Source organism: Dama dama, chromosome 21, assembly GCF_033118175.1.
Source record: "Dama dama isolate Ldn47 chromosome 21, ASM3311817v1, whole genome shotgun sequence".
NCBI classification, from domain to species: domain Eukaryota; kingdom Metazoa; phylum Chordata; class Mammalia; order Artiodactyla; family Cervidae; genus Dama; species Dama dama.
In genome coordinates, this window is record NC_083701.1 from 1614369 (window position 1) to 1831773 (window position 217405).

Sequence of the window (217405 nt, forward strand, 5' to 3'; positions counted from 1 at the left end):
GGTTCAAAGGCCGGAGTGGGAGCCCGCAGGGAGGGGCAGGGCTGGGAGCCACACTTCTCCCTACCCCGGAGCCCCTTCTGGGGTGGAGTGCCCAGTGCCTGGGGCAGAGGCCTGGCTCCTGTTCCTGTCTGTTTATGTGGGGCTTTGGCCATTTCCTGGGGATTTTCCCTGGAGGCCACAGAGGCAGAGTGACTCAGTACCTTATCTCAGTTCCCTCTGATTCTGTTGTGGAATCTGGAGTCAAAAACACACCTCAGGGGTCACTCAAGAGAGTGGAATACAGTTTATTACACTAGCGGGTCCAAGAGGAATCAGTTCCTAACAAGGAGCTCTCCAGTGGGGTGGGGGACAGGCCCAGTGGTCTCCTGGAACCTCTGGCCCAGATGCCTTTGGCCTGGGGACAGCCCCTAGCAAGAGGGCCACCGGAAGCAACCCCGGACAGAAACCGAGTCCCCGTAAAACCAAGTTCCTCTGTCAAGTCTATGCTTAAGCTCTCTACCCAAAAATGTTATTCCCTTTTTTGTCCAACACCTGTTCTCAAGATTGAGAAGTTAAAAAAGGGTGGGCGGGGATGGAAACTGAACTCCACCCTGTAGGGCCCTTCCCAGTAAAATCCTTTCCAGGTCCTCCATTTCTCCTTGCAGAAAACAGGCTTCCTTCAGTCCCCTAAGACCTCTCCTGAATTCCAAAGGTCAGGTTCAAATAGCTGCTAATCTGGGAAGGGCGGGACACAGAAACCAAGGAGGGTGGTTGAGAAACTACAGCCTTGGGGCAGGGTCTCAGGAGCTTTTCTGCCAGGACTAAGGTCCCAGCCTAACAAGGGAGCCCAGGGCAATACCGCTACCTCTCCACCAACCAATTATGAGAAAGCCCTCTCCCCAAATTCTGCCTATTGCAGACCCCCCCCAAAGCCATCCAGAGATTTAAGGGATTTTGAACAGGAGTCACCTGTTCTTGCTCGGCACCACAATAAACCTTCCTCTGCTGCAAGCTTCAACCTCACCATGTGTCATGCACACAGACTTGCATTCAGTAACAAGACCCTTGAAGGAGCTGAGGGGTGAGCCAGGCCCGTCCACCCAGGGACCCCACCTCACCCCCCTGGGCAATAGCCCTGGGCTCAGAGAGGACCTGCCACTGGAATGGTTAACCCGCAGCAACACCTCTGCCAGCCAATCACAGGGCCCCACAGGAAATGCCTGGAGAGCCTCGCCAGGCGGGCCGTCCCGGCCCAGCCCCAGTCCCACATCAGGCAGCTCCTGCGGCCCGCAGCCACCCAGGCGAGCACGGCCTACCCTGAGCTCAGGGCAGCGGGCAGCTGCAGCATGGCACTCCTGGGCCGGCCTGAGCTGGGTCCTCTGCTGGCTGTGCTGGCCGCGCTGGTGGCGTCGGGGACAGCGACCCCCCCTGCTCATCTGCTGACCCTGCTGTCCTCGGGCCAGGGCGCTCTGGACCGCGTGGCGCTGGGCGGCCTGTTAAATACACTGGCGGACCGTGTGCACTGTGCCGACGGGCCGTGTGGAAAGGTAACACCCCCAACCGACGGGTCCTCCGGTCCGGCCCCAGCCCAAGCCCGCCGCTCCACCCCGAGGCCGAGGCTGGCTGCAAAGGGCCCGGGCAAACTCCAGGAGGCGGGCCGCACAGTGGCCTGACGCCGGGCCCTGCCCGCAGGCCCAAGCCCACCTTCCTCTTCTCCCTTTCAGAGCCCCCTGCCCTCCCTGGGGAGGGGTGGTACAGCTCTGGGATCCCACGGCTGCCCCCACCCTGTCAGAGCCCCCTTCTCCCCAGCCCAAAACTGGCAATGGCTCCAGGCAGAAACCTCCCTGGGATGGGGGGACCCCCTGTGGGTATGCCTGCCTGTCATGGGGGAGGGTGGGGGTCTGTGAGCGAGCAGACGGTGGACAGGAGGGTGGCAGCCCTCGTGTGTGGCCCCCGCCCGCTCGCCTGTGCCAACAGTGCCTGTCTGTGGACGACGCCCTGGCTCTGGGCAGGCCTGAGCAGCCCGGGGCCCCCTCGGGCCCAGCCCTGGAGCCCAGGCACATCGCCCGCCTCAGTGCCGCCGCTACCCTCTACCTCAGCGACCCGGCAGGCACCTGCACCGAGGTCCAGGCTGGCCGCTGGGCTGCCCGTGCCGATCAGCTCCTGGTGCTGCTCGAGAGCCCTCAAGCCCTGAGCCCGGCCCTGACCAGGCTGCTGCAGCAGATCCAGGCCCACGCTGCTGGCCGGCCCGCTCCTCAGCAGGTGGGTGCCTGGGCCAGCTGCCCAGAGGCACTGGGGGAAGAGGGTCCCCGAGAGGGCCTGAGAGAAGGGGGACCGCTCGGGTGGCGCTGGGTCTCAGCACCTTTCTGGGTGCTCGGGGGACCCTGGGCTGGGGGGTCACAAGTGGAAGCTCACCACTGAGCCAGGCAGGGCTGCGGGCACCCCGAGAGGGCCCTGATCCTCGACGGGGCTGAGAAAGCTCCCGGGGCTCCAAGGAAGAGCCCAGACGAGGCGGGGCCGGGAAGGGGATGGCTGTGGTGCCCGGGGTTCAGCAGAGTCCGGGGGCACCAGAGGCACAGCGGAGCGAGAGGCCAGTGTGGCTGCGCTGCTCGAGACACTGAGGCCGGCTCCTCCTCAGGCCTGTGTGGACCTGCCTCAGCTGCTGGCGGAGGCGGCAGGGGTGGGGGCTCCCGGCAGCCCCGGTCCGGTGCTGGCTGCCCTGCTGGACCACGTCAGGAGCGGCGCCTGCTTCCATGCCCTGCCAACTCCCCAGTACTTCGTGGACTTCGTGTTCCGGCAGCACAGCAGCGAGAACCCCAACATCACCCTGGACGGTGAGGCCTGAGCTGGGCTACAGGCCAGGGAGCACCCTGAACCCCAGCATGCGCGCCCCTGGGGAGTGCAAGGCTGGAGCCCACAAACTCGGATTTTCACCTCCTACCAGAGCTGGCGGCCTTGATGGAGCGCCTGGGGCTGGGCGGAGCGACGGATACCCACGACAGCCACAGCGACTACAGTCCTCTGGGAAAGGGCCAGGGCCCTGTGCTCCTTGCCGCCCCCAACAGCAGTGCCAGCGCATGGGACACGGTGAGCCATCCATGTGCCCGAATCCTGGAGAGAGGTGGGGGCCCATGGACCACTCAGGGCCCTGAACACCAGCTCTGTCACCCCCACCCTAGCTGTGCCTGAGTGCTCGAGACGTCATGGCTGTGTACGGAATGTCTGAGCAGGCCGGGGTGACGCCGGACGACTGGGCCCGACTGAGCCCGGCTCTGCTCCAGCAGCAACTCAGCGGGGCCTGCACCCCCCAGCCCACGCTCCCCACCCAGGACCGGCTCAACCAGGCCGAGAGTGAGTGTTCACCCTACTCCCTAGCTGCGCCTGTGCAGCAGTGCACAAGGGGCTGGCAGCATGGAGATGGAACCAAAAAGGGAGGAGAAAGTAGCCGCTGGGCTGCAGCGAGCCGGGGCCAGGGCTGGCAGACCAGGCAGGGGGATGGAGGGGCAACAGAGAAGGGGGTACTGCAAGGGAAGAGGATGGGGGCTTGAGGCCAGGGGCCAGTAGGAAGCCGAGGCCAGGACTGCACCCAACCGCCTGCAACCTTGGGGGGCTCCTGCTCCTCCCAGACTCGTTCTGGACTCCCCTCCCAGGAAAGCAAGGGGCCACGGTTGGGAGGGAGGCGCTTACTGTCCTCCCTGTCCAGGGTACCTGTACGGCTCCCTGGCCACGCTGCTGACCTGCCTGTGCTCCCTCTTCGGGCTCGTGCTCCTCAGCTGTGCCAGATGTAGCACCACGTCCCACTACGTCATCCAGGTCTTCCTGAGTATGGCTGTGGGCGCACTCACCGGTGACGCCCTCCTGCACTTGATGCCTAAGGTTGCCCCAGCCCGCCAGGGCCCTCCCTGACCCCTCTACCCGCCTCTCTGGGAGGAGGAGGTCCCAAGGCACCGGGTCCAGTGTCCTCTGCCCACCCCCCACCAGGTGCTGGGGCTGCATGCCCATGACGGGGAGGACCCTGGTTTCCAGCCCACCTGGCACCTCCTAGCTGTGCTGGGTGGGCTCTATGCCTTCTTCCTGTTCGAGAGCCTCTTCAACCTCTTGCTGCCCCTGGACCCTGAGGTCAGGTGCTTGGGGGTTGGACGTGGTGCGGGGAGGGGTGGGGGAGGCTCGGTGGATCCTGAGCCGCTGTCCCCGCAGGACCCAAAGGATGGGGCCTGCAGTCATGGCCACAGTCACGGCGGCCACAGCCATGGCATGTCCCTGCAGCTGGCGCCCAGCAACCTCCGGCAGCCGAAGCAGCTCCACGAGGGCTCTCGCGCAGACCTGGTGAGTCCGCCCTGCCCTGCGTCTCCCCCCGCGGCGGAGCCCTGTCTGTGCTTCCAGTCACCCCTCCAGGGCTTCCGTCCCTGGCCTGATCTGGGGACTTGGCTCCGCGCGTGCCTCCTCCACCTTCCCGCCCTGAGCCTAATCTACACGGCCCGCCCCCCGACCCGGTCTCCCCTCCAGGTGGCGGAGGAGAGCCCCGAGCTGCTGAGCCCGGAGCCCCGGAGACTGAGCCCAGGTGAGCCCTGAGGGAGGCCCCGGACCGTTGTGGGTCAGAGTCTCGGTGCGGGGCGCAGGCACGGGGGCGGAGGAGCGGACGAGGGCAGACGCTCACCCACGCCCGCCGCGCCCGCAGAGCTGAGACTGCTGCCCTACGTGATCACGCTGGGCGACGCCGTGCACAACTTCGCCGACGGGCTGGCAGTGGGAGCCGCCTTTCTGTCCTCCTGGAAGACGGGGCTGGCCACCTCGCTGGCCGTGTTCTGCCACGAGGTGCCCCACGAGTTGGGTGAGCCTTGCGGAGTTCCCTCCGGCCGGGGGCGGCGCCTGCCCGCAGCGGGGGTCTGGGTGTAGCTGGTCGGCCGCGCAGTTGGGCGGGACTGTCGGGGAGTGGGCACGGCCCTCGACCTGACCCCAGCCCCGCCCGCGCCTTTTGGCTCAGACAGTAAAGAATCCGCCTGCCGTGCAGGATAACCGGGTTCTATCCCTGGGTCGGGAAGATCCCCTGGAGAAGGGAATGGCAATCCACTCCAGTACTCTTGCCTGGAGAATCCCATGGACAGAGGGGCCTGGGGGGCTACGGTCCGTGGGGTCTCAAGAATCGGACACGACGGAGCGACTAAACCACCCCCACCGCCCGCCCCAGGGGACTTCGCAGCCCTGCTGCACGCGGGGCTGTCGGTGCGCCGCGCGCTGCTCCTGAACTTGGCCTCGGCGCTCACGGCCTTCATCGGACTCTACGTTGCGCTCGCGGCCGGCGTAGGCGAAGACGGCGAGACCTGGATCCTGGCGGTGGCCGCCGGCCTCTTCCTCTACGTGGCGCTCTGCGACATGGTCAGAGCCGGGCGGTCTGGGGCTCCCCGGGCGGGCGCTAGGCGGGCGCTCTGAGCCGGCCCTGACCCAGGCCCCGTCCTTAGCTCCCGGCCATGCTGAACGTGCGCGACCAGCGGCCCTGGCTCCTCTTCTTGCTCCACAACGTTGGCCTGCTGGGCGGCTGGACCGTCCTGCTGCTGCTGTCGCTGTATGAGGATAACATCGCCTTCTGAGAGCTTCTGCCCCCTCGGCCCTTGGCTCTGCCTCCTGACCCTGGGCTCTAGCAGCCCTTCAGATGGGATATCTTCCGGATCGCCCCAGACCCTCCCCTGCGCCCCAGTTCACAGCTTCAATAAATGCTCTTGTCCTTGGAGCCCAGTGTGCTCACCTCATCTCGCCTCCCCAGGAGAGGAGGATTTCCCACCAAGAAAGGTCGACAGAGGGGGCGGCCTCTCCCCACAGCAGTGCCTGGTGCCTGAGGGGGAGTCAGGACAGTTGAGCTCAGGGCCCTCCAAGAAACCAGCCTCAGACCCACGTCTGTGATGTATGTGAAGTGAAGCCCAGAGAAGTGGGTCCAGGGCTCGGGCAGCAGGTAGGACCTGGTGTCCACTCAGGACTGCAACCTCCCGCCCCTGACCCTCCTCCTCGCTTCCTGCCCGCCTGCTGCAGCTCTTCCCAAGATGGAGCTGCTTCAGTGCCTCTGGCTGTCTCCACCCTGGGCCCCGTTCTCCCACAGACACATCGCACATTGTGAGGGCGTGTACCATGTGCCAGGCTGAGTCTGAGGGTTCTGTGGTCGCTGAGCTGTTTAGCTGTCACAGTTGCCCTGTGACATGAGTGCCATGACTGCCCGTCTGACTCGGACGAGGAGGGCTAGTGTCCTGGCCACGGCCCCAGCTTTGCCCACTCCCTCCTCTAGCACATCCTCGGGGTGGCTATGGCTAGTTGATTTTTTTTGGTTTGTTTAGTTTTGGCTGTACTGGGTCTTTGTCACAGCGAAGCTCCATCCTTCGTGGCTGCTCAGGCTTTTCTCCAGTTGTGGGGATCATGGGCCGCTCTCCAGTTGCGGTGTGTGTGCTTCTCATTGTGGTGGATTCTCTTGTTGAGAAGTATGGACTCTAGGACACTTGGGCTTCAGTATTTGCAGCACGTGGGCTCAGACTTTGTGGCTCCCAGGCTAAATAGTTGTGGCGCACAGGCTTAGTAGCTCTGCAGCATGTAGGATCTTCCTGGATCTGGGATCCAACCCATGTCTCCTGCATTGGCAGGCAGATTCTTTGCCACTGAGCCACCAGGGAAGCCCTGGCTCCAGTTTTGTTTGTTTGTTTTTAATGCCTTTTTTTCAAGCTCTCAGAACTTTGTTAGGTGGAGTTTGGGCAAAAGCGAGAGAAAAACCTCTGAGACAGTCGCCCACCTGGTTCAGCACAAGCAAGACAGAGAAGCCTTGGGTTGGAGATGTGCTCTCACTGGGATGAAAATACCTCTGAGTTTTAAATGGGGAGATGACTGGCTGAGTATCTCTGGACACAAATTCAGATTATTTTAAATATTTAACAAATATTTTTAAAAATACTTAAAAACTTTTCCACCAGAAAAAGGCAAGTCTCTGAGGACAAGACCGGACTAGAAGCAGGAGCCCCAGATCCATATGGAGACAAACCAGCGCCGCTTTTATGTTGGGTGAGGGGCAGGGGATATACCTCTGCTACTCCCAGATCAAGATTTGGAGGGAGGAGAACATGACAGATGACAAAAAGGACCAGTTTCTCAAAAAGTGAGGGATAATGACACAGGGATGAAACTCAGATGCTGTTTTACAAGGAAGCAAGATAAGTCGTGACTCTTCATTGCTGTCTGACCCCAATACCCAAACTACTTTAAAGCAGCCCCTTCAGACACAGCCCTCCAGGGGGCCATGTAGGGCTGAGGGGGAGGGGGGCTTATTTTCCTACAAGAGAAGGGGCTTGAGTGGGGAGAGTAGCAGCTACTCCCCACTCCCCCACGACTTCTGTCACAAAAAAATACCTGTAAATGCATGACATACAATAGTGAATCTGGGAGGCAGGCTCCCCACGGAGGGCCTGCTGACATGTGGACACAATTAAAGGCCTCAGTAATTCTAGGAAGGGCTGCTTGTGTTCTCCCAGGCCCATGATAAGCCCTGCCCCTGTCCACACCTCTCTTCAGGGTTCAATTTTGTTATGACTTTTAAAGGCACTGGTGTGGTCCCAGGCACCCAAGTGACCTCTTGGTCCACAGCTCAAGTCTTGTCGCTGACATGACTAAGTGGGCAGGTCTGGATGCAACAAACACATACTTTGCTATTTTCTTGGCTTTGCCTATATTTTCTTACTTGTTTTATTTCTTAAGATTCCATTTCTTGGAAATTCCCTGACAGTCCAGTGGTTAGGGCTCCGAGCTTCCCCTCTTCACTGCAGAGGGCACAGATTCCATCCCTTCATTCAGTTCAGTCAGTCAGTCGTGTCCCACTCTTTGCATCCCAGTGGACTGCAGCACACCTGGCTTCCCTGTCCGTCACTAACTCCCAGAGCTTGCTCGAACTCATGTTCCTCAAGTCGGTGATGCCATCCAACCATCTCATCCTCTGTCGTTCCCTTCTCCTCCTGCCTTCAATCTTTCCCAGCATCAGGATCTTTTCAAATGAGTCAGTTCTTCGCATCAGGTGGCCAAAGTATCGGAGTTTTGGCTTCAGAGTCAGTCCTTCCGATGAATATTTAAGACTGATTTCCTTTAGGATAGACTGGCTTGATCTTGCAGTCCAAGAGACTCTCAAGAGTCTTCTCCAATACAGTTCAGAAGCACCAATTCTTCCACGCTCAGCTTTCTCTATTCCATCCCTAGGCAGGGAAATAAGATCCTGCAAGTCACGGGGCAGCCAAAAAGGAGGGGGGGGGGGGAGTTGTTCTTTTTTCCCTTTCTAAATCCCATACCAAAAATAAATAAATAAATAAGTAAATCCCATACCTGTTGGAGGGTACCTGGGGCACGCCCCTGCCGAGCCAAGTGAAGAGAGGTCTGCCTAGCTGCCCGTAGTGGTCCTGGCTCCAGGGCCCTTGAAGCGGGCAACTACCAAGCCTGGGGAGGGAGCAGTGGGCAAGACGGGTGAAAAGGTGTCCTCAGGGGAGGGGCTCGTAGAGGGGCACGCCAGGGCCCCGCGTCGTGGGCTCGCCTTCTGGTGCTGGTGTCGGGGCGGGGCGGGGGGGGGGGGGGCGGTCGTCCTGCGGGGGCATTGCTGAGCAGGGACAGGACAAGACGCCTCCAGGAAGCTCTCCTGACTCCTGTGCTAGTCGGGCTCCGCCACGCTTGCGGCAGCCGCCAGGGCCTAATTCGGGGCGTGTTTGCGCCCGGGGGGGTCTCTGCTCTCCCGGCCTCCACACTGCTGCCAGAATCTGGCAGGGCGCCTGAGACCTCGCCTCTTCTTGCGGGAGAGACCCTCGGCAGTGACCCCATTCTGGGATCCGGGGGACGGGCAGGTCCTGACCAGCCAGCCCTGAGCCGTCCAGCCACTGTCCGGGTTCCAGCTGGCTCTGCGTCCTCCGCAGTGAGACCCTGGATCTCCCACGAGGGGGTTTTCGCGGCGCTGTATGCGGAGCCCAGGAGCGGAGCCGCGAGGCTGCCCCCGGCCGCCAGGGGCCGCTGAGTTCCCCGCCGCCGCCGCCGCGCTTCGGTGGAACTGCGCAGGCGCAGGACCCGGAACCTCGGCGCGCGGCTTCCGCGTCTGGGCGGACCGTGTTCGGCGCCGTACAGGTCCCCCGTCAGCCGGCTCCAACTGCCAGGTGGGTGCGGGCGGGCCGGGGGTTGCGCGCGGGAGTTCTACTCACCCTGTCCCCTTCCTGTGCAGCCCGAGCGCGGCGCCATGTACGCCGTGTACAAGCAGGCGCATCCGCCCACCGGCCTCGAGTTCTCCATGTACTGCAACTTCTTTAACAACAGCGAGCGCAACCTCGTGGTGGCCGGGACCTCGCAGCTCTACGTGTACCGCCTCAACCGGGACTCCGAGGTAGGCAGGCCCGCTGGGGCCGCCGCGCCCCGCGGCGAAGGGTGCCCGGGACCGAGGAGGAGCGGGCCGACGGCGCCGCGCTTGGTGGTGTCTAGGAACCAGGTTCTTCAACCTCCTCACTCTCTGTTGGGCTCGGCGGCCTACCCTGGGCATCTCATTTGCTCTTTCGTTTTTTCAACAAATCACGTGAACATGTACTGTGTGCTCGGTTTTAGCGATACGGTAGAGAACAAAACCTGCACAAACTCGGAGCAGGAGGACACCTACTGACTAAATACACGCGTGAGAACACACACACCTGTGGACACCCTGCAGGGACAGCGAAGGAAATAGATGAGGGCTGAGGGATCAGAGGAGCCTCCTTTAGGCAGAGTAGGAATTCGTTGGGGGAAGAACATTCTTGGCAAAGGGAACAAGGCTGGGTGTAGGGTGGGGGCAGGTTGTGGTTTGGAGGTCAGTAAAGTGTGATGAATCCCTCGGTGGGGAAAACACCAGGGGTGCTCTGATTGCCCGAGGTGTGAGGGTTTTGGTGGGGGGTGGCTTCTTGCAAGAGACATCTTCGCATCTGTTCTTGAAAGGGGAGTAAGAGCCAGATTCAAGGATGGCGAGGGGTGGGTTCCAGGCAGATGCAAGGCCAGTGTGCTGGCCAGAAGCATCTGAGGGCAGGCAGGGTTGGACTGGGGTGCAGAGTGGAAGTGGGGCAGGAAGGGTTGTCCTCCGCAGGGCAGGGTTCTGAGTAAGGGCTGGGGCAGCAGGGAGGAGGCCGCCTTCCCGGGCACTTTCTTCAGGACACTAGTGTTTGTTTTGTGTTAAATGTGTGTACTGCTGTACTAATCCACACATGACGAAGCAAGCAAAATACAGAAGAATGTATAAGAGGTTAGTGACTGTTTGTGTCAGTAAATAATCTTAGTTTAAGCTTTTGTGCTACAGCAGTTTTGAGATCAGTATTTGGCTTTTGTCAACATTTCAGTCAAAACTGAAAATGGATTTTTGCAAATAAATACATATGGCTCTACATTGAATGAGAGCATCTTTGCTGTATATACTATATCTGACACTGGTTTTCAGTCAACTTTCAGGGACAAATTGAATGTTTTTACATCTGTATATGTTTTACACATGGGTTCACAGCCCCTTAGCAGTCACTCACTTGTCTTTCTAGGAGTCATCTGTTAAGAGCCTGTTTTGTGTGGGCATCTTGGGAGGGGTTGGTGAGCTGCCTTCATGGCTGTGGTTCTGGGTGTGGGGGGCCACACGCTGCAAGTGCAGCACACACTGGAGGCCAGAGTGCCGGTGCACACCACCAGGACAGGATGGGGAGTGGGGAGCCAGGCAAGGTCTAAAGCTCACCTCCTTGGAAATGTGAGATTTGAGTGGGTGAGGAGGAGCTGATGGGGAGAGCCTTGTAGGTGTGGGGAGAAGAGCTTTGAGGCGGAGCAAAGGTGCCAGGGCAGTAGGGAGGGAAGAGTGGCTGGTCAGGGGGCTCGTGAGGTTGGGTTGGGGCATCAGCAGGGCAGCCTTGAGGGCAGTCTTGGGAGCTGAGTGTTGACCCAAGGCCGATGGTGAGTTAAGGTTTGGGCAGAGGAGTGAGCTGATCTGACCCTGACCCTTGTCTCCTGGGGTCGCTGTGGTTGCGACAGTAGAAGGCGACTGGGCTGGGTGGTTGTTGGTGGGGCAAGCAGGCAGGATAGATGGGATGTGGGGCGGGCAAGGGAGCGGAGCCATGGGCCGTGCAGAGGCTTTGCCAGGATTGGGTTTCAGGCCAGACTAACCCTGCAGGTGAAGTTGCTGGCACCTGTGGAGGAGATGGTTGCGGGACGGGGGGCGTGGGGGCAGGAGTGCACCTTGGACGTTGTTGGAGTATGTGTTGCTGTTAGCAGCTCGAAGCAGCTGCCTGTGCCTCGTTGTCTGTGGTCAGGAAGCCGGGAGCTCCACCGTCTGCAGGCCCCACTGGGGTATGGTTTCTGCCATCTCTGGATGCGTGCATGCAGCTACTGCAGAAAATATCTGTCCTTGCGTTGTGGCCTCCCCCAGGGCAAGGGCTGAGAGACCCATCAGACTGGAAGCCGTGGAGTCTTTCATGACCTAATCTGGATGCTGGGCCCTATGTTTCTGAGCCTCAGATGGGTCCTGAGACCTGGACGGACTTGGCGACCCTGATGAGGAAGCCTGGCATCAGGTGGGATGTGGCCTGGTGAGGCCAGGAACCCAGAGCAGGAGAGTTAGCACCAGTGGACAGAGACAACTCTGTGGGGGAGATCTACGCGAAGGGAAGGGAAGGGATGGAGCAGGAACTGGTAGGAAAAGCAGGGTTTTGTGAGGTGAGTGAGGGCGCATTGATGCTCTGAAAGGAAGGAGCACTGGGCCCCCCTGCGTGCCCACCGAGACCCTCAGAGGCTTTGCACGCCTTTCAAGAGCTGTGGAGAACCCCACAGAAGACCCTCAGCAGACCGGACGCACTGCTGGGCCTGAGCAGGTGTCGCTCCGCAGCCTATCAGTGCAGGGCGGCTTCCAGCTCCTGGCGGAGCGCAGAGTGTAGTGGCAGGAGGTGGCGTGGCGCCTGGGTGGAGCCCTCAGTGGCTGAGCCTGTTGGGGACCAGCCTAGTCCCTGCTGCAGGACAGCCTGCCTGGAGCCCCGGACACGCGGTCACCAGGGTGGCACAGCCCTGAGGGCAGCCAGGAGCCAGGATGGCACCACAGGGACCATGTGGACGCACGCCCAGCCTCTGCCTGGTGAGGCCTGGGCCCGGTCTGGGTGATGGGAAGGGCCTGTCTCCTTCTCTCTCCACGGGGCTAGCCCGGTGTCTGACCAGTGGCCTCGCGGTGGCTGAGCCTCCTGGGCGCTGAGACCAGTCTGGGGCCAGACCACCCACAGGGCATGGCCTCCCTTTTGAGGCTCCTGTCCTTCAGAGCAGCCCCCAGCTGGGATGAAGACAGGATGGTGAGCCCTGCGGGGCCGTGTTCAGTCTCCGCCAGGGCGCCAGGTGCACGGGCAGGGCCTGCAGAGTGGCAGCAAGGAGGGGAGAGGGTCCCGAGCAGGTGGTGGGCCTGGCACTGGGCGTGCGCCTGGCTCAGGTCCTGGGCCGGCAGACACCGGACAGCAGCTGGAGCATGTAAGCTGTGTGTTGGAGGCGGGTGAGTGCTGGCCTGGGGCAGCTGTGACCTTGGAGAGGAAAAGAAATGTAGGAAATGTAGGTCAGTTCCCTAAAATTAATGACAGTCCCAAGTAAATAGAAAAGGTGTCATGGACGGGAAGTCTCAATATTGTAGAGATGTCACCCCCCCAAATTAATCCAAAATTGTGTCCTTTTTCTCAAAGTTGCAATAAAGTTTCTCAATAGGTTTATTCATCTTCATTCTCAGATTTACATGGAGGAGCCAAAAATCAGTAATGTATAATTTTAAAGATGAACAAGATGGAGCACTTGCCCTATAGGATTGTCAGGAATCATGTGTGTGTGTGTGTGTGTGTGTAACTGTGTAAGCTGAATGATTAGGTACAGAAAGACAAATTTAAAAGTCACTTTTGGGGACTTCCATGCAGAGAGTGCAGGTTCCACCCCTAGTTGGGGAACGATCTCCACATGCTATGTGGCCAAAAAAGTTACTTATGAATTGACCATTTTGTCGTGAAATGTCACTCTTTAATACTCTTTGCCTTAAGATCTACTTTGTCTAGTAGTAGGCGACCGCAGTTTTTTTTGTTTGTTTAAGTCCTTGCATAGAATATCTTTTAAAAATCTGTGAATCAATAGCAAATAGTTTGATGTTGTTTATTATTCTGACGGTTTTTGTTGTCTTCTGGCCTGAGTGTTTGGTTTATTTATTTATTCTGTCATGAATGGGTCTGGTTTGGTCTGTTATTTGAGGTGATTTCTTGTGTAGTTGGGTTTGAATCAGCGTCTGGCATCTTGCTATTCTTTTATTTGTTGTTTTGGATTGATCAGCTATTTTATTTCATTTTATCTCTTTAAGAAATATTTTATTTGTTCACTTATTTTTATTTTATTTGGCTATGCTGGGTCTTAGTTGTGACATGTGGGACCAGGATCAAATCTGGCTCTCTGGCATTGGGAGCATGGGGTCTTAGCTACTTACTGGGCCACCAGGGGAGTCCCTCATTTCATCTTTTCTGTTGACTTCTGGTTGTGCATTTTGTCTTACTCTCTAATGAGTCACATTCGAGGTCACAGCAGTCTCTGGCTCGAGGGAACCTCCCCAGACAGCCTAGAATCCTTGTAACTCTTCACCCTCTTTCCCCGCTCACTGCGTCCTGTTGTCACAGGCTTGCTCCTGCAGAACATTACACTGTTGTTAGCATTTTGGTTTTACATAAATTCAGACTCTCAGAAAAGCTGATAAGCACCAGAATTTCCTGCATACCCTCATCTACAGTCCTGAATGTGTTGGCGTATCTCTGTCTTTTTCCCTGGACCTGGAGGATCCCCTTGGCTTTTCCCAGAGGTCAGCACATCTGTGCATCCAGGCAACACTACAGTCCCTGCTGGGACCACAGGCCCATGCGAGTCCAAGCCTGGTCAGATCCTTGGTGTGGTCCTGGGTGCCGGTGTCGGTGGCTTGGAGAGGTGGGTGGCCAGCCAGCCTCCCCACTGTGACGCGGACTGAGGTGGAAGGTGCCGTCTCACGCTCAGACCTTCCTCTGCGCTCGGCGTCTGTGGGACGGCGGCGGGGTGGCTGGGGCACACCTCGCTCCCTCCTCCTAGTCCTTCCTTCATTTATTATCACACATTCAGCAGTTCACACTCTGCGCAGGAGGCTGTAGTCTTTTTTTGTCATCTGCGGTCTTCAGCCTGAAGACCTTCCTTTGGTAATTGTTGAAGAGTGTTTCTGATGTTGATGATCTTGGTCAACTTTTGTCTGTCTGAAAACGTTTTTTATTTCAAATTCCTTTTTGAAGGATATTTTCATTGGGTTTACAATTCTAAGTTGACTGTTTTCTTCTTTCATCACTTTAAAGACCGTCTCTGAAAAAAATAAAGACTGTCTCTGGCTCCTATAGTCAGTTTTAATGAAGGTGGCATCTCTGTTCTCCTCTGACTGCTTTTATGATACTTGTCTTTGTCTTTGATTTTCTTTCAACTGCGATGTGCTTGGCTGTAGTTTTGTTTTTTTGTCCTGTTTTGGGACTTGCTGACCTTGAATCTGTAGGCCGATGCTTCTCATCAGGATGTTTTGGTTGTGTCTTCAGTTAGAGGTTCTGTCCTTTTCCTACCTCTGCCTTCTAAATTGCTAGTGGTGTGTTAGACTAATTACGTCCACGTGTGTCTTAAAATATGTTCTGTTTTCCCTCTGTGTCTTGTTACTGCACAGAGTGGCAGGTGGTCTGCATCTGGACCTTGTGTCTGGCCAAGGGAGACGGTGTCCTGGGCTGGACCCACCGCCGAGGGTGACTTTCATGCTTAGTCCGATTGCGTCCCTGCTAGAGACCTGCTGGGGATGACTTTGACTGGATTAAGGAAGTTGTGTTCTGGGGTTAGCAAGGATTTCTGTCATGAATGGGTCTCGTCTAACTGTTACAAGTGCTTGACATAGTGAAAACAATAGATGGTTTTTCTCCTTGCTTGAGAGTGGTGGGTTGTACTGGGGGGCGTTCCCGGGATGCAGCTCAGTGGTGGTGTGGCCGCCTCCCCTCACCAGGGTCCTGGGCCCCAGGCCCACCTGGACGACGCAGATGGGGTGAGGCCTGGCCCCTGTAGGGCCACCGTCACACCCAGTTAGGCTCAGCAGAGCTGGGGTTCCTTCTTCCCAGCAAGCACGCGTCATCACTGGCTGGCCCAGGGTGAGTCTGAGTGGTTTGGAGGGGCACATACAGTGCTGTCCAGCCTTTGACCCTGAGAGCGTCAGGAGAGCTGGGAGCGCTTCCTGCAGTCTGGGGGCCCGGCCATCTCCAGGAGGGCCTGGTCACCTGCTCCCCATTGAGGGCTCGTGGCCACAGGGCAGGTCGTGGGTAAGGTGGGCCCTTCACAGTTTTTTCCTTCTTCCTCCCTCCTCCAGGCGCCAACCAAAAATGACAGGAGCACAGGTGAGTGAGCACAGGGTGGCTGCCCAGCGTGAACCTGGGGGGTGGGGACTGGGCGTGGGCCCCAGACCCCTGTCCACTTTCTCGCTGCAGAGGGCAAGGCCCACCGGGAGCACCGGGAAAAGCTGGAGCTGGTGGCTTCCTTCTCCTTCTTTGGCAACGTCATGTCCATGGCCAGCGTGCAGCTGGCGGGCGCCAAGAGGGATGCCCTCCTCCTGAGCTTCAAGGATGCCAAGGTGGGGTGGGCAGGGGTGGGCAGGGGTCGGGTCTGGGGAGTGTGAGGGGAGGGCCGCGTTCTGACCTGCCGCCCCCAGCTCTCGGTGGTGGAGTACGACCCGGGCACCCACGACCTCAAGACCCTGTCTCTGCACTACTTCGAGGAGCCTGAGCTGCGGGTAGGGCTCGCCTCCCCACCCCCAACCCAGCCCCATGCCTCTGGGGGGGGCTCCTGCCTGACGCCCCTCTCCCGCAGGACGGCTTCGTGCAGAACGTGCACACGCCGCGGGTGCGTGTGGACCCCGACGGGCGCTGTGCGGCCATGCTCATCTACGGCACGCGGCTGGTGGTCCTGCCCTTCCGCAGGGAGAGCCTGGCCGAGGAGCACGAGGGGCTTGTGGGGGAGGGGTGAGTGTGGGGGCAGGGCAGGGGGCCCTGCGGAGCCCAGGTCTGCCCTACGCTGCCCCCGCTGACACCTGCTGCCCCCGCTGACACCTGCTGCCCCCAGGCAGAGGTCCAGCTTCCTGCCCAGCTACATCATCGATGTGCGGGCCCTGGACGAGAAGCTTCTCAACATCGTCGACCTGCAGTTCTTGCATGGCTACTACGAGCCCACCCTGCTCATCCTGTTTGAGCCCAACCAGACGTGGCCTGGGTGAGGGCCCGCCGCGGGGGAGGAGCCCGGCTGGTCTCCAGGGGGTGGGCCCGCTGTGCTGGCCCCACACTGACCCCTGTTGGCCCCCAGGCGGGTGGCCGTGCGGCAGGACACGTGCTCCATTGTGGCCATCTCCCTGAACATCACGCAGAAGGTGCACCCCGTCATCTGGTCCCTCACCAGCCTGCCCTTCGACTGCACCCAGGCCCTGGCGGTGCCCAAGCCCATAGGTGAGAGGGGCCTGGGCCGGGGGTGGGGTGTGGAGTGTGCTGGGCCCTGCCACCAGCATGTCTGTTCCAGGCGGGGTGGTGGTCTTCGCGGTCAACTCGCTGCTGTACCTGAACCAGAGCGTCCCTCCCTACGGCGTGGCTCTCAACAGCCTCACCACCGGCACCACTGCCTTCCCCCTGCGTGAGTGCTGGGGAGGGGGGGAGGGGGCCCGGGGTGGCAGGGGCTGCTGCTGGGCCTGGCTGACCACCCCTGCCCACAGGCACCCAGGAAGGTGTGCGGATCACCCTGGACTGTGCTCAGGCGGCCTTCATCTCCTATGACAAGATGGTCATCTCCCTCAAGGGCGGTGAGATGTGAGTCCCCGCTCTGGGCCCCATCCTCCCGGGCGGGGGTGGGGGGTGGTCCCCGCGCCCCAGCTGAGTGTCCCCCCCGCAGCTACGTGCTGACGCTCATCACGGACGGCATGCGCAGCGTCCGGGCCTTCCACTTCGACAAGGCTGCCGCCAGCGTCCTCACCAGCAGCGTGAGTGGGGTGTCAGGGGGGTGGCCCCGGGCCCCGGCCGGGCTGGGCCGGGCCGGCCTCACCCTTACCTGTCCCGCCCCCAGATGGTCACCATGGAGCCTGGGTACCTGTTCCTCGGCTCTCGTCTTGGCAACTCGCTGCTCCTCAAGTACACAGAGAAGCTGCAGGAGCCCCCGGCTGGCACCGCCCGCGAGGCTGCCGACAAGGTGGGCGTGGGCCTGTGGGCACATGGCCCCTGCAGGCAGCCTCTGGGGTACTCACCCCCTGCCCCTCCTACCTCACAGGAAGAGCCTCCCTCCAAGAAGAAGCGTGTGGACGCCGCTGTGGGCTGGTCAGGTGCGGGCTGGTCAGGTGCAGGCTGGTCGGGTGAGGGCTGAACATCAGGTGCAGGCCAGCAGGTGGGCTCAGGTGGGCTCTCGTCATGCTCCAGGGGGCAAGTCAGTGCCACAGGATGAGGTGGACGAGATTGAAGTGTATGGCAGCGAGGCGCAGTCAGGCACACAGCTGGCCACGTACTCCTTCGAGGTGAGGTGGGGCTTAGAGTGGTCGCCCGGTCCTGGCCAGCCTGCCACCTGACCGCTGCCGTGCCCACAGGTGTGCGACAGCATCCTGAACATTGGACCCTGTGCCAACGCTGCCATGGGCGAGCCCGCCTTCCTCTCTGAAGAGGTGCCCACGGGGCGGGGGAGGGGGGCGGGCGGGGTGGGCCGCACGGCAGAGGTCCGGCCCTCACCCCTGCCCCCGCCCCGCGCAGTTTCAAAACAGTCCGGAGCCAGACCTGGAGATCGTGGTGTGCTCCGGCTACGGCAAGAACGGGGCCCTGTCGGTGCTGCAGGTGAGGGGCGGTCAGGGGCTGCCTCCTGGCGGGGCCTGGGCGGGCTGCTGACCCCTGCCTGTCCTTCCAGAAGAGCATCCGGCCCCAGGTGGTGACGACCTTTGAGCTCCCTGGCTGCTATGACATGTGGACCGTCATCGCCCCCGTACGTAAAGAGCAGGTGAGTGCGCCCAGGTTGGCGACTTCCAGCCAGCGGTGCTGGCCTGCACCTGGCCTATGGCAGGCGCCCACAGCTGCAGGGCCTGGGACCCGGCTCTGAGCTGCTCAGCCTTGATGCTCAGGTGGCGTGGGCTGGGCTGGGAATCCCTGCCCTCTTCTGCCCTCACAGGAGGAGACCCTCAAGGGGGAGGGCACGGAGCCAGAGTCTGGTGCCCCCGAAGCCGAGGATGACGGGCGGAGACACGGGTTCCTCATTCTCAGCCGGGAAGACTCTACCATGGTGAGGCTCCCAGAGCCTGGGCTGGGGCCCTGCTTGTGAGCAGTGCCCCTCACCCACTGCTGCCCACAGATCCTCCAGACGGGGCAGGAGATCATGGAGCTGGACACCAGTGGCTTCGCCACGCAGGGCCCCACAGTCTTTGCTGGCAACATTGGGGACAATCGCTACATCGTGCAGGTGTCGCCACTCGGCATCCGCCTGTTGGAAGGAGGTGGGCCAGGGCTCGGGCAGGTGGGCCCAGGCCCGGGGCTGACGCGTGCTCCCTGCCCTGTGCTGACTGGCCTGTGTCTGCAGTGAACCAGCTGCACTTCATCCCGGTGGACCTGGGCTCCCCCATCGTGCAGTGTGCTGTGGCCGACCCCTATGTGGTCATCATGAGCGCCGAGGGCCACGTCACCATGTTCCTGCTCAAGAGTGACTCGTACGGGGGCCGCCATCACCGCCTGGCGCTGCACAAGCCATCCCTGCACCATGTAGGCGCCCTGCTCTGTCCCGGGGCCTGCTGACCCCTGCCCACGCGCCCCCTCCCCGGCTGAGCGCCCTCCCTCCCCACAGCAGTCCAAGGTGATCACACTGTGCCTGTACCGGGATGTCAGTGGCATGTTCACCACCGAGAGCCGCCTGGGCGGAGTCCGCGACGAGCTGGGAGGCCGCGGTGGCCCTGAGGCTGAGGGCCAGGGTGCGGAGACCAGGTGTGTGAGGGCGGCGGGGCGGGGGTGGGGCGGGTGGGCCACGCGCCTGTGAGCTGTGACCTGTGATGCCCACCACCACAGCCCCACAGTGGACGATGAGGAGGAGATGCTCTACGGGGACTCGGGCTCCCTCTTCAGCCCCAGCAAGGAAGAGGCGCGCAGGAGCAGCCAGCCGCCTGCTGACCGCGACCCTGCGCCCTTCCGGGCTGAGCCCACGCACTGGTGCCTGCTGGTGCGGGAGAACGGTGCCATGGAGGTGGGTGGTGCCCCGCACCCATGCCCCCCAGGCCTGCCCGGCGCCCGCCCCCAACTGACTGCGCCGCCCCACAGATCTACCAGCTCCCCGACTGGCGGCTCGTGTTCCTGGTGAAGAACTTCCCTGTGGGCCAGCGCGTCCTGGTGGACAGCTCCTTTGGCCAGCCCACCACCCAGGGTGAAGCCCGGAAGGAGGAGGCCACGCGCCAGGGCGAGCTGCCCCTGGTCAAGGAGGTGCTGCTGGTGGCGCTGGGGAGTCGCCAGCGCCGGCCCTACTTGCTGGTGAGTAACCCGCCCACCCCCCCGCCCTGGCCTGCCCACGGGCCCTGCTGCCTGACATCCCCTGTCCCCAGGTGCATGTGGACCAGGAGCTCCTCATTTACGAGGCCTTCCCCCACGACTCACAGCTCGGCCAGGGAAACCTCAAAGTTCGCTTCAAGAAGGTGCAGTGACTGGCAGGGCTGGGTGTGGGGGTGGTGAGGCAAGGCTGGGGGCCCCGGCCCTTACTGCAGCACCCCCCAGGTCCCCCACAACATCAACTTCCGGGAGAAGAAGCCAAAGCCGTCCAAGAAGAAGGTGGAAGGGGGTAGCATGGAGGAGGGGACAGGGCCCCGCGGCCGCGTGGCGCGATTCCGCTACTTTGAGGACATTTACGGCTACTCTGGGGTAGGCTGGCTGCTCTGCGGGGCAGGGTTGGCGAGCATGGCGCCTCCCCCCACAGCGTGAGGGGCTTCCTCACGCTGTCCGCCCCCAGGTGTTCATCTGCGGTCCCTCGCCCCACTGGCTGCTGGTGACTGGCCGGGGGGCCCTGCGGCTGCACCCCATGGGCATCGATGGCCCCATCGACTCCTTTGCCCCGTTCCACAACGTCAACTGCCCCCGAGGGTTCCTGTACTTCAACAGACAGGTAGGGAGGCCCCAAGAGGCCCGGCCAGGCATGCCAACCCCCGCTGAGGACAACTGGGCAGGACCAGGTGCTGGGGCCCAAGAAAGAGGCCCTCAACCCATGGCTGGGAATGGGGACGCCCTGGCATGGAGAGTCGGGGTGTCCGGTGGGTGGTGGGAGCCAAGATCAAGGAGGTGACATGGGGCTGAACACTGGAGAAGCTTGGAGGACAGGGAGGTCGGCAGTGCAGGGTGTGGCCCATGAGGGCTGCAGCCGGGTTCAGTCACTGGTCTGCCCACTGGGCACCCAGCTCTGCCCGAGGCGGCGGGTGACCGTCCAGGGTGCTCACGTACCCTGAGCCTCCTCATGTCACAAAGATGACAGCCGTGGCCCTTGTGGACCGCCGAGGACTTGGCAGGCGCTGGTGCACTTAGGAGCGGGCTGGAGGGGAGCCGCTGGGCGGGCCCTGTGTGCAGACGCTGGCGTGGCGTGCGCATGTCCCACCCTGTGCCTGCAGCCTCCAGCGCCCCCTGAGCCCAGCCTCGGCCACACCCGTGGCCAGCCCTGGGCAAACCTGGGTGAACGCACAGGAAGCCCATGAAGCACAGGACAGCAGGCCGTAGCCTCTGTCGCCGCCCCTGTGCTAGCGGAGCTGCGGGCTGAGCTGGGAGCCCTCGGAGGCCTGGGTTCACCGGCTCGGCCTTCAGTGGGTGCCAGGCCTCCCTCACCCGTGTGCCCACCCAGGGCGAGCTGAGGATCAGCGTTCTGCCTGCCTACTTGTCCTACGACGCCCCGTGGCCTGTTCGGAAGATCCCGCTGCGCTGCACTGCCCACTACGTGGCTTACCACGTGGAGTCCAAGGTCTGCCTCCACTCGGCCAGGGACCCTTGGGGCTGGGGTGGGCCCTGGCTCCTGACGCCCTGCTCTCCCCAAGGTGTACGCCGTCGCCACCAGCACCAGCACACCCTGCACGCGTGTTCCACGCATGACAGGCGAGGAGAAGGAGTTTGAGACCATCGAGAGAGGTGCGTGGGGCTCCAGGCTGGGCCTGTCCTGGGGGCCGCTCCTCCCTGATGGTCCCCCTCTGTCCTCACAGATGAGCGGTACGTCCACCCTCAGCAGGAGGCCTTCTGCATCCAGCTCATCTCCCCGGTCAGCTGGGAGGCCATCCCCAACGCCAGGTGAGGCTGTGCCCGCGAGGGGTGGGGTAGGGCGGGCCGGGGCTGGCCCTGACCGGGGCTCTGCCCGCAGGATCGAGCTGGAGGAGTGGGAGCACGTGACCTGCATGAAGACCGTGTCTTTGCGCAGCGAGGAGACTGTGTCGGGTCTCAAGGGCTACGTGGCCGCAGGGACCTGCCTCATGCAAGGGGAGGAGGTCACGTGCCGAGGGCGGGTAAGTGGCCAGCGGGGCTTTTGAGGCGGGCAGTGCCTGGCACCCTGACTCAGCCACTCACCTCCCCGGCAGATCCTGATCATGGATGTGATCGAGGTGGTGCCTGAGCCTGGCCAGCCCCTGACCAAGAACAAGTTTAAGGTCCTGTACGAGAAGGAGCAGAAGGGCCCCGTGACCGCCCTGTGCCACTGCAACGGCCATCTGGTGTCAGCCATTGGCCAGAAGGTGTGCGCCCCCCAGCAGCCCCCTCACTGCCGCCTCCCCAGGCACCCCCCAGCTACTCACTCCCCCCCCACCCCCACCCCCAGATCTTCCTATGGAGCCTGCGGGCCAGCGAGCTGACGGGCATGGCCTTCATCGACACGCAGCTCTACATCCACCAGATGATCAGCGTCAAGAACTTCATCCTGGCTGCGGATGTCATGAAGAGCATCTCGCTGCTGCGCTACCAGGAGGAGAGCAAGACGCTGAGCCTCGTTTCCCGGGTGCGGAGGGGTCCGTGGTGCGCCCTAGGGGCTGGGGGCTGGCCCAGGCCCAGGCCGTCCTGATGGCCGCCTTCCCCGGCCCTCCTGTCCTCAGGATGCCAAGCCCCTGGAAGTGTACAGTGTGGACTTCATGGTGGACAACGCGCAGCTGGGCTTCCTGGGTGAGTTTGGGAGCTGGGGTGCCTGAGACCCCTGGGTGTGCGCAGGGGCTGACTTGGCTCTGATTCCCCAGTGTCTGACCGTGACCGCAACCTCATGGTCTACATGTACCTGCCGGAAGGTGAGTGCTCCCTCCCTCCTCTGCTGGGCGGGGTCAGGCGGGGGCCAGGCAGGCAGTGAGTGACCTGAGGTCCCCTGTGGCCCAGCCAAGGAGAGCTTTGGGGGTATGCGACTGCTGCGCCGGGCGGACTTCCACGTGGGTGCCCACGTGAACACGTTCTGGAGGACCCCGTGCCGGGGGGCCGCTGAGGGGCCCAGCAAAAAGTCTGTCGTGTGGGAGAACAAGCACATCACGTGGTTCGGTGAGCGTGGGGCCGGGGTGGGGGCAGCGGGCCGTGGCGGGGGCACTGGGCTCATTCCCTATCTCCTCAGCCACACTGGACGGTGGCATTGGGCTGCTGCTGCCCATGCAGGAGAAGACCTACCGGCGGCTGCTGATGCTGCAGAATGCCCTGACCACCATGCTGCCCCACCATGCTGGCCTCAACCCCCGCGCCTTCCGGTGAGCACACCCCCAACCTGACCAGACCGCCCGGGTCAGCCCAGACCCCTCATGGCCTATGCCGTCCGCACCCCCCAGGATGCTGCACGTGGACAGGCGTGTCCTACAGAACGCCGTGCGCAACGTGCTGGATGGGGAGCTGCTCAACCGCTACCTGTACCTGAGCACCATGGAGCGCGGGGAGCTGGCCAAGAAGATCGGCACCACGCCCGACATTGTGAGCCACCCCCACCGCCTGCCCCCGCCTGCCCCCAGCCGGCCTCCCGCCCTCACCCAGTTCTCTCTGCAGATCCTGGACGACCTGTTGGAGACGGACCGAGTCACTGCCCATTTCTAGACCCCTGGATACCGCCACTCCTCCCCACCCCCTTTTTGTACAAAATAAAAACACTTGTTTTCAGAAGAGCGTTGTGATTATTTCGGGGCCCCAGGGCATCCCGTACTCCAACAAATCAGTCACTTGGCCCTGGCCGGGTGCGTGGTAGGACGAGCTCTGTGGTCCTGCCCGGGATGCCCTAGGTCTCCAGGTACTTTGACAGCCCCTCGGTGTCAGGCATGATGCCCAGGTAGACCAGAACTCGAACCAGGAGAGCAGTGAGCCGCATCGACAGGGTCTCCAGCCTGTGCGGGGGTCAATGGGGGCAGGTAGGTGGGGAGTGGGCCCTGGCCTTCCGTCCTCCGGCCCCCACATGCCAGCTCACCTCAGGGCCACTTCAAACTTGAACGTCTCCCAGACGACCCTGACATGGCGCAGGATGCTGGCGCCGTAGACGCTCTGATACATGGCACCCGCCAGGCGGCTCCAGCCCCGGACTGCACTGCATGGAGACCACGTGTGAGGTCAGCACAGCCACCCGCCCCCTACCCCGGGCTGCGCGGCCCTACCTCTTGGCCATGAGGAAGTAGCGGTCCACCGGGGCACCCAGGGCGTTGTTGATGGCACGCACGGTGTTGACGTTGCGCAGCACAAGCAGCATGGAGCGCGGCAGGGCCTTGAGCACGGCCATGACCTCCTCGAAGTGCTCACGGGCCATGTCCTGCATGTAGGCCGCCTCCTCACGGCTCAGCAGGCGCGAGCGCCACAGCTGCCCCAGGCGCACGGGCCGCTGCATGAGCACCTCGGAGAACAGGAGGTAGTCTGGGGGGGCCTGAGCCAGGCTGTGCCCCCTCCGGGCCACACACCCACCCCCCGGCCTCACCTTGCACTCCCAGCTTGGCTGCGTGCACCTTCATGGCCGCCTCGTCCCTCAGGATGATGGCCCGCCACAGCTGGCACAGGGCGAGCCGGTCCCTGCGGGCCCAGCAGTGAGCGGGGTGGGGGTGGGGGGCAGTCGGGGGGGTGTGTCCACCCAGCCCACAGACCCAGCTTACTTCTCGTCCAGGAACTGGTAGAGCCCATGGTCCAGCAGCACCAGCTGAGCCTTCCCGTCTGGGCCTTTCCGCACTAGAACTGGGGACGGGTGGGCTCTAGTTCCCTGTTTCTGGGGTGCAGCCCCCAGCGCCCCCCCCCCAGCCCTGGGGCTCTCCTTACCATTGCCAGGGTGGGGGTCAGAGTGGATGAAACCCGTGTAAAAGATCTGTTCGGCAAAAGCCTTGATCAGCTTCTCTGCAATCTGGGCCGAGGACAGGCCGGGGTGGGGATGGGGTCAGACCACACGCCATCACCCCAGACTCGGGCCACACGCTCCAGTCCAGCCCCACAGCCCGGGACACACAGCACTCACGTCCTGCACCGCCAGCCCCATGCTCTTGATGGCCTCCACGTCATTGACCTTGCAGCCCTCATAGAACTCTGCCGTCAGCACGCGCTGGGAGAGATCAGCTGTCAGCTCCGTGGGCCTCCACACCCCTACCCAGGGGGGCCCAGCCCACCTTACTAGACGTGCCCCAGGGCAGGCGGGGCCCAGCCCACCTTACTGGACGTGCCCCAGGGCAGGCGGGGCCCAGCCCACCTTCCTGGACGTGCCCCAGGGCAGGCGGGGCCCAGCCCACCTTACTGGACGTGCCCCAGGGCAGGTGGGGCCCAGCCCACCTTACTGGACGTGCCCCAGGGCACGCGGGGGCCCAGCCCACCTTACTGGACGTGCTCCAGGGCAGGCAGGGCCCAGCCCACCTTACTGGACGTGCCCCAGGGCACGCGGGGGCCAGCCCACCTTACTGGACGTGCCCCAGTGCACGCGGGGCACCACCACATGGCGAAAGTGTTGCAGCTCCCGTGCACAGCGCTCAGCGTTACGGCCCTCGTTCTCAAAGTCCAGCTCCTGGGCCAGGGTCCCCTTGAGGTCCTGGGGACCATATGGGCAGTTGGGGTTCCAGCCTGGGAGCCAGCCCATCCCAGCCCCCTGCCCCGCAGTACCTGGAGGACCCAGCTGAAGCCGAAGCTGGGGTGCATGAGCTCCACGAGGTGCAGCAGGAGCTCCAGGGTGTGGATGTCGCCGTCAAAGCGGTCCCGCAGATCGATGTACTGCACCTGCACGGGAGGCTTCAGGGAGGACCGGCCGCCAGCACCCCACGCCCCCCACACGCCCCAGGGACCCCTCGTACCTTCACGGCCACCGCAGTACCATCGTGCAGCCTGGCACGGTGCACCTGGGCCAGGCTCGCTGCGGCAATGGGCTGGTAGTCAAACTCCTGGAAAAGCTCATGGGGCGGGGCCTGGAAGTCTTCGAGGAACAGCTGGTCCACCTGGAGGCACGGGCCTTGAGCAGCATGTGGGACGCCATGGGGCCACACTGCCCGCCTCGCGCCCTGGGGGGTGGGCTCACCTCCCGGAAGCCCCGCGTGAGGGCCCTGTCCTCCAGCACCCGCAGCGTCCTGATGTACTCGGGGGGCAGCAGGTGGTTGAAGGAGCAGAGCCCCTGGCCCAGCTTCACGTACAGGCCCCCGTTGCTGATGGCCCCCGCCACCAGGGCGTCAGCTGCCCGCTGATGACACGCAGACATCACTTCCAAGTACCTCGGGCTGTTCTGACCACAGGTAGAGAGGGCAGGGATGGGGGCAGGCAGGCCCCTGCTGCCCCCAGGCATGCCCACCCCGCAGGCACAGGATGGGCTGGCCAGGACGCAGGCACAAACCTCCTCCACCCCATGCAGGATGACGTTCGTGCACCACCAGTAGTCCAGCGAGATCTGCAGGCCGACCCGCAGAGACCTGTGGGCAGAGGATGCCCTCAGCCCCAGCTGGCCCACGTAGCAGGCACCCCACCAGCACCTCGGACGGCTGTGAGCACCTGGGGGGTGCCATGGGGTTCTCGGGACTGTGTAGCCAGCAGGTCTGTCTCAGCTCCTGGGCTGGACACTGGGCAGCCTGCACGCACGCCACCCCCCGGTTCCTGCACACAGATGTGGAGGGCCCAGGACAGCAGGGGGGTGTGGACCCTAATGAGCAGGCGTGTTCCTTCATTCTTTGATAGCACTTGTTACACTGGAAAGCCCACTGCCGAGCAAAGCCACTCCATCTGTGAACACGCTGACTCAGCCCTTGCACAGCAGCCCAGCCTCCTCGGCACTTAGCTGCGCTCTGTGGACTGGAGCCCTGGGTCAAGCCCCGGAGCCGCGGGCGCACCCCAAGCAGTCCCACAGGCCCTGGCCTTCTGGTGCAGGCTGGGGTCATCGCTCCCTTCTGCAACCCAGGCTGTGGACATGGAAGCCCCGGATCTGGAGAGGGGAGGATCCAAAACCAGGCTCCAGACCCTCACTGAGCACCACAAACCAGGTCCACCCAGCCACTCCAGCAAAAAGGACTGTCTGAACATGGCAGGGTGAGCAAGGACACAGGTTTCTCTGAGCTCCCGGGACCTGAGGGAGCTGCCCTCCTTCCTAAGTACTCTGTCCAAAAGCTAACGCAAGGTCTGCACAGGGGCTGACAGTGTGGTGCGGGCAGTGGGGTGAGGTCTACACTCAGGGAGGTGACCTAATAAGTCACTACTTTAGGGACAAGGGCAGCCGGGTGTCTCCCAGGTAGAGAAGAGGTTACAGACAAGAAAGAGCAGAAACCCGGAGGACTTGTGTTGAAAATGGAACAGCACGTTGACCACTGACAACGGGCTACAGAAGCAAACAGCTGGAGTGCACACGCAGCCCAGAGCAGCAAACACACTGGCGCCATGCCAGGGTCCCTGCCCGTCCTGAGGATGGATGGTTGCAAGGCTGAGCCTGGAGTGACTGTGGCACCAGCGGGAGTAAAATGCTCGAAGGATGGATCACGTCGGAAGGATTCAGAAATGTCAGAGATAAAATGCTGTACATTTGAATTATTTACAATAAAATTGTAGAGATTAAAATAGAGGGTCACAAGCCAGGTGCAGGGGCTCCTAGGAACCAAGCCTGAAGAGTCACAGCAACGAGCCGGCAGTGACACCATGCGTCCAGTCCAGGCTGATGTGACCAGGGTTGGGGGGACACACGGGAGGACAGAGCTCCCTGATGGCAGAACAGCCCCTGGGGGTGGATGGGACGGCTGAATGGGGAGGACGAGCTCACTGGAGAAGCACCAGAAGGGAAGGCCCTAAACCAGCAGCCACAGGAGGGGGCAGGGCACCCGCGTCAAAGCACGAGGGAAGCCAAAGGCCAAATGTGAGACAAACCACGAGCACACATCAGACACACGCACGTCAGGGCTCAGCAAAGCTTTTCTTGGAAAGGTCAGACAGCAAACACTGGGCCTCGGAGGGCAGCCTCAGCAGGGGAGGGGGCGGGGCTGTCCTCCAAGGAGCTCTCTACAGAGCAGGCAGCACCTCGGACCGTGTATATGGCACAGGGCCAGGGTGTCGTAGGCCTAATGGCCCGTAGACAGGTCAAGGTCATCATACGATGCAGAATTAACGTGACCCTGTTCCTATAAACCCAGAGGTTTCCTGAGTGAGGCAGTTGATGCTGGCCAGAAAGGACAACCGCGGCATAGAACTCGGGGTCTTCGCTCAGTCAGGCCTATGGAACGCAGCCCCGGCAGAGACTCTGGACACCACAGTCGGGGGCCAGAGGCAAGAGTGCGGAAGCTCTGAGGCGGGGCCGCCCAGACCCCTTCAGGGCACCTCGTTCTTGTGGAGTCTAACTTCACCTTTTTGCAGTAAAAACACTAAAATCAATATGGCATTTTCTGAGCCATCCTACGAAAACTATCAAAACTGAGCGAGGGTGGGGACCGCTCCATGTGTAGCCTGTGGTTTGAGGGGAGGGAACCCATGGGGACGCTGGGACTCAGCTGCCGTCAGATGCCCTGGGCAAGGCGGGGTCTGGGGACCGTGCCCTGAGCCTGAGTTTAGGCACGAGAGCCGTGGAGACTCAGGGCTGTTCCAGGCTGGAGGAGGCTAGACATGGGTCCAGACAGATTCTCATGTGGAAAAGGCTGTTACTGGAAGGCCTGATGACACAGGACAGGGTCTGAGGGCTAGAGGGTCACAATGTGTCTGTCAGCTCCCTGACTGTGGCTGTGGAGGAGAACGTCCTTGTTTAGGAAATACTCAAGGTTTCAGGAATAATGGAGCATGCTGACAACATACTTGTCCATGTTTCAAAAAGAAAAAAGTTGTATTATTAGTCTAACTTCTTTGGATTTTTAAAACTGTGTCCAAAAAAACCAAAACCAAAACCCCATAGGATTTGTAAAGTTAAAATTAAGGAAGAGGTGGGGTCAGAAACCACCCTCAAGCATCCCGGCCCCGTGAGCAGGCCTGGTGTGTGCGCTGCATCCCAGTCTCCCTGCCACAGCAGGACAAGCCCGCCGCCCTTGGGCGAGCTGGGCCCGACATCCTGGGCTCCTGCCAGCACACTGCAGGCTCCCAGCTCTCCAGGGGCCCCGTGGTTGCCCTGCACCCACCAGGGCTCGGCCAGGCCCACCCGTTCTGGCAACTGTCAGGGCTGAGGGCTGAGGAGGCCGCGCAGCTGGTCGGGAAGGTAACTGCTCTAGCACCCTGCCACTCAGTCCCAGCTCGGCTTCTGAAAACTGGCTGTGAAAACCCCCTGAAGGAGGGAGGAGGAGTGGGTGAGTGCGCCAAGCCTACAGCTAACGCGGGGGACAGCAGCACAGGAATTGGAAGGGGAAACGGCCTGGACCCACTGAGGCTGCGGGGACGGTCCCCGCCATCCTGTGGGCCACTCAGGGGAGAGCTGGCCCCACCCACCTCTGGGCTGTGGAGACTGGGAAACATGGGAAGACACAGAGGCCGCTGCCTGGAACCTGCCCAGAAGGGCGACCAGGAGCTCCAGGCAAACCCACAGGTGGAAGAAGGTGAGGTGCTTGTCTGTTCGCCCACCTGTAGCTGCCGCTGGGGTAAATCTCAACGAAGCGGCAACCAAACGCCCCACTTCCTAGGCATCCTAATCCTCCACTGGGCACCAACCTAGGCCGCCCAAGAGCCGCCTTGGGCCATCGCCTCCCAGCCCCAGGGCAGGGATGGGTGGGCTGAGGTCTCCCACTACGGGAGCTGGCTCTTAGGCCTCTGTGGGCAGGAGTCTTGGACCTGACAGGAGCAGGACGCCTGCCCAGGCTTCTCAGAAGGAAGACCGCCCGCGCCGCCCCCAGAATCCTGCCTGGGAGATGCAGAAGCGTGAGGCAGCCTTCAGTTTAAGGAGCCCGGGCTCCAGTGACCAGCAGGGCGTGGTGCTGGTCCAGGCCACTGCTAGTGGAGGCGAGGAGGAAGCCCCCCGCACCCCGAGCTCTCCGCAGGGGCGGTCAGAAGGGAGACAAGGCAGTGGCCAGAGGTGGGTCTGTGGGGGCCACACCCCGTGCAGCGTCAGAGCTCGCAGCAGAACCCTGCAGCCCCAGCCCCCGACGCAGCCGCACCCGCCCTACCTGCTGAAGCGCCCGACGCCGTCCACCACCAGCCGCATCCGCCTCCTCTCCTGGGCTCCCGCTGTCAGGTACCGCGCCCCGAGCAGCAGGGGCGCCCCCAGGGCCGCGGCTGACAGCACCTTCCTCCACAGCGGCTGGGGCCTCAGGGGCCTGCAGGGACACGGGTGCGGTCCAGTCACGGGGTGGCCCCGTCCCCAGCACCACGGCTGCACTAGGACCTCGGCAGGCGGCACCGACTTCAGGTCCAGGTCACCCCACTGAGCCCCACAGACGCCTGGACCCCACGTGGGCTCCATCCTGCCACTGTCCACCCGGTCTTGGACCCTCCTGCCTGCACCCTCGCTGCCCCCAGGTCTCCAACAGGCACGCCCCCCACCACTCTCAGCCCACAGCCCCCGTCAGGTCCCAGACCGGGGCCCTGGCGGTGGGGGGCCGGCACAGCCTGTCATGGGGAGACGCACAGAGAAGGTCCAGCCTCACGACCCCCAACGGAGGGCGCCCTGTATGGTGAGGGGCACGTGCCAGAGGGTGCCTGTGGCGAGCTCCCTACCTTGCTGGCAGGGCTGCAAGGTTCCTCCTGAAGAAGGTGGCAGGGGACGGCCAGGGCTTGGGCCTGCCCTGCAGCAGGGCCGAGTGGAAGTGGCAGAGCTGTGCCTGCAAAGAGCAGAGGGCACAGGGCTGGCAGCAGGAACCCGCCCTGCCCTCCGCGATCCATCCCTGCAGAGCATCAGCGCTTCTTGGGCCCGTGCGTCTGACTCAGGAGCAGCGATGGCTCCAGGTTCAGAGCGCGGGCGAGGGCCAGGCGTCGCACAAGGGAAGCAAGGCCGTGTCCGCACCAGGAGGCCGCCCCCCACAGGCCCTGCCCTCGGCTCCCTGCAGGGTCCTGGGCGCCCTCACTGCCTATTTCCCTTTCTGAGACCAGCAGCTTCCCAGGGAAGAGTCAGGATCAGAAAGGAAGCAGGGCCTCGGGGGCTGGCACTGGGCAAGTAAACAGACACAAGAACATGCGTCTCTGAGCCCCCATGGTGAGACCTGGGGTGGGGGGCTGGGGTGGGGCACAGCCAGGGGCAAGCAGAGAAGTCAAGGCCCCATGAGCTGCCCTGGCTGAGGGGCACAGAAGAAACCACGGCACTGCCAAGCCCACAGTCAGCCTCGGTCTCCCGATCTTACTGGAGTAAGACCTGAAGGGTTCTCAACCTCAGGTTCCCCAACTGTAGACAGTCTCAGTTTTGGGGACAAAAAAAGATTTCGCAAAAAAAAAAAAAGATTTCGCAAACTAAATCATAGCCCAGAGCACAGATGTTAATATTATTCTTACGAAATCTGAGCCAAACAAGGAACTGACTTTCCAATCACTTTCTGGCCAAAGCACACAGCCCTGGAGACAATTTCAAGGATACAAAACAACACCAAAGTCAAAGGAAAAGGTCCATGACCCACTGTCCTCAGAGGAGACCAGGGGTTGACAGAGAGCTCTGCTCCCCAAGGCCACCCGCAGTGAGTGTAGATCCTCAAGGAAAACCCCGCAGGGGCCACAGAGGCAGCCTCGGGCAGATGGGCAGTGAGGGCCAGCCGCCACAGACAGGGCCCACCCTTTCCTAGCCCTCGCCCCCAGCCGGCTGACAACATGAGCCCATGTCCTCCCCAGCAGTGCCCTCTGCGCCGGGTCCAGTGGAGACACACTGGCTGCAGGCTCCTCCAGGCCCTCTCACCGCCGTTGTCCTGCAGCAGGAGGCGCGTGCCCCACATGTGTTGCGCTGGCCCGGCCGTGAAGCCTAGTCCTGGGACACTGGAGCTGCAGCCAGGTGGGGTGTCCCAAGGGAACCCAGGGTTTCGTGCAGGGAGGGCGCAGGAGCAGGCAGGGCCAGATGCCCAGCAAGACCAGCTGCAGCCCAAGGCAGAGCTCAGGAGTGCTCAGGGGGGTGGCATGAGGAGCCGGCATGAGGAGCCAGCATGTGGGCCGAGGCCGGTGCCCAAGTTGAGAGGCCGCCACTCCCCTCCCACCAGCCAGCTGCGCCTCCAGCCAGGGAGCGGTCTGCTGCGGCTCGGTCTTCTCAAAGAGACTATAAACCCACAGAAAAAGAAATGACGACAGCCTGCAGCCCTGGGGCTTCTGTGACCCGGAGAATTCCTGAGCATGGGGCACTCTTCACATAGCACTCCGGCCTCTCCGCAAAGCTGCTCAGGTCCACGCGTTAAGAACTACGGGTACCCAGCACAGGCCCTTGTCAATTCTCTCTCCTTCCTGTAAATACTGCCTGTTTTTCATTAGAAGTTTAAAAAGAGTCGCAAGAAAAAACCTGGGTGGACTTGCACTGCATACAAAGCAAGAACCCTGACTGAACCTCAGTCTGAGAGAAAACGCCTATGAAACACCTGTGGGACCAGAGACAGCAGAGAGCCACAGTCAGGATTTTGAGGTGAGATGGCTTCTGTGGTTACGTCAGAGGATACCCTCCTCCTTTAGGGGTGCATGAAGTGTCGAGATTATGCGTCAAGGTCTGTGACTTACTTTCAAATGGTGCAACGACAACAAAATACGTATGGCTTCAAACAGATCCAGATCAGTTGGAACCAGATGCTAACACTGGTAGACCGAGGCAGTAGCACCTGGGTAAGTAACTCTGGGGGACCCTACGCTTGACCATTTTCGCAGTCGCAGGGATAGTGCATCTGCCGCACTCTCCAGCCCTACCGGGAAGGCGAGGCAGCTGGAGTGGGTCCAGGCAGACCTGGAAACACCCGGAGACGCTGAGTGGCCACAACCCGGGGCGGAGGCGCTCCCGGCATCGAGGGGACCGCTCGCCACCAGCCACCGCATGGGCTCCCCAGAGACTCAGGCTGAGCTGAGGCCGAGGCCGGGGGCAGAGCCAGCCGGCTGGGGCAGACTTTGAATCTGGGCTCCAGCACTTGCCAGCCATGCCGTGTGGGTAAGTTCCTTCCCTCTGTGTCTCAGTTTCCCTGTCTGCAGGGTTGGGACCACGGCACTGCTGCAGTGCGGGTGAATGAACTAACGTCTGGAAAGCCCTTGGGCAGTGCCCAGTGTGGGGGCAGGTGAAGCACCGCCAAGGCCAGCCTGTGGTCAAGGAGCAGGCAGGCCCTTCCAGGTGCTCCTCACTGCACCAAACTGCCCGCTGGTCCCCAGTGCCCTCCTGGGGACCCTCCTCCCAGCGACCCTGCCCTCCCAGCTCCGCAGGAGGACTTATTTGCTGGGTTGAACTAAACTGAGAAAACAGACTACACATCTTCTTTATTTATGATGGGGTTAGGGTGAAACCCATCGTAAGTTGAGAATGTCAGAAGTCGAAAATGCATTTAATACACTGAACCTACCGAAGTTTAGCCTGGTCTTTCTGAAACCTGCTCGGAACACTCACAAGTGGGCAAAACCATCTAGCACAAAGCCTGTTTACACTGAGGCGTGGACCATCTTCTGTAACTGACTGCACATGGCACTAACAGTGAATACAGGACACTGCCAGGGCACCCTGGCGACTGCAGGCTGACGGGGAGCTGCTGCAGCCACAGCCCAACATCAAAGAGAGCATCCACCTCCTGCCGCTGGTCCAGAAAAAGGTCAGACTCAAAGCTGGATGTAGACTTTCTACTGAACATGTATCACTTCCATACCATCATGAGTCAGGGATCAACATGTAGAAAGCATGGAGCAGATTACATACGCAGATAAAGAAACCCTCAGCTCTGGAGCGGATGGCCACTGCCAAGTCCCAGTGGGGACACACCCGAGACAGTGAAGGAAAACGGCCAAAGCTGACTGCTAACGATTACCCGGAGACGCTACCATTCAGAGAGAAGGAAAGGACAGATCCACAAGTTATTCTAGCCAGCATGCCAACGACCTGCAGGTCCAAGGCTGAGGTGAGGCCTGAAGGGGCTGCCACACCAGAGGGCAGGCACAGCGGCTCCAAGACCACAGCTGAGCCCAGCGTCACACCTCCTCCGCCAGGGACCCCACACATGGGTTCCAGGTGTGTTTCAGGGGCGGCAGGAGACTGCGGGCGAGGAGGGTGCCCCGAGAGGGCACTGCCATCAAGGCCTCCACCTGAGGAAGGCCCAGAGTCCATCAGGGAGACTCAGCGGGTCACACGGCGAGGACACTGCCAAAGGAGAAGCATGTGCAGCCCTAGTCGGATCTTCTCCAGGGGAACGGCACCCCTGGGCCGACAGGTGCTGCAGAGCGGGGCCGAGTCCCTGAGGGCTGAACCCTGCACCGCAACACGGGCCTGTCCACCCGCCTCACCGACCTCACTCGGTGCCTGGGGGGCGACTCCCTGCTGACCCCTGCCAAGCTGGAAAGGTGAAAGATGGCAGAAATAAAGTGCCTTGCTCAGGCCCTGGCACCTAACAGGTGCTCAACAAAAGACACTTCTGATGGCGGGGCTTGTTTCCTCACATGGCCCACAGCACAGCAGAGAAGCCAGAGGCTGGGAAACCGAACCGCTTCCCCAGCCCACACCCTTCCCATCCCCAAACCAGCCATCGGGCGGAGCACACTGTCCCTGGAGCCATTAGTAGGAGAGTCCAGTGAGAAAAAGGCAAGTCACCTAACAAGTAAGTTTACACATCATGTTCGTATTAAACACACAGTTCTCTTCACAGGAGAAGGCCGAACCTGAATCACTGACTCTAAAGCTCAGGGCCCTGGCTGCTCCCACAGCCTCCTGACCACTGTCCACCGGCTGGGGCTGGAAGGGAAGCTGAAGAGCAGTGTCCATAGCCTCCGGACACATGGCCGATGCCAAGGGGGCACGGCCAGAAAAGTAACGGCCCCTGACCACGGCCCCCAGAGCAGCTGTCGTTTTCTGAGGAGTCAGCACGGCAGCAGGTGCTCTGGCCGCACTGCCTCATTCCCAGCCCTGACCCCTCACTCAATCGCCTGGGACGAACATCCCTCTGGCAGACCCTGCACAGCCGCGAGGAGCCTGGCCCAGGCCTACTCTCCAGGCCGCTGTTCTGCCTGAACTGTTCCGCCCCCCCCATTCTCAGGGTTCCTTGCTCCCCCACCCCACCCTACCCCACTGTCCTTATCACAGGAGCCCGGGTTAGCCTGCAAGCTTTCTCTCCATCAGGCTGGGCAGGGCCATCTCTTAATCATCTCCGAGATACAGCAGAAATTCTTTATCACAAACACTTGTTGAACTGAGATAAACGGTGGCTAAGTGGAGAAAAAGCCAGAACCCCACATGGCCCAGGCCATCATGCTGCTGAGCAACAGGTGGAAGGCCACGGTCAGGAGAGAGAAGGAGGCCTCTGCTGACGACACCAAAGCCCTCACAGGGCCCAGCGTGCTGGCTCATGCCAGCAACTCCCCAAATATCCCCACCACCCAGGAGACACCCGTGGGTCACAGAGCTATAAATGCAGCAGAGCCAGCAGCCAGACCTTCCAGGACCCAGTCCAGGGCAATACCTACGCATCACACGTGACCCGCACCACACCCAGCAAACAGGTACAGAGAGGCTGCCTCCTCGGCAGCAGGAGCACACGCGTGGCCCTCCTGGGGTGGTCCTCTCACTCCTGAAGCCTCCCGCTTTGGGACAAGATGACGGGGGACTTTTCTCAGCCCGGGTGCACTGTGCTCATCTGGAACTCAGCTAACAATCTATCAAGCAGTGTCACTCAGACAGACACTACAGAGCTCACAAACTCTGTGTGCACATCAACACAGAACCACGAGCACCTGCATTCACGTTTTAGGCACAAGCTGAGCTGTTGGTTTTCCTAACACCCTGTAGATTAGACACAGCAGATTTGAAAAGTCACTGCAGATAAGCCAGGCCCCAGGAGAAAGAAGCAATTGCTGAATCTCATGAGACCTGAAACTACAAAGAGGTGACAAGAATCTGAGCGATGTAACGGCAGGCAGGTCAACAGCCCTGCGCACATAGCAGGAGAGTAAACCAAAGCACTGGGCCTGAATTGTTCTCAAGATTAGGAAGAGAGACTGGGCATCTGGGCCCAGGAAACGTAGTGGAGATGACCTTGAACACCCTGTCCTTTGCTTTTCTAGGGTCTCTGACCCTCTCAGCACCAGTCAGGACTCAGAAGTCTACTGGGCCTTGCTCTACTTACTGGTCATGAGCATCTCCTGCTCAACAGCCAAAGCCTGCCTGCCCACTCCCGAGGGCTGCCTAGAGGACTGAGTGACCTGAATGAGTGAAGCAGCTTTATAAACTATAAAAGACCAACTCACTGTCTCTGCCTGACTCTCAGACTAACACTGCTTCATCATCTCACCCACAAAACACCCCTGTGTAATGGAGCCGCTCTACAAGCCACAGAAGCTAATGGACATTCATTTGTACTAACACCTAAACCCACAAGGCTAGGCTTATTAGAAAACTACGAGGTCTACAGAATATTCCGTTGAAAATGGTGATGAGCCCCACTCAGTCTCCTCACCTCTAAACCAACCACACAAGAAAAGGGCTAGGTTTTTGGAGAGGGAGTGGCTAAGACCTGGGTCAACCACTATGACACCCAGTTTGAAAGGTACTAATTCAAACGGCGGAGAGGCAATAAAACGGGAGGTCGGGGGGGGGGGGGGGGCGGGGACTGGAAAGGCAGGTGCCATGTTCAGGATCAAAAGAAGCTGAGTTAGGAGGGCAGCCCACGGCCAAACAGAAACCTAGGAAGGCCTGAGAGGAGGGGCTTTCTGAGACAGGGCGGGAGGAGGGGTGACCCCGAGACAGAGCCGGGCCGCAGCAGCTGTCACCCCACCTGCCGCCCCCGCAAGTCCTGTCTCCCCAGAGGCGGGGGGCAGCGGTCAGTCCGGGATGACCCGGGCTGGGTTAGTGACACGGGAAAAACGGTGCCCAAGGGAGCAGGTGAAGAAAGGGCGGGGGATCCGCTCTGCGATTCGGGCAGAGCCTGCAGCGGCGAGGGGTCTGAGGCAGACACGGAGCAGGCGGAGGCGAAGGGCGCCAGGCAGCCGCCTCGGGAAAGGGCGTCTCCCTGGGGAGGGGCATCCGTAAGGGACGAGAGGGTCGTCCCTCGCGGGGAAGGAGGCTTTGGAGAGCCGCCTCTGAGACAAGACTCCCGCACCAAGAAGCAGCCTCTGAGAAGCGGAGCTGCGGCGTGCGGCGGGGAAGGCCCGACGTCCCCCCCACAGGGCCTGGGGGCTGAAGCGGGAACCCGAGGACAGGCTGCCTGAGGGCTGTGACGGGCTCCTCCTAGAGCCCTGTGGGTGCCGGCCAGGCGGGAGGATCCCGGGGGGGAGAGTCTCGGGCCCTGCGGGTCCCGGCCGGGCAACCCGAGCAGCGGCAGGGGCGCGAGCGCGCGGGGTCTCACAGGTCTCCACATTTTCTGTCCGCAGCTCGGCTCCCGCTCGACACACGCCGTACACCCGCCGCCAGCCCAGCAGGCCCTGCGGGAGGGGGTGCAGTGCGCACGCGCGCGCCGTCCCGACGGGCGGGCGGGGACTGGAGGCCACGCCCCTAGTAGTCCAGCTGCCGCAGTGGAGCGGCGCCCCCTGGCGGCTCCCGGCCCACTAGGTTTAGGGCCAGGACCGGCGCTCCGTCAAGGCACGCGGTCAGACACCGCTCGGTTCAGTTCCGTCGCTCAGTCGTGTCCGAGTCTTTACGACCGCATGGACTGCAGCACACCAGGCTTCCCTGTCCATCTCCAACTCCCGGAACTTGCTCAAATTCACGTCCATCGAGTTGGTGATGCCATCAACCATCTCCTCCTCTGTCGTCCCCAGACTCTGCTGCTGGGGTCTTTTCCCACCCCCAGTGGAAGCTGAGGCTTGGGGAGGTCAGCTCACCTGTTCCCCCAGGACTTCACAGCAAGGGCAGAAGCCGGGAGGGAGAAGAGACCCCACTAGGGGGTCAGCGCCGACAGCTGGAGCGGAACCCAGGGCGGGGAAGGGGCAGCCTTTCCAGCCCAGCATTTCCATGCGATGGATTAGGGTGACTGACTGCTCAAGTCTCGCTTTTCTTGCTGCAAAATGAGGTCCTGGCTCACAAGTTAAGGGTGCTAAGATACCACGCAGGCCACCTTAAGTTTGCTTTGCTAGAAGTTATTATAAAAACTCTCAGATTGGACTTTCAAAGGCCTCTGTTATTTGTTATCCCAGGTGAGAAACAATGTATATCATATGAGGGAATTTCTGTTTGTGAGCCTGCTAGGAAGAGGCATTCCTGACTGCCTGTAGGGCATGGAGTGTGAAACCCTGGGAGTGTTCTGTAGGCATTCACTCCAGGAGGTCGACCCACGTTCCCTAGAAGTGGTTCACACCTGTTAATGAGCCACCCTCTCGGTGTGGCCATTTACAAGGCTTCCAGCACACAGCAAATTTCTCCAATTCTGTCTTGGTAAAAAGGAAGATTGACTCTAACTGAAGTTGTGCAAATATCTATGCTGTTGCGAAGAATGAGACTCGGTAAAAGTCTCAGTATCAGAATCAGGGAGGTGAGTTGGTGAGAAGCAAGTGTTATTTATCGATTGATTCCATTTTTTTGGCTGAGTCGGGTCTTCATTGCAGCCGGAGTGTTTCCATTGCCCTGTGGCATGTGGGATCTTAGTTCCCCAGCCAGGGATGGAACCTGCCCCTTGCTTGGAAGTACAGTGTTAACCACTGGACCATCAAGGAAGGCTCTGCTAGTATAACTTTGTAGTAAGTTTTGTAATTGGGAAGTGTGAGAGATTCCTGCAACTTTATTCCTTTTTTTTTTTAGTGCTTTTAAAATTTTATTGCGTCTATATATATTTTATGTGAAATATATGACTACGTATTTTTACATTATCTTGTAAATCCCGACCAAGGGATCAAGCCCCAGTCTCCTGCATTGCAGGCATATTCTTTACTGTCTTAGCCACCAGGGAAGCCCATATGTATATACATACACACACACATACACACACACACACACACACACACACACATATATATATAAATGCTTTTTTTCCTTCCAATTTTATTGAGATGTAACTGATGCTGCACTGTGTAAGTTTAAGGTGTGCAGCATGATTAGACTCACATGCATCATGAAATGGTCACTACAATACATTTACTGAACATCCATCATCTTGTATAAACACAAAATAAAAGAAAAAAAATTTTTCCTTATGTTGAGATCTCTTAGGATTTACTCTGACAAACTTTCATATGTAACATTCAGCAGTTAATTAATCATGTTATACATTACATCCCTAGTATTAACACTTACCTTTTTTGGCTGTGCCACTCAGCATGTGTGCATGTTAAGTCACTTCACTCATGTCCAACTCTTTGCGACCCTATGGACTGTAGCCCACCAAGGTCCTCTGTTGATGGGATTCTCCAGGCAAGAATGCTGGAGTGGGTTGCCATGCCCTTCTCCAGGGGATCCTCCTGACCCAAGGATCAAACCCATGTCTCTTAGGTCTCCTGCATTGGCAGGAGGGTTCTTTACCAGTAGTGTCACCTGACAAGCCTGCCGCTTGGCATGCAAAATCTTAATTCAGGATCGAACCCATACCCCCTGCAGTCAAGCATGGTGCCCTAACCACTGGACTTCCAGGGAAGTCCCCCTAGTACTTGTCTTATAACTGGAAATTTGTACCTTTTACCCACCTTTATCCAATTCTGCCTCCCACCACCCCTTGCTTCTGGTAACCACAAATCAGATCTCCTTTTCTATGAGTTTATTCTCGATGTATAATTGACCTACAATACCAATAGTTCCAGGTGAACAATGTAGTGATTCAATATTTCTATACATTATAAAACGATCCCCAGGGTAAGTCTAGTTACCATCTGTCACTGTACAAAGTTACTACTATATTATTGATTATATTCCCCACTGTACATTTCATACCTGTTGACTCACTTATTTTGTAACTGGAAGCTTGTACCTCTTATTGATCTCCCTCACCTATCTCGCTCATCCCACATACCTCTCCCCTCTGGCAACTACCTGTTTGTTCTCTGCATCTATGAGTCTGTTTCTGTTTTCATATGTTTGTTCACTTGTTATGCTTTTTATCCCACTTATAAGTGAAATCATATGGTATGTCTTTCACTGTCTGACTCACTCTACTCGGCAAAATAACCTCTACGTCCATCTATGTTGTCAAAATGGCAAGATTCCATTCTGTTCTGTGGCTAATCGTGCTCAGTTGCTCAGCTGTGTCCAACTGCTTGTAACCTCATGGATTGTAGCCTGCCAAGCTCCTCTGTCCATGGGATTTTCCAGGCAAAAATCCTGGAGTGGAAAAAACAAAGAATACTAGAGTGGGTTGGCATTTCCTATTCCAGGGGATCCTCCCGACCCAGGGATCAAACCTGCGTCTCTTGTGTCTCCTCCATCAGAAGGCAGGTTCTTTACCACTCTGCTACCAGGGAAGCCCAAGGACAGTGTTCTGTGGCTGACACTCCATTTTGTGTGTGTAATGTATGTGGCACATCTTCTTTATCCATGTATCTGCCAGTGGGCAATTAGATTGTTTCTGTATCTCAGCTATTGTAAATAATGCTGCAATTAACATAGGGGCTCATGTATGTTTTCTAATGAGTGTTCTTGTTTTCTTCAGATAAATACTCAGAAGTGAAATTGCTAGATCATGTGGTAACTCTATTTTTAACTTTTTGAGGAAACTCCATACTATTGTCCACAGTGGCTGTACCAGTTTACATAACCGCCAACAGCACACAAGGGTTCATTTTTCTACACACCCTCTCCAACACTTATTTGTTTTCTTGTTGATGAGTGTGAGGTGAAATCTTATTGTGGCTTTGATTTTTCTCATGACTGATAATGTTGAGCATCTTTTCATGTGCCTGCTCTCCACATGTATGTCTTCTTTTGTCTGTTTTGGTCTTCTGCCCATTTTTTAACTGCGTTGTTTGTTTTACTGAGGTTGCATCATGTGAGTTCTTTGAATGTTTTGGATATTAATCTCTTGTTGGATATATCCATTGCAAATATCTTTGTCCATTCAGTAGGCTGGTTTTTAATTTTGTTGATAGTTTCCTTTACTGTACAAATGCTTTTTAGGTTGATGTAGTCCCATTTATTTATTTTTACTTTTGTTTCTCTTGCTTGAGGAGACATATTCAAAAAAATTGCCAAGGCTGATGACAATGTTTTCTTCTAAGAGATTAATGGTTTCAGGTCTTACATTAAGTCTTTAATCCATTTTTGGTTTATTTTGTATCTGGAGTGGTAAAGTACTCCAGTTTTGAGTCTTTGTATTTGTAGCGTCTAATTTTCCCAACAGCATGTATTGAAGAAGTTGTCTTTTCCCCTTTGTATATTCTCCTGCATTGGCTGGCAGATTCTTTACAGCTATTGCCACCTGGGAAGCCCCCCCTCTCCTTTGAATATTCTTGTCTCTTTTTCTTGTAGATTAATTGATCGTAAGTGTGTGGGTTTATTTCTGGGCTCTCTATTCTGTTTCATTGACCTATATGTCTGTCTTGATTACTGTAGTTTTGTAGCCAACTATATTCCTTTAAAGATTGTTTTGGGGAATTCCCTGGCGGTCCAGTGGTTAAAACTCAGCACTTTTACTGCCAAAGATCCAGGTTCAATCTCTGGACTAAGACCCTGCAAGCCCTGTGGCATGGCACACACACAAAAAGGATTGTTTTGGCTATTCTGTATCTCCTGAGTTTTGTTTTGTTATGAATATTAGGATTAGTTTTTTGTTTTTTTGTTGTTTTTTCAAAAAAAGCCGGATGGAATTTTGATAGGGATTACTTGAATCTGTAGATTAGTATTGCCAAGTTAACAACAGAAGTCTTCTGATCTAGGAATATTTACTCATGTCTTTCATTGTTGTCAACATTTTGTAGTTTTCCATGTACAAGTTTAGCATTTCATTTGTTAAATTCATTTTAAGGTATTTTATTTTTTTGATGCTACTGTAAAAAAATTTTTCCTTAATTTCACTTTCAGCTCATCGGCTGAACACATATAAAGATACAACTGATTTCTGTATATTGATGTTGTATTCTGCAAATTTTGGTTGCATTTGTTTTTGGTCCTAACAAGTTCTTTGTGGACTCCTTATGATTTTCTATACATAGAATCATGTCATCTGAGGATAGTTTTATTTCTTTTCCCATCTGGATGCCTTTTATTTCTTTTTCCTGTGTAACAACCCTTGCCAGGACCCGCAGTGCAATGTTGAATAGAAACAGAGAGCAGACACCTTCATCTGTGGATCTGCCTGCTTCTCCTCTGGATGCCTGAGTACCCTGGTGTATGCATCTCTTCACATCCCTCTGACCTAAGTCTGTGTGGGGTGGGGTGGGCGCCTGGGGGGGACATGGGTAGCAGGACACCTGTGAGGGGTCAGGTAGGGGCTCTTTTGCAATCTGCTTTCTAATGAGCTCAGTTCTCCTGCCACGCTTGCAAAAGGAGAGGAAATATGAAGACAGAAACCTCCTCCAGGGCTTTGTCTGGATAGTCCAGCTGAAGGTCCTGCCTCCTTCCCCACCTAGCCTGGCTCGAGGTGTTCTGAAAGGGTCTGACCTCCAGGAAACTCTCCTTTGCAGGGTGGAAGTGGTCAGCGAAGCATCCTGCTCAGGAGCTGGTGGGAGCACCTAGGAAAGCCTAGGGCTCTTGACATGGGGAGTAGGATGGGAGAATCTGCAGGACGGTGACTGATCCATCCCCAGGCATGGTAATGTCAGCCAGTGCTTGGCGTGCGAACTTCTGAATGGTCCAGATGCTCAGAGACGAAAGAGGACCTCACAACTCTTGCAACTGTGACAGATAGAAACCAACTCAATTTAAATAAGCACGAAATTGTGGGCTGACTAACTTGAAAGGCCAAGGGGTTTAGCTTCAGGTACAGCTGGATCCAGGCGACTGCAGGATGCTGTCAGGGTCTGGCTCTCTCCACCCCTTGCCCTGTTCCCTATGTGGTGTCTTCACCGTCTGGTGTGCACCAAGTAGTTTGGGTAGTTTTTACAACTCTTGGGACAACTGACACGCCCAGTGCCAATCTACTGGGTCCTCATTTGCTCCACAGGGCCACCTCTCCTCCCCCATTTCAATTGGTGTGGGCACCACAGCTGGATCAGCTGGGTCAAGCACCCAGCCACAGGGTGGGGGCCAGAGGGGTCTGTGATTAATAACCCACTAGAACGACAGTTGCTTCTGAGACCCCTGGAAAGTGCAGTGGACAGAATGTCTGGGGTCTCCTTCAAAGAGAGACCCTTTGGGCAGGGCTGGGAGGCCAAATGGCTGGCCACATGCCATCTAGCTGGAGGCATGGCGCCCGGGTGCAGTCCTGGGGGACACTGTGCTCTGAGGGGCTGGCATGGTGGGCTGCCCCGCTTCCCGGCCTCATAGCTGGGCGGCTGAGAGTGGGAAGGGCGTGCCAAGCGAGTGGCCCTCCAGGATTTGGCCCTGTGGCCTTTCCTCCCCTTGTCATCTGGGCCCCTGCTTGTTTCCTTCGGGGACGCTGACCGGAATGTCCTGGAGACTTCAAAGGGCGGCAGCTTCCTCAAACCCCCTCCAGTCCCCCTGCCCGCCCCCCCTTCAGGAGACCATGCACATTCCATGGAGCCTGGCACACCTGGCAGACACACAGGCAGGCAGAGCAGAGAGTCCCTGGACTCCCAACGCGAGGAGAAGGGGGCAGGAAGGAACAGGGAGCCGTCCCAGGGTGGGCAAGGGAGGGACGAGGGCAGTGTCAGGGAGTGCGGGGTGGGATACACCACCCATTTCATGCCCTCAGCCTCTGCTTGCTGCAACCAAAGGCAATGTTCCTAACTCTCAGCTGCCTGTCACCTTGCTTCCCAAATGCAAGAGACAAGTCAAGCTGCTGCTACCCTCTTCCCCAGTCCCGTCAGGTCAAGTGGCCCGGCAGTTAGCGCCACTGGGGCCTGTCTTCAGGGCTGGGCTGTCTGAGCCCTGTGGGAGCCTGGCCCAACTGAACGCTTGTTGGATGGTCAAAGCCTGGAAATCCTTCTCTCCCGCCAGGAAGTTCCTCCTGCTCAGCTGATCTGGCCAAGGCCAGGGCGGAAGGCCCTGAGAGGCCCACATGCTCCCTAAGCCAAGGACAGCCAGCCTCTGAAGTTAAGGGCAGGCATCCAGAGGGGGCTGGGTGGCAAGGCAGGCAGGCGCCACTGCCCCGAGTCCATACGATGGGCCTCAGGGACCCTGTGGAAGCAGATGCCTTGTCTGTGAGAACAGGGTCCCTGTACCAGGCTGGTCCCACTGGACCACAGCTCAGGGCCCTGCTGGGAGCCTGTCCTCAACAGGCCTCTCTCTGCTCCCCAACTGCCCAGGAGGCACAGAGGAGACAGCAGAAGCCCAGGCCCAGCCCCTCCCGGCTCGGGGCTCTCTGCAGGCTGTGCCAGCCCTCAGTAGGTGAGCCCGCCAGTCCGGGACAGCATGGCTCCCTACAGACGCCAACAAGCAGAGACCCGGACCGCCGTCCTGGAGCCTCGGGGGCAGTGTGGGTTGTGCAGAGCCAGGGCCATCTGCCGGCAGCCCAGAGAGAAGGCAGCCGCTGTCACGTCCACCTGAATAATGGCTTGGAGCTTGGCAGCTTTGATCACAGGAGCTAAAAACAGGACAGGTGGCTTGGGGGAGTGGGCGACATCCTTGGGCAGAAGGATCCTAAGACTGGCTGGACCCTCACACCCCAGTCTTCTGAGTCCCGCTCACAGAGCCCTTTCCACACAGGGACCTGGCAACAAGCCCCTGGTGTAAATCCGCCCCCCTACCCACCCCCTGCAGGATCCTCCATAAAGCAGCAGGGAAATGCTGCCACACCTGGGCCACAGACCCAGCAACCAGCAAGCAGCCCATGCAGTCGGGCCCTCATGTCTGGCTGCCCTGGCCCACCACACAGCCTCTGGCTGCTGTAACCTGTGTGGGTCCTTGGCCCGGACCCCAGGCCCTGGGAGCAGGTCTTCTCTGTCCCTCTGGGCACTTCTCTGTGTGCAGAGGACAGGGTTCCACAAACCTGGGATCTCCAGACACTGCCCCAGGGAGCGGCAGCCCCTCCTGAATAGGTCAGACTATGGCTCCAAATCAGAGGAGGTCTATTGGCACAGAAGAAGTTGTTCCTGGGATCGACTCCAACTCATGGAATAAAAATGCTTTATTATACAAATCCCACACAGGTCCTGGGCCAAGTCCACGTTCCCAGCTGGGCCCTGGCACTGAGCCTGCTGTGTGTCCCCCACCTGGCCTACAGTGCCAGGTTCGCCTGTGAAGTGTGCAACTGTCCGTAAGCAGGCCGCATGTGAGGCGGGCCTCCCCAGGCAGTGGACAAGCAGTCTCTGTGGCAGCTGCACCCTGAAAACAGGTGGGGGGAGCAAAGTGCATCCCCCACACTAGGCTTAGGGGCCACAGGGGTCCACGCAGTCCTTCCCGCTGCGGAACACTTGGTAGATGCTGGTGGGAGGAAACATGGCCACAGCGCCGAGCAGGGAGCCCACCTGGATGGCCACGCCAGCGGCCAGCAACGCTGGCTGGCCCCCACTATGCAGGAGCGAGCTGGCAGCCACCTTCACGTACGAGAACACGCCCAGACACAGAACCCACGACACCACCTGGGAGAGTGGACACAGCAGCAGGCTGAGCGGAGATGCCCCGCTCTGAGGCAAACCCCTCCCGACTGCCACCCTTTTTGTTGCCCTGTTCCCAGACTACTCACCACAAGGGCCACCCCTGCAGAGGTGCCCACCAGCGGCGGGCAGGGGCTCAGGACTGCCAGTATCATCAGGTAGGCCCCAAAGAACATGCCCAGCAGAGAAAGACCGCCCAGCCCTGCCAGGGACCTGACAAGGGTAAGTCAAAACTCAGAGCTGGCTGTGCCTGGCCCGGCCCTCACCCCTAAATCCCGTCCCAAGGGGCCTGGGCTCCCTGTGTACCTGCACAGAACACCCATGGCCAGAAAACAGGCGAGTGGATTGGCAGCACTGCCCAGCACCACAGCCAAGTGGTAGGCGAGGCGCCCGTAAGGCAAGCAGGAATAGCTCTGCACAGCGGGCAACACGCCGTTGGTCAGAGCGTTGGTGACGGCCAGCAGGCCCAGCAGGAAGGCAACGTGGGTGGAGAGCAGCCTGGGGGCCACAGGTTCTGGGCTGGGGGTGGCGTCTGCTGCCGGGCTGGGGGGTTCCTGCAGGGGTGAGGCTTCTTCTTCTTCCTCCTCCTCCACTCCTGGGGCTCCCACCTGTAGGCCAGGCCCTGGGCCACCCGTGGGTACAGATGATGGCGATGGCAACAGCAGCAGGAGACCCTGAAAGGCGGCAGCTGAAATGACCAATAAGGTGGACAAGATCCCAAAGAAGGTGCTGGCAGGAAAACGCTCTGGGAAGTCGAGGGGGGGCCCAGGGGTGCCGTTGGCGGGGGTTGGTGGGCACTCGAGGCGGCCTACACCCTGCACTAGAGCCAGGATACAGGGCAGCAAAGCGCTGAGGCCTTGGCCCAGAAAGAAGGACCGCAAGAAGGGAGGCGGCAGGTGGCTCAGGAAGGGCAGGAAAGTGACGTTAGAAGCACAGCAGGCCAGCGCCAGCACGAAGGCCAGAGCCAGGAAGGCCACAGAGTGCTCCTGCCCTGCCACTGTGGTCACCTGCAGCCACAGGGGGGCCAGCAGGGCCGTGCCCACCACGCTCATCGCCTGCACCACCTGGATGGGGACCCGCTCGCCCTTGCCCGGGGCCAGGCGCCGCCACAGGGTCACCATCAGGAGGCCCAGGTTCCCCAGAGCCACAAGCACAGAGAGGTAGGAGGGCAGACTCCAACCTGCAAGCAAAGAAAGAAGGCAGCCGTGTCAGGGGCAGGACGCCCAGGGAAGGAGAGCGGCTGCAGCCCTCGCCCCCGTCCCCTGGTCCCCCACCCCCCCGACTCACCCTCAGGTAGGTCTTTCACCACCACAGGCAGCTCCACCCAGATACCATTGACTGCAGCCCATGAGCCCATGCCAAAGAGGGCTACCAGCAGGTGGGTCAGCACCAGACGGCCCAGCGGGGGTGCTGCCATTCAGGCCAAGGCTGGAGCCTCCAGGACAGGGCAAAGGTCACAGCCAGCTCTTCTTTTCCCCACCTAGGTCCAAAGAAGATGCTTCGGCTCTGGGAACTGAAAACCTGGTCTGGCTTGAAGGGAACAGACTCGCATGCAGGATAACAACAGAAAAACACAAAACCGGAGTAAGGAGAGCACCAGGCGGCCAAGACCAGGGATACTGAGTGGGGTGCCAGGGGTGGGGTATGGGAGGTAGGAGGGGCCAGGCAAACCCGGGACACGACACCAGGATACACGTACCCCGCAGACAGGCAGGGTAGCGGGAAGCGTCGAAGCCCAGGGCAGAAGGAGTAAAGAGAGAGATGACCTTCGGGTCTGAGTGGCCGAGACCGCCGCCACCACACTCGCGCCTACGGACACGGAACAAGGACTCCGGGACAGGGCGCCGCACACCGCTGCGGCTTCTGCGAGCCGCGGGACAGTCGGAGCCGAGTCGGGGCTAGGGGTGTGACCGCGGCGGGCAGCGCCCTGCCCTACGTCGGGGAGCGGCGGAGTGCCGACCGGTGCGTCCAGGTCCCGCACCTCCCGGTCCTGATCCTGAGCGCTGCCAGGCCCGGCGGCCGTCCGTCCAGCCACACTCTGAGAGCGCCGCCTCCGCCCCGGGCCACGACAGTAGAGCTAAGACGCAGCTGAGCCGGAGCGAGAGCCGCAACTCAACCTCCTGGCCTTGGCGAACGCGCTCTCCCGACCCGGCCCAGCGCCGGAAGCCCTGCCCCGGAAGTCAGGTGCTAACAATAGCGAGGGGCCGACCCGAGGTCCAGGCCCCGCCCTGGTCCCGCCCTTCCGTCATGGGGCCCGCCCCTTCCGCCCCCCGGTGGAACCTGGATCCCGGCGGGCGGTTATGGCTTCAGGGGCTGCGGGGCTGGCCCACCCGGCCCGGCGCCGAGTCCGGGTCGTGCACCCGGCCGCGGCGCAGACCCGCTCGGCGGAAGACTGGTGGTGGGACCGACTTGCTCCGAGCGGCTCAGGGTACCACCTGCTGCAGTCGGACAGCATGCTGCTGGTGCTGCCAGGTCCGGGGCCCGCCCGCCTCCGCGCGCAGAGGCGCGCTGCCCGCCAAGCTCGGCGGCTGCGGTCCCCGGGGTCCCGCGCGGTCGAGGCCAAGCCCAGTTCCGCGCCCGCGCCCACGCCGCTGCAGGAGCCCGACCCGGGCTGGGGCGACCGCGTTCCCTTGGAAATCCTGCTTCAGATTTTCGGGTTGCTGGTGGCGGCGGATGGGCCTATACCCTTTCTCGGCAGGTACTCTAGGCCCTTTGCGCGCAGCGCCGTAGCTCAGGCACTCAGCGGGGGCCCTAGCGCCTACAAACGTGTCCACGGCAGCAGTCTCAGGGTCTAGTTCGAACCCCCGGGGCCACACTTTGAACTGACCGCGGCGCTGTGAGAGTTGCGGGGGGCAGTTCCCTCTTAGGAAACCCCATAGCGGCAGCCAATGAGGGCGAGCGTCGGCCACGGAAGGCCCGGCCCCTCAGCAGATCCTTTCTCCCAGGGCTGCCCGAGTGTGTCGCCGCTGGAACGAGGCTGCCTCCCAGCCTGCACTCTGGCACACCCTGACCCTGTCTCCCCCGCTGGCTGGCCGCCCCGCCAAGAGTGGGGCCAAGGCTGAGAAGAAGCTCCTTTCTTCCTTGGAGCGGCTTATGCCTAATCGGTGAGGAATTCCATGTTTTTCTTACTCCCTCACATCACTTTCGTGTTGTTTGAAAGCCCCAGGCCCCTTCCTGCATCCCTGCACCAAGGGGATGGGCCGGGAGAATGCTGGCAGAAGGGGAGCAAGGAAACAGCCTGCAGCTCTGCCTCTGCGGTCCCCCCAGGTTCTCACAGCTCCAGAGGCTGACTCTCATCCATTGGAAGTCCCAGGTACACCCTGTGTTGAAGGTGAGAGCGGGAGGCTGCCCTAAACATCAGCCATGACACTCTGGGTTGCCCAGTACTTCCAGGAAGTGAGTCCGGTACCGTGGGGGCCCAGTGATGCCCCATGAGGATGCCTGCTTGGTTTTCTGTTCCTGGCATCTCCTCCAGGAGGGAGGAGTGAAAAGTGGGAGCACCCAGGTAGGCCTGGTATGGCCAGAAAGGAGCTCATTGCTGAGACAGTGAAGTGGCGCTGGCACCAGCCATTGGTCTCTTTCCCTTGCCTTTCTCCAACCCCCAGCTGGCCCTCTGTCTTCCACAGCTGGTTAGTGAGTCCTGTCCTCGGCTCACTTTCCTCAAGCTTTCTGACTGTCATGGTGTGACCCCTGACGCTCTGATCATGATAGCCAAAGCCTGCCCTCAGCTCCACAGCCTGGACATACAGCACTCAATGGTGAGCCCTATGTCCCCAGGGGCCCCAAGGAAGCCTGGGCTGAGGTGGCAGGTACCCCTGTGCTGGGTCCCTAGGTGAAGTCCACGGCTGTGGTAAGCTTCTTGGAGGAAGCTGGACCCCGAATGCGGAAGCTGTGGCTGACCTACAACCCCCAGACAACAGCCATCTTGGGTGCACTGCTGGTAGGTTGGGGACAGTCAGGAGCAGAGCTGGATGCCAAGCCAGGGACTGCCAAACACCCGACCTCGTGTTTTCCCCACCTCTACAGGGCAGCTGCTGCCCACAGCTCCAGGTCCTGGAGGTGAGCACTGGCCTCAACCAGAACATCACTCCCTTCCAGCTGCCTATCGAGGCCCTGCAGAAAGGCTGCCCCCAGCTGCAGGTACCTGACGCCCCATCTCTTGCACCTGTCACCCCCCTCCCCATCTGCAGCCTGGGCCTTGCTCCCAGGTGCTGCGGCTGTTGAACCTGACATGGCTGCCCAAGCCTTCCGGGCGAGCGATGACTCCTGGCCCAGGTTTCCCCAGCCTTGAGGAGCTCTGCCTTGCTAGCTCCACCTGTAACTTTGTGAGCAACGAAGTCCTGGGCCGCCTGCTCCACGGCTCCCCTCACCTGCGCTTGCTGGATCTGCGCGGCTGTGCTCGGATCACGCCTGCTGGCCTACATGATCTGCCGTGTCAGGGTCAGTGCTTCCTGGGTGGCAGGTGGGCAGGCGGGATGCAGGGATCCTTGCCCACCCAAAGCTCATACCCGCTCCTCTCACCTCCAGAGCTGGAGCAGCTTTACCTGGGCCTGTACGGCATGTCAGACCGGCTGACTCTAGCCAAGGAAGGCAGCCCTCTGCTCACCCGGAAGTGGTGTCACAGTCTGCGGGAGCTGGACTTGAGTGGCCAGGGCTTCAGTGAGAAGGACCTGGAGCAGGCCTTAGCTGCCTTCTCAGGCACCCTTGGGTGCTCCCAGCTGGCCCTGTGCTCCCTCAACCTCAGGGGCACTCGGGTCACACCAAGCACAGTCAGGTTAGCAACCCCCTAGTTCCTTGGAGCCAGTATAGCTTAGCTCCTGTCCTGCGTGGCTTGCCAGCTCCAGGGGTCAGAAAAGGGAGCCCATACTGGCCAAGCCCCTGCTTGGGGTTGGCCTTAAGGACACCCAAGGGTACTCGGGGTGGGCCTCAATGGGTGTAGGGGGCGTAGCCAGCTTTGGTGCAAGGGTAGCAAGGGTTCCCTAGACTGGCTCAGCCCTGCCAGTGCTTAACCTGCCGTGGCCTGCCCTGCCTCCACAGCTCTGTGATAAGCAGCTGCCCAGGTCTGCTGTACCTCAACCTGGAGTCCTGCCGCTGCCTTCCCCGGGGCCTGAAGCAGGCCTACAGGTGCCCAGAGGAAGTCCAATGGTGCCTGGAGCAGCTGCTCACCAGCCTCCCCTCCCCCAGCTAGGCAGCTCCAGGCCCCTCTGCCAGCCAGCCCTGCCCTGCCTCTTTTCCCAGTTTTGGATATTTGAGTGTTTTGTTATAATAAAACCTTTTCTGGAACTCTTGTGTGGTCTTTGGGATCAGAGTGAGGGGACAGGGGTTGTCCCTGAGGGAACTACTTGGGGTTATCCCCCAGAGTTCCAGAGTTTGCCTGTGGCTGTGCCTTGCCAGTTCCCTCCTGGACTGACTGTGTGTGCATGTGTGACCCACCCTAGGGCACTAAGGTGAGCTGCCTCTGATAGTATGTGAGGCTGACTAGGACAGAGCTAGCAATGGAGAGAGGGTGATCACGCTCAGTCATGGGCTCCTTGTGGGCACTTGCCTGCTGATTTCTCTCCAACTTAGGCCTGGGGTGTCTCACTGTTAAGGCTGACTTGGACCCCAGTCAGGGACTAAAAGGCTGGGACGCAGGGCGGGGACTGGAATCCGACGGGGGCGGGGGCGGGGCCGAAGCGAGGGGCCCCTAGCCTGGGATTTGGCGCTGGAGTCCAGGCTGGCCGGCCAGAAGGCGGCCAGAGCCCTATGTGGGGCGGGCCTTTCTGGGCCCGAGCCCTGAGGGAGCACAGGCCAGGTGGGAGCACACAGGGATGCCTGAGAAGGCAGCTAAGGCCTGCTCCAGGTCCTTCTCACTGAAGCCCTGGCCACTCAAGTCCAGCTCCCACAGACTGATACCATTTCTGGGTGAGCAGAGGGCTGCCTTCCTTGGCTAGAGTCAGCCGGTCTGACATGCCGTACAGGCCCAGGTAAAGCCGCTCCAGCTCTGGAGGTGAGAGGAGTGAGCATGAGCTTTGGGTGGGCAAGGATCCCTGTATCCTGCCTGCCCACCTACCACCCGTAAATCACTGACCTTGACATGGCACATCGTGCAGGCCAGCAGGCGTGATCCGAGCAAGTAATGTGAGCCAGGCTGTACAGGGGGGCCTCCAGTGGGGCAGGGGCTAGCCGGGAAGTTCACGCCCACCACAACAGAATGGTCCCTTCTAGAACCAACTACCCAGAGCTTCTAGAACCCAGCGCTGCGCAGCCTAGACGGCCACCTGCTGTCGCTCCCGTCTTCTCCTCAGAGCTCCTGCTCCTTCCTGACCGCGGCCCTGGAGGCATTATTCTCCCAGGTATGAGCGTAGCTGTGGGCAGTGGGCAGTGGCAACAGACGAGCCGCCCATCTGACTATCCGTACCCGACCCAGGCCCCCAAGGGCCGGATCAGCGGCCTGCCTACGACCTCTAGCGGTAAGCCCTTCCAGCTCTGGGCCCAGGGACTCTTCTGCACCGAGCGCAGCCTCGCCAGGCGCCTCAAGAACAACAGTTTCTACCCGTTCACGCAGCAGCAGCCCAACGGTGCGCGCGGACCGAAGTCAGGGACCGGGACTCGAACGCTGAAATTGGGGCTGGGGCGGGGTGGGGGGGTGGGGGACACGGGGCGGGGACTGGAATCTGAATAGGGCGGGGCGGGGCGGGGCCAGAGCCCCGGGCCCGGCCTGCTGCGGCCGGATTAGGCGCTGGAACCGCAGGTTGGACCCTGACCGCGAGTCCCGGCCCTACGTGGGGCTGGCTGTTCCGGGCCCGAGCCCTGGCGCTGCCACCTCGGGCAGCGAGCAGGAGCCCGGTGTCCTCACGCGTCTTCGCCGCGCCGCCCCCAGTCTTCGTGCTCGAGTACTACCTGGACACGCTGTGGAAGGGGACGCTGCTCTTCATAGTCTGCATCTTGCTCATCAGCTTCGGCCTCGTGAGCGAGGTCTGAGCTCCCGGGCGCGCCCCCACGACCTTCCTACCCCGGGGGCCGGCCCCACCCCGCCCCCGGCCCGCGGCGGCTCAGGGAGTCCCTGCTGCGCCCGCAGGTGCAGAAGCAGGAGACCTGGGGCTTCCCTGCGTACGGCGTGGGCGTGGGCCTGTGGCTGATGATCTCGTCGCTGCCGCGGCGCCGCTTGGTGCTGAACCACGCGCGCGGCGTGTACCACTTCTCCATCCAGGGCCGCACCGTGTGTCAGGGCCCCATGCACCTGGTCTACGTGCGCCTGGCGCTCAACTCAGACGGTGATGCGAGGGAAGGGCCGCGGACTAAGGGAGGGCGCGCAAGGGACGGGTAGCCACGTGGAGTGGGGAGGGGCGGACACGCGGGCCCACGCCCCGCCCCCGGAGCCCCGCTCCCGCTCCCCCTCCCCAGAGTCCCGGGGCTGAGCAACTTGCCCCTTACTAGCCTACCGAAGGTGCTTCTTCCAGCTGGTTCTGTGCGGGCACAAGCTGGAGCCGCTAGTGCTGGTGCAGCTGTCGGAGCGCTACGAGGTACGTCCGACCCAACCCGCCGCGGGCGCAGACACGCTTCTCTCCCCGCTCGGTTCAACGGGACGCCGACCACTGTTTAGGCTGTTAAGATGGGGCCATTTCGCAGTTGGATGGTGCATACAATGGGCTCCTGGCCCGGGCCCTCAAGCTGGTAGCCGGCAGAGAGGGTGCCAGGGCTGACGGGCAGGGCTGGAGGTGCGGTTTGGCAAGGGGAGGGACGAGCAAGAGTTGACCTGACCTCCACTCGCCACCCGCTCACACAGCAAATGGAATACCTGGGCCGGTACATTGCCAGGAAGCTCAACATTAACTACTTTGACTGCCTGGCCATGTCGTACCGGCACGTGGTCCGCCACTGGCCGCTGGGGACCGCCTTCAGCCCGGGCATCGTGCTGCGAAAGACCGGTGCCTACGACGGGGGGAACCCTCAGTGGGACCCGGACGTTTGATGCTGCCAGCAGGCACCCACCCCTCTCCCACCCCAAGAGGCGTTCTGCCTTCCCCTCCAGTCCCCCGCCTCCACCCCACCACTGGCCTTCTCAATAAAGCAACCTCTTGCTTCGAGCCTGGTGGGTTTTTTTGTGTGAGTCGGAGCTGCCTCTCCAGGATCCTTCCCTCCTGCACAGCTCACAGGGCCTCAGGGAGGCTGCCAGGAAGCAACGGGGAGTTTGGGTTGGAAGATGGTAGCATAGTAGTGGGACTGAGCCTGACAAGCAGCCAGGCATCTAGGACACGTGTGGGACACACTGCCTTTCACGGTCAGTAGAAGTGCTGACCAATGAGTCAGAATCTGATTGGTTCAGTCTGGGCCAGATGCCTTTTCTAGTCCAATCAGAAATGAGACAAGAGCACAGCCAAAGGTCAAGCCCTGTGTCTTCTGGTGGACTCCACTCCCCAGAGTTGCTGCTGCTGCACCTGGGCCAGAGCTCAAGGCCTGCTGGGGACAGACCCACGGTGCCCCTGGAGCATGCTCCTGCCTGACTTGTGGGGCCCCAGTCCCATGTTCTCTGAGCAGTGGGTGTTTTTGCTTCCTGGGTGCTGGAGGCTGCTGTGGGAGCAGAGAAGTCACCTCGGTTTCCTGTCAGGGTTTTTCCTCAGGGCCATGCCCATGACCCCAGTCTGGTCTTTGTGCTTCATGCCAGCTTAGTGTCCCTGGAACCAGGACCACCTGCATAATTTACAGGGCCCCATGCAAAATGAAAATGCAGAGGTCCTTGTTAAAAAGTTATTAATTTCCAGATGGCAGCACTAGAGCATTAAACCAAGCACTGGCTCCCAGACCTCATGTCACATGCTTGTGACACTGGCCCTGCCTGGAACCCTGGCTCAGTGTTGCTCACTTTTTAGCTCCCAGCATCTCTGCCCATCTCTGGAGTGGAGTCTGGAGGCTAGGCGGATGGCTTTAGGCAATCCCAGGGAGCAACTGTTGTTCATGGCTCAAGGCTAGGAACCTCTACCTCTCAGGAGGGGTTCTACCAGGAGATGGGCTCAAGAGGTTGGGCAGAGCTCAGCTGTGGAGGTACTGGGATAGGTTGGGGGTCAGTGCAGCAGGGAGGTATGGAGTGTGGAATGTGAGCCAGGGGCTCGGCTGCCTGGGTGAGTGCCTGTGACCAGGCCAGGCCTGGGATGCCCAGGCTGTCTGTCAGATGTGGACAGGGGTTAGAAAGGCATGCCAGCTGCCTGGGCTCCAGAAGCTTGGGCTCCGCTCGGTCAGTCAGTGAGGCTTTAGGGTGGGCTTTGTTTCCACCCAGTGACCCAAAGCCTCTGCCCACTTGGAGCTGATGGCCTAAGGGTGACCCAGGTTGAAGCGCCTACTTCTTTGCTGTCAAAGTGGCTGGAGGAGGGTGGGGTTCCTTCAGCTAGGGGATTGGGGCTTTGCAAGGATTCAGCATTTGAGCTGATAGGAGAAGTTGCGATCGTGTGGAGCTCTGGGGGAGAGACTTCTGGGAAGAGGGAGTGTGAGGGTGTGATGCAGGGTGGAACTGGACGTGTAGGAGAAGCCATGAGAAGACAGGCTGGGCTGAGGAAGGGGACCGGGGCCTCGGGAAATCTCTGGGGAGTTGTAAGCACAGATGTACTGCCATCTGAGGAGGATGTGGGGAAGGACCGGAAGGCTGCATGAACTGTGCAGGGAGAGAAGGGCACAGGGGAACAGAGAGGATCGTGGGCAGGTCTGAGCCCCATTGAGGCCATAGCAGACAGGATTTGCGGGTGGGCTGGATGCAGGCTGGAAAGGAATCCAGGGTGGGACTTGAGCTGGGCAGGCAGAACAGTGAAGGAAGGACTCAAGGGTGGAAGACAAGTGGATACAAAGAAGCACCCTGATCTCAGGTGCTTCAAACAGCAATGATGTACTTGTTGTCATGGTTTTGTGGCCTGGCTGGGCTCAGCTGTGTGGTTCCACTCCATAAGTGTAGCTGGAATTGCTCATATGGCTGCATCAGCTGGGATCTCAGTTGGGGCCAGAATGTCCAAGATGACCCCCATCCTCCAGGGCCTCTTTTCAAGTGTCTCAATATTCAGTAGACTATCTTGCTGCTGGCTTGCAAGAGGGAGTGTTATAAGAGGACAAGACCCAGGGGCCACAGTGTGCACCATCTGCATGCATCATTCATACTATATCCCAATGGATAAGCAAGTCATGTGGCCAAACCCAGAGCCAGAATGGGAAGGATCTACCAAATGTGTGAATACCAGCAGGATCCTGGGAGCCACGAATGTAAGTAGCCCACCACAGTCCACCATCTGGCTCCTCCCAAGACCTCCAGCGTCTCTTCCCACCCCAGAACTCAGCTCAGACTGCAAGTCCAGGGTCTTGCATCTAAGTCAAGTCCACATACAAATGAGATTCCTCAGGTGTCCTTTATTGGGTATGGCCCTCTCAGGGGTCACTGTCCTTTGCTGCCCAGTACCAATGTCTTGAGGCCCATTGTTTCATCTATTTTGTCCAGTTTAAAAAGCTATTTATTTTTGGCTGCATTGGGTCTTTGTTGCTGTGTGCAGGCTTTCTTTAGTTGTGGAGAGCAGGGGCTACTCTCTAGTTGCGGTGCTCAGGCTTCTCCTTGCGGTGCCTTCTCTTGTTGCAGAGTATGGGCTCTAGGGTGCCAGACTCCAGTAGTTGTGGCTTGTGAGCTACAGAGCACAGGCTCAGTGGTTGTGTTGCATGGACTTAGTTGCTCTGTGGCGCATGGGATCCTTTTGGACCAGGGATCGAACCCGTGTCCCCTGCAAGGCAGATTCCTAACCACTGGACCACCAGGGAAGCCCTATTTTGTCCAGTTCTCTAGTTGTTCCAGGTAGGGTGGTAAATCTGGTTCCTGTAGCTGCACTCTGTGCTGGAAGTGACATCCACCTTAGTTTCTCTGGAGTTCAACTAGTTTGATGCTTAAGTCAAGGCCTGACCCTCACTACCCTCTGCACTTTGGCTGCAGAGTTCGGAGCCTACCTCAGTACATGTGACCAAGGGGCTGGGCCTTCAGCAGCTAGACAAAGTTCTCCGCCTCTTGCTGTCCTCCCTCTGGGGCATCAATAGAGCTGAACCACAGCCATCCCACCCCCAGTCCCTTCGGTGATTGCTGCTCCTGCCCTTCCCAAACACCAGGTCCTGGGCCTGCTGCCACGTTTCCTCCCTACTGTGTGATCCCTGCTCACCGCTGGCCAAAGGTCTAACCATCAGACCTCGGCCTTCTGCTTCGGCCTGAGTTCTGCCTGCCAGGGTCCTCGGGTCCTCGCTGCCAGCCAGGCAGTGGGTGAGTCTGCCCAAGTTCCTGCTGCCTGCCTTCTTGGACCGTTTGTTCCTGACACCTGTCTACGTTCTCCAAAAGGGAGCAACTGAGGCAGCAGTGTGAGGACATGCCCCTTGGTCAACCCCGAGGAGGAAAGAGAGAAAGCAGGAGGGCCGAGGCCAGCCCAGCACCTGCGAGGGCTCCAGCGTCAGGATGGCTCACCAGAGATGTCACGCATCAGGCTGAGACACCAGGTCTTTGCCTTCCGCATTGATCAGCCGCTGGGTGCTGGCCACCACTAGAAGGCTGGGATGTGGGGCCAGGGGCAACCCCTGGAGCCTCTGACAGCTGAAGGTGACCCCGTAGGCAATGGAACCAGAGTCCTTCCCAGGAGGACCATAGAGGCCATGTGTCATGTGTGCACCCCAGAGAAAAGTCCCAGGAGTGGCAATGGAGGGTGGGACATAGGCCAGCAAGTGTTTAGAAGACTGACCAGTGCCCTTGGTGAGGAAGTGTGGTCTCAGGTTCCTGTGAGAGTGAGAAGGTAAATGGGCAGCAGAGAGGAGGCCGCAAGCCTGTCCTCGGTCTGGGGAGAGCAGGGGAGGAGCCTGCTCCAGGCCATGGGCACCAAGTTCCAGAGCAGATGTTGAATGAAAGTGGCAACCCTGTGGCAAGGTCAGGGAAACAAGCATACGGGGCCCACACTATATCAGGAAGTACGGGCTGCCAGGCCACAGCCCATCAAGCCTCTCTGCAGCGCAGGCAGGATGGCAGCCGGCTGCCCGCTGCCAAAGCTGACCTTGGTGCTGGCCTTCCTCTGGTCACCTTCTCCCTCCTCCCCAGGGCTCACTCTGCCCCTGCTCTGGAGTCTCCTCTAAAACTCCCCAAAGAACACTCCTGGACTCAAGTGCCCAGTGACTTGATCAGGCAGACACCATGTTAACACATGGAACTCGGGCACAGAGGTGTTTCAATTCTCTGGGAGTTACAGCTTAGGCTGAGGATGAGAGATGGAGACTGTGAGTGGTTCTGGCAGGTGAATCCCTTGGACTGAGGAGGGACCTGGGCCACTTTGGGGAGGCTGGCCTCACCAATAGCCAGCTGGAGACACTGGACACAGCAGGCTACGGGGATGCTCCTCCCCAAAAAGGAAGCAGGCAGAGCCTAGTGGGACTTCCTGGTATCCCCAGGCAGGGCTAGATCAACTCAGAGCAGGAGGCTGGGGGTCTCTGATACAACAGCCAGGCCCACCTGCTCTTATGTCTTTATTTCCTAAGAGAAAAGTGGCAGTTTGTGATGGGGAGAGGGACAGAGATGAGCCCAGATTGGTTGTGAACTGGTCTTAGGTGATGGTGGTGACAGGCACACAGTCTGATGCTCTACACTTTTGTGCATATCTGATATTTTCTATAATGAAATGTAAAAAAAAAAAACAAAACAAACCCCAAAATCTGAATTTGCATATTTGTTGTTTAATGTCCTTTCTGGTGAAGCCTCATTTCTTGTGTAGTAAAATACCTGCGCGTCTCCCCCTAAAGTCTGACTTTTTGGTTACCTGGGACCTGCCAGGCCTCACACACCTAGAAGCAGAGGCAGGCAGAGAAACACAGAACCAACACCAAATCCTTCCCATCTGACATGGATGAGGAGCTGCTGCTGCACTGTGAAGCAGGATGGGGCAACTGAGACCTTCAGGCTGAGAGGCTCCTCGGGGTGCAGTGCGTGCACACACCTGGGGTGCTGGAGAGCACGGAACCACTGGGTCTGCCACAGAGACCCCGGTCTCCTCTTCCGCAGAAAGGCCCCAGTGGAAGACTCATGGTGGCCCGAGGGGAAGGGGCTGCAACTTTCCAAAAGCGTTAGTATCTCCAACTGTCCTTTCCCAGCCTCTCGCTGGTGGGCTGGACCCCATCGTGGGACACAGTGACCTCGACCTCAGGGTGCCTGAAAGGAGGCAGGCGAGGAGGACTGAGTAATTGCTCACGGGCCCCATGTGCACTCCACACTCCAACTGTTCTGGACTGATGGCCAGGGCCTAGGCCCAGCTGCCCCTCCCTGCTGAGCGCCCCAGGGGCTGCAGGCTCTAACCACGCGAGGGCAAGCAAGGGCGGCCCAGATGATCCCCTTGGGAGCGCCTGGCGGGGGGGGGCGGGGACGGGGACGGGACACATGTGTCAGTGCTCTGACACTGCCCTGTCATCAAGAACGTTGGGAGCCAAGGGATGGGAAATTGACAGAGAGGCAGGAACTGGCACCAGGAGCCGGGGAAGGAGAAACAGAGAAGTTGGCTGAGGGAAGCCTGAATGAAGACAGAGATGAGGGAAAAGTGGAGGGCGATGGAGGAATGTGACTGAGGAAAGAGGTGCGGAGTGGGGCCAAAGGACGGGCCAAGGGAGTGAAAGAGGACGAGGTGGAGGAACAAAAGCGCACGACAGACGACGGGGCGATGGGACCAACAGAGGTGGACAGGGACGCGGTCCGACCGCAGTGTTGGGGCGGACTTTGCGAGAGGTGGGGAGCTCCGGCTGAAGGGACTGCGCCTGGCACGTCCCGCTGGCGCCCCGAGGGTTCGCCCGGTAATTAGGCCTCGGTCCAGATGGGCCCCCAGTCCCGCAATCAAAATACTAATTGGCCCCGCGCCTCCGGCTGCGCCTCCGCCGGGCCCCCCGGGAAGGGGCAGGGATGAGCCGCTCGGCCGAGCGGGATCCCTGCCCCCGCCCCCACTGCGGGCCCCGCCGGCTGCGGCTCCGCGATAAGGGGGCTGCCGCGTCCCGTTCCCGCCCCTCGGGAGCACCAGCCACGCAAGATGAATATCCCACCGCCGCCACAAAGCGGGCCTGCGGTCCCTGCCGCGCCCCGCGCCGGGCCGGTTCGCTCACAGCCACGCTCGCTCGGCTCCTGTGTTGCGACGCTAGGTGAAGCCGAGAGATCGGCGGGCGGCGGCGCGCCGCCGAAAGCGCGCCCCCGGAGCGGCCCTCCAGCCGCGCGTCCGGCCGGGTCCACGGGCCCGCCGAGCAGCCCCGCACAAGGTCACCGCGCGCCGCGACAGGTGCGCGCGCCCCCGCCTCGCACGCGCTTCCGGACGGGGCGCGCTCGCACAGTCCCGAGGCCGCCCCTGCGACCTTGGTCCCCAGAGACAGCCGGCCGCTTGGGGGCGCGCTCGGAGCAGGGAGACCCGAGCCAAGGGCGGGGGCGCGTGAGGGGACAATGGCGGCGCCGGGCCCTAATTGGGGACATATGTCCCCGAGCGCGGCCATTGTGCCGCCCGGAACTCCCCGCACCCCCGCGCCAGCCATTGGTCGCTGGGCCAGACGTCATGCGGGCTGTAAACTCTGGGCGGGCGGCCGGGGGAAGGGTTATCTGCCTGGTTGCGGGGCCGCGTGGGGGAGCTGCAGGCGCGCGGGAGGGCGGAAAACCACCAGTGTAACCGAATTTCTGGAGCAAGGGCACAGCAGCCCCCCTCTCCGCCTTCACACTCCGCTCGCTGCATCGCCGCTGCGCTTGACCTCCGCCCCTTGGGGGAAGGGCGGGGGTGCAGAAGGCCTCTCCAGCGGGCACAGGGTCAGCCCGGGTGACCGAGCGGCAGGGACACACTGCGGCACAGCGTGCGCGCAGCACTTCCACACAGCGCTTTCGCTGCCTCAGCATTCGCTGCTTCTACGCTCGCCTCCCCCACCTGCCCCCGCAGATCCCTCGCCTCCACACCCGACAGCTGGGCTGGCCGGACCGACCATTCTGGGGTCCGTCCTGTGTTCTTCCCTCAAAGATCCCGAGTCCGGGTTCGTGGGCCCTAGGTCTGCTCCCACCTCTCCTCCCACGCCGCACAATGCTGCAGACGTCTGGGCCTCCGTTCCCGGAGCCTCTTGGGGGAACTCCACACGAGCTGGGGCCGCGGCATCCCCAAGACCCCTCCCAGGAGACCCTGGCGGGGGCCAGGCCCCGCGCAACCATTTCCGCCGTCCTCTCCCCCACCCCTCCCTCCCCCTACCGTCGCTCCTGGGCTTTAAAAGCCGGAGGCTGGGCCGGGCCGCAGGCAGAGGCGGCCGCGGGCGCAGGAGGCTGGGCCCGGGAGCTGTCCGAGCGCCGAGCCCCGCCCCCGGAGCCCCCATCCCTCCCTCCCACCTTCCCTCGTCCCGCCCTCCCCGAGCACCCCTCCCCCCCAGGACCCCCGCCCCCCGCCCGCCGCCGTCGCCGCCGCCGCTCGCTCCGGCTGCAGAACAATAAAGCAAGCCTCCCAGAGACCCCCGCCGAGGACCCCCGCCCGGTGGCCGAGCCCCCGCGGCCCGCCCCTCGCCGCTCGCTCGGGCTGTGCGCGCCCGGTCGCTGGCCGAGGTGCTGGCTGGGCCGGCGCTGGCCGCGGTGCTGAAGCTGCCGGCACTACCGCCGCCGCCGCCTTCTCCAGGCCCCGCGCCGCTACCTCCGGGGGCATGGGGGGTCGCTGACTGAGGCTCCGCCGCGGCGGCGGGGGGGAGGGGAAGGGGGCCGCGGAGCCGGGCCAGCCCTGCACCCACTCGCAGCCTCCGGGCCCGGGACGGAGCCGCTCCCCCCCTCCCCGCCCCCCCCCAGCCTCCTCCCCCGCCTGTCCAGGGGCGGCACTGCGGGCTGGGAAGCCGGGACCAGAGGAGGAAAGGAAGGAAGGAAGGAAGAGAAGAGAGAAGAGAAGAGCAGTGAAGAATAGAAGAAAAGGAAGGAAGGAGAAAAAGGGGTCCGGAGCAGCAGAGGAGGAAACGCAGGACGGGCAGGCAGGAGAGAGGACGGCACCGCGCGGCAGCATCCAGACGCCAGAGTGGGGACCCGCGCTGCCTCAGCCGCTCCTCGGATGGTGACGGGGCCCCGCCGCGGCCGCAGCCCCCCCGCGTCCCGGCTCCGCAGGCCCACAGCGCCGGAGCCCCGCAGGAATCATGCCCAGATCCTTCCTGGTCAAGAAGGTCAAACTTGACACATTCTCCTCAGCAGACCTCGAGAGCTCCTACGGGCGCGCCCGGAGCGACCTCGGCGTGCGACTGCAGGAGAAAGGTGCGAGTTGGGATGGGGCTGGGGGTGGCGGGCGAGGGGCTCAGTGCTGGAAGGGGTAGAGGGTCATAGAGTGGGGCTGGAGGGGCCAGGAACCCTAGGCAATAAGCTCGGGAGGAACCAGAACCAGCAGGAGGCAGTGGCTGAAGAGGACCTGGGAGGGGATGGGGGTAGGGAGAGGGGAACACATAGGTAGGCCAGAACGGAGCCAAGGCTGGGTAGGGAGAGCGTGGATGCAGGAGAGAACGAGGGGAACAGGGGTCAGGAACAGGAAGAACACACTGACCCACGCCCTGACCAACACAGAATGGACCCTGCTGACATGACAGGACCCAGCAATGTATGCAGACCGCACTCAGAAAACAGCCTGCCTCAGAACCCTCTTCTTTTCTTTGGCTGCACCTCTAGCCTCCCCTGCTAGGAAGTGCTAGGAGCTCTAGGGAGTAGCCATGTGGTCCAGTGGGGGCCGCCCACCTGTCGGGGCAGAGGCAGCAGCAGTGCCCCTGTCCCTGGAGCGGGGTCAGGGAGAAGGGTGTGGGCAGGTGGGCTGTGGGCAGGGAAGTCCAAGTGCTGGAGGCAAGGGGAGGCTCTTTGTGTCAGGGTGCCCAAATTCAAGGACAATTGCTAGCAAGTGGGCAAGGGGGCTGGGAGTGCCAGCAGCCTGGGGTGGTAAAACAAGTGTGACCTGCAGGAACATAAGCCTGTGTGCAAGCCTGTGTGCACCCATGTGACTGCGTGTGGCCATGTGACTATGTGCACTTGTGTGTGACCCTGTATGAGTGTGTGCCTGTCTTGTGTGCCACTACATGGGACCATGTGACTCTGAGGCCGCTATGTGCCCATGTGACTGGCAACCCCAGCTGAGAGTGTGTCTGGTTGGCTGCATGTCTGACCCTGCGTGAGTAGGTGGTGCAGGCCTGGCTCAGGGTGCGGCCCGCCCTGAGGGGACTCCAGAATTGACAGAGTCTGAGAGGCTGAGGGTAACTCTGAAGAAGCCAGACTCTTTCATCGTGTGGGGTGTGTATTTGAGACTTTGAGGTTGTGAGATCCATCTCATGCCTTGAGAACAACTGCAGTTGCAGGCATGAATAACGCTGCCTGCCTGCAGCTTGTCCCTGTGAAGGTGTCCACTGCTGCATGCCCTGGCACTGCCTCCAACACAGTGTCTCCCTGGTCACCTTTCCTGGGGTTCAGGAAGGCGCCACAAAGGATTAGGGCCTGGGGGGAGGGGGTAATGTGGAACAAGGTGGTACCCAACTGTGCAGGATGACAGAAAGGAGTGGAGTGGGGAGAAACAGAGTGGATGGAGGGAGACAGGGCTGGAATGGAAGGTGGTCAAATCTAGTGAGCAGTGGGAGACCTGGAAGATGAAAGGGAGGTAGAATTCTCCGAGGCTCGTTGGGAGACCCGGAGCACCAGAACAGGGCAGCATCGAGGCTGGACACAGGCTCTGGGAACGGTGGATGAGCCAGTGGGAACCGTGAGAGCAGGACCGACGAGGTCCCTGGACGGGCGGTCCTGGCTTTGTGCGCTGCGGTTCTGCAGTGTGTTGCATAATCAAGGAAAACTGCTGAAGTGGGGAGAACCCGAGGGGGAGGGAGAGGGGGAGGGGAGGAGGGGAAGGAGGGCGAGGGAAGTGCCGCCCCTCCCCCCTGACCTTGAAGCTCCGCGGAAGCGGGGGGGTGGGGGTGGGGGGGGGTGGGGAGGCAGCCGCGCCCGAAGATGCGAGTCTTTCCCTCCTCCAGCGAGGGCGGGGTGCAGCCCGGCCGGGCCCCGGCTCATCTTTCCTCTCTCTCCTCCCTTCCCTGCCGTCGCCATCCTCCCTGCCCCACTCTCCCTCGGCCCCTTATCCTTTGTCCTCCCCGTTCCCTTCTTGCCGGCCCCGGTGTCTCTCGCCACCCTCCTGTGTGTCTTGCCTGCTGCCCGGTTCCCCTCCCGCTGTCTGCCTGTCTGTCCGCCTCGGCCCTTAGGATACCTCAACGACTACGCGGGGCCCGCCTCCGTCTACGATGGCGATGCCGAGGCGGCCTTGCTCAAAGGGCCATCCCCGGAGCCCATGTACGCTGCGGCCGTGCGGGGAGAGCTGGGCCCGGCGGCCGCGGGCTCGGCGCCGCCTCCCACCCCGCGCCCGGAGCTGGCCACAGCCGCGGGTGGCTACATCAACGGCGACGCGGCGGTCAGCGAGGGCTACGCAGCTGACGCCTTCTTCATCACCGACGGGCGCTCCCGTCGTAAGGCAGCCAACGCCAGCGCCGCCGCCGCCCCCTCCTCAGCCTCGGCGGCTGCCCCCGACGGCGACGGCGGAGGCGGGGTCGGGGCGGGCACGCGCGGTGCGGGGTCGGGGGCTGGGGGTCGGGGCGGCCCGCGCGCGGGGGCGGGCACCGAGGCGCGCGCGGGGCCTGGGGCTGGCAGCTCTGGAGGCCGGCACGCGTGCGGCGAGTGCGGCAAAACGTACGCCACGTCGTCTAACCTGAGCCGCCACAAGCAGACGCACCGCAGCCTGGACAGCCAGCTGGCGCGGCGCTGCCCGACGTGCGGCAAGGTGTACGTGTCCATGCCGGCCATGGCCATGCACCTGCTCACGCACGACCTGCGCCACAAGTGCGGCGTGTGCGGCAAGGCCTTCTCGCGGCCCTGGCTGCTGCAGGGCCACATGCGTTCCCACACCGGCGAGAAGCCCTTCGGCTGCGCGCACTGCGGCAAGGCCTTCGCCGACCGCTCCAACCTGCGCGCGCACATGCAGACGCACTCCGCCTTCAAGCACTTCCAGTGCAAGCGCTGCAAGAAGAGCTTCGCGCTCAAGTCCTATCTCAACAAGCACTACGAGTCGGCCTGCTTCAAGGGCGCCGCCGTCGGCGGTCCCCCGGCCCCTGCGCCCACCGCGCCGCCGCAGCTCAGCCCTGTGCAGGCCTAGGGCGGCGGTACCTCCGCCAGACGGGTTGGCTCTCAGCAATACGGGCCCCCAGGGAGGTCTCCGCCGGCGACCAGGCGGAGGGGCCGGAGGGCGGGCCCCTCCTCACAGCAATAGGGGGAGGGGGCCCGGCCCCGCCCCGCCCGCCAGGGGCCTTCCCGGCCCCTTCAAGCAATAGGGTCCCGAGGGGAGACCCACCCCGAGCCCCCTCCCTTCCCCTCCAGGGTGCCCCAGGCTTTTTCCCAGCAATAGGGTCGAGGAGACCCAGAACCGAACCTCATCTCCCAGTTAGGTCTCTGAGACCGGGGTGGGGTGAGGTAGGGAGCGCCCCCTCCTCCCTCTTCTGCGCCCCTGGATCGCGTGGCAGAGACTCAGGTCTTCCCCACCCCTTCCCAAGCCTTCCAGAGCCCGGCCTGCGGCCTAGACGTTGGGGAGCAGCAGCGGGGGAGGAGCAGGGTGAGGGGCGCAGAGGCTACCTGCGCCTCCTCCTCGGTGTCCGCTGAGCCCCGGGAGTGTTAGACGCGTGCCGATCGGGGACTGGGGCGGACGGCGGCACCTCTCCCCCTTGGGTTCCTTCCGGGGCCTCAGTCCGAGCCGCTTTCCTACCCTCGCCTCTCATCCTCTGCCAAATCCGAATTCTTCCAGCCCGGCTTCCCAGGCTCTGTCCTCCATAACGAATAATAATGACGCATATCAAACCGCATGGATTTATCCGACCTCCTCAGACCCCGCTCCCGCCCTGCCCCGGGGCCCCCTCCCTCGTACCCGGGCATTCGGTGTTGGAGGACGGATTCCTGGGGCCCGGCAGGCAGGCCTGGGCACGGCCCTCTACACACCTCTCTGTATTCGCTTTGCGGGTAAAGCCCCCTAGGGGGGTTGCGGATGCGTCGGGTTTTCTTTCTGTATTTGTACGTTTTATTTATGAACGGATTGCACTCGGGTCCGGGAAGGGGCGCAGAGGCCCCTATCCTTCCCGCCGACGCAGGGGGCTTGGGATGTCCAGAATCATTTTCCCCGCCCCCGAACCCCGCCCACCTGGGCTCCGCCTCTCGGGAGCAGCAGGCCCCGCCTCTCAGAGGCGGCCCCCTCCCCGAGCCCCAGACCCCGCCCTCACTCTGTTGCCAACTTACACCCGTCTATGCCAAAGCCTCGGCGACGACCCCGCCCCAAGGGCCCGCCCCATTGGCCGCCGCCTTTGTGACGTCACTGCATGCAGCCCCAGCCCCCCTCCCGTCCTTTCCCGGAGCTGCCCGCTCCCAGTCCCTCTTAGTTAGTCCGAAGCCGACTATAGAGCAATAATGCGCACTGCATGCGAAGCTGCCGCCGCCTCTAGAGTTACTGAGAATCAGGTATTCCCCTGCCCTACCCACCCCATAGGCCCCTAGATCAGGGACGCTGCGCGGGGCCGGACGCGCAGACTTTCTCCCCCCTCTCCTGCTCCTTCCTCCCTCCCCTCCCCCCACTCCCCCCCACGGCAGAGGCCGGCGGGTGTAATGGTTTCAGGGGCGGGGCGCGGTGTTTGTCCCCAAGACCCCTGCTTCAGTCGTCCATCACCCACTCATCCTGCATTAGGCACCTACTATGTGCCAGGCCCACTGCTGAGTCCTCCAGGAGTGCGACGACCTGAGGGAAGGTGCATGTTGGTGGAGGGATCCAACCGGCTTTGGTGGGCTAGGGATGGTCACAGGCGCAGAGAAAGCCGCGGTCCCTAGACCCAAGCGTGGGCCCCTCACTCCTCCCCGCCCCAGCGTGGGGCCAGTGCTAGGCACAGGGGGCTCTGCTTTGACTTGGGCCTGGGTCCTCAGCTCAGATGGCACAGACCCGGGCCCCAAGGCCCAGCGCCACCAGGGCCACCCATACCGAATCCCATTCCTTCCATCCCCTGGCAATGGCAGCTTTGTCACGTCAGGCCAGGGTCCCGGGTCAGAGGACAAGGTGCATGCTGGAGCATTTGACCTGGCCAGCCCTATCCCAGTGGGTACCAGGCCCAGTGGCTCCCACAGGGGTGGACCTGGGCCTCAGGGCCCGGCACAGCAGGGCTCATGTCCAAGACCCCTCCATCCCAGCTCAGTGTTCACACAGCTCCCAGACCGGGGCCTGCCCACTTGTGCTGGGCACACCCGCATGCACAGGCACACACAGGTGCCCCACCCTACCCTACACGCCTATCTACCTACCTACCTAAGGAGAAGGCCGGAGGGCCGTGGGCTGGCCAGGGTCTCCCGCTTCTCCCCACACCCCGCCGCCGTGGAAAGCCATGGGCCCCCTCCCGCCCCCATAACTAAGCAGCACAATAACCGACTTAGCGAATTCAGGTAGAAGGAACGTTTAGGTAGCACCTATTTTGTACTGATTCTATGAGTAGGGCCCGAGATGCGGGGGCCCTCAGGTGGGGGCTGCGGCTGCCGGCCCGCCTTGCCCCCACCTCCGCCTGCACCCCGCCGCCTTGTACATACTCCCACCCGGAACAGGCCGGGATTTTTACTCGGGCCGCGCCCCTCTTCCGCCCCCGTTTGGGGCCGGGCCGGCCGGACAGACGGACGGACGGACAGACCTCCTTCCTAAGCACAATAGCACCAGCTCCCCGGAGCGCCGCACCTCCACGAGGAGAATAAATGCCACTCTTGATAGAACTTGGAGTGTCGGGCTGATGTATACAAGGCTGGGCCCGCGCCGCAGGAGACACTGAGGAGTCTGGGGGGCATCTTTCTGGGCCTGCAGCATCTCAGAGGCCAGGCAGGTGCAGGCACTGCACTGGGAGTGGCAGTCTACCCACGCAGCCCAGGAGTCATACCGCTGCCTTTTGCACATGTGTTTTCTTTGGCAAGGGGACAGTCTTCCACCCTGGAGGGCCGGCTCGGCAGACCAAATGCAAGAGGACATTCCTGAAGGCAAAGCAGCTGGCTTTCCTCCCGTGGCAGGTGAATCTTCTCTGTGCCAGGAAGTGGGGAGCCTAAGTCAAGTCTAGCCCAGGACTGATCTAGAACCGCCACAGTGGGTACAGCAGGGCCTGTAAATCCTGTGGCCTAGGGTATCCCCACTCTTTTGGTAGGACCTGCTGCTGCCCCGACAGGCCTGACAGCCAAACAAGCCTTCCTCAGTGCCACTGGAGAAATGGGGACTGCAGACCCCTTCCTGCAGCCTGCTCTCCACATCCTGACTTCCGGATTCAGGGGACATGTCCCCACACTGAGGAGGCCTTCCTTGGTAGCTGGACCAGGCTGGTTGTGGGGAGGAGATAACCAAGGAATAAGAACTTCCCACGGCCACCCCAGCCCTTGGGCTCCAGACAGGCTGAGTCAAGTTGAGAAGATGAATGGCAGGGCTGTGCTGGGCTCAGACAACCAAGGAACATAGACCCCTGCCCCAGGAAATGCCCTTGGCAACCAGGTAGGCAGTCACGAGCTAAGAGGCTCCAAATCTTTGGTGACATGTGGTCAAACTGGATTAGCGCAGGGCCAGCACAGCTGTCTGCACCCTGGCAGGGGACAGGCCCACCAGACTCCACTGGTGTGGACAGCAGGGGGGCCTGACCTGCAGTAGACCTGCTGCTCAGGGCGGACCACCTGAGGTGGCGCCCCCTCCTGGGGAGCACTGTCAGCTTAACAACCTCAGGGTGAAAGCCCCGGTTATTGGTTATTGGTAGAGCTTAGGTAGGCATCACTGCCCAATCTGCATATGAAGAGTCTGAGCCTCAGGGAGAGAAGCAGCTTGTCAAGGGCTGCCTTTGACTAAAGCCCTACCCAAATGGGGCTTCCCTGGTGGTTCAGACCGTAAAGAATCTGCCTGCAATGTGGGAGACCTGGGTTCAGTCCCTGGGACGGGAAGATCCCCTGGAGAAGGGATGGCAACCCACTCCAGTGTTCTTGCCTGAGAATCCCATGGACAGAGGAACCTGGTGGGCTACAGTCCATGGGGTTGCAAAGAATTGGACGCGACTAACACTTTTTCTGCCCCAACACCCCACCCATCTGAACCTGAATACCTGAGTGGGTCCCATTGGCAGGAAGAGAGGCTCCTAGAAGCCCACTCCTCCCCAAGGCTCCTCGGCTTTGGGGCCTGGACTGACTGTTTCAGGACTCTGATGGGTGGCCGGGGTGGACAACGGATAGAGGCTGCCTCCCCAGTGCCTGGGACAGGCCCAGCCTTGTCTCCACAGGTGTCCATGAACAGGACTTTGCAATCCAGAGGATGGGTGGTGTGGTGCAGGCTGCTGACCACTGTGTCCAGGGTCATCTCTCACGGGCCCAAGGCGCCTCCAACCTGGAGTCAGCCCAAGGCTGTTTCTAAATCCCCAAACCCTTCCAGCTCTTCATTCGGCCAGCCTGCAGATTCCTCGTCCCAAGCCAGATGTTGCTTCCACCAAGGGGAGATTCCTCATTGAGCTTTCTTTCTTCAACAACTCCTCACGCACACATTTGTCCCCAAACAACCCCACCTACCTTAACCTTTTCCCTCGTGCCTCTTCGCTGTGGCCCTGGCAGCACCTCACCCAGGATCCAGAGGTGCCAGGGCTATAGGCCCCGCCCTCCCCGGAGGCCCCGCCCTCCCCGGAGGCCCCGCCCTGTATCAGTCATGGGCCCCGCCTTCCTCAAACAGGCCCCGCCCCGCGTTCGTACAGAGGCCCTTCCTGATTGGTGTCTCCGCAGTCCGTGCCTTCCCATTGGCTTGAGGCCCTGATATCTCTCTCAACTCCAGTGGTGGAACCCTTGGTTCCCTCACGTCCCCGGGCAGATCGGTTCTCTTTGATTACCCTAGACCCACCCTGGTCTCCTCACTCCGGCTGCTTCCTGTTAGCTGACGGCAAGGAACCTGGACGCCGACACAGGGAGTCGCCCCCAACACGTACCTTCACTCGTCATTGGCTACTGTGCTCTGCCTCTCCAGGCCAACAGGCAGCCTGAGCCGTCAATCTTCTCCTCTGCCAATCAGCATGCCAGCGAGGCCAGCCCTCTAGTCACGGCTCGGTACAGAAGGATGGCAAGTCCCGAAGGCGCCCAGGGACGGGTGCGCGCGGGTTAGGGGGCTTCCCACCTGCTGCCTGGGAGAGGGAATGGAGAGGGAAAGGCAGAGCTCCCGGGACTCAGCCCTGCTGCGGGTTCCTGAGAGGACTCTCTCCTCCTTCCATCCTCCCTTGGGAGCTATACTGAGAGTCGTAGCACTGAGTGGCCCAACTCTGCCTATGAATAGACAAAGGTGCTTGGACACTGGTTAAGGGGATGCTCTTGACCCACCGAGGCCGGGCCTTTTGGGCAGGCAAGAGGGGTTCTCCAGCCCGATGAGGGCGGGCCCTTCTGCACGCTACTCCAAGACACGGGCCAGGTAGCCCCAGCCTGCCAGGTAAGGATGTCAGGCTGGCCTCAGCCGAAAATGGTCCGGTGGGAGAACATGTCACCAGGGTCCCGGGTGCTTGTTGGTTGAGGTGAGGGGGTCAGGAGCGAGTCCGGCAGGAAGGAGACTTGATCTCAGGCTGACCCTCTTGGTTTATTTGCTTTCAGAGAGGCGGTCTTCCCAGCTTTACTTACCCCATGGGAGTGAACGGAGTGGGTTTTGTGGCTAGGGGTGTTTCTTGTGTAAACCAGGCCTAAACTCCCGGTGAACCCTCGCATCTGGAGATCCAGGATGCTCACACTCCATGCTCTTTGCCAAATGCTTGTGAAACCAAGTAAGATCGGCCTTGCCGCGCACTGTGCAGTTGTTTTGGTGTAGTGGTTGCTTCATTCAGCGACTGGATGACTGCCGACTGTGCAATGAAACAGAAACCTCTGGGTTCCTGCGAATCAACACCTCAGAATCCTAACGCCCTGGCAAAACTGGCCCAAGTGGGAAAGGCGGGAAGTTCTGCAAGTCTGCGGATGAAGGCAGAAGCGGGGCGGGTGGAAAGGCGGGCTGGCGTGTCTACTGTGGGGGCCTGGGCAGGGGAGAGGTGGCCACCCTGGGAACAGGTGGGCATGGCACAAGTCTCGGGATGCGAGGACTGCGGCCTTTCTCCCCCTCCATCCTCTGACCTGTAGCGTGTTTGAACAGCCTAAGCGGAGGAAAAGCGGGTGTCTACGGTGGTAATTATTGGGTTCACAGAACATGACCGCGCCGCGGGATGCACGTTCGGTAGACGCGTTGGGTGTCAGCCTGACGTAAACGCACTAGGCGTTTCATAAATAACTGCAACCCCACACTCCGCGCCTGAGCTGAGAAATGACGAAATCCTGTGTTTATAGAGCGGGACAAGGGGCAGGCAGCGGTCAGGAGAGGCTTGCAGCTGCCAGGAAGCCCCGCGTGTTTCTCGTCAGTCTGGGGTTGTATTTGCCAGGAGACTACAACTTCCAGGGTGCCCCGCGCTCCCGCGGCGACCACAACTCCCAGGGTGCACCGCGAACCAGTGGACTACAAAGGCATGCGAGCCGCGGCCGCTGGCCAGTTAGCCGCTCCGGGAGCTACGCTTCCCAGGACTTCGGGAGGAGCCTGCTGGCACGGGTTTGCACGCGCTGATTGGCGGCGCGGACCACGGCAGTGGCGTAGTAGAGGCGGTGGCGGCAGTTGGCTAAGGGTCCGGAGGCGGGGCCACAGGCCTCGGGTGCTGCCACCCCGGCGGGCTACGACTTGGCCGCGGCGGGGTGCGGGCTGAGGCCATGGGCGACCGCGGCGGCGCGGGCGGCTCCCGGCGCCGGAGGACGGGGTCGCGGCCTTCGATCCAGGGCGGCAGTGGCCACGCGGCAGCGGAAGAGGAGGTGCGGGATGTGGGCGCTGGAGGGGACGCGCCGGTTCGGGACACAGACAAGGACGGAGACGTAGACGTGGGCAGCGGCCACTGGGACCTGAGGTAGCGGTGCGCGTGACCCCTAACCTTTGACCCCTGATACGGGGCCCCTGCGATCCAACCTGTTGCCCCAGGCCTGTCGGCGGCAGCTTGGGCTCGAGTCCGAGAGTCTGGCGCCAGGACTGTGCCCCTCGGGCCTTCGCGGGGAAACTTAGCGGGAGGTTGGGGGCGGAGGGTCTCCTGCCCGAGACACCCAGGTACGGGGGCCGAGGGGAGGGCAGTGGCTCAGCTTCTAGACGCCCTCCCTCTGCCTTCCTTAGGTGCGTTCTGAGGCTTTCGCAGGGTGAGCCCACCACGCACAGTGTCCTCTACCTGGAAGGAGATACGGGGGTCTCTCCTGAGGGCTATGAGGGAATGCCTTGTGGGTTGATAAAGCTCCCGGAGGAGGAGGGTGGACCGGTGGAGAACAGGGGAAGGGGCAGTGCGAGGGGATTTCTCATCCCTTGCAGACCCTCCAGAGAATGGTCTTCACAAAGGTCCCTCATCCGTCACCTGGTGATTGACTGGCCTGGGCTCCTGCTTATTACCAGCACAAATGCCTGCTCTAGGGTCAAAGTGGGCCCTGTAATGGGACCCTCACCCCTGGTTGGGGTACAGGGAAGGAGTTGGAAGTGCGCACACCCACAGGTGGGCGCCCTGCTTAGCTGAAGGATTGATGTGGGGGGAGCAAGCTGTGGCTGAAGGGGAGGATCTGACCCATGTGGGCATCGGCTAAGGCTGGCTGCCTCCAGGCGCCCCCTTTGCCATCCTCCATGCCCCTCCCCCAAGCTCTGACCCTCATCTTGGTCAAGGGCTCTCAGGGGCTTTGGCTTTGGGATCAGCTCCAGAGCTAAAGGCTATGAAGGAGGAAGTGGGCAACAGGTCAGTCAGTCAGCAAGGATTTGCTATTTTCTTCACTGGGTGCTGTGGGGAGGGGAGAGACAAGGGCAGCTGGGGTGCAGGCACTGTCCCTGCCCTTGGGGGGCACACAGTTCACCTGAGAGATAAGATAGCCTCAGCCCTGAAGAGTGAGAGCAAAGGTCGGGCGCAGAGTTCAGGATGACACCATGGGGAGGGTGGCTCTGCGCGTGGCGCTGGCTTCCTACTGGCCCCTACTGGTCCTGAGGGGGCGGCTGCAAAGGCCAGGAGGCCCAGAGGCCCCTCTGCCCACTCCTGGGGAGCTGAATTTGGGGTCACTTTGTATGAGGTGGGGGCGGGTACCAGCTTTGGGCCAAGCTGTCACCCTGGATGGGCCGTCACTTGCCTGCTCTACACGGGCCAGATGGCCAGAAGCCACTCCTGTCCTCTCGATGGTCCACCCTTGAGGTCTGGGCCCTCGGGAAGAGGAGCATTTGGTGGTGGGGATGGGCCACCAGAGCCCCTCCTGATCTCCAGGACATGCAGCTGTGTGTGCCTGTTCCCCAGGCCACATGCCACAGGGCAGGGGGCCTCCTGGGGCAGGGGCCGGGCCTTGGTCTGGCTACTCTTGGTATCGCCTCTGCCTCCCCGCCTCCCTGCCTGTTCCTCTCTCTTCCTCCTCAGGCCCTTCCAGACACTTCCTGCTCACCTAGGCCTGGGCAGGCGGGGTCAGGCGCCAGGTGTGAGCTCACTCCTTCCGGCAGCGAGGTGTGGCTGTGTGCCGGAAGGAGGGCCACTGCTGTTGCCTCGCCTCTGAGCGTGTCCCTTCCAGCTCCTCCACACTCCCCTCTGCCCGGACGCCTGGTGCGTCCTCCAACCATTGGTTCATGGGCCCTCCAGGCACGGCTTTCTAGTCCAGAGGCTCTCCCAGGGCCTAGAGGCTGGGTGCAGGAAGTGCTGAGGAGGTGGCAGTGGGGAGGCGAGCTGGCACCCTGTCCCTCCTTGTTCTGTTCGGCCCTGGAGCTGGGCCGTATGGCCCCACACGTGTGATCCCCACTTGGGGCTGTGTCTCTGGGCAAGTTGGGAAGCTCGGTGAGCCTCAGTTTCCCCATGTGCCCACCTCCCAGTGCTGATGTGCAGGTCAAATGAGGTGCCGACTGTGATGAGTTAGAATGGCCCTGCTGGCTGGGTGGGACTGGGGAGCAGGTGGGGACCTCTGGGGGGCACAGAGGCTCAGCTAGCGCCTCAGTCAGGGTGAGGGTGACGGAGAAGCTCTGGGTGAGGCCCCACCTCCACGCTGGCCATGCCTGCTGCCCTTTGGTCCACTGCAGTGAACTGTGCCATGGGGCTGGACCTCTGTGGGGATTGGTGGGCAGTGGGCTTCCTTCCTGCTCAGGGCCTCTGACCTCTGGGGGCAGGGCGCTGCCCGGGTGGGATGGTCAGAAGGCCAATGGAGGGACCTGAGGGGTCTGTATGGTGGCTGGGGGCAGGCCTCAGGAACTTGACAGCAGGGATCTGGAAAAGCTTTAATAACATTACTTGTTGTCAGGATTGGGAAATGCCCCCCTTTCCCCTCCCCTACTTTCATCTTAGAGACTGCTGCACATCTGGTCAGTGTGGTCTTCATGGTGACCCCAAGGTGGCAGGGGTCACACTGTTGTGAAACCGTCCCCTGGGTGTGTGGTGCCAGACCTGGACATGCAGATGGTGACTGGCAGGTTGTAGCATGAGGTGGCTTTGGGACGATTCCAGGGACAGTGAATGGGCTGGATCTGGGGGGTTCTGGGCAGGTCCATCAAGTGGACACCCCCACAGACTGTCCTTTTGGGATAGTTGGGCCTGGGAGCCCTGCTCGCCTTGCCAAAAGGCAGGTGCAGAGAGTCACGAAGAAGAGACCCTGGGGGCTCAGAGCCCCACTGCATGTGCAGCCCAGGACAGACCTGGAGGAGGTGCGTGGGCAGGCCAGGCCAGGCAACAGGGCCTGGGGTGGGGGGGCCAGACTCTCAGAGCTGCCCAGCTGAGGATGCTGGCACCTCATCTTCCCCAGCCGTCCGTCTCCTGGGTGCAGCCATCTGAGTGCTGACCCCAGCCGCCCCTGGAGGCTGGCTGTTCTCTGGTGCCCCACTCCTGGGGACGTGTGTCCACATGAGGGAAAGGGAAGCCCCGGCCTCTCCTCTTACAAAACTGGAGGCCTTGCTCAACATCCTGGATGGCCTCCTGGTGGCGGGCTGGTTGGTGGGAGGTGGGGCTGCCGCTTAGAATCCGCCAGTGGGGCTGGGCCTGGACTGAGCTGCACCCCTCCACCTCAGCTGCCTCCAGCTGAGGGTTGGCTTCCGTCTCCCCCAGACCCAGCACTGGGTGCGGGGCTCTCAGAGGTGGGCTCTGAAAGTCCCCTGCTGGCTTCTGCAGTGGACTCCAGGTGCCGAGCCCCCAGAGGGGCTCGTGTGGCCCTCCGCCCAGGCTCACGTGAAGGCTGGGTCCTCCCCTCTGGAAGGGCCAAACGGAGGGCATGGGTGGTTTGAATGGCGGCCCCTGGGCTACCGGGGTGCCAGGAGGGACCAGCTGCTGCAGGGGGTCTGCCCCCTCCCCACTTCCGTCCTGCCTCGCCAGCACCTGTGGCACCCCCCCCACCATGCCACTTCCCCCAGTGGGAGTGGCGGGCCCCTGGTGACCCTGCCCGGGGAGGGGGTGTGTGGGCAGCGGGGCAGCCTTGCTCCAGATGCTCTGCTCCGAGTGCCCGTCTCCGCTCTCCAGGTGTCACCGCCTGCAAGACTCCCTGTTCAGTTCTGATAGTGGCTTCAGCAACTACCGCGGCATCCTGAATTGGTGTGTGGTGATGCTGGTATGTAGCACCAAGTGGCACCTTGGAGCTGGGGTCCTGACGGCTGGGGGGCCATGGGCTCTGCTCCCGGGGTGGGTGTCTGTGCTTGTGGAGCTGGGGTGAGTGGAGCTCTGGGCTGGCAGTGGGGGTCCCTGGAGCAGCTGTACCCCGGGGCCCCAAGGGGAGCATGCTCACCCCATCCTTGCTGAATCCCAGGAGACGCCTGCAGAGGGCAGCCTGGGAGCCTCTGAGCTGGAGGCTCTGCCCCGGGGAGCACTGGAGCCTCCCAGGCGCTCTGTGGTGGGCACGGGGCAGGAGAGGGTAGGCAGTGACCGTCCGGTGGCCCTGGGTGGGGGATGGCTGCTCTGTGGGCCCAGGCCCTCCCTGGCAGCACAGGTGAGTGGTCTTGGGAGTCTATGCAGAACTTCCTCTTCTGTTCCAAGTTGCCCTCCTGGGTGTGGAGCGCCTGGGTGGTTGCGAACCAGCTCCAGGCCGCACTCTGCGGGACCCCGGCCCCTTCCTCAGCCCTACGGGGAGCAGGACTGAAGTCCTGTGTCCGCCTCGATCTGACCTGGCCGAGGCCACTGCTGCCGGGCCCCAGTAGACCTGTCCAGCAGCAGCTGGAGTGCAGGGACCCCAGGGGCAGCCTTCAGGGCGGGGCAGGGTGAGGCCCGTCTGGGCCCAGCCCCACTGCTCAGGGCTGATGTGGCCTGAGGCCTTTGCCCCTCCAGCTGACGTGTCTGCCTGCCCTGGGTGTGGCTCCCGAGGCTGCCTGTGTACCAGGGGCCCCCACGCTTCCGTTTGTGGTCTCGGACGGTCCCCTGGGAGTGGTGGGGGCCGTGCGCCAGTCCAGATCCGGTAGTCCAGGCGTCTCTGGAGGCCATGGTTGGTCCAGGACTGTGGCGAGGCGGTTGTGCAGGGCAGGCCCTCAGCAGCCTGTCTGTTCTCCTGCAGCCCCTGGCCTCCTGGCCCTTTGGTGCACTCACAAAGCTCCGCCCGCGCCCCCCCCGCCCCCCCCCCCCCCCCCGCCCGGAGCTGGACCGCCTGCTGCATCCTCTCTGCAGCCTGGGCTTCCAGATGGGGTGGGCCTCTTAGCAGCTCCAGCTCTTGCCTGCGGTGGGCTCTCAGGACAGGCAACTGCCAGTGGGCAGACACTGCAGGACCACGTGTGTCCTGGTAAGCTGGATGGTTAGGCATTTAGCTGGGGGACGGTGTGGCAGGTGGCCCCCGCATCTCCGAGCCTGTCACCTCGGGAAGCCTTCTGGGTAGGGGACTTCACCCATGTCGCCTGGAGAAGCATCACTTTTCCACAGAGCCTTCTGAAACCCCCATGGGACCTGAGCCTTGAGGGTGGAGGAGGCGGCCCCTGCCGCTTCAGAGGGCAGCCAGGCATCTGGCCCCAGGCCACTGGCAAGAGCTCGTTGTGACAGGGGACCCGTCCTTTGCTGCTGCTGCAGGAGTGGCTGAGGTGGGCGGGGGTGTGAGTAGGGGTGGAGACCCAGGCCCAGCTTCCCTGGCCCCTCAGGACTGGCCTGCTCTTCCCACCACCCCACTGAGGGCGTGGGCACACCCCGCCTGTGAGGATGGGCCCAGCTGGCAGGGTGGAGCCCTGAGCGGGTGGCAGCGCGCTGGGCAGGCTTGGATTTCGCTGGGGCTTGGGGCTGTCGCTGTGGCTGCAGGTGCTGACCCGCTCAGTGGGATGGAGGACAGCCGCTGGGCAGCGGGTTTCTTCTGCCGTGGCAGCACAGGCACCTGAGGTTGTGGTTGGCTCCAGATGGGTAGGGGCTGCCTGTCCCTGCGTGGGTGCCCAGGCCATGGGTGGGGAGTCTCGGAGCTTGGCGTGAGGTCCCGCAGGGCTGGGCCTGCAGGATGGAGGCTGCTGTCCTGAGCTGCGAGTGCTGGCAGGAGCTGGGGTGGGTGTTCTGGGGCCGTGGCTGACAGCGTTGTGCCCCTCTCTCTCTATTGCAGATCTTAAGCAACGCACGGTTATTTCTAGAGAACCTCATCAAGTGAGTGGGCCCCAGCCTGCCCCAGCCCCTGCCACCTCACCCCTCGCCCACGCAGACCCTCACCTACCTGCGTCTGCAGGTACGGCATCCTGGTGGACCCCATCCAGGTGGTGTCTCTGTTCTTGAAGGACCCTTACAGCTGGCCAGCCCTGTGCCTGGTCATTGGTGAGCTGGGTGCGCAGGAGGCCTCAGGCCGGCGGTGGGCGGGACAGGGCTGATCTGGGCCTGAACCTGCCCTGGGTTGTTTCTGTCCTCAGTGGCCAATATCTTTGCCGTGGCTGCGTTCCAGGTGGAGAAGCGCCTGGCTGTGGTAAGCAGTGCCCTCACGCCCGCCCCTGACCTGCCTCAAGCTCCTTACCAGTCGGGCTTAGGGTGGGCCACCACCTGGTCCCACTGTGCTTCAGGGTGTTGGGTCCTGCACGGCCTTCCTGGGAAGGGCTGCACCTCAGGCCTGGCGGCACTTCCCCAGGGAGGTCCTCTGACCAGGGAGAGGGGCCCTGGCTGAGCGCTCTGCTCCCCCACTCCAGGGAGCCCTGACGGAGCAGGCGGGGCTGCTGCTGCACGGGGTCAACCTGGCCACCATTCTCTGCTTCCCAGCGGCGGTGGCCTTCCTCCTCGAGTCCATCACTCCAGGTGGGCCGCCCCCCCACCCCGCCCCATCCCATGCTGTCTTGGCCAGCAGCTCGGGGGCGTGGCCTGAGCTTGCCTCTCCCACAGTGGGCTCCGTGCTGGCCCTGATGGTCTACACCATCCTCTTCCTCAAGCTGTTCTCCTACCGGGACGTCAATCTCTGGTGCCGAGAGCGCAGGGCTGGGGCCAAGGCCAAGGCTGGTGAGGGCTGCCCCGGGCTGGGGCCACTGGGCTGCCACCTGCCGCGGGACCGGCCAGGGGCTCGGCTCACCCCCGCCCCGCCCCCTGCCGCTTGCTCGTAGCTTTGGCAGGTAAGAAGGCCAACGGGGGAGCGGCCCAGCGCACCGTGAGCTACCCCGACAACCTGACCTACCGCGGTGAGGACCCTGCCCGGGGCTGGGGGGGCTGCCCGGCGGCCTGCTCTGCTAGCCCCGCCCTCCCTTCCAGATCTCTACTACTTCCTCTTCGCCCCTACCCTGTGCTACGAGCTCAACTTCCCCCGCTCCCCCCGCATCCGAAAGCGCTTCCTGCTGCGGCGACTCCTGGAGATGGTGAGGCGGGGCCTCGCCGGCCAGGGTGGGCGGGCTTGCCAGCACCGGGGGCTCAGCTCACTGTCCGCTTGCTTCCTCCCGCAGCTGTTCCTCACCCAGCTCCAGGTGGGGCTGATCCAGCAGGTACGCGGCCCGGGCGGGGGGTGGGGCTGAGGGTGGGGGCAGGGCCCGGGGCCGTCGGGGAGCTGACACCGCGCTTTTTGCAGTGGATGGTCCCGGCCATCCAGAACTCCATGAAGCCCTTCAAGGTGAGCAGGCAGACCTGGCAGGGTGGGTTCCGGGGGCAGGGCTGAGGGAGCCAGCTGTGCCCTGTGTCCACAGGACATGGACTACTCCCGCATCGTGGAGCGCCTCCTGAAACTGGCGGTGAGTGGCCTGCTGGGTGGGGGCGCGTGGGAGCGGGTGGGGCTGTCCTGGCACCTGGCACCCGTTCTCCACAGGTCCCCAACCACCTCATCTGGCTCATCTTCTTCTACTGGCTCTTCCACTCCTGCCTGAACGCCGTGGCCGAGCTCATGCAGTTTGGAGACCGCGAGTTCTACCGGGACTGGTGGTGGGTGGCCCCGCTGGGGCGGGGGCGCAGATGGGGGTGGTGGGACCCTCACTGGAGCTGGGGCCTAAGCCCCTACCCACTCCACTCCACCCCACCCCGCCCCGCCTCCACAGGAACTCGGAGTCCATCACCTACTTCTGGCAGAATTGGAACATTCCTGTTCACAAGTGGTGCCTCAGGTGGGTGTGCACCTGGGGGTAGGGGTGGGGGCGTGTGGCTGGGTGCCCTAACCACTGCCACCTCCCCCACAGACACTTCTACAAGCCCATGCTCCGGCGGGGCAGCAGCAAGTGGGTAGCCAGGACAGGGGTGTTCTTGGCCTCCGCCTTCTTCCACGAGGTCAGTGCACTGAGGGCATGCCCTGCCCCTTGAGGTGGGGGCAGGGGCTCAGCTGATGCCTCTCTCCCCTTAGTACCTGGTGAGCATCCCCCTGCGCATGTTCCGCCTCTGGGCCTTCACCGGCATGATGGCACAGGTGAGCAGCCCCGGACCCCCACCCACAAACACGCCCTGTGGGCATGGAGGCTCACTCCCGTCCCGTGTCCCCAGATCCCGCTGGCCTGGATAGTGGGCCGCTTCTTCCGTGGGAACTATGGCAACGCGGCCGTGTGGCTATCACTCATCATCGGGCAGCCGGTGGCCGTCCTCATGTACGTCCACGACTACTACGTGCTCAACTACGAGGCCCCGACAGCCGGGGCCTGAGCCCCTCCAGGCTGGTGCCCTCATGGGTGTTGAACTGCTTCGCCTTGCCGCCGGTGACTGAACTGGAGCCCATCCCCACCTGGGCACAGTGGAGGGGGCCTGGCTGGTAGAAGCTGCCTTCTGGCCCCCACGAGGCCTCTCGGCCCCCAAGGGCCTCCCTCCTGGCCAGGGGATGGAAGGCCCGGCGCAGCTCAGGCCCACAGGAGGTGCCCATGTTCTGGAAACCCTGCAGATCCCGCCCAAGGGTCTGAATGTGTCAATAAAGTGCTGTGCACAGTGAGCTCCCTCAGCCTCCAGGGCACAGGGCTGGCAGGAGGGGGTGGCCCTCCCACGTGGGCTCCCTCAGGGCCCCCCAGGGCCATGCTGTGGGAAGGGGGCCCCAGCGCCTGGAGAGGAGCTGGGGCTGGGGTGACCCTCCCTGTCTCACAGGGCTCTGTGGTCATATGTCTTGCTCTGCAAGGTGGAGCCTCTGTGCTCCCAGGCCCCCTGTGCCTGAGGTCTGCACACAAGTGGATTCAACTTGGGCCAGGCCAGAGGCCAAGGTGTGGAAGAGGGTCGAGAATCAGGCCGACCTGAGGGGCAGCAAAGACTCCAAGGCAAGGCTGCAGAGGTCTCAGAGGCCATGTGCACAGGCTCCTGTGCAGACTGGTGCTGGGGTGCTCACCTGGGCTGGGCTCTGGGCTGCTTGGACAAGGTGGGTGGTCTGGCCCAGCCCTCACTGAGGGCCTCCCTCTCTGCCCCCAAGGGGCAGAGGTCAGCCTGATGGGGGCTCCCCGTTTTTCCAGGCCCTCACCAGGCAGTTGGGTGTGGCCCTCAGGATACCTCGGTCCCAGAGCTTGCCACTCAAGAGCTTGGCAGCGAGACAGGGAAGCCCTGGGCTGTTCCCCCATCTAGTGGCTCTGCTGCCTGGGTTGGAAACCCTGAGGTTGTACCAAGCAGGTGTGCCCTGACCACCAGCTGTGGCCCGATGAGATGGGTGCCTGAGGTGGTGCCTGGGCAGTGGACCCAGCTGTACTGCTCTGCCCCAACCAGAAGCCACTCCAGCCCATAGTGGTTGTCTGGGCGAGAGAGACTGGTTGGCTAGGCACTGTTTGGTCTCCAGCGGGTGTAGGCAGCGTCTCCCTGACCCCTGCCTCCTAGGCAGCCACCACCCTGAGCCTTACTCATCAGCAAGGACGGTGAGCAGGGCTGAGCTGGGGGTGCAGGGCACCGCAAGGGCTGCTGTGGCCCGCCTCCTACGTTATGTGCACCTCTGCACCCCCAGCTGCCTGACTCAGGAGGTGGGCCTGTGCTTCCTTCACTCAAGGCCCACAGTGCTGACCCAATGCACCCACCTGGTCCTTTAGTGCAGACCTGACCACAGGCCTCCTGTGGGCTGTGCTGACCCCGCCCTGGTCCCTTTATAAAGAAATTTTGAGCACATGCGGCCCAGGGGAGCCAGTAGGCTCTGGCGTGCTGTGTCCATCTGCCTCCCTCCAGCCCCTTCCAAGACCCTGCGCCCCTCATCATCATGCCCCAACCCCCACCCCCGCCCGCACTCTGGTAGGAGGAACAGACAGGGAGACCACACACAGAGCTCGTTGTTTATAAATCTCTGCCTGGCTCATCAGTCTGTCCGTCCACGTATATATCTGTATATCTCTATGGAAGGGGAAAGGGGGACTCTCGTGTAAAAATCCAAAATACAATTCTATGAACACCTGCGTCCTGGTCAGTCTGAGTGTGGCCGTGAAGCCCAGGGGAGCCGTAGCTCACAGGGCTAGGCCCTCAGTGCTGGCCGGGGGCCGAGCGCCGCCCCCTGCCCCCACCCCCCTGCCAGCCAGGGGACCAGGCTCCCCGACAGCAGCCCTGCCCAAGGCTGGCTCTCCTCCTGGGGCTTCTAGGAGACAGTGGGGTCCTTGGCTTTGGGGGGCTCTGAGCCCGTCAGCAGGGAGATGGTGGGGTCATCTGAGTAGTCGTCTCCCTCGGAGAAGTAGGAGCCCTCCCCCAGCTCGAAGAGCACCGGCAGGTCGCTGCTCCCCACGTCCACGGAGCCCGGGTCCAGCAGCAGCAGGGGCTGGGCGGTGTAGTGCACCAGCTGCTTCCCTAGGGGTGGGACTGGGTCAGGGTGCCAGTGGTGCCGGGGTGCTGGGGGGGGCGGGGGGCTCAGCTCACCTGAGTCTGGGCTGCTTTTCTCTGCCTCCAGAGGTCTGGGAGGCTCCTGGGGAGACAGGAGCTCCTGGATCTGCCAGGGCAGCAAGAGGGAGCACAGTGAAAGCTCCCCCGAGGCCCCACCCCCTGCCCCGCCCACCCCACCCGCCCCGCCTACGCACACTGGCCAGGCTGCTGTCCAGGTCGGGCAGGCTCATGTCGGGCACCGTCACCGAGGGGCTGAACAGCTGCAGGGAAGGGGGGGGGGTGGTCAGACTGCCCTGCAAGCGGGGTGGGCTGGGCGCAGGGCGGGCAGGGCTGGGACTCACGTCCAGCAGGGTGCTGGTGTCCACGCTGAAGCCGTGGCTCGTCAGCATGGTCTGCAGGTTGTCCAGGTTGGAGTCCATGGCGTCCAGGTGGTCGCTGAGCTCGGTCCTGGCCAGAGGGAGGAGAGCGGGTGACGTGGCGTCCAGTCACCCCTAGGTGCAGTCCTGCTGGTCTGCGTGCCCTGCTGCCAGCCTGCCCTGTGCAGGCTCACGGGAGGCCCTGAGGTGGGGCCCTGGGCCCAGTGGAGCTGGGACACTTGGCCACCAGGGTGGTGGGTCAGGCTCCCCCATCACCACGAGGCCCCGTAAGGCCTCTGGCAGCACGTCAGGCTGGGCTGGCCAAGACGGCAGGGGGCTGAGAAGTTCAGTGCTCAGAAGGGCTGGGGACCCAGGTTTTCAGGTTCAGTGAGGCCTGCCCTTCGCACTGGAGGACAGCAGGAGGGTGGACCTGTGCTCGGTCGGGCTGGGCCAGCCTCCCCTGGCATGCTCCAGGAGGGAGACTGGGCCTGCCCCTGCAAGGAGGCCAGTCAGCAACTCAGGTGCTACCTCGGGCCCCAGAGCTGGGGGGGAGCCTGTTCAGCAGGCTAGGTGGGGGTCTGCTCCGATGCTGGGGAGGGGCCCGAGCTCTGGCGGAGCCCTCTTCCCTCCCCAGTGGGACAGCGCTAACCCTGGCTGGACTCGGCCATGCAGAAAGGAGGAGGGGCAGGGGAAGAGGCGGGCGACCCCAGGCATCTTTGGAGTGCGAGCCAAACTGCAAGATAGAAAGACAAGAGCCCCGCACTGCTGGTGGGGGCCAGGCGGACTCCAAGCTCCCACCCTGCTCGCCCACCTCTGGGGTGGCAGGACAGACAGACCAGGCGGCCTGGGGAGGGCGGCTCAGGGGACAGGTGTGCCTGCCATGCGCCTGGCTCCCGTGGCACAGGGACTGCGGGACCCCAAGACTGGTATGTCTCCCTCCCCAGCTCCGTGTTCTGGGCCGGGTCGGCCAGCTCCCCCTGGCAAGTCCTGTGCTGAATGCCTGAGGGCCATGTGTGTCCAGCCCTGCACTGTCTTTGTCAGAGGCTCCTGCTTCCAGAGACCGCAGGGCGCGTGGAAGGCACTCACTTGTCCAGGCAGGCAACGCTGAGGCACTTCTCGGGGGCCGAGGCGGGCAGGGGCGAGGGGGGGTGGCCCCCAGTGTCCGCGATGGGTGTGGTGGAGACAGCGGGCGTGGGCTCACTCTCCCGGAGGATGGAGTCAATGAGGGTGGTCGGGGACAGGGGCGTCTCCACCATGGAGGATGGTCGGCCAGGGCTGGCATCCTCTGCCCGGGGGCTCTGTGGCGGGCTTGGGGGTTCCTCCTTGATGTGAACCAGGGGGCTGCTGGACAGGGACCTGCCCGTGGGGCACAGGCGTCAGCGAGCGCCTCTGCCGGCCCCACCCGCTCCTGCCTGCGGGGAAGGCGCTGGGCCGCACCTCTCGTCTACACTCCTGCCTGCAGAGGCCACAGGGCTGCTGGGGGCCAGTTCGGTGATGTCGGAGATGATGGGTCCGGAGCTGGCGACAGCGTCTGGCGAGTAGAGGCTGGAGCCGCTGTAGGCTGGAGAGGGGGCCTGCCACCGAAGGGAGGTGAGCACGCGTGGTGGGAGCTGCGCCCCCGCCCCCACCCCGGGCGCCCGCAGCTCACCGGGTAGGGGCCTGGGCCGTGGATGTGCTCCAGCGAGTACTGCCGGCCGTACTTGGGCATGGGGTGCGCAGGGCCACCGTCGTTCAGCATCAGGGGGCTGTGGGGAGGGGTGGGTGAGCGGCAGCCCAGCCTCGCAGCCCCGGGTCGCGGCCCACGGGAGACGGGCGTGCCCCATGCCTCACATCTTTCTCTTCACCCCTAGGATCCGGTTTGACTGTACCAGCGAGATGAGGAACTGGATGAGCTGCAGGGGGAGAGGTGGTCAGCCCTGTGCGGACAGGGCCCCCCTCCCCGCCGGCCCGGCACACACCTTGTTGACGACTTTCTGTTGCTGGGCGTGCTTCTGCCTCAGGCTGGCCACCTCTCGCCACAGCGCCTCGTTCTCGCTGCAGCAGACCGGGCGTGGTCAGCAGGCGGCGGGAGCCCTGGGACATCCCGCTCCACCACGCGCCCACCCGCTGGCCCATCCCTGCCCGCTGCCGAGCACGGGCCAGGGGCCAGGCCGAGACCCCAAGGCCCTCTCGGTCACGGTTAAGGTGGCAGAGCCTCTGGGCTCTCTACCTGGACCAAGGATGGGGGTCCAGGGGATGGAGGCAGTGCAGCTCTCAGGTCACAGGATTGCGAGTGGGGGTTCTCCTGTGCTTTAGGGGGTCAGAAGTGGCCCTTAAAGAGCACAAAGGGCCACCACCGCAGCCCACGCCCTGCTCAGCACCAGTGTGTCTTCTTGATAGGCGGCAGACCCTCCTACGCTCACTCTAAGAGGCGTCCCTGTCCTGGAAGCCAAGGCCACCTGATCCCACCTCTGGATACCAGCCAGCCAAGTGTTCCTGTTGGGCTCTGTCTGACATGAGTAGTTAGGTAGGGGCTAAGAGCCTCCTCCATGGTCTAGGGGTGTGACGGCCTGCCCCGAGTGGCTTTGAGGCCACCCTGGGCTGGGGTGCTTGAGGGGCCCAGTTACACAGGAGGGGGTCTAAACTGGCCGCTATGGGGGTCCTGGCGGTGGGGGGGGGGTGTGTGTGCCTAAAACCGGTTCTGTGGTGACCAGATGTGCCCCGGGGGGGGGGGGGGTGGTCCAGAAAGAACCCGCAGTGCCTCCTGCGCCAGGCCTGATGAGAGGTGACACACGCTGATTGGTGCCAGGCGCATGTGCAGGCAGAGTGAGGGGCCCGAGGGCCCAGCTCTGCGGGCTGCCATGGGACCGCACCTGACCCTGCCTCCCAGGCAAGGTCCAGCCGGCAAGTCCAGCCCGGCAAGGGCCGGGAGGCCATGCAAGTCCAGACGTGGCCCTGGCCCGAGTGGAAGGCCCGGAGCCCGCGGGACCAGGGCTGGGGAGCGGCCTCGCCAGCACCGCCTCCCCCATGTCACTGCACAGGAGGGCCTCTCACACTCCCACCTCCCCCACCATCGCTCCGCAAAGTTCTCTCTGGAAACCTTTCCCTGGGGCAGGTCTGGTCATGACAGAACCAGCTTTAGGCTGCCCCCAGGCCAGACCCACCACGGTAACCCCACCATCCCAGAGGAGTTGCATCCTGCTCTCATGGCGTCCCAGAACCTACTGCTTCATGGCCAGCAGCTTGGAGTCCATGCTCTCCTGCTTCCCCTTCATCAGCTGCACATCCGTCAGCAGCTTGGTGACGCTGTCCTGGCGAATCTTTATGTCCTCGCTCCGCAGGGTGGACACCTGCGTCCCCGGGGGAGCAGTCACTGAGATGGCCTGGGGGTGGGGCGGGATACAGCAGAAAGGGCCGAGGGGCTGCTGGGATGGACGGGCCTTCGCTGGGGTGGCTGATGGGGGATGTGCGGCTGGCAGGAAACAGGCTTGGCACAGCCAGGCCAAGCCAGGCCAGCGAGTGGACGCTACTCTTGCCGGTGGCCTGGGCGGAGAGCCGAGACTGTGGGGGAGAACGGCTACTCACGCTGGTCACTTTCCTCTTGATGTTCTCAAGGAGCTGCTCCTGGCCTCGCAGGAAGCACGGGTGCTGGAACTCGGTGTCGTCCCTCTCCGGCTTGACCAGTCCACCCTGCTCAATGTGGACCACCTTCCTGAAGCCATCTGTGTACAAAGGGGTCGGAGTAGTGCTGCCTCAGGGCTGGGGTCTTACCCCTCTCTCCAGGAAGGCCCCTGCCCCGGGGAGGACGGAGGGAGGCCCCGGCGGGTGGGGCCTGGCTCAGGGAATGCCCAGCACTGCCCTCCCAGAAGCCCTGCCTGCAGTGGCTGGGTGGTCTTAATCTCAGGGAGACTCTCTGAGACACCCCTTCCCCTTCAGCTGCGTGGGCTCCGGGCCGCGCGGGGCTGTATGCAGGGCCAAGGCAGTACACTCACACATGTTGAGCTGCCGCACGAAGCTAGCCATGTTGCTGTGCTTGAAGTACTTGGGCAGCACCTCCTTGGCAAACTGGCCCTGGTCCAGCACGTGGAAGCTGTTCCCGCTCTGCCAGGAGACGTGGGGGTCACCACAGCCTCTCCATGCAGGGGCTGCACCCCCACCCTGGGCTGGGTGAGTGAGTTTTCACCTTGGACCCCACATTCCTGCTGGAGGCCTGCCGGGTCACACCTCAGCACTGCAGGCCCTTCCCTGAGGGCCCCATGTCAGCTCTAATCCGCAGTTTTACCCTACGAATGCCTAAGACCCCAAACGGAGGCAGCTAAGGAGACGGCACCTAATTTCAGGTCCTCAGGAGGAAGACAACACAATCGTGCTCAGAACTGAAGCTGTGGTTCTTCTTCTGGGAACAGAGGTGAGAACAAGATGAAAAAACTGCTACGCTGCTCTTCCACGTGTCCAGACCTCAGTCCAGAAGCTCCCAGGCGGGCCGAGGCTGGGCGGGCTGGGCCCAGGACCCGCTGGGGTACGGGATGGGGCTGGGGGGCAGCAGGAAGGGCCCTGTGGTGTCAACATGGACGCACGTGAAAAAGACACAATGGAAGTGTGTTGAGCTGAGAGGAAGGGTGGAAAAGGGACCTCCCACAGCTTTTCTCCTCCACAGACACAATAAGAACACCAGCAAAAACTGTTAAGAGTCAACTTCTTCAGAACTCTGAAAATGACCCATGAGGAGAATTTATTCAAGAAAATGGTTGAATCTCAGTAAGATCCGAGAACTGTGGCATTCTAACTTGCCATGTCCTTACCTCTTCTCCTGTACCTGAGAAGGCCAACAGCTCAAATCATGGTGGAACAAACGTTCTGGCAGCCATGGGGCTGGGGCTCATTCAAGGCCCACACGGTGTCTCCCTCCCTGGAAGGCTCCACCTCCAAGGCTGTTTTTGATCTGACCTTTTATGCTGACGCTCTCAGCAGAAAAAGTCTTTTCCCTAGAGATGTTTGCTGAAAGCATCAAGAGGCAATTTTAAACTCATGACGAAAAAAAAAAACCTACTCATCAGGCCGAACACAGTGGACCACAAATGGAGAAAACTGGCCAGCCAGGAATGTAAAAGAGCTAAGGAACGAGATATCAAGAAGAGCTTTGAAAAGCTCCAGAATATTCCTGGGATCCAGAAGTCACACGTGTGTGTACAGCTGTGTGCATGTCCGGGAGAGGTCCAAGAAGGCTCTGTGTAAGCAGGAAGCTGAGGAGAAAGTCAGGATGCCAACGACGTGGCTGGGAGCTGAAGGCACACCCAGCACACAGAGTTTGCCACAGAGACTGGGAGATTTACTGGTTCCAGGCATTAAGGAACACTTCTGCTCCCCTCACTGTCTAACTCCTCAGTGATCACACACAGCAAAGAACACAAACTGCCTACAATTAATTCAGAAAAGCCACCAAACAAACAGCAACAATGGAAACTGCAACAAATCCTGGTGGGCGGGGAAAATATGATACTGAGTTTAACAGATGCCGTATTATATTAATGGAAAACCTAACTTTCAAAAAAAAAATTATGAGACACGCAAAGAAACAAGGTATGAGCCACACACAGGGAAATGAGCAGCCAAAAGAAACCGTCCCCAAAGAGGCTCAGAGGTTGGACTTACTAGACGAAGACTTTAAATTCAAGTATTCTAAATATGTTCAAAGAACAAAATAAAATGGCATCTAAAGAAATAAAAAAGCGTAAGAATGATACCTCTTAGAAGAAAGTATAACAATAAAGACAGAAGTTACAAATATGAAAGTCCTGGAGTTGAAAAGTGTAACAAATCGGATTTAAAATTCCCTAAGGGGCTCAAGAGCAGATCTGAGCAGGAATAAGGTGGAACCAGCAAACGTGAAGGAGTATCGTCAACTGACATTTCCTGACTGAGGAACGGAAAGAGAAATGAATGAAGAGAGTGACACACGGGACACCAGCAGAGACCAACACACGCATAAAGGAGAGGGGCAGAAAGAATATCTATAGAAATAATGACCCCAAACTCCCCAAATTTGATGAAAAATATCTGAGAAGGTAAACAAATTCCAAGAAGGATAAACTCACAGAGATTCACATCTAGCTATCCATAATCAAAAGACCAAGGAAAACTCTTTAGAGCAGTTAGAACCAACTCATCACACATAAGGAATCCCTAATAACAGCTCCTGAATATTCACTGGAATGACTGATACTGAAGCTGAAGTTCCATTACCGTGGTCACCTGATGCAAAGAACTGACTCATTAGAAAAGACCCTGATGCTGGGAAAGACAGGAGGAGAAGGGGATGACAGAGGATGAGATGGTTGGATGGCATCACTGACTTGATGGACATGAGTTTAGGCAAGCTCCAGGAGTTACTGATGGACAGGGAGGCCTGCTGTGTGCACTCCATGGAGTCACAAAGAGTCAGACACGACTGAGCGACTGAACTGAACTGAATAGCAGCTCATTTGTCATGAGAAAGCATGCAGGCCAGAAGCCTGTGGGATGGCATGCCAAAAGCGCTGAAAGAAAAAAGCCTTTTTCTTTCAGCCAAGAATTCTATATCCAGCAAAACTATCCTCTGAAGATGCCTGGGAAGGCAGCTAAGGAGATCCTCTGAACCACTCTCAGGATAAACAAAGCTTAGGTTACCTAAAGTCTCTGGAGATTGTCCTGAAGGCATATAACAAACGAAGAAACACTTATTCAAGAAAATCTAAAACTCAACAGAAACAGTGAACTGTGGCATTTTTGGCCACAACCTGCTTCCTCCTCTTCCTCACAGAGTTCCCCTGGATTGATGGCACACTCTTGGGGGCTCTGGCCTAGAAGGTGGGGATTTCTCACCCCTCAGTTTACAATCAGCACTTTCTGTATCCTCCTGAGAGGGTGAGGGGGCAGGCCACCACCATCTCTCATTTTGACCAACTCAAGGGTTGAGGGTCCCCTTCTCCATTCTGCCCCCACTTACAGAATGGAGTCTCTTCCCAGGCATGGCAGGCTCAGAATACTGGGGCTTCAATCACCCTCACCCCAGTTAGCCTTAATTTCTTTTTCTTGTCTTAAGCTACTGGGTAGGACTTCCAGTACAAAATCAGCTAGCACTGGTGAAAACAGATTTTATATCTTGTTCTGATCTCATGGGGAAAGCATTCAGGAGCTTACCAATAAGTATGATATTAGGTGTACAGTTTTTGTTTTTGTATCAGGCTGAAGAAGGTCCCTGCTATTCTTAGTTTCCTGATTTTTTTTTTCTTTACTATCACGAACATCAAATTTTGTCAAATGCTTTTTCTGAAACAAATAATATGATTCTGTGGTTTTTCTTTAGATAGTTAACATGCTGGGTTATAGTGATTTAAAAATCCTGAACCATCCATACATTCCTGAGGTAAATCCCATTTGTTGTGACATTAGTTTTTTTATGTACTGCCAAATTTGATTTGCTAAAGTTTTATTCTTGCTTTGAGAACCCTATGAACAGTACGAAAAGGCAAAAAGATATGACACTGAAAGATGAACTCGCCATGTTGGAAGGTGCCCAATATGCTGCTGGAGGAGTGGAGAAATAACTTCAGAGAAATAACTTCAGAGAATGAAGAGATGGAGCCAAAGCGAAAACAATGCCCAGTTGTGGACGTGACTGGTAATGGAAGTAAAGTCCGATGTTATAAAGAACAATATTGCATAGAAACCTGGAATGTTAGGTCCATGAATCGAGGTAAATTGTAAGTGGTCAAACAGGAGATGGCAAGAGTGAACATTGACATTTTAGGAATCAGTGAACTAAAATGGACTGGAATGGGAGAATTTAATTCAGATGACCATTATATCTACTACTGTGGGCAAAATCCCTTAGAAGAAATGGAGCAGCCCTCATAGTCAACAAGAGTCTGAAATGCAGTACTTGGGTGTGATCTCAAAAATGACAGAATGATGTCTGTTCCTTTTCAAGGCAAACCATTCAATAACAGTAATCCAAGTCTATGCCCCAGCCACTAATGCCAAACAGGCTGAAGTTGAACAGTTCTATGATGACCTACAAGACCTTTTAGAACTAACACCAAAAAAAGATGTCCTTTTCATCACAGGGGATTGGAATGCAAAAGTAGGAAGTCAAGAGATACCTGGAGTAACAGGCAAATTTGGCCTTGGAGTACAAAATGAAGCAGGGCAAAGGCTAACACAGTTTTGCCAAAAGAACGCACTGGTCATAGCAAACACCCTCTCCCAACAATACAAGAGATGACTCTACACATGGATATCACCAGACGGTCAATATCGAAATCAGGTTGATTATATTCTTTGCAGCCAAAGATGGAGAGGCTCTATACAGTCAGCAAAAACAAGACCGGGAGCTGACTGTGGCTCAGATCATGAACTGCTTGTTGCAAGATTCAGACTTAAATTGAAGAAAGTCGGAAAAACCACTAGACCATTCAGATATGACTTAAATCAAATCCCTTAAGATTATACAGTGGAAGGGACAAATAACTTCAAGAGATCAGATCTGACAGACAGAGTGCCTGAGGAACTGTGGACAGTTTCATGATATTGTACAGAGGCAGTGATCAAGACCATCCCAAGAAAAACTAATGCAAAAAGGCAAGATGGTTGCCTGAGGAGGCCTTACAAATAGCTGAGAAAAGAAAAGTAAAAGGCAAAGGAGAAAAGGAAAGATACACCCATCTGAATGCAGAGTTCCAAAGAATAGCAAGGAGAGATGAGAAACCCTTCCTCAGTGATCAATGCAAAGAAATAGAGGAAAACAACAGAATGGGAAAGACTAAGAAATCTCTTCAAGAAAATTAAGAGATACCAAGGGAACATTTCATGCAAAGATGGGAACAATAAAGAACAGAAATGGTATGGACCTAACAGAAACAGAAGATATTAAGAAGAGGTGGCAAGAATTCACAGAAGAACTATACAAAAAGAATAATCACGATGGTGTGATCACTCACCTAGAGCCAGACATCCTGGAATGTGAAGTCAAGTGGGCATTAGGAAGCATCATTATGAACAAAGCCAGTGGGGGTGATAGAATTCCAGTTGAGTTATTTCAAATCCTAAAAGATGATGCTGTGAAAGTGCTGCACTCAATATGCCAGCAAATTTGGAAAACTTGGTAGTGGCCACAGGACTGGAAAAGTCCTGCCTTTCATCCCAATCCCAAAGAAAGGCAATGCCAAAGAATGTTTAAACTACCACACAATTGCACTCATCTCGCACGCTAGCAAAGGAATGCTCAAAATTCTTCAAGCTAAGTTCAATAATACGTGAACCAAGCACTTCCAGATGTTCAAGCTGCATTTAGAAAAGGCAGGGGATCCAGAGATCAAATTGTCAATATCTGTTGGATCACAGAAAAAGCAAGAGAATTCCAGAAAAACATCTACTTCTGCTTCACTGACTAGGCTAAGCCTTTGACTGTGTGGATCCAAACAAACTGGAAAATTCTTAAAGAGATGGGAATACCAGACCACCTGACCTGCCTCCTGAGAAATCTGTATGCAGGTCAAGAAGCAACAGCAGGGACCAGACATGGAACAAGAGACTGGTTCCAAATTGGGAAAGAAGTATGTCAAGACTATACTGTCACTCTGATTATTTAACTTCTATGCAGAGTACATCATGCAAAATGCCAGGCTAGATGAAGCACAAGCTGGAATCAAGATTGCTGGGAGAAATATCAATAACCTCAGATATGCAGATGACACTACCCTTATGGCAGAAAGCGAAGAGGAACTAAAGAGCCTCTTGATGAAAGTGAAAGAGGAGAGTGAAAAAGCTGGCTTAAAATTCAACATTCAAAAAACTAAGATCATGGCATCCGGTCCCATCAGTTCACAGCAAATAGATGGGGAAACAATGTTAACAGTGACAGACTTTATTTTCTTGGGTTCCAAAATCACTGCAGATGGTGACTGCAGCCATGAAATTAAAAGACGCTTGCTCCTTGGAAGAAAAGTTATGACCAACCGAGACAGCATATTAAAAAGCAGAGACATTACTTTGCCATCAAAGGTCCGTCTAGTCAAAGCTATGGTTTCTCCAGTAGTCACGTTCACGTATCGATGTGAGTTGGACCATAAAGAAAGCTGAGTGTGGAAGAATTGATGCTTTTGAACTGTGGTATTGGAGAAGACTCTTGAGAGTCCCTTGGACTGCAAGATCCAACCAGCCAATCCTAAAGGAAATCAGTCCTGAATATTCATTGAAAGGACTGATGCTAAAGCTGAAACTCCAATACTTTGGCCACCTGATGCGAGGAACTGACTCATTGGAAAAGACCCTGATTCCAGAAAAGATTGAAGGCAGGAGGAGAAGGGGACAACAGAGGATGAGATAATCGGATGGCATCACCGACTTGATGGACAGGAGTCTGAACAAGCTCCGAGCATGGACAGGGAAGGCTGGCATGCTGCAGTTCATGGGATCACAGAGTCAGACATGACTGAGGGACTGACATGAACTGAACTGAGTGACTGAACTGAAATTTTTAGAAACATTATGAAGGATATTGGTCTGTAATTTTCTTGGGACAGTTTTGTTCTAGTCAATTTTGATCTGAAGATTTTTTAGAAAGGTTCATAATTCTAGGAATTCTATTTCTTTAATAGACTCAAGATTACTAATAGTTATCTGACTCACTCTGGGTGAGTTTTGACAGTTTGTGCTTTTCAAAGAATTGGTTCATTTTATTAAATTTACATGCACAGAGTTGTCTGTTGCACTTCCTTATTACCCTCTTACTGCCTGTGGTGTCTGTTGTGACATACCCTCTGATGGCCATCATATTAGGAATTTACCTCTTCTCTGTCATGCCAACCTTTTCAAAGATTCAGCTATTGAATTCATTTATCATGTTTCATTCTTTTCAGTTTCATTGGTTTTTTCTCTTCCTTCTGCCTACTTTGGTTTACTCTGCTCTTTTAACTTTCATGTGGAAGCTTAGAAGTAGTTCTTATTTCCCTTTTGGCATAACTTTAGGAGGATCTTTCAGACAAGAAGCGTTTGGTGGACGGATGGGGAATGTTGGCACAGCAGATGGAGATCCTCAGATGGAAGATGAGGAAGCAAGCAAGGATCCTATGGAGGCTGCCCTCTCACGAGTCATGATGGCGTGGGCAGGTGCCACTGAGCCTCAGCTGTTTTAGGCAGTTAGTTAGTTTGGAGGTGCCTGGTTACACAGCTATAGATAATATAACCAGTACATATTCTGTAGTGTTTAGAGCACTGTATTTCCATTGTCAACAGTTCGTTACTAGTATGTGGAATCAGAATTAATTTCTGTATACTGGCGTTGAATCCTGTGACCTCACTAAATTCACTCAATAGTTTTAATAACGTTTTTGTAGATTTTTTGGTATTTTCTAAGTAAATAATAATGCTTTCTATGAATATAGTTTTAATTCTTACTTTCCAATCTTGATGTCTTTTATGTATTTGCCATATTGCCTGACCAGGGCACCCAATACACCATTATGCTTCTTCTGCCTCCACTGAGAAAACTGTCAATGTGGTGAGTTACACCAGGTTTTGAGTGTTGACCAGACTTCCACTTACAAGGTCCCTTCCAGCCCAGGCCTCACGGCTGCTCTGCCAGGAAATCAGTCTCATTCTTGTCCTGTTCTTTCACATGCAATTTCCTTTCTTTTCTATGCTGCTTTTAAGATTTTCTCTCTAACACTGGTTTTCAACACTTTGATAGTGACATGCATTGATATATTTTGTTTTTATCTTCTTTGGGAGTCAATGCAGTTCTTGGATCTGTGGGTTTACAGTTTAAAAAAAAAAAAAAAATTCGGAAAAAGTCTAGCTTTTTCTAAAAATAAAGAAAGAAATAAGTCAGTTATTTCCAAAATCTTCCTCCATCCTTTACTCTGGAACTTAAACTGTGTGTCAGCCCATGTGGTATTAACCCTGTAAGGCTCTGCTCACTTTTTTCTCAGTCTTTCTTCCTCTCTGCGATCACTGTGGATAGTTTGCTAGCATAGTGTTCAGTGATCTTTTCTTCTGTAGTTTCTAATCTGGTGTTTAATCCCCTTCAATGACTTAATAAAAACAAGCCTTTTATGTTAGAATGTTAGATTTACTGAAAAGCTAAGACAGTAGAGTTCCTATATGTCTCACACCCGCTCTCCCTGTTATTAACAGCCTACACTAGTGCATTTGCCCCAAACGTCATAGCGATATGCTTTATCCTTAACCACAGCCCTCATTTTTCTCAGATTTCCTTACTTTTTACTGAACTGTTCCAGGACATCATCCAAGACAGTACATTACATTCATGTCTGCTTACGTCATGCTTGACTAAGAATCTCTCAAGACTTTCCCAGTTTCTGATGACCTTGATGGTTGAGGACTGGGCTGGTACTGTGTAGAATGTTGCTCAATTTGGATCTGTCTGATGTTTTTCTCTCATGATGAGTTAAGGTTACATAAGTTTCTGGAGAGGAAGACCACAGAGGTGGTGTGCCCGGCCCATCACGACACGTCAGGGCACACCCGTCAATGTGACTCATCACTGCTGGCGGAGGCCTACCTGTCCCGCGCCTTCACTGTGCAGCCCCCCACCCCACAGGACTTCTCAGCAGGAAGGCATCCCCCAGCAAAGGCTGGGGTTACGGGTCACCTCTTTGAAGGGGGAGTGAACACAGAGGTAACCGGTGGCAATTCTTCTGCAGCAGACACTTGTTCCAGAGACATTCTGCTCATCCGCCTTCCTTCTTGTATCTTCTACTTCTTGGTCTTAAGGTTTTCACTTCTACATTCTTGAGGACACAGAGCATTTTAATAACTGTTTTAACTTTCCTGCTAGTCAGTTCCATCACACCTGGGTCTGTTACTGTAACTTCTTTGTTAGGAGTGACATTCTCCTGCCAAGTGGCCCATCTATTAGTTTCAACTGGATCCCAGACAAGAGGAATGTTACTACACTGTGTCTGAGTTCAGTTGTCCTCCTTTCAAGGATGCCCTCAGTTCTGAAGGAAGGGATCAGCCTGATCCTTTCAGGCTTGTCTTTAAGTTCGTTCACATTGTGTCGGGGCAACTCCAGCTGCACCCTCAAGCCTCGGCTGTTCTGAGGCACTGGGCAGGCTCTACGCTCAGAGCAGACTCTCTGCCCCAGCTGCGAGGACTGGAATGGCTCAGCCTGTCCCTGGTGGGCCAGGGGTGCCCAGAGCACAGCTCCCAGTAGCTGTTCTTTTTCTGGAAGGTTCTCGGGCAGTTGTCCAGGTCTTGCGCCACCGGCAGGTGAAGCAGCATTCAGCTGAGACCCGCAGGGCCTCTGGCAGAGCTCCTCCTCGATTGTACCAGGTTCTGCCAATTCTGGCTGCCTCAGCTTCACCAAAGGCCAGGCTCTCAGGGTTTGAACACTGCCTCGACAGAAAGCCTGGGCACCTGGAGCGAGGGCTCACTCATCCTTTTGTGTAACAGACCTGAACACTGTTGGAGGGCGAGTCCATATTGGGTGTGTCCTGCCAGCCCAACCTTAAGGGCTATTAGAAGCCTGGGAGGCCTGCTGGTGAGTCCCTCACAGTACCCAACGCCTCTTCCCTCTTGCCTCAGGAGTTCAAGGCCCCTCCTTCTCTGCTGACCCCATTTCAATCCTGCAGAAGGTCTTGCCTTACCCTTGGACACAAGAGGGACTAATGATGGGACATACGGCAAGGGAAGGGAGAAGCCGATGCCCAGTTGCTAGCTGGTGAGCAACACCCTTGCCCCTGAAATGCAGGGCTTAGAGAATATCCAGTCTTGCTATAAATTTGGAGCCTGTGGCCCTGTTACCTACAGAACTGTGAACACCCTGAAATGTATACAAAGTTCTGCACACGTGCAGATCTTTATAAAGGGAGGGTCTCTGTCTGTGAGCAGGTTCTTCAAGGGCTCCACAGCAACAGGATTCACCACCACAGTGACTCCACAGTGGTCCACCTGCACTTTTTAAGAGTCTCTCCAGAACAGAAGGCCCGTCTTAGTCCTCCAGCCAAAGGGAAGGGTCTGCGTGACGTGTTCTGGGAGTAGCGGGCATGTGGCGGGCACCCACGTGCGGTGAGAACACCAGCACTGTGTGGACGCAGCTCAGAGCAGCTCTTGGTGCCCGTCCCGGCCCGTCCTCTCCTCAGCCAAGAAGGCGCCTGCTCGCACACCCTCACGTCCCTGTCCTACTTGTGCTCAGGCTCAAGCTCTCCAGCTGCCGCACCACACTCAGGTCTCCAGGCCCAGATGAACGCAGGGGTCTCTGCTGACTCAGTCACTGCCGGGCCCAGGGGCAGGGGCTCTGGGGCAGCTGCCAGCGCTCCCGGGTCAGGAAACCCTGCAGCCAGAGGTGCAGACGCAGGTCCCTAGCCTGTGATGCCCTGTGGGGCTGACTGCTCCTCCCAGGGTGGGTCCTGTGGGCCCCCCGATCCCTCCTTCTCCTTTAACAAAGAACTCTGAGCACACACGGCCTGTGGAGCCAGGTGGGCTCATGTCTGCTCTGTCCACCTACCTCCCTCCAGCCCCTTCGGAGATTCTGTGCCCCTCCTCACCCCCCGCCCACCTCGGCAGGACGGACAGACAGGGAGCCCATCCTGTATAGATCTCTGCCTGGCTCGTCTCTTTCTGTCTGTCCATGTGTGTACCTCTACGGAAGGGGAAACGGAGACTCTCATGTGAAAACTCAATACAATTCTATGAAGACCTGAGTGCTGATCACTCCAAGTACGGCAGGGGTCCAGCTAAGAAAGCAGGTGGAGTGGGACCAGAGCCGGGACCCCACGGCGTGGGCCTCGTGCTGCCCTCCACCCAGGAGACACGGCACGCAGCGAGGGCAGGTGTGAGCCACAGCTGTACACCAGCGAGACCGTGGACTCCAGGTCCAACTCAGCCATCCTCCTGCTTTTCATCTGTGTTTCCTAGTGTCTCTGTGACTTAGTTCCCGTGTCTGTAAAAGGCCAACTGTCACCTCTGCGTGGTGCTATGGGAGGAGGTGAACTGATGCCCCGGGGCTGGGCCTCCTGCTATGTGGAGTGCTGGACAGGGCTGGCCAGGTCCTGGGTGGCAAGTTCAGGGGGCAGCAGGAGCCTCCAAGGCCCCAGAGCCCCTTGCAGCCTGTGCTGCATGCTGGGCACTCCTTCAGCCTTTCTCAGCCACTGCCAACCCCCAAGGGCAGGGCAGAGGGCCTGCTGGGGCCCGCCTGGCTCCCAGCTGAGGGGAGGAGCGACCCGCCTGTTGTGGGAGTTCCAGGAACGATCCTCAGCCACCTCGGAGTGGCCAGGTGTGACTGGGGCCCTCCTTGAGGAGTCCCGCAGAGAGCTGGCGACCTGACTGCAGGATGCTCGCCAGCCAGGGCCTCCACAGTGACCCTCTGACTGAGGCACTCACACTGGCCACCTGGGATGGGGCTTGGTTTCGTGACACCCAGCTCCCAGGCGAAGGAGGGCCTTGCACTTAGGGCCTCATGGTGCCCACAGCCTAACAAGAAGAGCCTCCTTCAGCAATGTACCCACCCTCCTACCACTCTTAACCCTGTCTTGAGGCCAGACAGGCCTGATTCACAGAGCGTCTCAGGGATGCAGCTGCCACACTCACCAGGTTCCTTACCAAGGTTGTGGGGCCTTTGGTCCCGCAGGGCTGTCTGAAGGGTAGCCCTGGCCTATATTCAGTGGTGGCTCCACACTGAGCATGGTAACTGACCGGGGGTCTGGGAGGGAAGGGGAAACCAACACGACTCTCAGGGCAGGGCCTCAGACTGTGCAGAGGATGCACAGCGCTGCTGGGGCTGGAAAGCCCCCGACTCCACCCCCTTTCCCATGTCTCTGGGGCCAAACACAGGGTCCTTGGGGCAGAATGGGGAGATAAATGAGTTCCAGCCGGAGGGGAGGCACCAAGAGAACAGACACCAGAACATTCCAAGGCCTCTGGAAGCCAACTCTGGGCTTCAAGACCGCAGAAGTCTCCCCCAGCAGACTTTCTGACAGAGGCCTGGGGCTTGTGTGGGCATCGCGGAGGCCTCAGGCAGAGGGCGATCTCCTTTCTCAGGGCCAGGCAGCTTCACAGCCCCTGCCCAGTCTGGAAAAGGGCTTCCTTTCACAGCTGAACCAGTGCTCAGTTCCTGTCCCGCCTGGCAGCACCGGCCCCCTGCCCGCTGTGTCCTGCACCACGCATCCTGGCTGGCCTAAGGACAAAAGGGAGGGGGTCAAATGCACGGGCTCCAGCCGGCTGCTCCCACCCCCTCCTGTTTAAGTTCCAGCAGGGCTGGTGGGTGGTGCAACCACTGTGTGCGAGGCTGTGGCAGGCTTGACCCGTCCTGCTTTCCAGCTCTAAGGCCTTGCTCGGAACACAGGAAGTGGGACCTAGAGAGCTAGCTGGCAGGGCTTTGCCTGCTGCCACACAATCTTTAAGCAGAAACATTGAGCAGATCAAGAGGTGAGGTGATTATCCCAGTAGATTAAGCTCAGAGTATCCCAAAGGATCTCCGATGGCCCTCCCCAACCTGGGTAAGAGTATTTCCTGGGAGTTTAGAGGAAGGGAAAAGAAGAGAAAGGAAGAATAAAGACAGAAACCTGGGGTCATTTCCTTGGGTCAGCAAAGCTTAGGGCCTTGAACAAGGGGATGGTGGTAACAGGACAAGCTGTGGGGAAGGAAGCACAGCCTCCTCTTGGGGAACGCTGTGCACAGCTACAGAAACAGGCAGTAGGGATGGAGCGTGGCACACAGGTGTGTCACTGGGACCAATACGAAGTGTCCCCTACAAGGACGCTGTATGATCCTGACTCTCCACCCGCTTTGAGGCAGAGCTTCAGCAAACAGCCCAGGAACCAGAGGACCCGGCCTCCCGCTCTGGGCTCGCCTCAGCTCAGACTGCTCCTCCTTTCTAAGGGCTTAACAGTTTGAAAGAGAAGTACTTAGGAGAGTCTGGGAGAGCCAGCGTCCGGGCCCTCAGGAGAGCAAGTGTGTCCGGAGGCACCCAGAGATTCCGCAAACCAGGGCGGCCCAGGCCTCCCATCTGCGGCCCGGACGGAGCTATAGCTCCGGCCTTCCCCGGACGCGACGTCACAGCCCGGACGCAGATTCTCAGCCGCAACTCCAGATAAGTCTCTGCTTTACCTCTGCAAGCGGGGAGAGCTGTCCGGCCTGCAGGGTCAGACTGTGGAGACGAGCCTGCTGCCAGGCAACTGGAAGCAGGGGCGTGGATAAAGAGGCCCCGAAAGAAGCGAAAAACAAAGTGACTCTGGGGAAACCCAGCTGTGGTATCCGGACATGAGTTCGAGACCCACCACAACTTTAGGACGTTTTGCTTTGTTTTTCGGTCCCTTTCCTTTTCCAGTAGAGCAACACCCTCCAGTACCTGCGCCAAATCCTCATTTCCTCGCAACAGCTGCCGACCCCACTACCCTGGTAACTCATCTGAGAAGCTGTGGGGTCACCTGGGCACCACGCTCGCTACGAAACTGGGCGCTGCCCTCAAGCCAGGCGCGCTTCCGCCGTCGTCTCACAGTTACTCGGCGAGAGACCGAAGAGGAGAGGCCCTTCCTGCCCAGACCCGGGCAGCGCGCACCGAGGGGAGGCCTCGGACGCTCTTTCCCGAACCCCCTGCTGCCCGCCCCCACACGCCCCGGGCCGGCGCGCCCAGCCCCTCACCGGGCTCCAGCAGATGAGCGCGTCCGTGTCCGGGTCACTCACGAGGGTCCACAGCTTGGTCAGGAAGGCCGGGACGTTGCTGGGCCCCGCCGCGCCCGGGCCCACGGGCAGATCCATACCGGGCGAGGCGGGAGAGGAGGAGGTAGCGACCGCAAAGAGGAGCCGAGGGCCGGGCTAGCGCAGCCGCCGCGCCTGCTGCCTGGGCCGCGTTGCCGCCGCCCGCTGCGCACACACGGCCCCGAGGCCTGGCATGGCCGCCGCCATCTTGCGACGGGCGCGCTCCCGCCGGCGCCGCCCGCCCGCGTCCCCACAGCGCGCGTGCGCGTGCCGGCCCAGCCCATTTCGGCCCGCCCTTCGCCCTCTGACCCCGCGGGCCCCGCCCCGGGGCCCACGCGGTCTGTTAGCTGCCGGAAGTGGCGGCGCGGGTCCAGGCGGTCCGGGAGCATGGCTGGCGCGCGGGGCGAGGGGCGCGCGGTGGCGGCGGCGACAGTGACGCGGCCCGGAAAGCGGCCGGCGGAGCCGGAGCCGGAGCTGGAGCTGGAGGAGGTGACCGCGGGGTGCGCGAGCGGGACGTGGTGGCGCGGCTGGGCCGCACATGGCGGTTCCGGGGGGCCAGCGCCGGGGAGCAGGGCACAGGAGCGCGAGGAGGCGGGTCGCCGGCTCTTTGCTGGCGGTGGCCTCGTGGGGCGTTCTGGGCAGGGGCTCCCGCAGTGTGGTTGGAGAAGTGTGGACCGGAGCGAACTAGCAAGAGGGGCTGGCATCGTGAGCGTGGCCTCCCTAGCGCTTTGAATTGTGGTTCCTGCATTAAAGAGGTTTGAGCCTGTTTGTACGTTACTGATACGTCGGGTACGTTGTAAAAGGATACGAGGATAGGAAGGCAGTGCCTGCTGTATTGGCCACATCCTTTTTTAACTGCGCTCAGAAGCACTCCTGCTATGTAGCGGAATCCCAGCTGGGTTTGTGGTGTCATCAGCCCTCCAAAGCTTGTCCAGCCGCGTCTCCTTAAGGGGGCACTCCATGTTGCTGGATTGTCAGGCAGCCCCTTCACCCTGACCAGTTCTGCTGCTCTCCCGCCAGCAGGCATTCTGGGCACCAGACTCGCCTGCTTCCATCACTCAGCTCTGTATCCTCAGCAGCCATTTGTGTTTGTGCCCAAGCCACTTGTGCCATTTTTATTTGCTGTTGTAATTGTGTAGCTTACTAAGCATTGAAGATAGTGTGTATCAGAGTCATTTCTGTGGAAGTTCAGTTGAGTGCTGCCAATACTTGGTGAGTGCAGGCTTTCCTGTTAGCTGAGAGAATTAATAGCTATTAAAAAGCAGAAATCTAGGGTTCTCCATTCAAATAAGTGCTTGCTGAAAGTCTGTAAGTTCTTGTTTTCCCTCTCTAAGTGCATGGGTCTTGTGAACTTAGGGATTGGGTGGTGTCTGGTCAGCAGACCTCTGCTCAGAGGAAGCTCTGGTCCTATCCCATGGGGTGGTGAACCAAAACACTTGGTTTTAAGTAAAGTTTACATCATTTTTATGTCTCTTCAACCAGTCTTTACAATTTACTGATAAACTGTCAGTCCCAATCTGGTTGGATAGAGTCCTCTTCTGGCGGGAAAAGCACCTCAGGTTGTGGTCCTCTGCCTGTCCCAGACCCCACCCCAGTGCCCTGGTAACTCTGGAGATGTGAAAGCCAGAGCTCCAGGGCGTGGCTTTTGGGCGTGGAGGGTGGAGGGCTGGTGCGGGTGATGTGATGGTAATTGAGCTCCTTGGAAAGTCCTTCTCTTGTGGGACTCTGACTGAATGTCTCCTCCAAGGGCAGGAGGCCTGCTGGCGGTGGAGGTGGGTGGTGAGGGAGGCCTGGGTTGGGTGGATGGTGTCGGTGGAGCTGGGGGCTGTGGCCATGGGGCGGCTGCACAGGCTGTGGGTCAGCGCCAGGCGCCTGGCGGGTGGGCTGGGGTCATCAGTGCCATGCCGCTGGCAGCCCTCTCTCCTCAGCGCGCCGGCCCCCAGCCACATGCTGGGCAGTGATCCTGGCCTCGGCGACAGCGACAGCGAGGAGAGTGTGTTCTCAGGCCTGGAAGAGTCCGGCAGCGACAGCACTGAGGACGTCGCTGCCTTGGAGGAGGAGGGGGCGGGCACCAGCAAGCAGCGCGGCAGGATGGACCAGAGCCCTGGGCAGCAGGTGGGTGAGCCAGGAGTCTCCTGAGGGCTCCCCACACCCCAGACGACCACGGCCAAGATAGTGCCTGCCGGGCATCAGGCTCTCTGAGGGCCCCTAGCACCGATCCCTCCCGCTCCACAGACCCAGGGCCGCCTCCCTCCTCCTTTGGGAGCAGCGAGGGCGGGGCAGGACGCTGCTTGGAGCGGAGGAGTCCTGAGCTCTAGAGCACAGTCTTGTGCTCTGTCCACGGGAATCCTGACAGTACTTCTCCTGGGTCTCAGGCTGCCTGCTAGACTTAGCTGTCAGCTGGCTTCCTCGGGGCAAAGCCCGAGGTGGGATTTCTGTGTGTGACCTAAGGTGGGCCCCTCCTCCGCCTCCTTGACAAACAGTGACATCGAGTGGCACCATTTGGGAGAGGAGGTGTTCCCATCCGCTCCCTTCACTCTCCCGGTGACCGCAGTTCATGGCTGGATGGTCTTGCCTCTGTGACAGCTCTGTCGTGCTCTGCGTTAGCCTGCTCCTCGCATCCTGAAGCCAATGCAGGGCTGCTTGCCTACGAAACCTTCCCACCACAAGGGCCCTTCGCTGGCTCAGGGCCCTCTCGAGGGTCTGCTGACCACCTTCCCCTGTCACAGTCCGTGGCCGCCCTGTGTCACGAGGCCCTGCTATGGGACCTCACGCAGCCTTGGCAGGGAGCGTCCCCACCCCGCAGCTTTAGGATCCACGTGGCGGTGACGCTCCGGTGGCCACCAGCCCCTCCGCCAAGCAGCCCAACTCTGGAATGGCAGCCTCGAGCTCCTGTGGTGCTGGCCACAGCCACGGCCCTGGTGCGGTTTAGACGACGTGTGGACTTAAATGACTTGCCCCCACCCCCCACCACCCTCTCCGCCAGTTCTTAGCGGGGCTCCTGGCTGGTGTTTCACCAGCTCCGCTCACTGCGCCCTCAGCGACCCTTAGCAGGACGCATCGCCTGCAACTTTGTCTCGAGGCTTCTGCTCTTTCCTGCTAAGGATGGGGGGCAGCCCCTGTGGTGTTCAGGGGCGTGCTGGGGAGACATCAAGGACCTGCGTGCAGGCCGTCGAGGGGCCCCAGCTGGGAGTGTGCTTCTTCAGGCCTCCGCCTGGAGTGGAAAGTGCCTGGCCCAGACGCTTAGCTGGGGACAAAGGTGGCCAGTGGCTGACACAGGAGGGAGCCCGTTCTCTCTCTCCCGATAAGAGTTCCATGGTGGAAGGGTCACTCTTCCAGGGAGCCCTGCTCCCTGATTCTGTGGGTTCCAGGTGTGCCGGCTGTGGGCTGTGCGAAGCAGGAAGCCTCCCCAGCCTCACCCTCACCTTTGGTGCGTCCTCTGCTAGCCTGCCCCGCACTTCACCTCCGCTGGCCCGACTCCCCTCCTGCACCCGGCCCCACCCTCCCATCTCCACCTTGTGCCTGGCCCCTCCCATGCACCCGGCCTCGCTCCACACCCCCAGCAGTGCTTGGGGGCACTTTGGGCAGCTTCTTTGTCAGGAGAGATGTCTGGCTCTTGTCGTGGAGCGTATCTGGTGCTTTTTGCCATTCTTTCCTGGTCATGCTTGTTTAGATCTGTTTTTTCCTACTTTTTGTGTTTGATCTTGTCCTTTTTATAACACTTGGGTGGGTTTTCTCCTATTTTGTTTTCTTACTTTTTCATACACAAATTCCCATTTCTATTAGTTCAGGCTGCTTGCCACGTTCAAGAATGTAACAAAAGACTCACTAAGGATGTCCAACGTGGAATTACCATTTCCTAGGTAACTTACAACGAGTTCTGCCCAAACTATCTGTGCCTGGAGCTTAGGAGCTTACTGCGAACCCTAGGGCAGGAGGTGCTCTCCTGGGAGCAGTGGGCAGGGTCTGGTGCCTGGGGAGGGAGCAGGCCATGTTACTCCGTGTCCCAGGTTGCTTAGTGAGGTCATCTGAGGCAGGGCACTCTGGGCCTGTCCCAGAGAACCGCAGTGCGACCCAGAGGCTGGAGCGGGGGCCCACATGGGGGAGCTGTGCCTGGCCCAGCATCAGACTGTTGTTTCTGGTGATGAGAGTTCAGGCGGAGAGTGATGGTGTCAGTCTGGGGTAACGTGATGAGTGGGTTTGAGGGGTCCCACGGCACCCTTCAGTTGCTCAGAAGCATGTCAACTTCTCCTGTGCTCCCTAGAGCTCTGGTAGCTCTGCCCTCAGAGGCTTAACATGTCCTAGTTAGGGGTCCAGGTGGGGTGACCTGTGTGGGGCTCTCACGTGCAGCAGGGCAACTCTTCACAGCAGTCCTGGTGAGAACCTGTTGTGGAGGGCAGCAAGAGGGGTGGGCAGAGCAGCCCACCTAAGACCCCCACTGTGGGCTGCTCCCCCGGGGCTTGTCCCCCAGATCGGGGTGGGAGTGCACAGACGGTGCCTCTCATCCGGAAGAAACTCAAACCTTTGTAACTGAAGTTAAAAACCGCCTCAGCTGTGCGAAGCTGCAGCCCCTCCCAGGAGAGGCCTGTCGTGGTCGCCTGGCCCCCTTGGCTGAGACACTTGCCTTCAGGACCTCACTTCCCTCTGGTCTCGCTTGTGGGCCCCCAGCCATCCACGTGGGCCCATTAGGGCACCCACACCACATGGCCTTGAGCCTGTCTGGGGGCGGGTGTGGCTCTGGGCAGACCCCACCCTCTGGTGCCTGCGTCTGAGGATGTGGGGGGCTGGGGCTGGACCGTGTGAGGAAGAGGAGGAAGGGTACACTGGGGCGCCCCCGGGTCTCCAGGCTTTGGAGGGCTGCGGGTGCTTGGTCGGCCTGGTCCTGGCCCTGCTGGGCCCTGCGTCACGGCTGCCCCCTGGCGGCAGTCGGTGGCCTTGCCGGCGCCTCTGGAGGGAGGCTGTCCCACGCCCTGAGCAGGGCCCTCGCCCGTGGCTCTGGCAGGAGCCCGGAGCCCCGCCGCTGGGTGTCGCCCACCCCCCCACCGCCGCTGAGCCCCCACCCGTGTCTGGCTCCAGACGGCACTGGGGCTGCCACGCCTGTGGTTGCTGCCAGGGCTCGGGACCGCGGCCTGTGGTGCGGGGCCCCCGGGGCCTGAGCGGCTGGAGCAGGGTGGCCCACGCGGGTCCTAGTGGCCGCGGGCTGGCCTCAGGGTCTCGAGGAGACTCACAGCGGCTCCCCGCCTGCTCCCCGCAGGGTCCTCCCGGCCCGGGCCCGGGCAGGTATGTCCTCTGGATGCTCCGGGCAGGGTGGGCGGGGAGCTCAGGGCGGGCTGGCCCCTGTGCCCCCTCCCCGCAGGCCGCCCGCCCGGCAGGGCTGACCCACTTTCAGCGGGCAGGGCTCCCGCAGCGCACAGCCTGGGGAGCAAGGGTGGGAGAGACGTGGAAACCGAATCTCGCCTTTTCCTGGCCTGGAAAAAAACTTACTCTCACAGCCTCCTCACACGGAGGGAGAAGCTGGCGGGCGGGAGGAAAAGCTGCTGGGCGGCTTCTGGCTCCGGCCCGGGCAGGGGAGCGGGGCTCCTGCTCCCGACGCTTTACTGCCCCCGGAGGGGGGCGGCGGGGGGGGGGGGGGGCGGATACAGGCTGTTTTCCCCATCAGTCTCAGTTCCGGTACACCCGATTCCCACCCCACCGGGGGAGGATCTGTTTTCCAGGTTGGGGTGTCAATGCCCAGTGGCACCCACTCACTGGCCTGGTGGGTGGGGTCAGCCCGGGGCCAGTCCTCCCAGCGCCCTGAGGGTGTGGGTACCTGTCCAGGCTCTCGGCCAGCTGGGCTGAACGTGCCCTCCTCAGGCTGAGGGTCTGACTCTAGGCTGGGCCGAGGTGTTCCCTGTGCTGGTGGCCGACATTGAGAGCCTGGCCTCCCCTGGATGGACTGACCCAGTTGGGGGTGACCCCGGCCTTTATCTGTTGCTGCCAAGAGGCCACCCCTGCTTTGTCCTCTGACCCCAGGCTGGCTCTGGGCTCAGCTGGGCCTTTGAGCCAGGAGACTTGCAACTGTTTTTTTCGTTAAGGGGTGCAGGGGTGGCTCACGTGATGTCAGCCCCTCTCTGGGGTCTTCCGCGTGAGCTTGGATATCGCGATGGCCCTTGACAGAGGCTCACCCTGGGTGGAAACCCCCTCCCCAAGAGACCCACTTAGATTGGGGCTGTCCATATTCTTTCCCTGGCAGTGGGACCAGGTCAGAGCTGCTTAGAGATTGCGGTGCGGGACCTCGGCCCCAGTGTGGGCAGGAGGGGCAGGGTGCCCTGGCCCACAGTCTGCCCCGGGTCCTGAAGTAACCTCCCTCCCTCTCTTCCCTTCCCAGGCCAGGACCCCCTGCCCACGGACGGAGGTGGCAAGTGTGCCGGGTGAGGGCGAGTATGCGGAGGACAGCTCCGATGAGGAGGTAGGCTGGGCCACAGCTGCCCCCTTGCAGGGTGGGCTGTGTGGCCACCGCGAGGCCTGAGTGGGCGTCCTGGCGTGGCCCCAGGCCTGTCTGGAAGAGCAGTTTCAGGGTCGGGGACACATGACTGCAGGAGTGTGTGTGTCATCGTGGGCAGGGCAGCTGGGCGCAGCACGGCCACCCTGTGCCCATGTCCTGGCTCTGGGCTGTGGGGGCGCTGCTGGCAGGCGGGGGGCACCGCATCTTCTGTGGGGGCTGTGCTTCCGTTCCGGGTGGGCGTGGACAGGCTTCCCCCAACAGCCAGCCTATGCTGTCCCCCGGGTGGGGGTGGGGGTGGGGGGCAGGCCCTGCCCAGCCCGGCCGGCATCTGTGCTCTGCCCCCTCCTCCCGGGTGTCCTCGAGGCCCGGCTGCTGTGGCCCTGGGTGCATCTGGTCCTCCTGGTTTACGTCTCACAGGGAAAGCCTGCTGACAGGCTGGGGTGCCCCGTCTGGCCAGAGGTGGCTGTGACTTGGCTGCCCGGGGCTGCCCATGGGCTCTTGGGGGGTCTGAGGCTCAGGGGCTCCCCGCTGGAGGTGACGGGTGCTCCCCTGCCCACCCCTCACTGGTGTGTCCCTGCTCCCCAGGGGGCGGGGCCTGAGGCCCCTCTGCCCCCTGCCCTGGCGTGAGCCTCCTTGGGCTGCGGGGCCTGCAGAGACCGCGGTCCCCGACCCTAGCAGCTCTTCCTGCTGCCTGTCAGGGGCTGTCCCGGCTGGGGAGACACGCGCCCCCTCCCCTGCACGGCTTCTACCCCCATCCTCCGCTCTTTTGGCAGCGGCTGCAGGAGCCTTGGCCGCCCGCCCGATCCAGTCTCTGTGCGTTCAGAGAACAGAGACAAAACAAAATAAATTGGTTTCCTGGCCGGAGCAGCGGGCGCACTCAGTGAAGGGGGGCCATGCAGCACAGCTCCCGGCCTGTCTCCCCCTCCCAGGGGCTCTGGCTGTCGGCAGCCACATCCTGTCGGCTACTTTTTTATATTCGGTATTTTGAGAAATCGATGATGATTGTAAATGGAGTGCAGAGGCCGGGGGAGGGGCTTCGGGCCGCCCGCGGGGAGGTGCTCCTCCTGGCCTGCCCCGTTCTGGAGCCGCCGCGGGGGCTGGGGGGGCCGCTTCCTCTGGCGATGACTATCCCATATGTGGGCCTGAGTGACAGCAAGAGCCGGCTTCTGCCAGTGCAGCCGGCCACGGCCCAGGGGGCGGCAGGGCCAGGCCGGCCTGGCTAAGGCTCTCCTCCCTGAGAAGTGACCCCCACCCCATCACGGCGTCTCTGCAGGGTGGGCTTCAGGAAGAGGCTTGGGAGGCTGGGGTGGCGAGAGCTCAGGAGGGGCGCAGGGACCCTGACCCCGGGCTCTGGATGGCATCTGTGAGGGCCCACAGCCCCAGAACATCGGTCGTAGGGTGTCAGGCAGCCCCTTCTCCGCAGCATCCTTGGAGGTGGTCCGTGGTGCCAGGACCCCACTCTGGCCCTGGCTGGCCTCCAGCAGTGGGCGGGGGTGTCCGGACAAGGTGTTCCTGGGGGAGGGCCTGAGGGGTGGCAGTGCCTGGTCTCCTCTTCCCCGGGCCTTGTTTGAACTTACGGCCTGGGCTGGGGGACCCTCGGGCTTCTAGGTGCTCTGACTGTTGGCTTTTGCTGGGCCCAGCTTTGGGGTTCCCTGCCCAGGGCGCTGGCCGGTGAGTGAGGGTTCCCCTTCTCAGCTGGACACCCACATCCTGCGTCCTAGCTCGGCCTCGACGGTGCCATCCTCCCGGTTCTCACCCTGGGCAGCGCCTGGCCGAACCGCCAGCCTGGCGGGGGTCCCTGCGGCCGCGAGTAGGAGAGCCCCGCCCCAACCCGCCCGCGCCCCTCCCCCACAGACGTGATCTCATCCGGCCGCGGCCGGTGCGGCGGCCCTTGCAGGCGGTCCCGGCTCCAGCCTGGGAGAAACTGAGGCCGGGGGGCGGCGGGCCCAGAGCAGTGGCGGCGGGCGGCCCCCTCCGCTCTCCCGCAGGCGCCGCTGACGGCTTCCCGCTACCGAGCGGCAGCAGCCTCGCTGGGCCCGCCCCGGCGCGGCGCTCGGCGCACTCGCTGCTGGCGGCGCGGCGGCGGCTCGGGTTTCGAGCTGTTGTGCAGAGCGTGCCTCTCGGCTCGGCTGGGCCTCGTGGGCTGCCGGCCTCCCTGGCCACCCCCACCCCCGCGACTGGGCTCCGGCCGCCCCTGCGGTCTCCCCGCCTCCTTGCCTGAGAGGGGCCTGGGGCCGGGGCCTCGCAGGTGGCCTTGCTGGGTGTGGTGGCCGTGACCTCGGGGTGCCCCGGGTCCCTCTGCCAAGCACCACCTCTGAGCCAGGCCCGCCGTGTTCTGGTGTGCGGGGTGCCCTCCTCCCTCCAGGACCAGCCCCCAGGGTCCAGTGGTCCTGGTCAGGAGACGGCGCTCCCCTGGGGGGGTGGAGCAGGGCAGGTGAGGGTGGGGCGCCTTCAGAGCCCACCCTTCTCTGGCCTGGGTAAATGGGTGATAGAGGCCCGGCCTGCCATGTGCCCACCGGGAGCCAGTTTCCTGGGTGGCAGGAGCCCAAGCTGGGGCTCCGTGCGGGCTGGAGGCATGGCCCCAGGAGCTGGGGGCTGGCAGGCAGGTGTGGGGGGGGCAAGTCCTGTCTGAAAGGTGGTTGACAGCCTGGCTGCGGAGTGGGGCATAGGCGGGGCTGGCGCTGGAGGCTCTGGTTGAATTCCCGCAATGGGATCTTGGCGGTGGCCGCAGCATCGTGGGACTCAGAATGGGCGTTTGGCACTCTGCGGGGGCCGTGCCCGTCTCCTGTGGCCCAAGGCGTTTCTGGGAGCCGCCGCCCCACGTGGGGACGCCCACGCTCCCTGGGTAACGGAGGGGGTGGGGGTGTCTTGGGTATCTGAGGACCCGGGAGGAGGGGGCCTCTTCCCACCCCACGTGGGGACGCCCACGCTCCCTGGGTAACGGAGGGGGTGGGGGTGTCTTAGGTATCTGAGGACCCGGGAGGAGGGGGCCTCCCCCGACCCCGGGACCCTTGGTGGGGGCAGACTTGCTTCTTTGCCCTTCAGCAGCCCTGAGGCACTGATAGGGGCCAAGGAGTGGGCTCGGAGGGTCCCGGAGCCCAGACGTGTCCAGAGGTTCAGCAGCGGGCCTGGCTGGCAGCGCTTCTGTGAGGATCATACGCAGCAGGGGAGGTTTGGAAGGGGGGCTCCTAGTCTGCGTTCCCAGCGCCCCCACCCCCACGGTATAGCGGGCGGGCTCCTCTCAGCTGAGCCCTGCGGGGCTGCTCTGCTGGCTTCGGCCTTCGGGACCTGGCCTTCTGCCTTGGGGCTGTAGCCCAGGGCTTCTCGTGTGGGCACCTTGTGGAGGTCCAGCGGCAGCAGGTGGCCTGGGGCACGCGGCCGGGCGCCCCCGCCACAGAGGGCGCTTCGCGGGAGGCGGGGGAGCGGAGGGAACACTGCCGGCATTGTAATCGGAGCGGGGCAAGGGGAAGAGCGCGCCAGAGTGAGGGCGGCTGACCCCGCGCTCCCGGGGGACAGGTGGGAGAGGCGAACGAGGAGAGAGTGAAGGATTCCAGAGGTGGGCCGGCTTCCTCTCCCTCAGACAGACACGGGAGGGAGGCGGGCAGCGGGCCAGCGCCGTACCTGCAGTTCCAATCTGCGGTCCTGACAGCTGCAGCCACTTTGGGGAGGGGGAGGGGGAGGGGGCTCTTCGAGAACGGAAAAATCCCAGCCGACACATCAGCGGTGGCCGCGGGTGTCCGGAGCTGCCGGGGGCGGGGCGCCGCACGGATGCGCGTCCGTGTCCCCCCTCCCCACTCCCCGGAGAGTGTGGGCCGGGGTGTCTGGGCCCTGGAGGGGTCGGCGGGCGCAGCCCCCGTGGGGTCACATGTGCTTCCTGGCAGCCGCAGGTGCTGTGCAGGGTGGGGGTGGGCCGGTCCAGGGCGGGCAGCCTGGTGACGGGTCACGTGGTGCCGCCAGCAGCTCGTTCCCCGGGCTGGGGACAGGGAGCTGACAGCCTGGCTCTGACGGCCATCGGCGCGTTTCCAGGCCTGCTTGGCCTCAGGAGCGGCTGCTGGCCCAGGGTGCGGGCCGTGCCCTCTTTTCCCGCTGCTGCACGGGGCACATGTGGGGCGCCGGGTCCTGGGCAGGGAGTGGGGCCCGGCTGCTGCAGTGGATGGCTGAGTGGACTCGCGCCCGCTGGGGCTCGGCCGGCCCACCACCCCCAGTCTGGTTTGAATTTCTGGAGCGGCGGAGGGTGACGGTGTGCTCCTCCCCGCCCCCGCCCCTCCTCTCCTGCTGGCTGGCGGGCCAGGCCCTCGGCCTCTGCTGCTACCGGTGCAGCTCAGGGAGCGACCGGGCCCACTGCCCAGGCCTGAGGCTGGCCAAGCTGCAGCCGCTGTTGAGTCCCAGGCCCGGCAGCTGAGGGCCTGGCCGCACGTCCTGTGCCAGGACCTGCTGTCCCCGGGGACCGTCCCAGCGGCCTGTCCTCTCCTACTGACTTGGCACCCCTGAGACACCTTCCAGCCTCACCCTGCTTGTCCTTGTGCTCTGGGGGGAGTCCCCCGTGCCCACCTCCACCTTTGTGCGGGGCATGCTTCCCACCCCTCCCCCCTCTGCCCAGCACCGGTCTGGTGACTCTGGCTGTGCAGTGGGCACCTGTCTGTCGTCTGTGGGGGGATCTGTGAGGGGGTCTGGGCTCACCCGGCCCAGGTATGCGTGGGTGAGGTGGGTGGTTGAGCGCAGGCAGGCCCCAGACTGTCCCCACAGGACTGCTGGTGCCCAGTGGAGCAGGAGCATCAAGCTTGGAGGCCCTCGGGGGCGCCCTTCCCAGGTCGGTTCTCCAAGTGTGTTCAGTGCCCAGGAGCAGAAGAGGTATCTTTCTCAGCCCCCCACGTTCTGCTTGAGAGTCCTGGCTCTCTAGGCAGGTGGGGGCGGGGGGCTTCTGCAGTGACCGAGCGTGCCCTCTCCCCCTCCTGCCGGCCAGCTGTAGGCTCCTGCAGGATTAAGGAGAGGAAATTTGGGGTTGGGTTTCTCTCTGAGTGGAACCTGCCGTTGTGACTTTTTATCCTGTTATATTTCTATCAGATTGGACACAGCCCCCCCCCCGCCCCGCCAACCCTTAATGGCTCTGGCTTTGAGAATTTCCTCCAAAATTACACCACTGCTTCCTGCTTCTTGGTCCTCTGGAGCCTGTCTGTTAAGAGGAGGGGGCAGCTCTGGACCTGCCCTGTTGGGGTGCCCACGTGGGCCTCGGCACCTGGCCTCTCCTGGGGCCCGGGGTTGGCCCCTGGCACTCTCAGCCCCGCTGGCGGAAGTCAGGCTGCTGGCCAGCCTGGGGGGGTTGCCACACGGCGCTGCCCCCAGCTTGCTTCTCTGCTGTGTCTGTGAGCTCACGCCACTAAGTCGTAATTGTTACCTGCAAGAGTTTAACGGTTAGCCAGCTGTGCTCAGCTCCGAGAGGCCTGAATTGCCCTCCTTACGGGCAGGTGGGGCCTTCGGGTTAGCTGGGTGAGCGGCCGGGGTCTTCTGTTGTGGGCAGGGCTTCTGGGGCCAGGGCGGGCTAGGGCGGGCACCTGGAGTACACACAGGCACCTGGTTCACACCCTCAGGCCTGCACAGCCTGGGGGCTCCTTCTGCCAGACAGTGCCCCACCCCCCCACTTCCTGGGGCTCTGCGGGCAGGGGCTGAGTTGCCGCGGCCCAGGAGACCAGCACATGGCACACTGCACGCACTGCCCTCTCTTTCGGAGCACCCAGACCCCTGGTGGCCCTTGGAGCGGGGGTGGGGCGGGAGTGCTCCCTGGCTTCAGCCTGTCCCGCTCTGTCCCTTGCCAAGTGTGGGGGGCTGTCGTCTTTCCTCACCCTCTCCTCTCACTGGTCTCCAGACCCCATGCCGCAGTTCCCTGGCAGCAGGGGCTGACCCTGAGCCCTGCAAAGTGGGGGCTTTCCCTAGGAACCAGGGGCCTTGGCCCAGGGCGGCCAGGACGTGAACAGACCACAGCCCTGAGGGTGGGAGTGTGGGCTCGGGCTCTGCTCAGGACAGTTTCTGGCCGCTCCAGAGGACAGCGTGTATCTGCGTTTGGAAGATACTGTTTTGTTTTTAATTATACAAAATTTCCAGACTTTATATTATCATATCAAAGACACAGAATGCTAGCACATAGTAGCCAGAGGAGAACCAGGTAGCGAGCCCGCACGGAAAGCTCCAGTGGGGCCAGGCAAGTGCTGGGGCGGCCGCGCATCCCGCCGCCTGTCTGTCCATCGGCCCCACTCGCAGCTGGGGCCGGGCGGGCCTGGGGGCGCCCTCAGCGAGGCCTGTGCCTGAGTCAGGTCTGGGGCTCTCTGCGGATGGCCCGACATCGCCTCTAACTCCGGATCGCCGTCTTTCTGTCTCGGTCCTTGCTCTGCGGAGGGGAGGGCAGTGTCAGGGCCCAAGCGGAGGCCAGCGCCAGCCTGCGCCTCCGGACTTCCCCACGGGGTGCGCTGAAAGCACCCCCCTTCCACACTCACTCCGGCTTCCCCGAGCAGTTTGGGGAGGAGAGTGCGCTGCTGCACAGCCGAAATTGTAAAATTAAATCTCCCAGATGTTCAGGCCCCAGGAGCTCACGCGTGCTGTCTGGAGAGGAAATGGGGATTGGGGAGAGCCGCGCCGTATTTTCTCCCTGCTCACCCTGCTCTTCCGGTGCCACCATGCGCAGCAGGCGCCGTAAATCAGAGCCGGCCAGCGTCTCCCGCAGCAGGGCCCTCTCCCCCAGCCCCCGAGTCTCCTGCCAGCAGATCCCACAGCCACAGTGGCGTCTGAGTGGGCAGCCGGGTCCAGGGAGGGCAGGCAGGTGCCCAGTAAGCCTTAGGCCACTGGTAGAGCAAGTGGACCCCAGCGGGATTGCCTCACTGCCCCCAAGTCCCCTTCCCCTGATGGCAGAGTGGGTGGCCAGAGTTGCTTGATCAACCCTGGTGTGGTCCCCTAGCTTCTTCCCCATTGGTGCGGGTCCTGCCTTGGTCTCTTTCCTCTCTGTCCCCATGGGAGCCTGTGTCCTGGGGACCCACCAGCTCTGGCCGGGCCCTCCTCGTCTTCTCTCTCCCTGGACCTGGGGCTGCGGGTGTCACAGGCGCTGCTCGGGGCGCTGCCTGCTTTTGGCCCCGCCCTCTCTGCCCGGCAGGTGTGGGCTGCAGGGGTGGTTTGGAGGTGGGGGCCGCCCCATCCTTCTAGCCTCCCTTCCCGTGGACACCCCGCAGGCAACACTCACCAACTTTCTCTGGTTGCTGAGGCAGAAGGTGCAGATCTGTTTGGGCTGGGCGTTCTCGCCGTCACGGGCGGGGGGTGGGGGCGGCGGGGGCGGGGGGCTGCCGGCACGAGATGCGTGGAAGAAGGCGGGCCCCGAGTGGCAGGGCTGCCCGTCGCCGCAGGCCTCGCCCACCAGCAGCACGTTGCCCAGGTGCGAGATGTAGCTGGAGGCCAGGCGCAGGGTCTCGATCTTGGAGAGTTTGCGGTCAGCGGGCTCGGTGGGGATGAGCGTGCGTAGCGCGGTGAAAGCCGTGTTCACGCTGTTGGTGCGGTCCCGCTCTCGCGCGTTCGCCGTGTGCCGCTGCCGGGGCTCGCGGCCCGGCCGCCCTCCAGGCCCCAGGCCGCTGCCCCCCGCCCGTCGGCCCCCGGCCCGTCTCCGGGCGCCCTGGAGGCCACAGCGCGCCGCGTGCACGCGGCAGGGTTTCTCGTCTGAACCCGAGCTCTCGCTGCCTCGGTCCTCGTCCTCCGACATCGGGCTCACTTCAGGGTACAGGTAGCGGCCGGGCGGCGCCGAACGCAGCATTGCGAAGGACCTGGGGCCGGCGGCCGCCGTCAGCTCCGTCGCGCGCCGCACATGCCGCCGCCACTGCCGCCCGGGCCAGGGGCACGCGGGTCTCCGGGCTCCCGCGGTGGCGGCTGCGGCGCAGAGCGCACGTGTGCGTCCCGGGCTGGAGCGGGGCCGCGGGCCGAGCCTTTATAGCCGCGGCGGCCCCTCCCCCGCGCCGGCCCGCCCTCCTCCCCGCCTCCCAGCCCCTGGAGGCCGCTTGGAGCAGGGGCCCTCCGTCCCTCTGCCTTCTCGCGCCATGGTGAAGGGGCCTGGAGCATCCTGCTGTCTTTGTGGGGTGGGGAGACTGGGCTCTCCTCCAGGGGGTGAGGGGCGCTGCTGCCTCCCCTCCTTCTTCTTAGCAGGGGGCGGGAGGGAGGGTCAAGCAGGACCCGTGACCCCAGCCTTCTCACTTGGCATGACCGCCTTAACCCAGATGCCCTGGCCCCAGCGCCTGGCCACACCCTGTCTGTCTTTCCCTCTCATGTACACTTGGGCCTTCTGTGCCCAAAAGAGGGCACAGAGGCCCTCTGAGGGGCTGGAGTCCAGCCCCGGCCCCCTCAACTGCCCCCTCAGGTTTTCGTGGGACTCACCTGACGGCACAGCCTGTCTTTCTTGCACCTGCCCCTCCTGGCACCACCCTCCAGGTCTGGCTCCTGCCTGCACTCCTGCCTGGAGAACCCCCCACCCGCACCCTGTTCCCCTGCTGAATGCCCCATGGGTCTTCTCTCGGCCCCCCACGTCTGTCCAGTCCAGGGCTGGCTGTGTGGACTTGGGGAGCACAGGAGGACGGGCATTCCCAGCAGTGTGCAGGGACCTGGGCACACCTGGAGGAGGGTGAGCGGGGAGGACTCAGGTCAGCAGGCTGGGGGCTGGGCAGGTGCAGAGGGGCCACGGCCAGAGGGTCCTGTCCCTGTCGGGGTTCCCAGGTTGCCTGCCATGCAGTCTCATCTGGGCCCCTCCTCCTGTGGCTACTGTTGCAGGAAGCGGCCGCCTGGGCAGCAGTCTCTGCACTGGGTGGAGGGAGGGTGGCGGCTGGCAGGGGCCTCGACCAGGAATGTGTGTCCAGGAATGTGACTGCTCTGCCCACTGAGGGTGGGGTGGGGGCAGGGCTGGGAGGCTGGGGGAGCCCCTGAAAGTGTGCCGGGCTCAGTGCAGTGGACTTTCTCTCCTGTTGGAGTGGGCTGGTGGGGTCTTCCCTGAGTCCCTGCCTGTGGCTACCCAGTTTTGCCTAAGGCCCCCGCCAGGGGAGGGAGCCCACGGGCGATGAGGTCACCCTTGCCTGTGGCTGCCCAGAGCCCTGGCCAAGGAATCCAGGGGGGAGGCTCTGGGGTTGGCACCACTTCAGTGGAAAATGTGAAGGTACAGCTCCGGCGCCTCCGAGGGTCTGGGGGGGTGGGGGGGACAGTGCTGGCCGCCCTGCCACGTCACACCCCGGGGAGAAGCTAAAGTCAGGGTGCCTGGGTGCTGCTTCTGCAGCCTGGAGGCCAGCCTCTTTGCTCTGCCTTTCCCTTTCCTGGCCTGTGTCTTCTGAGGGGCTTGGAGGGAGGGGTGGGCACGGTGGGTGTCTGCTGCTGAGTCGCGGGCCTCCTGCCCCAGGACATCCGGAACACGGTGGGCAATGTGCCCTTGGAGTGGTATGATGACTTTCCCCATGTGGGCTATGACCTGGACGGCCGGCGCATCTATAAGCCCCTGCGCACCCGGGATGAGCTGGACCAGTTTCTGGACCAGATGGACGACCCTGACTACTGGTGGGTGGGCGCGGGGCGGAGCCTGTGGGCGGGGCAGGCCTGCGGGGCGGGGCTGGGGCCTGGGCTCTGACTGGGTCCCCCCAGGCGCACGGTGCGGGACCGGATGACGGGACACAGCGTGCGGCTGACAGATGAGCAGGTGGCCCTGGTGCAGCGGCTGCAGAGGGGCCAGTTCGGGGATGTGAGCTTCGATCCCTACGAGGTAGGCAGCAGCTGCTGGCCCTGGGGTTGGGGCACCTGCAGGGCCCAGGCCCACCCTCCTCTGCTCGCCCCCCAGCCAGCTGTGGACTTCTTCAGTGGGGACCTAATGATCCACCCAGTGACCAACCGGCCTGCAGACAAGCGCAGCTTCATCCCTTCCCTGGTGGAGAAGGAGAAGGTGGGTGTGTGCCTTCCCCGGGGCGCGCCTGCCTGCCCTGCCCCCACCCCCCTCACCCGCCGTCTCTGCAGGTCTCCCGCATGGTGCACGCCATCAAGATGGGCTGGATCCAGCCTCGCCGGCCTCGGGACCACACTCCCAGCTTCTACGACCTGTGGGCCCAGGAGGATCCCAATGCGGTGCTGGGTCGCCATAAGATGCACGTTCCTGCTCCCAAGCTGGCCCTGCCCGGCCACTCAGAGTCCTACAACCCGCCTCCCGAGTACCTGCCCAGCGAGGAGGAGGTGGGCCTGGTGCACGGTGGAGTCTGGGCTGGCCCCTGGCCTGGCCCTGGCTCCTGGCTCACTCCCGCCTCCACAGCGCCTGGCCTGGGAGCAGCAGGAGCCTGATGAGAGGAAGCTCGGCTTCTTGCCGCGCCGGTTCCCGAGCCTGCGGGCCGTGCCTGCCTACGGCCGCTTCATCCAGGAGCGCTTCGAGCGCTGCCTGGACCTCTACCTGTGCCCACGGCAGCGCAAGATGAGGGTACGCTGTGGCGCCCAGGCAGGGGCGGGGAGTGGGGATGGGCGCAGCTGACCCTGTGTTCTCTACTCAGGTGAACGTGGACCCTGAAGACCTCATCCCCAAGCTGCCCCGGCCACGGGACCTGCAGCCTTTCCCCACGTGCCAGGCCTTGGTGAGCAGACAGGGCGGGTGGTGGGGAGCAAAGGCCTCTGAGTGTCCAGCCTTAACCGCCCTGCCCTTTCTCTGCAGGTCTACAGGGGCCATAACGATCTTGTCCGCTGCCTCAGCGTCTCCCCAGATGGCCAATGGTTGGCATCAGGTAGGCGTGGGTGGGGCAGCTCCGCGGTGGGGGCGGGGTGGGCTGGGCTGGAGGGCCAGGTACTGAGGGCCTGTTTGCGTGTCCAGGTTCAGATGATGGCTCGGTGCGACTCTGGGAGGTTGCCACTGCCCGCTGCATGAGGACCGTGCCCGTGGGCGGTGTGGTGAAGAGTGTCGCCTGGAACCCTCACCCCACCGTCTGCCTGGTGGCCGTGGCAGTGTGAGTGAGGCCCGGGGGGCGCGGGGTGGGGGTGGGGGGACAGATCCATGTCTGAGAACCTCCATCTGGCTCTGACTGCAGGGAGGACGCGGTGCTGCTGCTGAACCCGGCCTTGGGGGACCGGCTGGTGGTGGGCAGCACGGACCAACTGCTGAGCGCCTTCACCCCACCCCTGGAGGCCACCTCACAGCCCGCGCACTGGCTGGAAGCCTCCGAGGAGGAGCGCCAGGGCGGCCTGCGCCTGCGCATCCACCACGGGAAGGTGGGCGGGGCCCAGGCGGAGGGCGGGGCCCGGAGGAGGGGCCGCATCTAACCCAACCTCATCTCCCTGTAGCCAGTGACGCAGGTGACCTGGCACGGGCGCGGGGACTACCTGGCCGTCGTGCTGGCCACTCCGGGCCACACCCAGGTGCTGATCCACCAGCTGAGTCGGCGCCGCAGCCAGAGCCCCTTCCGCCGCAGCCATGGCCAGGTGCAGGGTGTAGCCTTCCACCCCACGCGGCCCTTCCTGCTCGTGGCTTCCCAGCGCTGTGTCCGCCTTTACCACCTGCTGCGCCAGGAACTCACCAAAAAGCTGATGCCCAACTGCAAGTGGGTGTCTAGCCTGGCGGTGCACCCAGCAGGTAAGGGGGTGTCCTGGTTGGGGGGGGGGTGGCACTTGGAGGGCCACCAAATCCCCACCACAGAATCTGCCCCCAGGTGACAACGTCATCTGCGGCAGCTATGACAGCAAGCTCGTGTGGTTTGACATGGATCTCTCCACCAAGCCATACAGAGTGCTAAGGTGAGATGCTGGTGGGCGACCGGTCGCTTCCTGCCCCGACGCCTGCCTCACTGAGCCTGGTTCCCCCCACTCCAGGCATCACAAGAAGGCCCTCCGGGCCGTGGCTTTCCACCCCCGGTACCCGCTCTTCGCGTCTGGCTCCGATGACGGCAGTGTCATCGTCTGCCACGGGATGGTGTACAAGTGAGTGCCAACGCCCCCGCCTGCCCTTGCCCCGTGGGGACGGTTCCGCCCACGTCCTGAGTCTCTCCCTTGCCCACAGCGACCTGCTGCAGAACCCGCTGCTGGTGCCCGTGAAGGTGCTCAAGGGGCACGCCCTGACCAGAGACCTGGGGGTGCTCGACGTGGCCTTCCACCCCACCCAGCCTTGGGTATTCTCCTCTGGGGCTGACGGCACTCTCCGCCTCTTCACTTAGACGCCCTGCTTCCGGGGCGGGGCGGTGGGGGTGGGCAACACATGTGCGCAATACAGAAATTTCTCCTGCTGGGTAACCTTCTTGAGTCAGCTTCCTAACGGGGAAGGGGCTGCTGGCCTGCCCACAAGACAGGTCACATCACCACGTCACCTGCTGAGCAGCAAATGGCTTTATTGGGAAGACGGGATCTGTGACTTGACCACCCTTGTGTTCCAGCCCTCCCTTGCTGTGTGGGCCCAAGGCCTCCCCGCTCTGCTTGTGGGCAGGGGACTCCTTAGGGCCTCGTCTTGGACCCTAGGGCCGGCCAGGCAGTATTGGGTGTTGGAGCAGCCTCAGGCGAACTTCACCAGGCGGCCCAGAGTCTCCGCAGCTTTAGCGCGCACCTCGGGGGCTGGGTCCTTGAGCAGCAGCTGGAGGGCTGGGGGACAAGGAACCACTCTGCTGGGGGCTCTGCCACAGCCCTTGGAGAACTGACTGAGCCCAAGATTCCGCCCACACCCCGCTAACAGCTGCGACTGAGGCTGCCCCCCCCCCTTACGGGCTCACGGAGCCTGGGGGCCAGGACCCCGAGGCTGACACCCCACCCTGTGCGTGGGGCCGCCCGCCCACCGCCCTCCTAAGACAGGCCTCTGCCGGGAGGGCTCAGGAGCCAACGGAAAGATAGTTTTTCCTTTTTTAGTGTTTTTTAAGCTCTTTTGGAACAGTTAAGAAGTTTCCGTGAATTACTAGAGACGATGAGGTCACCAGTGACAGGGAAAAAATCCTTGAAATCCAGGAAAATCACTTAGTCCCCCCTGGTGCCCACAGGGTCAGCGCAGCCCAGCGTGTTGGGGGGGCGGGGGGCCCTCTGGGCTCCTGGCTGTGTGAGGCGGGGTTGGCAGGACTGGGACTCACCCGCGAGAAGCTGCTCCAGGTCCACCTGCGGCAGCTGCTCAGCCTCCACGTGCAGCACCAAGAACCCTGTGGGGGTGGGGCCGCAGTCAGGGGCCAGTGGGGGGACTGAGGTCAGGGGCGAGGTCCGTGGGGGGGGCGGGGTGCCCGGGGCAGCCTCACCTGTGAGCATGGGGGCGGCAGCACGGACGTCCTCCCAGCTGCTCTTGAAGTAGAATAGACTGGTGCTCAGCAAGCGGCCCAGCAAGTCGGGGAAGTGGCGCATCTGCAGATAGGCGGTCAGGCAGGCCCCGCCCGCGCCCCATCCAGCCCCACCCCGCCGCCCGGCCCCGCCCCTCACCAGGTGCTTGCAGGTGGTGTTGAGGAACTCTCCAAAGTGCAGGCCGTGGCCTTCCTGCAGGTGCTTCTGGAAGACGGCTGCCAGCTCCTCACACTCCAGGTTGGGGCCGCACATGCGCAAGGCGAACCTGCAGGCCTGCAGGGCACATGCTGAGCCCCAAGTCCCTGAGCTGGCCAGGCCTACCCATCCCCCGCGCTGCTCACCGTGACCACGGGGGCCTGGGGGTCCTGCAGGTGCAACAGAAGGGGTGCCAGACCGCCCACAACCTGCTCCAGGAAGACATCCTCGCAGTCCCCATGGCAGGCCTTGTTGAGGTGCCCAAAGAGGCGGATGGACGCCGAGCGGAACTCCATCCTTTCCTGGGCAACAGCGGGTGTCACGTGGCCCTCCCAGCCAAGCTTCCCGGGTGACCCCAGGGCAGTGAAGGGGGAGCAAGGAACAGAGTGGGCCAGGCTGCAATGGCCAGGGGCGGGGGGCCTACGCTGTCGAAGAAGGGCCGAATGCGGACAGCAATGTGCAGCAGCACCGCGCGCAGATCCCAGGTGTCCACTAGGTCCAGCAGCCTTGCCAGGCCCACCATGGCCTCCAGCGCCACCAGGCTGTGTGGGTCGTCCCCGTCATCCAGCCCACTGATCATGGCTGTCAGGAGTTGGGGGCCGTGGGTCTGTACCTGGGGAGACCACACATACCTGTGTGCCCAGGCCACGCCCAGCTGCCCACCCTCTGAGCACCACCTCCGCGCCCGTGCCCGCTGGGTCTACCCAGCGGCTCACCTTCTCTGGGGAGCCCGAGGCCACGTTGGCCAGCCCACGGAGCACCAGTCTCCGCACGCGGGCACTCGTGTCCTTCTGCCGTGCTGTCAGGTTGTCCAGCAGCGACTCCAAGAGCATCAGGTCGTTCACCACGTTGCTGCTGAGCAGCTGGGGGCAGAGGCGTGCTGACCACCACCCCCCCAAATGCACTGGGCAGCATCGGTCCCTGGTCACTGAGGGGTCATGGCTGAGGCCAGCAGGCCAAGCCGGGCTCCTAGCCTTTCCTTAGCCTCCCCTGACTCCTGACCCCAGACCCTCCCTGGCCCTGACTGCCTTGGTCTGGGGTGGGTTTTCAATGTGGCTCCCCCGCCCCACCCAGGCCTGCCTGTGGGGAGGACTTCACACTGCCCCTCCCCCGCCCCGACTCATGGTCCAAAGCAAGTGCTCCTACCTCAGCCAGGAAGGCTGTGGAGGTGACCCTCTGGACCTCATACACGCTGCTCTGTGTAGCGAAGAGCACCTTCATCACCAGGGGAAGCCGGGGACCCGCGAACTTTGCCATGGCACTGGGAAGGAGGCACGCGGGCAGGGGCTGGGGCCTCAGGCTGCCCCGAGCACACCAGTCCCGCGGCCTGGGGTGCATGCACCGTCTGGCCTGCTAGCTCCGCCCCCCAGCTGCCCCCGCACGTCCTCCGCTCAGACACGCCCCCCTCAGAGGCCTTCCCCCTGCGCCCAGTCCGCGCACCTACGGAACTCAGCTGCCCTCATGGACTCCCCGCCGCCCCACGCACTGCCCGCTCACCTGGCCAGCCGGGTGACGCCCTCCTCGTGCCCAGCCGAGGTCTTGAGCAGCTGCCAGCCCCCGTCCAGCTCCATGTGCTGCACCACGTCCTCGTTGCCACCACGGACGAGCACGGCCTGCAGCGCGTCCACCGCAGAGCTGCAGAGACGTGGGCGCAGGCTCGGCTGGCGCTGGCAGGGCGCAGCTCTACCCCTTGCACGCGCGTGCACACACACCCGCTTGTGCTCTTAGAAGACATGCCCAGGCCCCCCAGCCTGCCCCCTGCCAGCAGGGCCCCTCTCCCTGGGCAGCGCTGTGGACCCTCTGCTCTTGCAGGAGCTGAAGGGGCCCCAGCCCGTCCCCAGGCCCCACGACTGAGCGCCAAGGGGAGGTGTGGGCACAGCCAGTGTCTCCAAGCCAGCGGGGCCTCACCCCTGTGGCAGCTGCGCCCCTACAGGGGGGGGGCCAGAGCTGCAGCCAGCTGCAGGTGGGGGCCCAGTCAGTGGCTGCACTCAGGGTGGGCCCGCTCGTAACCTGCCAACCCCAAGCGCTCCCCAGGGAAGGCGCAGCTCGGGGTCATCTGGTGCCGGGGCCCCCACCCCCCACCCCCGGGAAGCTACTTCCAGCAGCCAACAGTCACAGCCTGAGGGGGCCGGGCCAGGCCCACTCACCTGCAAGGCTCGAGGCTCCGCGAGGCCAGGCCTGAGCTGGCGCTCCTCCTCTCCTTGGCCTGCAGGTGCCGGGGTGGCTGGACACCCATGGTGCAGCTGACCCGCAGCAGCAGTGCCGCAAACAGCTGGGGGTAGAGCTCCAGCACCGCTGGCCCAGACGCCGGGGCAGATGCAACCTCGTGCAGCGCACAGGTGGCCTGCAGACGGGCCCCCTCAGCCTTCGCCCCTACCCTCAGCACAGGCTCAGCGAACGCTGGACCCTGCGCCCGGGACAAAAACCAGCCCGCAGCCCCTCTTTCTCTGCAGGCACTCCGTGTCCCCCGAGGTCTTGGGCCCTGGGAGGGGTGGCTGTGGGGGTGGGACGAGGAGCCCAGCCCTGTCCAGCTTGGCCCGCAGGGCAGAAGGCAGGCCCAGGGCAGTGTGGCCGCCTTGGGGACTGGCTCCCAGCATCTGCTCTCGGCTCCTCAGCAGGAGGAGGAAATTCTTGCAGCTGCTTCCCTGTGGAAATGCTGCCAAGCTGGGTTTATTTTTTTCCCCGTAGGATGAAATAGAGTGGGCTCCCTTGGGGGCCTACACCTGCAGGGACTTTATGAGCCTGGGCTCACAGCTCACTGGCTCCAGGGTTCCCATCAGCCGCCAGGTGCCAGCAAGGCGCAACCCAGGCTCCCCATGGGGCCCTCTGGCAGTGGCCATGTGGCCCCTCATCGCCTCCTGGGCCCAAGAGGGTGGGCAGAGGGGGCGGTGTGTGCCGGCCCAGCCCCCACTCACTGCGAGGGGCAGCAGGGTGGCCACGCGGTCCGGCGTGCTACTCAGCAGGAAGGCCCGGCTCTCCTTGAACGGGACGTCCCTGCTTATCTTCTCCAGGAGCAGCCCCAGGACCTGTGCGGCGAGGCCGGGCTCCAAGGCCAGTGCTCGCCACAGGGTGCAGGTGTGGCTGGAGGGGCAGAAGAACGACCCCTCTGAGCCTCTGCCGGCCCCAGCACCACAGCCCTGGCATGCCCACCGGCCTCAGCTCCAGCCAGGCCACAAACAGCACCCTGACTCCAGGCCCTGACTGACCCCTTCCTCCAACCCAGGGGCCTAACCAGGCAGCCTGATGGTGAGCAGAGACCCAGTGGTGGGGAGGTGTCCCCTGGAGCTGCCAGAAGCAGACACTGGGCTCCCTAGAGGAGACACTGTCACCCCAGCCCCGAGGACACCTGCAAGTCACTTCTCCTGAGCAAAGAGCAGCACGTGACCAAAGAGGCGTGCAGGTGAGGTCAGGCGGAGGCTGCAGGAGGCCCGAGCAGCCCCAGCCCCAGCATTCACACAGGGTGTGGCTGTGCGGCACATTTACAGGGAGAAGTGACAGACTTCAGAACCAGAAACTCTATAAACACAGGGTGCATCTGGAAGCAAACCAACAGCCCTGGAGAAATGAGACATGCAGCGCTGTGCTTGGTGACGTACTCAGCATCAGCCTGGACACGGCAGGAGAGAGAAATGGTGAACTGGAAGACGAGTGGAGGAAGTTGCCCAGAACCCCGTAGGGAAGGGTCATCGGATGTTCAGAAGCAGAGGTGTCGGGGGCAGGGCGGTGGGAGTGAGCGCACATTCGAGTGGCGTCTCACAAGCAGAGGGGAGACGGTGTCTGAAGAAGACAGGCTGAAAATCGGGAGAGCTGATGACAGACACTCACTCACAGGCTCAAGGAGCCAGGGAGCCCCCTGGCAGGACCAAGAACAGAAAGCCTCAGACCCCTCTCTGCCAGAAGGTGCAAAGCGCCATCAACAAGGGACACCCAGTGCTCATCCCTCGGCCTCAGCCCCAGCTGGGGTCACAGGAGCCAGAAAGGACACGTCCTCTTACTCAAACTAAAAGGAAGCATGTGCCAAGCTCGAGCTGTAAACCCAGCAATAGCCGGGGAGAGGGACAGCTGAGTAAACGCAGTCCAGATGCACAGGAGTGCAACTTCCAAACTAACTGAGTGAAAAGTCAAATTGTAACAAGACCCTGTCAATCTAAAAAAGACGGTAAGGAAAATAAAAAAGATTGAGGGAAGAAAAATAGGCAGTTGGTTTAATACCAACCATATCAGCAATCAAGTGCGGTTTACTCTGGGAAAGGGACACCCCTAGAGCGCAAGGGGAAAAAGGCCGACAGTGATGGCAGGAGGGACAGTGGCAAACGGGACCACCGTGTCTGGGGAGTGGTGCCCGCGTCTGAGCAAGAGCCAAGCAGGCTGTGGGAGCCCCAATCTGGGGCAAGTGCAGGCGTAGGTGCTTTGGGCCACAGCCACAGGGAAGGATGCGAGGCCTCCCTGTCCCCTGGCATGGGGATCTCCAGATCACGGGTGCCGCCTCCACCCACCACGTGGACCTAAAGAAAGGCATGCCCAGCGGGCCCTGAGCTTTGGAGGCACTGGGAGCGGAGCAAAGGCTGCCTGGAGGCCTCATTGCAGGAGCAGGGGCCCCAGGGACTGTGGCAACCCACAGGGCCCGGCACAGGCACGGGTGTGGACACGCCCTGCCCTGAGAACCCAAGGACGGGCGCTCGGGAGCCAGGGGTGTCCGTGGCAGATGGAGACCCTTCTTGGCTCAGGGTCCTCCTCATGAATGAGGGTAGATGGAGGCCCGGCAGAGCACCAGCCCCAGAGAACTGGCCAGCACTGCCCGTGAGAATGAGCCATCTCCACCCAGCCCAGTGCCAGGGCCTCCAGGCTCCCACACACAGGATTAGGGGGCCCATGAATACCTGGTCAGGCGGCGGGACACCAGAGCATGGAGCCCATCCATCCCTGCAGGCGGGTGGGCACCAGGTACCTGTCAAAGGGCAGGGGGCTGCCCAGAAGGCTGGACACCACAGCAGCGCAGTGGTGGGTAGCCAGGACAAACACGCTGTGCTGTGCGGCCTGTAGGACGTGCTCCTCTCGGGTCTCCTGCAGCTTGGAGCGCAGCACGCTCACAATCTCCAGCACCTGTGGGCAGGCGGCGGTCAGGCCAGCGACAGGACACGCCCGTGTGGGTGCCGATCCCTGGGGCCAGGGAGGCCAGCTCCCCCCAGTGACATCGGGGCTCCTCGCTGCCAGCCCTGATGAAGGAGAACAGGAGCCAGAGCCCTCAGGGCCAAGGGAGTTGACTCACAGCCCCAGAGTCCATGTGGGAAGGGACAGGAACCCAAGAGGGGCCTGTTGACGGGGGGAGCCAGGACAGACAGAAAGACACACACAGCCTAAGCGGGCAGAGTGGGAGGGCAAGGCCACCGGGGTGAGTGCTGAGGCTCACAGGATGACCCTGCCTCGACCCCTGCAGGCAGGACACGGCTGCCCACTGCTCACCGGGAAGCGCCCCGTCCCTCCTCCCAGGCCGCAGGGCTTTCCGGCCACGGCAGCTACACGGCAGCAGGTGGGCAGCAGGGCACACGGCGGCCCCAGCTGACGGGGTACCACCCCGCACTGTCCAGGCTGGACAGCTGAGAAGCGCACTGCTGTGAGGCGAAAGCTGATGACAGAGCACTGGCCACGGCCCCACGGACAGGGTCCCCTGGACGGGGAGCTGGCAGCCATGGGCTCCGCCCCAGGGCAGGGCTGGCTGAGGACCCGATGGGGGCCCCAGGCCCAGGAGCAGAGGGAACGGCCTGCCGAGCTCTGACAGGGACCCACGCCCATGGCGGGAACAGGGGCAGGGGGGAAATGCAGGCACCGTGTGTCCAGTGTCCAGCCTGAGGGAGGGGCTCTGTCACTACAGTTCTCAAAGGATTTGTAAACATAATGAAATCCTTCTCTTTCTTTGACCGTGAGTCCAGAAGGCTGACGACCTTCTAAAGGCCTGGACCTCTTTGCTGTGGCTCTGCCCATCGGCCCCGGCCCTCGGCCCATCCAGCTGTGTGCCTCCCTGACCAGCCGGCTGCCACCACACTGAACCTGCTCAGGGAGCCTGGTGGGAGGGTGGGGCTGAGCTGACTGTGGCTGGGTTCTCGTCTCGGCCGTGGACATGGGCCCAGTGACATTCGCGGGTAGATGGGCTATGATTGTCCCATCCACCGTGCCACTGGAACAGGCCACACCATCTCTGGGGCAAGGAGCGTGGCTCGCTCCAGTCTCTCGGGCTCTTTCTCGGCCGTGAGAGGCAGGGCTCCCCAGAAGACCCCAGGCCTGCCCGGCTGGCACTGGTGCAGTTTTCACGGGTGCAGGTGATAGTGGCGCCCTGTGGAGGCCAGTCCCTCACCTCAGGTTCTCAAAGTCCACTGGAACATAACTGCCCGTATGTACACTTGACTGCATTTCAAATTTCTGCATGTAATTTTTTCCCTGTTTCCTTTTGCTCCCTTGGGTGTCAGTCTGTCTGAGACACTGTCTCAGCTCATCTGTCTCTGTTGTCTTTGCTTCTGCAGACTTTCTCAGCAGCGATACCCATGGGTGCCAAGAGCAGCTTGGCCCTGACACTCTGGAGCCGTGATGGCACTCTAGCGCTCAGGTGTGGCGGCTCTGGCTGCATCTGCACCAGGTTCTCTGCTTCCCGGGACTGGTGAGCGGGGCCCACCCAGCCCAGGGAGCTCAGGGCCACCCCAGGCCTGCTGGGCTGCTCCACACTCGCCCTCAGCAGCCCATGCCCGTGCTTCTAGACTGGGACCCCTTCATGGGGACCTCCTCCTTAACCTGCACAGGTTCCTGTGGGCGCGGCTGCCTCACCCAGGCACATGCCCAGGAGGAACCACTGGGTGGGGTCCCTCTGCCTTAGGTCTGCCCGCCACCTCTGTGGGGTGGTGCTGCTTCCCACGCCCACACGTTGGGAGGCAGCTGTTCGTTCCTGCCACGTCCCTCTGCCCTTGACACCCAGTTCCTTCTGCGCCCACCTGACCATCCTGGTGTGTTGGGGCAGGGGTCAGCCCGGTCACGGGTCACCAAATAGGACCCCTTTTTCTGATCTGGTATCAGAGAAACTCAAGTCCGACTGTGCAGGTGTCTCTGGGGGTCCCCCGGCACGCTCTCGGGGCAAGAAAGGAAACAGCACCGATGGCGCCGATGCCGTGTCCCTGTCACGTGAGCTAGAGGGGGTCTGCGGCAGACAGGCTGGAAGCGTGAGGCAGGGACGCCGCCCGGGGGTAGGTGTGCTGAGCGGGTCTGCAGGCTGAGCCAGAGGAGACAGTCTGGCAGCTCTGGAGGCCAGCAGCCGGCTCAGCACGTGGGCCCGGGGAGAGGCACCCTGATTTATCCAGGATGGGCAGGACTCAAAACTACTAGTAAACTCCTAGAGAAAGACGGAAATCTTAAGGACACTAGATTTGGTAATGACTCCTCGGAAATGAGCCTCAAAGCACTGCATGTGGAGCTGCAGCAAAATACATGATCTAGGGAGAAGACGACCTGTGCAAAAACACCTGCCAGTTGTCTGTCTGATAATGTGTTAATTTCAGAGTACAGGCAGCTCCTGCAGTTCCAAAATGACATCAAATCCAATAACCTGATCTGGAAATGGGCAGTGGACTTCTCTGAAGAAGACAAACAAATGGCCGGCAAGTCATCCGCATCACTCACTGCACAGGAAGCTCAAGTTGAAACCAGTATGACATGCTGCTTCACACACATCAGGGTGGCCATTATCAAAAACATAGGCATTGACAAATACTGGCCAGAAGCCCCATGCCCTGCTGGTGGGAACGTAAACTGGTGCAGTCACTATGGAAAACAGTATAGCAGTTCCTCTGAAAATTCAGAATAGAATCACCATAAGATCCTGCAACCCCACTTCCAGATGTTCACCCAAAATAAAACAGGATCCTGAAGAGATATGCCTTTCACCCATGTTTACAGCAGCATGACTCACAACAGCCAAGAGAAGGAAGCACACCAAGTGTCCATCAACAGAGGAACAAATCAACAAAACGTGTGCATATACATACAGACACCAGGGCCACCAGCGGCCACGCCCTGCAGTCCAGCCTGTCCCCCTCTCCCGACACAGAGCCACCAGGCTACCTTTCTACCACTCAGAGCTGACCCAGAAGCCCCACTCAGTGCAAAACCCAAACCTTGGCCTGTCAACCCCTGACCATCGCTTGCAGTCACACCCTCCTCCATCCTCCTTCCACTCCCCGCCCCACACCCTCAGGCCCTGGCTGGGGCCCCACGTTGGCACACGTTCCCCTCCAGGCGCCACATACCCCGCCGCCCCCCACCCCCCCCCGCCTCAGCAGGCGGCCCCTCCACACAGGGCTTCTCCACTGGCAGCTCCTCCTCCGCCTCCCCTCCAGAAGACACCTGTGAGGGACCCATCCAATATAGGACTTGTACCCGGAATATACAAAGTATTTCTGCAAACCGGTAAGAAAAGCACAGACTGCCCAGAAGAAAATGGCCAAGATCACTCTCCTCATGGAGGAGATCTGAGTAGCCAAGAAACATGCCAAGTGTTCCAGTTCCTAAGCCACAGAGAAATGTGCACGAAGAAGTTGGGACAGCCCCGTGGCCATCTGATAGCCCTGGGACAGCAGCACAAAGGCCTCTCCTGCGGCCCCAGTCACTTTCCTGGGCATGTCTCCAACCGAAATGCACCCTCAGGTCCAAAGGAGCCCGACTCCAGGAGCACTCTCATGCTCAGACTGGGAACTGCCCAGCGCTCGCTGAGGTGGGCAGGTGAGGGAGTGATGGAGCAACCCACATGGGCCAGGCCTGGAAGACACATGCCGTCCCACAGATAACAGCCATGCAGGCCAGATGTGAGGCGCCTTCTACATGAGGTGCATCCCAAGCCCTGCTCTGTGCTGTGGAGAGCTTGTGGCACCCTATGGGGCCAGCTGGGGTTCCAGGGGCTCTGAGGTTGGTGGGGCCTCTGCTCCTGTCTGTGAACCCCAAGGCTGTGCACTTAGCACAACCTTCCTTTCTGTTGCTATGCTTCACTTTAATAGGGAGCTTAAATCTTTTTCCAGGCATATGGGACCCCACCTGCTGGGCCATCCCATTCGTAGGATTCATGGGCAGCCGTGAATCAGGCACTAATATAGCAGTCACCTGAGCTTTGGAGCCTGTTCAGGCCTCAGGACCTGAGCACGTCTGTCAGGGTGACTGGCAACCATGTTTGGGGACCACGTAGGCCGCCACGTGAGCTCATGGCCAGAAGGCCTCAAAGGTGATGATGGGATGGTGGATAGGGCAGGATCTGAGTGGCCGGGACACCTCTGCTCTGGACTGGACCTGCCGGGGAAGCCTCTGTGCCAGCACCTGGTGACCCTGTGGACCCCTGTCCTCACCAGCAATGTGAGCAGGGCGCTTAATCCGTGCCAGCTCAGTGCCCAATCACAGACCCTAGCACTGGCCTTTCCCTTTCAACTGTCTTTTCTACCTTTACGTTCTGAGCAGTTACTTTCGCTTAGTTTAGTCTTCAAAGAGAAGAGAAAGATTTATCCAATCAGGCCCACAGGGAGAAGCGCAGAGTGCTGAGGTTCAAACCTCCACAGAGCAGGCGTTGGGGTGAGAGAGTGGGGTGGGGAGCCCCAGGTTACCAGCCCTGCCCACTGGCACTCCCGGCTGACCGGCTGGACATGACCACGCCCACGCCACAAGCCTAGGGAGCTCTAGACCAGGCCCCGCCCTGCCCACGCCTGGCCCCGCCCTGCCCACGCCTGGCCCCGCCCCCAGGCCCCACCTTCTCCTGCAGCATGCTGCCCCGCTCCTTGAGCAGGCAGTTGATCATGACAGTGGCAGCTCGAGAGCAGTTCTTGTCGGGATCTCCCAGGCCCTCAAACAAGGTTAGCAAGAGGCTGATGAGCTGATCTGGCGGGAGGCGCTTGGCAATAATCTAGGAGGACAGTTGCATCAGGAAGACAGAGAGGAGCGGGTCAGCACACCTTCGGGGCGTGGATCCCAGGGACTCAGCTTCTCAGGGAAGGACTGACCCCTCTCAAACCCTCCTCCAACTTTTCCCACCCTCTTACAGGCCCTTAAAGCCTTTGGAGCTTCTGCCAGTGCCAGGTGGGGTGGCCCATGCCCAGGACTCCTCCCCAGACTGAAGCCAGGTCTAGGTGCAGCCCATGGCCTCCAGCCCCAGGCCTCTGGAACGGGGTCCCTGGGCATCTGCAGGGCCCAGGTCAGCGCCCTCCCAGAGGCGCCTCCTGACCAGCGGGGTAGGCTAGGAGTGGTCCTGGTGTGCAGCCTCTCTAGGCTACAGCCTCTCTAGAGTCAAGGGCAGATGGGGGCATGCTCTACCCTGGACTGCCCAGCCTCGGAGGCTCCAAAGCACCCTCAGCTCCTCCCACAGCCCAGCAACAGAGGAGAGTCCCTGGCCTCCCTCCACATAACAGAGAGCAACCAAAAGTTGGGGCAGATAAACTCTGCACAGAGAAGAAATAAAATCACAGAAGTGGATGAATATCTAGAAACTCTGACCCCAAACACGAAGTTCCTGCTCCCCCTGGACTCCCCTTGGGCTGGGTCTTTGCTTCTCAATGCCTGAGCCCCCCTGACCCCCGCAAAGGGCCCTGCTGACCCCCTTCCCTTCCATCTTCAGCAGGAGAGAAAGCCTCCAGACCCATGAGGGCCATTTCTAGTCACCAAGTGGAACAGAAGCACTGCCCTGGCTTGGGAGTCACGGGGTGGGCTAGGGCAGCTTTCTCAACCTTGTGGAGTCAGGAGCTGAGCTCCTGCCACCCCCCTGGGCCCTGGAGGGTGGGCCCAGCAAGTGCATGAGGGGCGGGGGTGCTGGACACGGAACTCTGATAAGACCTCCCTGTCTGCCCAGCTGGCACCCACAGAGCCCGTACGTGCAAGGAGCTGCTGCAGCGGCCATTGGCAGGTACCTGGGCAATGCTGTGGCAGGTGTGGAAGAGAATGGTGGGGTCAGGGTGCGCCAGGCCATCCTTGAGGCTGAGGAGCTGCTCAGCCACGTCATCCCGGTAGTCTCGTGAGAAGCCTGCAAGGTGGCAGGGCACGTGGGGTGGGCACAGGCCTTCCCTGGCCACCAGAGGCCCAGCCTCTGCTCCCTCATCCCCCCAACACACACACACTGCTGCCCAGCCGGGGGAGCTCACCCTCATAGCCCAGCTGCAGGTACAGCAGGGAGTGGACGCAGCTCACAGCCTCTCGGCGAGTGGCAGGCCAGAGGTCGGCGCACCGTGGGGAGAAGAGGCCAACGAGGAGGCCCAGGTTGTGGAAGGGCACCAGGGCCTGGAGAGGCAGACGTGGGGGTGCGGTGGGGATGCTGGGGGCAGACAGCCAGAGATGGCACTGGGGCTCAGGAGTCGCTGGGGTGGGCAGGTATCTGCACCCCCTGGATCCAGATATGGGCGGGCGTGTGACCAGAGGGCAGCCCTCCCCCACCCCAGGGTGGGTCCCAAGAGGGACGAGAGCTGGGCAAGCAGGGGCGTGGACAGGATATGGCTGGCCTCTGCTCACTCCTCAGACACATGGGAATCCCTGCCCCAAAAGCCAAGGGGTGCTACACGAGCCCTTCCACCCCCATGGGGACTGGGCCTGTTCTTCAGAGCCTTTCTTCAGAGACTTTCCTGTTCTCCTTTCAACCCTGCTCTGGCCAAAGGGCCTTGCTTCCTACGCCCCAAACCGGGGGACATCAGCTACCCACCCCCAACACACAGCCCACACCAAGCAGCCTCCCAGGGAAGCGCCACCATGCGCCCCGCCCAGCACAGGCTCTTGAAGGATGTGGGGCTCCAGGCTGCTACTCCTCCTGAAACCAGGGGAAGGCTGGACGAGGATTGGGGACTACCAGCTGCATTCCTCTCCACGAGGGCAGAGCCCTGTCTCGTCACGAACAAAAACTGAACTCTAGTTGGACCAGGTTTATGTGAAAAACAGGCCATGGGAGAACCTGGGTGGGAAAAGCTGTCTAAGCCAGCCAACAGACGATGCTCTGAACACAACAAAAAAATAAACACTGCTAAACAACAAGCTTCTCGCTTGACATTTAGCGGTTCGGGGCCACCACCAGTGTTCACCTTCCTGCTGTCAGCAGCACAAGCCCACAGGCGTTGGGATGGTGAGAAAGGTCGAACTCATGGCCTTTGTGAATGGCTATGGCTGTGTGTCTTAAGAGCAGAGAATTAACTAAAAACTCGTTAAGAGTCACAGAGGAATCTTATTCCTTATAAACTACCCAGTTCCTACCAGTTCCTAAGTATCCAAAAGCCCAGTTCTCCTGCCTACCGCAATAAGTAAATGATTATGTACAGCGGAGACAGCAGCGACAGACCGTGCCTCTGCTAGGGCTGGGGGCCGGGGTGGCCAGGTCCATCATTGTCAGCACAGGAGCCCTGTCAAGGCCACACGGGAGTGTGGGAGGACCACGCCAGTCCACCCTAAAGCCAGCAGAGTAACGGCTTTGTAAGAACAACTGTGAAGTTCTAACAAGGGAAGAGGAGCTGCTGAACCCCAACAAATACTAAAATGCAGAGTAACCGTGCGGCTCTGGGAGACGCTCCTTCCTACCGCTCCAACTAACAGTGCTGTCTTCACCGCTGCGCTCCAGGGGTTCACAAGTCCCCACCTTGGCCCGAGCTGCGGCTTCTGCCTCCAACACCCTCCACTCCTCTCACGTGGAGGTCCCCATCACCCTTCCCTGCATCGGGCGGGCTCCCAAGGACGAGGCTGCCCATCAGATTCAATGCTGAGTGGCCAGCCCTGAGGACACTTGCTGACCCTTGTGGTCCTCTGTCCACAGCATAGGAGAGGACAGTGCTGCTCGCAGCAATGGGCAGTGGGAGATGCAAGGGCCCCACGCTGTGGTTCCCGGGCCGGGGGACGGGCATGGGGCCGGGGAGGGGCCGTGCGGGCTGCCCTGGGGCACTCACGCTGATCTGCAGGTGTTCTAGGAAGAACTGCAGCAGGCAGGCACTCAGGCCGAGTGCCCGCACCCGCTCGTGGCCCCTTGGGGACTTGATCCATGGGCTCAGGTGCTGGGGAAGAAGGGGCTTTGATAGGTGCAGCTTGGGGCAGCCTCCCGGCCAGGCCACCCTCTGGGCATGGGGGCCAGTGCGCCAGGTCAGAGTGGGCCCCCTGGGCAGCGCCTCCCCGACCCCGTCGTTCTGTCCTGCTGGCCTGGCTCATGGCCATGGCCACCCCTGGTGGACTCTCTAGCCATGCCCATGCAAGGACATGGTGTTCCCAGACATGGGTCTGTCCTGCCCCAGCCCACAGCCACCCACCCACCATCATGATGGCCTCAGAGGGTCAGGAGTGCCCATCTGGGGCACCTCAGGGTTTCTCTGTCCAGGCCCCACGATGGGGGAGCAGAGAGATCGAGCTCCAAGCCCCTGTCTGCTCAGACTACACCCGTCTGCATACCCCCAGGCCAGAGGGGCGCTGCTCACTGGCTCACAGGCCACCTCCCACTTGCACAGAGCACCATGGCCCGCCACACACCTCCACCATGACCTGCAGACCCTGGGGCGTCATGTTCCGCTGAAGGAGGCTCGTCAGCAAGTCCTTCAGGGCCTGCATGGTGTCCAGGTACAGGGACTGGAACAAGAGAAGTTGCCAGTCCTGCTGTGACCCCCCACCCGTGGACAGGGCCACCGCGGGGGCCGCTGATACCTCCTGGTGGCTGTCCCCCTCCTCTGGCTCAGGCAGCATGGCCATGACACTGTGCAGGCAGCTGTGAATCAGGTCCGCCTGCACCTGCTCCTCCAGGGCTGGCTCCAGGGTACTGAGCCGCCAGTTAAGGCCCAGCGCTCACGCAGAGGGCCCCCCCCACAGCCGCCGCCCAAGGAAAGGATACACCAGGTACGTGCAGGCGAGCATAGCCTTCTTCCGAATGGGTGTCCTCAGCGAGTCTGGGGGCTCTGCTTTGATGAACTCCTGGGGGAGCAGCCGCAGGGCAGCCCTTGGCCGAAGCTCCAGCTTGCCCCCAGTTCAGGCCCCACAACCCAGGGGCCCAGCCCTCCCCAGCCCACCCGCTCTCACCACCATCTGCGCCACCAGCTCGGCCTTCCTCGAGAGGTGGAAGGAGCCGCCGTGGGCGCTGCTGCAGATGGCCTGGGTGGCCATGCACACGCTCTGCACCAGGCTCAGTCTCAGGGCCGGGTCCTGCAAGGACAACCGGGCTGCGGGAGCCGCCGAGGCCCGAGGCCCATGGGCTGAACCCGGCGGGAGGGGGCCACCCACAGCGGTGAGGCCAGGCCGCTGGCCACTCTCCTGCAAGCTAGACGTGGACTCCCCTCCAGTCTACGGGCTCTCGGCCAGTCCTCCATGTGGGCCAAGGTGGGTCTGTGAAAGAACCCGAGGCCCTTGGCTGTGGGCCTGACCTGGGGGTCCCGGGGTCACAACCCTGGGCAGATGACTGCAGGCTCGCCATGCGCCATCCAGCTGCGTCCCCCAGGTGGAGGGGATGCTGTTGCCCCGGCAGAGCCCCAGCAGATGGCTGGCCCCCAGCTCTAAAGGGCTGAGTCAGAGAGGTCACAGAACAGCCCTGGCCCAGCGACCCCATGAGACCCAGGGTGGTGGGGGTCTGCTCTTCAGGGTGACAGCCCGGCCGCTCCCAGAGAAGGTTCCCAGGTTAGTGCCAAAGTCCACAAGGGAGTCGTGTTAGTGAGGCAAAGGCTGCTGTCCTGGATGCAGAACTCCTCCGACCAGGCGCTGGCGGAGATGGAGTGGAGCCAGGAGAGGGGCATAGCCGAGGCCCCCGAACAGCCTGCGAGCCACCACCTCCCCTCCGTCCCCCCTACCTCTGGGGCCTGGGCCAGGGCAGGAGCTCCTAGGCCCCAGAGGGCCATCCTGCAGGCCTTGCCTGAACTGGGACTAGGACGCCCCGGGAGCGCCCCGCTGCCGCCCCGGCTGCCGCCCGGCCAGCCCACACAAAGGAGAGAGCTCAGGCCCCGCACACTGTACCTTGGTCTCTACTTTTATCCCCAGAACCTGGATGACAGAAGTGAGACAAGTTACATAAGAGGCTCCTGAGGCAGCGCCCCGCCCTGAGCCTCTGAGACACCCAGACGCCCACCTTGGTGCTGAAGCACTGGGACATGTTCCGGAACACGTCCGCCTCCACCCTGGCCAGCAGCAGCTCACACGGGGCCCGGGCTGCCACGTGCCCGTAGCACAGGATCAGTGCACTCCTCACTTTGTCGGCCTCGCTCTCGCTCCGATCCTGAGAGGTCAGAGTTCTGTGACAATCACACCCCGAGCAGGAGCCGCGCCCTCCGACCCCAGGTGCCAAAGAACGGCAGAGCCGGTCTGAAAGAAGACGCCACTTGACCGAGGAGACCCCATGTCTGGGGCCTGTTGGGGACCAAGGGCCAGAGTGGAAAGGATGCGGGGGGCACCACGGCGGGAGGGCCAAGCAGGAGGAGGGGCTGGGGGCTGAGAGCAACCAAAGGGCCGGGTGGGGTCCCCGTCTTCGCTTGGGTGGCTGCCCAGGGCCCCTATGCCCTAGGGGCTTGTTCACACTATATCAGCCCGAGACCCTGGCACTGGTAACCCCAGTCCAGGGAGACGGGCTGGGGTAGGAACAGACAGCGCAGGTGTTTCCCTTGCACCAGCTTCAGCCCGCGTGCAGCATCGACCGGCCACCAGGGGGCAGACGACACACAAACTGGAGGCGGGACAGGGAGGGGCTGCTCCCATCCTGCTGCCCAGAGCCGGTTCGTTGCCCCCCACCCCAATGTGGGAGGGAGCCCACACACACCAGCCCCACCCATGAGGAAGCAGAGACTGGAGGTCAGCTCTCTGCCCCACCCCCAGCCTGCAGGGCACTGAGCCCGGGAAGCTCTAGGACTAACCCCATCCGCCCTCCCGAACCTCAGCATGCTGGCACCACAGCTAAGACAAAACCCTGGGGCCAGGCTGCCCCAGGCCTCCCCGTCAGCTGTCAACCTGACCTCGCTACCTTAAAAATGTTGAAAATGCCGGCAGATTTTCTGAGCACATCTGACTTCACAAAGTCTTCCAGCTGGGCCAGGGTGTCATCCAGGTGGGAGGTGGCACAGATCCCAAAGCAACAGGCAAGGCCCTGGGGAGGCACAGGTGCACTCACACCTGGGCAAGGTGGGGCGGGGGGCGCGCGCACACACGTGCGCCCACACGCGCACACGCTGGGGGGCAGCCACCTCACGCTCCCTCTCCTCCTGGTATCTGGCCGTCTCCAGCAGCTCCTGCAGGTGCTTCCTCACCACCTCCTTACTTGAAGCGGCACCCAGGGTGGTCCCGACACATTTGTAGAGGAAGTTCTGCAACGAAGCCAGACAAGGGGTGGTGCCAGCCCCCTAGCGGAGGGATGCCCTCAGTGGGGCACTCAGTGCCTGCACCATGGGCCAGACACACCACTGCACACCACTGCAAGGGCCAGGCGCGCTCTGCGCAGTGTCTGAGGAGCAGCAGGTGGGTGTGGAGCGCTGCGTCTCCAGCCGCCAGCCCACAGCCTTCTGCTCCAGGTCCTGCCAGGACCACAGCAGCCACCAGACAGGCTCAGGGAGCAAGAGACGGAATCGGGGGACAGGCTCGGGGGCCTTGCCCTGGCACTGCTGGCAGCGTGTCCTCCTGCACCTCCTCCTGGAGGAGCTCCTCCTGGGCTCCCTTCCCCCACCCCTCCTCCTGGGGCTCCCCTCCCCGTGCACCTTCTCCAGGGGCGTCCCGTTGTAGTTGGGTAGCTGCTTGCACATTTCCAGGGTCAGCTGGCAGACCCAGGTGTTGTCGGACACGACAGCCAGGGAGTCCCGGAGAAACTGCGGGCAGGAACTCTACCAATGAGTCTGGCTCAGCCTCTCACTGGCCGGACTAGGGGAGAACCCAAAGCCCCTGGTGCCACAGGCGGTGACCACAGTTCCTGTGCCATAGCTCTGAATGGCCGTAGAGAACTTTGAAGCCGAGACAGAAATTCTGGCTGGTGAGGCGTGCAGCACACGTGCACTAAGGCCTCAACCAAGCAGGGGACCGGACGGGGGGCTCCCTGGCCAGAGCAGCCCCTGTGATCTGACCGCATCGCAGCACATAGTCTTCACCCCAGAGACACTCACCTGTCCCTCCGCCCCTCCCCATCACCACCAGGTCAAGGCAAGCACCACCACTCTGGGAGGTACAGTGCCCCCAGCACCCACTGCCCCAGCCCTCCCCACCCGGGCCAGAAAAGGGCCTGTGCCCAAAGCAGGCTAACTCTCGTCTCCTCCTCTTCTCTCACCATCAGCAGCTTTTCTTCCCACTCCTTCTGTGACAGGGTTTCTTCACTGTATTCTGAAATGATCAGTCACCCGCTCAGCCTGGCGGACAGCAGTGGAGTGCTCAGAGTCCCCTCCACCAGGCCCAGGCCCCTTTGGCTCCAGGATAGAAGAAGAAAGGGCCCACATCTAGTAAGCTTGCAGGTGACACCAGGCAGCGAGCATCTTTCCAGCCCACTCTCCAGGCCCTTTCCTGAACCACAGCAGAGGCGATTTCTTCCAACTTTTAAAACCCTGGTCTCCAGTGCCCAGCCTTGATGCCAACAGGCAACAATCGGGGTCAGAGGAGGAGCAGCAGCACCCCACCCCGGGCCTCACCTTCCAGGTGCTCCAGCAGCAGGGGGATGGCAGTCGCCCACCGCTGACCCAGGGCCGGGTGGATATCCTGATGCAAGACACTCAGGAGGCGCAGTGAGGCTGCCCCACGACCATCCCCCACATATGGATTGGAAGACACGGCCTGCAGGAGGCAGAGTTGAGGTCTCCACCAGCGTCCTGGGCCACAGTGCTCCACCCAAGGCCAAGCATGGATACCCAGGTGGGGGCAAGGAGGCCCCAGAGACACAGTTCCCTAAATCCCTCCCGGAGTGCCCGATGGTCCTTCCCGGGGCAGTGACAGCACGAGGATGGGGCGACAGGGACTAGGGGAGCGTCCACACCCCCCCGACGCCCCTCAGAGTGGGCACTGCCCGGAGGCCACCTGGCCAGGAGGAGAAGCCGCTGAGGACTGAGTGGCTGCTTACCAGGAGTCTGGTGGTGATGGCGTAGGGAGACGGGAGGTGCACTGCAGGGAGACATACCATTGCACTCAGGGCCGCCCCCTTGGGGGGCAGGTGGGGGAGGGCTGGGCTGGGGCAGGGCACACCGTTGCCGTTGTACTGGATGAGGGGGGCATGGGCCCCCGCCTCCTGCCTCTTCTGGGCCAAGTGCACAAGGCTCCTGCAGAGCGGGCTCAGCGCCCCGGTGAAGCGCATGGGGACCAGGAACTCAAGCAGGTACGGCCAGAGGACCTGGGGGCAGCACAGGGCGTGTGGGAGCCCAGACCCGCAGCGCGGCCTCCCCGCACCCACGGCCTCCCCGCACCTGCTCCCAGACCGAGGGGTCAGGAGCAGGGTGGCAGGTCCCCCAGGGCGGGGGCGCTCACCTCACCCATCCTGTCCACAGTGGTGCTGACCAGGTAGAGGGTGCTGACGCTGATGGCCCGCACGCTATCGGCCGCCAGGGCCTCACTGTCAGCGCCCGGCTTCTGAGGCTGGGGGCGGGAGGGCAGGATGCTGTGCACTGCTCTGCAGGGCACCAGTCATGGGCTCTGGCCCTGAGGACACGGCCTGAACAGAAGCATGACAGTCCCTGCCCAGCCCCTAAGGAGGGGACCATTCCCTGTCACTGGCAGGACACTCGCTCTCCACTAAAATCGCCCAAGAAAGCCAGCTCCCTGGGCCAAGCTCCGGTGTCCAGACTAGAAAAACCGTGAGTATTTCCCGAGAGCCGCTGACCACGTCCTCACAGGTGGTGTTCCATCCTTGTGGATGCAGTCATTGCCTGAGAAAATGCCATTCCCACCAAGAACACAGACAAGCCCTGCTGCTTCATCGGCCAGTGGTTTCTCTCAGACCCAAGGAGACAGTGCTCCACAGCCAGTGCTCCAGAGCCCAGCTCCCTGGAACCTTCCAGGCAAAAAAGGACTCTCTTCTCTAAATGCTAAGTCTTCAATTCATGCTTTGAAACACCGAAAAGCAAACACTGAAAACCAAGAAAAAGTGGGGAAACCGCAATGACTGTTGGAGACGTTTGGCACCTCTCTCCAAGAAATTAAAGATTGAGAAGAAAAAAATAGAGATGTTTAGGGCCTGAATAGCAAGTTTTAGAGCACGCTCTAAAAATATAGATAAAACTTTATACTAAATACACACAAACAATGTTGAATGCCTGACTATTAGGCCAAAAGAAAAATCTCAAGCAACACTTAGAAGCAGAAATACACCTGGCCAGATTCAATGCAATAAAATTACAAGCCCACGGTAGCCACAAAAGGCTAATCACCTAGAAAATTATAAACATCCAAGTCACTGGGTTCTCGACATCCAGGCAAAGGCAGCTGATCTACGTGGGGAGAAGAGTGTTTACAGCGAGCGGTGCTGGGACAACAGGACATCCATGTGCAAAATACTGAGCCTGAACCCACACCTCACGTTAAACAAAATTAACTCAAGATGGATCACAGACCTTATGTAAAACTTCTAGAAGCAAATATGGGGGAACACATTTGTGACTTTGGGTAAAGAAAGGATTTACTAGTTACAACACCAGAAGCAAGAGCTGTAAATAAAAACCCAATAATGTGGACTTCTAAAATATTAGCACTTTTGCTTTGTGAAATACAATGTTAAGAAAATAAACACATATGATGCAACAGATTTTTCAGAAAATATTTACAAACCATAAATCTGATAAGGCACTTGAATCTAAAATATATGAAGAGCACTTCTGTCCTGAAGAAGAAGAAAGGGAACAGCCCAACTCCAAAGCAGGTAAAAGCTGTAAGCAGGCACGTAGACACATGGATGCCAATATCACTGGTCACGGGCATGCTAGCCTGTCACAGTAACTGGAAAATGAGACACACAGCACCAACCTAACCCCACGTGCCAACAGGGCTGCTGCTGGGGCTGTGAGATGGCACAGCTACTTTTGAAAACTGTCTGGAAGCTTCTTATGAATTTAAACATCTCAGCATCTCACAGCAGCTGCTTACACAGGGGGACAAACGCATGCCCTGCAGAAACCTGCACCCACACTTTCACGGATGCTTTATTCACACCTGCCACGCGGCTAGCAGACTGGCACACCCCCAGAGCACCCCTCAGCAGTCAGACGACAAACCACGGGTCCAAGAGACAACACGCGATGATGGAGCAGAGGGACGGCATGCCTTACCTCAGCCTCGGGGGGCAGCGCGCACTGCTGCACGACGTACTCGACCATGGCCTTGCCGCCAGGCTGCTCCAGGTAGCCGTGGTGGGCCATGGCGCTGACCACCTGCACCACTGCCCGCTTCACCTGCCCGGAGCAGGGGGCGCAGGAAGGGGCCTCAGAGGAGCACTGGATGCAGCACGACGGCCCAGCAGGGGCGGGCATATCACCTCCTCCCTGCCTGCACCCCCTGCCTTCCCCCAGCCCAGCACCCATCTCTGGGGCCCTCCCCCTGTCATGGTCACACCTCTCCTCCCCAGACCCCAGGTCACACGTGTGTCCTGAGTGACCACAGGCCAATGGGTCTGGAGGGACTGAGCCACGTGGCAGCCTGAGGGCCCCTAGGCTGGGTGCTTCTGGCCACCGACACTGCAGACAAGTGCCGGGCCCCTCTGAGGGTGGCACAGGGCACAAAGGCCCTGAACAGATACAGCCTCGGTGATTTGGGCTCCAGTCCCCATGAACGGAGGATGAGCCCAAAGGCTAGGGCAGTCCCGGGAAGGGGACCCGCTGCCACTGAGTCCGAGCGGGGGCGCCAGCCCCACGCTCAGCTCTGGGGTCACCACCAAGCCGTGGATATCCTGCCGGAGTCCAGGCTCCTATTTCCTGGGGCTTCCACTGCACCAAGTTGTCTAGCCCTGTGACTCAGGTAGGGCATCAGGCCACCCGAAGGGCTGGATGCCGAGATTTGCATGACGGAGGCCTGACAGAGACCCCCGACACAAGGCTGGTGCTTCCCTGGGCAGCCCTTCGTGCGAGCCAGCACAGTGCTGCCCACGGCTCCACAGGGCCAGGACAGGGGCTCCGAGTGAGAGCCCAGGCCGCCCCATGGGCGTCTCTGTGGCTGACACTTGCCTAGGTCTTTTTGGTGTAACGACTCTTGAGTTCTGGGGGTTCTTCTAGAGAACGATCAAGCCCCAAGGTGGTCTTGAGGACTGCTTCCTAGCTTCACGCCTGGTTAACGTATCAGGAGGAAGTCGGGGGCCCAGACATGCAGCTCAGCAGACACCCAGGCCTGCACGCACGTGCCGAGGCCTGGTGTGCTGAGGCGGCAGCTGCCTGTCAGCGGTGGCTGTGCCGCCTGCCACTAACTGTGCAGGGCCGCGCTAAGCTGCCCACTGACCCACCTTGTTGTTGGTGTCCAGAAGAGGGAGCTTCATGGAAGACAGAATGAAGGGTTTCTTAACTGCCATCTGAGCAGCTGCAAGAAACCAACAGGGGGCTCAGTCTGCCTGCCGATGGGCAGACGCCGGGCAGCCTTTCTGCCACAACATGGGCCAAGCCTGTGCTGCGGGGCCCTGGCCTCAGTGCGGCCCTCTGCGTGGGTGGGGAGAAGGCCACCTAAGCACAGGCCCACCCATCTCTCTCCGAGGGAAAAATGACTTTTTTCAGCAAATGACATTATTTTATCCAATTAAGAAGTGAGGAGGTTGGAAGTTCAGGGCAGCAGAGCTGAGTCAGGGGTCCCAGGTTCAAGTGTGGGGTGAGGGCACCTCCAAGGTCATCAGAATCTTAGTACCACTCCCAGCTCCTGGCTCCAACCTGAAGGCCTGATGTAGCCACGGCCACTGTTTAGCAACCAAGACACACACACACACACACACAAATTCAGGTGTGAAAACCATTCAGGCTTATTGCTGATTAAAACTGCTTTAAAGCAAGAAACCTGAACTCTCCTATCCAGTTGTGAGGAAATCTTCAGACACATGGAAGCCAGGGACTCTCCACAGAACTAGCCTCCACTCCTCCCAAGGTCCACATCTAAGAGACAGAAGAGCGAGCTGTGCCCACGGCCAGGCCTCCACACTGAGGGGCCGCTGCCGTGGATGGCTGCAGGTGGGGGGGTCGGCAGGACTCAGCCACCAGTCCCCCACGCTGAGGCGCCACGGCCCGCCGTCTACAGCCCCTGCCGAGGGCAAACATCAGTGACGGACAACCTGCTGGGAGGCACGCGAGCACCACTGCTGCAACTCTTCAAAAAGTAGGGAATTTTGCAAAATAGAAAGTTGGGGAAAATATTTCAATAACTCAAAGCAAAACGCTCCTTTTCATCCTGAAGATGGAAAGGCGGGCCTATCCCATCTCCATTCCACAAGGCACTCACCCGCCGCGTTGATGACGTGCCTTAGGACCTGCAGGGTGCCCACACGGGTCCTCTCGTTGCTGGTGTCCAGCTTGGGCAGCAGGAAGGCCAGCAGGCGGTCCGGCGAGCAGCAGGCTGCGGGCAAGTGCTCGTCAAGACCGTCTTGCTCCCTGCTGGCTGCCTGCACCCCCCAGGCCCAGCGGGGAGGACGGACATCAGGGCGGTGGGCCCCGGCTGAGACCGAGGGCACCACCCGCGTACCCAGTACGGTGAAGCAACGCAGCACCTCCTTCCGGTTGCTCGTCACCAGCGGGCTGGACGACTCTATGGGCACGCAGATCTGTCCGGGACAGAGGACACAGTCAGCGGCTGCTGGGGCTGGAGAGGGAAGCTGCAGGTCCTCCGGCGTGCTCACCTGGGTGTAGGAACCCCTGCCTGTGCCCAGACATGCTCTCAGGCCCTGCAGGCGGGGTGGGGGGGAATGCAGGACACACAGCTGGCCCTCCTCCTACACCCCACCCTACCCACAGGCAGCCAGGAGAACAAACTCCCCAGACACACTTCCTCATGAGAAAGGAGACAGCTCCCCACTTTCTCGGGTAGGACACGCGAGCACAAAAAACACTGGAGTCTGTCCGTCCAAACCGAGACAGAAAGGGAGCTGCCCTGGCAGGAGTATGGGCAGAGGCTGCAGGCGGCTGCGCCCCTGGATCCCACTGTACCTCTGTGGGCAACACTCGGGCTGAGCTTTGGGTGGCACCCCTGTCCCCACTTAGCCCCCAAGGTTACAACAATGGACCCGCAGGGCCTCTGGGCAAAGGGCTCTGAGGGTACCCTTGGGAAAACCCAGCCTTCCAACCAGGAGGGAGCCGCGGTGCAGTGACCACAGGCGCCACCCCAGCCTGGCCCTGCCAGCTCCCAGGGGACCGCAGCAGGTGGAGCAGGTGCAGGCACGGCCGCCAGGCTGGCTCCAGGTCCCCAAGGCCCTGCTGCCCGCTCCTGGGGTCACTCAGCGACCCACGGAGTGCCTCCACCAGGGCCAGGGGCCAGCGAGGGAGCAGCTTGGAAGCAGATGCTCTGGCCCGCCCCAGGGAGCCTGCGGAAGATGCGTGAGGTGCTCAGAATTCCACAGTGACTGGAGCGCAAACTGCTGCTGAGTCCAGGCGCTAAGGTTTGCACTGATCAGTTAAAAGGCGATAGATCAGAGACAGAACTAGTGACAAGGGCAGTCCCCTGCAGAAAAGATAAAACTAGCTTTTCACTCTTCCTCTAAAATACACTCCAGATGATTAAACAGTATAGGGGGAATGAGAGAACCTAAAAACTCACTGCAGAATTGGAAAGCCTTTTCTAAGTACAGCAAAACCTGACTGTATAAAGATAAATGATGGCTTTAAAAAATTAAATAATGTTCCATGGCAAAAAATGATCATAAACAGAGCCACAGATAACAACAAAGCAGAAACAAATATCTACATACATGACATAAGACTATAAATAACTGCTACAGACCAATATGAAAAAAAACCCAAAACCCTAAAATCAACAGAAAAACAAAAGACATGAATGGAAAACACTAAGAAAAGGATATATCACACTTTTCTAGCTTCTCAGCTTTTCCACAAATATTCCCCTTTTAAACCCCAACCCCTCCCCACAGATTACACTGTTTTTAGTTTCAGGCCATCACTTTCTATTAAGTAAATAATACTCTATCTCTCATTTTTTCCTCACTCTTTCCTCAAGTTGAGATCTTAGACATTCTTCGCTAGGTTAACTCCAAGATACTTTACAATTAAGTTTCTGTTGCTATTGTAAACACCTTTTTTTTTTTTTTTTTTGGTACTTTCTAGCTGGTCACCACTGATGGGGGAAAATACTCTTGATTTTTACAGGTTGGTCTTGTAACTGGCAGCCTTGCTGAACAGAGTTCTAGGACTTGTAAATAGATTCAGTTCTTGTACGAATAAACTTCTAGATGAGTGCATCAGAACAAATATCTGCTAGGAGCAAACACGGCGGGGGCCAGAACAAGGCAACCCTGCCCTCAGGCCTCTGCCGCCTCGCTGGGCATGGGGAGCAGTGGCCTGACAGGACGCAGGATGGGCAGGTGGCCAGGTGAAGGCAAACCGCAGGTCTGTTCTGGATCCTTCCCTTCTGCTTCTCTCCTCACAGGATTCACCCCAAGCCCTGCTGACAAGTGAGTGGGGCCCTGTCCTGCTCTGGACAGTAAGCGAAGGTGGTTGCTCCTTTCCATTGTGACGCAAGCTGTATCCATCACATGTATGATGCAGGCTGATGGATCAGGTATTTAAAATTTACCAAGAGAAGCTCCTTTCCCATCCTGGTTGCTAAGAGTTTCAATGACAAGTAGGTGCTGAACTTCTTCAAAAGCTTTTACTGCATCGCTGAGATCAGAGAGAACCTTCCCACAGCCCCTCCCACTGGGCCCCGTGTGTGGCGAGTATGGGGTGGACAGCCAACTCTCCTCCGCACAGACCCTCATGCCAGCTCTCCCGCGGGTGCCCAGACTTTTCTGTGTGGTCCTGACTTGGAGTCAAGACCAGTCCCACAGAACCTGTCAGGCAGCTCTAGATCCTTTTCTCATTTCCAAGCCCACCTGTGTGAGGTGGAAATGAGCTATCCCTCAAAAGTCTAGAAGAGGCAATCTGAACACCACTGGGTCCCGGGTTTGTTTTCAGAAAGGAAGGGCCTGGAATGCAGTCTCCTTTTCCTTCCTGGTTTAGTCAAATTTTCTATTTCTCTTCTACCAATTGTGACATTTTTAGACATTTCTAGGCATCCATCCACTTCATAGTTTTTCAGGTTCATTACGGCCGAGGAGCCCCCTGAGGCCCTTGCTCCAGCAGAGCCTTCGGGCCCTCCCCTTGCCGGCCTCAGCTGTCAAGGCGGCTCCTTTGCTCCACCTGAGCCCTGACCCTTGGGGACCTGCAGGCAGCGCAGATGCTCCCCCTGCCTGCTGGCCGCCCCCTCCCCTCCTGCCCCCGTGCATGGGGCTGTCCTGTGCCCCACTGCCCGAGTCAGTCTACCCCAAAGGGCTGCACCCAGATGACTTGGGAAGCCTGCAGAGGTCCAACTGGCTGGACCCCTGCCCCGAGTCTTGCTCCCTGGGCCCCTCAACAGGCACCCCCATAGCAGGACAACAGCTCCTGGCCCCAGCCTGCTCACAAACCCCTCCAGTGGCCCACCTGAGCGTGCAGAGCGGCCAGGAGAGAGTCGAGCTGGATGTCCAGCGTGCGGCTGCCCACGCTCACAGCTGCCTCCAGGATCTGGCCGAGGCTCTGCAGGGAGGAGCAGACTGTCAGGACCTCCTCGCCCTCAGCCCCATCCCACCTGGCTGAGGGCGCCTCCCAGCAGGACACCACCCTAGGGCTAGAGTGAGGAGGCAGCGGTGCCAGGAAGGGGGCCTGGCTCTCCAGCTCCACCCGCGGCCCTCACTGAGGCCGACAGCCCACCAGGGCCTCACCCACTGAGGCCCGCAGCCGCACTGTGCGCACCTTGGACACGTGGACTGTCTCGGCATGCTTCTTGTAGAGGGTGAGCACCCCAGGCAGCAGCTTGGGGAGCTGCTCCTCCAGCTTCTCACTGGGGAGCAGGTGGCTCATGGGCCCCAGGGCCTCCACCACTGCGAGCCGCAGCTGGAGGAGGCAGGGACACCAGTCAGTGGTGGGGGGACAAGGGCAGGAAGTCCTCCACCAGGGACCTAGAGCACAGGCTCCTACAAGGTGAAGGGAGTGGGCCAGGGGAGAAGTCAGAGCAGCCAGGCCCCTCCCTAATGTGTGGAGGCCCCAAGGTGGGGGTGGGGCCTCAGCAAAGCAGCCCAACGCTGCGAGGACCTGCAGGAGAGACCCCACAACACAAGGCTTGGCGTGGGCAGGTGGACACAAATCTCTACCGAGATCCTGAGGAATGGTAGAAGGGCCCAGGGGTCTGCGGCAGGACCTCCAGGTTGGGAAGGGAGAGGGCAGTCAGCTGGTGCAGCCACCAGTCCCCCACCCACAGAGCATACCTTCGCTTCCCGGCTCTGTAGCCACTGGTGGAAAAGGATGTCATAAGCACCAAAGATGTCTGAGGCGAAGGCGTCCTTTCTGACCGTGGGGTCTGGGGCCTGGTCCAGGTTGGCCAGGTACTCCAGGGTGCTCTCACTGAAGCGCTGCAGAGCTGTGGTGACCCCAGCGGTGAGAAGGCAGGCATGGTCACGCTGGCTCTCAGGCAACCCCTCTAACATCCCATGCCCGCCTACGAGATACCCTCCTGAGCAGCCCGGCGAGGCTCAGGACTACAGGGTGGGGCGGGGGTGAAGGGTCCCCTGACTCTCGTCCTTCCCAGAACCCAGAACACGACTTTTCTAGAAATTCAGTCTCTGCAGATACACTAAGTTAAGACGAGGTCATGGTGGGGTGGGGTGGGGTGGGCTCTAACCCACCAGGACCCTGTCCTCATAAGAACAGAGACAGACATAGTGATGACGGAGGCAGACGCTGCAGTGACACAACCTCAAGCCCAGATGCCCAGATCGATGGGCACCTCCAGACACCACGGGAGCCTGGAAGGACTCTGTCCAGAGTCACAAGGTGCGCGGCCCTGACAACAGCCTGCCCTCAGACACTGGCCTTCTAAGCTGTAGAAGACAGCCCTGTTGTCTTTAGCCCCTGATTTGTGGTTCTGTGTCACAGTGGACATCAGTACATGACCAACCTCCCCCAAATGCCCCCAGGCCACCACGCCCACCTGCTCTGGTCTGTGGTGCCCACCTCTCCCCTCACAGACACACATACCAAATGCTTTCAAGGACTGCTGTCCAAGATGGCGTGGGACCCCCAGGACACATGCAGGAAGACCTGGGTGTGTGAGGCTGGGTGGGGGTGCGGTGCTGAAGGTGGGGAGCACCAGCCTGGGGGGGCTGTGTCCATGCAAGGGATGGTGCCGTGGATGCTCAGGCAGGGAAGCCGGGGGACCCACTTAGGTGTAGAACTGTGAGTGGTCAGCAGGGCCTGGACTGTGGGTCATGTGAGACGATGGGACTACAAATAGTCTGAGGCCAGAACCTGGCCACGCAGCCACACTGAGGCCTGGGCAGTGCAGGAGAGGAGAACCAGACGGCTGGCAGGGGTGTTAGCTCACAGCTGGCCCCGGGGCAAGAGCCCACCCCAGGATCTTGACTGACAGGATCACGTGCTCCAGCTCATGACCTCTGACCTGGACCACTTGCAAGGCTAATTTCTCAGCTTGGGTTTTGCAGCCCAACCCTCCGTCTACAGGAAGGCAGTTATGGTCACAAGCACTAGAGAGAGAACACACACGACCTCCTGGAGCCCACAGCGGGAGGTCTGTATCTGGCTGTCCTCCCACTGAGGATGCCTTCAGTGGGGAGTGGGTCTGCTTAGGTGGGCCCTGGTCCCTGCCTGCCACCCCAACCCCTGCGTCCACCTATTCTTGCTCCTTGAGTTGCTCAATCAGGCTGCTGGTCAAGCTGACCAGGGCTTCGAGGTATCCTGTGTGGGAAGGGCTTTCAGGATAACAGGACATTACGTGGCTTGAAGTGGAACCCCCCCTCGCCCCCGGCCCCGAGTTTCTTACCAGGTTTGTGCTTTTAATCAAGGACACACGTGCCTCATGTATACGAGTCACTCAGGCCCCTCCCCCAGCCTGATTTTCCTTATTCCAGAAGCAAACACAGGGTTTGGGCCTCTCTCTCCACACACGTGTGTGCAGTGTTCCCCATGTACCCCAGGCCAGGACCAGCCCGATCCATCCACCCCTCCAAACCCACGTGGCTCCGAGCCCACCACTCCCTCCATGAGCAGCTGTGTCCTGAGTTAAGGACTGTCTGGTGTTTGAGTCCCCTTGTTCTCAGGCCAAAGTCACTGCAGCAACCTCCACACCTCTTGCCACACATCCTGAGGCTCTCCCAGCCTCACCACACGGGCAACACCCTTCCGGATCCTGGCTTCTCAAGGGACGTCTCTACATCTTCCTGCTCAGCAAGACTCGGGGCGGGGTGCTGATTCTCAGGGGTGCCTTCCGCTGGAGCTTTCTAGCACTCTCCCTCAAGCAGAAGGCAAGCCCTCGGCCTTCTCCTGGACCACCTGTCCCGCAGAAGCTTCCTGAAGCAGGAGTGGGGAGGGCCTCTCCACCTGGGACAGCTCCCACAATGCCCCCCACTGCCCCGCCCCCTCCACATTCTCCGTTCCTTCTATCCAAGGTCATTATCGAAGACTGGCTTCATGGCTTCACTTGCTAAATCTTTTCTTTCTCTTCTGTTTTTCACATACTTGCATCTTGGCTCCATTTTCTAGAGGATTTCCTCAACACTTCCATTTCTACCTTCCATTTTCATCATGTCGCTAATTCCCAAAAGCTTTATTGCACTGTTCAAACGTAGCTTCTTTATAGCAACGTGCTTCTGTTTCATGAATGCATCTTTTCTCATCTCAACGAAATATCAACCAGATTTCCTCTCCTGTCTGTTTTCCCCTCCCTCAACTGTCTGCTTCCCCTAGTCTCCCTTTCTGTTTACTTTGCTGCTGCCTCTCTCATCAGACTTTCCCGGTGGGTGGTGAGTGTGGTTTCCTGCCAGCGCTGGCAGTGTGTCCAGGCCAGCTGAGCACCTGTTGTCTGGGCCCTGTCCACCCACCTCTGGGGTCCTCCTCCCCACCCTCCCCCTGCCAGGCCGCAGCATCCTGCAAGCTGGACAAGAACCTCTGAGTGCACACACACTCCTGTTCTGGGCCCCATGGCCCACTTGGGCCACCTTCCTGCACAGTGAACACAATCTGCCTAGAATCGGAGACTGCCTGGAAGGACAAGAGGTCCCAGTCCTCTTGTGGCCCACTCAGGCTGCGGATGGGCTGACGTGGACGCTCCTGGCCTGACTGAGGCTGCTCCAGTGGGCAGGACCATGCTTCCCTCAACTGCAGACCTGAAGCACTGTCTGTGGCAAGGCGCACACACCTCAGTCACAGGGCGGCTACAGGCAGTGTCTGCTGGCCCACCTGGCCCTTCACATGGCATGGCAGCCAGGTGAACACTGTAGGCCCGCAGCCTGTGAGGGGCAGGGCCTCCTGCACAGGGCTCTGCAAGTCCTGGCACGATGCCAGCACTTCCCAGGGCAGCTGCCAGGCGAGGGACCAGCCCTCAGCTCCAACACAGGCTCTCCTCCCTCCCTGCCAGGATGAGTGCTGTCCTTGGAGCTCTTTTCCCCCAGCCCCCACAGCTCTCCCCAGTCCCTTCTGTGTCCCCCCAGCTGGGATGTGTACTGTCCTTGGAGCTCTTTGCCCCCCCGCACCCCCAAGCTCTGCCTCGGTCCTCTCTGCGTCCTGCCCCTGCACTCTGAGCTCAACAACGATTCCCACCCAGCTGCTCAGGGATCCTGTCACAAGTTCCCTTTTCAGCAGAAACCAGGTCAAAGAGGGTTTCAGCCCATGTGGGAGGGGCCCTCAAGAGGAAGGCGTGGAACAGAGAGAACAGGAATGTAGGGGCTCTGAGGGGCTAGGGCTCTTCCTAGAATCCCCCTGAGAGCTGGGGAACCTGAACCCAAAACCACCATGAACAGGTGGGCTGCAGCCCAAAGCTCTAGGCCCCAGATAGGAAAGTCCCCTGGTGTGCACAGAACAGGCAGCTTCACTGGGACCCCTCTGCAAACACCAACTCTGCTTGGCTACCAGCCTCCCAACCCCTGCCTTGGTGTGGCCATAGCCTAACCACGTCCCTCTAGCCTGGCCATGGGGGTGGAAGCCCAGGACCTCTAACAGCCTGGAGATTAAAAAGGGTCCTTAGGGCTTCCCTGGTGCTCCAGTGGTTAAGAATCCATGTTCCAATGCAGGGGACTTGGGTTTGATCCCTGGTCCAGGAAGACCCTACATGCCTCGAGGGAACTAAGCCTGTGCGTCACAACTACTGAAGCTGGGATGCCTAGAGCCCATGTTCGACAAGAGAAGCCGCCATAATAAAGAGCAGCCCCTACTCTGCACGACTAGAGAAAGCCCTCGCCAGCAACAAAGACCCAGCAAAAGCAAAAATGCGTACATGCATGCTAAGTTGCTCAGTCATGTCTGACTTTTTGTGACCCTATGGACTGTAGCCCACCAGGCTCCTCTGGCCACGGGATTCTCCAGGCAAGAATGCTGGAGTAGGTTGCCGTACCCTCCTCCAGGGGATTTTCTCAACCCAGGGATCAAACCCACAGTGACAGGTGGGTTCTTTACCACTAGTGCCACCTGGGAAGCCCACAACCAAAAATAAACTATTTTAAAAAGGGGATCCTGTCTTCATGGGACCTCATGGGCCTAGGTATTCCCACTCCCTCCCCTCGGTAGCAGCTGTCTTCCTGAGACTGGAGGGGACGCTAGGGACACCAGGAAGCCGAGGGACAAGAGCTGTGTGCAGGCCACTAGAAGAGGCCAGGCTTCCTCAGACCCCATGTTTCAAGACCATCTGCTCCCTATAGGAGTGCCCTCCTGCCCATCAGGAGTCATGCCATGAGGCACTGCCCATGGCACACAGAGGGTGGGAGAATGAACACTCCCAGGATACCCAGGGAAATATCACTCTACCAGAACGAGCAGGGAGAGAAGTGGGAAGAAGCTGCAGCTCTGGTCAGTCTCCTTCTGCCCCCTATTAAGTGTCCAGGGCTCAGGGGAGTACAGTGTAAGGTCCTGGTCGGGGGTGGGGGGCCCAACAGCAAAGAAAAGCTGCCAGACAGCAGAGGTCAGGTCTCTAACTGCAGCAGTGCCCGCTCAGCCCCCATCTGCATCACCCTTCCTCTAATTGTCCCACCCTCCTCCTGCAGCCTGAAGGCCCCCCGGCCCCCCACAAAGGAGCACTAGAAACAAAGACCCCACCCCCAACAGTGGGCAGACCGCACCCACCCACCACCCCACAGAGGCCCTGTCTTACCACAGCAGAACACCACTTTCATTGAGTCATGTTTGGCTGCACCCAGCATGGGCAGCATGGTGCTGAGGATGGACGTCAGGAAGGGCACCATGCCAAACACTGCAAGAAGGGGCGCGTCACAGAGGCCCACGGCCACCCCGACCCCGCCACACAACTTGAGCTCTCTCTGCACAGCTTGGGGCGCGTGGTGGAGCAACTGGGACCCAAGGAACCAAGATGCCAACCTCAGAACCTCTGAGTGTGCAAGCAGAGGGGCGGGGCCGCCACCTACCATTGGAGATGGAGAGGCTGGCGAGTGTGTGCACAGTGCAGGGATGCGGCAGGAGCCCAGGCTGGAACTTGCTCAGCAGCTCCTCCATCACGCTGCTGATGAACCGCCTCCCCACCGCCACCAGGACGCTGCTGGCGGCTTGCTGCCAATCAGAGACCAGCTCCTGTCCCCAAAGACCTCAAGTGACACCCTGACCAAAGGAGGCAGATCTCACCCACCCTGAAGGTGCCCAGGAGGAAAACTGGACACTCTGCCTTCAGTTCCATTGGAGGACAGGCCGCCAGTGTTCAGCACGCTCTGGGACTGCTGTGAGCAGGGCCCCAGGCTGAGCCTCGAGCCCATGCACACTCGAGTCAGGCCCTGGTGCTCCTACATTCGCCCTGAGAGCTTGGGAGCACTGCTTTCCACTTCAGTTTCCATCTGAAATGGCGGGGTGACCCACCCCACCCCACAAGGGCAGTCAGTACACAGGACCAACAGGCCAAACCCAAGGCAGCCAGACACAAACCCATGTTCTCAATGCACTCGGGAAGAAAACAGCTCCCTGCCCCAGCCAGGGGCGGGTCAGCCAGGTCAGGGCAGGTATCCCCCATACCTTCACTTTGGTCATCTCATTGGAAGCCAGGAGGATGATGGCCCTGGCCATGTCCTTGTCCAACTCGCCGATGTGATTGCTCACGACTGTCTCCATAGCCCGTAGGACCATCGTCCGGTATGGATGCGCTAGCTGTAGAGAGAGATGGTGGAGGAAGGACCGGGACTCCCTTGTCTCTCATGGCTCCTCCCCGAGCTCAGGAATGAGCTCCCTACACTGGCACAGTGGTGGGGGTGGGGGCAGGGGCGGGATGGGGCCCTGCGGGAGAGGAGGGGTCATCAAACTGGCTCAGGAGCCCAGGGGCCCCGTCAGGACTCAACTGTCCAACCCTGAAATGGCAGCTGACAGATAAGAGCCCAAAACTCAAACAAAAAGAAAGACGGTCTTTTGAGACTGCAAGTCTAACTCCTAGGAATGAGTCTAAACCATGCACTGTGGAAATTGAAATTCTGTCCCACTACAGGGAGACAGGAGTGTCACAGAACCCTGCAGTCGGACCAGGAGAGGTGGAGCTGGCACAGCTCTTGGTGCAGTCTCAGCAGGGCCCGACCAGTGGCGTCTACGGTTGGGCAGGGAGCAGAGGCCCAGGCCCGCTGGGCGAGGCCCTGTCCCAGGTGCTACGCAGCGGCCCCTTTCTCACTAGCTGGGTAGGTGAGAGGAACGGTGGACTGGGCCTGTGCAAGGGCAACCAGACACAACAATGCCGACCACCCGGTCCCCCACAACAGGACTGACCCACAGGACAGAGTGGGTCACCTATGCTGGACTTGCCGCCTGGAGGGGGCCTGGACTTGCCGGTGTGACTTTCCACCCACAGCAACCTGGCTGCATACTTCAGACCCACTGGAGCCACTGCCCTGCAGGCCCCACCCTTCACCGAAGGCCCCATTCCCACCACAGGCCCCGCCCCTTGCCACGAACCCCACCCCGCAGGCCCCTCCCCACAGGCCTCACCCCAGCCCCGAGGAGCAATAAATACCTTTTCGTGCAGCCGCAGGTGCTCCTCACAGGCGCTGAGCACCTCCGCTGGCTGCGACTCTCCGAGGGTGCACAGGGCGCCACATACCTGCTCCTGCACCCGAGGGTCCTTGTCAGTGATGGCGTTCAGCAGGATGGTGGACAGCCCTACAGTGACAAAGTCCGATGGCAGGGTCAGGCCTGGCCCCGGCCCACCGCCTGGCTCAGCCTCTGAGGACTCAGCCTCACTGGCCCGGCCTCTGCAGCCTCAGGCGCACACACCGCCCCCTCTGTCCACCGTGCCGGCCGGGGTCTCTGGGACCCACTGGCCACCTGCTCTGAGGTCGCTCTGGACACCTCTACCCCGGCCTTCCAACCCAGGCCGTGTTTTCTCCGCATCTCCAGCCCGGCTGGATCCGAGCTCCTATAAAAAGCAGGCAGTGTGGGCTCAGCCCCACGAAGCGGCTCCAGGAGGACCTCTGGCCCACACTCTGCCCTGGACCATGCCCTGGCAAAGAGCTGGCCCTGGCTGCAGGTACAGTGGCCAGTCAGAGTGAACGCTGGCCCTGGGGCTTTTGTAGGCAAGGAGGAAGGCACAGGGACTCTCCCCCACGGAGCACAAAACCACTGTGCCAGGCAAACGCTGTCCCCACACCAGACTGAGCCAGCGTCGGCAGAGACGAGAGCTTCCTTTTCTTTTCTAATGAAGCCTTAAAGAAAGTGTGTTCAAGCAGCGGTCACTCCTCCCAAGTGCATTTACTCAGAAATCCGCAGCATGCCGTGGAGGCCAGCCAAGGGGCCCACACTCACTCTTCACGTAGGTCTCGCTCATCACTGTGGCTCCGGCTTCTTCTCGCCTCCTGGTGTAAACATGGACACCTCTCTTCAGACCTGGAGTCACCAGACGTGCAACATTTAAGTCACTGGCCTCCTCAGTTTATGAGTAGTTAGTGTGTTGTGTAAAACACAAGATCAGAAAGGGTTTGTCTGGGAGACAGTCTCTGCCACACTCTGGCTGAGTGGTGCGCAGAGGACAGGTGGTACCCGCTCCACCCAGCAGCCGGCAGCCCCGCCGTCAAGTGCTTGCCCACAGGGGCTCGTCCTGGCTGGCCTGCAGAGGGGGCCAGGCCAAGCGTGACCACCACCTCCACTGACAGCATCTTCCTTCACTCTGTGCACATAAGGCCTCGTGCCACTGACAGACTGTGCAGAAAGGGACACCCCTCCCTGAGGGCCAAGAACAACAGCCTTCGTCACTGCGTGGCCAGGACCCCCCACTTCCTGTTGGCTGAACAAGACTGGACAGGCAGCTCAGGGATCTGGTGGGCTCTCTGGCGTCTGAAACCAACCATCCAGACAGCACACGGGATTTGAGAGTTGCAGCTTTCAAACATCATGTGCCTCAAAGCACCACTTGCAATAGATATACCCAAAGAATAAAGCCCATGGAATACGCAAGTGCCTCTGCACTTCCCCACGCGGTCACAGGCTCCGACAACCGGTATGGGACTGCTTTCTCACAGTGGGGTCCTCTATTTTCTGGGCACCACCTTCATTCCTGGGCACCGCCCATCCAGAAAAGGGTGCGGGTAGAGGAAGCAAAGGCGACAGGCCACCTCCTGCTCCTGAGCTCATTGGCTGTGGCCACTCATTGGCTGTGGCCACTGGGAAGGGGCAGTGAGAGGTGTCTGACGAGTGGGGGACTACAGCAGGTGAGAACTCTAGATCGAGAAGGCACCCTGGTCCTAGGCATTCACCCATCCCACCAAAACCTCAGTGCAATGAAAGAAAAGATGCATGTTTTAAAAGAACAAGCCCACAAGGGCGCTAGAACACAAGAACAGATAAAATTAGCAGACCAGACACTTCCAGGAATCTCAGGCAGGCAGAAGGCAGATGGAGAAGACTGGTTTGAGGCTGGTGGCATCAGCAAGGTGTTTCCCCTCTTTTCCTGGAAAGCATCTAAAAATAACAAGGAAAACAAGAAATAAAAACACATATTCCATTAACAGCAGAGCAAGGAGGTGGCAAAACCCCCCATCCTGCAAAGGTGAAGGGCTGAAAATGCCGCGGCCGTCAGGCAGGTATGAAGGTGCTGGCCGCAGGCTCCACAAAGAGCCACAAGGACTCTTCTCAGAGGCAGGCACCCCTGCACATGGAACCCACTTCCTGAGGTCCCTGGGCCAGTCTGAGTAATGAGCACGCAGCCCGCTCCTGGCGCAGGGGCTTCGCCTGTGAAAAGCTACAGCTGCCCATCTCCATGGCCTCAGAGAAGATGGGTTGAACAGCTCCAGCTCCACAGTTTGGAGCATCCTTCATACAAATGCAGACAGCTCGAGCAGAAGCACACACATACATAAGGGACATCAGCTCCCAGCCTGCCTGGGAGGAATGGACCTATTTGCCACCTCAACCCAAACAACTAAAAAACTGAATGAAACACATGGAACCAGAGTTCTCAGGCTGATGGGCATCAGGAATAAAGGGTGGGAAAGCCTTTGATCATGTCAGCTCATCACCTGAAGGGCATGTCCAGCTGAGGACATGCAGAGCGGCCTGGGAACAACTTGGGATGCCCGGGTCTTGCTGGAGTCCACAGGGTCCAGTACCAGGTAGAACCTCAGAGGCCTGCAGAGGGTCCCCAGTCACTCAGCTGATTTACTGGCCAGCACAGGGGCAGAAAAATAATGTCCCCAAGGATGCCCATGTCCCCATGCTTAGCACAGGAGTATGTTACTTAGCTGGCAAAAGGGACTTAGCAGATGGGGTCAAGGGCACAGACCTTGAGGTGAGGAACTACCCTGGATTATGTGAGTGAGACCCGCCTTAGTTCTTAAGAGCAAAGAACTTTTCTCAACTGCATCAGAGACAGGAGGAGAAGGAGGGAGGAAACAAACACGGGAACAACCCACCTGACCTGCTGCACAGACTGGGCGGGAGGCCAGAGACGACCCAAGGCGCGGGAGGAGCCACCCAAAATGACTCGCAGAAACAATCCCTGCGGCTTGCAATGAGCCAGGCGAGGGCCTCTCCTGGCAGCAGGGGAACATCACAACTCTCAGAGCACTGGGAAGGGCACTCAGGAGGGTTTCAACTCAGTAAAGAAGTAAAACTAGGGCGTTCCCCAGGGGCCCAGTGGTGAGGATCCCAGGTTCTCACTGCCATGGCCCAGGTTCAATATCTGGTTGGGGAACTGAGATCCTGCAAGCCAAGCCATGCAGCCAAAAAAGGAAAAAGAAGAAAAAGGTAAAATGCCATTCTGGTTTCACCTACCAAAGCTAAATGCAAGACCTGAAAGGATCAGACCATTCCCAAGTAACTTAGACCAGCCCAGCACAAAGCTTGAGAATAACAAGAGGAACACAAAACACCATGCACCAACAAACAAATAAAAGAAAGAAAAATAACAGTGTCTGGCATCCAATCAAAAATGACCAGGCACTCAAAGAGGCAAGAAAAGTGAAAGTGAAGTCGCTCAGTCGTCTCTGACTCTTTTCGGGCCAGTGGACTGTAGCCTACCAGGCTCCTCCCTCCATGGGATTCTCCAGGCAAGAATACTGGAGTGGGTTGCCATTTCCTTCTCCAGGGGATCTTCCTGACTCAGGGATCAAACCCGGGTCTCCCGCAGGCAGGCGCTTTAACCTCTGAGCCACCAGGGAAGCCCTACACAACCCAAATTTGTTGCATGGCTAAGAAACTCAAATAGGGGCTCTGTAGCCCCTAGAGGGGTGGGATGGGGACGGAGATGGGAGGGAGGTTCAAAAGGGAGGGGATATATGTATACCTATGGCTCATTCAGGTTGAGGTTTGACAGAAAACAACAAAATTCTGTAAAGCAATTATCCTTCAATAAAAAAATAAATTAAAAAAAACAACACACAACCTGTAACGAGGGTGAGTCAGTCAATAGACACTGACCTGGAAATGGTGCAGAGGAAAGAATTACTAGATGAGACATTTAGATTACAACTGTATGTTATATATTCTAGAAACCACAGGAAACACTAAGTATGTTAACATAAAGAGGCTAAAGTAAAAGAATGGGAGAAGAAAAATGAGGCTGACAATAATCACAAAAAAGCTGGAGGGGCTTCCCTGGTAGTCCACTGGTTAAGAATCCACCTGCCACTGCAGGGGACACAGGTTCGGTCCCTGGTCTGGGAAGACCCCACATGCCTCAGGGCAGTTAAGCCTGTGCAACACAACTCCTGAACCTGTGTGCTGCAGCTTCTGAAGCCCACATACCTAGAGTCCGAGCTCTGCAAAAAGAGAAGCCACTGCAATGAGAAGCCTGCACACCACAGCTAGAGAGTAGCCCCTGCTCGCAGCAACTCGAGAAAGCCCATGCACAACAGTGAAGACCCAGTGCAGCCAAAAATATATAAATAAATAATTTTTTTAAAGCTGGAGTTGACTATATTAATATTAGATAAAGTAGACTTCAGAGACATAACAATTATTTTTTTTAATTAAATCGCTTTTTATTTGGAAAAGTGTATGTTTAATAACTGACTTCCTACTGGTTCAATCAACATTTTGCAAGCACTTGTACACATCCAATAAAATATTTCTGAAGCTTGTGCTTGGTAATCAATCTGCTTTTCTCATTCTCCAGAATGATTTAAAATCTTAACTCATTTTAAGAGTTTTAAATGGCTCCTGCCGGGGTCCAGCCTCGGCATGATCCAGGGGGTACCCTCAGGATTAACGGCGTCGGCGAGAGAGAGAAGACACATGAGACCAGCCTTGATAGGGCCAAGTCTGCGAGGGAGAGAGAGAGAAAGAGAGAAAGAGAGACAGAGAGAGAGAGAAAGAGAGAGTGACCAGACGGGGGGTGCAGCAGAGTCTGGCCATGCTTTACTTTTTACCATAGCTTTTATACCCTAAGTTAGTACATTTCTAAGGGGAAGATAGTTTAACATTACATCAGCTTGTTCTTCACGAAACCAGGGTGTTTTCTGCATACTTCTTTGTTTATGAGGGTCTTGTCCATTATCTTCTGGCCTTGGGGCCTGTTAACATTTTATGCAAGTCAGGTGAATGTAAACCTATTTTCTGTTTCTATGGTGACCTTAACTGAAAGGTAGCAGTCTCATAGGGCAACAGTACAGAGTAGAAGTATAACCTTGTTAACACAAAAATTAATCCTTCTGCAGAAGTTGTCAGTTGCGTTTATCTAAGAAGTGTACCCCACACTGACTCTGCGACTTTGGTGAGGCAGCTTCTGCCTAGCACTCCTGGCTGACAATTAACAACCATTTCATTGTTACCACACTAGGGCTAAGCTCTTATTTCTCTAGATCTTTAACTATATTAACAATGGTTTCTATAACACAACCTTAGCACATTAAAAGCAAAAACACAGCAAGCAAAACACAGCAAGCAAATGTCAACTCAATAACCACCTATAGAATAATTTTTCTTATGTTTTCTAGTAGGACTCCTTCACCCCTCAAAAATGCTCTATGTCTATTACGGCTTTTATATAATCAGGTTATTTATGCTATTTTATGATTAGGGTATTATAAGCAACCATGCATATTAGTACCAAGGGCATAAAGGCATTTGCCAAACAAACTAAAATACCAACAAAGGAGTTTAAATTAAAACACTCCTTTCACCCTGGATAATCTCATAAAATACCACCACCTGGGAAACTTATTGATTAAAGTTCTAAATTGATTCTTATTTGGGAAGAGATCGGGGAAGGCCTTCTGCCTGTGTCACAGAAATTAGGGAGTAGTCTATTGAAGCAAGCATCAGAAAGACAGATATCATCTTTAAGGTGAGTGCCAGGGGCAGCTTTTCAGAATCCCTGAAAACCTGATCCGCTTTGCCTGTCAGGTTTTCTCCTCATGACCTTGTCATGGGTGGGATCTCGTGAGCTAGCCTTTTTGAAACCCCTGAAAACCTGATCCGCCTTGCCCGTTAGGTTTTCTCCCTCATGGCCTTGTCATGGGTGGGATCTCGTGTGCACTGGCAGCTGCCCAGAATGATTCACCATGACACAGCATTCTGCACATGAGACTATGCTGGTCTCCCTACAAGAAGGCTTGGCCACCAGAAGCTGTCCTGGACCCTCTGAAACCTCTACTACAGGAAAGGTCCTCTCCTCCACTTTCCTAATCAAGTTCTCCAGGTGGTAATCACTTTCCTGTCAACTAGAGTAAGATCCACATGGGTTCCCTAAGTCTTTCTTCACCCTTACTCATCTCTGTATTCACTACTCCTATTTTCTACAGTGAGACAATGGAAACTGTATCATTGCTGTTGGTAGATAAGTAGGTCTTGAATTCATTTTGCAAACAAGACCTGTTCTATCTACCTTTTCATTTAGGAGACTAAAAGCAGAGTCAGCTTGACTTCAAGGACTCTATTTTCTTCGCAGAGACATAACAATTTTGAACATTTATTACGCACCTAATAACAGAGCTTTAAAATACACAAAGTCAAAACTAAAAAAATTCAAGGAGAAATAAACAAATACAAAATACAACAGAAATTCCAACAGCCCTCTATTTGTAATTGTTGTAATAAGTGTACAGAAAATCACTGCAGGTACAGAAGACTTGAACAATACCATCAATCAACTTGGTTCAAGCAGTATTTTTATAATATTCCATTCATTAACAGAAGAATATATATTTCTTCAAAAAGCTCATGAAACATTTACCAAGACTGGCTATGTTCTGAGCAATAAAACAAGTCTCAATAAATCTAACAGTATTCAAGTCTTACAAACTATGTTTTCTGTGCTGCTAGGTCATTCAGTCCTGTCCAGCTATTTGTGATTCTAAGGACAGTAGTCTGCCAGGCTCCTCTGTCCATGAGATTCTCCAGGCAAAAATACTGGAGTGGGTTGCCATGCCTTCCTCCAGGGGATCTTCCCACCCGGGGATCAAACCTGCGTTTCCTAAGTCTCCTGTATTGGCTAGGAAGTTCTTTACCACTGGAAAGCCCCTGTTCTCTGACCACATGGGATTAGATTTGAAATCAATAAAAGAAAGCTATCTGAGATTCTGAGTATTTATCAACTACTTAATATGCTTTAAAATAATTCATGAGTCAAAAAAATAAATGCAAAAAATGAAATTAGAAAGCATTTTAAAGTGAATGAAAATGAACACATATCAAAATGTGTGGGAGAAATTTAAACAATAAAAAAATGTGTGGGAAATAAATAGCACTAAGTGGTTGTATTAGAAAAGAATGACATTGTGGATCTGAACAACAGCAACCTCATTTAGTAGGGGAAGCCAGAGAGGGCGATCACTCACACACCTCTCCAAGTGAATCACAAAGCCAACAAAAGGAGCCATGACTTGCATTCCCAGCAGGAAGACACCTCTGCTTTGGGACAGGCCACAAACCTAGCAGATGGAAACCTCAGCTCAGAGAGTGGGAAGCGACCACCATCCTAAACACCCATTCCCTCCCATAGACTTTCCTTCAGAGCAACCCCTCCTTTTCTCTGCAAAGTAACTTCCTCTCCTTTGTTTGCTGGACTTGCCTATTATTTTTGTTGTTTGGTCATTCAGCTGTGTCCGACTCTTTGCATCCCCATGGACTGCAGCATACCAGGCTTCCCTGTCCTTCACCATACCAGGCTTCCCTGTCCTTCACCATCTCCCAGAGCTTGCTCAAACTCATAACCATTGAGTCAGTGATGCCATCCAAACATCTCATCCTCTGTCATCCCCCTCTCCTCCTGCCTTCAATCTTTCCCAGAATCAGGGTCTTTTCTAATGAGTCAGCTCTTCACATCAGGTGGCCAAAGTATTGGAGTTTCAGCTTTAGCATCAGTCCTTCCAATGAATATTCAGAATTGATTTTCTTTACGATGGACTGGTTTGATCTCCTTGCAGTCCAAGGGACTCTTAAGAATTTTCTCCAACACCACAGTTCAAAAGCATCAGTCCTTCAGCACTTGATTTGCTTTATGGTCCAACTCTCACATCCATACATGACTACTGGAAAAACCATAGCTGGGACTATTCGCAAATTTGTTCACAAAGTAATATCTCTGCTTTTTAGTATGCTGTCTAGGTTGGTCATAACTTTTCTTCCAAGGAGCAAGCGTCTTTTAATTTCACGGCTGCAGTCACCATCTGCAGTGATTTTGGAGCCCAAGAAAATAACCTGTCAGTTTCTATTGTTTCCCCTTCTATTTGCCATGAAGTGATGAGACCCGATGCCATGATCTTCGTTTTCTGAATGTTGAGCTTTAAGCCAACTTTTTCACTCTCCTCTTTCACTTTCATCAAGAAGCTCTTTAGTTCCTCTTTGCTTTCTGCCATAAGGGTGGTGTCATCTGTATATCTGAGGTTATTGATATTTCTCCCAGCAATCTTGATTCCAGCTTCTGTTTCATCCAGCCCAGCATCTTGCATGATGTACTCTGCATAGAAGTTAAATAAGCAGAATGACAAAATAAAGCCTTGATGTACTCCTTTTCTAATTTGGAACCAGTCCATTGTTCCATGTCCAGTCCTAACTGTTGTTTTTTGACCTGCATACAGGTTTCTCAGGAGGCCAGTAAGGTGGTCTGATAGTCCCATCTCTTTAAGAATGTTCCACAGTTTATTGTGATCCATACAGTCAAAGGCTGTGGTGTAGTAAATGAAGCAGAAGTAGATATTTTTCTGGAATTCTCTTGCTTTTTCTTCCAATGGATGTTGGCAATCTGGTCTCCAGTTCCTCTGCCTTTTCTAAACCCAGCTTGAACATGTGGAAGTTTTTGGTTCACGTACCGCTGAAGCCCAGCTTGGAGAATTTTGAGCATTACTTTGCTAGCGTGTGAAATGAGTACAATCAGTACACAAAGAAATTAAAAAAAAAAAAATCACTACAATATTGTAAAGTAATTAGCCTCCAACTAATAAAACTAAATGAAAAAAAAAAATCAAAGTGCCAAAGGGTAGTTATTTAAGAAGATCAATAAATTTGATAACCATCTGCCTGACTGATGAGGAAAAAGACGGACAACACAAATTACCCATCTTAAGAATGAGAACAAACAGATTCTACAGATATTAAAAGGATAATAATCTTTAGATAATATATCTTTAGATATATTTATATTTATTTATATCTTTAGATCTTTATTTATATCTTTAGATAATATATCTAATTTGTCAAAGGTAAATTGGACAATTTAAATGAAACAGACAAGTCAATTATACCTCAATAAAAAATTATTACAATCAAAAAACAAAAGAAAAAGACAAATTCCTTGAAACACAAACTATCAAAGCTCACTCAAGAAAAAACAGATTAAAAATAAATAAACTTAAAAAAAGGAAAAAATAGATAATCTATGACTTCTCTGGTGGTCCAGTGGTTAAGACTCCATACTTCTACGGCAGGGTCCACATGTTTGATTTCTGGTCAGGGAACTAAGATACCCCCTACCATGTGGCACAGTCAAAAAAAAAAAAAGAAAGAAAAAGGAAAAGAAAGAAAAAAATAGACCTGTATTTAACAAAGAATTGAAGTTGTAGTTAAAAGCCTTCACACAGAGAAAACTCTAGCCCTAGATGACTTCCCTGGGGAATTCTATCAAACATTTAAGGAAGAAACAATTCCAACACTACACAGATTCTTCCAGAAAAACTGAACCTAAAAAGCACTTACCAACTTATTCTCTGAGGTTAGCATTACTCTGATAGCAAAACTAGACACAGATATTACAAACAATGAAAACAATAAATCAATATCCTTCATAGATGCAAAATTTCTTAACAATATTTTATCAAATCATATCCAACAACATGTAAAAATGATAATACCTCATGACCAAATTGGGTCATTCCATGAATGCAAGGTTGGTTGGGTATTTTTAACTCCAGCCACTGGAGTTAAATAACAGACCAAAAAATAAAAACCATATAATCATCTCAACAAATGCAGAAAAAGCATTTGTCACAATCCAACATCCACTTATAATAAAAATTATCAACAAACAGGAACAGAAGAAAACTTCCACAATCTGATAAACAGCACCAAAGGGAAATCTACAGGAACATTATACTTAACAGTAAAAGACTAAATGCTATCTCTACAGGATGGGAAACAAGGCAAGGATGCCTGCTCTCACTAGTTCTATTCACTATCAGCTGGAGGTTTTAGTCTGTGTGATAAGGCAAGAAAAAAAAAAATAAGACATCCAAACTGAAAAAGAAGTAAAACTATTTTTATTCACAGGTGATGTGATCATCTATGCAGAAAATGCTACAGAATCTATAGTTGGAACCAGATCAATAAGTCATCTAGCAAGATCACAAAATATAAAGTTACTATTAAATTTTTTAAAAAAATTAATATTAAAAAATCAAATGTATTTCCATACACTAACAATAAACAATCAAAAATTGAAAAAGCCACAACATCTGCCACTGAGCAAAAATTATATGAAATATTTAGGGACAAAATTGACAAAAGATGGACAATGCAGTAAAACTATCAAACACTGCTGAGATACAAAAGAAAACTTAAATAAATGGAGAGAAATACTGTACAGGAAATCAATTCTTTGCAAATGGATCTACAGATTGAATGCATTCCCAATCAAAATCCCAGCATGTTTTTTTGTAGAAACTGACAGACTAATTCTAAAATTCATATGGAAATGCAGAGGACCTAAAATAGCCAAGATAACTCTGGAAAAAAAAAAAAATGGAGAACCCATACTACGTGACTTTAAGAGTTATATGGCACACCACACCACTTGGTAGCAGACACACTTCACACCACTCAGTGACAGGCATACTGTGATCAACATTAGCCACCCACCTCCTCACCCTGCTCCTACCCTTCATATTGGGCAGCAGGTGCCCTGCTCCCGCTCTGAGAGCCCATCTCTGATGACTGCCTCTCCTAACGTTGCCTTGGCCACTTCCTCCACCCTGAGAGTGCTGGTCTTCATCAAACACAGGTCGTATCATGCCACACCACTGCTCAGCGGTTTTCACTGCTGTTCACAGAATCAAAGCAACACCTTCGACAAAGACTTCTGCAACCCAGACCCAAGTCCCTCTCTGCTCCTCTCTCATCCCTCATGCTGCAGGCATCCTGAATGCCCTGGGCCAGCGCTTGGGCTCTTGTACCTCTGCTTCTGCTGATCCCTACAAGCACCCCACCCTGTCCTCTTCACCCCACAGAACACATTCATTCCTCAGAGGTCCATCATTTACCTCCCCCAGGACACTGTCACCCCTCTAGTGGGTGACCCAGGGTTCCCCCAGCCCTGGCTCCTACACGGATGGTGGCATCCTTTCTGAACAGCAGATATGCATGTTGATCTGCCTTCAGCCCATCGTGTACACAGAGAAATCTTTGGCTTATATTCTTAGCATACACACAATTTCAAAAAACAAACAAAACACTGTTCATTGAAGGAAAAGACTCAAAATTCTCATGTAAGACTCAATATTATAAAACTGTCAATTTTCTTTCATCTATAAAAACGTGAATCAGGCTACTGGAGGGTTCCACTTGATAAAATGGTTCCAAATTCATATGGAAGAATCAACATACAACAGTAGCAAACTAAATTCTAAAAAGTCTGTGAACAGTGGGATTTGTCCTGTTATGTTCAGTTCAGTTCATTTGCTCAGTCGTGTCCAAGTCCTTGCAACCCCATGGACTGCAGCATACCAGGCTTCCATGTCCATCACCAACTCCCAGAGTTTGTTCAAACTCATGTCCATCAAGTCAGTAATGCCATCCAAACATCTCATCCACTGCCGTCCCCTTCTCTTCCTGCCTTCAATCTTTCCCAGCATCAGGGTCTTTTCTAATTCAGTTCTTCGAATCAGGTGGCCAAACTACTGGAGCTTCAGCTTCAGTATCAATCCTTCTAATGAATATTCATGACTGATTTCCTTTAGGATGCACTGGTTTGACCTCCCTGCTGTCCAAGGGACTCTCAAGAGTCTTCTCCAACACTACAGTTCAAAAGCATCAATTCTTCGGTGCTCAGCCTTCTTTATAGTCCAACTCTCACATCCATACATGACTACTGGAAAAACCATAGCTGTGATTAGACCCACCTTTGTCAGCAAAGTAATGTCTCTGCTTTTTAATATGTTGTCTAGGCTGGTCACAGCATTTCTTCCAAGGAGCAAGTGTCTTTTAATTTCATGGCTGCAGTCACCATCTGCAGTGATTTTGGAGCCCAAGAGAATAAAGTCTGTCAGTGTCTGCATTGTTTCCCTAATTATTTGCCATGAAGTGATGGGACAGGATGCCATGATCTTCATTTTTTGAATGCTGAGTTTTAAGCCAACTTTTTCTCTCTCCTCTTTCACTTTCATCAAAAGGCTCTTCAGTTCTTCATCACTTTCTGCCATAAGGGTGGTGTCATCTGTATATCTGAGGTTATTGATATTTCTCCCAGCAATCCTGATTCCAGCTTGTGCTTCATCCAGCCTGGCATTTTGCATGATGTATTCTGCACATAAGTTAAATAAGCAGAGTGACAATATACAGCCTTGACATACTCCTCTCCCAATTTGGAACCAGTCTGTTGTTTCATGTCTGCTTCTAACTGTTGCTTCTTGACCTGCATACAGATTTCTCAGGAGGCAGGTCAGGTAGTCTGGTATTCCCATCTCTTTCAGAATTTTCCACAGTTTGTTGTGATCCACATAGTCAAAGGCTTTGCTGTAGTCAATAAAGCAGAAGTAGATGTATTTCTGGAGCTCTCTTGCTTTTTCGATGATCCTATGGATTTTGGCAGTTTGATCTCTGGTTCCTCTGCTTTTTCTAAATGCTTGAACATCTGGAAGTTCACAGTTCACGTACTGTTGAAGGCTGGCTTGAAGAATTTTGAGTATTACTTTGCTAGCGTGTGAGATGAGTGCAATTGTGTGGTAGTTTGAACATTCTTTGGCATTGCCTGTCTTTGGGATTGGAATGAAAACTGACCTTTTCCAGTCCTGTGGCCACTGCTGCGTTTTCCAAATTTGCTGGCATACTGAGTGCAGCACTTTCACAGCATCATCTTTTAGGATGTGAAATAGCTCAACTGGAATTCCATCACCTCCACTAGCTTTGTTCGTAGTGATGCTTCCTAATGCCCACTTAACTTTGCCCTCCAGGATATCTGGCTCTAGGTGAGTGATCACACCATCGTCGTTATCCGGTTCATGAAGATCTTTTTTGTATAGTTCTTCTCTATATTCTTGCCACCTCCTCTTAATATCTTCTGCTTCTGTTAGGTCCATACCATTTCTGTCCTTTATTGTGCCCATCTTTGCATGAAATGTTCCCTTGGTATTTCTTTGCACTGATCGCTGAGGAAGGGTTTCTCATCTCTCCCTGCTATTCTTTGGAACTCTGCATTCGGAGTGGGATTATTTTTCCTTTTCTCCTTTGCCTTTCACTTCTTTTCTTTTCTCAGCTATTTGTAAGGCCTCCTCAGACAACCATTTTGCCTTTTTGCATTTCTTTTTTTTGGGAATGGTCTTGATCCCTGCCTCTGTACAATATCATGAACCTCCATCCACAGTTCTTCAGGCACTCTATCAGATCTAATCCCTTGAATCTTTCTGAATTTCACTGTATAATCAACCGTAAGGCATTTGATTTAAGTCATATCTGAATGGTCTCGTGGTTTTCTTTACTTTCTTCAATTTAAGCCTGAATTTTGCAACAAATAGTTCATGATCTGAGCCACAGTCAGCTCCCGGTCTTGTTTTTGCTGACTGTATAGAGCTTCTCCATCTTTGGCTACAAAGAATATAATCAACCTGATTTCAGTACTGACCATCTGGTGATGTCCATGTGTAGAGTCATCTCTTTTATTGTTGGGAGAGGGTGTCTGCTATGACCAGTGTGTTCTCTTGGCAAAACTCTGTTAGCCTTTGCCCTGCTTCATTTTGTACTCCAAGGCCAAATTTGCCTGTTACTCCAGGTATCTCTTGACTTCCTACTTTTGCATTCCAGTCCCCTATGATGAAAAGGACATCTTTTTTGGGTGCTAGTTCTAGAAGGTCTTGTAGGTCTTCATAGAACCATTCAACTTCAGCTTCTTGGGCATTAGTGGCTGGATCATAGACTTGGATTACTGTGATACTGAATGGTTTGCCTTGGAAACGAACAGAGATCATTCTGTCATTTTTGAGATTGCACGCAAGTACAGCATTTTGGACTCTTTTGTTGACTATGAGGGCTACTCCATTTCTTTGAAGGGATTCTCGCCCAGTAGTAGATATAATGGTCATCTGAATTAAATTTTCCCATTCCAGTCCATTTTATGTTATGTTAAAATGTACTAAAATGCTGCCATAATTAAAACTATGCCTTTGTTATAAGAGGCACACAAATCAACAGAACTGTACAGACAGTCCAGAAATAAACACCAATAAGGAATAAAAAGGGAAAATTTTAAATAATAAGGACATTAGCCAACAAATAGTGTAGGAACAGCTTGGTAGGCACTCAGGGAAAAAAATTAGTTTTCCCTACATCTTTTCTTACCCCAAAATAAGTGTTAGATGGATATAAGCATCACATGTAAAAAGTAAATGTAATCCTACGTAGAAAATACAAGGACATATCTTAAAGTCTTAGAGTAGGGAAGGGCTTTCTAAGCCAGACACAAAACTCCACACACCTTAATGAAAGCTTTCAGTTGGACTATATGAAATTTTTCAATTTCTAAAAATCAGAAGCGTACACAAACTCAAGACCACATCCATACATAAACCTATGCCCACAATCGTACACTCTCAGACCTCACCCCATCCTCAATAGAGCATAAAGTAAATGAAAGACAAAATGGGTCAAATCATTCATTATAGGTATGACAAAAGCCTAATCTGTCTAACATTAACATGCACAGAAGTGCACCCACATCAACAAGACAAACAGGAAGACAGGCAACACAAAGAAGACCAGCAGCCCGGAACCCCGATTCCCGTGCACCACCACTTTCCCCCACTGCCCCGCAGGACTGAGGGTCGGGTAGTGGGGCCTGCAGTGGCCACACATAGGTGGGGACAGCCAGCAGAGCCTGTGGAGTGTTTCCTACAAGCCTGAATGGTCGCACTCTGTGATGGGATCGTCCACCTTTCAATACCCATCTACAGAAGCCCACAGTGTCATAAAAAACACATATGTTGTGCTCACTTCGGCAGCACATATACTAAAACTGGAACGATACAGAGAAGATTAGCATGGCCTCTGCGCAAGGATGACACGCAAATTCGTGAAGCGTTCCATATTTTTGCTCCATGGCCCTCCATCATCAGGGGACCATTTCCCCCCCACCCCTTCCTTCACAGTATTTAAGAAATAAAAAGTCAGATTTTCCTGGCAAAAAACACAAAACAAAACAAAACACAAAACACATTTCAATCAGGGATCTGGTTAGATTTGAAAAAACAAGCACTGGAAAAAAAGTGGTAGCCAGGTAAGTACAGATTACCTGGACTTGACTGGTTTCGAAGGTCTCCACCTGTGGCCCCTGCCCCAGGCCAGGAGGTCTGTGGAGCCGACTGACCTGTGAGCACAGTGCTGATGGCAAAGCCAGGTGAAACCGCCACAGAAGAAGGGGGCACACAGACAGGGGAGCGCCCGGGAGGTTCCCTGCCTCCCATGAGAAGCACCTTAGAGGCACCATCTCCTCAATCTGCATGGCCAAGTAGGTCCTAGAGGGGCACACTGTGAGCAGCTGGTCAGCGGTGGGGCGGGACTCCACCAGGACTGGCTCCCACACTCCCCTCCACACCTGCCCACCTGCCCACCCTGATGCTCCTAGCACATGGCACAGGGCAGAGCCATCAGGGCCTTCCCTCCCTGCACTGGACACACGGTGGGCCAGTGAGGAAGCAGCTGCCCCCTCCCCCATGCTCACCAGTAGTCAGCATTGAGTCAATGACATTTAGTAAATGCCCACCAGGTACTGCCCCTGGCCTGAAAAACACCTACTTGTATTTCGACTGCCACATGGACTGACAAACCTAACAGTGGTACAGGATCACTTCACTGAGCTGGATGGGGCTCAGAATGGGGTGTGGGAGACCAAGGAGGGTCACATACCTCCCAGCCCAGAGGCAACAGGAACTGGAGGTAGGTGTGTGAGGGGAGACTAGGAAGTCAGGAGGCCCAGGGGGGATCACAAGATCGCCCCACCAGGCCCAGGGTCTTTCCCTCCCAGCACAGGAGCCAGAGCAGGAACCAACTTCCAGTTACCAACAAGAACCAGGGCAGATGACCTGGAAAACACAGTCCACAGCTCACTGCTCACAGCTCCTGGAGAGCACTAATTCTCAATGTAAGCCACACCAGCCGTGTCACCCCACAGAAGTGGTTGGCCCTCCGGCTCCGTGAGGAAAGCACACGTCTTGAGACGCCCAGCAGCCAGCATTCCTTGAACAATAGCAGGGACTCTCCTGGAGTGCCTGCCTCAAGAAGGTCAAGTAACTCGGCTCCAAGAAAGGGCTCACGCAATCTGGGCTGCTCACTGGTGCCTCGATGGACCCTGGGTCTGAACTAAGCACAGATACCTGCCTCTAGGCATAGGTGGCAGCTATGAGCTCCAGGGAGCAAGCAAGCACCCCAGGGTTCCACCTCTGATCTACGGGGGCCCTCAGCAGGCAGTCGTGGTGGAGTAAAATGCACCAACAACAACCCACATCAGCCTGGATATTGATTTCAAGGTAACCAAAACAGCTCAACTTTGTCATTCCACTCTGGCAACAAAGAGAGACCTGAGGCGCATGCTCACTTGAGTCGTGGCGGCCAAAAGCCCTGTTGACACTCGCATTCCCAGGCCCTCTGGTTGTCAGGATCAGAGGGGTGACCACATCACAATCCTGCACCACTCAAGTGTCCCACCAGATGATTCCCACATAGGTCTCCTGGGGCCCAGGGCCTGCTGGCCATCTCCACCTGGACCATCATCGCCACAAACCCAACAGCTCCGACACCACTGTCACCTGACCCCTCTCCGACCCACACCTCACTTGCCTCTTCTGTGTCATCATGCACTTAGCTCTCAGGTCAGAAGTAGCATCACCCCTTCCTGTTCCTCCACCTCCCTCCGTCCCCACACCCTACAGTGACTCACCTTCTTCACCTCTACCACCTCCCTTTCCAAAGTGGTCCCCTCAAGCCAGCCTCCACCCCAACGCCGCCTGGCCCTGCAGCAGACAGCCACTCCAGCTAACAGTGCCACAACAGTCCCCTCTGCCCCCTACAACCCTTTGTGCCTCATCGTCCTTGAGCTTTCCAGTCCGCCCCTCCCCTACCCCGCTGGGCTGGCAAAGGGGCACCTCTGTAAAGTGTGAAGATGGGAACCGCCATGCCCACAGAGCCCTCTTATCAGGCCCTAGGGTTGCACCGCAGCTCAGTTGGCGCTACAGAAAACCGGAACCCAAAATTGGGCCTAAGAGTCCAGGGACTGGTGGCCAGCCGTGGCCGAGCACCTCTGAGCTCTCACCCGGATTTAGAGCGGAATTCCCGCAGCCTCTCCAGCTTCACGCCTACAGGGCATGACCAGTAACCCTCAGGACTGAGAACACATTACCTCCCGGCTCTGGACCGCCTCCTCCTCTCACGCCAAAGAGAAAGCAGAAAGAATACAATGGTCCCCGCGCTTTGGGACCCTCGGTTTTAAGATGAGTTTCCCACAGAGGACCCCCGTTCTTCCCCTGGGGAAGCAAGGAGGTGGACCACAGGCCTCCGAAAAGTGACAAACTGAACGCCCCTCAGGGCAGGGCCAGGCACGGGGGCCGAGCACCCCGAGTCCCACCTTGGGAGGGGCCGGGCACGGAGAACGCGCTCCGCACGCTGGGCGAGGAAGAAAGTGAGTGGCTGGGCTCCCAGGCCGCTCTTCCGGGTTGTGACGCGGCAAATCCGGCTCCGCGCGGGGCAGGGCGCACCTGAGCCCAGGGAAGAGGGCGGGCTCGGCCCCGCGAAGCCCGGGACCGTCCCTGCGCTCGCCTGGTGACCTTGGAGAGGCGCCCCCTGACTCGGTTTCCCGCGGCGGCCTGGCCAAGGGGGCGACCCGAAGTTCTGCGGCCTAGGCTTCCCCGAGGGGCACCTCCCCGAGTGACCGCGGCCGGCCCTGACCCCCGGGACCTGTCCGCCCTTTACCTCAGGAGCCGCCGCAGCCGCGGCCGGGGCACCGCCCTCCCGGCAGCCGCTGACCGGAGTGGGCGGGGCCACGAGACGAGCCTGCCCCCTTCCAACCGCGGCCCGGCGCGCGGTAACTTGGCCCCGCCCCCAAGCGATCTCTGCGCTCATTGGTCGAAAGAGCATTTCTCTCTCTCTCTCTCTCTCTCTCTCCCTCCCTCCCTCCCGCACCCCCCCGCCCCCCGCCCCTAACCCAAGAGAGCAGGAGTGCGCAAACTCCGCCTCGCGCTCGGCACCGCCCCCGGCCGCCTTGTGACCACATCTGACTGTTGAGCGCCAGTCTGGCCGCCCTATGGGCCTCAAGGGGTGCGGCAGGTTACTGTGTAGGTGAGGGACCGGGCCCGCTTGCCACTCCTGTCTGTGACCCCGCCGACTCACCACGGTGATCCTGTCACACAGACACAGGCCCACATACCCTGAGATACCTGGGGCACCAATGTACCCAAGCCAGTCCCTTTGCAAACACATACCTGTCCAGGTACACACGCCAGGTGGGCTAGACCTGGACACATACAGGAGTTGTCATGCCCTATATCTCTTACACATGGACACCCAACAAATACCCCAGAGAGCCCAGGGCCTCAGGCCCCTCTACACACAGGTACACACCTGCACACACGAGGCACACATCTCGTCTGCCAATAGACCCTGGGAATCAAAATGTGAAGGCACGGATAAAACCAGAGCAGAGCACAGGGAAAAGGTTCTCAGACCTAAGTGGTACCAATGTTTTCTTAGGCCACTCTTCTGAGGCACTAGAAGTAAAACCAAAACTAGACAATTGGGACTGAATCAAACTCACAAGGTTTTGCACAGCAAAGGAAACCATAAACGAAACAAAGTGACAACCTAAAGAATGGGAGAAAATACTTGCAAATGATGTGACCAACAAGAGTTTTATTTCCAAAATACACAAACAGGTCGTAGAACTCAATGTGTGTGTGTGTGTGTGTGTGTGTATGTGTGTATATATATATGTATGTATATAAATGGGCAAAGGCACTATGGAGAACAGTATGGAGGTTCCTTTAAAAACTAAAACTAGAGCTACCATATGACCCTGCAATCCCACTCCTGAACATATATCCGGAGAAAAACATGACCTAAAAGGATATTTTAGTGTTTATTGCAGCACTGTTTACAATAACCAAGACATGGACGAAACCTAAATATCCATCGAGAGGGAAGGGAAAAAGAAGATATGGTACATATATACAGTGGAATATTACTCAACCATTAAAAAGAATGAAATCATGCCATTTGCAGCAACATGGATGGATCTAGAGAGTGTCATACTGAGTGAAGTAAGTCAGACAGAGAAGGAGAAATATTGTATGACATCCCTTATATGTGGAATCTAAGAAGAAATGATACAAATGAACTTATAAAACAGAAAGAGACTCATAGACTTAGAAAACAAACTTACGGTTGCCAGCGGGGAAGGGAGAGTTAGGGACTTTGGGAAGGTCATGTATACACTGCTATATTTAAAATGGATAACCAACAAGAACCTATTGTATAGCATATGGAATTTTGCTCAATATTATATGTCAGCCTGCATGGGAGGTGGATTTGGGGGACAATGTATGTATCTGGCTGAGTCTCTTCTCTGGTCACCTGAAACTCAGTTCATTTCAGCCACTCAGTCATGTCTGGCTCTTTGTGACCCCATGGACTGCAGCACGCCAGGCTTCCTTGTCCATCACCAACTCTTGGAGCTTGCTCAAATTCATGTCCATTGAGTTGGTGATGCCATCCAACCAGCTCATCCTCTGTTGCCCCCTTCTCCTCCTGCCTTCAATCTTTCCCAGCATCAGGGTCTTTTCCAATCAGTCACTTCTTCCCATCAGGTGGCCCAGGTATTGGAGTTTCAGCTTCAGCATCAGTCCTTCCAATGCATATTCAGGACTGATTTCTTTTACGATGGACTGTTTAGATCTGCTTGCAGTCCAAGGGACTCTCAACAGTCTTCTCCAACACCACAGTTCAGAAGCATCGATTCTTCGGTGCTCAGCTCTCTTTATAGTCCAACTCTCACATCCAAACATTACTACTGGAAAAACCATAGCTTTGACTAGACTGGCCTTTTTCGGCAAAGTAATGTCTCTGCTTTTTAATATGCTGTCTAGGTTGGTCATAGCATTTCTTCCAAGGAGCAAACGTCTTTTAATTTCATGGCTGCAGTCACCATCTGGAGTGATTTTGGAGCCCCCCAAAATGAAAGTCTCTCACTGTTTCCATTGTTTCCCCATCTATTTGCCATGAAGTGATGGGACTGGATGCCATGATCTTAGTTTTCTGAATGTTAAGTTTTAAGCCAACTTTTTCACTCTCCTCTTTCATGTTCATCAAAAGACTCTTTAGTTCTTCGCTTTCGGCCATAAGGGTGATGTCAACTACATATCTGAGGTTATTGATATTTCTCCCAGCAATCTTGATTCCAGCGGACTAAGCAATCTTGTGCTTAGTCCAGCCCGGCATTTCACATGATATTAAGAAGAGGTGGCAAGAATACACAGAAGAACTATACAAAAAAGATCTTCATGACCCAGATAACCACAATGGTGTGATCACTCACCTAGAGCCAGACATCCTGGAATGTGAAGTCAAGTGGGCCTTAGGAAGCATCACTACGAGCAAAGCTAGTGGAGGTGATGGAATTCCAGTTGAGCTATTTCAAATCCTAAAAGATGATGTTAAGAAAGAGCTGCACTCAATATGCCAGCGAACTTGGAAAACACAGCAGTGGCCACAGGACTGGAAAAGATCAGTTTTCATTCCAATCCCGAAGACAGGCAATGCCAAAGAATGTTCAAACTACCACACAATTGCACTCATCTCACACGCTAGCAAATTAATGCTCAGAATTCTCCAAGCTAGGCTTCAACACTACGTGAACTGTGAACTTCCAGACGTTCAAGCTGGATTTAGAAAAGGCAGAGGAGCCAGAGATCAAACTGCCAAAATCCATAGGATCATCGTAAAAGCAAGAGAGTTCCAGAAATACATCTACTTCTGCTTTATTGACTACAGCAAAGCCTTTGACTATGTGGATCACAACAAACTGTGGAAAATTCTGAAAGAGATGGGAATACCAGACCACCTGACCTGCCTCCTGAGAAATCTGTATGCAGGTCAAGAAGCAACAGTTAGAAGCAGACATGAAACAACAGACTGGTTCCAAATTGGGAAAGGAGTATGTCAAGGCTGTATATCGTCACTCTGCTTACTTAACTTATATGCAGAGTACACCTGAAACTATCACAACATTAATTGGCTATACACTAGTACAAAATAAAAAGTTTAAAGTCTGGGGGAAAAACATGGGCAGAAGACCTAAACAGACATTTCTCCAAAGAAGATATACAGATGGCCAATAGGCACATGAAAAGGTGCTCAACATCACTAATTATTAAAAGAAAAGTGAAAGTGAAGTTGCTCAGTTGTGTCTGCCTCTTTGCGACCCATGGACTGTAGCCTACCAGGCTCCTCAGTCCATGGAATTTTCCAGGCAAGAGTACTGAAGTGGATTGCCATTTCCTTCTCCAGGGGATCTTCCCAACCCAGGAATCGAACCCGGGTCTCCCGCACTGTGGGCAGACGCTTTACCATCTGAGCCACCAGGGAAGCCCAAGAAATGCGAATCAAAACTTCAATAAGGTACCACACCACGCAGGATAGCCATCACTAAAAACTCTAGGGACTTCCCTGGTGGTCAGGTGGTTAAAGATCTGCCTTGCAACGCAAGGAACACGGGTTCAGTCCCTGGTTGGGGAACTAAGATCCCACATGCTGCAGAGTTACAGAGCCCACAGTGAAGATCCCACATACTGCAACCAAGACCCAAGTCAGCCAAATGAATAAATTAAAAAAAAAAGTCTACAAATAACAAATGCTGGAGAGGGTATGGAGAAAAGGGAACTCTCCTCCACTGTTAGTGGGAATGCAAATTGGTGCAGCCAGTATGGAAAACAGTAAGGGGTTCCTCAGAAAACTAAAAATAGAGTTGTATGATCCAGCAGTCCCATTCTAAGGCATATATCTGGAGAAGAGTATAATTTGAAAAGATACATGTACCCCAGGACTATTTACAATAGCCAATACATGGAAACAGCATAAATATCCATTGACAGATGAATGGATAAAGATGTGGTACATATGTACAATGGAATATTACTGAGCAATAAAAAAGAATGAAATAACATAATTTGCAGTAACATGGATGGACCTAGAGATTACTATACTAAGTGAAATAAGTCAGAAAGATAGTCAGAAAGTAAGTCATAAATACCATATGATATCACTATATGTGGGACCTAAGATATGACATAAATGAACTTATTTATGAAACAGAAACAAACTCACAGACATAGAGAACAGACATGAGGCTGCCAAAGGGGAGGGGTTGAGTGGGTGTTTAGGATTAACAGATGCGAACTGTTGCATATGCAGTGGATAAGCAGCAAGATCCTACTCCATAGCACAGGAAACTATATTCAATATGCCTTAATAAACTGTAATGGAAAAGAATATAAATATATATGTATAACTAATCACAGTGCTATACACCAGAAACTAATGCAACATTGTAAATCAACTATACTTCAATAAAATATAAAACATTTAAAAAATTAAAAAATCCTTTATTAGTCTTTAATAAAAGATTGAAATAAAAAAAAGCAAGTATATGCATTTGGGACCTTGGGATCTGGAGAGGGAGACAGAGAACAAGCAAGTCAATGATTCATAAGTTGCACAAAGTGCTGTGAAGAACTGAAGCTGGGGGCTGAGAAAGAGAGAAGCCGGGAGAGGAGCCCAGGTTCTGGACAGACACACTGGCCCCCACAGAGCCCGGAAAGCTGAAATCACCTGGGTGTGCCCACAGACCAAAATGAAAGGAGCAAGTGGTGTTCCAGAAGCTCAGGAAAGGAAAAGCGATTGGAGAAGAAAGGGCCAGTCAGCAACAGTACATGCACGGCATAAACAACTTGTCTGCATCTCACTGGGTCCGCAGGGATCTGTGGGCAGGGGTGCGAGGAGGCAAAGTGGCCTCAGTTTAAACATGCGGGCAGGTTGGTCACTGGACAGTACAGCAGGGATGTGGGGATTCTTTTTTCACAGAGAGAAGGGCTGCAGCCTGCTTCTGTCTTAAGGATAGAATGCAGAGAGCGGGACAGAACTCTTTTTTTTTTTTCTTTTGGGACAGAACTCTTGTAGACGGCTGATACAGCGTGCTGATCCGCAGATGGGGCCTGGCCCCCAAGAAAGAGCTCCCACCCCTCAGGTACTGCATAGGCAGGAAGGGGGGTGGTTATTCAGAGCCCATGGAAGTTGCCAGAGGGAGGCTCATACCTGGATGGCTCACTCTTCGGTCGATGTCCCCCATGGCCAGGGTCCAGGACACCCCACTGGTCCTGACCTCCCCAAGCTCAGCTGAACTTTTTCACTCCCAAGCATGCACACACGCTGCCCTGGCACAGATCACAGCATCATTCAACTTTTATTAAATTATTAAGGTCAGGGACTTCCCTGGGTGGGCATCCAGTGATTAAGACTGTTTCCACTGCAGGGGGCGTGAATTCTATCCCTGCTTGGGGAACTAACAACCCTGCATGCTGCAAGGCCCCTCCCCCTCAAAAAAAGAGTATTAAGGGCAGTCTCTCTTCTGTAACAGTAAGCTCTGTGAGAAAGGCCTGTGCCTGTGACTGGCTCCCGAGGGCTTGGCAGCAAGTCTAGCACAGCAATGCTCTGAGATAGATGGATGACCCTGGGTGCAGAGAAAGAGGAGGGTGAGCAGAGCCGGGGAGCACTCGGGACGCTGCCTGTCACCTATCTGAGCAACAGTCACTGGCTTCCAGTTGTGTTCTTCAATGAGGGGGAGCCAGGGAGGCGGTGTAGGCTCCCCGCATCTCCAGCCCATGTAACACCTTCATAACCATCACAAGTTAAATTCTCTCCCCTTGAAACACCCAGTTTCTCTCTTCCTAACCCCCATGGAGCAACAAACCAGCTGATCTGTCCATATTTTCTATCCTCTAGGCAATTTGCCAGACAAGGGCTGTGGGTGAGCCAGGGGATATCAGACACAAGCCTTGTCCTCAAGCGACCCACAGTCCAACAGGGAGGAGAAAATGTCTCCACAGTTCACTTCCAGGCTTTCCAAGGCATTCCCTGCAGAGGGAGTACTGCATGCACCACGGATCCCGTGGGGACAAATCTGGTCCACAGACACTATGCTGTCCAGCCCACAGAAGAGAGACCATGAACTTGGCCCTTACTTGTTTCGTCTGTAAAGGGGGCGTCACTTGGTGATGTTCACATTTGAAATCCTGGGTGTGGACTGCCTACCACGGGACAGGCACTTTGGTGTGCACAGAAGCAGGATTGTGGGAGGTGGTGGTTGCAGCTTCGAACAGCACCCGTAGGCAGCAGGCAACACAGCTCCTCCCCAAGTAACAGCGCTCACAGAGCACTGCAGGGGCCGGGAGAAGGGAGAGGCATGCTGGCTCACCTCTTTGAGGTGGGCCGGGGCTTTTCATTTGCTTGGGGATATGTCATCAAGTGTGTATAGCGCTCTGGGGGGAATGGCCTCCTGCAGCAGGCCTCAGCAGAGGAAGGTTGGGTGGCTTCGGGAATTCCCTGGCGGTCCAGTGGTTAGGACTTGTGCTTTCACTGCTGGGTCTGAGTTCAGTTCCTGGTTGGAGAACTAGGATCCCCCATGCCGTGCAGCATAGCCAAAACTAAAAAAAGGCTGTTTGTGGGCCTTGGGGTTCTCACCCCATGGAGTGGGCCTCACACAGGGCAGGGCTGGTTCCAGCAAGATGTTCTCAGGCAAGCAACGCCTGGGGAATAGGACGACACCCCTTTGAGGGCACAATGCAGGCACAGCTCTAGAACCTTCCATTCTAGAATCTGCCCGTGCTTTCCCAGAGCCTGTCCAACCCCGTGCCAGTCCATGGGTGTGTGGTTGTGTTAGCCTCCCTTCCCATCTCTGCTCCTGTCCCAGAGAGGCTTCAGAAACTTGGCTGCAGCCTTGAGGGCCTGCAGGCCTCAACTGGCCTCCTGCAGTCCATCACCCCATCGCTCCACAGCGCATTGCTCCGTCCGTCTACAACCCATCACCCCATCCCTCTAACACAAGTCAGGCCTCAGCTGAACCTCCCAGAGCCCCTCCCCACGGCCCTGCGGGGTGCTGGGTAGCCCCAGCTCTCCCACAGAGCCCTGATTTTTATGAAGGCTGCTGGCAGGCAGAAGCTGGACCAGAGAGCCTTTCTGGAGCAGGTGCATGAATGCAGGGACAATGGCTACCTGCTGTCCTTCAAGAAGATTGGCTCTGGGGCCTTCTCCAAAGTCTACCTGGCCTACGCCACGCAGGAGCGCATGCAGCACAACTCCAAGCTGGCCTCTGACCTGTGGGGCAAGCACCACTCCATGGTGAGGCAGGCTCGCCTACTCCTCACGGGGTGGGGGCTCCACGGTCCACCCTCCAGCCCAGCCCCAGTGACCCCTGTCCTAACTCCACCCAGGCACCTCCCAGGTGCCCTGGCTTCCTCCTAGTCCCGCATCTTCCAGAAGGCCCAGTCTCTGGCAGTCTGATCCCTCCCAGTTCCTGGACCCCTTGAACACATAAGTGACCAGGACAGGATGAGGGGGAAGGTCAGCGGTGCCTCGCAAGGCTGCTGCTCATCGAACCTTGCCCTGGTCAACTTCGGCCACATGCACAAAGACCACGGGGCCTGTTCTACCACATCCTGTCCCCAGGGGGCTTGTGGTTTTCGCAGTGGCCACCCTCCACACCTGCAGGTGGCTATCAAGATCGTCTCCACCGCGGAGGCCCCTGTGGAGTTCTCCCGCAAGTTCCTGCCCCGTGAGATTTCATCACTCAATGCTACCTACAAGCACCTGAACGTGGTGGGCAGAGACCCCAGGCAGCCTGGCCCTTCCTACCTACCCCAGGCCTGCCCCTTCCTCTCCTGGGACCCTTATGCTTGAGTCGGCCCCATCCCGAGACCCCAGCCCCGTGCACCCGGGGGCCCTGGTTGGGGGTGACCGCAGTGGGGCGGGGCCCGGCAGGTGCAGCTGTATGAGACCTTCGCGAACAGCCGGCGCACCTACTTGGTGCTGGAGCTGGCGGCCCGCGGCGACCTGCTGGAGCACATCAACGCCGTGTCCGCTCACCGCCGCTGCCCGGGACTGGAGGAGGAGGAGGCCCGCAGGCTGTTGTGGCAGCTGGTCAGTGCTGTGGCGCACTGTCACAACTCAGGCATAGTGCACCGGTGAGGGTGCCACCCAGCCCGCTGCCCAGCGCGTGGAGACCTGCCTGAGCCCAGGTTCAGCCCCGCCTCCCCTTCCCCATGCAGGGACTTGAAGTGTGAGAACATCCTGCTAGATGACAGAGGCTGCCTAAAGCTGAGTGGTGAGCCTGCAGCCCAGCCCCCAACCAGGCTCCCAGCCTGGGCCAGCTCTGATCACCTTCTTCAACTTCCATGGGTCACCCATACCCCAGTCTTGCTGGGGCTCAAGCCCAGGGCTCCAGCCTCTACACTGGTTTGCTCCAGGCTTCTGACCCCAGTCTGCCTTGTCCTTCAAGCCTCCGATGAGGCCTGCACCCAACAGTTGCCCACAGCCACACTTGCAGTCACCCACAGCCCCCTCAGGAGCCCTCTCTCTAACAACCCGCCCCACCCTCCCTGCATGTCCCTTGCAGACTTTGGCTTTGCCCATCAGTCCGGGTTCAAGAACACATTGCTGAGCACCTTCTGCGGCTCTGTGGCCTATACAGCCCCAGAGATCCTCATGAGCAAGAAGTACAACGGGGAGCAGGCTGACCTGTGGAGCCTGTGAGCACCACCCCAGGGGCTCCAGGACCCTGGGGGGGTGAAGGTGTGGGGGCAGGGGAGGAGGGGCGGTCCCTAAGAAGCCCATGCCCCCAGAGGTGTCATCCTCTACGCCATGGTGACTGGGAAGCTGCCCTTCAAGGAGCGCCAGCCCCACCGAATGCTCTACCTGATGCGCCGCGGCCCCACCTTCCGGCCAGGCCTGTCCCCAGGTGAGCACCTCCACCACGTGTCCCTCCCAAGTCCTAGCCGTGCCTGGAGAGGGGGCAGCAAGAGAGACCTAGGTCCAGAGAAGGGCCACACGTGCGGTGGCATGGGTAATGCTGACCTGGCCTCTTCCCCGGCCCAGGCTGGGAGATGGACTGTGGTGACAGGGGAAACTGGGGTTGGTGGCCCCGTTAAGCTTGCACTAGCCCTAGGTCAGGCTGCCTCACCTCTCTCTGCCTGTCCGCCCACGTGCGAAACACAGACACCCTCTAGCCGTTTGGGAAGACTCCATGGGGCAACCCCATCACGTGGCCAGTATCGTTGGCTGTGAGGGCCGTGGGCTGGGGGCATGAGAGGTGGTGGGAGGGGGCCACTCCCACGTGAGGCTGCAGCCTTGAGTCCTCACCCGCAGAGTGCCAGGACCTGATCCGAGGCTTGCTCCAGCTGCGCCCGCGAGCTCGCCTGGGCCTGCAGCAGGTGGCCACCCACCACTGGATGCTGCCCGCTGCACATGCGCACTTCTGCATCACGCCCAGCGCTATACCAGGTGTGGCAGGCCTACCTGGGTGGGTAGGTGGGAGGCTCCTCAGTGCCCCTCCTGACCCTCCCACTGCGATCCATTGCAGAAAAAGCAGAGAAGCCCCAGCTCCGAACATCCCCGGACAATGTGGAGACCAATGCGGACTCTGATCCCACAAGGTCGCTCCTGCAACTGTGGCGACCCCAGCTACAGGGCACCTCTCATGAGAGTGTCTCTGGTCTGGCGCCTGAGCCCCCAGGGGTTTGCCTGAGACGAGGTGCAGACTCTGCCAGGCTTGAGCTCTGGAGCGTGGAGACGGCCGGTCACAGGGTGGGTCGCTCCAGGCATCCACCGATGCTATGCTCCATCCGGAGTGTGCCTGGGCACTACCTGGTTAGCTGAGGGCGGGCAGGAGGGCAGGGGTGAGGCCAGATAAAGCATTTATTCTCTAAAGCCAAGGGTGTGGACTTCTCAATGCAGGAAGAGGGATGCTGGGGCATCTGGAAAACTGTCCACATACCTTCAGGCCAGAGCTTTAATTTAATTGGGGGGAGGAAGAATGAAGAGGGAACCACACAAGAGGAATACACCTGATACCCACGAAGAACTTGGCTTTGATCTGAGCTCCAGTAGAGCTGGCCCCAGCTCTGGAGGTAGTACCAGGACTGAGGACACTGGGCGGGGGTTGGGAGTGGTGGGGGTGCTCTGTGGAGAGAAGCCTGGAAGGGCGGGGAAACAGGGATCGGGGGCGGAAGATGGCACTAGGTTTGGTGGGAGGCCCGGGAAGGAAATACAGTGGGGTGAGGGACAGCCTGCCGGGCTTGGGGCCGTGGACTTGAAGGTACCACATGGTACCTGAAGGTACCACATGGAGCCAAGGGGCTCCAAAGGGACAGAGTGTGGTCCAGGGGAAGACTAGGGCCAAGGGCAAGGCTTATTAGCTTGGTGGGCATGGGATCTGGGGGGCTGAGGCTCAGGGGAATTGAGCAGGGAGAAGGCCTAGCTAGACAGGGAAGGTGGGAGCATCAGGTCAGTCCAGGACTGGGAAGCAGCACTTGCAGTGCTCTCAAAGGCCCGAGGGCTGTGTCTGGGCACAGGGAAGGTGCTGAGGGTGAAGAGGAGGCAGCACCAGCAAGCGCCCCAAGGACAGGCCAGGGGATGCAGCCCTGGGAGACCCTGACAGGCTGTGGCTGGTGAAACTCTCAACAGGTCAGCCCTGTGAGGCTGGATCTCAGGCAGGGCCAGCCGAGGGCCTCCAGGGTGGAGGGACCTGGGGTGGAACTGGCAGCAAGGGGCACTGCAAGAATCCAGACCCCTAGAGCACCCCTGAGACTCATTGGGAAGCTCTAGCTGGCCCCTCAGGTCTGCAGTGTTTTTCTGTCCAGCCCTGCCAGCCCTCTGCCTGGAGACACCTGAGCGAATCAGAGGTTTGGACCAGCCTTGGCTGAACAGTTCTCCTCTGAGCAGCCAGCATTCTTATTGGAAGCAACAGGGCACATGGAGGTGTCCTCAACCCTCAGCAAAGACCTGGAGCTTAAGGGCAGCTCTACTTCTCAGCCAGATACACTCTCAGAGCAGGGGACAGCAGGCAGGCCTGGTCTGGGAGGCCTGGACGGACTTCAAACAGAAGTGGGCCGGGAGATGCTGGCAGGCCTCAGGGGCCTCACGTGGGTGCAGCTCCCTCTGCTTGTGGCCCTGGGCCCAGCTCCAGCTCCTGCTGCTCCCGCTCACACTGCTCCCGCTCCTGGTGATCCTGCTGCTGCAGCTGCCGCTCAACCTCCTCTGGCACCTGCACCTCCAGCAGGTTCTCCAGGCCTTGCTCTGGCTCGTCCCCAATAAGTACCTGCCAGCAGGGGAGGCACGTGAGGAGCTGGCTGGCATACCCTGGACGCCCACCCCTCCCCCAACCCTGCACCCACCTGGATGAGTTTCTCACAAGTCACCTGCACATCAGACTCAGGCTCCCAGCTGTGCAGCTCTCGCAGGATCAAGTAGGCTCCCTGGTCCCTCACCTGCTTCCGACCAGGTGCTGTGGCTGTCAGCTGGAAGAGGGCAGAGGGTACCCAGGCGTCAGTGTGCTAATGTGTATGTGTGTGTGTGTGGAGGGGTGGCATTAATGGAGCAAGACCCCTGCTCACCAGCATGATGGTCTCAATTAGCATCTTGCGGATGTCAGCGTCAGGCTCTCGCTGCTTGTCTGGTGGCAGGTACTGCAGATCAACAGGCAGCCCTGGGGGTGAATTTGTGAGTCAGTGGGTCTCCATGCTGGCCCCTGGGCCACTAGGCAGGACCCTGCCATTTTAAGGTTCATCTGTGCTCAGCAACTCCCTGCTGGAAGGTTTCAGAAGGTCCCTGATCTGGACACCTCCTTCTGCCTCTCCACTACCGGCCCGCCGCCACCCTCCCCCACCCCTCGTTAAACCAACCCTGAGGCTCGACCCTAGCCACTCACGCTCCATCTCTTCCTCAGAGAAGTCTTCAGGCCCAGCCAGGGGCAGTAGCAAGAAGGGGAGAATGTCCACCTCGGGCCCAAGCAACCATTCATGATGTCCTGGGGAGAAACAGGAATGCAGGCCTGTCCACAGGGGCCCCAGAGAACAGCCTATTCCCTCCACTCCCCGATAAGGCAGCATCCCCACCACGACTCACGGTGCTCGAAGCAGCAATTTCGCAGTGTTCCCACCACCCCGCCCCTGCGCACGGAGGAGTCCGGGTATTGGGTAAGGGGCAGCAGCCGCTGGACCACGCACCTGGAGGGAAGGGCCACTCAGTGCCGTCCCTGCTCACTTCCAACCCCTCCCCGCCAGCGCCCGGAGCTTCACCTGTTGCGGTCCAGCAGAAAAGCGCGGGTCGCGGGACGTTGGCTGAGGTTGGAGAGCACTGGTCCCAAGTAGTGCAAGGGCGCGCGGGCGTTGTAGCCCGGAGTGCACAGCGCGCGCACCAGCCGCTCCAGGCCCGACTCCCCGGGTTCTGCGGCCGCCAGAGCCTCTATCAGCGCAGCGCACGGCACCGGCTCGCGGCTGAGGTTAGCTAGCACGGCGGCCGCCTCCTCGGCCCAGGGCCACTGTGGGTCCAACGCGCAGCCCAGCAGGCGGACAGGCAGTCCGGGCTCGGCCTCCAGCAGCGGCTTGTGTAGGCCGGGGTCGGCAGCCAGGTTGACTAGCGCGCGAGCGGCGTCTCGGGCTGGGGCGGGAGGAGGGGCCACCGCCAGCTCGACCAGCGACCGCAGCAGTGCCGCCTGGCCGGCCAGCAGCGTGCGGCCGGGCCCCGAGCCAGTCAGCGCCAGCACATGCTGCGCCGCCGCCGCCTGCAGGTCAGCCCGCTCCCCGAGCGTCAGGAAAGGGAGCAGCTTCGCCGCCTCCGCCTTCGGGCTGGTCTGCGACATGGGCGACCCTACGGGACCTAGGCCATCGGCTGACGGACCCCTGTCCGCCCCGTCCTCCCGGATGCAGGTCGGTGAGCTCCGGGAAGCACCCTCAGCCAAGTCGGGAACCTACAGGTGGTCAGCGGCCCCGCCCACCAGGTAGCGGAAGCCGCAATAACCAATCCGAGGCCACGACTCTACCCAAGGGGTGGGACCTGCGCGCAGAGGCGGGGACATGTCGAGGCCCGGGGGATTGTGGGATTGGAAGCCGCCGCCGCCCGGAAGCCGGCGTGAACCCGCGGAGATCTTGACTGTCGCTGGAGGACTAACAGCGGCCTTTTGGGGGCTCCTGCCCACCCCCTCATAGCGTACGTTGGCTCTCTTCCTTCGTGGGATTGGCAGAGATCTGTTTGCTCTGGAAGAAAAGCATGATCAGTTACAGTGATTGACTTTCTAGTGCATTCCTGAAATAATCTCCGTTTGGTCACGATATATATTTTCGTTTTTGTTTATGGTTGTATTCAATTTAATGAAGTTTTGTTTAGAATTTTTGCATCTCTGCCCATGAGGAATATTGGTCTGTAGTTTTCTTTTCTCGTGATGTCTTCGCCTCGTGTTGGGTAATGCTCGCCTCAGGAGGATTGGAGAAAGTATTCTTATGAATTTTACGTTAGAGTTTGTCAACCTAACATTGCGTGCGTAGGTGCTGGTCGCCCAATTGTATCTCATGCTTTGTTGACCCCATGGACTGCCAGGCTCCTCTGTCCATGGAATTTTCCAGGCAAGAATACTGGAGTGAATTGCCGTTTCCTTCTCCAGGGGATCTTCTTGACCGAGGGACTGAACCAATGTCTCTTTCATCTCCTGCATTAGCACACCGGATTCTTTACCACTGTGCCACCTGGGAATTAAACCTAGTGTTACTTCTTTGTAAATGTTCAATGAAGCCTGAAATTTTCTTTCTGGGAAGGTTTTTTTAACTACAAACTCAATTCATTTAATAGAAATATGGCCATTCAAGTTGTCCTTTTCTTCTTGGGTTACATTTGGTAGTTTGCGTCTTTTAATTAGTCCCTTTCATCTAAATTGTTAATTGGCATAAAGTTTTTCGTAATATTTCCTTATCCTTTTACTGTGTGTATACTCTGTCGTGGTGTCACCTCTCTCATCCTTTATATTGGTAATTCGTGTCTTCCTTCTCCTTTTGTCTTTCCAGGGGTTTGTCTGTTTTATTGATCTTAAAGAACCACCTTTTGGATTAATTTATTTTTATTGTTTTCTTTTTCAAGTTTATTGATTTCTACTTTGGCCTTTTTCCTTTCTTCTGCTTACTTCAGGCTTAATTTGCTGTTCTTTTCCTATTGTCTTAAGGTAGAAGCTTGGGTCACTAATTGGAGACCTTTCTTTTCTCATGTAGGGGTTTCCCCCCATTTGTTACCTGACTCATGAGTTATTTGTTATGTGCATTACTTTTCCACAGCTACATGCCCCTTAATAGGTGGATGTTATTTTTGTTTCACACTAAGGGCTAGGACGAAGCCTTGAGGGGCCGTAGCGCCCAGGATAGCCAGTTGCAGGAAACAGTGTGCCCCTTAAGTCAGCAGGTCAGAAGGTGCAGGAGCCTTGGACCAATAGGAAGAGACTCCATAGCCTCAATCCCAACCTCAATTTTCCTGAAAGTCTCCTGGAAACTGAGGAAGAGGGTGGATGAGTCCAACGAAGTGCTGCCTCTCCAAAGCAACCACACAGATCCTAGGCAGAAGAGTTGAAAATTCCTCAAGATGTGGAATTAAAATATCATGGATAATCTAGATAAATAATGCCCTCTGGTGGGTGCTTTTGACTGAGGCAAAAATGTGCACCTTCAGGACCCGTGCTTTGCATGATTCAAGGAAGTGCTTACAGAAATCACCAGGTTCACTCGCTAAGTCATGTCTGACTCTTGTTACTCCATGGACTGTAGCACACCAGGCTTCCCTCTTCTCCACCATCTCCTGGAGTTTGCTCAAACTTCTGTCCACTGACTCAGTGTTACTATCTAACCATCTCATCCTCTGTTGCCCCCTTCTCCTGCCCTCAATCTTTCCTAGCATCAGGGTCTTTTCCAGTGAGTTGGCTCCCTGCTTCAGGTGGTCAAAGTGTTGGAGCTTCAGCTTCAGTATCAGTCCTTCCAGTGAATATTCAGGGTTGATTTCCTTTAGAATCACCAGTGGGGAGCCTTAACTATTCCTAAGATGAATTAAAAGATCCGAAGTCTTTGGAAGTGATTTCAGAGTTACAGGAAACCCCATATAGCATTGATCCAGAGACCTCAGTCAGATTCCCAGATAACCCCAGTTAGCCCAGTACCTGTGTGTCACCTCTTGTGCCCTTCAGACAGGAACAACTCTTCATGCCCTTGACACAGACCCCCAGCCAGCCGCTATGTAGCACGTTCCTCAATCTGCATGTGTCTGGTTGCCTCCTGACTAGACTCAGGTTGTATCTTTCTGGCAGGAGTGTTCTGGAGGAGATGCTGGGTTCTTTTCTTCCTGTCTAATTGGGTAGCATGGCTTTGGTCTGTTGGAGAGGCTTGTCTTGATCACTTGATTAAAGTGGAGTGGCCCAAACTTCTTCCCTGTCAAGTTACTCTTTTTCTTTTGGCATTTAATAAGTATTTTATGGGAGGCTACTTTGAGGCTGTGTGAACACACTGTTTCTCAAATAAATTTCGCGCCCTAGTTTTTGCATGTATTGTTTTTTTCTCTGAATTAGTTATTACCATGATGGTTGCCAAGTGGCTCTTTTCTAATTTTATCGTTTATTGTAGGGAAAAAAGCTTTCTCTTTATCTATTTATATCAAAGAAGACACATGTATTCCTAGTTTATTCAAAGAAATATAATACTTTACTGTCATTATCTTGATCCTCAAGTTGTCCTCAATTTGGTCAGTGGAAGCCCCTTCAAGGAGGTTTCTGTGTGTTTTTTAAAATAGCTTTATTTGAAATCAAACAGGACTCTGTAGGGCCTTCCTAGGGGGACAGACCCCCCTCCCCCACTAGAATGTCCCCCACCTCTGTAGAAGAGCTTTAGCCTCCTAGGCCTTCCCCAAGTTCCAGTGAGCAAAATTATCTGAGAAGTGAGAAAATGCAAAGACAAAAGCAGTCACACAAGACAAAGTAGTAATAGTTTAGCCATAAAACCAAAGCAAGGACTTCTACACAAAGGCTAGAAGTAATAACCTGAGCAATAGCCATGGAGTGGTTTTGCAGATACCAAAACCCCCTGCTGGTGGAAGAAGTTAACTGCATGCTGACCACCAGCACTTAGTCCCCAGACCAACTGGAAACTGAAAAGTGATAAGGCTGCCTGCAGTGACCCCACCTCGCTATCAACCAGTCAGAGAACTGTGTGCAACGTAATCATGAAACCCATGACGTTCTTCCTCACGCTGTCTTTAAAACCTTCCCCTGAAAGCCTTGAGGAGCTCGGATCTTTTGAACGTGAGCTGCCTGTTCTCCCTAATGGGCAACTGCCCGAACCCTACACCCTCCGCCACAACCCAGTGTTCGCAGGTGGGCTTCCTGTGCATCAGGGGCAGGCCTAGTTCCATCTGGTTATGTGTTGAGAGATAATTCAACATGGAGTTCCATGGACAGAGGAGCCTAGTGAGCTATGGTCCATGGAGTGGCAGAGTCAGGTAAGACTGTCCTCCCGAGTGACTCACACACATGAGAGAAAACCAACATACCACAACAGATCATCCATCTAAAGTCCATGGTTTGTGGTGTATTAACTTTTGTGAATAGTTGTGATATACATATCACAAAATTGACATTTAACTGTTTAATTTTGGGCCGTACCGCACGGCTTGTGTGATCTTAGTTCCTTTACCAGGGATTGAACCCTTACCCTTGGCAGTGAGAGAGCAGAGTCCTAGCCAGTGGACCATCAGAATTCCCATGTTTGTATTTTTTAAAGCATTTATTGCTTCTATAATTTGAACCAGTAGAAGCAGGCTACCACGGGCCTCCCAATCTTTGTTTTAGGGTGCGCAGTTCCGCTTTATAAAAACATCATGTGTGTCTATGTTTTAGTCTTTCAGTTGTGTATGACTCTTTGTAACCCAATGGACTGTAGCCTGCCAGGCTCTTCTGCCTATGGAATTCTCCAGGCAAGAATACTGGAGTGAGTTGCCACTCCCTTCTTCAGGGGATCTTCCCAACCCAGGGATCAAACCCAGGTCTCCCACATTGTGGGCAGATTCTTTCCCATCTGAGCCACTAGGGAAGCCCAAAAGTGAAAGTGTTAGTCACTCAGTTGTGTCCGACTCTTTTCGATCCTATGGATTGTGGCCTGCTAGGCTCCTCTGTCCATGGAATTCTCCAGGCAAGTGTACTAGAGTGGATAGCCATTCCCTTCTCCAGGGGATCGTCCCAACCCAGGGACTGAACCGGGGTCTCCTGCATTGCAGGCAGATTCTTTGCTGTCTGAGCCCCCAAGGAACATCATGTACTGAAAAACATCCAAGTGCTGGCCAGCAGAAGCCCCATAACAAGACCCCACACAGGTAGGGGTTTTGGGGGAAGGTGTGAGTAGCCAATTTTAACCACAAAACCATTGAGAAGGAACGTCAAAAGTCAGAGGCTGACAGTGCAGGAAAGAAGTCGTTGCTCAGGCCTCCCAGCAGCAGGACGTAAAGAGCTAGCACTGGCCCTTCACACAAGCGTCCTGACAGCCAGTGCACACGTGGGCCCGGTGGGGGCTGGGGCAGGGCCCTGTGAGGTCATGGCAGTGCAGAAGAAGGCTGAGGCCCTCTGAGACCCTGCACTTCCCAGACAAGGTCCGTCCCCTGGTGACTGAGGGGAAAGATCCAGAGGACACACTACCCCTTTACTGCTTTGTGGGTAAAACATGCAGGGCCCCTTCATCAGTCTTCTCCTTTCCAGCCTAGAGGTAGCAAAGCTCCGACCATTCCTGGTTTCATCTGCATCGAACGACTACAGGTTCTCCCACACATACCTGCCACCACCCAGACCTTCCCCTCTACCTGGCCCACCTGTTGGTATCTCCTGCCCATCCTGACCCCAGTAACTAACAAGGAAAGGTTGGCTGAGTGCCTGAGCAGGGACATGCCTGTGCTGTGGGTTCCTTCTCTGGGCAGACAAACGCACCCCCACCAGGAACACTGCTCAACATGTGCTGACCCCAGCCCAGATCCTGTCCCACCCCAGACCCCACCAGGCCCCTACACATGCCTCACACGGGCAACTGGCCACCAGCAGATTCACCACACACCAGACCCCCTACCCACCTCAGTGGCCCCCAAAGGTGAAGGTGGCATCCAGTGTGTGGGTTATGGCCTCTGGACTTTATTCCAGCCCTGAGCCTTAGCTGGGGCAAACAGCTGGCTGGAAAGCCATGTCTTGACTCCATGTTGGAGGGAAGGGGGAGTCAGGGCCGGGCCAGGACCACTCGCTGGGTTAGCGGTAGCTGTCAGGGTTGGTGTCATCTGGCAGAAAGTAGCGCTGCAGAGCAGGCTGCAGGAGCCGTGGGGGCAGCGGACGGGTGGACCTGGGCCAGTCTGGGGGGAAAGGCTGCAGTTCCACCCGAGGCAGTGGCAGCTTCAGTATGCGGATGGTTCGGTCCAGGGAGTGGTTTGCCGAGAGCTGGGACAACATTCGGCCTGGGGGGCCAGCAGAATGGTGAGACCGTGGTGTGGGGCGGATGCTCAGCGGGAACTGGGCTGGGCCGGGGTCCGATTTCCATCCCTGACCCCACTCACCCCTCAGTCTCATGGGAGGCCTCTGGACCCTAGCCTCCTGAAGTCGGAGGATGCGGTCGTGCCTGTTGGGTGGGGAGGTGGGCTTGGCTGAGCTAGCGCCTCAGCCACGCCAAACAGGCTCTGCCCCAGCCTCACCCCGGAGCCCGTGGCCTACTCACCGGGGATCTGGGGACCGTGGCAGCACTATGCCATGGACCTGTGGGGGTGGGGGAGAGCCTGGGGGTGGGCTGTAGGGCTCCTTGGGCAGGGGCCCCTGCTGCCGAATGCGCTGCTGCTCGCAAAAGAAGTTGAGTGCATCAATGGGCCCCAGGTCCAGCATTTTGGACTGTGACCAGACCATCTGCGCCAGAGGCAGCATCTCACAGGGCGGCATCTCACGAGGCAGCATCTCATGGGGCAGTATGGCGGGTGCGGAGGACCGCAAGAAGACCTCAGGCTGGAGGCAGAAGCGCATCAGGGTCTCTGACAGTGCGCGACAGGTCCTCGAAAAGTGCGGCTGTGCCAGCGTCTGCTGGGCCTGGGGCTCCAGGGTGGTCAAGTCTGACACCCCTGGTGAGACCACCAGAGAGGGTGTCTGGGAGACATTGGAGGATGTCACAGACACGTGACCTGCTGCCCCAGAGAGCATCAAGATCTGCGACAGGGCCTTCTTAGAAGGGGGGTGAAGTCCTGAGGTCTCTGAGACCTTGGGCAGCACCTCTGACAACTTGGCTACAGACAGCTGCATGGTCTCCACCTGCAGGAGAGGCGGTCAGGGGAGGGTGCACCAGGGTCCAAGGCAGAGACCCCACCGTCCCCTCCTCCTGGGCAGGTAGGAAGATCTGGGAGATGGGGACAGGGTAGGGGAGGGCAGAGGAGGCACAGAGTGGGAGTAGGGAGAGGAGCCTGCTGACCTCGCCTGGCTCCCTCCCCCAATTCCTCACCACCCTCCACCCCCGGACTTGGGGAAAGCCTGGGGAGAAGACAAGAGGCTCCATGGGCTGGCCACCTGGCCCTGCCCCCACCCTGCCCGCCTAGACCTGCAGCTGCTGGATCATCTCCTCCAGCTTCTGGCAGCAGCGCCTGCGCAGTGTGGCCTTGGACTCAGGGTCTGGGCCCTGGACCCAGGTCATCATCTCCTTGAACAGGAAGCCCTGTGGGTCCTGAAGGCCGAGTCCGTCCAGCAGCTTCCTGAGCTCTGGCCTGGGGCAGGTGTGGGAGGTTTGTGGGTGGCCTCCCACAGTGGGGAGGGCCAGCTGGAGCAGGACTCACCAGCAGGGGGCTGGCGAGTAGAGGAAGTAGGACATCAGCTCCAGCACCACCTCGCGGGACTCCAGAGAGCATGCCAGGAGCAGCTGCAGCGCCAGCATCACAAACTGCTTTTGGACCCGGTCCTGAGCACAGGTGGAGAGAGATCGGTGCCCCACGCCTGGGGCGGGGCGGGCCGGGCCGGCCCGGGGCAAGGCGCTCACCTGCAGGCTGGGGGGCTGCTCCAGGTTGAGCAAGCGCAGGAGGGTGCCCTGCAGCCGGCTACAAAACTCTCTGCTGAGGTCCGGTAGCAGCCGCTGCAGCGCGCGCAGCACGTGCACACGGTCAGCCCAGGAGGCCTCCTCCAGTAGGTCCATGAACGCGGAGGCCAGGCCCTCCACCGTGCCCATCTCGGGGTAGGCCTGCCGAGCCCCGCCCCCTGTTGTCATCCCTGGTGCTCCAGCCTCCTGCTCCCACCCCCGAGTCCGTGCTTCCGAGACTCCCCCGAACCTGAAGGGTGAAGATGGGGAAGAGCTTTTTGAACCAGTTCTGCTCAACGAAGATCTGCAGAAACTTCGGCAGACGCCCGTAGCGCTGCTCCCAGAGCAACTGCGCATAGTGGAACTGGGGGCGGTGAACGTAGGTCTCGGTCCCGGCTGTGTCCTCATGGGCGCCCTTGAGGCTCAGGATAGGGTCCTTGGCGCTCTAGGGGCAGTAGCAGCAGCAGCAGCTGCAGACCCTGCCTCCCTAGGCCGCCCCTGCGCCGCCGCCCAGCCCAGCCTCTGACGCCTACCAGCGCCTGCGGCCTCATAGGCACCAGCAGCGGGTCGGAGGGCAGCCTATGCCGGGGACTTGGGGGCTCCAAGGCCCAGTCCAGGTCCGGCTCCTCCTCGTCCTCGTCCTCCTCGTCCCTCAGCCACTGGATCAACTTCTGCTGCTGCTGCTTGGTGCGGCGCCGCCTGATGCCCCGCGCCAGCCACAGGTCATCCTGGTCCCCGCGCTGCTGCAGAGGTGAGAGTCAGGCCCTGGCCGTGGGCCGGCGAAGGGGGAGGGGGCCCGCCCTCCCGCAGACCCCGCCCCGCCGCTTGCCTCACCTTGCTCTCGCGGCTGCCCGAGAGGGCTCCAAGGCCGCTGACCTCCTCGGGCGACCACATCTGCTGCAGCACCACCGAATTGGGCACGCAGCCGGGGAAGCGGATGGGCCACCGCCAGTACTGCAGGCAGGGCACAGCGGGCCGGCCTGAGAGCCTGAACTCCACCTACCCCAGAGACCACCCTAGCCGGCACCGGCTCCATGTCCGGGAGCTGAGCCAGGCTCACAGCCCTGTTCACGACCCCAGTCAGGAAGATAGAACCTCCCAGAGTCAGGCAGAAGGGCAGGCAAAGTACTGTCCGCTGTGGTGACCTAGACAGGAAGTCCGGGTGAAGCTAGCCTTTGGGACCCCTGACACGCACAAGTTCTGCACCGGATCAGCCCAGGGCGATAGGAGGGACTTCCCTCTCACTGCCCGGGGCCAGGGTTCAATCCCTGGTCAGGGAACTAAGATTCTACAAGCCACGCACAGCAGCCAAGAAGAAAAAAAGGGAGGGGGGCAGTAGGAGCCCCCGGGGGCATATTGGAGGCTTGGGTAGATGGAGTAGCAGCTAGAAGGTTCAGGGGGGAATGCCAGACGCGAGTGTCAGAGAGCAGCTGGGTCTGTCTGGGCATGGGGGGAGGGGCAGAGTGGGGAGGCGGCTCCCGGTGACTCCGCTCCCCTGGGGGCAGGACGATGGTCTCCCACGCTCAGTCCAGAGGCCCCGCCCCCAACCCTAGCTGGGAGCAGCTGCAGGCAGGGCAGGCGGCAGAGGCTCTGGCCTCCCTAGAGCCTGGTCCAGCGTCCTGGCCCTCTGGCAGCTGGTTCCCAGAGTGCGAGCAGCAGCTGTGAAACTGGGCTGGGGGTGGGGGGTGCGGGTGGGCCTGGCTCTCAAGGCAGAGTTGGCACAAAGGTGCGCAGCCAGGGGAAGATCGGGTCCCCAAGAAGGGCGCCCTGCGGAGGAAGGCGCCCCTAGCGCAGTCTGGGGCTCTCACCTTGTAAGGATGGATGGTGGCAGGGAAGAAGCCCCTGCAGTTGGAGAGCAGCTCCTGGGGCCGCCTCTGCAGCAGCAGGGAGGTCTGCGTGGGGGACAGAGGCCTGGGCTCCAGTGTCCCTGCAGCTCCGCCCCCGGGGCAGCCTCTCCCACCAGGTCCTCACCCTGCTCTGCCCCAGGTCGGGGGGCGAAGGATCCCAGACCAGAGGCTTCTTGCTGAGCCGGTCCTGCTGCAGCTGCAGGTCCAGACCGAGGCCCAGCTCGCAGCTCAGGGAGGACAGGGCCAGTAGCTGGGTCAGAAGGAGGAGTCAGAGGGTGGGGGGCGGGATTCATGAGGTGAAGGCAGGGGTGGGAGGAGTGGGAGGCCTCACCTGGGATGCTCTGCTGTGCACCCTCCGGTAGGTGGGTGGGAGAGGCAAGGGGACTCGGGGAGGGCGGGCAAAGCGCCTGCCCAGGGTCCCTACGTCCTGCAGTGGTGGGGCTTCAGTGCCCCCGAGAGCAGGGCCATCTCTGGGCTGGGCACTCGGGTCCCAGGTCTCTCTCTCCACTGCAAGGGCCACCGTGCCCCACTGCTGCTGGGGCTGTGCTTCAGAATCCAGACCCTGGGGGGCAGGGCACACGGGCAGGTCAGAGGCCCAGGGCACAAGGAGGTCTGGGGAGGCCCCATGCTCACCAGCATGCCCGGGCCATAGATCAGATGTAGGTAGTTATCAAAGGCTTGCTGGCGCTGCTGCCAAGTCAGCTGGGGCCGGGCTGCCGGGCTCTCCAGCCCCAGTCTCAATTGCTGAAGGTCTTGGTCCCGGGCAACCAGGGCTTCCAAGTCCTGGGGTGGGGGTCAGGGGTCAGCTCACTCTTCCTTGAGCCTTGTCGTGTGCCACCCAGACAGGTGCAGGGACCCCAGGCCTGCCCCAGGGACCGAACGGGAGGGTCCTGAGCTTGGGTGCTGGGGGGGCACCGGGAGCCACCCCACCTCCTCCGACACTGGCTGCTGAGGAGCTGTTGTCTGGCGATGGATGAAACATAAGGCTGTGCTGCAGACAGAGAGGGGCACAGGTGGGACACAGATGGTACTGCCAGCAGGGTAGGGCAGAGGCTGGGCCGGGGCCCTGAGCTGGGCGGCTAGGCCCCTGGTGGGCAACCACGAACGGTCAGGATTGGGATGGGCTTGCGGTGATTGGCCGAGGGGCCTGGGAGCTCTAGGGTCTCCTGTGGGGGCATATGGCCAGGCCCTGACCCAGGGGAGCCGGGTGGGGGCCTCTGGGACAGTTCAGCCAGGCCTCTCAGCAGACCTGAGGCTGGCCGCCCCACGCAGGTTGGCGAGCCTCTGTAGCTGGGCTGAGGTGAGTGACTCCTGGCTGGCCAGCGGCAGTGGAGGGTCATCCACCCCATCAGGGACCTCTTGGCACAGCTTCTGAACAGGGAAAGGAGCCTGGAGCCCTGGCCTTGGCAGCTCATCTGCCCACAGCAGCCCTGCCCCGCCCACCTGTGTTCACTGCACACCTTAAGCAGGTAAGATGTGGGCAGGTAGAGTCTGTGGTCCAGCAGGCAGAGGCAGGAGCCCAGCGCCAGGACCAGGTCCCCATTGTTGCTGCAGAAGGTCAGGGCCTGAGGGGCACCGTTCAGATGTAGGAGCCTGGAGCGGGGTTCAGAGTGGGAGTCCAGCCCTGCTTCTCTGAGTAGAACACCAAGGCAGGAGCAGAGGCAAGTCCCCGGCCACCCCTGCACCCCCTCCAGCTGCCCAGCTCTGGTAGGGCAGAGGTGGGAAACCCAGGCAGCTGCTCCCCGCCCCCACCCCTCCCCAGCCCACCGCAGCAGCTTGTTCTCCGCTGTCCAGATGCGGATGGTGTGGTCCAGGCTGGAACAGGCATACAGCTTGAGCGTGGGACAGCAGCACAGGCCTGGGGGCCGGAGCTCATCTTTAGGGCCCAGAGCCATCTGGAGGCCTGGGCTTCCCCTCGGCCCTGCCCCCTCACCAGTGATGTGGTCCGTAGGGTCGTCCTGGGGCCGGTGATCATAGCGAGGGCTGCTGCCCAGGCCAAACTGCACCAGGCCGTAGGTGGCGCTGTTCGGGTCCTCGAAGCCCACGGTGACGCGGTTGCCGAGGGCGCAGAGCACCACCGCTGGGTGGCAGCAGCAGAAGGTGCGCAAGGGGCTCAGGCTCTCCTCGGCGTAGGGGAAGACGCGCCACATCTTCACAGTCAGGTCTCCCCCTGTGCGGGCAGGAGCCACGGTGGCGCCTCTGGGGAGGGAAGGAGTCCCCGGCGGCGTGGCGGGGGAGGGGGAGAGGTACCGACCAGAGGACACGATGCTGTTCCAGGTGGACGCGATGGCAGTGACGGGCCCTGGGCTGTGTGCTTCCGTCCGGAAGACTGTCTTCGAGGAGCGCAACTCGAGTACGGACAGGGTGCCATCAGTGTGCCCCACCACGGGCAGGTACCTATTGGCGACCACAGCCCGTTGGCACGGGTCCGGTTGCCTTGCCCAGCCCCGGCTGGCTGCGGCACCCACCGGTTCTTGTCCTTCCAGGCCCAGGCCACGTCGCTGCGGCATAGCTCGCCCTTGTACTGGCACACTATCTCCCAGTTGGTGAACGCGCTGGCGGGGTCCGTAAGGTGGCTGTAGAGGTGCAGGCAGCAGGGCTGGGGCGCAGGCGGCGGCAGCGGGCACAGGCGGTGCAGCACCCGCATTGGGGAGCGTGCTGCGTTGGCACACAGCAGGTGTCCGGTGCGCGTCAGCACCCACAGCGCCTCGCGAGGCAGGCAGTAGGCCACGGCGGCCGCGCAGTCCTCGGGCTCCAGCAGAAGCGCGCTCACGGTGCGTCCGCCAGAGACCGACACCAGGTAGACCGAGCCGTCGGCGCAGGCGCACACCAGGCGCGCGGGCAGCGCCGCGTGCGGGGCGGTGGGCTTGGGCAGCGCCGGCGCCAACTGCAGGTGGAGCACCGGCGCAGACAGCTGCGCCAATGGCGAGTAGAGCTCCCGCGCACGCCACAGCCCCACGCTGCAGGCCCCCAAGGAGAGCAAGGGCCAGCCCAGGCCGGCGGGGGCCAGCAGACGGCTCACACTCTCCGTCGGCACGCCGCGGCCCCAGCAGGTGAGCGCCACCTCACCCACCTGCTCCGATGCCTGCAGGTCCCATGTGCGCAGCGTCCCGTCCTGTGAAGCCGACACCACCAGGGCCGTGTTCGGGAGCACGGCCACCGCGGTCACTGGGCCTGCGGGAGGGGCGCGTGTCACTCCTGCGTCCCAGGGAGCGAGGAACGGGGAGCCTTGGGTCAGGGTCGCGGCCAGGGTGGAGAAGCTTGGCAAGGAAGCAGCAGACATTCTGTGCCAGGGGCTCTTGAGGGCAGAGGGCCATCCCCAGGGTGGAGGGAGACCAAGCTTCAGGAGCCACCGTGGCCCAGCGTACCTCTGTGTCCCACGAACACCATCCGGATCTGCCAGTCAGCCTCCCACACTTTCACCGTGCTGTCCTGGGAAGCTGTCACCATGGCCTCTACCTCTCTACAGTACGCCAGGTCAAAGATAGTGCTGAGGAGTGAGAGGTAGGCCGGGTGGACTCAGAACTGCCGTGTGTATGTGTGTGTGTGTCCGGGTGGACTCAGAACTGCCGTGTGTGTGTGTGTGTGTGTGTGTGTGTGTGTGTGTGTGTGTGTGTGTCCGGGTGGACTCAGAACTGCTGTGTGTGTGTGTGTGTGTCCGGGTGGACTCAGAACTGCAGTGTGTGTGTGTGTGTGTGTGGACTGCCGTGTGTGTGCACGCGCATTTGCCCACCTGCCATCTCTGCACTGGATTTCCGTCTCAGCCTCGCCTCATGATTTCCGCCCTCCCTCACCCATCCCTGGGCCCCCCTCACGTTTTGTGCAGATTCCGACGCACATCTGTGAGAGCCCAGGTTTGCAGATCAAAGGTGAGCACAGCTGAGCCATAGGCTGCGAAGCAGCATGGGTCGTGATGGGGAGGCCGAGGCCCCAGAGCCAGACACGCAAGTGCACCCGAGATGCTTGGTGGTAGCTGCAGAGGTGACCCGTGGGGAACCAGGCAGCGGCCCCCTGAACGGAACTTCCAGAGCACCAGGCTTCTGCCTGCCTCCGCCACCAGCAGCAGTCCGGGATCTGGCACCGGCAGGCAGCAGATGGGCTCGCGGCCTGGCACCCTGTGCTCCCCTGGCTTACTCAGCCACAGTAGGCTAAGGTCGGACCTTAGTATGGCCAGCCCCACTGGGCCCCAGCCCACAAAGCGGCCCACAGTGCCCAGCGGGCCCAGGACCGCCACTAGCCCTGTAAGTGCAACTGGAGCCAGCAGCTTCTCTTGTGCCCAGCCATCCTCTCTGTGCAGGTGCAGGCAGCCTGCACCATCCAGCACCACGAAGCATTTGCCCACGGGGTCCTGTGCCACCGAACACAGCCCAGCTGCCACCTCCAGGCGCCGCAGGGGTTCCAGCCCGTGCGTCAAGCGCGCCACGTGCAGCTCAGCTCTCTTTTCCTATGGGCCAGGATCAACAAGACTGCAGTGAACTTGGTGGGGGCCAGGGGTTGGGGGTAGGCAGGGCACCTGTCTAGGGGTGCCAAGAGGACCCCAGCTGGGATTCTACTGGGGACCCCTAGGGGAAGAGCCAGGTCAGGAAAGAGGCCTTGACACAGATGCCACGGCCGAGCCGCACCTTTTCCACAACGGTCTGCAGGCCTGTGCGCAGGAGCAGCCACAGCTGGCGGGCACGGGCACTCAGAGCCATGTTCTGCCACCGCGAGTTGTTGGTAAAAAGCTGTGGGGCCGGCTCCGAAAATGATGACCCTGCGAACCGGCAGTGGAAGCCGTCAGTGTGGTCTTGGGCCCCTAACTCTGGAGGTCCTGGGCAGCCAAGGGCCCTCCTAGGAGCCCTGCCCAGTTAGGAGACTGCCCAGGGAGCGCTGCGTTCCCTAAGGACAGAACCTGGGCCTGTCAGCCCAGGCCACCTCACCCCTCTCTTCCTTGAGGAACCCCGGGTCCGGGACTTCGTAGATGTCGGCCTCACATGGGTCTTGGTGTAGAATCAGGTGGTCGCCTTCTACTGTAGAGGGGTTACTTGCACCCAACACTTCCGACTCCATTTCAAAACCGGCGGGTCCAGGCGGCTCAACCGCCCATAAGACCGTTGCTAGGATACCAGCCGCAGCAGGCCCCGCCCTTGACGCAGGCCCCGCCCCACCTCGTGAGTCTAGGTCCACACTAAGTCACAGAAACTTTTATTGGAAACAAACCAGTTGCAGCAAAGTGACACTCAGTGCACGCTGCCCAATGGGCAAGGTGGGGGGTACAAGTGGGCAGATGACCCCTGGGACCACTTGCTGGGTCTCCGGCCCTTTAGGCTGGAGTGTGAAGGCCCAGGCCTGACCCCACACAAAATACAAAAATAAACTCTGCGGTCCAGCTGCCCCTGCCTGTGTCAGTTCGTGTGAGCAGGGCAGTGGCTCTTCCCACCAGGCCCTGTGCTGTCTAGTCCAGCCATAGTGTGGGCAGTAGCAGCCTGTGGGGGTGAGTGGACAGCCACAGGCTAGAGCCAAGGGCTAGGCAGGCATGGCCTGGGGTGGGCTGGTGCTGTGGCAGCGCCGGGACCTGGGCCCTCAGGTGGGCAGGTCCAGGCACTGTTCGAAGCTGGGTGAAGCTAGGGCCTCTGTTTCTCCTCTTCACATACAGATCACCGGGACCCTGCACAAAGGGTGGTGAGCAGTGAGCTGAGGAGCCCACACCCAGGAGCCCAGGCAGAGGTGGCCCGGCCCCACCCCACCCCGCCCGCCCCAGGGCCATGGAGGGAGGCTGCTGGGCGGCCCCGCACCTGTCCTCCTCCACAGCGCCCGTCTCCTCAGGCCCACCCTCGCTGCCTCCACCTCCACTCTCTTCCTCCTCCTCTTCTTCCTCCCCGAGCTCCATGTCCAGCTCGTTGCCTGCCTCCGAGGGAGTGTAGGTGGATCCACTGAAGGGAGGGGAGACCAGTCTTAAAATCGCCTGCCCTCAGCCTACTGCTGACTCCAGGGAGGATGTCCAAGAAGGAGAAAATTAGGAATGGGGTGGGGAAAAGGTGTGTGGGCCAAACGAGGAGGTAGGGGAGGGAGGGAGACAACCTGTCAGCCAACCTGATAGAGCGGCAGCTGAAGAAAACAATCCGTTTCAGCCGCTTGTTGTAGAAGAAGTAGTTGAAGGACCAGAGGCTGCCATCTTCCCCGAAAGGGTCCGAGTCCAAGTCTGGGTTGTAGCTGGGGAGTGGGGGATGAGATATGGTGTGAAGTCCCAGTGTCAAGGAGACCCAGGACCCCTGCCCCTTGCAGGGACGTAGGCCCACCTGTAGATGTCACATTCAGCCAGGCAGATCTCCTCATCCACCGCGTTCCACAGTTGCGGCTTCAGGGCCTTGAAGTCCTCCCGAACGGCCGAGAACAGGCTGCAGTTGACTGCGTTCACCACCTAGGATGGTCACAGTTGGGGCTGACAAGGAGCCGGGAAACAGGAATGAACCGGGCTGAGCACGCTAAGTTAGGGAGGACACCTGGGATGGCTGTGGGCCTGCAGGTCCCTTCCCCGACCCCACCCTCACCCAGCTAAGGCTGGGCTCCCGGCTGAACTCATGGCTGCGGGCTGTGCTGAAGTCGTAGTCCGGCCGGAAGGACTCATTGAGTGTGGCAATCAGGTAGAAGAGGGTCTTGCGGCTGCACTTGTCGCTGAGGGGGCCCTCATCCTCGCCACCTTGGCTCTTACTCAGTCTGCACAGAGACAAGTGTCAGCCCAGTGCTGGCCCACTCGCCAGTCCCCCGTAGGCAGGCCCTGCCCCTGCTCACCTGCTGGGGCTGAGGCCTGAGGTCTGGGGTGGGGACAGTGCCTCCAGCACATGTGGCTGGCCCTCCTGGCAGAACTGCTTGAACATGTGCTTGTCGTCACCTGCCATCTTACACGAGTAGCTCTCAATCCTAGAGATGCAGGCAGGACTGTGGAGCATGCCACCTCCCAAGCTCAACCAGAACCAGTGCAGAGTGGCCTCCAAGAGGCCAGCCCCCAGAGCCACAACCTCACCTGCCAATGATGTGTGCATCTCCTGTCTCCACGGTCAGCTGCGAGTTGATGGCCTCGAAGCTGGAGTTCTCCAGCAGCTTCATGTCCTCGGGGAGGGGTCTGTGCTCCAGAGGCTAGTGCTGCCTGAGGACCAAGATCAGTCCATGGGAATCTGGCCCGTGGGGTTCCACTTTCAGCCCTCCTCGCAGTAAGAGGCGCTGCTGTGAACAACTTGGGCCCCTCCTGAAACCTGCTTCCAGCCCTTCAGCACTGGCAGGTGAGACGGTAAGATCGGCAAGTCTAGGCCCAGCTCAGCTACACCTCCTGCACCTCACAGGAGTTCTTCGGCCAGGATGGGGGACCCACTGGGGAATCCTGCTAACTCCGGGGGATGCTCGGTTAGTCTCTCCCTCAACACTCTCCATCCCATCGAGGAGGACCCTGGGAGTCCGCGAAGGGGCGTGACTCCTGCAGTTCCCCTCCGGCCAGAGTGAAAACCCGCTCCCGGTAAGGAACCAGGACGTCTGGGGCTCGGCTCTGCCGTCACCTGGACGCGGTGCTTTTCCCTGTTCTACAGACGGCTTTCTAGTGAGGGAGACAGGAAACCCATGAGCTCCTCCGGTTTCCTTCAAAAGTATGAGAGAGGGCGGAGAAGAGGCCCCGAGGCTCCCGGAGTGTCGGCCACACAGGCCGCTAGGGCGCTCCAGCGTCCGCCGGGTCCCGGGGAAAACCCCAACCGGGGCGCAGGAACTACGCGTCCCAGGCGGCCGTGCGCCCCGGAGTGCGCGCATGCGCGCCGGCGCGAAGCCCACTGGGCACTGTAGTCCGGACAGCCCGGGTCGCCGCCGGGCACAGGGCGTACACCTACCTGCTTGCGCCGCGCTCAATCGAGCCGGGCCAGACTCGGCAGGGTCAGGTCGATGGGCGTGGTGGGCGTGGATGGGCTAAGAAGGCGGGGTGGGCCTCGCGCAGCGCGGGCTCCTCAAGAACGGGCGGAGGCGCCGCGGCCTCCGCTCGGGCCGCACTGTATCCGGGGGAAGAAGCTCCGCGGCGACGTCCCGTTACTCCCGGCCCTGCCGGCCCCGGCGGGCTGCCACCGCGACATAGCCTCGCCCCTGCACGGTGCCCTACTATCGCGACCGACCTGTCCGCCGACCGCCACAGAGGGCCCGAGCAAGCGAGCAAACGACCTCTGCCTCCCCGAGCCGGACAACAACAAGCGTCTGCCAGGCCCGGCCCCACGCGTCTGAATGGCCCGCTCCAGCCGGTTGGAACCGGGAGCTCGCACAGTCATTGGGGGCGGCATCCGCCGTTCAGTCCCGATGTCCGCCCCTACTGGGTATGACCCCTGTCAGTCATCTTCTCGGCCGTGCGAACCCGCCTCCCGCCCTATCGCTCATTGGCCGCGGCCCTCGCGGCTCCGCCCCCAGTGGCTTCCCAGTTCCCCGGAGGGGCAGTGGACTAGTGAGGTGTGGGTGGGCCGCGGCAACCGGGTGAGCGGCGGGAGGTGGGCTGCGGCCCAGAAGGGGCTCCGGAGCAGCGTTCGGCTTGGGAGCCAGATGCTGGGTTCACAAGGACCGCCGAGCTCAGCCCCAACCCGAGCCTTTAGGGCCTTCCAGTCGTGGCCGGTGCTGGCGTCTCTGACGCTCTGCCTGGAGTACAGGCCTGCAAGCCCAGCCTCACCCGCTTGTGTCGGGAGACCTTCGGGCGAAGTGCCATCGTTGGCTAAGCGGGAGCGGCAGACGGCTACGACGCTCGGGCAGCGCCCGGAACCCCAGGCTCGTGGTTACAGTTTCCGGCCGGTGTAGGAGTTCAGCGACCCAAGTCCACGGAAGCGGGCTCGTGGGGGCAGTGCGGGGGCCGGACCGGAGATGGCGCCGCCGGCGGGCGGCTCGGCCGCGGGCTCGGACTCCGGCTCGGCCGCAGTGCTGCTGGCCGTGCATGCCGCGGTAAGGCCGCTGGGCGCCGGCCTGGACGTGGAGGCCCAGCTGCGGAAGCTGCAGCTGAGTGCGGACCCCGAGCGACCAGGGCGCTTCCGGCTGGAGATGCTGGGCGCGGGCCCCGGGGCGGTGAGTGGGGCCGGCGGGGGCGCGCGGCCTGGCCTCTGAGCCTGAAGCCACACTCTTCCGTTTGCTAGCCGTGTGCCGTTATCTTTTACTTGTTTCTGTTTCCTTCTCTGTAAAATGGGGATGATGCTAGTACTTCCTTTGTAGGATTACTGTGAGGGTTTCATAAAGTAACACGAGTAAAAGGCTTAGGACGTTGTAAGTAATCGACAAACGTTACCTCGTATTCCTTTGATTATCATGCAGTATGTGCTGGGGAACGCACTGAGCCTGGACTCTCCCTTTCCTCAGGTCAGTTTGGAGTGGCCCTTGGAGTCAGTCTCCTACACAGTCCGAGGCCCCTGCCAGCATGAGCTGCAGCCTCCACCGGGAGGGCCTGGGACTCTCAACCTGCACTTCGCCAACCCTCAGGAAGCTCAGCGGTGGGCAGCCCTAGTCCGAGATGCTACCATGGAAGGACAGAATGGTCAGTGCCCTGGAGTGAAAATTCACCACGCCAGGGCCAGTGTTTGTTCTGCAAGAGGGCAGGAGTAGCCCCAACCCCCCAGGCTTGGATGGGGGGAGTAGTGGGGAAAGCTGAGCCCCTCTAGCCCACTACTGGGGTTCTGGGAGCACTCCCAGGAGTGAGCAAGTAGAGAAAAGGAACAGAGACCGAATGGCTGGAGCCTGCAGTGCCAGACAGGTGTGGATGGGCAGCATACGCAGGCCCTCAGGACTGGGGTGAGAAGACAGACTTTCAGAAGCGTGGAAGATAGTGGAAGAGTGACAGGCTCAGATTCAAGCTTCTGAAGACTGGTGAACCCTTGCATTCGTATGGGTGATGCAGACAGGGCTGGAGGGAGGAAAGATGTTTCCAGAGATGCTTAGGAGAGGAATTGGCTGGATTTCTTGGAGGTTTGAATGCAAAAGTTAATGGCTGAGAAGCTGGAAGGAACACACACTGCAGAGAGCCTGTTTGGAAGGGCAAAGAAGTGGTCAGGTTCTTAAAACATGTAGGAGGGAAAGGAGGTGGGAGGAGCTGGAGTTCTGAAGAGGAAAAGTTGGGGGTAGAAAAGGTCAACCAAGGTCACTAGGAGACAGAAACAAGAAGAGGGTCTGGCAGGCAGCCAGTGCATCTGGGAAGGAGTTCACAGATGCTACAGCTGAGCTGGTGAGCAAAAAGCACACAGTGAGATGGAAGAGAGGTCCAGACAGCAGCATCTGCAGAGGGAGAAAGGCACTTTTCTCTCATGCATTCATTGGTTGGTTGGTTCACCACGTGTGTATTCTGTGCCTGTAGTAAGCACTCCTTCAAGGCCTTCGAGATTCCAGGCAGACCTGGTGCCGGGTGCTCGGGAGCCCTGCTTATCTCAATGGGCAGACAGCTCAGAATATTGAGGCAAAGGAGCTGTATCTGCACCACATGGGCAGGGCGTCAAGTAGGAGGTAAGAAGGGGAGCTGGTGGCACGCTCAAGGCAAGCACCAGCTGGAGAGGGCTTGTTTGGAATGGGAGCAGCCCAGAGTGCCCTGTGCTGATGGCAGAGCCAGGAGAGACGTTGGAGTTCCCTGAAAGGAGGCCACCTTGACTGCAGGACTCCTAGAGATCTCTGTTGGTTCTTCTGTGAGGCCCAGGGAGCCTCCTGGCTGGCTGAGAGGGCTTGTACAGGCCAAGAGAAGTGGCCTGGCCCCTGTGGAGGAGGGCTGCAGGTGGGACTGGGCAGCAAAGGAGGCCAGAAGGACTCCAGAGCCCAAGAAAGAGCCAGGTGTAACTCTGAGTGGAGTCGGCAGGGATCTCTGGGGTGTGCAAGGGCCAAGACTGGGCCAAGGTCTGGTTTGAAATGTGGCCAAGGCAGGGCCCTGGCATGGGCTGAGGTGAGGAGGGAGGAGACAAAGTTACTGGAAGCCTGAGGTGAGAGGGCAGAGGCCTGGGTGTGTACTCCGTGGGGGGCCAGATCTCAAAGAGACCACCAGCCCACCCCACATCTTTCCTCCTAGGCAGTGACAGCTTGCCCCCAGCCCTAGGCCCAGAAACGCACCCTGTCTCCCCGCCCAGTCCCCTTGAAGTGCCCACACCCAAGGTCCCCCAACCCAAGGTGGATCTTCCTTGGAGCCCTGGAGACTTGATGGAGAAAGGTAAAGGCAGGTGGCTGGAGGGGCTGGGTGGAAGCAGCCAGTGTGGGGCTGCGATGGCTCTCTCTTCCCCTGCAGAAGAGCTGGCAGGGCGCCTGACCCAGGCTGTAGAGGGTGGGGATGAGAAGGGAGCAGCCCAAGCAGCAGCCATGCTGGCACAGCATCGTGTGGCCCTCAGGGTCCAGCTCCAGGAGGCCTGCTTTCCTCCTGGCCCCATCAGGTAAGGCCTGGGCCCTCTTTCTCACCCTGACCCCCAGGCCTCTCAGGTCCCCTGTCCTTACCTGTGACCTCCATTCTGGCCCAGGCTCCAGGTCACAGTTGAAGACGCTGCATCCTCTGCCCATGTCTCACTGCAGGTTCACCCCCACTGCACCATCAGGGCCCTCCAGGAGCAGGCGAGCATGTGGTCTGGGGAACCTGGGTGGGGGGCGGCAGGAGGCGGCCTGGGTGACACTCCGACACTCTGGCCCCAGGTGTTCTCAGAGTTCGGCTTCCCACCAGCTGTGCAGCGCTGGGTCATCGGGAGGTGCCTGTGTGTCCCTGAACACAGCCTTGCTTTCTATGGGGTCTGGCGGGACGGAGACCCTGCTTTCCTCTACCTGCTGTCAGCTCCCCGAGAAGCCCCAGGTCAGTCCTTGATTGGGGCAGGATGAGGAAGGTGGAGGGAGTGCAGCCCACCATGGTCCCGACTCTCACCGCCTTTGTTGCAGGACACAGTCCTCAACGCCCCCAGAAGGTGGATGGGGAACTAGGCCGCCTGTTCTCGCAGTCATTGGGGCTGCCCCCAACCCCTCAGCCAGGCAACTCTAGCCTGCCCAGCCCCCTTCAGGTGAGCAGGGACTGGGCAGGGTGGCCTTCACACTGTAGGCATTAAAAGCGGGTGAGCAGCAACCGTGTGCTCGCCTCCCCAGCCCGGCTGGCCCTGTCCTTCGTGCACCTTCATCAACGCCCCAGGCCGCCCCGGCTGTGAGATGTGCAGCACCCAGAGGCCCTGTGCTTGGGACCCCCTTCCCACAGCCTCCACCCAGCAGCTCCCAAAGGTACCAGCAGCAGAGGCAGGGAGGGGACGGGACAGAACAAGCAGAATGACCCATTTTCCCCTCCTTCCAGGTCACGCGGAGAGAGGATGGCCCTTCCCTTCCAGGCCCAAGGTCCCTGGACCCCCTCCTGAACCTCTCAGGAAACCTCTGCTGATTGCTCGCTGGGGTCATTAAAGACACTTCTGAGCCGGCCATGTGCCCTTTCACTGTGCCTTCCTGCAGCCTGGGAGGATGGAGGGCAGACAGCCCTCTGAGAGGAACCCTGGCAGTCTTGGATGGGTGGGGCCTTCCCAGTGGAGCCCAGGAGGCTACCAAAGAGCACACTTGGAATGCAAGTCCCAAGGCGTAGGGGCCTGGCACCAATTCCCCAGGTGCCAAGGGTGGGCAGCCCCCCCCACCCCCCCGCCCTCGTCTGCTGACCCCTGGGCTGGCCCTTCGGATACACACCCTGCCCTCCTCTCAGCACTCACCCTCCCCACCCTGGCTGCCTCTCCTGTAGGCTGCTCCCACCCTGCCGCCCCTCACACTCCCTGCTTGGGGACAAGAAAAGCTCTGGAGCAAAAAACCCTGGGCCAGGTCCACAGGCCACTGCCAAGAAGCACTGCCCTGGCCCTTTGCCCACTGACAGGTCCATGGCTGTGTAAACCTGGCCACTCCCAGCTGCCCTGTGGACTGCCAGGAGGGGCCATCCCTTCAGAGATGGGGACCATCCTGTTTACAGCAAGCACCTCCAGCTGCCCAGGCAAGAGACCAGGAGCTCCTTCCAATGGCCTCTGCCTGCCTCTCTGCTGCCCACCTCTCCCAGCCACCCCCAGTCCTAGGATCAACTCCTGCAGCTCCTACTTGAGGCCAGCCTATCCCTGGTTGATATGCACCAGGGCTCCCTGCTGCCCTCAGGATGAAAGTCAAGTGGTTTCACTGACTCGCTACTGCAGCAGGGCCCCCCTCTTCACCTGTGACCAAGTACTCACCACTTTAATTAATGTTGCTATTTTCTACTTCTCTGCTTTCTGTCCTATATTCAGTGCTGACTGGACTCTCAGCCAACAGTCTGTGCCAGGCAATCCTGACCATACTACACTGGACACCCCCAGGAGCTCTCACAGTCGTGTGTGTGTGTGTGTGTGCGCGTGCGTGCGTGCGTTGTTTCAGTTGTGTCTGATTCTTATGGCCCCATGGACTGTCACCCCCAGGAGCTCTCAGGGCCAGGGTCCCAGTCGTGTGTGTGTGTGTGTGTGTGTGTGTGTGTGCGCGTGCGTGCGTTGTTTCAGTTGTGTCTGATTCTTATGGCCCCATGGACTGTCACCCCCAGGAGCTCTCAGGGCCAGGGTCCCAGTCGTGTGTGTGTGTGTGTGTGTGTGTGTGTGTGTGTGCGTTGTTTCAGTTGTGTCTGATTCTTATGGCCCCATGGACTGTCACCCCCAGGAGCTCTCAGGGCCAGGGTCCCAGTCGTGTGTGTGTGTGTGTGTGTGTGTGCGCGTGCGTGCGTTGTTTCAGTTGTGTCTGATTCTTATGGCCCCATGGACTGTCACCCCCAGGAGCTCTCAGGGCCAGGGTCCCAGTCGTGTGTGTGTGTGTGTGTGTGTGTGTGTGTGTGTGTGTGTGTGTGCGTTGTTTCAGTTGTGTCTGATTCTTATGGCCCCATGGACTGTCACCCCCAGGAGCTCTCAGGGCCAGGGTCCCAGTCGTGTGTGTGTGTGTGTGTGTGTGTGTGTGTGCGCGTGCGTGCGTTGTTTCAGTTGTGTCTGATTCTTATGGCCCCATGGACTGTCACCCCCAGGAGCTCTCAGGGCCAGGGTCCCAGTCGTGTGTGTGTGTGTGTGTGTGTGTGTGTGCGCGCGTTGTTTCAGTTGTGTCTGATTCTTATGGCCCCATGGACTGTCACCCCCAGGAGCTCTCAGGGCCAGGGTCCCAGTCGTGTGTGTGTGTGTGTGTGTGTGTGTGTGCGCGCGCGCACACGCTAAGTTGTTTCAGACTGTAGCCCGCCAGGGTCCCAGTCGTGTGTGTGTGTGTGTGTGTGTGTGTGTGTGTGTGTGTGTGTGTGTGCGCGCGCGCACACGCTAAGTTGTTTCAGACTGTAGCCCGCCAGGGTCCTCTGTCCATGGGATTCTCCAGGCAATACTGGAGTAGGTTGCCATGCCCTTCTCCAGGGGATCTCCCCAACTCAGGGACTGAACCCTCATCTGGTGGGTCCTTTACCACTAACAATACCCGAGAAGCCCAGAGTCCCCTGCAAACCTATACTCCCATCACACAATAGTTCAGGTAAGTGTGTTGAGAAACTTAATTTATTTCCACAGTGGGCGCTGAACAAAACTGGGGCTGGAGCCCCAGCTCCTGCCCCTCCTCCTCTTGTCCCAGAGGAAGAGGGGCTGGGCCAGGAGGGCCACCTGAGACCTCAACAGGCCCAGTGTGGCTCCCAGGCTTGAGGACTCTGAAGCTCAGGACAGCAAATAGACATTGGGTAGGGTCACTTGGGCGGCCGATAGGCCAGCTTTCGGCTCTTCAGGACTGACCACTTATGCCGCTTCATGGCGTAGACCAGGGGCAGAAGCAAGCCCATCATCAGCAGCATCTGGGGATGAGGCAGGCTCAGAGGAGGGAGGCAGAAAGGACCCCTGCTCAGCTCCCAGCCTGTCCCCAGGCTCACCGCGCCCCTCGGCCCAGCCCCTTCACCTTGAGCCCCATGCGTTTGCGATGGTCGTGTTCTGGTTCAGCTGCCCAGCGCAGGAAAGTACACACGTCCTTGGCTACCTGGGACATGGTAGCTGGGGTGCCTGGGTCAAGGACAAGTGGTCTAAGGGCTGTCCGAGGGGGTCCCTGCCGAAAGCTTCAAAGGGATGAGACCCAACCCCCACCTCCAGTACATAGATGGCATGAAGATGACCCATGAGTCTTCTCCCACATATATAGTGCCCCAAACCAAGGAAGGTGCAGGACCTCTTGGGGCAAGAAAACGGAAAACAGGACCCAGCCTGCCCATCCCCAGGGTGGGGGCCTCACCATCATCAAACTCCAAGACCTCATTGTAGATTGGAGGGGCCATGCCAATGGCCTGGCCGGCAAAATAAGGGTTGAAGTAGAGGCCTTCTCGCAGCGACACTCCAGTGGGTGGCTCACAGTAGCCCGTGAGCAAGGAAAAGACGTAGTCCTCACCACCGTGCCTGGGACCAGATCGGGGTATCCTCAGCCTCTGGCGTGAGATGGGCCTTCCCCACTCCCCACACCACCCTGCAGGCAGCCTCTTACCTAGCTCGCACAATGTAGCTGAGGTCAGGGGGCAGTGCTCCATTGTTGGCTGCCCGTGCAGCCTCAGGGTTGGGGTATGGTTTGGGGAAGTAGTCAGACAGCTTCCCTGGGCGCATGAACATCTCCCCATCCTCATTGGGGCCGTCCTGAACCTCCACCTGCCACCGAGAGCCCCATCACAACCCTGCTGTCCAGCACAGCAGGAACCCCAATCCTTGGGTGCTCTGCATGCTGGGTGCCCACCTCCTCAGCCAGTGCCTTGGCTTCATCCTCTGTGTAGCACACGCCCACCAGGTGGCGGTAGGCCACGTAGTCCATGCTGTGGCAGGAGGAGCACACCTGCTTGTACACCTGGAAACCCCTCCGGATGCTGGAGAGAGAGAAGGGGTCAGGGGTGCCAAGGATTCCACCCCACCCGGTTCACCCATAAACTCCCCCAGCCAGCCACACACCTGGTGTGATCCAGGGAGGAGAGGAGGCCACGGTGGGACCACGGATAGCTGGGAGGGTGCAGCTCCAGGTCACTAGCACTCACGGCAGAATGCAGAGCCACTGCCAGCCCTGCACCCCCTGCCGCCAGCATGCCCAGCGCTGACAGAATCACTTTCCGGCCCCGGGACAGGCCAGACTTCGATGACAAGGACACTGCCTGCAAGAATGCCGCTCAGCGCTTTTCAGAACACCACCCAGCCCTACCTCTCACGCACCCAGCTCCGGCCACCTCGCATCACTGCCCTCCCCGCCGCGGAGCCCTCGACCCGCTCCGTCCTCGAGGAGGGGATGTGAGGCGTGCTCTTGGATCCTGGGCCTGGAATCAGGCCGAAGTGAGCAAGGGTGCGGGGACAGGCCAAGGTCACAAGCAGCTGCAGAGGTCAGGCTGAGGTCACTTCAGGACGCGGGCCCAGTACGAGAGGCCGGGGCCAGAGCGGGCCTCGGCGCGACCCCCGGGGAAGCCCCCAGCCCCGCCGCCCCCCACGCTCGGCACCAGGCGCTTGTGCTGCTCGGAGGGGTAGAGGCCAGTCCTGCTCCCAGGCGCCCATGGTCCGCAGGCGGCGGGGGTCCGGCCGGGGCGGGGGCCCGGGTGCGGAGGACGCTCCCGCGCTGCCAAGCCCGCGCCGGGAGCCTCCCCGCGGTGACCTTCAGCGGGATGCGGGGCCGCTCGGCGGCCAGGTTCAGGGTCAGAGCTCACCTGGGGTGTCCGCAGTGGGAGCTGCCCGGGCCGCGCGCCACACAGCAGACCTCGGGCCCGCGCTCCCGGCAGCCCCGCGCCCCGCGGGCCCACCACTGCCCCGCGAAGCGTAGCCGCCGCCGCCGCCATCTTGGCCCTCTTCAGCGCGGCCACCGCTCCCGTCGGCCTCTGCGGTGGCAAAGAATATTAAACCTCGCGATAGCCGGGAGGCGTGTGAGGGGGCGGGGCGAGGGCGAGGGCGGGGGCGGGTTCTGTACTTCAGGGCGGTGCACCGCATCGCCTTGCTACTCCAGTCGTCGTGGAAACCAGAGGTTGTTCAAATCCACATTGCGTCTCTCTGTTGCCGTGACAACGCCCAACTATTTGATTACCCTAGTCCCGCCGCTGGTCTCTCCGAGGATCAGCTGTGCCGCGCGGCTATGCCTAGACGCCCCCAACCTGGAATCCACCGCTTTATTGCACGCTTTCGTCCAACAATATTTCCCGACCTGGAGCGGTGGAAGAACACCTTCATTGCAAAGAATTGCCATTATTTAACCAGTCTGATGACCCCCTGGAAGACCCCACTTGCCAAGCCTACACAGCTTGTCCAGGGCTGTTAGCCCCAACCCCCGATACTGTTCTGGCAAGTGTTGTAATTTCAAAGTTATTTCCCCAAGACAATGGAGAACAACTGATGCAAGTAATAGACTAACCAAAAAGCTTGAAAGGAAGAAAGGGGAATACAATGTCCACAGGGCGCTCAGACGGTGAAGAATCTGCCTGCAATGCGGGAGACCTGGGTTTCATCACTGGGTTGAGAAAATACCCTGGAGGAGGGCATGGCAACACACTCCAGTATTCTTGCCTGGAGAATCCCCATGGACAGAGGAGCCTGGCGGGCTACACATTCTATGGGGGTTGCAAAGAATCAGACACGACTGAGCGACTCAGCACAGCACGTTATTTCCAGAATACAGAAGATCCCGAACATAAGTAGGACTGTCTATATACTCATGAAAGACCAGAAAAAGCCCTAAGTGCTCACTTCTGGCTAACCTTGAGGCTATATGCACAGCTGAAGCCTAAAGCAGAGTTGTAAACTGCCTAGTTGAATTCCAAAGCATGTCCCATATGCACCCAGAGCCACTTAGAAAAGATGGAGATTTATTGGTTATGAAATTAAAAGACACTTGCTGCTTGGAATAAAAGCTATGACAAACCTGGACAGCGTATTGAAAAGCAGAGACATCACTTTGCCAGCAAAGGTGTCTCTAGTAAAAGCTATGGTTTTTCCAGTAGTCATGTATGGATGTGAGAGTGGAACCATAAAGAAGACTGAGCTTTGAAGAATTGATGCTTTTGAACTGTGGTACTAGAGAAGACTCCTGAGAGTCCCTTGGACAGCAGGTAGATTAAACCAGTCAATCCTAAAGGAAATCAGTCCTGAATGTTCATTGGAAGGACTGATGCTGAAGCTGAAGCACTAGTACTTTGGCCACCTGATGTGAACAGTCAACTAATTGGCAAAGACCCTGATGCTTCAAAAGATTGAAGGCAGGAGGAGAAGGGGGCAACAGAGGATAAAGTGGTTGGATGGCATCACTGATTCAATGGACATGAGTTTGAGCAAACTCCAGGAGACTGTGAAGGACAGGGAAGCCTGGTATGCTGCAGTCCATGGGGTCGAAAAGAGTCAGACATGACTGAGCAACTGAACAATTATTGGTTCCAGACACTTAAGGAAATTTCTGTCCAGTCATTTATCTGACCACTGAGCTAACCAGGTAGAGACTTCGCTGGCTACCCATGACAAATAGTAGACTTACTTGACAGAATTAGTTGAGAAAAGTCACTGTACACATGCAACTACCACAGCAGCAACAGTAACAAAACGTGGAATCTAATGTCCAGAATTTCCACTTTGTATCATTAAAACCAGTCAGTCCTAAAGGAAATCAACCCTGAATATTCACTGGAAGGACTGATGCTGAAGCTGAAGCTCCAGTACTCTGGTCATCTGATGCAAAGAGCCAACTCATTGGAAAAGACTCTGATGCTGGGAAAGATAGAGGGCAGGAGGAGAAGGGGGCGACATAGGATGAGATGGTTGGATGACATCACCAACGCAGTGGACATGAGTTTGAGCAAACTCCAGGAGATAGTGAAAGACAGGGAAGCCTGGCATGCTGCAGTCCATGGAATCTCAAAGAGTTGGACACGACTGAGTGACTGAACAACCACAACAACAAATCATTTAAAATGTCTAGTTTTCAACAAAAAATTATGTGACATCTAAAAAAAGGAGAGGGTTTGGCCTATAAGTGGGAATAAAAAGAACCAGTCAATAGGAACTATTCCTGGGGAAACATCTAAATATATACAAAGAAGGGGGGTGCTAAATATGATATATACATACTACTACATATAAAATAGATAACTAATGAGGACTTTCTGTATAGCACAGGTAACTCTACTCAATACTCTGTAATGAGTCACATGGGAAAAGAATCTGACAGAGGGGATGTATGTGTATGTATAACTGTTTCACTTTGCTGTATAGGAGAAACTAACGCACAACATTGTAAATAAACTATACTCCACTAAAAGTAAAAAATTTCTAATAAAAAATTAAAAAGTATGTTCAATGAGCCATAATATCTAAAAAACTAGAGGAAAGTATAATAATGTCTCATGAAATAGAGAATGTCAATAAAAAGAAATTACAAAGAGAATCCAAATAGAAATTATGGAGTTGAAATGTACAACAATGGAAATGAAACATTTTACTGAAGGGCTCTACTGCAGGTTTGAGTAAGTAGATGAAAGAATTAGCAAACTTGAAGTTAGGTCAGTTGAGATTGTCTGGTCTGCAAAACAAACAAACAAAAAAAGGGATAAAAATTAACAGAGACTCAGTGACCTGTGGGACATCACTAAACATACCAACCTATACATAATTCTCAGGAGTGAAGGAGAAAGAAAGAAAAAGACAAAAAGAATATTTAAAGAAATTGTGGCTGAAAACTTTCCAAATTTGACTGAAACAAACAAACACGTATGTATTCTACACATATAGGAAGTTAAAGAATCCCAAGCAAGATGAAGTAAAAGAGATCCACACCTGTACACACCATAAATTGTTAAAAAGCAAAAAAAAAAAAAAAAAAACACAAAAAACCAAAAAACCTTGAAAAAAAAAAACAGCAAGAGAGAAGTGACTCATCACATACAAGTGGTCCTCAGTAAAATTAACAGAAAATCTCATACCAGAAACCATGGTGGCCAGAAGGTGGTGGTATGACTTGGTTCAAGTGCTGAAAGAATAAACCAGGTAAATCTGCCAACCAAGAATTCTATATCTGGCAAAACCATCTCTTAAAAAAAAAAAAAAAAATGGAGGCAATTAAGACATGTCCAGATAAACTGAGAGTTTGTCACAAACTCCCTGCCCTCCAAGAAATACTCAATGGAGTCCTTAGGCTGAAATGAAAAAACACTAGATGATAACTCAAATCCACATGAGAAAATAAAAGCACCGGCACCGGCAACTACATAGACAAGTACAGATGCTTTTTGTAACTTTTTTTTCTATCTGATTTAAAAACTGCTGCATAAAGCAATAATTACAAATCTATGAGTATAAGGAATTCCCTGGTGGTCCAGAGGTTAGGCCTCTCTGCTTTCACTGTCAAGGGCCTAGGTTCAATCCCTGGCCAGGGAATTAAGATCCCACAAGCAGCAGAGTGTGGCCAAAAAAAAACCCCTATGTAGACAGACATACTATATGAGATGGAATCTATGGGAATAAATAAAGAAGGGGGAAACAGTTATATAGGAGAAACATTTTTTAACACAATTTAATTTAATGTTAATCTGAATCAGATTGTTACAAATTAAGATGTCAATTGTGATCCCAAAGGCAACCACTAAGAAAATAACTCAAAAAATATAGTCAAAGAAATAACAAAGGAATTAAAATGGTACACTGTAAAATATCTAACACACACACACAAAGAGAATAATGAAGAAATTGACGGGGAGAAAGACATAAGACCCATAGGGAATAAATATCAAGATGGTGGTGGTTTAATCGCTAAGTCATGTCTGACTCTTGCAACACCAGGGATTGTAGCCTGCCAGGCTCCTCTGTCCATGGGATTCTCCAGGCAAGATTACTGGAGTGGGTTGCCATTTCCTTCTCCAGGGGATCTTCCAGACCAGGAATTGAACCTGGGTCTCCTGCATCACAGGCAGATTCTTTACCGACTGAGCTATGAAAGAAGCCCAAATATCAAGACAGCAGATATAAATTGTACTATATCATTAATTACATTAAATGTAAATAGATTAAAGTCACCAGTTAAAGGGCAGAGCTTAGAATAATGGATTTTTTTAAAGTCATGATCCAACTATACAATGCCTATAAGAAACACATTTTATATTCAAAGACACAAATAGTAAAAATTTGGAAAAATATACACCACACTAACAGTAACCAAAGGAGAGTTAGAGGGGCTATACTAATATCAGACAGTATAAACTTTAAGACAGATGTTGATACTAGCGTTAAAGAAGGACATTTTATAATGGAAAAAAAAAGATCAGTTCATCAAGATGACAGTTATAAAGATATATTAGATTAACAGAGCCCCAAAATACATGAAGCAAAACTGTACAGAATTGAAGGGAGAAACATAACATTTACCACAACAGTTGGAGACTTCAGTACTCTACTCCCAGTAATGGATAGAACAAATAGACCATCAGCAAAGAAAAAGAAGATTTGAGCAACACAGCAAGCCAACCAGACCTAAAGACATCCATGTAACACCCCACCCAACAACAGGAGAGTACATATTCTTCCCAAGCGCACATGGAATGTTCTTTAGGATAGATCAATATGTTAGGCAATAAAACAAGTCTCAATAAATTTAAGAGTAGTAAAATCATAAAGTATGTTTTCTGACCACAACAGAATGAAATTAGAAATTAATAACAGAAGGAGAGTAGGAAAATTCACAATTATGTGAAAATTAAATAACATACTCCTAAAAAAATATCCAAAGAAGAAGTCACAGAAAAAATTAGAAAATACTTTGAGATGAATGAAAATGAAAACATATCAAAACTTAGCACCATCAAGAGAGGTGCTAAGAGGGAAATTTAGAATCCTAAATTACTATTATTAGACTTCCCCGGTGATACAATGGATAAGAATCCACCTGCCAGTGCAGGGGACACGGGTTCGATCTCCGGTCCGGAGAGATCCCATGTGCTTCAGAGCATCTAAGCCCATGCACCACAATTACTGAGCCAGTGCTTTAGAGCCCACAAGCCACAAATACTGAAGCCTGCTAACCCTAACCCTAAGTGCTTGGTTACGATGGAAAAGACATTAAGTTTGTGGGTGGAAGATAGGAATAGAAAGTCAGATTCAGTGCTATCCAGGGTTTCAAGCATCCACTGGGAGTCCTGGAATGGATGCCCTGCAGATAAGGGATCCTATTCATTCTTATCAAAGTCCAGTTTCCGGAAACCCAGAGACAGAAAATAGGGTAATGGTGCCAGGATGAAAGGGGAGCAGGGGTAACACTGTACCCATGTTACTTTTGTGTGCAATAAAAATGTTCTGAAGGCAGAAGTTGGTCATGCAGGTCTTGGAGAGCAAGGTAAGGAGGCTTAATTTTATCCTGGATGCAAGGGGCATCCCTGGAAGAGAGGCAAAGTGGACCTCAGGTCCAGAATTGGGTGAGGGCACAGGGAGGACGTGCATGCAGAGTAGGTGTTCAGGTTGGGAAGAAATGACTTAAAGGGGACTGTGGCATATCCAGGAGGCAGAGGTGACAGATGTGGCCTCAGAAAAGCGGCCTAGACAGGAGGCAGGACTTGAGTGTGGGCATGAAGGCTGCTGGAGCCTGGACAGGACCCTAAGGCAGCCTGGAGCCCCCACCTTAAAGTCCCAGGTGGAATGGGGTGACTTGGCAAAGGGTCTGAGAAGAGCACAGAGCTAACCTGGGACAGCCAGCCAACTGCAGTGCGTCTGCAGAAGGCCTGGCTGTGGGGAAGCTGCTGTGTGTCCTAAGGTGGGTCCTGCACCCTCGACCTCCCAGTCATCACCCTTTATACCCAGCCGTGAGCTCCGAGGATGGCAACAGGCCTGACCCCAGGCTTCCTCCTGGACCTCCAGAAGGGCTCCCTCTGATTCTTTCCTTCTTTCATTCAACAAATGCAGGTGTATAGTCTACCTTTCCAGGCCTTGGCTCTGCTGGAAAAGAGGCAGAAAGTAAGACAGAGTCCCTGCCCCACAGAGCTCCTGTTCTGGGGCATGGGAGGCAAGCTGCAAAGGAATATCGAATACTTATTACTAAGAATTGGTTATCAACACAACGGATATGCACAGTTGTAGATGCATACACACTTTTAGATGCTTCCAGCTGGCAACTGCCTGAGAGTTCCTGGGTGGCTCAGCAACAGTCCCCCTTGTAGGAACCAGACTGAAGTGTCAGAAAACCCCAAATAATGACTCAAACATGGTAGAGATTTGTTTCTCTTTCTTGCAAATGAAGCCTAGGTTAGCAGCCCAGGCCCTTGGAGGTCCAGGGAGCCCCCGTCTTGTCTCCCCCCACCCACAGGGTGGGCTGAAGCTTACATCTCTGACGTGCTTCATTCCACATCCCCGAGGATGGGAAAAGCAGCTGGTTGATATCTGCATGGATTCACACTATGGATGGGCACAATAAGGACAGAAATGGTCTGGACCTAACAGAAGCAGGAGATATTAAGAAGAGGTGACAAGAATATACAGAAGAACTATACAAAAAGATCTTCATGACCCAGATAATCATGATGCTCTGATCACCAACCTAGAGCCAGACATCCTGGAATGTGAAGTCAAGTGGGCCTTAGGAAGCATCACTATGAACAAAGCTAGTGGAGGTGATGGAATTCCAGTTGAGCTATTTCAAATCCTAAAAGATGATGCTGAGAAAGAGCTGCACTCAATATGCCAGCAAATTTGGAAAACTCAGCAGTAGCCACAGGACTGGAAAAGGTCAGTTATCATTCCAAGCCCAAAGAAAGGCAATGTCAAAGAATGCTCAAACTACCGCACAATTGTATTCATCTCACACGCTAGCAAATTTAATGCTCAAAATTCTCCAAGCCAGGCTTCAACAGTACATGAACTGTGAACTTCCAGATGTTCAAGCTGGATTTAGAAAAGGCAGAGGAACCAGAGATCAAATTGCCAATATCCGCTGGATCATCAAAAAAAAGCGAGAGTTCCATAAAAACATCTACTTCTGCTTTTTTGACTATACCAAAGCCTTTGACTGTGTGGACCACAACAAACTCTGGAAAATTCTTCAAGAGATGGGAATACCAGACCACCTTATCTGCCTCTTGAGAAATCTGTATGCAGGTCAGGAAGCAACAGTTAGAACTGGACATGGAACAACAGACTGGTTCCAAATAGGAAAAGGAGTATGTCAAGGCTGTATATTGTCACCCTGCTTATTTAACTTATATGCAGAGTACCTCATGCAAAATGCCGGGCTGGATGAAACACAAGCTAGAATCAAGATTGCTGGGAGAAATATCAATAACCTCAGATATGCAGATGACACCACCCTTATGGCAGAAAGTGAAGAACTAAAGAGCCTCTTCATCAAAGTGAAAGAGGAGAGTGAAAAAGTTGGCTTAAAGCTCAACATTGAAAAAACTAAGATCATGGCATCTGATCCCATCACTTCATGGCAAATAGATGGGGAAATAATGGAAACAGTGACAGGCTTTATTTTGGGGGGCTTCAAAATCACTGCAGATGGTGATTGCAGCCATGAAATTAAAAGATGCTTACTCCTTGGAAGAAAAGTTATGACCAACCTGGACAGCATATTAAAAAGCAGACATTACTTTGTCAACAAAGGTCCGTCTAGTCAAATCTATGGTTTTTCCAGTAGTAATGTATGGATGTGAGAGTTGGACTATAAAGAAAGCTGAGCGCTGGAGAACTGATGCTTTTGAACTGTGGTGACCTTGAGAGTCCCTTGGACTGCAAGATCCAACCAGTCCATTCTAAAGGAAATCAGAAGCTGAAACTCCAATGCTTTGGCCACCTGATGCAAAGAACTGACTCATTTGAAAAGACCCTACAGCTAGGAAAGATTGAAGGCAGGAGGAGAAGGGGGCAACAGAGGATGAGATGGTTTGATGGCATCACCGACTCAATGGACATGAGTTTGAGTAAACTGAGTTGGCGATGGATAGGGAGGCCTGGCGTGCTGCAGTCCATGGGGTC

At 58.5% G+C, this 217405-nt stretch overlaps 18 protein-coding genes and 2 non-coding genes across 48 annotated transcripts; 10 read left to right on the forward strand and 10 right to left on the reverse strand.

The window, feature by feature from the left end:
* Window positions 1-320: 320 nt before the first annotated feature.
* SLC39A4 (solute carrier family 39 member 4) lies at window positions 321-5707 on the forward strand. Its single transcript, XM_061122930.1, has 12 exons — window positions 321-1526; window positions 1957-2241; window positions 2618-2813; window positions 2924-3066; window positions 3159-3330; window positions 3683-3855; window positions 3961-4098; window positions 4177-4305; window positions 4486-4540; window positions 4658-4810; window positions 5168-5355; window positions 5439-5707. Exons 1-12 carry the CDS (start codon window positions 1143-1145, stop codon window positions 5565-5567), a joined length of 2145 nt encoding a protein of 714 aa, XP_060978913.1. The 5' UTR covers window positions 321-1142; the 3' UTR covers window positions 5568-5707.
* A 3319-nt stretch (window positions 5708-9026) lies between these two features.
* Window positions 9027-23132, forward strand: CPSF1 (cleavage and polyadenylation specific factor 1). Of its 4 annotated transcripts, none has more exons than XM_061122914.1 (38): window positions 9028-9131; window positions 9197-9355; window positions 15374-15401; window positions 15492-15634; window positions 15713-15793; window positions 15871-16022; window positions 16123-16269; window positions 16360-16499; window positions 16570-16680; window positions 16760-16853; window positions 16936-17023; window positions 17107-17229; window positions 17308-17359; window positions 17454-17548; window positions 17618-17692; window positions 17778-17858; window positions 17929-18018; window positions 18187-18297; window positions 18367-18508; window positions 18592-18770; window positions 18853-18989; window positions 19071-19245; window positions 19320-19526; window positions 19598-19687; window positions 19767-19910; window positions 19999-20151; window positions 20875-20991; window positions 21065-21155; window positions 21227-21311; window positions 21382-21523; window positions 21596-21748; window positions 21832-22008; window positions 22103-22169; window positions 22241-22288; window positions 22374-22529; window positions 22600-22729; window positions 22808-22946; window positions 23019-23132. In XM_061122914.1, the coding sequence occupies exons 2-38, from the start codon at window positions 9212-9214 to the stop codon at window positions 23064-23066; spliced, it is 4335 nt and encodes a 1444-aa protein (XP_060978897.1). In that variant the 5' UTR covers window positions 9028-9131; window positions 9197-9211; the 3' UTR covers window positions 23067-23132. The 4 variants fall into 4 exon arrangements, with proteins under 4 accessions (XP_060978899.1, XP_060978897.1, XP_060978898.1 ...); XM_061122915.1 differs by having other exon boundaries at window positions 18856-18989; XM_061122917.1 differs by having other exon boundaries at window positions 9087-9102.
* Window positions 23124-36939, reverse strand: ADCK5 (aarF domain containing kinase 5). Of its 2 annotated transcripts, XM_061122931.1 has the most exons (15): window positions 36833-36939; window positions 30072-30175; window positions 29522-29671; window positions 25804-25879; window positions 25495-25695; window positions 25274-25414; window positions 25086-25199; window positions 24883-25014; window positions 24454-24537; window positions 24261-24342; window positions 24101-24179; window positions 23929-24020; window positions 23615-23867; window positions 23431-23547; window positions 23124-23350 (listed from the first exon to the last, which is right to left on the reverse strand). In XM_061122931.1, exons 1-15 carry the CDS (start codon window positions 36842-36844, stop codon window positions 23245-23247), a joined length of 1743 nt encoding a protein of 580 aa, XP_060978914.1. In that variant the 5' UTR covers window positions 36845-36939; the 3' UTR covers window positions 23124-23244. The 2 variants fall into 2 exon arrangements, with proteins under 2 accessions (XP_060978914.1, XP_060978915.1); XM_061122932.1 differs by lacking the exons at window positions 30072-30175; window positions 36833-36939 and having other exon boundaries at window positions 25495-25690; window positions 29522-29660.
* Window positions 36940-44572: 7633 nt separating this feature from the next.
* On the reverse strand, window positions 44573-47225 carry SLC52A2 (solute carrier family 52 member 2). 5 transcript variants are annotated; one of them, XM_061122945.1, is made up of 6 exons: window positions 46759-47223; window positions 46347-46539; window positions 46124-46239; window positions 45366-45733; window positions 45149-45272; window positions 44573-45044 (listed from the first exon to the last, which is right to left on the reverse strand). In XM_061122945.1, the coding sequence occupies exons 2-6, from the start codon at window positions 46474-46476 to the stop codon at window positions 44832-44834; spliced, it is 951 nt and encodes a 316-aa protein (XP_060978928.1). In that variant the 5' UTR covers window positions 46477-46539; window positions 46759-47223; the 3' UTR covers window positions 44573-44831. The 5 variants fall into 5 exon arrangements, with proteins under 5 accessions (XP_060978928.1, XP_060978926.1, XP_060978924.1 ...); XM_061122943.1 differs by having other exon boundaries at window positions 46067-46239; XM_061122941.1 differs by having other exon boundaries at window positions 45366-46239; window positions 46826-47224.
* A 99-nt stretch (window positions 47226-47324) lies between these two features.
* Window positions 47325-50342, forward strand: FBXL6 (F-box and leucine rich repeat protein 6). 2 transcript variants are annotated; one of them, XM_061122933.1, is made up of 9 exons: window positions 47326-47757; window positions 48005-48163; window positions 48327-48390; window positions 48686-48817; window positions 48892-48999; window positions 49086-49199; window positions 49268-49499; window positions 49587-49833; window positions 50097-50342. In XM_061122933.1, the coding sequence occupies exons 1-9, from the start codon at window positions 47360-47362 to the stop codon at window positions 50245-50247; spliced, it is 1605 nt and encodes a 534-aa protein (XP_060978916.1). In that variant the 5' UTR covers window positions 47326-47359; the 3' UTR covers window positions 50248-50342. The 2 variants fall into 2 exon arrangements, with proteins under 2 accessions (XP_060978917.1, XP_060978916.1); XM_061122934.1 differs by lacking the exon at window positions 48686-48817 and having other exon boundaries at window positions 47325-47757.
* Window positions 50343-51286: 944 nt separating this feature from the next.
* On the forward strand, window positions 51287-53094 carry TMEM249 (transmembrane protein 249). The gene is made up of 5 exons (XM_061122960.1): window positions 51287-51619; window positions 51922-52016; window positions 52120-52315; window positions 52479-52564; window positions 52828-53094. Exons 1-5 carry the CDS (start codon window positions 51397-51399, stop codon window positions 53011-53013), a joined length of 786 nt encoding a protein of 261 aa, XP_060978943.1. The 5' UTR covers window positions 51287-51396; the 3' UTR covers window positions 53014-53094.
* Window positions 53095-61190: 8096 nt separating this feature from the next.
* SCRT1 (scratch family transcriptional repressor 1) lies at window positions 61191-64216 on the forward strand. The gene is made up of 2 exons (XM_061122958.1): window positions 61191-61305; window positions 63273-64216. Exons 1-2 carry the CDS (start codon window positions 61191-61193, stop codon window positions 64214-64216), a joined length of 1059 nt encoding a protein of 352 aa, XP_060978941.1.
* A 6576-nt stretch (window positions 64217-70792) lies between these two features.
* On the forward strand, window positions 70793-79416 carry DGAT1 (diacylglycerol O-acyltransferase 1). Of its 4 annotated transcripts, none has more exons than XM_061122969.1 (17): window positions 70801-71033; window positions 74622-74709; window positions 76657-76697; window positions 76777-76871; window positions 76955-77007; window positions 77225-77330; window positions 77415-77528; window positions 77630-77704; window positions 77775-77878; window positions 77963-78001; window positions 78085-78126; window positions 78200-78244; window positions 78319-78431; window positions 78545-78610; window positions 78683-78770; window positions 78844-78906; window positions 78981-79416. In XM_061122969.1, the coding sequence occupies exons 1-17, from the start codon at window positions 70843-70845 to the stop codon at window positions 79134-79136; spliced, it is 1479 nt and encodes a 492-aa protein (XP_060978952.1). In that variant the 5' UTR covers window positions 70801-70842; the 3' UTR covers window positions 79137-79416. The 4 variants fall into 4 exon arrangements, with proteins under 4 accessions (XP_060978954.1, XP_060978952.1, XP_060978953.1 ...); XM_061122970.1 differs by having other exon boundaries at window positions 70806-71033; window positions 76777-76862; XM_061122972.1 differs by lacking the exon at window positions 70801-71033 and adding an exon at window positions 73773-73816.
* A 1289-nt stretch (window positions 79417-80705) lies between these two features.
* HSF1 (heat shock transcription factor 1) lies at window positions 80706-99501 on the reverse strand. Of its 6 annotated transcripts, none has more exons than XM_061122964.1 (14): window positions 99233-99501; window positions 85582-85690; window positions 85175-85311; window positions 84815-84972; window positions 83569-83644; window positions 83441-83472; window positions 83259-83355; window positions 83048-83184; window positions 82697-82966; window positions 82260-82343; window positions 81596-81701; window positions 81449-81514; window positions 81291-81360; window positions 80706-81221 (listed from the first exon to the last, which is right to left on the reverse strand). In XM_061122964.1, exons 1-14 carry the CDS (start codon window positions 99347-99349, stop codon window positions 81016-81018), a joined length of 1665 nt encoding a protein of 554 aa, XP_060978947.1. In that variant the 5' UTR covers window positions 99350-99501; the 3' UTR covers window positions 80706-81015. The 6 variants fall into 6 exon arrangements, with proteins under 6 accessions (XP_060978947.1, XP_060978946.1, XP_060978948.1 ...); XM_061122963.1 differs by having other exon boundaries at window positions 83441-83502; window positions 99233-99499; XM_061122965.1 differs by having other exon boundaries at window positions 83441-83502; window positions 84815-84939; window positions 99233-99496.
* A 137-nt stretch (window positions 99502-99638) lies between these two features.
* On the forward strand, window positions 99639-118028 carry BOP1 (BOP1 ribosomal biogenesis factor). Its single transcript, XM_061122981.1, has 16 exons — window positions 99639-99778; window positions 101204-101404; window positions 105657-105737; window positions 115180-115334; window positions 115419-115536; window positions 115612-115713; window positions 115785-115997; window positions 116074-116235; window positions 116306-116386; window positions 116464-116533; window positions 116620-116752; window positions 116834-117014; window positions 117087-117375; window positions 117452-117536; window positions 117612-117719; window positions 117799-118028. The coding sequence occupies exons 1-16, from the start codon at window positions 99677-99679 to the stop codon at window positions 117950-117952; spliced, it is 2235 nt and encodes a 744-aa protein (XP_060978964.1). The 5' UTR covers window positions 99639-99676; the 3' UTR covers window positions 117953-118028.
* SCX (scleraxis bHLH transcription factor) lies at window positions 111826-113562 on the reverse strand. The gene is made up of 2 exons (XM_061122775.1): window positions 112999-113562; window positions 111826-112155 (listed from the first exon to the last, which is right to left on the reverse strand). The coding sequence occupies exons 1-2, from the start codon at window positions 113557-113559 to the stop codon at window positions 112117-112119; spliced, it is 600 nt and encodes a 199-aa protein (XP_060978758.1). The 5' UTR covers window positions 113560-113562; the 3' UTR covers window positions 111826-112116.
* A 78-nt stretch (window positions 118029-118106) lies between the features above and the next one.
* Window positions 118107-170518, reverse strand: MROH1 (maestro heat like repeat family member 1). 8 transcript variants are annotated; one of them, XM_061122978.1, is made up of 44 exons: window positions 170423-170518; window positions 154180-154282; window positions 153131-153211; window positions 152343-152488; window positions 151364-151495; window positions 150769-150931; window positions 150498-150596; window positions 145609-145760; window positions 145097-145237; window positions 144788-144880; window positions 141840-141918; window positions 141600-141713; window positions 140623-140696; window positions 139460-139582; window positions 137667-137774; window positions 137388-137532; window positions 137266-137306; window positions 136841-136982; window positions 136486-136538; window positions 135926-136033; window positions 135419-135538; window positions 135199-135321; window positions 134314-134460; window positions 134202-134228; window positions 133278-133400; window positions 133093-133172; window positions 132909-133020; window positions 132738-132833; window positions 132167-132271; window positions 130391-130526; window positions 130160-130272; window positions 129010-129162; window positions 124189-124343; window positions 122156-122321; window positions 121388-121584; window positions 120738-120875; window positions 120387-120501; window positions 119957-120103; window positions 119665-119853; window positions 119387-119542; window positions 119184-119318; window positions 119006-119108; window positions 118847-118912; window positions 118107-118370 (listed from the first exon to the last, which is right to left on the reverse strand). In XM_061122978.1, the coding sequence occupies exons 3-44, from the start codon at window positions 153150-153152 to the stop codon at window positions 118285-118287; spliced, it is 4923 nt and encodes a 1640-aa protein (XP_060978961.1). In that variant the 5' UTR covers window positions 153153-153211; window positions 154180-154282; window positions 170423-170518; the 3' UTR covers window positions 118107-118284. The 8 variants fall into 8 exon arrangements, with proteins under 8 accessions (XP_060978961.1, XP_060978959.1, XP_060978962.1 ...); XM_061122976.1 differs by having other exon boundaries at window positions 139460-139624; XM_061122979.1 differs by lacking the exon at window positions 134202-134228.
* On the reverse strand, window positions 158586-158708 carry LOC133042916 (small Cajal body-specific RNA 15). Its single transcript, XR_009689619.1, has one exon. It is a non-coding gene; the product is annotated as a small Cajal body-specific RNA 15 (non-coding RNA).
* On the forward strand, window positions 167445-167551 carry LOC133042949 (U6 spliceosomal RNA). Its single transcript, XR_009689643.1, has one exon. It is a non-coding gene; the product is annotated as a U6 spliceosomal RNA (small nuclear RNA).
* Window positions 170519-177691: 7173 nt separating the features above from the next.
* On the forward strand, window positions 177692-180195 carry LOC133042880 (testis-specific serine/threonine-protein kinase 5-like). Its single transcript, XM_061123896.1, has 7 exons — window positions 177692-177895; window positions 178265-178372; window positions 178535-178737; window positions 178822-178877; window positions 179169-179301; window positions 179395-179510; window positions 179918-180195. Exons 1-7 carry the CDS (start codon window positions 177692-177694, stop codon window positions 180193-180195), a joined length of 1098 nt encoding a protein of 365 aa, XP_060979879.1.
* Window positions 180196-180448: 253 nt separating this feature from the next.
* Window positions 180449-183534, reverse strand: HGH1 (HGH1 homolog). 2 transcript variants are annotated; one of them, XM_061122986.1, is made up of 6 exons: window positions 182848-183534; window positions 182675-182775; window positions 182478-182576; window positions 182164-182255; window positions 181969-182067; window positions 180449-181868 (listed from the first exon to the last, which is right to left on the reverse strand). In XM_061122986.1, the coding sequence occupies exons 1-6, from the start codon at window positions 183408-183410 to the stop codon at window positions 181689-181691; spliced, it is 1134 nt and encodes a 377-aa protein (XP_060978969.1). In that variant the 5' UTR covers window positions 183411-183534; the 3' UTR covers window positions 180449-181688. The 2 variants fall into 2 exon arrangements, with proteins under 2 accessions (XP_060978969.1, XP_060978968.1); XM_061122985.1 differs by having other exon boundaries at window positions 181945-182067; window positions 182848-183533.
* Window positions 183535-188679: 5145 nt separating this feature from the next.
* Window positions 188680-197537, reverse strand: WDR97 (WD repeat domain 97). Its single transcript, XM_061123897.1, has 24 exons — window positions 197408-197537; window positions 197111-197241; window positions 196304-196932; window positions 195857-195978; window positions 194957-195662; window positions 194743-194885; window positions 194422-194658; window positions 194256-194346; window positions 193949-194081; window positions 193738-193859; window positions 193419-193575; window positions 193122-193271; window positions 192820-193050; window positions 192613-192738; window positions 192450-192533; window positions 191476-191595; window positions 191175-191384; window positions 190892-191086; window positions 190606-190803; window positions 190406-190527; window positions 190174-190336; window positions 189313-189890; window positions 189155-189216; window positions 188680-189055 (listed from the first exon to the last, which is right to left on the reverse strand). Exons 1-24 carry the CDS (start codon window positions 197535-197537, stop codon window positions 188853-188855), a joined length of 5043 nt encoding a protein of 1680 aa, XP_060979880.1. The 3' UTR covers window positions 188680-188852.
* Window positions 197538-197656: 119 nt separating this feature from the next.
* MAF1 (MAF1 homolog, negative regulator of RNA polymerase III) lies at window positions 197657-200479 on the reverse strand. 2 transcript variants are annotated; one of them, XM_061122987.1, is made up of 8 exons: window positions 200339-200479; window positions 199492-199614; window positions 199260-199388; window positions 199019-199184; window positions 198767-198888; window positions 198561-198680; window positions 198263-198400; window positions 197657-198135 (listed from the first exon to the last, which is right to left on the reverse strand). In XM_061122987.1, the coding sequence occupies exons 2-8, from the start codon at window positions 199572-199574 to the stop codon at window positions 198114-198116; spliced, it is 780 nt and encodes a 259-aa protein (XP_060978970.1). In that variant the 5' UTR covers window positions 199575-199614; window positions 200339-200479; the 3' UTR covers window positions 197657-198113. The 2 variants fall into 2 exon arrangements, with proteins under 2 accessions (XP_060978970.1, XP_060978971.1); XM_061122988.1 differs by lacking the exon at window positions 198263-198400.
* A 411-nt stretch (window positions 200480-200890) lies between these two features.
* Window positions 200891-205015, forward strand: SHARPIN (SHANK associated RH domain interactor). 3 transcript variants are annotated; one of them, XM_061122983.1, is made up of 9 exons: window positions 200891-201539; window positions 201828-202002; window positions 203512-203649; window positions 203728-203866; window positions 203951-204041; window positions 204120-204273; window positions 204357-204475; window positions 204558-204686; window positions 204757-205015. In XM_061122983.1, the coding sequence occupies exons 1-9, from the start codon at window positions 201342-201344 to the stop codon at window positions 204838-204840; spliced, it is 1227 nt and encodes a 408-aa protein (XP_060978966.1). In that variant the 5' UTR covers window positions 200891-201341; the 3' UTR covers window positions 204841-205015. The 3 variants fall into 3 exon arrangements, with proteins under 3 accessions (XP_060978966.1, XP_060978967.1, XP_060978965.1); XM_061122982.1 differs by having other exon boundaries at window positions 200892-201539; window positions 203725-203866; XM_061122984.1 differs by lacking the exon at window positions 203512-203649 and having other exon boundaries at window positions 203725-203866.
* Window positions 205016-206956: 1941 nt separating this feature from the next.
* On the reverse strand, window positions 206957-209669 carry LOC133042468 (cytochrome c1, heme protein, mitochondrial). The gene is made up of 8 exons (XM_061123068.1): window positions 209496-209669; window positions 209125-209292; window positions 208388-208584; window positions 208179-208305; window positions 207936-208093; window positions 207690-207850; window positions 207363-207463; window positions 206957-207261 (listed from the first exon to the last, which is right to left on the reverse strand). The coding sequence occupies exons 1-8, from the start codon at window positions 209652-209654 to the stop codon at window positions 207157-207159; spliced, it is 1176 nt and encodes a 391-aa protein (XP_060979051.1). The 5' UTR covers window positions 209655-209669; the 3' UTR covers window positions 206957-207156.
* Window positions 209670-217405: the final 7736 nt, after the last annotated feature.

What these genes read in the sequence shown, in the direction of transcription:
- SLC39A4 (XM_061122930.1), top strand. Translation starts at nt 1,143, where the DNA reads ATGGTTAACCCGCAGCAACACCTCTGCCAGCCAATCACAGGGCCCCAC. An exon ending in GCCGGCCCGCTCCTCAGCAG is followed by an intron (nt 2,242 to 2,617) that starts GTGGGTGCCTGG and finishes GCTCCTCCTCAG; the next exon opens with GCCTGTGTGGACCTGCCTCA. An exon ending in GCCCCGGAGACTGAGCCCAG is followed by an intron (nt 4,541 to 4,657) that starts GTGAGCCCTGAG and finishes CCGCGCCCGCAG; the next exon opens with AGCTGAGACTGCTGCCCTAC.
- CPSF1 (XM_061122914.1), top strand. Translation starts at nt 9,212, where the DNA reads ATGTACGCCGTGTACAAGCAGGCGCATCCGCCCACCGGCCTCGAGTTC. An exon ending in GCCGGGAAGACTCTACCATG is followed by an intron (nt 18,298 to 18,366) that starts GTGAGGCTCCCA and finishes TGCTGCCCACAG; the next exon opens with ATCCTCCAGACGGGGCAGGA. An exon ending in CTTACCACGTGGAGTCCAAG is followed by an intron (nt 20,992 to 21,064) that starts GTCTGCCTCCAC and finishes GCTCTCCCCAAG; the next exon opens with GTGTACGCCGTCGCCACCAG.
- ADCK5 (XM_061122931.1), bottom strand. An exon ending in GGCGTCGGGCGCTTCAGCAG is followed by an intron (nt 25,880 to 29,521) that starts GTAGGGCGGGTG and finishes CTCTGCCCACAG; the next exon opens with GTCTCTGCGGGTCGGCCTGC. An exon ending in TCACGCGGGGCTTCCGGGAG is followed by an intron (nt 25,415 to 25,494) that starts GTGAGCCCACCC and finishes CCGTGCCTCCAG; the next exon opens with GTGGACCAGCTGTTCCTCGA.
- SLC52A2 (XM_061122941.1), bottom strand. Translation starts at nt 46,476, where the DNA reads ATGGCAGCACCCCCGCTGGGCCGTCTGGTGCTGACCCACCTGCTGGTA. An exon ending in GCCATGGGTGTTCTGTGCAG is followed by an intron (nt 45,273 to 45,365) that starts GTACACAGGGAG and finishes TACCCTTGTCAG; the next exon opens with GTCCCTGGCAGGGCTGGGCG. An exon ending in CTGCAGGGGTGGCCCTTGTG is followed by an intron (nt 45,045 to 45,148) that starts GTGAGTAGTCTG and finishes CCACTCTCCCAG; the next exon opens with GTGGTGTCGTGGGTTCTGTG.
- FBXL6 (XM_061122933.1), top strand. Translation starts at nt 47,360, where the DNA reads ATGGCTTCAGGGGCTGCGGGGCTGGCCCACCCGGCCCGGCGCCGAGTC. An exon ending in AGGTACACCCTGTGTTGAAG is followed by an intron (nt 48,391 to 48,685) that starts GTGAGAGCGGGA and finishes TGTCTTCCACAG; the next exon opens with CTGGTTAGTGAGTCCTGTCC. An exon ending in ACATGATCTGCCGTGTCAGG is followed by an intron (nt 49,500 to 49,586) that starts GTCAGTGCTTCC and finishes TCTCACCTCCAG; the next exon opens with AGCTGGAGCAGCTTTACCTG.
- TMEM249 (XM_061122960.1), top strand. Translation starts at nt 51,397, where the DNA reads ATGAGCGTAGCTGTGGGCAGTGGGCAGTGGCAACAGACGAGCCGCCCA. An exon ending in CCTGGCGCTCAACTCAGACG is followed by an intron (nt 52,316 to 52,478) that starts GTGATGCGAGGG and finishes GCCCCTTACTAG; the next exon opens with CCTACCGAAGGTGCTTCTTC. An exon ending in AGCTGTCGGAGCGCTACGAG is followed by an intron (nt 52,565 to 52,827) that starts GTACGTCCGACC and finishes CCGCTCACACAG; the next exon opens with CAAATGGAATACCTGGGCCG.
- SCRT1 (XM_061122958.1), top strand. Translation starts at nt 61,191, where the DNA reads ATGCCCAGATCCTTCCTGGTCAAGAAGGTCAAACTTGACACATTCTCC. An exon ending in CGTGCGACTGCAGGAGAAAG is followed by an intron (nt 61,306 to 63,272) that starts GTGCGAGTTGGG and finishes CTCGGCCCTTAG; the next exon opens with GATACCTCAACGACTACGCG.
- DGAT1 (XM_061122969.1), top strand. Translation starts at nt 70,843, where the DNA reads ATGGGCGACCGCGGCGGCGCGGGCGGCTCCCGGCGCCGGAGGACGGGG. An exon ending in TGGGGCCAAGGCCAAGGCTG is followed by an intron (nt 77,529 to 77,629) that starts GTGAGGGCTGCC and finishes GCTTGCTCGTAG; the next exon opens with CTTTGGCAGGTAAGAAGGCC. An exon ending in ACTCCATGAAGCCCTTCAAG is followed by an intron (nt 78,127 to 78,199) that starts GTGAGCAGGCAG and finishes CTGTGTCCACAG; the next exon opens with GACATGGACTACTCCCGCAT.
- HSF1 (XM_061122963.1), bottom strand. Translation starts at nt 99,349, where the DNA reads ATGGATCTGCCCGTGGGCCCGGGCGCGGCGGGGCCCAGCAACGTCCCG. An exon ending in CTAGGGGTGAAGAGAAAGAT is followed by an intron (nt 83,356 to 83,440) that starts GTGAGGCATGGG and finishes CCCTCCCCACAG; the next exon opens with CCCCCTGATGCTGAACGACG. An exon ending in AGCGTTGCCTGCCTGGACAA is followed by an intron (nt 82,344 to 82,696) that starts GTGAGTGCCTTC and finishes TCTATCTTGCAG; the next exon opens with TTTGGCTCGCACTCCAAAGA.
- BOP1 (XM_061122981.1), top strand. Translation starts at nt 99,677, where the DNA reads ATGGCTGGCGCGCGGGGCGAGGGGCGCGCGGTGGCGGCGGCGACAGTG. An exon ending in TGCCTGGTGGCCGTGGCAGT is followed by an intron (nt 116,753 to 116,833) that starts GTGAGTGAGGCC and finishes CTCTGACTGCAG; the next exon opens with GGAGGACGCGGTGCTGCTGC. An exon ending in CCTGGCGGTGCACCCAGCAG is followed by an intron (nt 117,376 to 117,451) that starts GTAAGGGGGTGT and finishes ATCTGCCCCCAG; the next exon opens with GTGACAACGTCATCTGCGGC.
- SCX (XM_061122775.1), bottom strand. Translation starts at nt 113,559, where the DNA reads ATGCTGCGTTCGGCGCCGCCCGGCCGCTACCTGTACCCTGAAGTGAGC. An exon ending in TCAGCAACCAGAGAAAGTTG is followed by an intron (nt 112,156 to 112,998) that starts GTGAGTGTTGCC and finishes TCCCCTCCGCAG; the next exon opens with AGCAAGGACCGAGACAGAAA.
- MROH1 (XM_061122973.1), bottom strand. Translation starts at nt 153,152, where the DNA reads ATGAGCGAGACCTACGTGAAGA. An exon ending in CTGTGGACAGGATGGGTGAG is followed by an intron (nt 137,533 to 137,666) that starts GTGAGCGCCCCC and finishes TGCTGCCCCCAG; the next exon opens with GTCCTCTGGCCGTACCTGCT. An exon ending in GGCGTCACCCGGCTGGCCAG is followed by an intron (nt 120,502 to 120,737) that starts GTGAGCGGGCAG and finishes CCTCCTTCCCAG; the next exon opens with TGCCATGGCAAAGTTCGCGG.
- LOC133042880 (XM_061123896.1), top strand. Translation starts at nt 177,692, where the DNA reads ATGAAGGCTGCTGGCAGGCAGAAGCTGGACCAGAGAGCCTTTCTGGAG. An exon ending in GGGGCAAGCACCACTCCATG is followed by an intron (nt 177,896 to 178,264) that starts GTGAGGCAGGCT and finishes CCACACCTGCAG; the next exon opens with GTGGCTATCAAGATCGTCTC. An exon ending in AACTCAGGCATAGTGCACCG is followed by an intron (nt 178,738 to 178,821) that starts GTGAGGGTGCCA and finishes TTCCCCATGCAG; the next exon opens with GGACTTGAAGTGTGAGAACA.
- HGH1 (XM_061122985.1), bottom strand. Translation starts at nt 183,410, where the DNA reads ATGTCGCAGACCAGCCCGAAGGCGGAGGCGGCGAAGCTGCTCCCTTTC. An exon ending in CTCTGAGGAAGAGATGGAGC is followed by an intron (nt 182,256 to 182,477) that starts GTGAGTGGCTAG and finishes ATTCACCCCCAG; the next exon opens with GGCTGCCTGTTGATCTGCAG. An exon ending in TAATTGAGACCATCATGCTG is followed by an intron (nt 182,068 to 182,163) that starts GTGAGCAGGGGT and finishes GCCCTCTTCCAG; the next exon opens with CTGACAGCCACAGCACCTGG.
- WDR97 (XM_061123897.1), bottom strand. Translation starts at nt 197,537, where the DNA reads ATGGAGTCGGAAGTGTTGGGTGCAAGTAACCCCTCTACAGTAGAAGGC. An exon ending in CCCTACGGACCACATCACTG is followed by an intron (nt 194,347 to 194,421) that starts GTGAGGGGGCAG and finishes TCCGGCCCCCAG; the next exon opens with GCCTGTGCTGCTGTCCCACG. An exon ending in AGCAGCCAGTGTCGGAGGAG is followed by an intron (nt 193,272 to 193,418) that starts GTGGGGTGGCTC and finishes CCCCCACCCCAG; the next exon opens with GACTTGGAAGCCCTGGTTGC.
- MAF1 (XM_061122987.1), bottom strand. Translation starts at nt 199,574, where the DNA reads ATGAAGCTGCTGGAGAACTCCAGCTTCGAGGCCATCAACTCGCAGCTG. An exon ending in GATGCACACATCATTGGCAG is followed by an intron (nt 199,389 to 199,491) that starts GTGAGGTTGTGG and finishes CTGCATCTCTAG; the next exon opens with GATTGAGAGCTACTCGTGTA. An exon ending in GGCGCTGTGGAGGAGGACAG is followed by an intron (nt 198,136 to 198,262) that starts GTGCGGGGCCGC and finishes CCCTTTGTGCAG; the next exon opens with GGTCCCGGTGATCTGTATGT.
- SHARPIN (XM_061122982.1), top strand. Translation starts at nt 201,342, where the DNA reads ATGGCGCCGCCGGCGGGCGGCTCGGCCGCGGGCTCGGACTCCGGCTCG. An exon ending in TGGGCGCGGGCCCCGGGGCG is followed by an intron (nt 201,540 to 201,827) that starts GTGAGTGGGGCC and finishes CCCTTTCCTCAG; the next exon opens with GTCAGTTTGGAGTGGCCCTT. An exon ending in TACCATGGAAGGACAGAATG is followed by an intron (nt 202,003 to 203,511) that starts GTCAGTGCCCTG and finishes CTTTCCTCCTAG; the next exon opens with GCAGTGACAGCTTGCCCCCA.
- LOC133042468 (XM_061123068.1), bottom strand. Translation starts at nt 209,654, where the DNA reads ATGGCAATTCTTTGCAATGAAGGTGTTCTTCCACCGCTCCAGGTCGGG. An exon ending in AGACCAGCGGCGGGACTAGG is followed by an intron (nt 209,293 to 209,495) that starts GTAATCAAATAG and finishes TTGCCACCGCAG; the next exon opens with AGGCCGACGGGAGCGGTGGC. An exon ending in GGTCTTGGAGTTTGATGATG is followed by an intron (nt 207,464 to 207,689) that starts GTGAGGCCCCCA and finishes TCCTTGACCCAG; the next exon opens with GCACCCCAGCTACCATGTCC.